Source organism: Rhinolophus sinicus, chromosome 4 (assembly GCF_057876585.1).
Source record: "Rhinolophus sinicus isolate RSI-liver-muscle chromosome 4, RSI-T2T, whole genome shotgun sequence".
NCBI lineage: Eukaryota > Metazoa > Chordata > Mammalia > Chiroptera > Rhinolophidae > Rhinolophus > Rhinolophus sinicus.
The window spans coordinates 45,895,202-46,124,936 of NC_142504.1; the positions used below are offsets into that span (position 1 = coordinate 45,895,202).

Below are 229,735 nucleotides of genomic sequence, written 5' to 3' on the forward strand. Positions count from 1 at the left end.
CATAATATTCTCCCCACTCCTCCAAAAAAGCTGCTTTTGTTAAGGTCACACTGTCTCATTCCAAGACTTACTGTAAAGCTTCACAGAGTATCTCAACCTTGGCACAATTAGCATTTTAGACTGGATAATTCTTTGTTGTGGGAGTCTGTTCTGTGCATTGCAGGACACCACCCACCAATTATGACAACCAAACTTGTCTCCAGACATTGCCAAACAGCCAGGGGGGTGAGGAGAGACACGATTGTCTCAAGTTGAAAACCACTGAGCTATAATAATCAAGACTGTGAGGTTTTGGCAAATGACAGACACAAAGATCAATGGAATCGAATAGAGTCCAGAAACACAACTATACATATACGGTCAATTAGTTTTTAACAAAGGCTCAATGGCAATTCAAAGGAAAAAGAATATTCTTTTCATCAACTGGATAATCACATGCAAAAAAAAAAAAAGTTCCGGACCACCACAATAAGGTGAATATTTCAATAAAACGAGTCAGATGAATTTTGGGGTTTCCCAGTGCCTATAAAAGTTATGTTTTCACTACACTGTATTAAGTGTGCAATAACATTATATCTAAAAACAAGCAAACAAACAAAAAAAACAATGTACATACTGTATTTAAAAATACTTTATTGTTAAAAAATACGAACCATCATCTGAGACTTCAGGGAGTCATCATCTCTTTTATGGAAAGATCTTACCTTCAAGTTGTAAAAAACACAATATCTGCAAAACACAATAAAATGAGGTATGCCTGTGAATGCCAATTAGATCCCATTGATTGATAGTGTTGTTCAGTTCAACTATATCCTTTCTGATTTTTGCCTTCTGGATCTGCCCTAGCTTAAATTCCATGCTCGATCACCGTACTCCGCCTTTGCACCTTGCCCTCTGTGCTTCCATAAACTCACTTACCTAAAGCACAACCCTGCAACCAGCTCTCTGCCTGTGCCTTGCCTGTCTGCACACATGCTGACTGTGGTCGGAAACCATGCTGACTGATCTTTTTAAATTCATGACCACTGACCTCTGGGGGGCCCTGTCTGCTGCCCACCAAACAACACAGACGTTTTCTGGTCCATTCCCATCCACGCTCCTTGATAGCTATTTCATACCTTCTCATGCCCCCCTTAAATCGCTAACTCCTCTTCTTCCCTTAATACTCACTCTTATTTCCTAGTTCACTGAGCAAATGGAAATTCCCACCACCATATGTACAGTTTTATTGTGCCCGTGTGCTCTGGCTCCAGGCCTTTCACCGTGAGTTACTTGTCTGTGGAGTAGGAAATACTGCCCCCTTCATTTCTGCACTAGATTCCTCTCGCTCACTCAGATACGATACTCCAGCCGTTCTCTCTCCTGCGTCATTCTGTTTGTGTCTCTCTTTGATCGTTCTCATCAGCACATGGGATATTTTTTTCTTAAAATGTTCCTCAGGGCTTTGTATTTGCTTATTCCTCTTGGAGAGATGCTCTTCCCAAGATATCCACATGATTCTCTCTCCCTCTCCTCCCCAGGTCCTTACCCAACTGATACCTCTCAGGAATGCCTCTCAGGCCACCCTAAAATTGCAATGCCCTCCCTTGTGCTAGATACACCTTAGGGTCACCCTCCTAAGTCATGCCTAGAATTCCTCTCCCTTAGGGTAAAGGCAGAACCTATCTGCTTCTAACTAATAAAAGATAGCAAAAGTAATGGGGTGTCACTTTCTTGATTAGGTTATGTTATACGGCAAGGTTGTTGACCAACGATTACGTTATATTATATAGGATTCCGTCTTCGCAGCCTAGAGCAAGAGGTTTTTCTTGCAGACATAAAGAAGTAAGCTGTCATATTGTGAGAAGGCCAATGGAACTGGCAGGCCTGGAGGAACTGCAGAGAGCCTCTAGGTTCTTAGGGCGACTTACCGTGGGCAGCCATCATAAAGCCAGGGCCATCAGTCATACAACCATAAGGAATTAAATTCTGCCGACAACCTGAATGAGCTTGGAAGAGGATATTCTCCAGTTAATTCTCCAAACGAAAATTCAGCCTAGCTGGTACAGTGATTGCAGCCTTGTGAGACCCTGAGCAGAAGACCCAGGTAAGCCGTGCAGGAACTCATGGACCCATGGGAACTGTGTGATTATAACTCTGTGTGTTGTTTTAACCTGCTGAATTTGTAGTAATTTGTTACACAGAAAAAATAAAATAAAATCCCCCAATCACTCCGTTACCCTTTTTTGTTTATTTATTTTTTTCCTTAACACTTATAACCACTTAACATTTTCTCTTTTACTTATTTCCCTTGCTTATAATCTGTGCTTCCCTCTCTGCTCTTGAACATAAGTTCCACTAAGACGGGTATTTTGTCCATTTTCCCCCCACTATTTATTATATTCTCAGTGCCTTGAACATTCTCAATAAATGTTTGTTGAATGAACGAACAAATGAATGACTGCTAACTCTCATGACCTGAGCAGAGGAATTCATAAGCTCACATGTATCTCAGAGAGGTAAGACATGAGAGGGAAGGTTTGTATTGTTTCACTTGTTAGTTTGGGAATGTTCAAACATGGGCTCAAGAGCCAAGATGATGTGACGAGCAGCAGCGTCTTACTGGTCTGGCTTACTCAGGGTAAGTGATAAGTTCCTGCAGCGGCATTCTTACAGGCCTTTTCACTTGGCTCACATTAAAAAATACGTTTCACATGATGTCTCTTGCACACACATATACCCACATACAGAGCTGAAGCAAAGGTGTCACAAAATAGTACTTATCTTGACAACATGCTCTGATGGTTTCCCATTCCAGTCCATTCTACTGTATTCCATTTTCCAAAACCTTGGTAAGACCCACTGAGAGGTCCTAGAGAAACCCTCCTCCAGGCAGTTCTCCAAGGACCGATCCTGCCCGTTGCTAAGCATCTCCCAGGTTGGGGTTGCTGTGGGTTCCAGATTGTTCTTCCAGGTGAGTATGGTGAGGGCGTCTTCTGCGCTGCCTGCCTGGAAAACAGAACCATCTGCCATGGCAGACAGGAGAACTCTGGCAGGACTGGCATTTTCTTGTGAAACTGAAGTGCCTGACGGTGGAGAGCCTGGACTGAGAGCCGCGCCCTCTGCTGGCCGCTGAGCCGCAGGACTACCTGGGGCTCCTGCTCGTCCCCCGTCTGCATGCGTGTTCATCCATTTCAGACTCCACAATATCCAAATCCTTAATCATGGTCGTATCTCAGATGTCTATATGGTTCCTGAGTCACTGGCATTTGGTCCTCGAATTTCTGATTGTAAAGTGTTTTTTTAAATCACTAAAACATTAGCCACCTTACATGGTTCCAAATGGCATAATTTGTGAAGCTAATGAAGAATTATGGCACAGCACTTTTCATAGGGCGCGAACTAATCAGTGAGCACAGAAAAGCCGATGTTGATGAAGTGCCATTATGTTACCACATGAAATGCCACCTGCTGGTAAATCTGGGTCTAATTTGCCTTTTTGCAAGTAGTTTTCTATTTATTTGAATGTGAAATGAAATCCCAAGGAAGGTAGATGACAAAGATGCTGCCCCTTCCAAACTGATTTGATTTTAAATGTGTTTGTCCTTTTTTAAAGTATGTGGCTCAAGAGAAATAATTTAGAAAAAAAACAAAAACCACCCTTCTTAAGTTTCCGCTCAGTGTAGCCAGAAGGGAGGAAAATGCCCGCGATACCTTACTGCCTTGATGCCCCTGCCCCCACCACTCTGCGTGCGGGTTAAGGTGCCAGGGACAGGAAGGTGACCACTGCTGGAAGACAAAGAACTCAGAGAGAAATCAGGAGGAACTGAAGGTTATCTAGAGCGTTTCTTTCTCCCTCTCCTTTCTCTCCCTTTTGGCCCCCATTCCCTTCATCTTCCCTGCCGGCTGTTTCCTCTTTACTACGATTCCTTTCCTAGGGTCAGATGGCCTCATCTCTATTCCCTTTTGTTTCCATTAAAACATTCCTGCCCTGTACCCCCCCCCCCCCCCGCCCCAGGATAAGATTTCAGTTGAATGGAGTTCTTTGCTAAGATAACACTTTTTGTCACTACGAGGACCATAATGTAGGACATTCTACAGGACAAATGACCTGGTTTTGGCCACTACATGAATAGCAGATGGGTAAAGGGAGTAGAGGTGTGGTAGGCAGAGTGGAGTAGGAGCTGTGATCAAATACAAGAGACAAGAGACATATTAATCGGATTTAATCCTGTCTCTATGTAGAGGCAAGAGTAAAATGGTTATCCAGTTGCCCATCACACAGCTTCAACATTTAGCACTATTTTGCTCTTCTGGCTTCAATTATTCACTCCAACAGACGTTTGTTTATTTGTTTGTGGGGAATTTAAAAACAAATCCCAGCATTCATATTATTTCATCCATAAATACTTCAATATGTATCTCTAACACAAATACACTTTGGCAATAAGTTTTCACCCTGCAGAGAAGGGCTCTGCTGGGATATCCCTGTGACCGTCATTGCTCTAAGGACATTGTTGACATTTATAAAAACATGTCTCTCCTCTACATAAACCCTCAGCATAAAATTCCTTCTGGGCGTGGCTCAGGAAAAACACAATTTCTCACCAAAACACTGAAAATTCAGTACACAATCAATTTTGCTACAAGAAGAGCTAGAAAGCTTGGAGATAAGTCTGCAGCTGCCCATGGCACATATCTGCATGCATCATATGATATTTTGTATTAACATCATTTCCAACTCTAATATGTCCCTCTCCTTGCGCTTTTTTCTTTCTCATCTACTAAAATCCATGTTACCTTATTATATTTGTACATCCCTGTAAGTAGAGCTGTGCTGCTAAATGTTTCACAACTGGTTCTCTGAAAAAGATGCATATGTGTGTATATATATATATATATATATATATATATATATATATATATATATAAACAAATTTCGCTGCTATAAATGATGTATAACCCACAATAAGCAAATCATAATAAAATACACAAGACTCTTTATTGAAAATTCCATGCAGGCAATTGATTCTCACAGAATGCTTTTGTTGATTTTTGCCCAACTCTTTATCCATATCTAAACTGTGTTTGCAATCAACAATCGAGTTCAGACATGAACGTTGGTCGATATTTTTATTTTAACAAAAAAGGCTAAAGTGAAACAAGACCTATGTCATATGGCAGAACTTCACTCATTCCTCAATAATGTGAGCAACTTCTTTGCTGAATTGGTTGTTTTCAAATACTGAAAGGATGTTTCCTCAATTCTTTGTGCTGTTCGTAACGTACCTGCTGTGATGTGGCACAACTCTGCACTGTTTTCAGTCTATCCACTTCTTTATGAAGTCTAGATAATGAAAAAAGCAACAAATAAAGCTTTGACTTGTAGGTTTGCCCATTTCCATAGTGTAAATATTCCCACCACGGCCAAGTTCAAGATAACCGACATGAAACTGCTGAGCATGGGTTTAGGAAGGGACGTGCAGCAGGACACCATTCTGTGCATTTTTGCCATAGGCATAAATAACCTCAACAGGATAAATAATAGGGAAACATAATTAGGAAGTGAAGAATTTGAGTATTTCTTACCTTTATCTTTAATATAATGTATTTTATTGTAAGTTTACGTAATTTAATTGTTAATAATGGCTGTATTTAACAAATGACTTGCAAGATTTCTAAAAATTTAACAATAAATTTTTCATAAAGCTATACAAGGTGACTCTAGCACACTACTGTCTGTAAGCCACCTAAAATAATTTTGTAATTAGTTTGGGTATAAAAAATGAATAGATAGATCAACATTCTTGTGAGAATTGACTTTATGGTAGGATTATGGATTACTGTTATAAAAATCCCTCCTTGAGAATACTAGATCCTGGATCAATTATAACAAATACACTTTTTAAAGTATTGCTGAATTATTTACAATAATCAAGACATGGAAATTCCCTAAGTGTCCATCAATAGACAAAGGGATAAAGAAAATATGGTACTGTCTTTCAAGAAAGACAGGGGAAATGACCAAAATGAAAGAGTATACCACCAACAGGACCTGCAATACAGGAAGGATATACTTCAGAAGAAAAGACAGGTCTAAGAAAGGACTGTGAGTAAAGAAACTGGGAAACATGGAAGTAACCATAAACACTAACCATAGGGGCGGCCGGATGGCTCAGGTGGTTACAGCAGGAGCTCTCAACAATAAGATTGCCAGAATTCAGCAACTGGACTTGGAGCTGAGCTGCACCCTCCACATCTAGATTGAAGGACAAGGACTTGGAGCTGATGGGCCCTGGAAAAACATACTGTTCCCCAGTATTTCCCAATAAAATTTAAAGAATACCACAAACCACTAACAATAAATTAATAACAAATTCTAATTTTGAAGGTTAAAAAAGGCATTAAGACACCCAACAATAACTTGGAAGTAAGGAGAGGAAGATCTGAGTTAAAGAGTCAAATGTCCTTCAACAACTTGACTTGGAGAAAGTTCCGGAAGTACACACTGTTTCCCAATAAAGTCCTGTTCCCCTTCCCCAATAAAATCTTAAAAATAAAAAAAAAGTCAACTGCCCTTATATTGATAGGAAAGGAATTAAGATATGATTAAATTTGTACTCTGATTAGTTAAGCATACATGTTCAAGTTTCAAGGACAAACACTAAAAAGTAGAAATACAGGGTATAACCTCCCAAACAGCAAAGAAGGAGACATGGAATAAGAAAGTGAGCAAGAAAAGAAATCCATTTACAAGAAGGTAAGAAAGATGAGAAAAAGTAGCTGTGTATTTAAGTGGTGAAGCTGAGGGCAGCCACCAGGAACAAGGGACTGATTTCAGGAATCTGAGAGGAGTATTCCTTCCTTTGACTTGTGTGCACCCATCCCTCTCGCCCTTAAGCCAAGCTGTCTCCAAGCTCAGCAGCCTCCCGGTAGGTGGGCAGGCAGGGTGCCCAAGCTCTAGACACCCCTTCTCAGAGAAGAAGGAGGCTCTGCCCTTTGGGTTCCAAATCCACAGGCTTCCAGGATCTCCTGAGCAATTCTGGCTCCCTCCGATTCTCCCTCTCCCAGCTGCGTCCCCGAAGTCTTTGTTGAGTTCCAGCACAGTAATGTGAAATGTCTGTTAGAAATCAGGCTTTCACAGCACAGTAATGATGGAGTGGATGGGCCTGGACAGAGTTGAGTGGCCCAAATCCTAATCCCTGCCCACCCCTTGCGATTGTGTAAACTCGGGACAAGGCGTCATCTCTTCAATGATTTTCCTCATCTGTGCAAACAAGGAGGTTGTACCAGACAATCAGCCAGGTCCTTTATAGCTCTAATAACTCTTGATTATGTGTTTCATTAAATATGCATCAGATACATTCAGTTATAGGAAACTACGTGCTTTGTGCATCGCCTTTATAACTTGCTGCTTATATAGCATGTTCATTTGCTCACAAAACACAACAGCAATATTCCCTCTAATAGCCTTGCATTCAGTTATTGCCTTTCTTCATATCACTTTTCTAGGACCTCAGATGAGGAGATCTTTAAAATATAAAAAATTTAAGAAGCAAAAAGCCCTCAGTGACTCTGCTTCTCTTTGACATATATATCTCTCCTTTTGCCTGTTCTTGTGTATTCAGGTGCATCGGGTCTGTTGAGTTGGCTCAAATCTTAAGTCCTCCTCTCCAGGGACTTAATGGACCTTCATCTATCTGGATTTAGAAGCCAAGTCCTACTGACAGTGCACTATTAAGAGTTCCATTCTAAGAGCTCCAAAGATGACCTTTAAGTAGCTAAATTAAGTGGCTGTTGTCCACCATCCTTCTACTTGATTTAAGTGATGCTTTTGACATGATTAATCACAGGGCATCGCTTCACTAACTGTCCTCATTAAACTTTCAAGGCTCTGTATGCCAGTCTCTGATGTGTTCATTCCTGTTCATACCTTTCCCTGTCAGGTTTGGTGCTCATCGTTCTCATGCAGAGGGCACCCCAAAGCCTAATGCTCCCAGGTGTTCTGCTTGCTTAGCACCTCTCAGGCTCAAACTCAGCCACGTGGTTCACTAGAACAGCTGAGAAATGGAGCAGCCACTCCACCACCACGACCCCACCAGCCCTCTTCCTTCTGTGCAGGTGTTGTACTCAGGTGGACGGCCCAGATGCCACATGTTCAGAGCCCAAGACCAGGATGCCAACCTCTTGCTCCCACCATGGTGCATTTCTTCTCCAAATCTGTGAAAGTATTCTCTCTCCTTTAAGGACTTAGTAGTGTTCAGAGCATTCTCACCTCAGTCTGCCCACTAGCATCTTGTGTATTCTCAAACTGCTCATGTGCTATGTTCCCAGGTCCATCACGAGAACCCTTGCCAGTTGGCATTTCTGTGCTAAGCCCATTTTCTTCTTGTAATGCTGCCAAGAGGGTTGACATTCAGCTGGTTGGCACCAGTTAGTTCTAATGAGTGACTTACAACCTGCGCCCATTCTCATTAGGCTGTGCCTATGCCACACTAGTTGTGAAATGACCTGGACGTAGATGTCATCACAGTTCATAAACGAGGAGACTGAGGCCCTAAGTTACATGGGAAGAGGGGTAAGGCAAAAGCATTGATTTTGCTGGTGCAGACCGTGGCAGAGGTGGAGCCAGAGGGGAAGAGCAGGTTCCTGGTAGAGGTCAGGACAGCAATTCATTGTCTGGTAGCCCTGGTCTGTAGTGTCGTCTGGAGGGTTGTTCCTAGAAACTTGACATGGAGTCTATTTCTTCAAGCCTTCCTAATTTGTAAAATACTTCCCTTAATAAATTCCCTTGTGAATAAAGTAGCTTTTGATGGATCCTGTTATCTGCAACTAAGTGCCCTGGCCGGTATATCTAGTCATGGCTATGTTTCAGGCCTCAGAACTAAATTACAACCTGGTATTAGAGGGCTAGCAAGGAAGATGGTGGAAAATATGGCTGGTAGCAGGATAAGGAGAAATTGGAGATAAAAATAAAGGGCACTATGGGTTTCCTTCTATTGACATCTTGAAAATAAAATAAAATAATAGATCGTAAAATATTTTGAGGTCATTAGGGAAAAAAGAAAGCCATATTTAAGATAATATTAATATTCTTTATTACATTGCATATCTTACTATGTCAGGATTGTCTGTCCTCCTTACTGTAGCTGTCTGAAAACATCACAATTATGCTCCGTTGAGAGGAGCACATTGTCTATTTAATTTGGTATCCAGAAACTGTGTTTTGTCCTCTTTAGGATCCCCCAATGTCTAGAACTACAGTGGCTGTGTGGTGAGAATTTAACAAATATTTGTGAATGAATGAATGAATGAATGAATGAATGAATGAATGAATTTACTGCAATGCGATACACAGAGTAGTTAATTAGTATTATTGCAGAAATGGCTGATGCATATGGCTATGGCTGGTAAACACTGAGAGAGCCCCAGTGGGGAAGCATGTCTCTGTCCTAGGGAAAAGGTTAGCAAGAGAAGCAGCAATAATGAAACCGTGAATGAGGGCCACAAGCTGATATATGAGGTCAGTGAGAAGACGGTCAGAGGAGGGAGGGGTATTTTCAAACATGTTCCTCAGACATCTCATACCACAAGTAACTGGGAAGCTATTTAACGTGCAGATTCCTGCACCCCACCCAACACACACTTAACCACCTCCCATTTCAGAGCCACCTCCAGCCCCTGCCCCCGTGATCCTTACCCTTACTAGTTTGGGAATCTGCATATTATTTGCTGGATGTGAAGATCATGCTTCAGCTCTACCGCTTGAAATGTCACCTCTGCTGACCACGAGGGGTGAGAGGAGAGCCAAAGCAATGCATTTAGAGCCTAGATATCAATCTTTCTTCAGACAGAGACCTCCAGAGACTTAAGAGAGAACTGAAAATAGAAATAGCAAGAGTTATGTCAGTTGCATTGTTTTTGGCTCCAAATATCAGAAAGCCCACCTCACACTGCCCTGTTCAGATAGCAAACACATAGTCTCCCCAAACTGAAAGTCCAGAGGAAGTCAAGTTTCAGGATTGGCTCACGTGGAGATTGGTACGAGATCCCTTCTGCTGCCATTCTCTTTCAAAGCATGATTGCTGATTTGGGTCATAGTTTCTAAGCCAGAAGTTTTTGGAACACTCGCGGCATTGGCTAGTCAGATTCCTTTATTTTTAAACTTGAGCATTGCCCATTGCATCTTCACAAGTGGGATTCCCTTTTGGTTCCAAAGGTAAACACATAGTTTCTAGTTTGACTAACACTTCTCAATTTCAAAAATTACCAAAAGCTACTGTAATTAAGTCAGTGTAGTATTGAAATAATGGTAGACATATAGATAAATCAAATAGAATTGAGAGTCCAGAAATAGACCCTTCCATTTACAGTCAACTGAGTTTTGACAAGTGTGTAGGACAATTCAATAGGGAAAAAATAGTCTTTTAGCAAATGGTACTGAGACAACCAGATATCCTCATGCAAAAGATGAGGTTGGACTCCCTACCTCACAATATATATTTTTTAAAAAGGAACGCAAAATGGATCAAGACCTAAATGTAAGAACTAAAACTATAAAATTCTTAGAAGGAAGCTTTGGCATAAATGTTTGTGACCTTAGATTAGGCAATGGTTTCTTATCTATAACATCAAAACACAAGCAAGCAAAGAAAAAAAAGTTAATTGAACCTCACTGGATTATTTATGGGCAGGACATTGGTGACCTTGATGAGAGCAGTTTTGGCGGAAAGGAAGGGGAGAAAGGTTATAAGCGTTGTATATAGAAGTGGCAATGGATGCAGGGAGAAAGCAAGAGATACAGCAGGGGATGAACCAGCAAGACTCAGCAGGAGAAAAGATTTTTTCTTGTGGTATAAGAATGAAAACTCAAATACGGTATATATAGCTAATTAACAAAAGTGCTTTATATTAAAAAATGCTTTGTATTCTGAATTGGTTTGCCAAGTGTGCAACCTCTTAGTGTGGATGAAAAAAGAAGTAGTTCAGTACTAAATGTAAATGTAATATATATATATATTATATATATATAATATATATAATATATAATATATAATATAATATATAATATATAATATAATATAATATATAATATATAATATATAATATAATATAATATATAATATATATATATATACACACATATATGTAAAAATCCTCAATTTGGTTTGTGCGCGCACACACACACACACACACACACACACACACATAGAAAGTACAAAATTTTTTTACAGGGCTTCTTCCTGGTTGGGGATAATAAATAATTTTAATGTTCTGTGTATTTTTAAATCAGAAAAAGAAAACACTTTTAAAGAAAATTTGCTCAAAGAATTGTTTAAATTTCAAAACATACAATAGGAATGGGTTAGCTTTTCATCTGCTGTCATCGTCTCTCCCTCACCACCCTGCCTAGAGCTCTCCTTTGCTGAGAATTCGCAGGTATGCAAAACCTCCAGAGGTAAATCCATTTCCACAAACTTGGTTTGGGACATTTTAGCTCTCAGACACAAAGTGAGAAGGGTATTTATTGTTTCACACCCTTCCCAGGGTGTAGGATTGTGTAAGGGTTGAAAGCAAACCCAGAATTTCTGACCAAGCTCCGCCCCTTACCTGTGAGTGGCCGAGAGGATATATGTAATCTTCATGGCTGCAGTTTCCTTGGGTAACATGGGCTAATTTTAAGGGGTCTTTTGATGATACAGTGAGCCAATGCCTGTAGATGGGTTAGTGTAGTGCACAGAGTAGAAGTTGCCTAGTGTCAGTCACTATTATTGTGTTATTTGCATGTGATTATGAGTGCAACAGTTTTCAAAGGGCAGCAAAACCCCCTGAACGTTAGAGTACATGTACCCAGTGACAAAGTATCAGAATTTAGAATTTTAACAACATCCTGTGCCTGACTTTAGCTGATCTACAGAAGACTAATTGAGCCCTTCAAATGTCACTCCCAGGCGGCTCTCCCCCTGACGTGCACATGCCTTTAATCATCCAACATAATAGGAAACTTGATGATCAAAGGCACGAATGAGGCCAGGGAGCTGAAATCACAGAAGAATTACAGCCTCTAAGAGGACTTGAGACTTTAAACCTTGCTATTTAAAAAAACTGATCACTCTAAAAATTCAAGCAATCCAAAGAAATAAAAAAAGAAATGTGACTTTTAATATTAGCAAGAAAGCTCAGAAAACTGTAGCCTGCAGACCTGTAAACCCCATGCCAAATGAGACAGGGGCTCCCCATCAAAATGAGAAATGCAGGGATAGCCCGACAAGAAGGGACCTCAGGGATGAGCAAGTCCAGCTTCCCCTCTGAGACACCCTGGCTCCTCCGATTCCAGCAGGGAAACTGGAAGGCGGAGAATCCAACAGCAAGCCCTCCATTTTTCATTAGCCAGGCCCATCATCTGAAAAGCAGAGGAGCAATTAATACAGGAAGGTTCAAGGACAGGAAGAAACTAGGCTTCCCTGCCCCAAACTTTCCCCAGAACCAACTCTGTTCTCCATTCAAGGGTCTCCACTGGGCAGCTCCAAACTACTCTTCTCATCTTACTCGAAGGGGTCCTCCTCCTGAACGAATACTGCTGGAATCTTCCAGATACTTATCATCCCCATTCTCTCGAAGTACCCCTGCCCTGCCCATTTCCATCTGTCAAACTCCTATTTACCTTTGAAAACTCAGTTCCAATCACTGCTCTCCATGAATTCATCCCTGATCACCCCAACAGGAAGCAGGGGCTCCCCTTTGAAATTCAAAGTGAGCCACTTGTTAAACATCTTCTCTAATCATCTGGTAAAGAATGCGTATGGCAAGGGCTCCAGTCTTAAATCCTGAGAGAAACTGTGAAGCCCTGATTGTGTTAACATCCCCCCTCAGTACCGAGAAGGGGCTTCATATGCACAAGGGACTGAGTGAATGAACGAATGAACAAACAGAAGAAAGAGAAGTCAGACGTCATGTTCCATTTTCTCAGCTCAAGAGACCATCAACCCCTTAAAATAACTCTCCTGTTCATGACAGTTTTAACCCAGTGCAGCTCAGACAGTACACTGATGGACCGGAGAGAAGAGATCAGAAATGTGAAGCACTTTGTCATCGACACGAAGTCCAATTGACTTTATTACTTCTGTTTTTGCCCTTCTTTTTCAGTGATGAAATAAATCCCAGCAAACGGCAAATTTCTATTCTTAAAGTGCACTTGGATCTTACTAATTTACTTTGCTTATACATCATTCAAAAGGGGATTTGATTTCAGGGCTTTATTTGTGCCTTCTAGTTATTATTCCTTCTGGAAATGGTCCTTCACATACATTAGGTCTAGAGGTCTACTACAGGTTTTGTGGTGTGTGTGTGTGTGTGTGTGTGTGTGTGTGTGTGTGTGTGTGTGTGTGTTTAGAACTACATTCTCTTAAGCCTACAAAGAGTGGTGTTTGGGTGATTGCTTCGTGGTGGCGTTCAATTTCTAGAACAATATGAACCCTAGTGAGGAGCGGGGAGAGGACGAGGAATGAAATGTTGAAATTCCAGAACATAGGCTTATGGTTTCTCGGAAAAGATCTTGTTAGAGCCAAAAGTCTCTAATTGCAGAGGAAATGGCCTTATTCAGTGTTTACCAGGCATCTTCTCTTAAATGCCAGGAACTACCCAGTGCCTGAATAAACATGATTTTTTTAAGAAGAAAGAAAGAAATCCATCTTACCCCAGCACTATGATATAGGGAACTCTCTACACTGTGGGGAAACTACGACTGAGTCTCAGTGGCTTCAGAGAAAAGCACTGAAAACCCAAAAGGGGCCCGCCAAGCAAGAAGAGGCACCTCAGCTTCCCAGGCTGCCTACCAAGTTGGGTGTAATTATTGTGCTGTCGGTTTCCTGTGACTCTGTGGGAGCAGAGATAACCCCTAAGAAGCTTAGATGAAATTTGATTTTAAAATATTTAATTGCATGCCCAGGGCACCGGGAAGGGTTTATGGACAGAGGGCAGAAGGGATCAGAGAAAAGAGGCAGATGATCAGACTTACGGGCACGGACTACCCAGCAGGCAGCCCTCTAAGCCTTTCCCTGTGGCCTTCCCAGCAGCGCCCTGCAGGCCACCTTTATGTTAGGCCCTTATCTCAGGCTCCCCAGTTCAGTACAGATCTGCCCCTGACAGAGATCAGGGTGTCAGGCTTAGAGGCAAACAGCACGAAGTCGTGGTGACCTAGGAGAGCTTTAATGAGACCCTGTGGGAAGGTGGGAAATAGACTGAGGGGGGAAGGAACAGAGGGAGGTGGCACAGTGCGCGCACAGCCAGACTCTGTGCCCAGAACTGTCCAGCCACAATGCTGCCATGGGATGCCAGACGATGTGTTGCTTCAGGCTCACCTCTGCTGCTGAGGCCACCTTAGAAAGCTGCATCTCTCCCTGTGTCTTTGTGTCTGTACCTTGCTTGGCTAAGCTCTCTCACCTGCCCACATCCTGGCTGCCACTGTCCTACCTAACTTGGGGTTGTTCAATAGGAAGGGCGTTTGGATACTGGGCAGCCAAAACAACAATCTCAGGAACCACTTTGCAAGGTCCAGGAACCCAAAGTCTGAGATCTTGGGTGCCAGTCTGAAGCCAGAAGTCCTTCGTGCTATGACACAGTTACCCAGTCTGAACCTCCTTCTAGGGAAGGCTGACCCAGCGCTCATCCTGCTGCTCAGTGAAGACCTCTAGCTAGTCCACAGCACCACAGGCTGAAAGGGGCTTGGAGACCCTCCAGCCCAACAGCCTAGATGAGAAAACTGAGGCTTCCAGAGGTCAAGCCCCTCCTTTCATCCCCTACCCTGACTCCTGAAAGGCAGGGCCCAAATTTCCTGCATCTCAGTGGGAACGTGCACCCTCTGGCTTTAACTTGCATGGGTCACTGGTTAGGAATCAGTCTGAACTTGAATGCATTAAAACGTAATGTTCTTACTATCCTCAAAATAGAAACCCAATTTCTCTACTGACATTTTCCATCTACCATTCTCCTCGCTGAGCTTTTTCTTAGCCCTCTGCTAAGAAAATCTCTTGCTGACACAAGTCTACCTATTATACTCCTGGAGAATATGCTATAACTGCCTGGGGTGAATTCATTAATATTAGCCTAAATCCAAAGCTCTTCTGTGACTGGTGGGTGGTGGGGGTGTGGGTGGAGGTGGGGGGAGACCTGGGATTATCCCAAGGATTTGTTTGAAACAAGAGCTCAAGAAGGTAGGGATAACTTTTTTAAGAAGAAAGGTACGAAATAACATTTCCATTTACAAATCCTTCCAACTCTCTAAGACCCAGGCTGTCCTCTTGATCTGCCCAATCACTGAGCCCTTATCTTATTTAATCAATTCAAGAAATGTAAACTAGCCTCATTTCATTAATGCTTAAAATGCCATTAAGATTAGGGCATTCAGCAGTGAATGGCTGTATTTGTGTTGTATATAGTGAAACATCTATTTTAATTGTGATTAGTGCTCTCAAACTAGTCAACAAATGTCTTTAAGTATTAATGGAAGGAAGAAGACACAAAGGATGTTAAAATGAGCTCATCAAACATAGAAGAATATACCATCTTTGATTGATTTCAAGACTTACTTTTTCTCATTTAACATCAATCAATAGCAGTGCTTTTTCTTAGTAATATACAGAATAATGATATACAATAGATGTCATCTTAGATTCAATAAAACAATGTTTGGCAAGCTACTTGCTCATGTTATATTGTTGGGTGATTTATGTATGATGTGGGGGAAAACAGAATGTAGCCATTTCCTTATACTAACATTTGCATGTAGAAAATAAGATTATCCATAATGTGTACGATGTCATGAAAATTCCAAGGATGCTTTCCTTTGCTCCAATCCACTGTGGTCCACTTTATATTTAGTTTCTGGTAAGACCAGATGCTCAAAGGCTTCCATCATCTCTAACATGTTTTACTCTATTAGAGAAACAGACAAATTTACGATCACAACTTTATCAAAGATGGTCTAATTAACCAAAGAAAAGTAAAATGTGGAAATTAACCTATAGTAGAATACACGAAAAACAGGGGCCCTGAGTTCCACGATGGGGTCAGTAGACTCAGTAGGGCTTTTTTCTTTTCCTTAAAAACAAACAAACCAACAAAAACACTGTGATATGTTTTCATTTCAATACTAGTGCTGATGACCTGCCCTGCTATTATCAGCACTTGCTATAAGCAAACCTGCGTCAGCATCCCAGGGTGGGAAGTCATCCCCAGAATCCAAAGACGGCGCCCAGTCATTTTCGACCTGTGTGTTGCTGCTGAAGCACAATAAAGGCGATGTGCAGCTGCTTCAGACATGAGCAACAGACGGTTACTGGTTTCGCTGACAGATCCGATGGGAAACTTGAAGAATGGAGCTTTGAGTCTGATAGAAATGGCTGTGCAGACTGACCTTACTTTGTACAACATGATTTAGCATTTAATTGTGATAGTTGTCATGTATTGAGCAACTTCTAGTGTTAACATTTCGCCCTCATTTTATTTCTGGTAACGTTTAATAAACTACCCACTTATATACATGAGGAAATTAAGTCTCAGGGTGAGGAAGTGCTTCCCCAAGGTCTCTCCACGGCTGAGTGAGAGCGGCCTCACACCAGGCCGACTTCCAAGGCCACTCACGCTCTTAACCTGATGCTACTGTGGGTGGCACAGCCCTCTGAAGGCTTCTAATTGTGACTTTGTTCTTGAACAAATGTATTGCGAGTCCCAAAGAGCAGTTCCCACAGGCTGGATTGGAAGACCTGAGTACTGTAATACCTCCCCACACGGCACTGTTTCCGGCAGCCTCCATCGCCAGCTGTGTGCCGGGCAGACCCTATCCAACCCTGACAGCCGCGCTCACGGGCCCTGGGAGATGAGCCAGTGCTCCTGCTGGCACGTGCTGAGAGCAAACGAGGTAAAGGATTGAGGAGAGAGCTTGGGAGTGAAGCGTCTGCGTTCAGGACAGGGAGCCTGTGAATCTCCCTCCGCCTCCCCTGCCCCTGCTCCCAAAGGTTGAGGGAAACTTTTTTTTCATGTGGTCTGAAACCTTGTGAACTGGAGACCTGAACTTCAGCTCCAGAGTGCCCTCGGGGTTTGTCCTAAGAGGCCCGATGGTGCCTGTGCAGAGAGGACTCCTAGAGCCTAATGGCAAAGGGTCCTGAGGTGGGTGCACGTGCCAGGCCCCTGGGACCTTCCTGCAGAGTCAAGGGAGAATCAGAGTGCCCCAAACGGGGTTCAGGCCATGGAGCTTTCTGGATATCAGTCAGTTTCATTCACTAGGAATATCTTATTTAAACGTAATTTGGTATATACCAAGAACTTTTACAGTTCAGCAGAGATGTAGTTTTTTAAAAAATATTTTTATTTTAAAAGTGGTATGTGCTCGTTGCAGAAAATTTGAACAGTAGAGAAAAGAAAATTAAGACCGCACATATTTTCATCTCCAGAGACAAGTTCTGCTAACTTTTGGAGTTTCTCTCCAGCAGCCCACCCATTTGAGGGTATACACCTGAATGCAAGATTCTCTTACCGAACCGTGAGTCTGAGCTGGATCTCTGGAAGGTCAAGGGTCTTATATTTAATTCCAAATGCAAGTTTCTTTGCTAGAATATAACAACCACCTGGTATGTTGCCTTTTCATTTTGAATAGTACCAATCTCAATATAATATGTACGTGATAAGCTGTATTCTATGATCTATGACTAAAATAACACTATAGATATTATTTTCCCAAGCAAACAGATTCAGTCTCCATTTTTGTTCAGTCCTTCTGGACAAAAGGGAAAAACACAGGAATGCGATTCCAAAGTGGATTAGCAAAGAGAGCTTTTGACTAGACGCTTTCTCTCAGGAAAAGCACAGTGCCTTGCACACGAAGCATTTCTGGTGCAGTGAATAAATCCTTCACCTGTGTTCACTCTACTTTGCACTTCCAAGAAGACTGGAGGTGATCAACTAAACATTAAATCTGATGAGGACTCCATTATCAAGAGATCATTCTCTTCGATTTTTTAATGATTTGCAGTCTTTTTATATCAACTCTGACTCTACATCTCTTACATATCAAAGTTCAAGAAAAGATTCAGGTACAAAAGATTTAGACTTGAAAGGAAGCACGAATGTGTTGGCAGGACTTGGAATCACTGGCTGGGAATGCTGGGTGCAGCTGACTCTATTCTTCATAACAGAAGTTGGTAAAAGGGTTCAGAACAAAGGTGAAATCTAAACCATGCAGATGAAACACCTGGAAAGCAACAGCAAAAGATGAAACTGTTCCTAAGAAGAGAATTGGGCAACTCAGAAGAAAATATCAAACTCCTAACGATGCTGTAATAGCCACAGAGTTATATTTCTATTTCAAACCATGAACACATGAAGGCATAGTCAGCTTCACTTGATGACACTTCGCAAGCCCAGTCTGCCCAGCACTCCACTCACCGTTCACTGAGCTACCTGTCTCATTCTGAGGTTTTGATGGGGCTGCCAATGCTCAGTTGTCTTCCACTCCCTGCCGAAGAGGTGGGCACATGACCCAGCCTGGCCAATCGTGGTTCTCCGTGGCCCTGTTTAAGGTCATTTGTTCAAAGGATGAGCATGTGACCCAAGCTAAGCCAATGGAAGTCTTCAAGGGATTGGGCCTCTGGATGAGGCAAGAGTGCACCTTTGTTTCTGTCTCTGGAGGCATGAACTCATAGATCCATATGACTTTAGAGCTTCCAGGGGTTATTCTGTGGTTGAGTGGAGAACAAAGCAAACAGAAATAAGCAGAAGGGAATGGGTAGAAAATAGGAAGGAGCAGGAGGGAAGAGAAAATGGTGAAGCCATGAGACACTGTTTAAATGCCTGGTTTACATTATATGTCTACCTAACATTTTAATAAGATGCTTAAAGAGGGTAGAAAAAGTAAGTTGTAAACAGAAGGCCAAAGTAAACAATGCACAAAGAGCCATGAGCAGAGGTTCTGTCACTATCTGGCAAGGTGGCATTCAGTTTAGGACATGGTCAGGAGTGGAGCATGGAGGGAATGAAATGAAAATCAGTCAAGGATCCCATCTCCCAATCCCAGGATTCACCAATTTAGAATGAGGCAAGCCTGTAGAAAATAAAAAAAGTTGCCACCAAGAGCTATATGGGTGGGAGATCAATGCAAGAAGAAACTTCTGTCCCTAGAGTTTTAAATAAGGCCCTATAATGAGATGTGGTCTGATTAACTCCATGGTCAGATGGTAAAATGGCTTAATTAAGATATTGATTTCACATTAAACTGAACACCAACACCAATGTTCTTGCCTGAACACCAAGGCTCTGCTTTAGTGTGACTGCTTAATCCCACTAACCCAAAACAAATACCTAATTTGCTAGAGATGGGCCATGGTCAGAAACAAGGGTGTGTGTTCTAAATTACCCATCCCATGACAAATAGGTTCCCTCAAATTAGAACTGATTAAAACAGACTTCTGTTAGAATAATGAAATGGCTACATTTCTCAAGAAAACCTTTTAATTTCCTTACAAACTAGATGCTTGTAAATTATTTACATTAGATTACAAACGCAGTCTACTCTCAGACTAAAAGAATTCTTAATTCTAATGCTCATAACAGTATAGAAAAAAATGTGAAGAAAAAAAGTCTCAGAATGTAAAGCTGAATGAAACTAGATCAAGAAATTCTAACTCCATCCCATCTTTATTCAGATACAGGATAAATGGCTACTATAGGTCACCTGGGAAATCAGTCTAAAAGGAGAGATACACACTTATGTTCCTGATGCCACATCACACTGCATATTCGACTGAGATGAAAACTATACCATCGTAGATGAGAAAAGATGATTTTCAGGCTCACCCACTAAGTGACAGAAGCACATGGAGAATCATGAAGTTGAGGAGGACCCAATGCGTCAAATACGCCTGTCCTTTCCTCTAAGCAGGTGAACCACACAACTGCCTAAAGCATCTCCAGGGTAGGGATGCCCACAACTTCCATTAACATTCTGTACTGAGTACGAACTGGATACTTTTCATGGGTGTCACTAACCAAAATTTCACAATGCAATTCAAGTCACTATCTGTTGTTTTAAATCCTGGGATTGGTCAGGGCTATCGCTGCAAGCTGTCACATGCTTAAAGACAAACGTGAAGTCTTCCATTTTTTTTCTCATTTCCATATTGAGTAATCCAAGTGCTTTCTCCCAAAGCCAATTTTTCATCCCTTTAACAATTTAGATTTTTCTTCAGAAAGCTTCAGTTTCTCCAGTTTATTTTCCAGTTGGATAATTTCTTTAATTTACTGAGATCCTTGCCAATTATCCAAAAGGGATGCTAATAAAAATAATAATGCTAATAGTTAATAGTTATCGTCAGATGAATTTGTGCCAGGCACTGAACTAAGCACTTTCCCTAAGTGGCAGGATATTTCCTGCTGGAAGAAGAAATTAGATATTTTGCCTTAATGCACGTTTCTTAGTACCAAGGTTGAGAAAAACCAGAAATTCCCATATATAAATAGTTGATGAAAACTTGTAAGAGATTTGACTAAGACAACCCCCAAACTCCTGAAAACCTGTCAAGGAGATTATTAAATAACTACAGAAAGTCAATGGTTACATTTACCTGTATGAGTTGAATTTAGCTTTAAAAGACAAAAAAGAAAACAAGCCACTAATTTAAATTTCAGATCATTGCTGAATACACAGAATTGAATAACATGAAAAGGAACAAGCAAAACTCTTAGCACTGAGATTGTTAAGTATTTTGTAGACATAGGCCTAAATATGTTGAAAGGGTAGGTAGCATAGATAGCCAAGTACTATACTTGAGTACATGAGAGTAGAAAAACAGAGAGGGAGAAGCAATTAGAGGAGGAGAAAGGGTTAAGATTAAACAGCCCGCCAAATGTGTGAAGCTTGTTCAGGTTGAAAGTCATCCCTTGGTTACTTCAGTTTTTGATAAGGACAACTGGCCTCACAACTCAGGACACAAGATGATGCTCGCACAGCCTGAGACAGCTCTACCAAACCACCAGCACACCCGCTAAGCTACCACTGGTCCTCGGCTTCTGCCAGCTTTGGGCAGTTTCTGTTCATTTCTTCTGCCTGCTCCACTATCCCTGCTCTTCTCCAGTACTTCATGGTTCCGCTTCATTCAGGGCTTCTTTTGGGTCTGTTGCTTTTCTGGCAGGTCTCCCTGCTGAGCACTGTGTAGACACAAAGTTGCAACAACAGATTCGGACTGGTCAGCAAGTCACCATCACGGGCAGAGTGAGTTCCTGTCCTGGGCTGAGCTCCTGTGCCAGAGGGTCTCACAGGTTACTCGCAGGCCCATGATGTGGCACCAATCACTGACCCATTCAGCTGTGGCAGAGAGAAAAGTGATGTCGTCCAACAGAACTTGATAAACATAAAGAAGCAACTTCCTGCTTTGTTCACATGAGCCTCGAGAGGGTGGCAAGCCTTTAGTGTCATCCAACCTATAAACTGGAAACAGTGCTCTCCTGCTCTAGATTCAAGCGCCTCATTGAAATCTAAATGGTTTGTAACACAAAATCGGGCAAGGAAAAGATTAAAGAGGACGGCAAGGCAGGGAACCACTGAGGAGGAATCATACAGGAGGGCAGGGTCAGAAACCTGAGCACTGATGGGGAGCTGGCCTCAGAGAGCAACGTCTTCCACAGAGCCGAAGAAGGGAGAAGATGCTAGAATTCACGCGTGATGATTCTTATCTTTTCAGTAAAGTTAGAGAAGAAAAACGCCAACAGGATGAGGGAGTAACTTGAGGATGATAAAAGAGGTTAGGAGAGCCATGGCAGGGAGCATATAAATGGACAAGAAACTTATTTTTTTCAAATGCCAAATACATGACCCAGAAATTCCAGTAATATCTTTTTTTTAAAAAAGATTTTATTGGGGTAAGGGAACAGGACTTTATTGGGGAACAGTGTGTACTTCCAGGACTTTTTCCAAGTCAAGTAGTTGTCCTTTCAATCTTAGTTGTGGAGGGCGCAGCTCAGCTCCAGTCCAGTTGCCGTTGTTAATTGCAGGGGGCGCTGCCCACCATCCCTTGCGGGAGTTGAGGAGTTGAACCGGCAGCCTTCGGCATTAGGAGCACGGAGCTCCAACCACCTGAGCCACCAGGCCGGCCCTCCAGTAATATCTTGATAAACATGATTTGTAAAAAGTCAAGTCAGATGTTCTCCAGCAAGTCAAAGCATGAACAGTGAGCAGACAACTGAAGGTTAAGGGTTGAGACCAGGCAGACAATAAAGACTCTAGGGTGTTGTTGGTGTGGGAATCCACATATAGACGAAGCAGAGATCTAATAATAAGATATGAATGGAATATATGCACCTGAGATTTTAGCAAAATTGTTCATAATTGGATATAATATGTAGGCTTACAAAAGATTGGGAAAAGTTCCCTTCCACATTTTAGTCTGCCTATTTATGAAGAAAGGGAATTAAATGTCGACCCTTTGTAAAAGAATTCATGAATGATAATTTGTATAAAGCATGATTCTTAATTATGGCTCATATTTGGCAGGGATGCATATGATATCTTATGTAACATGAATGGTTTAGCTAGAAAATGTGTACTGTTCGAGGCCATTACTTATTTGAAGGAGGAAGAAGCAATATTTCTGCACAACCAATACATGTCATTTCCTGTGCTAGGTTCTTTTCACACATTATCTCATTAATCCTCCTGCTAGCCCTGTAAGATAGGTATTACTCTGAGTAATTTATAGCTGAGAAAACTAAAGCTCACAGAGGTAAAGTAATTTGCCCAAGATTGTAAAAAGTCTGACTCCAAAGCATACACTCTTTCCACAGGTGACACTGCAGAGTTGAATAGGGAGATGTCAAAAAATTCTTTCTCCATTGCCAAGGCTTATTAGCTTATACATGACCTCACTACAAATATGGACAGATAATTTATCAATATCTTTGCTCTCCCCAGAATTTGCCTATGATTAAGTACTTTGATCAGTCAAGAGGTACCGATGTGCTACTATTTCTCCAAAAATAAGACCTGGCCGGACCATCAGCTCTAATGCGTCTTTTGGAGCAAAAATTAATATAAGACCCAGTCTTATTTTACTATAAGACCTGGTCTCAAATAATATAAGACCGGGTCTTACATAATTTTTGCTCCAAAAGACACATTAGAGTTGATGGTCCGGCTAGGTCTTATTTTCGGGGAAACACGGTATTACAGGATATACCCTCAAAGGAAATAAAACAGCATGTGGGTTCTGATTAACTAGTTGTGCATGTCGGGCAAGCTTCTTAACCTTTTTGTGGCCTAAGGTTTTTCATCTGGTTAAATGAGGACTTTGGACTAGGTGGTGTGAATCCTATTTGCTTCAATTCATTCATTCATTCATTCATTCATTCATTCATTCATTCACTCACTCACTCACTCACTCACTCACTCACTCACTCACTCACTCGGCAAACAGATCGTGATTTTTCTAAATACCAGGCACTGTTTTATGTGCTGAGAATACAGTGGTGAATGCAGTAAAATCTCATGGAATTTACATTCTAAAAAATTCCCCATCATAAGACAGTGATTCTCAATGTAGTGAGGAGCGACAGGTGGGACAAATTTTCCAAATCGCTTGGGTAACTTTTTTGAAAGTACACCTGTACCGCCTCCTAGATCTGCAGTCTGCTCCTCAGGAAGTAAGCACTGTGGGAGCCACAGCCTTCGTGGTATCCTTAATATAGGCTTGGCAGAAAAAAAAAGGTTGAGAATGAGTGTTCTAAGTGATACAGTCAATTAAAGAGGCACCAGTCATATTGCTCTACTTTGTAGTCTGAAGGAAGACTCATTAAAAGAGCCAATTCTAAGCTTAAAGTTCGTTTTAAAATGTACTGGAATTATTTGTCCCTGATTAATTTAAGTCTTATGCATACTTGTGCCAATCAGAATGCTTACCCATCTTATTGTTGGCCATGACCTCTCAGGCTGAATTCTCATGGAAAAACTGTTTGATTAAAAACACCACTATCCTCTGAAAATGAGTGTTAGTCCCTCAGGCTACAGCCAGTTTTCAGTATTTAGATGCAAACAAACAAGCAAACAAACATTAATGATATCATAACATTCTGGTGATAAAAGGTCAGTGTATATATTATGCTTTCATGTTCTGAGAATCATAACAAAACTTGATTGTTGGGAAGTTTTAAAAAATTTATTTCCACTCCACTCAAATCTAATAGTTAAAACTAAAGTTTATGCTATAGGCAGTACAAAATCTCCATAGACATGTATATGACTTGAAAATTTTTTAAAAAACACCTCCAGTTTAAATTTAACACTGTCAGTCATAGAATGGTTTATTTTAAACTTGCTGTTCAAACTTTCAAATGCCACACGTGGCAAAAAAACAGTTAACACACAACATCTGCCACAATTCTATCTTTGAACTGCCTTTTCTATATTATGTTACAATTTCTTTCAATTTCTTACATTTATGGTATTTTTAAAGGCAGCAATGTCAATTTTTTTTTTGCTTTGAAAACACTTCCACTAATGTTCTGAAATTGCTTAAAATAACAACTTTTTCCCTTTAGAATGCTACTGCTGCCCACATTAATGAAATCATTCAATGTAATATTAATAAGTTGTTGAGAGGTATACGGTACTCGATAAGTCAACTCCCACCTCTAAGTTTAAATGAACTCCAATCCAAAACAAGCATTTTCCTAAATCTGTATACTCAGCTACTTTTCTCAAAAATATTTCCATTCTGAAATAAGTTTGTGTGTGTGCGTGTGTCATACAATAGTTTCATCTTTTATTCCTAACAGAACTCATGCTGTACTTTTTTTCTCAAAATATATTTGACATTGTCTGTGCAAAATGTTAAGTTCTGTATAGGTATGTACCTTATTTTGAAAAAGTTTATAAAATATAATTCCTAAAAACCACCTCAACATTAGACAATAGAGGAAGAAACATATCAGACACAGCCTAATTTTTCACATGAGAAAATAAGTATGTTCTTAAAGCTCCAGTAATACATTCCTTGAAAAAACTCAGAATGCACTTTGGTCATTATTAAACATAGTAGAACACAGCAAATAAAACAAAATGCTTTTGTTGTTTTCTATAGAAAGAAAATACACTAGAGAGGCTGGATTGAGGTTGATCAAAAGGAATGGTAGGAGCAAAGTGGTATTATGACATGGCTCTGTTCTCTACACATTCCTGATCTTAAGATTGTGATTTGGGGATTAGAACTGCACCAAATAAGACATTTACAATTAATCGTTTTAAATCCCCTAAAATGTGGTTTAAAAATGTGAGGATATTCAACACGATACATCTTGCACCAAAAGTTCTAGATTGTTTCAAATAAATTCTTTGTTTTAGAAACTAGATGCTCAGTTTAAAAAAAAAATGGCAAAAACATTTCATGTCTCATTTATTTCCTAAAATATTCTTGATTGTACAAATATAACAACTTAAAATCAAGGTCCAATGTAAGATACTACCATATTTGCCCTATTTGCCTAACATGCCAACATGATAAGTTCTCATTTGGACACTTGGCAAATTATTTGGGGGTTGGGGGTGGAGGTGGTTAACTTTCCAGGTTAAAAGCATCTTAAATAGCCCTTATATAATTGGAGGGGGGAGGGAGGTATGTACCAGATTAGGTTTGGAGGACAGAATTTGCAAGCTTAAGTTGTCTTTTTTGAAAATTTGGGTATACAGTGCTTTTACAACTATCAATCAGGGGAATATTTTATTGGTTTTTTACCTTATTGTTAAATTGTTCATTTGAGTGTGGCATGAACAGCAGACACTATAGTGTACCATGGGGAGAAAATTATTATACTTGAGTAAACATAATGTACTTTAGTAATATCAGTAGGCACTTCACTTGTGAGATGAGTATATACCTCACTCAAAAGGATACCATATCATGCCCTAGTACACTATAACATATCCCATATAAAGATACGCATTAAAAGTAACAAGTTTAAAAAGTGCACATTTTGAGCATGCACAGTTAGAGCTGTGCAAACAGCCCAGTGTTTCAAATAAATACAATTATTACTAGTAAATTTTTATCAAAATATCTTACAGTATGGTACCCATTTACACTTATTGCTCTATTAAGAGTTTTATCAAAGAGCACTTTGTTGACCTGTTATGTAATACCATATATATTAATACTGAAGGGTGCTTAACTGCAGCTTAATCAGTTTAGATCCTGGCATTGTTCCAAAATAATTCAAAAGAAACCCTGACTGGATGTTGATTTACTGAAGAAAATGCTTTACGTGTCTAGCAGAGTCCAATGCAATATTCCAAAGTTAAAGAAGTTTCCTCAAGTAAGGCAAGTTCACAGCACCGGTGGAGAAACAGTGCTTAGCAATGGCTCCTAGTCTCACAATTTGTTGTTTTGTCAATTATTTGTGAGCAATTACCAGGATCTCAAGTATCTGGATATCAGTTTTATCACCCTTTCATCAACAACTAAGTACATCAATGCTACAAATAAAATATAAAGACTAAAATAAATGTAAAAAAAAAAAAACAGTGAACAAGTAAAATAAATATAAGAATTGCACAAGACAGTCTGATGTAAACACTTCAATTTCCCAGCTGAGATCCTGAAGCAGAGTCAGTGACTGCTTTCAGGCAGCTTAGTTGGTACTCTTATTCTGGAAAAGAGGCTACATCTTCTTTTCTCTGAATTGTCATGACTTAATCTTCCACAGCTAGTGAAAAAATAACAGAAGCAGTGACCATTAGAGCCAGTTTTAATATCGCAACTTATTAAATTATATCACATAATACTATTTTTATTTTTTATCTAAATTTCATTCATAAACAAGTGTTGGTTCTACTATTTAAACTTCTTTATCCTTTTATTTTCAAGAAGAGTTCACCTTAAATAAAGGGAAAATCACATTTCTCTTGCTTTCTTTTCTAGGGAAGTGGCTATATATATATATATATATATATATATATATATATGTACTACTTATTCACTAACAGCTGAACATATGTTGGAGCACATATGCATTACTATATAGATAAATAATATCACTTTTGGCCAAAAAACGAAGTAGGCCTTTTTTCATTTTTTGTCACCTAACTCAGATTCAGATTATATGAGTAAAAATAAATCCCTCCACTTACCCTACACAACAGTCCTATTTGTAACGAATACTGTTCCAAATTAGGAGTTCCAACAGTATTATAAACCAAGATTGCTCATCATGCTTTGAAATTAAATGTGAAATTATTTTCACTAATTGTGTACAATATTATCAAAATGATTCCATGACTGTGCATGTGATATCTCAAAGGAGTGCTAGAGGAAAATAAATGTCACAAAAATGGAATAGGGCACTATGTCAGAAAGAATACCTGCAAGCTCTTACCTTTAAATTAAATCCAAGCAAGTCACTGATAACACCAGAAACGGCTGACAGGATGACAACCTGGGTGATGTTATAAAGTAGAGGATTCATTGTCAGCCCGTATAATCGAAAGGGACTGTCCAATTCCTAGAAGAGAAAAAAAGCATGAGCCCACATTCAGTAAGAGTTGTCATAGTTAAACCAATTCAAGGCAATATACGATGAGGATTAAAAAAAAAAAAAAAAACTTTCAAAAAACAAATTATGGATAGTTTTAGAAAGGATCCATTTGGTTAACCTAAAATAAGCAAATATACTTTTATGAGCTTTTCTAGAAGGTGACTTCCTTTAAAAGAACTCTGTAACAAACTGATGGCTGCCAGAGGGGAAGGGTTGGGGGGCTGCGTGAAAAAGGGAAAGGGATTAAGAGGTACAAATCGGCAGTTATTAGTCATGGGGATATAAAGTACAGCATAGAGAATATAGTCAATAATATTGTAATAACTAAGCATAGTGCCAGGTGGGTACTAAGACTTACAGGGAGGATCACCTTGTAAGTTATATAAATGTCCAACCACTATGCTGTACACCTGAAACCAATTTAACATTAAATATCAACTATAACTGAGAGAAAAAAAAAAGGACTCTGTAAATTTGTAACTCCAATTTCTATCTCAAATGAATGACTAGTAAAGTATTGGTCTAGAAGCTACAAGGAGGTTCGAGAACACTTTTTAGTATACGAATAGAAAGTGAGAAAAATGTCTTTTTGCACAAGAATTGGAAATTTAATTAGCTAATTTTCTATCAATAGTAATACATATGTAAAGACTCCTCTTTGAGACAATTAATTTTTGAATATATGGATCAATTAATTAATTGACTGGTTCAAACATTCAAAGCTCTATTGTATGCCAGGCCCGGTGCTAGGCTCTGGGAAGTTAAGATTCAGCTCCTGCGCTGAAGGCCCTTACAGTCTAACAGACATGCAAATACCGTGTTTCCCTGAAAAGACCTAGCTGGACAATCAGCTCTAATGCGTCCTTTGGAGCAAATATTAGTATAAGACCCGGTCTTATTTTACTATAATATAAGACTGGGTCTTATCTAACATAAGACTGGGTCTTATATTAATTTTTGCTCCAAAAGATGCATTAGAGCTGATTGTCTGGCTAGGTCTTATTTTCGGGGAAACATGGTAAATAAGTCAACTACGAGAGTCCCATACGTGCCACTCATATAAAAGGTAGTGGGTCACAGAGGAAGGCACCCCTGAAACTTCATAGGTAGGAGAGAGCAGGTATTCCATCTAGACACATGAACACATGGCACCTTTGAATTGCGACAGGTTGCTCAGCCTTGTTAGAGCCCAAGTGCAAGGGAAAAAGTACTTCCAATTTACAAAACGGACTACATACGTACGGGTCATTCTTTAGGCAGACTGTATTGACAGAATGGCACTAAAGGAATTTAATGAGAGGAATAGTGTATCAGAGGTGCATGTGAGAAAGATAGCCAGGTCAGCAACAGGAAAGACAGAGGAGAGGGCAGTGAGAGCAGAGCAAGATGCCCTAAGAGTTGAGTGCATTATCAAAAGCCTAAGTGAGAGATGATGGGGGTCTGACTTAGGGCAGTATTGATGGGGAAGAGGTGATGAACTGGAAGATATTTGAGAGGCTAAATCAATGTGCCTAAGAATTTCTTGGCTGTGAAAAGTGAGAGAGAAGAGAAATCTATATTAAGTCCCAGGTTTCCGACTAGAAGACTAGGCATGATCAGAAAGGATCACGCTTGTGCTTTGTATTTTAGTTATTTTAATATTTTTCTCTCCTCTGAGACAGAAGCTGCTCTTAAATCTCATCTTTATAGCCTCCTCCTGTCTAGCATAGTGCCTACACGCTGAAGATACTCGATCCATATGTATCAAATAAGCCCACGCTCCTCTTTTGAACCCTTTCAATGCCTACTACACTATGGGGCACAATCTATACCCAATTAATACTTTTTAGTTGAGTGGAGAATTAATCATAACATTGAGACACAACTAATTTCATACCATTCTCTGAATACTTATAAACAACTCTAAGAATTATATTTAGTTATAGAAATTGAGATTTAAAAAAATATTTTCCTTTTAAGAAAGAAAAGCATTACTAACACTGCAAAGCAGTGATAAAAATATTTTATTAAATTACCTCCAAAGAGTTATTATTATGAGATCAGATATATTCAAATTATATTCTTTTTGATTATCACCCAAAATGACTTGAAAATAAATTGTTTAGTGGTAATATGTATTTATTATAATGATTATGTATTGCTACTTTTTAAGCTAACTCAGGCCAAGCAGAAGACTGCTGTAAGAAATACAACATGAAAAATTTCCAAATTAACATTACATCTTCTTTTTTGAAATCTATTTTAAAGTTCTAGCGGGCAAAAATTCCCAAAGACACCAAAGTCTACAATACTCTAAACATTATTAAACGTCTCAAAATTTCAAGTTATAAAAATTTCAAAATGAAAGGATTTGAATTACTTTACTAGTTTTGCAATGAGAAATAAAATGTAAATGGCGTGAATAAGCTCAAATATAATTTGAAAACAAGTGGATAATCATGAAAACCAAATACAAGGCAGAATCTACAAACAGAAGACTAAGATATAATGTCAGAACAGCATATTGTACATTATATCCATTTTCAATTTTATTTTTACCTTTAGCAGTTTAGTAGCCAGTTTTAAAACATTATTCACTAGTGTCAGTTCCTCTTTTTTGTTAGGTTTCTTCTCCATTTTCAAGTATAGGTTTATCTTTCATAAAAAAAGCAAACAATTAAAAATGCTTAAAATGAAAACAGATAGTCATTTTTAGTTTATATCTTTCAATTTCTTTAAAAAATATCAATGGTAGTTGTCTGGTTATTGAGATTATAGGGGCTATTAATATTCTTCATACTTTATATTCCAAATTTCCCACAATAAACTTATTTTCTAATAAGAAAATAACCATTTAAACTTTTCAAATACAATTAAAAGCTGAAACAAGAAAGATACACTGGATGTCATTAATTAAAAGGTGAAACACTTTAGTCCCAGAATCAAATCAACCTAAAGAATAATAATAACTAGAGTAAAGTTAATCAGTTGGTTTGTTGGCTATGCTCCCTTTTCGTTTTAATTGAGTTCATTTGACAAGGTTATCAATTTTTTAAAATCAAACTACCCCTGACAAAAATATTAAAGTTCATTGCTGGTAAGTTTCTTTGAATAATTCCTATGAAAAGATAAAGAAAATATTAAATTCATACAAAATAAAGTTAACCATCAATATTATCATGTTTTCTCCTTTCTATTGAACAAAAATTCAAACATGGCTCTGCTATACTGCAAAGCAAATATATCCCACTAATGGTTTAAAATCCATCATTTCAACTGACGATGAGGCATAAAAACAGTAGATTAGATTTGAAGTCTGCATCAATGCAGGAACACTGAAGAAAGGCTTGTGTCCTATCAAATGACAAGTTTTGCTTTACAACACAAATGGTCTTAATCTAATAACACAGGCTCCTCAAAAACTTGAAGTAAATGAAAACATTTTAGTTTCATATGTAGACTAGACATTAATTTGTAACATAATAAACATGTATTCTCACCTGTTCTGTTAGTAAAATTGAGGTATTGCTATATTTTTTACTTGTTTCTGATCCAAGAGTAACAAATCTTAGGAGAAAAAGTGTTAACGAGATGCACCAGATTACCAGTTCCCAATTGTAGTGACAATCAAGGAAGATCTCATGCACATGAAGCAACTAAAAGTGTTTGAAAAAGGCAACATGAAGAAGCAATGTGATTCAAATTCTTTTTAACAGAAAATAACATTTTACTTCATACAGACTGATCATGAATGTAGTGTTACATTTTAAAAACATTTCACTATTATGAAATATTTCAAGCACATAGAAAGTACAGAGTATAATGTAATCAAACCACATGGGGCCTCTACCCATTTTTGTCAAATCTTAACATTTTACAATATTTCTTTCAGATTATTAAAAAATAAAAGATTAAAGATTCAGTTGAAGCCCCTTTAAACTTTTCCTTGATTATTATTCCCCTTCTTCTCCATTCCCTTTGTAAGGGTAATACATTAATTTTTTTGCATGCAAAAATAATGCACGCAAATATATATGTAGTTTATATATATGTAATTTAACTACACATATATCCTTAAACTATGTTATTTTACATCTATTTTATAATCTATAAAAATGTTATTACATTGTCCATATCGTTCTTCAATTTGCTTTTTATTCCACTTAATTTTGTTTTCAAGATTTACCCATGCTGATAAATAATACAAATTCACTTATTCTAACTCCTTCCTGTAAGGAAGGTATTATAGTAAAAGAATCAACCACAATGTACTGGTCTCCACTATCCATTAACATTTACTTTGCTGTCAGTTTTCCTCATTATAAACAATGCTATAATAAACATCCTTTTACACGTTTCTTTGCGTGTAAGACTCTCTAGAAGTAAAATTGATGGGTTGGATATTCACATATTCAACTTAATTATGTATTACAAATTTCTCACTAAAACAGTAGTACCAATTTATATTCTCAGCAGTGTTATCAGCGTTCCCTTCACCACTCATTTATGTATACATTTGGTATTATCAACTTAATACCTGCCAATCTGATGGGTGTAAATTATCTTATTGTTTTGCTTTTGCTTTTCCTGATTATTTAGGGAGGATGAATATGTCTCATATGCTTATTGGTCACTGGGCTGCCTCTTCTGTCAGTTAACCTTTCCTATTCCACTTTTTCTGTATCAGGTTGTCTGCTTTTCTTATTGATTTGTAGAAGTTACTTGTATATCGGAATAACAATGCTATTTAAGTCACATGTTTTGTCAATATCTTTTCCCAGACTCCATTTTGTCATTATGGTGTCTTTTGTAGTACATACATTTTTAAGGGACGGGTGTGGGAGAAGAGCAATATATGAAAGACTGCATGTATCAGGGAAAAGTCTGAACTATTTACTATCTGGCCCTTTACAGAGGAAGTTTGCTGATCTCTGTCTTATAGGGCAAACTGATTTTTTATTTTGATGTTGCATCCATCTTTCCTGGTCAGTACCTTCTACCAAAATGCTCACTAGAAATGGTAGAGAAGGTAACTGTCTTATTTCTGATTTTAAAGTTAATACCTCTAAGGCAATAAATATCGTAAGTACAATGTTTGCTCAATTTTTGAAAGATATGCTTTATCAGATTAAGGACAGAATTTTCCAGTCATTGTACTACAAATCTCCACTGAAATTTACCAATTTGTTTTCTGCATCTGACTGAGATAATTGGATGTTTCCTCCTCCTTTAGTCAATTAAGGGAGCTCAAACTCAATTAATGGATTTTCTAAAGTTGAGAATCTTTGCGTTGCTGGAATAAACTATCTTGATCATGGCACATTTATTGTTATTAAATTGCTGGCTTCATCGTCCTAATATTGTGCATCTAAGTTAATAAGGGAAATTAGTTCATGGCTTCCCGTTATCACACTGCTCTCTCTGGTGCTGGTAGCAAGATTATATTAGCCACATAAAATGAGTTGGGGAAATATGCCCCGTTTTCTATTCTCTAGATATTTTATGTAGGATCAGGACTACCTGTTTATTTTAATATTTGGCAAAATTCATCTGTGAAACCATGGGTCTAGAGGAGTTTTGTTGGTGACAGATTTTAAACTACTGAATCAATACTGCTTTATGGTTTTGGGTGTCAGGTTTTCAATTATTTTTTTAGTCAGTTTTAAGAATTATGAATTTGTAAAAAAAACTGTCCACGTAAGCTTTCAACTTTAATGACATATAGTAACTTATACTGGTATTCTTTTAAAAAAATCCTCATTTGTGTCAGTATTTCAGTTTAATACTGTGCTTTTTCTTTTTAAATACAAAGAGTGCCAAAAAAATGTATACACAATTTAAGAAAGGAATACTGTATTAAAGTTATAATACTCAATATATGTCAATAACAAAAGGTGAATACAAGTCACATTTGACTTCTGCAATTACAAGAGGTGCTCAAAATGGTTACTTACCATCAGCGTCCAGAAACTTTTGATGCTTGAGCAACGTTGACTGAAGTGTCCACCTGTATACACTTTTTGGGCACCCCCAGTATTTGTTATTTATCTATTTTAAAATTCCCAAATATAGGAGGTTTTTTGTTGCTGTCACTGTTTTCTACTTTAATTGCATTACAGCTAGATCAAGTGGTCTGTATGGTATTGGCTGAGAAGTACTTTGTGGCCTAGTACATGGGAAAGTTTTGTAACTGTCCTTATGCCTGAAAATAATATGTATTCTCCAATTTTAGAATAAAATTTTGATTCTCTTATTTGGATACATATCTTAATTATATTTTTTGCTTGCTTAATCTATTAATTACTAAAAGAAATGTATTGAAACCTCCCAACATGGTATTTCATTAATTTCTCAATATAGTGCTATTGATTTTGGCTATATACAGATATATTTAAAGTTATATGATTACATGCATACAAGTTTGGAACTGTTAGATCTTCTTGATGAATTATTCTTTTAATTTTTGTCAGGCTTCTTGGATTACAGTCTATTTCATCTGATATTAATGTAAGTTTACCAGCTGTCTCTTGGCTAGTATTTTCTATCCTTTTACATTTAAGACCTTTCAACATTACTATGTTTCATGTGTCTTTTGTTGCTAGCAATAGATTTCTTCATATTTATAAGAGAACTACAGGATTTACTTCAGAAACATGGCAATTAAATCCTGAAGACACTGAGATGTAATAAGAAATTGTGAATAAAGAAATCAGTCTTTCCCTTTTGTTGGCTTTTAAGATTTTAAGATTGTTTGGCAGTTTATCTACAATGTATCTAAGTGTGGATTTACTTTTATAGCTGCTTCTTGTTTTTGCTTCCTAAATTTGAAAATTAATGCTTTTCTTCAATTCAGAAAAATTCATAGCCATTATCTCTCCAAATATTGTTTTCCCTCTTCTTTCCCTCTAGAATTCGTTAGATGTATGTTGGATCTTCCATTTGTCTCAGTCTCCTTTTCATATTTGCATCTCTTTATCCCTGTCCTATATTCTGGGTAATTTTTTCCATCTCCCAGTTCACGATTTTCAGTTGTCTTTAATTGGCTAATTTTTCTGTTTGTTTTGTTTTTAATGTCGATGACCATATTTTTCATTTCTCTGAAGCACTCTTTGGTTCTCTTTCAAATCTTTTTTTTTTTCATGGTGTTATGTTTTTAATCACTTTAAACAAACTTATCTTATAGTTTCTATCTGATCAGTCTATTATCTGAAGTAGCTGGAGATTTAATCCTGTTTATTGATCAGTTGACCCACACATGTTGGATTGTTTCTTCAGGTGTTTTGAAACTTGAAGAGGCTTTATCTGTGTAAATCTTGTGAGGCCTAGATTGAAATCACATACGGCAGAATAGTCTTGGTTTTGCTTCCACCATGTATCCAGGAGCCTAGGATCACTTTTTAAATTAACTTCTTGACATAAGGGTTATAGGACAAGATCTATAATGTACATTTATTTGAAACCTGAACCTGTAATAAGGGCAGGCCTACAGCTATATATTCTTAGGAGAGACTTTCCCCACCTCCTTGCCGGAGTCCAGGCAGAGTTAGACAAGCTTCTTTATTGTCTTCCTGTGCTGGTGGGCAGGCTGTTTTTCTTACTCACCTTTTCACTGAGACTATAGGCCTTTGAGGGTTCTGGCCTTATTGGGTAAGCATGTATAAGAGTGTATGTCAAGGTCTCATCTTCTGTCCTCATGTGGGCATAAAATCTCAAGTTTCTAGGACACTAAGATTGACAATGTACCTCACCTCCTTGTCCTAGGGCTGCCATGGCATCAAAATATATACTTAATTGCTCTGTTTTTCAGTTTTATCTTTATTTTGGCCCCTTACTGTCTTAAAAACTCATACACACACACACACACACACACACACACACACACACACACACACACACACACATATATGTATACACACACACACAGTATGCATATTTAAAAAGTTTATATATGGATATTAAAAAGCTGGGTTTTATTTTTGCAGCATTGTATGATGTTTTAAAGGAGAAGAATTTTCAGGTAATCTAGTATGTCCTATTACTTGAAATAAAAGTTTAAATTTTATAGCCTAGTATATCCTGAAATACTTTTGTGTTTCCTGATTAATCTTGATCAGTGAGAATTCCTAGCGTCATTCCTAAGTTTTTTGGGGGAAAGTAAAGATAACCAGGTGAACTGTAGACAAAAACTAATTGTTATATGTCCAATCAACAGACATCTGAGAATATGCTAGCCACTGTTGTGACATAGAGATGAATAAGGTATATTTATTTATTCTACTGAAAAATAATAATAAACTGCAAAAAGTCAATTTCAAAATTGTGTAGCTAGGCTTACTTATATTATTACTTTTATTGCTTATTATTAGAAAGCCTTCTGAGGCTGAACATTTATAGATCTCATTATCTAAATTTCTATACAGAATAATTTAACTCACCTGGGCACAACAGATAAACACAACTGAGATAGTCAACAAGAAAGCAGAGGAAACTATTACATCAACTGATCGCTGAGGACCTCGACGCTGGGGTAAAAAAGAGAAAACAGTTTTAAATATATTTACTAATTAGCAGGTAATTCCATGCTTTCAATTAAAGTGCTGATCCATCACTGTAGGTTGATAACTTATAACGTTGAAAACATGCCTGATTTGTCAAATGAATTTTAATTACAAACTGTTACTACTTCCTGAGGATTTGCAAAACAGTGAAAATGGTGAATATATAGCCTAGAATTCTTAGCATAACTTCCAAATACTTCATTTTTAAAACACCAATCATTTACTCGACAAATGTTTCTTAAGCACCTGCTCAGAATGAGGCTCTGTGCTAGGTGCTGGAAATACACAGATACAGTCCCAACCTTCACAGGAACTAGTAGGGAGCCAGACAATAAGCTCATAACCACAGATACACGTATGTGGTAAGTAGTGATGAGTGCTGTGAGGGAAGCTACAGGATGCTCTGAGAAAATCCTGATGTAAATCACTTCCTCAGGGAGACCTTCCCAGGCCCACACTCCTGGCTCTCAAATTCAGTGTGTGGGCCCGAGAAGGTCGCCCTAAGGAGGTGATATTTATACCCAACTATGATGCAGGGGCAAGATGGGCAGAAAGAAGACCATGTGCAAGAGCACAGAACTGGAAAGATCATAGTGCATTCACAGAACTGAGGCAGTCTAGTGTGGCTGGGAGGTAGGGAGGAAAATGTTTCAAAATGAGACAAGAAAGATAGGCTATCAGTAGGAGCTAGGTCAGAAGGGCATTATAAGCCCTGTTAACATTTTGTTCTTTATCCTAACAGCAACAGAGAACCTCCAAAATGTTCTAAGAATTACATGGTCAAGTCTACATTTTTAAAAGATCTCTGGTAGCAGACTGAAGAAAGTATTGGAAGGAGGAAATATGAATGCTAGGAAGCCAGGTAAGAGGCAACTGAAAGTAGCCCAATACAGAAGATGACTGGTTCAATTGGGGGGTGGAGGGGCGGTGGAAATAGAAACAAATGGAAGTAAATGAATTCAAGACGTTTCTTGGAAGCAGAAAGGTGGGAATCGGTGATAAATCGGATGTTGGAAACACAAAGAAGTAAATTCCAAGGATAATTCCTAGGTCTGGGGTTAAATGTTCCCCTCACTGAAGTATAAGCTCCTGAGGGAAGGGACTTTCATCTCACGTACAGTGGATGACACACGGTTAACAGTAACTAAATGCTTACTGAATAAGGTAATCAATGGATAAAAGAATACAAAACCTACTTCGGGTTGATAATGACGGGAAGCTTGGGTTGGCTTCTCACTAAGCCACACACCAAAGACATATTCATCTCTCCAGACAACAGACATGTCACAGTGAGAAAAAATAATCTAAGCCAATTTGTAGCATTTCCCAATGGAGACTCAATTAGTTGAATAACAAGTTAAACAAAGAGAGTAATTAATTTTTTAAATAGAAGGGCAGACAAACAGTGCAAACTTTGTTCACTCCTTCGTTGTTACTTCACAATAAAAAGCATTAAAGACCTAGGTATGCTAGAGGATATCTGGTATTTGGGTCACCTTTATTAAGACATGGTTACACCATACATAATGAAATACATTGCTACTTACTGCACCAAAGAAATAATCCTCAGAAGTGTTTTCCTAAAACTAATTGATGTTCCCCATTTCCCTCCTGAGTTTCTTTTTTTAATCTTATTTCCATAATTAGGAAAGTTATTTAAAAAGATTAAAAGAACAGTATGGAAAAAATGACTTAGAATTGTAAGCTAATATTTTTAAATAGTAATAGGTGGTACTTCAATGAGGGGACTTATTGATTACTGATTATTTTTTTCCAATTCTTTTTAAAGCAGTGGGCTCCCTCTGCTGGCTTGTGATAACCATTCTAGGCATAAACGAAATCTTTAATCTAGCTCAGGGGTGTCCAAACTTTTTTCAACGGTGTTCACCAAGGGCCATATGTGGTAAAATACACAAACAGCCAGGCCACTCACTCGAGGTGAAATACGTATTGCCTCACCTGGTTTATTTAAGTAAACTAAATATATTTTTGGAATTTGCTGCGGGCCAATTAACAATGGACTGCGAGCTGCAGTTGGCCTGCGGGCCGCAGTTTGGACACCCCTGATGTAGCTTATGAATGAGCAGAAATTGGTGAGATTATGAACAAAGATAAACTCAGGACAATCTGATCTTGAATCATCTACTTCAAATGCATTTAAAGCCTTGTAGACTTCAGGTATTCTACTATAAAGAACCAGTGAAACATTTATTTTGGATTTCTGCATATGGATCTAAAAGAACAAGTATGGGTCACACAGTACGATGTGAATACATATGTGACTATACATCTAGACATACATACATATTAAGAAAGAAAGTGGAATTCTGAGAAGGAGACAGCACATTAAGAGTACTTTTATCTCTATCATTTTACCTTAAGATAGGACCGGAGAGATAGCCACATTTTTATGTTCTGTACTTTCTTTAACCGGAAATGAGGAACCTCAGATTTTCGAGCCCTCCTTGCCGATGTTAAATGTCCAAAGAGTTTTGCGAAAAGTAATCGCTAAAAAAAGTAAAGGTAAGGATTAATTTTCAAGTAGCTTACCACAGAAAAACAAAAATCAACAAATTATGGATTGTTATGATTTTAATGGTTAAGTTATGCTAGAGGGGGAAAATTAAATAAGAGAGGAGAAAAGAGGGTGGGAGGGATTATAAAAAAACTGAAAATTAAATAATAGGAAAATACTACAAAATCAAAACAGGAAAATAATTAGCAGGTCAAAATGAAATATTAAATACTTCAGAATACTTGGAATATTAGGACAAGAATAAAATAGTCTCTATTCGGAAGTCTATATTATACCCACCTGTTTATAAGTTCTTTCTGCTACACAGAGCAAAAAAAAGAAAATCCACACAAGAGACACACGAACCACAAAACTTATAATAACCATAGAAAGAACTATGACATCTTCAGTAGAACCAAATGCAATTATGTAAAGTTCTGTAGCAGAATGTGCTGTGAGTTGTTCCAAGTCTGTAGCTTGGGAGAGTCGAAAAACAAATGGAGTTAAACCTAGGATTAGAGAGATTGCATTTCCAAAAATCTGGTATCCTATTCCTGGTATATGGCTGTTCACCTTTATAGAGAGAAAAGAAAAAAAGAAAAAAAAGTATACAGATTTACCTACAGTAACATGAATTCCTATTAAATATGGTTTTATTTATAGCAATATGAAGTCATTTTGTTAAAATATATTAGTTTTAATACATGAGTAATAAAATTATAACTTACTCAGAGGTTGAGAGCCTATTACACATAAAAAAGTCATTATTTCTTCAGTTTTTAAAAACAGTTCATTATTAGCTCTCTAATTCACTAAGTAAATATAAAAGGATTAACTATCTTGGTCTTACCCAGATCTTGAAAATATTTTAATGTATCTCATTATTTCAAATGTTAGACATATTCACAAATATTGCAATATTAAAGAATGAGATCTCATATCCACTTAAATTTAATTCATGAAAGAAAAAATTCTAGAATTATACTTATTTGATAAATTTGTAACTTGTGTTTTTCTTCAAAGAACTCAATATAAATGGATGTTTCTTTAAACTCTAAAACCATATTAGAAGAGAGTATGTTAGAGGGGGAAAATTAAATAAGAGAGGAGAAAAGAGGGTGAGGGGGATTATAAAAAACTGAAAATTAAATAATAGGAAAATATAAGATGGATGGAACTGGAAGGTCCATTAAATATCACCTAGCTAACTTTTTACCATCATATTATACATTATGTAAATGATCTGCTAGTTCACAGATTGTTAAGGTGTACAGAGCACCAGCTAGAGTTAAGTCTCTAGAGATTGCTTGTCAGTAGCTTTTCACTGCTCATACTAAGACATGTAAAAGGAAGTAGAAAAATTTCTAGACCCACTTATTTTAATTCCTCTTCTATATAAAGTGTGTACAACAGTTCTAGCATAACAACCCACAAGATATTTAGAATTGAGAGTTAAATCATGACTAGTTGTCCACAGGAACCAGGTAAAATTTAAAATGTAGCAATGATCTGATAAAATAAACAACTGAATAGAAACTGAAATTAAAATCCATAGTAAATGTACTCTACTTCAAATTATTCAAAATGTTTACCACTGGTTGCATTACTTTTATACATTTAACTAGGCAAGCAAGTATCAATATTAATTTTCTAGTTTGAAATTTTGTTTTAATGTTTTGGGTACTAATAAATAAATAAACCAGGAGGGATGATAAAGAAAAATAAATCTTCATCAAAACTTGTATATATTTAGTAGTTCCTCAATTTGATCCACAGAAAGCAAAAGAAAGAATAATACAAAAGAAGAAAATTTTAGATTGTATCTACTCTTGTCACAAGAATGAAACACTAAAAGGTCAGAGTGGTTTGCTGACAAATCACTGTTTAAATCACCAACAGAGCAAATACAGTTAACTTATTTTTTCAGGTTGAAGAAATGAGAACAGTAGGTTACAAATATTCCAGTAATTACTTAATTATCCTTGAATTAAAAAGATAAAATTTAAAAACTCACTCTGTTCATTATCATTCCACTGATTTCAAGTACAGACATGTCTGCTTTCTTACAGTCATTGCCTTCCCACACTATAGCACTTATTTTTTCTAATCCTGGGTGGGAACTATGGAGCCAGGGCAAATGACTCTACAAAAAATAAATAGAAATTGGTGAATGCATTTATCATATTTCATAAATAAAACATACACATGTATATATACACATAATTTTGACTATACTAAAAAATAGAAATTGGTGAATGCATTAATGTTTTCTAAATAAAACATACATATATGTGCATAGCTAGATCTGTACTTACACAGACAATTTCAATGACACTAAAATTCTATCTTAAAATTAGCTAGCATATACATTGAACAGATGGCATAAGATATTACACAGTTATAAAAATGTGTAAGTTAAGAACTTTCTATAACAGATATTAGGCAACATGTTCAAAAATACTCTAAAATGTGTCAGCAAAAGCACTTAGGTTTCAATCTGTCTACATAGCTACTAATATACTAATGTTCAAAGACAAATGGGCATCAAATTGTTCATATTAGTGGTTGTCCAACTTATGATAATTCAATACAAAAAAATGACAGCTGAGAATTGAACCTCTTTGAAAGACTAGTGATATAATCTCATCCTGAAAGACACTCGTCCTCACATACCTACCCTTAATATTTGACTTAGTTATTTTTCTGATATTTTAATATAGCATTTCTCCAAAGAACTGATTTAACTTTTTTCTCAAAGCAAATATTGCAAGCTGAAGCACACAGAACTAGAAGTACTCTCCCAAGTACTAGTATGAAGTATTTCTCAATGTTTCAAGAAATAAAAAAGGTAAAAAGAAACACTGAAAGCTTTAATACAAAGGATCAAATGCTTAAGTTTGTTTGTTTTAGACCCAAAAAGGAATAAAACCTCAAAATAGGATAGTTGGGGGTTAAAGGTAGCAACAAAATTAATGGAACAGTCATCTTTACATTTGATTGTGATAGAAGTAACACTAAAAGATTAGACTTAGAATGGGATGAATTTGTTGGCATTACAGTATTTCTAACTTACTTTATAACACATTTCATTAAAATAACTTTAAACAATGAACAGACTAATCTACCCTAGTTTTGTTCTTTGGAGGACAAAATGTGATTAAAATATTGTAAAGATATGTTTCTGTAAACTTAAGGAATACATTTTCCTCTAGGGAGAATAAAGTTGCATTGATTCATTTCATTAAAGGTATAAGATAATTCAGTAATATGTAAGAAAACAGAGAAAGGAAATTATTATTATTATGACCTCATACATTAATTTTCTTTATGTAAAGCTGTATATACCATGTTTACTGTAAACAGAATAAAAACTGATGAATAATTATAGGCAAATCATAATGCTAGTGGTCATGCTATTGGGAAAGCTCTTTTACATGTAATTATTTGACTTGGAACAGATTTCCTCTAAAAATTTATCTTTCCCACAGATAAGAGCATTTTAATATACATTAACCTTCAGAGTTACATATTTCACTATTGGAGATCCTTAAGAGCTATGATATACTGGTTATTAACTATCCACTTAATTTTTCAAATAATGTTTCACAATTTATCTCCAAATAAAATATTCTGGTTTGGGATAGAAATAATTTGCATCAAAATATGTATCAAACTTTCCCTGGAAGTTTAATAATTATGAAACATAATGGAACTAGAAAGCTAGGAACAAGAGAGAAGCTGAATGGAAAGTGTTAAGCCTGAGAGGCAACAGATTTCAACCACAGATTTACAGGCTTCTTTTTTTAGTTTTTGGTTCCGTTTTAACGCTCAGTCTGTAACAGTGAGTTAAAGGTTTTTCAATTACATGAAGCAAGGTACATCAACGCCACGAAGGGCCATCTAGACACAGAAACAGGAAATCAAGTTCTTCACTCTCCTTCCAAAAGTGCTCATTCTGCCCAGCTACCTTGTCAGCATCTGATGATCATTTCCCTATTTCTAGAAAGCCAGAGAGCAATAGTGAAGAATGCAACTAGCAACTGGTGAATTTAAAAAGTTAATCAAAAGAACCCCATACTTGTGCTTGTCAAATGTATGTATGTATTCTGAAAGACCGTCTTGTTGAAACAGGCACTGCTGAACTGTATGGAGAGCAGTTATTACATGAAACAAATTTTTAAAAAGGCTCAGGGGAAACATCGGAGCAAATAATCCCATTTTATAATTTTATCATATAGGTTCTTTAGTATATTTTTCAAACTGAAATTTGGAACTCTTAATGATTGTTCTTTATTCTCATTCAAAATCTCAACTGCTTTGCTCCTTGTTCATTCAAAACTCCCTTAAAACCATACTTAAATGGTGGCAGGTTTTATCTCAAATAAATTCATCATGACAACTGCTTTACAGGAATTGTACTCATTAAAATCTGGCTTTACCTATTGAAAGATGAATTTCACTTTAATATGGCTTTATATTTTATTATATACTCAGCCATGACTAGAGGAGGAAAATTTTCTCCTGTATAAATGTTTCAGGTACTGTTTACAAAGAAAATAAAACAAACAATTAAAAAAAACTAAAAAACAAAACTATAGATTTGGTAACATCCTGACTAGAATACATTGATTCAAATGCTCAGTTTCTTCATGGGAGGGATTTTTCAGTCTTTTACGGTGGGCAGAAAAGGGTCCTCCAAACCTAATAAAGACCTTAGTCAAACAAGAAAAATCTAGTAGCTTTTCATCAAAGGGAGCTAATTTCCATTACATGGCTACTAGTAAAACTGAAAACCTGAGCTTATTTTTCAGAAGTCTGAGAATAAGAAATGTGTGTAAAATCAAGTCTTTCATCCAAAAGCAAAACCAATGGATACTATAACTAGTCGTGCCAAGTAGAACACTTAAAAATTTTCGTCTTACCAAAAAGGGAGCAGAATGGTGTGACAGATTCAGTGCCAATTTATTCTGTATAGCATTCATTAAACACAATTTTTAATCATTTAAGAAAAGTCTAATCAGCATGTTTAGAAAAAAATTTATTTCATTTCATTCACTCACCCAACTCATATTTATTAAACACGTACTATGTAACAGGCACTGTGTGACTCAACCAGGGTCCTCACTTTGAGGCCACTTAGGTGTCGCTGGGAAAACAGTTCACAGCATGTCCCTGAACCTCCCTCCCAGTGTGGTCCTCAGTGACTCAGATGAATATGCAAACGCTGCAGGTCCAGTCCCGTGGATCAACCCGCTTCTCATGGATTGATCACTGCTTTTTTCCTTCTTAAATTCCAGGAACCTTCCGCTATTCTCATGGACACACCCTGGAACTCTTCACCACACAGAATTGCTCCACTTCTGAAATGAGTCTTCAAACACACCTCTCATCTTAACAGATCTCTCAAACCTTCAATTCTGAAACACTTATTTCCTTGAATGCACCTATCCTTTAACCTATCAGTCCCTTCTTGGTTTCATTTCCTTCTCAATCTAACATGTCTAGACTCCTACCCTATCCATTATTTCAATCAGTATACCATCCCCTCTCCTGTCCTTTGAATAGCAACTATCTGTTGAGCGCTTATGCTGTGTGACTTTCGGTGAATTATTTAATTTAGCCTCAATTTCCTCATCTATAAAATAAAAACTAAACCACACTGTCATGGGTTGTGAGGATTACATGAGATAATGCAACTAGATTACTTTGCAAAGTGCCTGGCATATAATAAATGCTAATTAGATGTTTGCTCTTGTTATGAGTATTACAACAGTATTCCAGAAACTATCACACAACTGTGTGGAATGGGCAACTACAAATCCATGTTTTCAGATTCCAGCTGGACCCTCAACAAAGTGACAGTGTGACTCTTTTAATGTGTGAAGTTGCTTGAATACATGCACACACATACTGTCTCTCTCCCCAGTCTCTATTTCCTGCAAATGGTAACTTCAAGCTTTCACCACCATCCACAAGTCCCATATGAGTGTCCTACCACCTCGCTTCTTACTGTTAGACCCCCTCACCTCCTGCACTCACAGAATAGAGATCATTAGGCAGTAACTATCTCATCGTCTTACTCGTTTATGCACCGCTCCTCCTCTTCCTATCTCAACAGAGGATGTGTTCCTCTTGCTGAGGAAGGCTAATTAAGCTTCCCAATTATGCTTCCCTTCCAGCATCCTAAGAAACCTCATCCAACTTTTTCTCCTGTACCTCTTCAATTCTTCCCTGCTAGTTTTCTCCTACGTATTATATATATATAGTACTATATATATATATATATAAAATGTGGTCAGATATTTCACAACTTGGGGAGTTAGGGGGAACCAACACATTCCTTCAGCTCTATTTCCCCATCTAACTACTAGTTCATTTTCCAAACGTTCATGGCCATGCTTCTTAAACTTCATTCCTCATTCTCACCTCTCAAACCCCTGCAGCAAAGCTTCTTTCCACTGACACTTTTCCCATGGCCAGAGCCAAAACTAAGGGATACATTTTTTAAGTGAAACATTTCAATCAGATAGAGAATAATATTACTTGACTTTATCATATTTTAACTATCCCCCCTTATTTGCTCCAGATATGTTAATTAAAAAAATATTACAGGCAAAATTGAAACTCATTTGTACCCTTCCCTACTCTCAATTCATTCTTTCATTCCTCAGATCTATTATCCTAAATTTGGTGTCTATTATTCCCTTGCATGTTTTTATACTCTTTCTGCATATGCTATTATCAATAAACAATATATAATATAGCCTTATGTTTTAAAACTTTATATAAATGGTATATTGTATGTATACTTCTACAACTTGCTTTTTTCATTCATAAGATTTATTCCTTTTGATATATGAAGCCGAGTTCATTCAATTTCACTGCTGTATGTTTTATCATATTCCATAATTTATTAATTATATTGTTGGCTATTAAATTATTTTTAATTTTTCATCATTATGCACAATGCAGTATCATACACATAAAAATTTTTACATATCTCCTTGTGCCTATCTTCTAAAGTTTCCTTGGAGTCAGATAAGAGTCCTACAATATGCAGGCCTTCAATTTTACTATGTAATGAGAAAATGAGAGCAACTACTTTGCTCTCCAAAGTAGTTGTACAAATTTATAGTAACATCAGCATTGAATAAGAGTTCTTTCTTCACATTCTTGCCAACTGTGTAATTTATCAGATTAAAATTTTTTGACAATCTGATCAATATGAAATTATATCTTTGTTCTAATTTACATTTCCTGATTATTAACAAGGCTGACCATTTTTACTTATATATTATCCATCTAGGTGAATGCCTTGTGCACACTGTTTGTCCATTTGTCTATTGAGTCATTTGTGTTTTACTTACTCATTCTTTATATGCACTGTATAGTAATACTTTGATATGTTGGAAATATCTTCTAGCCTGTGGCTTTTCTTTTAATAATATTTATGGCTTAATTTTTCAGCCCAAAGTTTTAAATTTTAAGATATTCAAATTTGTGAATCTCCTAATTTTTGATGTTTTGCTTTTTGTATCTTATTTAAAAAATTATTCTCATACCTGAAGTAACAAAGATTTTCCTCTATATTTTCTTCTAAATATTTTAAAGTTTTGCTTCTTCACATTTAGGAACTATCTGGAATAAATTTTTATTATGGATAATAAATCATTTGACCCACAACCATATACTGAACAGTCCATCTTTTCCCATTGATTTGTAATGCTACTTATGTTATCAATCAGGGATCCACATAAGTATGTATCTACTTTGGGGTTTTCTATGCTGACTCATTGGTCTATTTGTTTATATGCTGACTTAGTCTCTTTGGTGCTGCTATAACAGAATGTCATAGACTGGATGGCTTAGAAATAACAGAAATCTATTTCTCACAGTTCTGGCGGCTATGAAGTCCAAGATCAAGGTGCCAACAGATTTGGTGTCTGGTGATTCCACTTCCTGGTTCATAGATTGCCCTCTTTTTGCTGTAACCTCACCTGGTGGAAGGGGCAAGGGAGCTCTCTGGGACCTCTGTTATACGGGCACTAATCCTATTCATGAGGGCTCCACCCTCATGACCTCATCACCCCCTAAAGGCCCCACCTCCTAATACCATCACACTGGGGGTTAGATTTCAACATATGTATGAAACCTTTCACAACCTTTCAGTCTATTGCATATACACATACCATACTATCTTTATTATACCTTTAAAGTAAATTTTTATATCTAGTAGGGAAAGTCTCCTGTAGTTCTTTAAAATTGTTTTTGCTATTGACAGTTTGTTCTTTAATGTAAACTTTAAATCAGTCTAAGTCCAACTGAAAACAGTCAGACAAACAAACATGCTGGTAGGATTTTGATAGAAAAAGCAGTGATAATGGGTATCTCTGTCTTGTTCCTGCCTTTAATAAAAATGCTCCTAAAATTTCATCATTAAATCCGTAGGTTTTTAGAAGGTTCTTTGATAGCTACCTTTTATCAAGTTAAGGAAGTTCCTTTCTGGCTCTAGGTTTCTAAGAGCTTACTTTTTGGTTTTATTTATTAGGACTTTTTGAGGACTTGGATAAGAGAGAGATGAAAGTGAGGAAGAGTGAGGATTTTAAATGACCACCGAGTCTCTGGACAAGGGAGTGGATGATGGAGCTGTCACCCACCTGAGTGCCATAAGAAAAACAGATTTATGAGAGAAGACGGTATGTTTGCTTAAATCTGAGGTACTGGTAGGACATTCAAATGTTGTCCAGGATGGTATGCCCTACTCACATGTGGCCCCCGAGCACTTGAAATGTGGCTAGTACAAATGAGATGTGCTGTAAGTGTTCACAATAGATTCTGAAGACTTAGTATAAAAAAAGTAAAATATTTCATTAATATTTTTCATTACTTGAATTGATATTTTAAATATACTGGCTTAAATAAAACATATTAAAACTAATTCCATTTTTAAATGTTTTTAATGAGGCTATCAGAAAATTTAAAATTACGTATGTGACTCATTTTATTTCTATTGGATAGCATTACTATAGCACTTGGAGATACAAATCCGTATTCATGAAATGCAGATTTGTGAATTATAATCTTACGGGTGGAGTTCAGGCCACAGGTGCAGATGACCTGACCATGATATATGCTGAGTGAGAAAAAGATAATTGAATCTACAACACAATTTGACTTACAAAACTCCATTTACCAACAACCTCTCATGGAACGTATGTTTCCAAGGTGAGAGACACAACCATAACATAAATACTGAGATTCTATGTTTCGATAAAGCCAGACCACAGCTCGTATTAAAAAAAAAATTATGGGAATATTATTTTAATAATCGGATGTAAGCTTGTTCTTCACTTCTGTAAAATCTGCACATACATTCAAAGGAGGAGGACTGATAGGCCCACACAATCCAAGACTGGAAACCAACCTGATGAAAAGGATCGTCTCTATATTCTTTTTTCACACATGGATTAATATGAGGATTTTCCACATCTGTCTCACTGGTACAAGATGATCGGCATTCTGCACAATGTAACAAGTCTTCCCATAACACATCTTCTGTTTCAGATTCGGGCCTTGTGCTCTCAGAATCCTGTCTGGAACTTGAACAGCGAGAGCTGCAACTAGTACCCGATTTAGGGGCATCCTGAAATCAAGATATTCTTTGACATTAATGCAATTTTATGTACCCTTTCCAAATCAAAGGATTCTATTAGAACCATATATTGCTACTTTTTACTGAAACAACAAGTACACTGTCAAATGACAGTGAAATAGATAGCAAAACATTAAAAATACCTATTAGTTTTTAAGGAGTAATAAAATTTCTTCGTATCAAAATTTATTTTATTTCACACTTCAGCTCAAGTGTTCTTTTGAATGCAAAGATTGTGCCTATTTTCTCTTAAACTTTATACGAAGTTCAGAATTTAGGCAGGCAGAGATTAGCCTAAATTCTTATGGACTAACCCACTTTAATTGATATGTTTAATGGAGCTTTCGTACTTAAGTATTTTTTTTTCTAGCAGCAATAGATTTCATGTATTTCAAAAATTGTTTTTATTTCTCAAATAGAAGTTCAATAAATTGACATAAAATTAACAAATAATCTATACTAGGAAGATAATTGCCAATTCATGTTTTTGCGATAATCTATGGTATAAAAGTGAAAAACTAAAAGGCACAAGTTAAAGAATTTCTCATCAATTTACTTTTTTCCTAGTTTTTAATATACAAAATAAATAGTTCTGAGTAAAATTTTAATTTAAATGAATGCAAAAGAAGTTTTCCTGAATAAAGAATGGTAACAGTCATCCTTATAGCAAAGTATGCTAAAATTTTTAGGTATGTTTTATGTTTTTAGCCATCCCATCACTAAGATTTGTCAATTCTACCTTCAAAATGTCTTATAAAGACCCCTTTCTCTTTCCCATGCTATCACCAGAGTCCAGACTCTTACCACTCATACTTCATTTGCTATATAAGCCTCCTATTGGCTACTATCCAAAAAGCTTCCCTCTTTCCAGGCTAACCTTCCGAAAGTACAGCTGTTCTTTCCCTACTCTGGCCCAAATCCTTAGGTGGCTTGCACTGCTCTCCTGAGTCAAGTTCAAATTCCTTCACCTGGCATGCTTGTCTTCAATTGTACTACTGTCGGACCCTATTTTCCACTTTGCCATGCCACGACTTTCTCCTCCAGTGACACTGGGCTGCTCCCTAGCCCTTCAACACAGCTTGTTTGCCACGCCAGCCTCTGATTTTGTTCCTACTGCTAATTATTAATCCTACTCTCCTTTCCTTCAAAGTTCACTCAACGAGTGTCAAGAAATTGCCATCTCTACCCTTTTCTAGCAGGCTTACCTTGTTTCTGAGCCTTTAGTTTAGTCATCTACCAATGAGGACTAAAACTACCTACCTTAAAGAGATACTGAAAATTAAATGAGCACTATAGCTTTTAATACAAACCTGTACAAAGAGGGGTCTCAACAAATGTTAGTTTAAAGCCTTTTATTTAGAGTGAATACTTTGTCCCTGAAGTGAGTTATTATTTAAATTCATTTGACAATAAAATTCGCCTTGCTATCCAGCATCTACATTATTGTCTGTGTTAATTAAATGTCCCTGTATTTTCTGTTCTCAAATAAATCATAACTCAAATATACTATAAGTCCACGAAAGACAGAAACCAAACACTCTTTTTTTTGCCATCCTTACCACAGGTAACAAAATATCTTGAAAGAATGAGATACATTATCAATAATTAATTCACTGATATTAGAATGGGGCACCATGAATAAATATTTAGTGTATAAGAGTACATGTGGGAGGAGGGTTGTTTGTCTGACAGAGAAGTAAAATTTTTTTGAAAGAGTTGAGTAGGAAAATGAATAAAGAAATAAAAAGAGAAAAAATGATAGAACAAAAAGGGTAAAAAAATTAGTCCTTTTTTTTAAATATAAAGCACTCCAAAAATATTTCAGATTCACTAATGTCAAGCAGACTACTTGAAGCATAAGCAGCTTTCATCACAACAGTTTTCATTAGCTTGTACGACACAGAATGTATTAAGCAATCAGTAATTGATAATTTTAAAATTTTTGCTAAAGCTAGCTTATAATCTATCACTAATTTCTGATGCAGATTTGCTAATCAGATACAGAAATAAGTAACAGGATTAAAGGCCTGATGACTGTTTAACGGAAACCAATGGGCAATTTCAGTGATAAAGAAATGTCTATAATTCCTTATAAAAGTGTTTTGCCAAATACTGATTAATAAGTGGGCCATTTTACAAATGTAAAAATCTAAAAATTACTGTCTAAATTGCTTACATTTCAAATAGTATTTTACCTGCAATATTTAGGTGATTAAATGGTCACTGTGAATTCCATTACAAATTGCTGAATAGGAAAGTTTAGAATTGAAGAAAAGAGCTCAAGTTAATAGCTCATTTAATTTGGTTTGTTCTGCTCATTTCAAATCTTTAGACAGATTATCTAAAACTGAGCATTTAATCAAACTCTGAGGGAAAAAATTATTTATTTTAAGGGAATAAGCATTTATAACTGGAATGCTTTGTGTCAGGCAATTATGCATTATTTTATTTAATCCTAACCATCTGATGAGGATGCTCTTCTTCTCTCTCCATTGTAGAGGCAGAAACAAACTCAGAGAAGTGACATAATTTTACCAAAGTTTGACTCCAAGCTTGTGGTCTCTTCATTATGCTTTCCATCAAGTGCTACCTTTATTAAATGTAAAGCTAATCTATAATAGGGAATAAAAATAGAAAGACGCTGTAGAGTTAAGAAAGCAGGATAGAGTAGGAAATAGGACAAATGCTTAAAAGAAGCTATCAATTCCCCAGGATACCCCTTACACCCCAGATAATCAAGTTATTCCACCACCATCTTACCACTGGAGACTGGAAGAAGCCAACCAGATAAAGTACACAATAGAAAAAGGTAAAAAACTGGGGTGAGGGTGGGGGCAGACGAAGTGGGGGTTAAGTGAAAGTCTACACACTAAATGACAAGATCACCACCTCATCCCCAAGCCCCTTGGGGCCAAACACCATGGTAGCCTAGAATAATATCTGGCACTCCCACGCACCAAAGATTGAATGATTCTTCCTTAAAAACTAAATTCCCCTAAAAAAGCAGATCTATAGATACTGATACCTGGGAGGCTTAAACAAATGGCTGGGTCCCTGACCAGTCATCTTACAGTCAAGCCCACCAGTCCCACCCATGCACAAAGTGCCTCCCCAAATGATTTATTTGTGTCTCATCCTTAAAGTAAAAATATCACCGGTAATTTAAAGAGAATATTGTAATAGATACATAAAGACGCAAAACAACACTACAAATCTTCTGTCTCAATTTTACTTATTCAAAGGAGGTTCTGTTTTGCTTTTTAAAAATATGCTTTGAAGTTGGTTTGAGTGTCAACATTTTTTGGAACTGAAATGCAGCTTTTTTGCTCTTCTAAAGTTCCTCATCTTACAGGTGGAGAATTTGAAAACCCAATTTTATTTTTATGTAATCTTTTACATCATTTAAAAAAATTTTAAATAACAATGCCTACTACCTAATTATAAGCCTCACTTAGCATGAAATCTAGAAGCTATTAAGCAACATATTTATTTAAAAGTTAAGGTTGGTGAATAATGTTTTGTTTTCAAGAATCTCAATACTTCAAAACACAGCACAAACCAAAAAAGAGCAAAAGTTATGGGGTGTGATAATTATCTCTAAAGCCAAATAACTTATTGTATAGAAAAATGGAGACCATCTGTAGGAGATCTTGAATCCCTTCCAGGACTGACTGACTTCTAACTGTACATAGAATAAGACTGCGGATTTCACAAGCATGGTTATCTGGTTTCAGAACAGGGGTAGGACATCAGATGATGTGGGTGAAGAGGCAATGAGTGGACACACTGGAATTAGTGTCTGTCTAATAGAGACACTGAGAGAAGAAACACAGCCACAGTCACCAGAAAGATTAACTAGAGGTAAAATCACAGAGAAGAATATCTAAAGAACGAATACTCTTCACTTCTTAAAACCCTCCAAGTATTCATATTCCAATACAGCATATTTGATTTTTCAAAAGTTTAACCCTAAGCCATCAAGAAAAATATGCTAACATAGTCCAAAAAGAGAAGATTATGTTTACTTAAGAGTGACATAAGAAATAATTCATTTGCCTTGAAGCGAGATAATGAAATGTTCCATCCTTTGAATAAAAACTGAAAATACAACTGAATAAAATTCTTTTTCTATTTACCATATTTTCCCGTGTATATTGTGCCCTATTTTTGTCCAATTTGTGAAGGAAAAATAAGGATGTGCATTATACATGGGTAGTACTAATTCCGTATCTATATGTTTTTTATTCTTTTATTTATGCTTATGAGTCAAAGGTGTAAGTAACTCTAGAAATCAATAACAATATCCATATGCAAAATAATACCCTGGGATATGATAATTGGTTTAGTTGAACTTACGAACTTGCAAGGATGAAGAGTTCTTAGCCTTCTATGATGTGTAAATATCCTGTTTGTTACCAGTACATAAAATTTCTTGTACCTTATATCTGGTTCTTGTGTTTTGTAATTATTTGTTACATAAAATTTCTTGTGCTATAATATGTTAAAAAATAACTGCTAAAATTCCTTTAAAATACAAAAAACAAGTACCTAAATGTAAACAAATAACATTTAAATTAAAATTTTAAAATGAAAGATTTTTTTCCCTGAAAGTTTGGGCCAAAAACATAAGTACGCATTATACACGGGAGCGCATTATACACAGCAAAATGCGGTAAATAGTTTCAAGAAATGTGATAACTTCAAGACATTTGATAAAGTTAGAAAAAGGTTTAGAAAAACACAAACATTAATAAAGAAAAATAGAATCAAAGAAGAAAAATGATTGAATTTAATAGTATGGGCAACTTAATAACTGGTGACAGTAACATGAAGGAAATTACTTACAATAATATAATAACTTTGCTATAATCAAGAAGTTATAAAGCCTTTGAAATTGCAGAAAAGACTAACACAGGAACTCAAAGGTTGTCTCTCCAGGATGTTCTTCTTTAACAGTAAAAATAAAACTGAATGTATGAGTCTTCAGAGATAATGCACAAAACGAGTAGAAATATGTGGCTATTTATCATGTGTGCAACACATAAATCTAAAACTGCTACTCTATAAATCCTGATCATACAACAGTAATATATTGATACTGATGGGAGATATGTTATTTCAATAATTATATTCAATTGTTGAAAGAAGTTGTAAATTGGTAACATATAGAATAGAAATATATGTACATATGTAAGGCCAAAGTATATACCTCATTAGGGTAATGTTTCTTATAATGGTGTGACTTTCTATTCCGAAGAATGCTCTCAGAAGTCCTGTCCACATGACGGCGTAATGGGTACCCTGTTTCAGGACCTTCCTCACTGGAGACTTCATCAGAGACATTTGTTATTGTCCTTTGGGTATCCTAAATTGGGAGTACACAAAGAAGATTATTGCCCTTTTCTGACTTACCTTGTAGAGTTTTAAAAATGCAAAATTTTAAATTATGCATACATATACACATACAGCTTCAAATACTTTCAAAAACCTCAAGATAATTGATCAGTACCACCTGATTTTCTGAAAAAAATGTTTTAAATCAGTGACTATATTGGTATTTTAAAAGCAATTTAATAGCCATTTGTCAAATATTGTTCTACAACGTTTCTGTTCATAAAAGAATTTGAAATAGCTGACAAAATTAAAATTAGGATAAAAGCAGAACAAAGACCATTTAAAATAAGGTGAGAGAACTGAGATGGAACTAATTACACTATTTTCACAAACTGAAAATGTGATCAATTATAAGACCATCACTGGCTTACGAGGCAGGAGAAGGTGAATGATAGTTGAATGTGTGTACGTATCAAACAACATTATATACATATCAATTTGTAAGAGACATCCAGATTTCAGAAATTCTGAAATTGAGAGACTCCAGAGCATAAGTTTTATGGACACTTTCATGGTCCTCTCATATAAGTTTAGTACATAACACATACCTGCAAACGTGTTTGAAAACTGTTTGATGGAAAACGTATTTGCTGAGTGACAATAGTGATGTGAGGCTCACATTATCAGACAACAAATGCTTCAAAAATCTAAAGTCAAATAAGGGACCGACTATCTTTCATGACAGCCCCATACTATTTACTATATACCTACTGGTACTGAAAATACATGTACTGTCAAGGGATAACACATACTCCATTCAAAATTAAGAGAATCCTCTTTTCTTTATATGTTTTCTTCAACACAAATGTTCATGCTCACATTCCTAAATATAACAGAAGCAACATCTTTCAATTTGATCGCATTTTAATACTAGAACAGCTGTTAGAGAATAAATTATTTAATCAAAAAAAAAATTCAGTGAAACAGAGGTAGAAGATATTACATTGCACTTTGTTACAAAAACCCATAGTTTCTTTATTATTTTGGAAAAGTAAACAAACAACTGTTATCTTAACAAATACATTCTCAGGAAGAATTTTTTTCCAATTAAAAACAAAACAAATGTGCTGATACCAAACGTAACGAAGGTAGAAGAAACAAGGTACTATTACATTTTCCTAGGGAGAACATGAATGGAAGAAAAGTTTCCTAGTTTACATTATAGAAAAATTCAGATGTTCCATTTAAAGCAAATTCTTACACAGAAATGGGATAAGAAAAGATATGGTTTAATAAGTATCAACTATAAATTAAAAGGGCTTTAACATTTAGAAAAATTGGAGTCATTAATCAAGTCAAGAAGGTGCCAGGTTACATTGGCAATCAAGTTCATTCACATTACTTCAGCTGATTTTCAGTTTCATCCATGTGATTTATAAAGGCTCACAGAATAAATTCTGGAGAAAATACATAGTTCAAAGGCAACTACTATGTCTAAGTCACTTCTCATTAGCTAATGTAAAATCACACAAGCAAACTATTTTAAAAAAATCACACTCACTTTGCTGGGTATGTTCCTCAGTGTTCCTGTGTTCCAGGTGGTCTCTTCTGGTCGAATAGTTTCACACTGAGGTTCATGGCTTTGTACTCCATCTTCACTGCTCTTAACAGTCTTTTTCCCATCAAGGGATACATAACCATTGTCAGTCTCAGTTGATTTATCAATTGAATTCTTTGCTTTCTTCGATCTAAAAAAACCCATGCAGAAGTATGTTATGGGGACTTAGTTTACTTTGGATGAGTTACTGATAGAAATTATATGATCTGTTAATAATAAAATCTCATAGTTATTTCTCAGAATTTTAATGGCTACCTTATTTTTACAATAAATGAGAAATATACTATCTATCATGTAAAATAAATTTGTAAATCAATGTCCCAGTTCAGCTTATTTTATAGGTTCTGAGGTCTTACAAATAGCAATTCTAAGGACATGCCCTAACTTATCAAACAATTCTTGGTCAAAATTACCTGGTCTTTGAGCAAAATCTAAATAAAAATTTTGCCCATTTTTTATGGTTAATAATATATTTTTAAAGTTTTATTTATAAAACTATCTCAGTTAATTACCAGGTCACATTGCAATTAGTAGTTTAACTTAGTTTTAATACTCTCATTTACCCAAATATATTACCATTGTATCACCATTGATATATATAAATATATATCTCTGATAAATTAACAGACAGTGGAGACATAGGACCTTTGTTACATAAAAAAATATGAAAAAAGAAAAAAATTTATACAAGGTTCTAAATAAAGACGTAGAAACAAAGAACACAAAGAAAATAACCTCTTTCACCCACTGAAATACTCTGAAAAAATATTAGTAATCATGTTGGCTTATAAATACCTAAAAGGCATTATAGGAATTAATTTTGTTCTCAATACATAAGCTACAATATAGGAAATAATAAGACATTTCTGATCAATAGGCAAATGTTTGAGGAGTCCTCTTCAGAGACTCCAATGAGTGAAAGAATGGCTATCCAAAGGAAATGGTTAGTAGAAATACAATGTACGTGCTCAATGCAGATTAAGTCTATCATAAACATTATTAAAGAGCAATTGTATTTAATTATATTTAAATAAATCCCCTTGAATTTTCCCCAGAGTAGCAGTTTTGCAAGAAAGGAAAAATAAAACTAGTCTATTGCCTTCATGTAGATGAAAAAACAGAAGGTTTTAAAAATGCACCAAAAAAGTTATCTTTAACGCTATATAAGTACTCAGTTCTATTAGAATGTTTTAGAATTGTGCAGGACCTTAGCATTCCACTATTCTACGTGCTCATTTTGGAAACAAGGAATAAGAAATTAAAAGAGGCCTAATTGACTTTATTTAAAGTCACACAGCCAGTTAGAGGCAAACATTGCTCTAGATTAAGACCGCCTGACTATGATGTTAATTATCTTCTCCACATAACCTCCAACTGCCCACTCTCTGGGAAACTGCCGTTAGTATTTCTTCTTAAAGCACTCCTCAAAGCCGAGAAAGTTTGTCTTATACACACAACCCCTCTCCTTCCTGACCTTCTCCTGCAAGGTGCTAAAGGGGACAGACAGACCATGCTTCCCATATGCTTGACAGAGCTCCAATGCTTTCTAGTCACTCACAATACATCTCCACAGAGTTGCAAAACTCAGAAGCCGATCTTCTGACCCTTTTCTTTCTATAAGACCTTAAGACACATGCAGAGACAAAGGAACTGATCCACAGAACAAAGATCATTTAAGAGTGGCATTGGGAGGGAGGGAAATGGATTACAGTGGAGACGAGAAAGGGCAAAAACAGAAAATAAAAGTTGCAGAGAAAACTGGTGACCTTTTCTGCCCAGGGAAGAAAGTGATCGAAACGCCAGTTACCAGTTGTTCCCTTTACCTCTCCCTTTAACATTGTGCACCACGAAGATGTGGGAAAAGACCAAGGGAAGTGAAATTACTTTATAAAAATGGGAGAACTCAAAGATAGAGGAGTTTTTTGGAAAGGTTATTAATACAGGTTCATGGAAATTACACTGGGCTAGAAAGGGAGGGGGCAAAAGGAGGTGAAGGAAGACTGGAAAGTTGGTAGAACCAGTAATCAGACAGGATATGCAAGGGGAGAAATTTATCTGGGAAGAAAGATGGAAAGATGGAAGCTCTCAGGAACATCCTAAAATAAGCAGGCATTTGAAAACAGGCCTGGAGGCCAGTGGTCAAAGTAGAAAAAGTGGCTGAAAACTTGCAGAGTGAACGAGCACTGGAGAGGACAAAAGACAAGGGTCCAGTGAAAAGGGCTTTGAGTTAGTAATAACTGCGTCTCTAAGGATCATTCCTTCCTTCCCAGGACAGGGTATCGCCTATGTTAAGCAGGGGAAACAGTACTAGTAGCATCCATTCCACATGGTACCCTTCAGTTATCTCCCACTTACTCCCTTCCTTAGCCCTGCCTCCTTCCAGTCTTCTCTGGGTTGTTTCTCTCCTCAAAGTATGCGGAACACTCTCAGGAGTCATGAACAGTAAGTTACTAAGCCATAGTAGCTATCTGATGTTTCTCATGAACTAAATGCAGGTAAGTTGCAAACCAAGCTGAAATGACAAAATACTATGTTCATGTACAACGTCAGAGTTTACAAAGAAGCTCAAAATATAAATCATGCAACTTGGCAGTGGCTGGTAATAATAGCACTTGCGAGTACTGTTGGAGTGGGACAGTAACGGCAGCCCAATCGAAGACAATTTTAGGGCAGGATGCCAAGAGCAGCCCAGCAGGATTGGGAGATGGGCTACATACAGAAGATTAATAGAATAAGAAAGTATATTGATGACAATGAGCACTTGTTTTTCAGTGACAGAGAAGGAAAATATAAATAAAAAGGAGAAGATAAAATGAACTCTGTGGCATTGTACATGAATTGGAGCTATCATTGCAAATTCATGGTTTATGCTATATCTAGACACATATAAAAATAAATATAAACATAAAGGGACACACACACACACAGTTTCTAGCTCTCCCACCGAAGGCCTGGGGGTCGAACACGCCAATAGTAATGAATAATGAGCACACGTAGCACTCAGGTCTTGGTTTCTATAGAATACTCTCTTTGAAGGAATGGCTGATTCCAGGGCTGAGGCAGAGGAAGTACAAGCTGAACTTGAAACATTCTACCGTGCCAGGAAGTAAGGGAGTGCTCAAAGAATGACCGGGACATGTCAAAAAGACAAAGAAACTGCTCAGAGGGGCTCCACTGGCCAAATTCAGGACAATCTGATCATCAAAATAAATGACAGTAACAAATTGAATAAAATAGAAAGCCATGAGTAAATAAATAAGGGAAAGCTTTTCCTTAAAGTAGAATGCCAACTAATAAATGTAGAAGGAATGATGGAGTTAGAAAAGTCACCATTTGGCAATCATAACAATAATTCAGGCAAGAATCATCAATGGATGCTAAAACTAGAAGGAAAAGGTAGGATGAGAAATGAGTTGTCTTCATAATCTTACTGTATGCTCACACAGGACATTTATTGATCATAAAGGGAAAAATAAACTTACAAGCAGATACTATCTTAATGAAGTGATTAATGTAAATATCACTAGTAAGGGAACAAATCTACATTGCTTGCCACAGATAGGATGCAATGAGAAGAATAAAGTGTCACTTCTATGATATTCCTGCCAAAAATGCATAACTTAAGTTTAATCGTGAAGAAACATCACACTACTAACCCAGCCGGACACTGCTAAATGTTGAATGACCAGCTCTCCAGGGGTACAAAGTCCTTATTTGTAGTGTTTCCTGATTTCCATGGTGTACATAATCCCTCCATGGTCAATCGCAAGTACCAACTGATAACACTGAACACTGAATTGGGAAGAGAAATGCGTATTCGACTCTCACAAGTCACTTGGAGCCAGACCCAGAGCACCACTGGCACAAACCCAAATTAAGGGACATTCTACAAAGTGACTGCCCTGTAGTCTTCATAAATGTGAAAAGCATGAAACTTGTCCCTAAAAGTACAAACTGATTTGTACCCTGATGAGGGCATTCTTTGGATGTGAGCATAGAGGAAAGGCTGAAGGGAGAAATGGTAGGAGAGCTAAACTGCAATTAATGCAGGTAAAAAGGGTCAAAAATTGTGACTGTTCCAGGTGAGTTTTAGTTTCACATTGACCGTACTGTATCATTCATATTGCAGTTAATAGCTGAAAGTTAAAACTTTACAGAATATTAATTTCTCAAAAGGAACACAGGTTACCACGACTCACATGTTTAAGTAATTCTCTCCTTCCCTTGTTTTAGGGAGTAATAATATTAAGGAAAAGTGGTGGGAATAAGATTTATTAAACAAATAAATATTGTACAATTCTTTGAGTATTTTTTAAAGGAAAGCTACTTCTATTTAAGTGAACTTTAAAATACGTACAAAACAAACTGAAGCAAGGTAAATAGCATTTTGATTTTAAAATAAACACATATCACTCCCTAAATCATCATTCTCTAACAAAAATAAAAAGCAGGGTAGAAAGAAGCTGGTATTAGGAATTCACATACAGAAAGAAATGGTACTTTTTAGTATTATCCACAAAATATCTACCTTTTGATAGCTACACCTAATGCATATAATACATTTACTTAATAAAACGAGAGTTAACAGTATTTTTTTAGATCAACCCAAACCCCGTGAGTCACAGGATCTGTGCAGTGAGGTTAGCAGTATTTTGAAAACAGGAGACATACAACAAGTCTATACTGATTTTACTTACTCCATGATTTAAACAGTATTTCCTGCACTGGATTTTGAACAAAAAGCATTTGCAAAGAAATAATGTGCAATTATATTGCCATGGTCAATGCTTACAGTTTTATAACTAGATTGCCACTTAAATCTTTGGATGGTATGACCTGTGTAGAGTTTTCTTTAAAGTATTATGCTTGACATTCAAGAGGACTAATAGCTCTATGTCAAAAATACTCTCAGGAGGAAATGACCTTTAGAAATATATGTATAAAATTACCTTAGTTCTTTTGGGAACTAAGAACTTTTGTGAACATCATTTATCAATGATGATCTTTGATTTATCAATTATTTCTGAAAAAATGAGAACAAATGTACAATCTACACCATAAATAAACTATAACACTGGATGTGTTTTTCACATTAAACACTTTAAACAAAAAGTTAACACAGCTTTTAAAGAACTTACTAGCTTATAAAATCTCAAATCTACTGTACCAACATGAAAACCAGCGTGTTTCTACATTAAAAAGCTAGTCAGGTAATCAAAAACACTTATGGTACTCTGTATTGCCATGGGAAAAGAAAAGTTGGAAGTATTTGTTGGTGCTCTCAAAAATATTCAGAGGTACATGAACAGATCCAACTGAAGATCATTCTTTTAGTATTAAAAGACATTGGAGAGTTTCTAGGGGGAAAGTTAACAGTAGCAGATAACTCCTATTCTAGAACATAGTATGAAATTGGTAGTTCTACTCTCATTTCCACAAGGTTAGGCACCAAGCGGAGAGAGGTGGTTAAGGAAACAGACTACATAACATCTCAGATATAAGAAAGTGACACAGGAGCCTACATATTCTGATCCCTGCTATCTGGAGCTATTCACGCACCCTGAATATGTGCTAACATAGACCTTCAAAGACTTTTGGGCTCCCAGGTAGCCTCTACAACACATAAGTTTGAGAAGTGTGTACCAAATTAGGTTTATTTATGGTACTTGTAATCTTTCTAGGACCAGTCCAACTCTAAAATACAGTGATTTTAGCAAATTTAATGAGTTATCTAGTGTGGCCATAAGATAGTCTTTAAAAATCTGGGATATATTGGCATTTACACGGTCTTCATCCTTGTCTGTGGAAGACAGGCAACAGAGCTTCACCCAATTCACAGCTTAAATGACTGAACTGTTTAAAGTCACTGAAAAACAAATTTTAATCCTTAATACCAAAAATCTCTGCTGGGACTACATTCCACTTTATCTTATATTATATAGTGTACTCCATTATGTGAAGAAAACCAATTTATTAAATCTGTGACTTTAGTGTTAAATACAGTAAATATGGAGGCTAAATGGGACAGAAATCTTTAAGGTAGGTCAGTAGGGCATATGAGTTAGCCTGGGAACTGCTTTTATTCTGGTCTCTGTGTCTTAAGCACCAAGTTTATGTTGCTTGTTCTACTAAAAAAAAGAGCATAATTCCTACCGACTGCTTTACAATAATATTGTCAAGGTCAAATGAATCTTAAAGGATAAGAAATAAATCTTAGGATCTATCCGAATTCTGAAATGGGTATTATACTGAAGAGAGATGCAATCTAGATGTAATTCTTTCTATTTGATATTTTTAGTAGAAACTATAATTATGCTAATTTAAGACTATAATTCACTTAAATTAAAATACTAAATCCTTAGGAAATATGGTTCACTTCTATATCTGTTTAAACTCATACTTTCTTTGGCTTTGTTTTCTCAGGTTCACAGAGTTCTTTTACAATAATTCCTAATTTTTTTAATGAGAAATACTATGTATGCCTTGCTTTAAAAAGAACAGCTTTACATTTGACAAAATCCAGCAGCCATTTATGATAAAAACCCTTAAGAAAATGGGAATAGAGGGATCATGTCTCAACATAATAAAGGCCATATATGATAAACCCACAGCTAACATCATGCTCAATGGGGAAAAGCTAAAACCATTCCCCTTAAGATCAGGAATAAGGCAAGGTTGCCCACTTTCTCCACTTCTATTCAACATAGTGCTGGAAGTTCTAGCCACAGCAATCAGACAAGAAAAAGAAATAAAAGGCATCCAAATCGGTAAGGAGGAAGTAACATTGTCATTATATGCAGATGACATGATACTATATATAGAGAACCCTAAATACCCCACCAAGAAACTATTAGAGCTGATAGATGAATTTAGTAAAGTAGCAGGATACAAAATTAATATTCAGAAATCAGTTGCATTTGTATATACCAACAATAAAACATCAGAAGGAGAAATTTAAAAAAAATCCCATTTACAATTGCTTCAAAGACTATAAAATACCTGGGAATAAATTTAACCAAAGAAGTAAAAGATCTGTACTAGAAAATTATAAGACACTGAAGAAAGAAATGAAAGAAGATACAAATAGATGGAAACACATCCCATGTTCATGGACAGGAAGAATTAATATAGTCAAAATGTCCATACTGCCTAAGGCAATATACATATTCAACAGAATTCCTATCAAACTACCAATGACGTTTTTCACAGAAACAGAACATATAATCCTCAAATTTATATGGAACCATAAAAGACCCCAGATAGCCTCAGCAATCTTGAGAAATAAGAACAAAGTGGGAGGTATGATACCTGACATCAAATTATACTACAAGGCTACAGTAATCAAAACAGCATGGTCTGGCATAAAAACAGACACATAGATCAACGGAACAGAATAGAGAGCCCAGAAATAAATCTATGCCTATATGGTCATTTAATCTACGACAGTGGAAGCAAGGATTTACAGTGGGGTAAAGACAGTCTATTCAATAAATGGTGCTGGGAAACCTGGACAGACACAATGCAAAAAAATGAAGCTGGACCACCTCCTTACACCATATACAAAAATAAATTCAAAATAGCTTAAAGACTTAAATGTAAGATCTGAAACCATAATATTCCTAGAAGAAAATAGAGGAAGAAACTTTACAGACATTTTCCGGAGTAAGATTTTTACTGATATATCCCCTCACGCAAGGGAAGAGAAAAAATAAACATGTGGGATTACATCAAACTAAAAAGTTTTTTTCACAGCAAAGGAAACCATCAATAAAACAAAAGGGGATCCTACTGAATGGGAAAAGATATTTGTCAATGACATATCCGATAAAGGGTTAATATCACAAATTTATAAAAAACTCACTCAACTCAACTCCAAAAAAAGAAACAACCCAATTAAAAAATGGGCAGAGGCCATGAAGAGACATTTTTCTAAAAAGGACATACAGATGGCAAACAGACATATGAAAAAATGCTCAACCTCACTAACCATCAGAGAAATGCAAATAAAAACCACAATGAGATACCACCTCACCCAGTCAAAATGGCTATCATCAATAAATCAACAAACAACAAGCGCTGGCGAGGATGTGGAGAAAAGGGAACCCGCATGCACTGTTGGTGGGATTGCAGATTGGTGCAGCCACTATGGAAAACAGTATGGAGGTGCCTCAAAAATCTGAAAATGGAACTACCTTATGATCCAGCAAATCCACTCCTAGGTATCTATCCGGAGAAATCCAAAACTCTAATTCAAAAAAACTTATGCACTCCTATGCTTATTGCAGCATTATACACAAGAGCCAAGACATGGAAACAACCGAAATGCCCATCAGTAGATGACTGGATTAAGAAACTGTGGTACATTTATACAATGGAGTATTACACAGCCATAAAGAAGAAAGAAATTTTACCATTTGCAACAACATGGATGGACCTAGAGAACATTATGGTAAGTGAAATAAGTCAGACAGAGAAAGACAAACACCATATGATCTCACTTATATGTGGAATCTAAAGAAGAGAATAAGTGAATGAACTAATCAGAAACAGTTTCGGAGACATAGAGGAAAAACGGAGGGTTGCTAGATGGGGGGGTAGGGCTAGGGGAGAAGGTGAGGGGATTAGAAAGCAGTCAGTAACCACAAGATTGCCACGGGGATACGAAAGTTAATTTGGGGAATGTAATCAATAATGTTGTAAAGATTTTGTAGGGTATACAATGGACACTTCTCTCATTAGGGAGACCACCTCAGGGATGATGTAGATGCCTGATCTCTGCACTGTACACCTGAAGCTGAAGCTGAACAATAATGAAGGTCAACTACAAGTTTTTATATATGTGTGTGTGTGTGTGTGTGTGTGTGTGTGTGTATGTGTATATATGTATATATGTATATATATACACACACACACATATATACATACATACACACACACACACACACAAGAAGCGGAGTACAGCATTAGGAATAGAGACGTGGAAATGTAATGGCTGTGTGCAATGTCAGAGGGATAGTGGATGGGGGAGGGGGGTTGACACAGTGTGAGGGATATAAATGATAAACATCTAAGTATTACTTTGTTTTGTGCACATGAAACTAATAAAGAAAAAAAAGAATAGCTTTATTTTGAGAAGGAAATGTACTTAGAGATGATAAATAGGGCCTTTCCAACTTATAAATACAAGATGTAAAAATAGTAGTTTTTATCCTAATATCTAGAAAACCGACAAGACACCACACACACAACTTAGATTCTTGTGTGGTTAGGTATTTATTTCCCCATCAGTTATGTTAATTCAGATGCCTTAACTTTTTATCACCAGAAACAATTTTAAGTCGCAGCTGATATTTCAGTTTAAGCCCTTTCTGACTTGAGAGAACAAAACATTATCAAGATTTCAGAACTCAGTTTAGAATTTCTAAAATTAACGTTTTTCCTAAGATCTTTCTGTAAAACTAATATTTAAAACAGTCTTATTCAGGGACGGCCCAGTGGCTCAGGCGGTTAGAGCTCCATGCTCCTAACTCCACTTGCCGGTTCAGTTCGATTCCCACATGGGCCAGTGGGCTTGCCGGTTCAACTCCTCGAGTCCCGCAAGGGAAGGTGGGCTCTGCCCCCTGCAACTAAAATTGAACATGGCACCTTGAGCTGAGCTGCCTCCCGAATGGCTCAGTTGGTTGGAGTGCGGGCTCTCAACCACAAGGTTGCCAGTTCAATTCCTCACAAGGGATGGTGGAAAGCGCCCCCTATAACTAAGCTTGAACACGGCACCTTGAGCTGAGCTGCCGCTGAGCTCAGGGATGGCTCAGTTGGTTGGAGCGTGTCCTCTCAACCACAAGGTAGCCGGTTCAAATCCTCGTGTCCCGCAAGGGATGGTGGGCTGCGTCCCCTGCAACTAGCAACGGCAACTGGACCTGGAGCTGAGCTGCGCCCTCCACAACTAAGACTGAAAGGACAACAACTTGACTTGGAAAAAAGTCCTGGAAGTACACACTGTTCCCCAATTAAGTCTTGTTCCCCTTCCCCAATAAAATCTTTAAAGAAAAAAAAAGTCTTCTTATTCATATGCTGGCAAATCAGCGCCAGAATGAGATAGTTGAAAACAGTGTATCTTTAAAAACATTTAGATTATAGTTGTCATGATAAAGGGGAATAAATTCAAAGGGATTTAGCTATTATAATATCAATGACTGGTCATTCTACAGCCCATAAGGAGGGAAAGTGAAGTCTGACTTCTCATTTGAGAAACATGGTTTCCAAAGGCACCAACCTACTGTTGGTGGGATTCTGAATACTACTTAATACAGTATCAGGTTTGGACAACCAAAACAACTAAATGATTTCCCAAAGCAAAACATATCTACTATGCAATTTATAACTGCTTATCAAGAAATCTTGAGAAATGTTTAAGAAACTGACTTTGCAGTGATAAAACTGTCACATCCTACTGTTAGAAAGGAGAGCCATATATAGATAGATAGCTAGATATACATACATACATATATATATATATATATATGGATCTATCTATCTATCTATATGTAAATATATATATGTATATATATATATATATGTAGAAAGACTAAGAGATAGAGACAGATCCAACGCAAGTTAAAAACTAAATCTGTATCTCCTCTGGAGGAAGCAACTTCATGCAATGTGACTACAAACTATTAAAATTCTGGAAAATTTCCCCCAAATTGCAATCAATTAAAATATGCCCAGGATAGAATTGCTTAATTATATAATGCATGATAAACTTTATCAGAAGAGCACAATCACAAATTGATGAAACAATGATATTAGTAGAGAAGTTAACAGAAGTGACTAAAACAGTTATTTGCAGTATCCCTTTTCTTTATTAACTCAGCAACCTTTATCAGTTATACTCAGTATTTTAATCATAGCCTTTTAACTGTATTAAAAATTATATGTACATGTGCACTAGTAATAAAACTCTTAAATGTTTTGAATTAACTATTCAGAATTAAAATATGAGATTGAGTTACGTTGAATTTATTTTTGAAATTTGCCATAATTACATTTCCGTATTTGGTAAATCTTTATTGTGGTACGAACTATACAAAAAGCCCAATATACAAAAATAGAATTTCATAGTATAGAATATATTTTATTCTTTTAAATAACAATGCCTTTATGTTTTATTTCACATCATGTTAGATAACTGAGGCAAAGATTAAATTTTAAAGTACCATACAACTCACATGACATTAATTAAGCCATTAATTACCACTGATAAAAATAATCAACTTAATAGAAGTAAAACAGTACTCGAGAAATCACAAAAGAAGCCAAAATCAAGAAATCCGAACTACATATATTTTGATGGTATATCTTCACTCTCCTATGTATTTACACATATTCCAAAGTAAACTTTATGGTCTCTATTTTTTCATCATCTGTAGCATTATAATTTAGCAAACCAAAATCCATAATAGGGCTATCATATTTCAAGTCATCAATACCGGAGACTGAAGGGCCAGAAAAGGGATAGTGCGTCTCTATACCATACGAAACCCGGAATAAATACAAACCCTGATAAAAAGAAAGCGGCATGCCAGAGATCTCTGAAGACAGCGCCAACGCTGTACGTAGTGCTTGTACCGTAGCTCTGAACTGCTCCCTCCTGTGAATTATCTGTGGTACTAGAACCATCTCCTTCCCTATGTACTTCCAAATGGGCTGCTTTCCTTAATTTCCTTCATCAGAAGAGATTAAGAACGGACGGTAGCTTTAAAATTTTAACAACCACTTTCTCAGTAGTATGTTCAAAATTTTAGTAAACATAAAACACAGGAACTTTAATACATAATAAAATTCAGGTTTACTGGATAAAAGTTAATCCAAATATAAAGTACATATTCAAGACCAATTTCTATAAATGTTAAGGTATTATTCCTTGCTCATATGGACAGGTCAGTGGCCATTAGGTTGTAAGATCGCATTAGACAGATATTTATAAAAGCATTTCTTCACTAGGTGAATGCCACTTATCTGTAGATGAAGAAAGAAGAAAATTTAGATCGAAAAGCATTATAATTGATCAGCAATGCTATTTATCTAATGCAGGTATTATCTTTTCAAAATAAAAAGTGCTTATATCTCAAAATCCCAAAACTGCAAATGTCACAATATCTTAGCAACAATATTCAAAAGAGGAATTGCTCTGAAAGACCCTTCACATAAAACTCCATTGTGTTGCATGGCCAGTGAGATTTGCTATGTTTACTTAATATAGGGGATAATATTAAACAGCTTCAAATAGTACTTAAGAAATACAATTTAGCTGAAAATTTTTCTTGGCTCTTGTTTTTGCCAAAACATCTTATAAGAACAAGATTTTGTAAATGGTAGGAATTATTAGCCACTCCACTTAACATATATTGCCTACATTGATATTAGATGCCTCAGAAATGGGCATCAAGAAAAAAAACAAAAACAGGTAGGTGTCTCAAAATGGCCTTGTAGCAAATACAGAAACTAAATCATCTGGTAGCTGATTCTGAAGCTCAACGCTTCATTTGAAAGAACATCTTTACAAGATCCCATTTTATTCAAGTGAAGAACAATCCTGGATTCAAATTGCAGAAATCACTTTTAAACAGACAATACCTTCTTCTTTTGCCCCCTGTACTTGGAGGAGGTTTGGGCGTTCTTGTTGAAACAATCTGGCAGTGCACAGTTCCCAGCAGCAGCATCAGCCATATCGGCCCGATCACTTCCGTCAGAGGTATGTTGTGTGGGCTAGAAGCGGAACAGAATAATACTACTGCGGCAACTACAAAGAGGGAAAGAAAACACATTTAAGTACAGATCTGACCGTCACTTCTTCAAAGCTTTAAAAACTGTTTTAACAATGCTTCTTGCCAGATTTTTCTAAATTTAAATGAGTGTAAATGTTACTCCAGACAAGCTCCATCAAACTGTCTTATTTTTTGCCACTGGCTAACCATGCTGTTCAGTAATAAACTCTTGGAACAAGATATCACCCAACGGGGTCTCTAAAGTACACCCCTTAACACTGCAATGAAAACTACATGCATATGCATCTAATGCCATTCCTGGTAAGAGCTCAGACAATCAACAGAACCACAGTAACCTCAAGGGCACTTATTTCTTTGTTTAACAAATAAGCAAGTCTATGGTAAGTGTATAATAAAGCTATAAAAAGCTTTTTCAATAGACGTCTAGCTACTCAGAATTAATAACACAAATTTACTTGGAAATATTTTTCAGGGAAACCACTAAGCACCCATTAATGCTAACCATTACCACATGAAGAAGAAATCTTGCTTTTGCCTGCTCATCATCCCTTAGGCTTTCTAGACATAAACTCTCTATCTTTTGGGAATCTGCCTCCTTATCTGTCAATCAAATGGTCTGATTTCTCTCACCTCAGGAACAGACATGTAATTTGGCTTGCCCCAGTCTTCACTCTGGGCACAGTAATTAATAAAAAGATGGGCATGCGACCCGAGCAGGGCCAATCGGGATTGTTTTCAGGGATTAACAGAGGTGCTTGAAGAAGGCTTTCCTCCTGGATCACAAACACTAAGGACTATCTATGGAAATATGAAATCGCTAGAGGCACCTCAGCCACCACTCAGAAAAAGCCTCCCTAAGCATGAGACCACCATCAGGAAAGCAGAGGCGATAGCATAAAAAGTGAAGATATCACCTGAGCCTCTAGATTCAGCAATGCTTGAACCATGGGCCCACAAGTACCTAATTCTGTTTTGGGACAAGTGGAGAATTTGAGTATCAGGAGATTTTTGTTCATTTTGTTAGATGTGATCATTGTAATATGATTGTGTCATGAGCCTATTTTGAAGAGCCACATACTGATGTGTTCAGGGGTAGAATGTCATGATGTATACAATTTACTTTAACAAAACAGATTAAGTAAATATGCCAAAATGTTAACTATTTAATCAAAGAGATGGGCATATGGGTGTTTAGAGTGATTATGTAATTTAGCATCTAAATTAGGGCTCTTTTGAGAGTGAGATGAGAGCTGTTAATAAAAGCACGAGGACAACACAAGTAAACTTAGACAGTTGGCAAACTGGAACATATGGTCACTCTGGTTATTGCGTAAATTTATCTAGTTTCCTGGGGTGTTTTCTTTTGTTTGTTTTTTGTTTTGAAAACTTTTATGATAAGAGTAAAGATTAAAAAACCACTTTTTACAAAAGCTGGATTATATTTAGTTTCTGCCACCTGCAACTAGAAGAATCCTGGTCTAGCATACCAAGATTTCAGCTTAAAACACCACTTTATTTTCTAATATGTTTAGGAAGTATCATGAAACAAATTTCAGCTTTATAGTCTCTTGAGTAATAAGTTTCTTTAAAAAGAAAAAAAGGGGGAGGGGGGTTCACACAGTGTGAGGGATATAAATGATAAATGTCTAAGTTTTGCTTTGTCTTGTGCACCTGAAACTAATTAATAAAAAAAAAAAAAAAAAAAGAAAAAAAGACTTAAAATTTTAAAAATGCTAATTCTCTTTATGAATTACCCTGGAATTTAATGTAAATTCTCTAGTTATTTTATAAGAGTCTGGAATTTGGACAAATTGAGTTTTTTGTTGTTTTTAATATGAACTCTAATGTGACCTTGATCAAGTTCCTTAACTTTTTGGAGCCTTGGTTTACTCCTCTTTATAAAAAATGTATATAGGTACATAGGATTCAAGTAGGGTAATACATGTAAAACAATTTGAAAAGTTCCTTACATTAGGTAAATATGTACCTAATATTGATTGGTAAATAGTACTTTTATTACCTATCAGTAACTTAACTATCTTTTAAAAGGAGGGGGATGCAAATGCTACTTACGAGGTTCAGAATTTTAGGTGCAAAAAAACATCTTAAAGAACTTCAATTTGATATGACCTCTTGCTGGTTATTTAGATGCACTGTCAGCCCCATGACCACCATTCTCTGTAACACTAGGGCTGGGAACCTAAAAACGATTTTCAATCTCAACAGGAGGTTGTTATAGTCTGTAAAATTCTGCCAATAGAATGCACTAGAAAAGGGGAACGATTAGCCACTTTATTCCTCTCTTTTTCCTTCTTTCTCCCTCTGTCTCTCTCAAAGTGGCCGTGTTCCTTCCAGTGGTTCTGGTGTCACCTCCTCCCTTTTGTCCCCCAGGCCCTAGTTAAGGGTTAGAAGACATAAGGAGAAAACATTCACTTCTCTAAGCTATACTTTTTGATCATTTAATGCAGTCCTGTGAACTAGACAATACTGCTGAAGATTTCTGCTAAACAGTACTTCTAGAAATTTCTGCAAGAGATCAACCAAGACAAAAATGTTGTTTATTGGGCACAAATAGTTCCAAGGCAAGGCTTCAGATACTGCCCGAGCAGAACTCTAGGGACCAGGAATATAAAATTTCTAAAGTTCAATTTTCAGGTCTGTCAATCTCTTGGATTCAGTGGTGGGTATTAGGCATTGGGAGTAAAAAGACAAATAAGACATAATCTATGTACCTTGCCCCTCCTCAGTTTAGAGGAAAAGGTGGCCATATGAAGAAACAATTAAAACACCTATAATGAACTGAATTGTGTTCCTACCCTCCAAATTTGTATGTTAAAGCCCTAACCCCCAATGTGACTGTATTAAAGATAGGGCCTATAAGGACAATAAGGTTGAATGAAGTCATAAGGGTGAGGCCTTAATCCAATAGGACCTGTGTCCTTATAAGAAGAGAGACCAGAGATCTCTCTCCACTGACACACAGAAGAAAGGCCATGTGAGGACAGTGACAAGGCAGTCATCTGCGCGTCAGGAGAAACCCAACCCTGATGGCACCTAACCTTGCCTTGGGCTTCCAGCCTCCAGAACTGTGAGAAAACAAGATTTCTGCTGTTTAAGCCACCCAGTCTGTGGTATTTTGTTATGGCAGTCCAAGCAGACTACTAGAATACCTATGATAAATGCTATCACATACATAGAAAAGACATGTAACTAAATTGGGAGGTTATGAAAGGATTCTCAAAGGTGGTGATGCCCGATGCCTAATCTAACTTTAAGAGAACAAATAGGAGTTGACTAGGTAAGTAAAAGGGAAAAAGGCTACCAGGCAAAGAGAGTTGTATATCCAAAGGCATATAGGCAACAACAATAACAAAAAAAGAAGCAGCACGGAATGTTTAAGAAACAGCAAAGAACTAATTCAGTTGCTTAAATTAAAGTTGGGGAAAGATACAAGGGATTGACTGAAAACTTGGCTTATATCTTGAAGTCAGTGATAACTAGGAAACAATTTAGACTGTAAATGGCTGGTTTGTATTTGTAATTTAAAAGGTAAGTAAACAGAACATAGAAGCTACAAAGGCTCCTGGCAATAAGCTGGGCGAAAAATGATACAAGCAAAAAGGAGGGATGGAGCTGAGAATATAAAGCTGAGATACTTAGAAGACATGTAATTGAAGTGAAAAACTGTATGTAGTAATATAAAACCAAACTTGACTGCACACGATTCCCTCTACCTTTCAGGAGATGAGGGTTGGAGACAGAATGAAGACGTAACTCAGGAGAGTGGACCCTACTTTTATATGTACTGAGATAGAGGCACAGGGGGTTCTGAAGGTACCAATAGGCTGCCTAGGGTGATAAGGCTCACAGCACAATTATGTCACCGGTGGTGAGACGTGGAGCAGGTCAAGTCACTTCTTTAAGCTTTACGAGGAGCATGTTCAGTGTCCATCACTTATGAACACTTACAATGTTAAACTTCAATTATGAACTGAAAAATATCTTTTTCATGCCTGATTGAACCCTGTGTTCCCTAAAGAACTTAGGAAATCCAGTAAGTGAATTTCAGACACAATTTGTAAACTTCTATTAATAGTTACACTAGAAATTTGTTTACTTCAAATACCAGAAAGCAACAATATTAAAAAAGTGCAATGCACAGTGGTTACAATCAATGGTCCTGATTATTTCTCTTAACAAGTAACTGTAATTTCTGACTACTTTAGAATAAAGTTCAATCCTTTAGGTAAGCTAGAAAGCATTAGAAGGTAACCATACTTATATTAAGCTCGCTTAAATACTTTTGGGAGCAAAGGAAACAGAAGAAAGTAACTCAATAAAAAATAAGCTAAAAATACACTTAGAAAAACTTTCATATAATATAATGGAATACTTAGCAACAACAAAGGTCAACTTCTTGAAATCAATTATAAACTATGAAAATCGTTGGAAATGTTATTATACTTAATTACAGCATTCTAAGAATTTAACATAAGAAAATAATTCAAAATATAAAAATACTTCACAAACTAATATGTTCACTTTAGTATTAATTATAATAGCAAAAGAGAGCAAAAAGCTTAAATGCCCAATATTGATGTAAAGTAGGATATTTTCCAATAATCTAAAATTATATTTATAAAGACTCTAATACTTGTTATGACATTAAGTAAACAAATACAATTGTTTATACAGAATAATCTCAACTATATAAAACATGTTACAAAGTAAACTGAAAGGCAAGACTATGGGTCCGTTTATTCCTTTAGTTTTCTTTCTACATTTTCTAAATTTTCTGCAATGAACATGTGTCATTTCTTTAATCAGAAAAACACACACTTAAACTCTTTTAACAACAATCACAAAATCTTCATAGTTCACTCCCTTTTATGCATATAAGATGTACCCTGACTTAAAAGAAACAACTTTACCTAAATAAAAGTCTGAGTTTTTATTATATTTTCATTTACTTAAAAGAAATTATAATTTACTTAGTTTGCTGATAAAACGTATTTAAATAATCATTCAAGATTACAATCGTGGTTTTAAAACAGTCAGACATTAAAAAAGACTGAGAGAGTACCAACCAAATTAAAATCATTGCTTTGTTAAGAGGGATGAAAAGTGAGTGGTTTCTTCCTTAAGTCTCCAACCGCTGCACAGTGCTGTGCAAACACTGCATTGCATACTGGTGCTGTGAGTGCACACTAGAATGCTGCGGGTGGGGAGGCAGCAACAGCTGTTCACTTTGTGGCTCTGAGTCAGACAGCTTCGACTTGAACCTGAGTTCACTTGGTGATTGGGCTCTCAGATCTTTCAGGATCTCATGTCTACAGCTCGGCACAAAAATAGTACCTATGCTTCACTGGGTTGTTGTGAGAATTAAATAAGAATCTCTGAAAAACACTTAACATGTATGTAGAATTTCAATACAGAATGAGAATGGTCTCAGATCACAGTGGTTAAAAGAAAAAATAAACCATGGCTGGGGCAGGAAAAATGAACTTGTATAAAAAAAGACTGGTATGGTATGTATGCGTAGGGGGTGCATTTTGAAGAGACTTCCTAAGTTTTAAAAATCCTCTCAATTTGTATTTTTCTTTAGCCATCCACAGATTCAAATTTTCGTAATATTGGAACATAACTGCTTTGTTTTCTCAAACATTTTTAGTATCAAACTAGTGTGTCTTATTAAATGAAATATTATAATAAATGAAAATCTTCATACTCAGTAGTACTATATGTCATTTAAAAAGCCTTAGTAACACTAAAAATATTATATCCTGAAAGTTAAAAGCAAAACACATTTTGATCACTTAATTATACCTTGAAGAAGATAAAGGACAAGAAGCCAGAAAAAGATGACTTTTGATGTTACTTGTAACCACCACCGGAAGAAAAACGGAAAAAACACAACTCGAACAATTCCCTTTCTAGTCAGAGAAGTCCAAGGACTTTCAGGTTTTGCCTTAGCAAATGCAGATCCTGAGAAAAGTAAAATAAAATGATAGAGTACATTTATTAGTCTTTAATTTACTTAGAGAAAAAATTTCAACATTTGAAGAACAAAACATGTATAATTTTATTTTTTACTATTCTATGAATGAGAAATGTCCAATTTTGGGTAGTAGACACTTTTAAAAACATTCTTCATGCTATCATAATCACTTACGTACTTTGAAAAAAAATTTTTTTAACTGAAATAACAGAATTTCTCCCGCACATTTTATAAATATAAGACAATATTCAAATGTCAGTTCCAGTTAGGAATTTGAAATGACCACTTTAACCCCTAAACTAATAATATTGTATGTCAACTATAATTTAAAAGTAAATTTTAAAAATTAGTTTCTTTAACACTCTAATTTTTATAACCAAGGCTTATAGTTTGCCAAGCAAACATGAGCTGTTTTTCCTTTGTACTTACTATTTCTTGGAATGATCTTTGGTGGGACGAAAGACTAATCAACAGTATTTAAATGCTTCAATTCTCTCCTTATACTATTCTTGCCTTCAATTAGGCTCACATTGCTTTTAATTCTACATATATATGTATCTAACCCATTTTGAATTTTGTTTCATCAAGGTCATTTTGTAATCGTATTAAGCTTTTATTTATCCAAGGCTCACCTCTTACAAGATCAACATCTATGAGGTCTGGTTTCACATGCGCTGTTTTCTTTGGTTTATTCCTTAAACCCTATAATATATTAAAAGTAGTATCAGTAACAGAGTAGATCTTAAAAGTCCTCATCACAAGAAAAAAACTTTTTTTGTAACTATGTATGGGGACAAACGTTAAATAGACTTATTGGGATCTTATCTCAATATATACAAATACCAAATCATTATGTTGTACACCTGAGACTAATATAATGTTATATGTCAATTAAACCTTAATAAAAATGTACTATTAGAATAGTGCATATATATACATGTATATGTATATATACTATATATATATATATTTAAATCCAGAAGAGCAGAAAAGAATCAACTTCTAAAGATATCCATTTAAAAAAACAACTTCAAGTAATAATGCCAAACAAAAATGTTATATATTTGTTACAAATGGAATATAAGTGTAGTATTGTAATAAATTTTATTACTTTCCAAAAAGATAAATTTAAGGATGTGTGTAACATGCGATACCTGCTTATCACTAAAATTAATATTCTAAAACAAAGACTCTGGCTACCAGTCCCTGAGGATGTACAGTAGCCTGCGCTGGCCCCAGATGTGCACAGGAGAGTGTGGATGCTGCTGGGGGAGCAGTGGCTCTGAAAGGCCCTCCGGTATGAGATGCTGAGGCTGCTGCTGCAGAAAGCAGTGGATCACACAGCTGAGGACAAACAGGGATGCAGACTTCTCAGCAGATAGGAGTGATATCAGCTGAGACCCAGAGAGGATGATGCATATCTCAGGGCTGCCACTATGTTCACATGCCAACCACTAACCAGGCCACAATGCCACCTAATCACCTCAGAACTTAGATGCCATGCCCAGGGATGGAAAAGGGTAAAGCTGGAATGGTGAATTGAATTAGTTTAAACTTGGAATTACTGAACACTAAAATTAAGTTTCTGCCACCAGTGTACAGAATGTAAGTGTGGAGATCAAAATCTTTGAAAAAAATCTATGAAAAAATAAATTACACTTTATAGTTTAAGACTAGGATGTTAAGAATTGGAAGAGCTTAGGCTAAACTTCTTGGGAGCCAAGTGCTAAGAGATGACAGTGTTTAGATGAATTGTTTATTCATTCAATTAACCAAGGGCGTAGGCAGTGCTTTGGTCCTAATCCAAGTAACAACAACCACCTAAAGATCTGATTAACCACTGTTTGCATCTAAAGCATAGAGAGGACAGCATTTGAGCTCAGAATTAACTGTACCCTAAAATGTACCCTAAAATCAAGATGCAATTAACCTTTGAACCCCTGCAAACAGCCTGTCCATGTTAAGTTACAAACGACCCAGAGACAGAAAAACTAGCAAGAAATGGTCAGGATTGAAGATATAGCCACAATAATTTTATATAGTTGATCCTCATATTCATAGATTCCGTATTTGCAAATTCACCTACTCACTAAAATTTATTTGTACCCCTAAATCAGTACTTGCTGTTCTTTTGCAGTTGTTTGAAGACATGTGCAGTGACAGTGGCAAAAAATTTGAGTCACGCAATGTGCACATTCCCAGCCGAGGTCAAACAAGGCAACCCACCGCCTTCTAGTTTCAGTTCTCATATTGTAATTAAGTGTCCTTTTCACAGTCTATTCAGTGCTTTTTTTTTTTTTCTGCATTTTTTTCTGCTTTTTTTGTTGGTAATTTTGTTTAAAATGGCCCCCAGGCATACTGCTAAAGAACTTTCTAGTGCTTCTGGGTACAAGGCTGTGTGATGTGCCTCTAGAAAACGTGTAAAGTAAGCTTGTTCAGGCATGAGTTATAGTGTTGTTGGCTATGAGTTCAATATTAATGAACCAACAATACATATTAAATAAGGGGTCTTTCAACAGAGACACATAAAACAAGGTTATGTACTGCTCAGCTGACAAAAGGATTGTGACAAGAGGTTTGCAGGAATTTACCATATTTTGCAGTGTATAATGCGCACCCACATTTTTAGCGCAAACTTCTTCAGGGAAACTGAATTAGTACTATCTATGTATAATGTGCATCCTTATTTTTTCCTCACAAATTTGGGCCAAAAAGTGTGCACTATACACTGCGAAATACAGTAATTTCCCCTAATAGTAATGTGAGTATTCGCTAATTCAGTGTTCCAGAAAATAACTACTGTGAATAATGAGAATCGACTGTATCTGTACTTCATTTCCCATTTTAATGTCATGAGAGAGTGGCTGATAGACTATAAATCATTCCTGATATTTTGCAAATTGGAAAGATAGCTCTAATAATACATACATTTTAAACAAAATTTCAGTAATAGAGCACTATTTAGATTTGGTATGAAGACTGTTATGAGATTTTACTGTTATTAGTGCCAACAAATTTGGAAACAGTAACATATTTTAATTTACTTGTCTTTTATACGTTCTTTTAAAAATAATTTGAAAATAATCTTATTGCCAATGTTTTACAACAAATCGAAGGCTTAATTTACTGCTGTATACCTAAAATTTTTATCAAGACTGTTTTAAGAACTTAAAGTCCTTACAAGAGGAACAGTAAATTATCTTGATTTATGCAATTATGTTGTTTTTCACCATGCTCATTCTACTTGATCTTTTTATATGTGGTTGATTTCCTATTTTATATTTCATTAAAACACTTATTTTGAGTTAACATTGTAGAGGCACAGCATAATTGCCAGTTTTGATAAAACTTCTCCTTCAAGGTAGCCTATCAAAATATTTAAGGGTTTAAAAACAGAAAAATTTTAAGTGAGAAAAATAGATTTTTGGTGGTGAGCATGCTATAGTGTATACAGATATTGAATTCTGTTGTACACCTGAAAGTTATATGTTATTAACTAATGTTACCTCAATAAAAAGAAAATATAACAAAAAAGTTTAAGTCAACAAACAAAAAGTGAAAACTAAGTTAGTTTTTAAAAAAGATTTTAAAAATCACTATTTTAACTAGAAAGTAGAAATAATCAGGTACTATGAATACAATTAATCTCAAAAATTCAAATAATATATTCTTTATTGAATATACTTAAATTCCTATAGTATATTCCTAAAGTACAATGACACAATAGGATAAAGTTCTGAATTAAAAACAAATTGTAAGTACACAGATAATGTTGAGCCAAAAAACTTAAAAAGGCTGTTTAAGTTTAGAAAATCCTTCTGTTTAATGAACCAGACTTGCTGTGCATGGAACTATTATAACACTTAGATTCCAACAGTTTCACTTTCTGGACATCCTGTTTAGTTTTCCCCATCCCATTTTTTTTTCTATAATGACTTTAAGTAGCATAGTTTTGTTGTTGTTGTTGAAGCTTTAAAACTCTAGTAGGAGGCAAGGGGGAGGAGAAAAAAACAAACTCTGGTAGGTACTAAAATGGGGAAATGCCATATTCAGTTTTAAATTTGGGTCAAGGTGATCAGAAAATGAGTTTTCAGTCACAATTTTTTTTAAATGTTTAAGAAAACATAATTTGCAATTTACAAGGCTTATATAACGCTTTAGCAATATAAACTCTGGACCTTTAATTTAAAAAAATAAACATTTCCAAGAAATATAATTTCATGGCTTTCTTTTTTCAGTTGTTGCTCACTGCTTTCACAGATAATGAGTGAATCAATAATACTCATAGAAGGATGAACTCAATACATTTGGTACAGTATTCTCTACACAACAGTATGGTGTTTTTGTTTTTCAACATCAAATATTAACATTAATACACCAGTTATACACTTGTATACCTTTCTTAGAATAAATGCAAAATTATTTCACCCTGTAAATAATACGCCTCTAGAATCTTTAGCAAGAATGATTTTGGGTTCAACAAATTGTTCCGTTTAATTCAAAATAACAAGAGTAAGTTTTAATACTGTTTTAATTCTTCAATTACTATTACCAAGTATTTTCTTTAAAGGCAGACATATTTTAGAAACAAGTTACAGGTCTTAGCCTTCCCTAAGTTCATCCTATCAGCACACCAAGTAACAACTAATATAATCCTTTCTTACCCTAACCACTATTTAGACACTAAAATAGTTCTTTCAAAAATGAGGAAATTATTTAACTAATGTAGTAATTTGTGGTGAGTGGCTTAAAACTAAAAAAATTATACATATATTTTTTGAGGTTTTTAAATTTCAAGAAAAACATCCAAATGTGTCAACTAGTAACACAGCCTCTCAAAGTACTTAATATTTATTGTCCAAGTTAAAGACTGTCAAAAAGAATGAAAGATTTTAAGGCATCTTGCTAGACCTCTCTGCTGTTCTCTATTTGCTTGAGTATTCCAACTCTTCATGACCCTCTTGCCAGACTGTTGTCTCATGGATCCTTACTTCTCTTTCCTCCTTCACTTGAATCTCTTCCTTCACCTTCACTTAAATATTAACGTTTCCCAATGTTCCACTCTCAGCTTTCTTCTTTCATCATTCAACGTTAATCTACTCACTCCTATAGCTGTATCTATATAATGTGTAGAGAATGTATATGTAACACACATATATGCATATATGTATACACACATAACACACACACACACACACACACACACACACACACACACACTTTATATACTGAGGACTCCTAAATCTCTTACCCAAGTACACCTGGATATTTCTAAAACAATTCTTTATTTGCTCTTCTTCTAGTATTTTCCATCATACTTGGTGCTGCCTGAGTAAAACTGTTAAATTTACATAAATTTTCTGCTTAAAATCTTTCAGTGGTCTCCCCCATTGTTTTCCAGATAAGGTCTAGACTTTTGGATAAGGCAGCCAGGCCCCTTCGTGATCTAATTTCCATTTTCATTTCTAGTTTTACTACTAACCACCTTAATCTACTTCCTGCATCTAACCTATTACCAATCAAGCTCCTTAAGGAGTCACGCTCCTTCCTTCCTTTACATATATTTTCATATGCTCTTCATTCTGTCTGTAATGTTTTCCTTATTCTCCCTAATGACTCTCAAATTTATCTCATGAGTCACTTCCTTTGAGAAATCTTTCCTAACTTCCCCAGGGCTGCTTCCCGCTGCGCTTCCCTAAAGAGACCTACACATTCCTCTCTTAACTGGATTAGTCTCATTTATAATTATGTATCTCATCTACAAAATTAGAACCTATTTCATTTTTTGTCCCCATGATTTAATCCTATATTTAATACATAGTAGGTACTTATTGAAACTTTGTTAACTGTATTACTTATTCATGAAAATAGTTTAACAAATGGAAAAGAATTTTGCTCTTCATTATAGATGACTAAGTTGTCTAAACACTGAGATTTTTTTGGACAGATTTTTAAGTATCTGGGACACTGGTTTTCAGTTTAATGTAAACTTTTCTGTACAAAATAGAAAATGTCAAGCATCTAAACGTTCTCTGGGCCCAGATTAAATTTAGCTTGTGCAAGAACACACTGATTAGTATTACCTAAGCAAATGAAAAATATAAATCTTATTACCAAAAAGGATTGTTGAGAAACAACAAATTTAGTTAAAAAATAGTTTTCATGCTAGCAAGGAAGCCTATGAGTGTCTTAAGTGATTACATGTTCAAGAAGAAACTACCTACAACAAAAACATTTTAATTAATGCTTTATTTCTCTAAATTCTTTTTTAAAATGACCAACTTTTCAGCGACTCTATTTGCGTCCAAGTCATTCTGTTAGTAGCACCAAAAAGCAGATCTTAATTAAGCACAGCAGCATTTGCACAGGATCACTCAGGCGAGAAAAACCCTGAGACACTTACCAGTTTAATAAACTGTACAGAGCAATGACAGCATCAAAAAGGAGGAAAAGCAAACTAGAAGTATAAGGTGACAAGTGAAAGGGAAAAAGAGCTGACAAAAAACAATCATTAAAAATTAAAATTTAGAAGAACAAAAAGATGCTAAAAAGCAAAGAAAATAAAATCAGAGGTAAAGACACAGAACTATGCCATCATAAAAGAGTTTACCTTCTTTATTTAAAAGTTTGGATAGAATAAGTAATATTAACTTGTACCTCAACAGTATATAGAAAGATACTAAATAAAATGTGTTGAATAATCAATTTACAGAACTATGTTTCAGAATATGCAAAAATGAAATTAACTTATTACCTTAATTTCTCTTTGTTCCACAGATTTTTCCCATATTTGTTGATCGTAGGCTCCAATCTGTGAAAGGAAAGAAAACACTACATGCAATGATCATGGTGGGCACCCATCCAATAGGTATCACTGCTTCTTCTTCCAGCACAGATGAGCTTGAGCTCTGCCGCAGACGTCTGTGGTCCACACTGTACTGCAATGGTTCTCAAAGTATGGGTTCAGGATCAGTAGTTTAAGCATCACCTGTGAACTTGTTAGAAGTGCAAGCTGTCTGGCCTCACCCTAGACTTACTGAGTCAGAAATGCAAGTGTGGCATCCAATAATCTATGTTTCAAAAATTCCTCCAGATGATTCTGATACTCTGCTAAAGTTAGAAAACCACTGCCTTAGGAAATCATTTATTTTAAATAAACACAATTGTGACATTTCTGATATATTCAAGAAAAAACTCCCAAGTGATAAATCCTTTATGGAGTTATTTTTAAAGAAAAAAATTCTACAGAATTAAAAATTCATGAACATGTAGAACCACAATTACCACTTGAATTAAGGTTTAAAGTGAAAAATAAAGTCATGAAAGCAATTGAAGACACAGGGAAAGCCTCAAGAAGCAGAAACCCTTGTAGCAGCTTCTATGCCTACTACTCTCAGATGCTGGAAAGTTTTCTGAACTCCACACCTTCACCTGGGCAGGTGAACAAACATTCCTACTGCTCTTCCCCAAGTTCTCTGCTGTTAGCTCCTACTGTTTCCATTTCCACTTAATCCCCTATATCCAACAGGACACTGAAATGGGTCAACAGCCTACAGTTGTAACTGAGAATATTCACTATTAGTATTAATCGAAATTAGAATCCTACGGTATTAAAATTACTTCAGATAATTACAATTAAGACACCAGAGACAGACAGAGACCAGAGATAGGCAGATATTATTTTTAGTGAAATAATAACCGAAACTAACAGATGAAGAAATTCAGGAAAGTATTTTCTGACTCATATCATTCTATCCAAGTCTTTTTATTTTTTAAAATCTTGTTTTAAGAAATGAGAAACTGAGAATAAGAGAATGGTTTAAAGATGGTGTGAAGGAGGTAGAATAAAATTTGTCAAATGATTCCATAAGAACCCTTCATTTTTATTTTCTCTCTTATGCATTATTTATTCATACTAATTTCTCTGGCCTTTAAGTCCTATTTTCTTTTTCATGTCTTCTCTGTAACTCTTTTCTTCTTTTTAAAATCACTTTATGATATAATATACCCTGCACATTAAAAGATTATAATACCTAGACCAATCCAGACAGACTGAACAACCCACATACATGTAACCACAACAACTATCAGTCTCTATAAAGCTGGGTTAAAAAGCTCTAAGGGAAGCAATAACCAACTGGTCAGTCCTAATGGTAGAACTGATTTGCAGTGACCAGTTGGCTCCTTACCCAATTAAATTCTGAAGTCAATCAAACAATCATCTTCCTTAAAGTCAGAAAAGCTCAGTATGAGAAAATAGATTCCATAGGAATAATTCTGCTCTAACTTGATAATTCAGAATGACTGGGCTTAATCCAATCAAAATTTATTTTTTAAATGTGTAGCTATTACAATGTACTGCATACTTTTTAGTGAAATTATAACCAAAACTAATAGATACCAATATGTTTTAATGATTCTTTTGGTAATAGTATCTTGTTTTCATGCACAAAAGAATGCACTAAATTATGTTTAAAATAAGTGCATTTTTATTTCAAGGTGACTCAAAACTATGGACATGGAAATATATGTCCCACAATCCTACAATCAGGGAAAATAAAATAATGCATATGCAACAGACCAAATAAAAAATGCATGCTAGCCTTTGGCATAACCAGGTTCAGTGCAACACCAGCATGGTCCTCAATAGCTCCAGGTTTAAAAAGGTGTGGAAAGTTGAAGATAGAGGAGTAGGTAAACACTGTGCTCACCTCCTCCCACGACTACATGAAAATTACAACTACAGAACAACCATCACTGAGAACTGCCTGAAGTCTAGCTGAACAGAAGACATATAACTAAGGACATACAGAAGAAGCCACATTGAGACTGGTAGGAGAGGCAGACACGTGGACAGGCTGATCCCCACACCCACGTGTGGTAGTTAAAACTCATAAGGGGTATCTCAGCTGCGGAGGTCCCACCTGAGGAATGATGGGTCCCAGTGCCACGACAGACTCCCCAGCCCAGGGTTCCAGTGCCAGGGAGAGAACTCCCCACAACTTCTTGCTGTGAAAACCAGTGGAGATTGTGGCTGAGTGAGACCGAGGGCTGCTGGAGTTCCAGGCATTCCTCTTAAAGAGACCACATGCAAACTAACTTGCTGACAGACTCACTTGCTCTGAGCTCCAATGCTGGGGCAGCAGCTCGAAGGGCATCAGGGACATACTGGGAAGAACTGAATTTCTGGCCTTAGGGCAAGAGCTGAAGGGGCAGCTTTTCTAGACAGAAGAGCTAGCAGAAGCCACTGTTCCTTTGTTGAGCACCCCCTGCACCCAGGGTGCAGACACAGGCGGGTACCATATCTGAGTCTCCATCAACCTGGCCAATACCATTTGGCCTGCCGTGGTGATTCTCTGAGACCCTGTCCCACCCCACTTGTGGGCCCACCCAAGCTGCTTCCAGTGGCTTTTCCATACGGCCTGTCTTGACTCATGCTGCAGACTTTCCTAACATCTCTCAAAGATTCAAAACCCTAAAACAAGCAGCATCTGGCCTCGGAGTGCCTAGTACCTCTTGCTAAGCAACCTCCAGCCTGACATTAGCAGCAAACATCTGCAGACCACTTTGTAGCTCATACTAAGTGGCTCTGGCCAGGGCACAGGCAGCTGCTGACCTTGGCCGGCAACAGAGCCACTCCCAAGAGGCCCCAGAACCAACTCATCTGGTAACCAACTTCAGACAATACAAGAGCACCATTCGATCACCTCCACAAATGCCACACTCAAAGGGCAGACTGGGCAGGCACCAGAGCCCCGATAAAACGAATCCTGCTCTGTAGGGTCAGTCCCTGCACAACAGCACCTCCACTTAGTCATGGCCAGTCCTCACAACCAACCAGCCCAAGGGCCAAACCCTCCCAATGACAAAGAGCAACAGTTTAAGGGGCCTATGGACAATGTCAAGTGTACCAACATTTATATTATAGGGGTACCAGAAGGAGAAGAAAGAGCAAGGAATTGAAAACCTATTTGAAAAAATAATGATGGAAAACCCTAACCTGGTGAAGGAAACAGATACGCAAGCCCAAGAAGCATAGAGTCCCAAAAAAGATGAACCCAAAGAAGCCAGCACCAAGACACATCATAATTAAAATGGCAAAGGTTAAAGACAAAGAAAGAATCTTAAAAGCAGCAAAAGCAGTTAGCGACCTACAAGGGAGCTCCCAAAAGACTGTCAGCTGATTTCTCAACAGAAACTTTGCAGGCCAGAAGGAATTGACATGAAATATTCAAAGTGATGAAAGTCAGGACCCACAACCAAGATTACTCTACCCAGCAAAGCTATCACTTAAAATCGAAGGACAGATAAAGAGCTTCCCAGACAAGAAAAAGCTAAAGGAGTTCATCACCACTAAACCAATATTATAAAAAATGTTAAAGGGACTTCTTTAAAAATAAAAAAAAATAAAAAATATGAATAACAAAATGACAAAACTACATATCTATCAATAATTACCTTAAATGTAAATGGATTAAATGCCTAATCAAAAGACAGGAGGGGGCCGGAACGGTGGCTCAGGCAGTTAGAGCTCCGTGCTCCTAACTCCGAAGGCTGCCAGTTCGATTCCCACATGTGCCAGTGGGCTCTCAACCACAAGGTTGCCAGTTCAACTCCTTGAGTCCTGCAAGGGATGGTGGGCTGCGCCCCCTGCAACTAGCAACGGCAACTGCACCTGGAGCTGAGCTGCACCCTCCACAACTAAGACTGAAAGGACAACAACTTGACTTGGAAAAAAAAAAGTCCTGGAAGTACACACTGTTCCCTTTCCCCAATAAAAAAAAAAAAATCTTAAAAGAAAAAAGACATACAAGGGCTGAATGGATAAAAAAACAAGACTCCTCCCCTTACATATGCTGCCTAAAAGACACCTGAAAATTGATATTAATATTGTATATTGATTGTATCTGAAAAGTAAAAAATTAATACAAACTTTAAAAAGGTGAAGAAAACTCTAATAAACCTTGCAGTGAAGCAGTGGCTAAAAGTGGAAAAGCTTTTTCAAGACTGAGGTAGTTGTAAATAGCAGAATGGAACCCTAAAAGAGGGCAGTGGTGGTGTGGGATATTCTTATGAAAAGGAGATAAAAAAGATAAAGATGGCTTGTTTTTTTATTGGAGAATCAATTTTATTCAAAGATTTGATGGGTGAGAGGAAGGACAACTTTTACTGTAATCGAATACCCTGTGAGATCTTACTTTTTTTTAACTAGATGTTATTTTCAATGACAAGCAATTAAATGTCTGTACACTGTACATCAGTTCTCCTTTGCAGTAAACTTTTTTTTGGCTTTGAAAATACCGCCAGAATGGATCCTTTAGTTACATAAGCCAATAAACCATTTTCTTGAAGACGACTGTGAGTGTGCCTGTTAACCTCAATGCAGGTGCTTCAGGAGATGTTCAAGGCTCTGCTTAGTGATAAGCATGCCACTAAAAAAATTACTCTTATATCTGAATTCAGACTGAATTGTCTCTGAAAGTTGATTGTTTTTTGGAATATGTGTGTAGCACATCAAAGGCATCATGAAATCAGGGTGATGGCAGGGTACTAGAAGGGACAGGAAAGGATTCTAAAGACCCTTTCTGACTGAAAGCCTCACTTTATTCCACACCACTAAAAGAATTACTCTTATATTTGAATTCAGACTGAATTGTCTCTGAAAGTTGATTGTTTCTTGGAATATGTGTGTAGCACATCAAAGGCATCATGAAATCAGGGTGATGGCAGGATACTAGAAAGCACAGGAAAGGATTCTAAAGACCCTTTCTGATTGAAAGCCTCACTTTATTCCACACTGAAATCTGACAAGATAGTATTAATAGATAGTTCACAATACCTGTGGCTGGGCTCAAGCTTTTCCCCTGAAAGAAACGTATTCTTATGGTCAATCATAGAGCAAGAAAAGTGAAACTTAGACTGAAGAAAAGAAACATCATCTCAAGACTTAGGGTGATGTATCTTTTTATACGCCGAGACAGACAAAATGGGAAAGGGAAGAACGGGAGGAGAGGGAGAGGGAGATGAAGGAGGGGAATTCAGGGATGAAGAGGGATGAGGTAGGGAGAGGAAAACGATTGTCTAGCTATCTGCCAGTTAGCTCTGACATTTAAGAAAAATAATATTTGTTAATGAATATGACAGCGTCAAGAGTAGGAATGTTAAAACCTAGATAATTACATGGTGAAATGGGAAACAAGTATCACTTAGGAATTCTAGAGAAGTATCTTTGGAAAACCATTTGAAAAGCTAGTGATGGGTGATCTGATTACCCCTTAGGCCATCACATTCAGGAAAGCACTGGCTCAGATATCAAGAAGCTAAAGAGAAGGTCTCTTACTTCAAAAAGGTAGTTACCAATAGCTTAATTAGATTAAGTGCTTAGATAAAAGATTTAGAGTTCACAAATAAATATAAGTAGGGCAAATTGAGGCCCAGATTTGCACACATATTTTAAGCACCTAATTTCCTTAACTAGTGAACAGACATACAATAATATTATAAGTCAAAGTCTTAATTTTTCATAGTACTATCATGCTCAGTTTCATTTTGTGGAATCTCATTTCAGAAACTCTGTAAAACAAGCTATTAACTCTCATGAACACCAAATTTAATTAAAAAACTTAAAGCCCAAATCCCTTCCTAGCTTGGCCCATTCAACAAACATGAGAGGCCAATCATGTGACGGGACAAATACACTCTACTTTTGTTACCTGGAGTATGTCTGTTAAAAGCATGACAAGAATACTCTCAAGGCAAGAGGTTGAAGAATATTTTCACACAAATTCTCCTTTAAAAAAAATAAAAAAGATGCCTGTGCTCTTACTGATCCTTGCCATCTCTAGATTGATAGTTAAATATATTCTATATTTTCTGTGACTATTGCATCATCAACTATTAAGACCCAATTAGGCAAAGCCATGTAGCTTTTATAGCTACGGCAAGTCCCATATTTTAACAGCTGTACAACCAAAGATAATTCATTTTTATATTTTGTGTCTTTTTATAAAGGTAAAAGTTATCAATCAGAACATACCCTTTGCTATATTTAGAGTGTTATTTTTTAAATCCTTTGTTTTCCCGTTGCCTTAGCTTGCTGACAGTAGAAAAGACCCTGGGCTATGCAAGAAAACTTGATTTCCATCCTGCCTCCACCGTGAATAATCTGACGCTCTTGAGCAAGTTTCTTGACCTCTGAGCCTCTAAAATGGGGACAACAAAACCCACTTCAGGGGAGGCCGGATTGCTCAGTGGGTTAGAGCATGGAGCTCTCAACAACAGGTTGCTGGTTCAATTCCCAAATGGGATGATGGGCTGCGCCCAAAGATTGAAAACGGCAACGGGACTTTGAGCTGAGCTGCACCCTCCACAACTAGATTGAAGGACAACGACTTGGAGCTGATGGGCCCTGGAGAAACACACTGTCCCCCAATATTCCCCAATAAAAATTAAAGGGGGGGGACCTACTTCATAAAAATGGACTGTAAAAAAGTAATGTCTGGTACATATTAGGTCGGTGCAAAAGTAACTGCAGTTTAAAAGATTAAAATTGCAAAAACTGCAATTACTTTTGCATCAACCTATTTTAATCAAAATACTTGGTGCTCTGTGAATATTAGTTCTTTCCTTTCTTGGAAAATCTCTCTCTCTAGGCCTCAATTATCTCATTTTTAAATTGATAAAGTAGCACTATATCTAAATTAATTTATGAATATTTATACTCACTAATGATGATTTGGATGGCCACAATTTTTTTTATGTGCCAGTATGTGGAGAGTAAAGATTCAATGCTACTATGAAAAAAGAACCAATAAGGGCAGCTAGAAATGTCCAGGCAAAGGTACAAAGAAGAAAGCAAAAACAAGAATGTGGAGATAACTGTCCTTTTTTAAATTTATAACCAATGTAATACGTTTTTAGAAATATTTACAGTTTATAAATGAAAACAGAGATATCAGCACTCCAAATCTCCTTTGCCTAGACACCTAAACTATATGGTTTTCGTTCTCACAATGATCTGTAAGATTGATGAAAAAGAGAAATTGAGGGATTGAGCAATACAACAAAATTAAAGTTACTGAGCAAAAATAGTGGATCTGAGAATAAAATATTAAACACCAATGAAAGAAAAAATATATATAATCCCCTAAATTACGTTGTCCTGGTGGATATTCTGAAATTATACCCAGTATTTCTGTTCATATTACTAAAACCTACTGAAGAAATAATTAGGGCCACTTAAAACCATTACAATTACTTATTAATCTTCAGACAAATGTCTACTCAGAATTAGTAAAAATTAATTCTCTTGACTTTTTAAAAACTTCTAATTCCAAAGTAAAGCTCTCAATGCTTTGAATATCAATCAGCCTTTCACTGTACTTTTGTTCATAACTACTGCCTCTCAAACAAATTTGTCTATTGAATGCCTAGGAATATCTCTAAGTCCTTATAACTGCTCCTAAAAAGCCTTGTTTCTACCCTACTATCTTGCCCAACAATTCGCATTACATCTCCATGTATATGTTATCCTATTCTATTTTATTTTCTCACAATGTCCTATTTTAATCAAAATACTGTCCAATGTTTCTGAGTGCCATTACACTTACACACACACACACACACACACACACGTACACACCCTGTAGAAGGCAGACACTCAGCTGACTTTAATGATGAGGATCAAATGAGGAAGTTGAATCACTTAATGACACAATACAGACTATGAACGATGATACCAGACAAAAGTAAGTGTTCTGAGGACTTGGCAAGAACGAGTAACTCTTCTGAGTGTATAATAATTACCAAATTATTTTACCAAATCTTTAATTCTTCTAAATCAGTCTTTGCTTGGAGCTCTAAAAAAAAGTATGAGAACCAAACCATAGATTTAAATCCAATTATTGATGTAATCATTAAAATACTCCCCTATAATTCTAGTGTTATTTGGGAAAGGGGAGGACACAAAATGGGTAAGTATTCAAAGTTAAGATATCCTAATTGGGGAAGGAAGTCTAAATCATGGAACAAATATGAATAATTATAAGCAAAGAGCCTTCTTTGCAATATCTTTGCTTCAACTATCACTTACTACTTCTGCTATCAATTATTAACAATCATATCACAACCAAAAGTGTTACTACAGAAAAGTAAAACTGCTTGAATAAAGGGCAAATAAAAAATAAAACTATTTTAAAAGATTAAAACCTTTTTTAGTGGGAAAACATAACTTTTCTAGAAAGAAAATAGATTTACAGAATTGAATCAATTTTAAAATACATGTCTAGCTAGCTTCTGACATTTAGATCAAAACATCAAAACTTGAAAATACATTCTCATCTGCAGATACTAAAATTTAGCTAATTAACAAAGATTCCATTCATTATAAATAATAACAACTAAATCCACTTGAAAAGCTTCCCACATATTGTGTCAGGTTATGTATGCATCGACTCAACCACACCCTTTCCGGCATTAACCCTGAGAATAGTCTATTACAGGCCACGTACATATAATCAAATCATGAATCATGGCCAAGTTCCTATTGCCTAGGGAAAGCCAGTTAATGATATAATAAACACTGACTCAAGTTTAGAAAAAAGCCTGGAAGAGTATTCTTTAATTCAACAGAGAGAGATTACTACGGTAGAATCTGCCTTTCCAAAGTTTCAAATCCAAAGAGAGTTAGTTAAAATTCAAAGCAGAATGAAATAAGCACTATTGTACTATACATGAGTGAGAGACGGTGTGAAAAAGAGCAGTATCTGTGAGGTAAGATATACATGGGTAGGAAACTTACTAAACATGGGGGCATGGGAAAAAAATGAAGATTTCTGGCTTAAATACCTGGCACTGCACTGGTATCATTAACCATGGCATGGAATAAAAACAAGTTTTAAAAAATTGTTGCAGCTAGAAACTATGACTAGAGTTCTAGAGAATTGGGAAGGTACAAAATTTGGAACTCAACAGCATAAACTAGGTGTTTGGACATTATGTGGGCAATCTGATAATCCTGGGAAATAGAATAGCTTTAGGGAGATCAAGAACAAAGTATTAACAGAAACACATATTCAAACCGAAGGGGAGAAGTATCAAAGTCAGGAAAGGAGACTTAGAAAAATGAGTCAGATAGGAATAAAACTGGGACAATATACTCTAGTAAAAGCCAAATAAGGAAAGAGTTAAGAAAGAAGGTAAAGTCAGGAGAGCTAAAAATACTGAAATATGTTGAGGGGGTTAGGTAAACACATTCGTGTCAAATAATCTTGATCTCATTGAAGTGGCAGGCAAAGCCATTATTAGCTGAGGTGTGGAAGCCGGAGAGTGTGGGAAACGGGACAAGGAAGGTAAGAAAGCACCTCCAGGGGAGTGACAATGCAGTGTTAAGTGGAATGTCAGAACAGGGACGCCAGGAAGAGCAGATACACTTGAGCGTATTAGAAGCGGTCAGCTGGATTATGTTTGCATTTTTTCCTTTTTTTTCAGTTGGGGCATATTGGGGGGCAGTGTGTTTTTCCAGGGTACACAGCTCCAAGTCATTGTCCTTCAATCTAGTTGTAGAAGGTGCAGCTCAGTTCCAAGTCCAGTCACCATTTTCAATCTTTAGTTGCAGGGGGCACAGCCCATCATCCCATGTGGGAATCAAACCGGCAACCCTGTTGTTCAGAGCCTGCGCTCTAACCAACTGAGTCATCCGGCCACCCCTCCGGCAGCTCAGCGGCAGCTCGTTGTCTTCAATTTAGTTGTGGAGGATGCAGCTCACTGGCCCATGTGGGAATCGAACCGACGACCCTGTTGTTAAGAGCTCAGGCTCTAACCAACTGAGCCATCCGGCTGCCCCTGCATTTTTTCTTTTACCACCAAGGCTCAACAGCCCAGGATCAGGAGGAGGAATTAAATACACGGCATGCGCACGCATGCATGCACACACACCCTGCCACCAAATACCTACAATACTCCAGGCATGACGTTATGCACTTGACAAGGCCCCTCATTAAGTCTTCAAACTGTATGTCTGCCTTTCTCTTCCCCCTGCTTCTCCGGAACAATTCAGGGCTAAAGCCATTAGATGCAGCAGAGCCATGGGAGCCCAAAGCAGGATGTCAGAGTCTCACACATGGAGGTGGCCAGGTGTGGGGAACCAGCCCAAGTGGGGTGTCGAGGGGCACCTTATGGTATAAGGGGAGGGAGAGCACACGTGGGGTAACCCAGCCCTGGGTATTAAACCCCAAGGAGGGCGAGTAGGACATCCACATGGAGGATATCCTGATGTAGGTGGCAGAGCCCAAGAACGCTGAGAACAGGCCTAGGATGCAGGATGTGAACGGGATGAAGGAGGAATCCATACACAGGATGGACGGCGGCTGAGAGGGGAGACTGGTTACACACGCGGATGTGGGAACTGAAGTCCCAAAAGCCTGAAAATGTTCCTCTCTGTTTACTAGAAACCTCTATTTATATAGCCAGTAACAAAATACGAAGTTAGTTGAATGATATAAATGCTGTATGTAAGTAGAAGGGTTTAATAAATAAATCATGGCATATTTATACAACAGGATATTATATTCATTAAAATTATGTCTGAAAGGGACTTTTAGTGATGTGAGAAAGTATTGTGGGTACGTTTCATGAAAACAGGTAACAAAAAAACTATATACAATGATCCTAATTTTGTTGGGGAAAATTCACAATAAGGTAATTGAGTGATTGTATTTTATTATGCTTTTCCTATGGTAGACATATGTTACTTTTAAATTATGATAAAAACATCATTAAAAAAGCAAGAGAAAATGGAAGCTAATACCATCTGAGTAGCATCAAGTGTTAGGTACTGAGCTAGGTGCTTTTGAATCTATTTTTTTATGGAAAAGTACTGTGAGTAGAGGGGGCAAGTCATTAAGAAAGCAACTACCACTGCTCAAAATCAATTTAATTAAGTCTCATTATAAAAATAAATAAGGCTTTTCCTATGAGTTATATAATTATATTAGAATATAATTATAATATAAATTTTGAGCTAATAAGTTATATCTTAATAACAAAACTTTCAGAAGTTCTAGTATTATAGAAGGGCAGATACATACCTACATCCTATTGTATCAGGATGTAGCCTAGGAGAAAAAATGAGATGAAGACCAAAACCCTAAAATATACCAGTGCCCAAGGAAACAACATTCCATGTGGGACTCTTGTGGCAGAAGCATAATTGAAATTGCATTAGGTGGTGATGGAAGGAATTCAACTGGTTCACACAGGAAAGGGAGGGGATGGAAGGAAGAGAGCCTGGCAAGCAGCTCTGTGGTAGAGCTGGGAGAACTCCAAGTTCTGGAAGAAGCCAAGGAGAGAAGGGCACCACCACCAACCATATAAGGGAAAGAAGCAGCCATGACTATCTCATCGACTCCTCTCTTCTGTTCCCCTTCAGTCCTCAAGACATTAAAGACTCTCAGAGGTAGGGAGACTTACTAGTAGATACAGTGCGATTTCAGGGGTCCCTCGATAACCCCCCAAAGCCCTCATCTTTAATAAGGAACTAAATCTGTAATTTAAAGATTAAAAAGCATGTATCTAGTTGATTCAACACCTGCCTCTCATTTATATGTAAGTAAAATCATTACATCACTAAGCATAAAGGACTGAGGCCCTGCTACCATGTTTCCCCGAAAATAAGACCTAGCTGGACAATCTAGAAAATAAGACCTAGCTAGTCTTATTTTACTATAATAAGACCCGGTATAACATAACATAACAAACATAACATAACATAACATAACATAACATAACATAACATAACATAACATAACATAACATAACATAACATAACACGTAACATAACAATATAACACAACATAATATAAGACCGGGTCTTATATTAATTTTTGCTCCAGAAGATGCATTAGAGCTGATTGTCCAGCTAGGTCTTATTTTCGGGAAACAGGGTATATTTTGAGGGGGCCTCACAAAGACCATGTCTGTGTGATATTTGATCATGCACACGCTCTTCCCCCACATCGATCCAAAGCTAGACAGCTGACTCAAGCGGAACCAATCAGATTCTCTCTATATTCTAAATGTCAGGTATACAGGAGAAATGGCTAACATAGGGGAATAATAGTAACATTAACAACAGAGCCCTACAGAGAAGTTTCTAGAAATAGTGCTGCTGAGGGGCCCAACACAGCCCTGGTTTGCCATTCTTTCCCAGGTCCTGGCTGTCTGCTGCTGGTGCAGGTTACGTGCAGTGAAAAGTAGACAGAGCACACTGGTGGTTTTTTCCTGGCCCAACTTTAATGAGAACATTGCTGTTAATGCAAACCAACACCACTCTGCATAATTTACGAAGTTTGTTTATTTTCCAACTTGCTGGTACATAGTAGTATGTTCTCAGCGGATTTATTAATCAAGGTACTGCCCAATTAATAACCTTTCCCAAGAAGTCATCTTGGCAAAGATAATTTAACTTTTTTTCTGCTTAACCTAACCTTGCATCATGAATTGTGAAGACCCTGCTAGTGAAGAAATAAAGATCATTAGTTTTGTTTACTAATCATATGAAATAATTCAAATGTGCCTTACTTTACCAATCAATCGGAGGGTCAACAAATCATCCAGGGTAAATACTAAAGTTCTATTTAACAAACCTATAACATTAATTCCCAGGTGTTAAAACTTTTACAGCCAAACCCATAAAATTTAACATTACTCAATTAACAATTACTTGGATTTTTCAATAAATGTTATTTCAACATTGAGTGGAAATTATTTTTTAAATAGTTAAAATAAATTATTTAACTATTTAAAATAGTTTAAAAAAAATACTTATTACTTGTAATACACAGTTTAGATTAAAAACATTAAGGGTTCACTTTCTGAGCTTCTAAATCATCAAAACACAGTGAAAGACCAAATATGAACTTTACTTTGTCTTCATTTTACCACTAACAGTGATGCTCATATTTTATGTATCAAACTTAAGGGAAAAAAACCTCCAAATAACATGAACTTCATCTTCCCACCTCGCTGAAGAAAAGGGATTCATTGACAACATAGGTCATAATTCTCTTAGTCAAATATGCATTTATAAGAATTAACTTAGCTAAATAATAATGACCAAAACCAAGCTAATCAGTATATGTGAAAGACTTCCAATAGACTAAACAAATACATTTAAGCTAAAATAACACTTGTATGAATAAACAATAGGTGCTGCTCCAATTATTGCTGTTCATTCATAGACTGAAGTCCAAGCAGGGAATAAGACACACACCCCATGTTTAATGCCGCTACCCACAACCACCTGACAGCCAAAGGCTAGGAGAGGGAACAGTGGAAGAATAAATAGGCTGGATTTGGATGTGAAGACAGGAGTGGAATCACCATCAGTGTAGGAGCGTAGATTCTGTAGCCCAGTCCAACTGGGTTTAAATTCCGCTCTATCATGTATTTCCTATGTGACCGTGAGAAAACTACCAGACTTCTCTGAATCTTAGATTCCTCAGTTATAAAATCAGGATAATGCAGTAATTACAATTCATAGGGTTGCTGTGATGATTAAATACATGTAAAGTACTTAGGACGGTGTATAGCACATAGTGTACAATAAACATCACCTGTTGTCATTTTTTTAACTAGTATAACAACCATGACATAGGAAGCTCTGGGCCCACTACTTTACTTACACAAATTCATTGTTAATCCTTGTAACAATATTTGAAGTAGATTATGTTATCTCAATTTTAAAGAAAACTAAACATAGAGAAGTTCAATAAGTTGCTCAAAGTCACAAAATAGCAAATGACAGAACCAGATTCAAACTCAAGAGATGCCAGACCCCAAGGGCCTTGTTTTTTGTGGGTTTTTGTTCTCCTGATTGATTTTTAAGTTTAAGTCTTCAAGGATCGTTCAAACTAAAATTATAATACCCAAAATATAAAATCAACTAAAAGAAGCTGTACAAAGCAAACCACCAAGAGATACCATTTCATACACACTACAATGGCCGTAATAAAAAAGACAGACAATAACAGGTGTTGGCAAGGATGTGGAGAAACTAAAATCCTCATACACTGCTCATGGGAATGTAAAATGAAGCAGCCACTTTGGAAAACAGTTTGATGCTCATGACCTGGTAATTCTACTCCTAGTTATCTACCCGAGAGAAATGAGAACATGTCCACACAAAGATTTGTACATGAATGTTTATACCTCCATCATTCATAGCAGTCAAGAAGTGGAAACAATCCAAATGTCTATTAACTGTGAATAGATAAAATCTGATACATCTATATGATAGAAGTCTACTCAGCAATAAAAAGGAATGAAGTAACCATACTGCTACAACACAGGTGAAACTCAGAAACATTATGTTAAGTAAAAAGCCACACACAAATGTCACATATTGAATGATTCCATTTATGTGAAATGTACATAAAAGGCAAACCTTACAGAGACAAAAAGTAGATTAGTGAATAATGGTGAAGGTGGGAATAAAGAGTGACTACAACTGAGCAAGAAGTTTCTTTTGTGGATGAAGTAAATGTTCTGAAATTATACTGTGATGGTTACAAACTCTATAAATTTAGTAAGAATTATTGAATTGTATACTTAAAACAAACAAGTGAATTTTATGGCATGTTTAAGTTATATATCAATAAAACTGCTTTATTAAAAAGCTATATTTTTGTAAGATTTCTTTATATAAAATAACATAACAAGCATTTAAAGGAAAAAATACACACAAACACACACGTCTGACAATTAAGTTCGCAAACTTGTTGCAACAATTTTGCTAACCTTTTTTTGACATCAGAGGGATTATTTATTATGAATTTGTACCAACTGGACAAACAGTTAACCAAGTTTACTATCTGGAAGTGCTGAAAAAGCTGCGTGAAAAAGATAGACAACCTGAACTTTTCGCCAACAATTGATGGCTAATGCATCACGACAATGCACCAGCTCACAGGGCATTGTCTATTAGGGAGTTTTTAGCCAGTAAATAAATAACTGTATTGGAACACCCTCCCTACTCACCTGATCTAGCCCCCAGTGACTTCTTTATTTTTTTTTTTAAATTAAAGTTTATTGGGGTGACAACCAATAACTTCTTTCTTTACCTGAAGATAAAGGAAATATTGAAAGGAAGACATTTTGATGACATTCAGGACATCAAGGGTAATACAACAACAGCTCTGATGGCCATTCCAGAAAGAGTTCGAAAATTGCTTTGAAGGATGGGCTAAGCCCTGGAGTCGGTGCACAGCTTCCCAAGGGGAGTACTTCGAAGGTGACCCTAATGATATTCAGCAATGAGGCCTGTAGCACTTTTTCTAGGATGAGTTCTCGAACGTAACTGTCTGACCTCGTGTGTGTGTGTGTGTGTGTGTGTGTGTGTGTGCGTGTGTGGCCTTGGATCCTAGGGTAATTTGGAATTAAAAAAAAAAAAAATTCTATCAAGTTTTGACTCCAGAGCCTGCTTCTGCTGTTTTTTATTTTTTTTTTGGTACATATGCTAAATTATAATTAATTAATTTAAATATTGGCCTAATATTAACTTGCAAATTTATAGGCTCTACATATTTATATAGGCTCTGCATATTTATATGGTTTGAGACATTTAAACGTTAGTAGTGCAAATTATAGATCACAGCAACTGAGAAAATAAATGTTTTATAAAGAAATTGTCTATGCTGTGTAAATGTTTGCTAAATTTGCTTTATCTGGAGTTTTAGGATTTATTTTAAAATATGTATATAAAACTTGTTTGCAATTATTAAATATGTAACTTTTGCTTGAATGATCAGGTAATTGCTATGACAGTAAATGATGTTGAATTTTTTTTTTTTTTTTTTTACCAGGCCCCTGGCATACTTTAAAGACAGAAGAGCTGTGCAGACCAAGGTTCTGCCATTTACTCAGTGACTAGAGCACTTTAAACAAAACAAACCAAATAAAGAAACCCTGACCATGTTTCCTCAGTGACATTTTGGAAATTGGACAGTGATAGTAAGTAAATCACTTAGCAAAGCACTTAATCTACAGTAGACATTTATTTCGTCTTTAACAGCAGCTATGTCTAGCACAGAAAAGTATCATCATATACAATTAGAGAAAATCTGTGTAACTGGACTTCATCAATATGATCTCTCTTGAATTTTTGGATCAACATTAAAATAAAAGTATGAGTTCTTGATTTTATGACCTAATATTTCAAATACAATGGAAAGCTGAGTAAATTTCTGATTTTTAGATAAACTGAACTCTGGTATGAACTTGTAAATAGAGATGACAAATAATGTAATATTCATATTAAGAACAGTTTATGCCATGAAGGAATTTAAGCTCATATTAAATCACTTAGACAACAAGCAATTCTTAAATTGAAGTATTTATTGGAAAACCTAGCTCTCTTAGCCTCCCATTTTTGACTTGTTCAACAAATAAAAAGCATATCAGAGCATTTCTCTAAACATCACAGGTACAAAAACAATTTCAGTTAAAGAAACTTTCCAAAGAACAAAGCACGAGGAGATGGCCTGCACGCACTACGAAAAACAAAGTAAATCTGAGTAACAGTTACCTGAACATTCTTTCAGGTACTCTTAAGAATTCCTCACCTTTTTATTTAGCAATGGTCTGCATTTCTGTATAGTCATTTTTGCTTGAGGGTAAATGAGGATTTTCCTCATTCATAGAAACTTTTGATAGCCAAGTGAATGAAAAAGAAATCTTGTACTAATTTGCATCATACATGACATCAGTCTAGGATATTCTATGTATCAGACCGTATTTAATTCCATTTCGATTTGATTTTTATAATCTAACAATATTAGACTATGGTCTGTTGATTCCACAGTATTGGCTTTACTCTGTCTCCAATTTGCTCTCAGGAAAAGAATCCTTCTGTACTGAGAAATGCAAGCAATTTTTTAAAAAATGGAACCTAGTCCTACGACTAACTTAGGACATTACCCTGTTTAAAAGAGAAATTATAATAAATCAGAAAATTTATATTCACTCTAAAATAATTTTATTGTTTTTTAAAAACAAGGAAACTAAGTAGTAGTAAGGGCACAGACTAAATTACTGGATTTAAATTCCAGCCTCACCACTTACTAACTCTATGACTTCAGTCAAATTACTTTGACCTCTCTGAGTTATCTCATTTATTGTAGTAGAGAGAGATTTCTGGAGAAATTTCCCATTTTTCAGGAATCTCTCTCCCCAATCCTTCCACTCAGGAAATTATGTAATAACATCTGCATGAGGAGTTTTATTAGAAAAATAATATGCAAAAAATTATGGGTAACACGAAAGTAAAAACAGTACTGGTATTGGCTTATATTCATTGAACAGAACAAAAAATCATTTATGCCACCCAAAATGGCATAATAGGTTGTCGATCTCTAAAACAAGCACCTAAACACTGCAGCACGGACTGACTAGGACCCCAACTTGGATGGAAGGCCCCATCCCTGGTTACTTAAAGATATTAGGGTCTCTGGTTTCTACTCCCTTGTCAATTGAGGCAGTTAATGTTGTTGATAATAATAATAAATAGCATTTATTATTTATCAAGTGCCAGGCACACTTTTCATGTATTAACTCATTTAATCCTCACAACTCTATTAAGTAGGTATTACTGCTATCCCTATTTCATAGTTACTAAGCCTTAAGTTGTACAAAGTTAAGTCGTACGTAGAAGAATACAGGAGTTCAAATCCAGATGAACTGACTCCACAGCTGAGCCATACCAACCACAATTTCATTCACATCCTTTCACAAAGACCACCCTACTGGCTCTACTCACTAAGAGGAAGGGTGGCATTTCACCCCTAAATCATTGTCAGATACTTCTGCCTCTACTGACTCTCCATGGCTGCCGTGCTAGGAGGGAAGCTATCAGGCTCTGTCAAGAAACCAAACGAGGATGTACACAAGTCTTCATGAAGCCTGACTTATCAGCCCTAAAAATAGTAAAACAGTTAATATTATTAGTAATTATAGAGTAACTATAAGGATTCACTGTGCTACTGAACTAACAAGATGTACTAGACACAGAAGAGCTCAATAAATGTTAGCTATTATGTCATTTCAATGAATTACCTAATTGCTTCCTTTTCCTTCATATTGTAGCATAAGACAAGGAAGGAATGTACATGCATTATTTGCATTCTTTTAGTATTTATCATAGGTTATAGTCTGATTTGTCATTCTAAAACATAAGCCTGACTAAAAAAATGTGTACATAATGATTCAAGACGACAGCAGCTTCCTTGTTTAAATATCTCTAACCATTTACTATAAATAGCATGAAAAGCTGTATTATATTTTTAAAGTAATTTAAATGCCAAGAGTACTAAAATATCTTGGTTATTTAAATATCTTTGTATTTTTAAAAATACCTAGCACACTACTGCTGTTCTTTAATCATTTGAAATAAAAAATGAGACTACAAAACATGTAAATTATTCAAAATCGAATATTGTTTGGCTTCCTTCGACTTATCTACATAGGGTAAAATCAAAATGGAGAAACAGTTAAGATAAACTGCTCCCGGGTGCTTAGTTCAGATTCCCCAGAATCAGAATCTAAGAGACCTGGACCACTGTCCTCACTGGTCAAGAAAAGGTGTGCTGGGGGCTGGTCCGGTGGCTCAGGCGGTTGGAGCTCCATGCTCTTAACTCCGAAGGTTGTCGGTTCGATTCCCACATGGGCCAGTGGGCTCTCAACCACAAGGTTGCCAGTTCGATTCCTCGAGCCCCACAAGGGATGGTGGGCTCTGCCCCCTGCAACTAAGATTGAACACAGCACCTTAAGCTGAGTTGCCGCTGAGCTTCAGGATGGCTCAGTTGGTTGGAGAGCAGGCTCTCAACCACAAGGTTGCCAGTTCAACTCCCGCAAGGGATGGTGGGCTGTGCCCCCTGCAACTAGCAACGGCAACTGGACCTGGAGCTGAGCTTCGCCCTCCACAACTAAGATTGAAAGGACAACAACTTGACTTGGAAAAAGTCCTGGAAGTACACACTGTTCCCCAATAAAGTCCTGTCCCCCTTCCCCAATAAAATCTAAAAAAAAAAAAAGAATAAAAGAAAAGGTGTGCTGTAATTGCAAGAATCCAGGTGGCTATAAAATGACTTGTAAGAATGACTACTGGTATGCCTACAGAAGTTACACCTTTAATTTTCATTACAGGATTAGGAAGAAATAAAATATTCACTGACAATAGTTGTTAAAGTTATAATGAACCATTTATGTAGGTAAGACTGTGCTAAAGTACTAATTTTTGTCAAGTGCCTTGTGAAGAATTTGCAATCTTACGCTGTACAGACCAGCATTATCTTCTTGTACTAATGAGACAAGGAAAATAACTTAAGTCAAATAAATTGAGAAATTATATTTTCTCTCTCTCTAATGCAGCCCCGTAACACTGCAAGTTATTCACACTATGAAACCTGTCATCATAAAACTTGTTTACCTTTGTCTAACTCAGTATTTCCTTAACTTATTTGATCACAGAATCCCTCTATCCTACCAACATCTACTCACATCCTGCAGAACACACTTTGGAAAACGTTCCTTGTATAAATGTGGATGTGAACAGACGCCACCTCATCTTTACGGCCCTTCATGCTGTGACCTTTGACCCACTTCACTGTCCTTAGTAAGCGTATCAGAGTCTTCCACTTAATGATTATCTGTGTTCCTTAAACTGTAACCATAACTACTTTTGTTAGCAATGGCTAGGATGACAATCAAGATGAAAACCAAACTGGTGACAGTGTTAACTGTGGTTACCCAGAGGCATGGCCAGACCACCAGCAGATATGGTTTTTATAATATAAAAACAGTACAGTCAAATATATGGTGATGGGAGGAGAACTGACTCTGGGTGGTGAACACACAATGGGATTTACAGATGATGTAACACAGAATTGTACATCTGAAATCTATGTAATTTTACTAACAATTGTCACCCCAATGAATTTAATAAAAAAAAAAAAAAAAGTACAGTAACAGGAGTCTTTAGCAGAGAATAATTTGCACAAAAGTACTGGGCCTTCTGTCTGCTCCGGTTCAATCTTCCGGGAAGTAAATTACCCTATAATAAATTCTGTTGTAGTCTATGGAGTTGGCTGCTTCATCTTTTGGCCTGAAGATACACCTACAAAGGTGTAATGGTGGCCATTACACTTTCGCTTCCCTGCCGGACAGTGACTCTAGGCTAACGTATTATATTTAGTACTGAATGTAATAGATATTTAGCATACAGGGACTACTTTACATGTTACCACTAAATAAATTAAATCAAGTCACTTGAAGTAGGTGTACAGCTTGGTGCATGGCACAGCACAGGAACTCAAAACGATAATGAAGAACTACATGAACTAAAAGTTTACCAGAAGTATCATCTTCTGACAGCACTGCTGTGATCAAAGCAGCAAACCTTTACCAAGTAAGGTAAGGCATAGAAATAAATAATGGAGATGCAAAGATTAGCAGGGGTATTAATTATACTGTAAGTCAAGCTGTGATAAGCGCTAGAATAAACAAAATGCCACTGTAACTCAGAGGTCGAAGAATAACAATTTATAAAAGAGATGCCCCTATAATTGCTGGTGGATGGAACAGAGTGAATTTAGGTTATAATTATACCGTGAACGACTCTGGATATTTATATCTAGGATGGTAAAAAAGGATCAAGATCTCTCCGTAGCGTTCCCTGTCCCTACACAGAAAGGACTGCTCCCATTTCAAATTTGTTCCCTCAAGGAATGCAGTGAAATCCTACTAGATCCTGTCACAGAGACTCAGCAGCCAACTTGCATAAGCTCCTACTGGCAACACAGAACAATCAGAGCATCAATAACTGCAACAGGTTGAAACACATCAACTATCTTTAAAGCCAAGAGTTCGCAGATAATTAAATACAAACAAACAACTGGTGACTTTGGAGGATGCTAGGTAATTACCACATTACTTTGTAAACTTGTAAAAACAGAAAGACTCAAGAAAAGAAAAAAGCACTATACTTCTGCCATGAAAGGAACACACCCAACTTTTCCATAGAAGCAGGCAGTGGACACCTAATCCAGTCTCCACGGGATTATGAAAAATGTCCTTAGGGCAAGATTCTAGCTTTCAGTTGTAAGGACCAATCTGAGTTAGTTTTTAAAAAAGGGGGGAAGGGGTGGCCAGATGGCTCAGTCGGTTATGGTGGGCTGCGCCCCCTGCAACTAAAGATTGAAAACTGTGACTGGACTTGGAGCTGAGCTGCGCCCTCCACAACTAGATTGAAGGACAACGACTTGGAGCTGATGGGCCCTGGAGAAACACACTGTTCCTCAATAGCCCCCAATTTAAAATATATATGTATATTTTTTTTAAATAAAAAACTATTGAAAAAAAAAAAAAGGTTGGGGGGAAAGGGGGCCAGGAGTGGGCATCCCAAGCAGAAAGGTGGAAAACAGTCTGGGAGACTTCAAAAAGTTGTAACTGTTGGAGGGTCAGAGCTAGTAAAAGCTGAGGGCTGGAAGAGGCTAGAAAGCTAACTGAAATTAGAGCAGAAAAATTCTTAAAGGCCTTGTGAAGAAACTTCGAGTTTATACCATATGCAAGAGGAAGTCTTTGAAGAGTGTTATTGAATAGGTAAGTAACAAGATCAAATTTTTATTTCAGATAACCCACTCTGATGGCTGTGGGGAGAAAATATTTAACTGGAACAAGAATGAAGAAACAACAAAGGAAGGGGGATCACAGCAAATATGAGCAATATTTAGGAGATAATATTAACAGAATGGTGACCAGAAGCACACATTTAGATGGAACTTTATGTGAGTTCCCATAGTGCTTTAAAGATAATTCTATTGTAGCATTTACCATAAAATACAATAATTATTTGTTTGCATCACTGGGGACAATGATGTGGGGTCATTTTAAGATAGGTACTCAGTGTTTGATACATAAAGGCCCATCACAAATGCTATTTAAAGTAGATAGGTGCAACTTCTACCAGGACATGATTCTTTTGGAGAGAAAGAGAATCTTGGTAATAAAAATCTTTAATCCTAAAAGTCAAACTGTACTGGTAAAACTAAATGTACTGAATTTTTCCTATATGAAGTCAATGTAATGAGGTTTCATCTAGCAAGTTTCTCTAGTTTTATAACACTAAATAAAAATAGAAAACATAATAAAGTATCACAGTAGCCATCCAGCAGTAATTTAAAATATATAATGATATCTACCATTTTGAGATTGGAAACATAAGACCTCATCTTCTGATTCCCCAAAGCTCCAAAAGAACTAAATTTTAATAAGGCCACCTTATTTCCTCTTTATGTACTGTCTTTTACCTGTTTAAAGCTATGCACACAACCCACTTCTCCACAAACTACAGAAATCAGAACTCTATAATTCTAATCCCATCATAGAGGGTTGGGGGAGACACCAAAAATGGAAAGCAAACTAAAGCAACATTTCACTTTAAATGACCAGATATATCTTCATAAGGATATTAATTTGGGGCAAAAATTTAGATGGGAAATTTTTAGGTTGTATACCTTCTCCAGCACTTTTATTCTTGTGAATCGATCCTTGGTACTAAATTAAACTTTCATTTGAATAAATTCTATGGGCCAGTTAGCAAAGAACAATGTAGCTTCTAAGTTACCCTGTTATATAGCATTTATAAATGTCATTCTTTGTGGAACTACAAACATACAGCAGGTTAATACCAGTGTTTCAGACACTCTCAGGTCTTTTCAAAGTTGGTACATTTGCCTAATTTTAGGCTGCCAATGGCAACCTACCAACTTGTTTTACCAACATGTCTGTTACCATGGTTTAAGACAAACTGACTGCAAGATATTTGGAATATAACTGGCAAACATTATATCCTTGACTAACCTTTCTATTTTAAATCTATTCATTAGAAAATGAAAAAGGTTAGAGACTAGTTTTCCAGTAGCATTTTTCTTCCCAACTCCCAACAGGAATAAGAAGCTTTATTCATTAAAGATTTTCAACTTTATTCCAATAACATTGTTTCTTGGATCTCCTCCTACCTGTGTAAACAACTAATTTTTAGACACTGTATTTGGCAACTGCTGTAGGCAAATGAATGTTTCCTTTTAATGGCATTCCATTTATCAACGAAAAGTCATAAGCAAATAAATAAGAGAACTGCAGCATTTCAAAGAAGTTATGTACTATGTAGAAATTCCTAGTTCTGACGTATCAAAGTATTTGCAAAACAAAACCAAAAACTTTCTACTACCAAATATTCAACTTCTAAAGAGGACAAACATGGAATAAATACTAAGTATTTGGGTGTTTATGTATTCACAGTATCTGAACATGGTGAAAAGATGTCTCAAGAACCTTAAAAACAGATAAAGAATTTTCTACTGATACTGTTTTTGTGAACCCAGTACTTTTATACTCAGGAGTACTGAATATAGATCCCCTTGGAGCCTATGTAGCAGCCCAGGTGGATACTGCTAGGGAACAGTCCAAGGTATTTTTTTTTCACCATTTTCTTTACCCATGGGATTTGAATCTGCTATCTCAATGAACAAGTACTGCTCATTCGTAATTCTGTAATTCCTGGGGTAGTTTACAAGATCTCTAGACTAGGTAAGATCTCTAGATGGTTGTTCAATAGACTGTTGCAATTACAGAAAAAAATACATTCTCATACATTTGATGAGATGAACAGTTATTCATGTCTGCCCAGTACCTTGGAATGTTACCTCATTTGGAAATAGGGTTTTTTTCAGGTATAATTAGTTAAGGATCTCAAGATGAGATCATCCTAGACTTAGGGTGGACCCCCAAATCCAATGACTGGTATCCTTATAAGAAGAGGAGAGGACACAGAAACAAAGTGCAGAAGCCACTGTGAAGACGGAGTCAGATTGGAAAGACACATCTACAAGGCCTGGAAGGAATACTAAAGATTGGGTTTCCCAGAAGCTTGGAGAGGCACCTGAGACAGTTTCTCCCTCAGAACCTCCCTACAGAAGGAACCAACCCTGCTGACACTTTGATTTTGGACATCTGACCTCCTAAACTGTGAAAAAAAATAAACTTCTGTTGTTTTGAGCCACCCAGTTTGTGGTCATTTGTTACAAAAGTCACAGGAAACTTACAGAACTTCCTATAATATCTTGATATAACAACTAAGTTAATCCATTTCATCATAATAAATCAAACCATGAAAATACATATGGAAGCACTCCGAAAAATAAATGTGATTTAAATATGTGCGGGGGGGGGGTACTATAACATCATTATCATCGTCACTACCATTACTGTGATTGTATCAACACATATGTATATGTAATACTAATTATGTCTTCTTTTTTAAAGATGTATACCTCCCCAGATACTCTCTCATCATAAGTCATCTTAAAAAAAAAAAAAAAAAGAAAAAAGAAACCTCTCAAATTAAGCAAATTAATTTTATAAAAAAATTTTTGTCTATTTTTTAAAGCAACTTAACACAGAAGGAAGAGTGGCCTGAAAATCAGCAGACCGGAGTTTTGGTTTTATCACTAATTCATGACTATTAAAAAGTTATTATGTTTACAGGCATCAGGTTTCTTATTTATAAAGCAAAAGGTTTAAAGGAACTACATGATCTCTAAAATCAAACTATCTTGACTACTGTATAGCAGTAGTCTGTATAGTTTCTTTCTTTCTTGTAAATAAAACTAAAACTTAAATTATTTATGCTAGAGATCCCCAAATTGGAGAGAGCATGAGGGTGGAAAATTAAGAACTTTATGACCAAAAGGAGGGAGAAAAATCTTAAGTGAAAAGGTACATATTTCAGCAACTAACCAGTCTATTGCTGCTAGGACAGTCTTATTTTTTGGCAAGTAAGTGATAATGAAAGGAAGAGGTGGAAAACATGATCAGTGACTGAAGCAAAGAAAGTTGAGGTTTATAAATTACATTTAATCATGACTTTGTTGTATGGCTGGCTGTTAGACAATAAACATCAACTAAATTCCCACTATTCTAATACTGGATATTAGAAGTCTGACATTTCAGCTTTCTCATTTATAAGTAAGAATCTTTTTAGCCTCATGTAAATTCTTAGAATGCATGAAATAAAGCACTCTGATAAGTTTGGGAGCAATTCCTCTGATAAGTGTGACTATGAAGTAATAGTAATGGAAATAACTCCCGTTTATTGAAGGCTTAGCCTGTGTAGAACACTTACATATACCATCAATTAATCTTCAAAGAAATATAAAATAGTATTTATATCCATAAAGAAAGTGAAATTCAAGGAAGTTAAGCAACTTGTCCAAAATTATACAGGCTTTCCAGAACACGGATTCAAGTCTCTGCTTCCCAACCCCACCACCCATGAAGACACTGCCTCACAGAGCAGTCACCACAGGGGGCAGGTTGGGACTGACAGGCAGTACAGAGGTTCTGTAGAGCTGTAACGTTCTCTTTCTTGACCTGTGTCTTGTTTTACAACAGGACACAAACAGTCCTGAACACAAACATGTGTTCAGTTTGTAAAAATTCATCAAGCTGAGCACTTATAATCTGTGTGGTTTTCTCAGTAAATATATCTCAATAAAATTTACAATAAAACATAGCTTCTATGCATTAGGACTCCCTCTTTTGTTAAGTAAAAATCCAAGTCAAACTAGTTTCCACAAAAAGAGGGAATTTACTGGCTGACACAGCTAAACAACTCAAAAGTGGAGTGAAGATAATCTCAGGGTGCAATGAACCAGGAGAGCTGAGCACCACGCTGGCCTCTGGCTGCCTCTTGTTTCCCCACTCCTGCCCCACTCAGTGTTGCCTCATTTTCTTCTACTGTCCACAGCGCTCTCCATGCTGAGGTAACGCACCTAACGGCGGCTCCAGACTTTCATCTTTCTAGCTCCTTGATGAAAGAAGAAAGAATCTTTTCCATCAGTTCTAATTAAAAGAAAAGTCTGTAGAAGGACAGTTTGGGTCATCAGACAAACATGGATTGGTCACTGTGGCCAAGGAGCTGGACCATCTCCGGTCTTGCCTTAGCTGCATACTCACCTCTTTGGCCAGATGGAAGGATATGTACAGCACAGATGCGGTCGTTAAAGAAACTGTGGAGAACTGAAAGCCATTCTAATGTCTCACCTATTATATTCCAATTCATAAGATACCGTATTTTGCCGTGTACAATGTGCACTTTTTTGCCCAAATTTGTGAGGGAAAAATAAGGATGCACATTATCATTAGTATTAATTCCGTAGCTATATGAATGTTTTTAATTTTTATTTATGCTTATGAGTTAAAAGTGCAATAATAAATAAATAAATGCTAACATGCCTTTAGAATACAAGAAACAAGCACCTAAATAAAAACAAATAAAACTTTGAATTAAAAAAATTAAAACGAAAGATTTCCCCCCCAGAAAATTTGGGCCAAAAACGTGGGTGCACATTATACACGGTAAAATACGGTACATGACTAGTATTATTTTTAAAAGAGATACTTCATATATATTGAACAATTCATAAGCCACTTTTAAAAACTTTTTAAAAATCATATTTAAAGTTGACTTACTTCTGCACAACCCTGAGAGGCACACAGGGGAAGCATTACTATCCTCAGTTTATAAAAGAACTGAGGCTCAGAGAGATTAAGTAATATTTTCAATAATACAAGCCGGTAAATGCCATAAAATCAAATACAAGTGCTCATTCAACCATACCACATTACAGGCACAGTAGTCTAAAATTACATTAAAGACTTAATGGTACATATGAGAATATGGTTCAAGGAAAAAAAAAACTTAAAAGAGAAAATGTAATAAGCCCATTTGTCTGAGGCTAAGTACCTCTATTTTGGTAGATCTTAATTTTCTATCTACCACTATAACCATCCAGAAGCAGAAGAGGACTGTACAGAAACCATATCCGATCAGAAAGCATTTCTTGTGTATCACTCAGAAGGCTTTCAGTTCCAAGGGACTAAAGCTCAATGTCAAGTGACTGAAAAAACGATGGGGATTTATTATCTCACACAATAAGAAGTCCCAAAGTAAAACATTTCTGGAGTTAATTAATTCGGTGTCTCAAAAAGTCCTGAAAAACTCACGTTCTTTCCATCTGTCAACTCTGCCATCCTCAGCCTTGGCAAGCTCCCCTCACGGCAGCAAATTCACAACAGCTTCAAGCAGCAGAACCTCACCCACCAATGTCCAGAGAAAGGAAACAGATCCTCTATTTCATTTCATTCATTTCACTATGTTAAATTAGGTAATATATGTAAAGCTCTTAGAAAATGCCCGGAACATAATAAATGTCATATAATTTTTGCTAGTTTTTATTGTTGGGCCTTTTTGAAGAGAGGGAAGACTTTTCCAGATGCCTTCCTTTTTCCTTAGTCAGAACTAGAATACATGCCCCTTCATAAGCCAATCACTGGCAACAGAATTCCACGATCGGCTTAGACTACAGGATTCACCGCCTCTGAGGATTTAGATACATACTCCCAGGCCTTAAGGCTCTGTGCAGGATAATGAATTCCAGTCACAAAGTAGTTCTTCCCACAGGGAAAAAGGGCAGCAATAGTTTGGTGTAAGAAATCCGTTTTATGCCCGTCCTCCACACGTCCTTTCTTCTCACAGAGCTAAAAGAGGAGGGGTGTGGGGGTGCCTCGGGGTACGTTCCCACAACTTGGAGGAAGTTTCCTGTGCTAGGAAATACACCAGCTCTAGGAGCAGGGAAGGAAAGAGGCAGACAGACACATCTGATGGGGCTCTGGTCTTGGGGTTTGGCCAACGCTGAGAAAAGCATCACCACGTTGCATGGTTTACTTTGACAGCCAATAAATGTCCCTGTTTTGCTAAAGATAGTCTGAGCTGAAGTTGTCTTACTTGCAAAAAACCCTGACTGATATAGAAAGGAAAATCTTAAAAGTAAATAACAGCATAGGTTTTGGAGTTGAGAACTGCGATTTAATACTTCTTAACCATCTGTACGTCCTTGGGCAAGTTATCGCTCTGAAATGCCCTACTTATGTACTTGGTATGTACACACACACACACACACACACACACACACACACACACACACACCTGAACCTTACTAAAAAGGGAGAGAATTTAAAGGTCCCAACTGATTGATCAGTCAAATTCATGTTACTCAGGCTAGTTTCTCATTTATATTACTAAATAAATCCAACTGTTAGCTCCTATTTAGAAGCCATTAAATATATTTATTCAAGTTTTCTTGCCGGCTATTGACTCCATCAAGGCAATGATCAAGGTCTATATATAACACAGTCCTTCCTCAGTTCTGTAAGCTACGTGTAAGTTCACTATTTTACTATCTCTACAGTGTTGCCAATGCTTTTCTTTCCTTTAAAATTTGGAGGTTATTTCTGGGCCACCCTTCTCGTATGTATTCATCTCCTGAAAATACAACGTCAATCTCTCATAATTTGACCTGCGTATTTACAATAGAATCCTAGGGGTCATTTTTTTAAAGGAATATGTAGTGTCGATTATCTTTGAACCCATTATAACTTCAAGCGCCTATTTAGGATGCCTTCCAAAAGACAAACAATCCCCTCTCCTTAGGAACAGAAAACTAGAAATACGACAGCAGAGTACTGTGTTATAAAAAAACATTCAACAGCCCAATATTAACCAAAAACTGTTCTGGTTTTTCCTTGTCACCATTCTTGAGGCATTAATTGTTCCTCTGAATTAATGATTGAAAATTTGTTTCGATAATAACGTTCAAATTATTCATGGTTATGGATGCTACAAAATTAAGTTTAAAATTAGATATTAAAGGACTTTAAAAATCTCTAAATAAACCATGTAAAGAATAATTCATCAAAGGTACCTGATCCTTCAATTAGATCTTCCACACACATTTTAATACTTTAAAACAATTTGTTTTTATTTATTTTCTCCAGGAAATTTCACATCAAATATCACAGCTCATGTTTACAACAGTCCATAAATCAAGTAATGGTCTTTGGGGCTAGCTAGTGTTCAGTACTCAAAACAAAATATGAAAATGTCATCCTTTTCCAGTGGGAAAGGTGACTCTGAAGTGAGCTAAACCAAACAAATACTCAAGAAAATGAATGTGAACATTTCTTGGTTTTTATTTATAGTGATACCTCCTAGTATAAGCTAGATACTATGGAATGATACTAATAAAATAAAAACATATTAAAACTTTTAAAATCATCTAACTGGGAATTCGTCACCTGGGGTTAAAATCATATGTGAAATTTTGTGTGGGTGTACATCATATATACTTTTCTGGAAATAAGATCCTGGAAATTTAAAAATTTCATCACAATTTCAAAGGGATGCGTATGACTGAAGAAAAGAGGCTGAGAAGCATTATCTAGTTAATGTAGGAAAGTGATAAGTGAGACCCAAAGAAATTATTTGCCCACGATCAAATAATCAGCAAGTATCTGCTTTAGCACTTAAGCCTTCTTTTCACTGAAACATAAATACCTCTAAAAGGACTTTTTTTTTTGTAAACACGTGTTTAAGAGAAAAACAAATCTGTAAGACCTAAAAGCAGTGAAGAGAACTCTCAAGCTGATGATAAAAAGCATTACCACCATGGCAGATGAGAGGTATGACTTCAGAACAATTTGTCCAGGGTGGAGCAGGAGGACAGAGAGTTCTAAGAGGGTCATTCAGGAGAAAGAAAAAAGGGAACTGCTAGACTACCTGAATGTGACTGACTGTAACGAGGAGTTTTCCAGTTCTAACAGACTTTGGAGAATTAGGGGAGAGGGGGAAAAAGTTGCACAGACAGGAAACACTATCACAGTACATTATATGACGCAGCTCTAAACAATGCATATACAAACATAAGCTGTGAATACTGATTTAACCAAAATCTATAGTTATTGGGGTAATGGGGGGAAGGGGGACTGAGGGAGCTTATAAAAAAGCTAAATCTTTATCATACAGTCAGAAATCAACAAGTAACATCTACAATAAAATAATCAACTAAAGACAAGGTAGGTGTGTTTAAGAACATAAGGAAAATACCATAAAAAAGCCCCCAAACAGTGTTATTCAGTAGGATACTATTGCATTTTGAGAAAGGTAAATCTCTGTAGTATAGGGCTTCTTAGAACGCAGGTCAGCAAACTGAGGCCTGTGGGCCAAATCGAGCCCGTTGCCTATTACGTAAATTAAGTTTTATTGGAACACGGCCAAGCCTATTCATTTCATTCGTTTACGTCTTGTCTATGGCTGCTTTTGTACTGTGAAAACGGTGAGTAGATGCCACGGAGACCTTATGGCCCTCACAGCCTACAATATTTACTATCTGGCCCTTTACAGAGGAAGTTTGCCAACTCTAGTTTACTGTATTGCATGACATTTAGTATCTTATTCCTACCCACAAATGTCAGTATTCCCCCAAAAGTAATTATGAAAACCAAAACTTCACACCCCACATTTGCAACCCAACCTCCCCAACTCCCTACCAGTGATGCGGAGTAGAACTTTGGTTTGAGAACCATGGAGCTATAAAGAATTTAAAGTGATTGTCTCTGGGGAGCAGAACTCAGAGACTGGGGAAGGATAGAAGAGGGACTACTGGAGGGGTGCTCTTTTTCTTTCCAATAAGCCTTGAAACACTAATTAATCTTTCAAAGTAGTCACATGTATTTCTTCAAGAAAATTACATTTAAAAGCAAAAGAAAAAATATACAGCAAATCAAATCTGGTTAATGATTCTAGGGACTTATGTGTGACTTATGATTCTAGGGACTTAGGGAAAATGTGTGACTACAATTGTTAGATATTATTTGTGACATGTTCTATTTGCTCTGGAGAATTTTTTGTTACACACATCCAAAGCTGTGAGGTAAATGCCCCCCGCTCAGATAGGAAGGGTGTCACTGTACTAACTGAATGTGAGTATAATATTTCAAACCCTCGGATCAGAAGAAAAGTCAACCTAGTACATTCTACAAGTGATCTTCAGTGAAGTTTGAAGTGTTTTACATAAAAAGCCAAATAGATAAAATACTTAAAAAACATTATCAACACTCATAAATAGAAATTAAGAGAAACGCTTTCAAAGAATTAAGCAGCAAATAAAATTTTTTTAAGCTTTCTTTAATTTAGTTTTATTTTAAGTTGATTGGAAGTTTAAAAGTAAAGATGACACCCATATAGAACCACAAAAGGCTGAATTAATAGAATGATAACACTTCTACTTCCAATTTAGTACCTCATATGAAAAATGTGATCTTGTATAGCTGCCGTATGTTTTACCCAGAAAAGAAACACATCCAAAGATAAACAGTATTCTTATGTTTGTCTAATTTTTAAAGTGTTCTAATTACTACGTATTTCCAATTCAACTAAATTTTTAAATTGTCTGACTTTCCCACATAGGAAAAGCTTTCAATATATATTTTGTTACTAGGGACCTGAAGAATAAGGATCAAGTATGATTTAAAATATGAAAACAAACATAATTCACTACATACACTAAAACTCTAAGATACTACATATAATGAAATGCACATTTAAAGAGTGTAAACAACACACTTTGGGAGTAAACAGTATACTTACTATATTTTTAAAAAGGCATTTATTCTCTTGCACTTTATAAAGAAAACATTACATTGGTAAAGCATATCTTGAAATGTACCAGATGATACAGCTAGTTTAGTAGTTATGACAACGATCCTAAAACATCAAAATAAACATCTTAATATTTCAGATTATAAAATACAGTCCCCAAAGGTGTATTTTACTGAAAAGATTCAGCTGTTGAATTGTAACTTACAAGAAACAGATTGAAACTGTTGTTTCTTTTGATGTAAAATAGCTATAAAATTATAACAGCTCTGCTAAACTAACTTTCTTTTAAAATAAATTAACGCAAGAAAAACTTTAAATTTTAATGCTTTTATAAAAAGGCTAGTTATATTCATCATCCTGGAAATTTGGTTTACATTATAACTGAAAATAATCACTCTAGCTGAATATGTGAAGTAAAAACTGGAGAAAAAATATTTTTTATTTTATTTTACTTCTAAAACCATTTAGAAGTAAAACTGTCACAAGGAAAACCAAAATATTCTTCCCCTTCCACCCAAAAGATCCTGATATCTATTTGTCATTATTTTAGGTAATATCTGACATAAATCCATAGCACGCACACACACACACACACACACACACACACACACACACACACACACACAAGCATTTGTAGAATAAAAACATTTAAGAGGTTAAAAGCTTTGACTATCAACTTACCTTTTTTTGATACCAGACTATAGCATCAGTGACTTTGGACGCCATTTATTCCACTGAAATCACACCTTCGTCATTTTAAGCTGTGCAGGGGAGAAAAACATACAAATGACTTCCACCTTCCGAAAGGAAACTGCACAACATGCATATATAGCACTCTGGTTACTTGTGGAGCAAAGGGTGTACGACTACACTTATATTACACTCTTCCTCATTACTATTTTAGCAACAGGTTCCTTAAGTAAACAAAATCAGTTGCCATAATAAAAGAAGGCTCTTTCTACATGAATATAACACTTCAATTTTTTTACAAAACAGTTGAATTGTTTGTGTGTTTTTTTAAATCAGCCTTTTAAATAAATATCAGAATTTCCCAGGTAATACTGGAAATTTTTCATTTATAAATTCACATGATAGGAATCAGTTCACTCCTAAACAGATCAGTTTTGCTGTACTTTCTATCTAGGAACTAGTGTCAATTACTGTTGCTAAAGGATGGCTTGATAGAGATGCCAAAATGTATAATCATATTTAATTTTCCCTGATACTCAGTAAACACAAAGTTGAACTAAAATCAAATAACTGGAGAAACCCAATTAATTTATATCAACTACTAGGCCAATATTATAGTTAATTACACAGGATTAATTAACATGAAGGACTTCCCAGATATCCCAGTTTGCTGATTTAGAAATTTACCACAGACCATTCCAAAGCATCTTTTTCTTTGTTTGTCTAAAACAGTTTTTGAAGAATTAATTTCTAGAAAGACTTAATTCCAGACTGATTCCAGTTAACTCTGTAATACTTTTCTAGTTGTAAGACCAGGCTGGATGGAGGGCACCTCAGGTATGGTGTTAAGGATGAGCCTCAACAGGTTCTAACACAGATACACTTGCCCCAGAACAAACTCATTCCAGACAAGACCATTCAAAGCCACCAGGATCTCAGGGAAATCCTGGAGTAAAGCACCCCGCTGAGCTGATCCCAGCACGTGCAGATCTGCAAACATACAGATGCTACGAATATAATTGCCCCAAGTAAATAAAATACTGAAAGTGTACGTATCATTCTTGCGAGCAGATTAGCATTGAAATATAATGAAAATCATCATCGGTAAATTCAAACGTTCAAATGATCAACCTATAAAATTTAAAGCAGAATTTACTTAGTGCCTGTATTTCAGTGCCTGTATTTTTGACAGTGCTATAAATCAGATTAATTTATTATCTTTCCTAAAATACTGATTCTATCTTTAACTGATCAAATTCAAACAAACTATGTTTTGAAATTCCTGACAAATGCCCTGGTATTTGTTGTAGGAGGAGCATAGAGTCAAAAGACCTGGATTCAAATATTGTCTTCCTCTATCTAATATGCAATATTGAAGGAGTCGCTTAATCTCTGTGACCTCAGTTTCTTTCACTTGTACAATAGGAATAACTATACCTATCCATCCCTCAAGAAAAGAACCCTGAGATTCTTGCAATACTGGTTTGGTATTGATGAACTCCTTTTGCTTTTCCTTGTCTGGGAAACTCTTATCTGTGCTTCAATTCTAAATGATAGCTTTGCTGAGTAGACTAATCTTGGTTGTGTATCATTAATTTTCATATTAAAAAATTGTGCAATCCATGAACTGGTAAGTATTTATATTTCCTTTTTTAAACATGGCAAACAGTTTAGAGAAGGTATACATGCAATCAGTTTTTGGTGACATTTAAAATAAAAATAGCTACCTGATTATCATAAAATCACAATGTCAATTCTCAACTACATACATATGGACTATTTAGATTTCAAAGTTCACTTCCACGAAGTTTCTCAGTCAGGCATGGGTACCTCCATTTCTCTCACTGGGTTTTTTTTTTGGAAGAATTGACCTAAATCTTCCATTTTGGTTTTCCTGTCCTGGAGGCTTCTGGGGGTGATTCATTAGCTTTAACCACATTTCACCCGAGAGGATTTTCTCCATTGATTCTGCTAGGGGACTACTGAGTACAATATTACACCTTCGTTATATTTTTTGGTCAAGACAATTGTGTATGCTTTCCAAACTGATTATAATTCTCCTTCGCCCCACTCCTGGTCTGCCTTGACAAATGCAAACTATTAAAAAAAAAAAAGTACAAAGCGTATGAGAATATCAACTTTTCACTTTAACCTCCTTCTACTTTACCCAATCTTTACTGACAAAAATTCCATGTTGCCTGCCAAGATAAAGATCCTCGCTCCTAATCCCCCACAAGTGTAAATAATATACATTTATACAAAATGTGAAAGAATTTTTTTATTCACTCAATCTGTTAAATGTATGATATATTTAACGTACTGGGGAATACTTAAATGGTCACATATAAATAATAATAATTTTTTAAAAGCTTCAATGAAAGTGCAGAAAATGTTGCCTGCTTCAAGTAAAACGATCTGAAAGAAAAATTTTTTATATACTTTGGTTTACACCAAGCTACAGTAAGAAATAAATTTCAAAATATCAACTATAACAATACACAAGGTGTAAAAAATGTTCTAAATATTTCAATTATATTTATTTGAATTTACAGAAATAAAAATTCAGTCAATTTTGTTTTCAAAAAAAGAAAAACACCCTTCTTTAGTAATGGTAAAGTTTGCTGTACACTCATTTAATAGTTTTCCACTGTGTCAACAACATTTCAGTGACACAGGGTGGCTCATACCTATTTTTAAAACAGGTTTTACAGCATGCTAAGATAGATTTCTGAATCAGACATCTGACAAAGTAGACTCAAAGACACGCAAATTTCACATGAGTATAAACAACAAAAATTAATAACTCAACAAATGATTTCACGAAGATTATTTCTAAAGCCTTTCTACTTCTTTGATTCTGTCAGTCTAGGAATACAGATTTATAGTCTCTATTATCATGATAGTTCATGATAATTAACTTTTAATGCTGAATTATGGTGTTAAAGTTAATTTACAGGAAAAAAAAACAGAAAGTTTATTGGTCATCTTGAACAGAGGATCTTAAATCTTCCTTTTGGTTTTTTTTTTTATCAACAGATTTGATAGAAGGATGGGTATTAAGGTATGGAAATAATTCAATTATAAAACCACAGAGTATATCATTTAAATCTTCCTATATAGATAAGTTTCTCTGAGGTAATTCTCTGTTTAACTGCTTTAATCATTATACCTTGTCAAAACATCAGAAATTATTCTTTACTACGTCAAGGTTCACACAAATTGCATTTTCTTATTTCAAAGACCAGGGTGCAGGAAAGATGACTACGAAGTGATAGTATGTAAATCTGTCTTACAGAATCGCACTATCAATACAGTAATGCCCAGGAGTAGTCTTTGTACAAATGTAGGTTTTTAACCATTCCCTGTTAGAAAAAAATCAATCTATCAAACACTACACGTTATAGTGTATTTTTCTCATTATTCTGTAACACATTTCTGTTCCAGCGTGACTCACACTACACTCAGACAATAATTTCTACCCACCCCTGGACACTCTGCTTGTGCTATTATTCCCATTCCTTTTCTCCACTCATTTATCCTTTTAAATCAGCTCAAATTCTACTTCCTCTAAGATGAAGAGTGCCTACAAAATGCCTAAAAAATGTTGAAGATTAATGTCTCTTCCAGCACTGATCTGTACTAATAAATCTGGCATTTAAATAAAAATGCATTGTATATAAACACTCTTAAGGGGGAAAAAAGGCATATTTCTTTCTCTATGTCTTATTAAGTAGCCCGTAAATTATAATATGTAGTGGAGGAAGTAAAGCAGAGAAAAATCAATGACTAAGTATCAGGAGAATTAGGTTCTAGATCCCAGTTCTGATATTAAGAGCTGTGTGCTTTTGAGTAAGTTTTTGAGTTTTCTGGGCCTCAGTTTCTCGTCAGTGCCATCGAGCCACACATTCCACAATTCGATAAAGGTTAAACAGATAACGGTTTGAGTAACGCACAGCAGTTCCTCTGAATTCCTCTATTAGCACACTCATGAACATTAATATTAATTTTAAATCAGTGTTACATATATGGAATTTAACACGGTAGAAACTTAGACAAAATGGAAAACACGTTATTTTTAAAAGGTAGTTTATGTAAATCTTCTCAGGCCCTGAACTAGTTGTTATTCTATTCAACAAACAACCTTATATCACTCCCTACTGCCCTCAGAATCATATTTAACTACTGCCCTTTAGAATTGTATTTAAACCCTCTAAAATCTCACCCTAACCGACTTACCGACTTTTCTCACTGTTTTCTCATACATGCTATGTTTCAACCACACCACATTTCCTACACTTTTCCACCTCTGTGCCAATATTAACACATCTCTTTCCAAAATAAGGGGTATTTCAAGAAGGCCTTCTAAATTCCATTTTCTCTCCAAGTTTCTCCAAAATTCCTCCATTAAAGATTCCTCATCCTGTTCTGTGTTCCCGTTACACTGGGGTGCCCCCACATAGTTTCTTAAAGAGGATCGGGGTCCAATGTCTTTATTATCTCTGCATTCTCCTATAGCTTTTCGTGTATACAGCTAACCCTGAACAAGGCGGGAGTTAGGGAGGGGTGCTGACCCCAGTACAGCATAAAATCCACACATAACTTTAGACACCCCCAAAATTTCAGTCATCCCTCGGTATCTGTGTGTGTTGTGTGTGTGTGTGGGGGAAGTTGGTGCTAGGAACCCTGCAGATACCATAATCCGTGTATGCTCAAGGATTTAAAAAAAGAATTTAAATCAAATGGCACAGCACAATGCATACAGTTGACGGTCTGTATCTGCGGATTCCAAACCACTGATGGAAAATACTTTCTTGGATCTACGGTTGGTTGAATCTGTGGATGTGAAACCCTGGACATGGAGGGTCAACTGTACATTTATTGAAAAAAATCCGCTTATAAGTGGCCCCACACAGTTCAAATCGGAGTTGTTCAAGGGTCAACTGTATTAATAACAATGATTACAAACCAAATAAAAAAGCTGGCAACCAAGCCACCATCATTGATGAATAAGTTTAAGGACCAGAATGGAAAATTCTACCAGTCCAACACCTGCACTACCCCAATATAAGCACAAACACAGAAACCATACTCTTTCCCAACACTAAGAGGTACAAAAATATCGTGAAGTATTATAAATATGACACATTTATTTACTGATATATGAACTAATCAACCAATATATAACGATTTGCAGACCTAAAAAGTACAATAAAAAGGAGTTAAGGTCAAATCTGCCAAGTCTAGTCTAACTTCATTCCTACAGGCTAAAGTTAAATATAACTCAGTTGCCTCCTCCACAGCTAAAATTAGCAACTTTTAGACTTCAGAAACTGGGAACAAAGCTGTTCTGCCCTTAAAAAAGGTAATAAATGCTAAGGTTCAAATCCAATTTTTCATATTGATACTGAAGTTACAAAAACGTGAAACTCTCATAGAGGGAAACCTTCTACCATGTCCCCCCCTTATCTACAGAAGATGTGTTCCAAGACCCTCAGTGGATGCCTGAAACCACAAACAGTATTGAACCTTATATATACTAAGTTTTTTCCTGTACATACACACCGATCATAGAGTTTAATTTATAAATTAGGCACAGTAAGAGATTAACAACAGTAACTAATAGCCAAATAGAACAGCTACAACATATACTGTCATAAAAGCTATGTGCGTGGCTTTGGGGCCATTATTAAGTATAATAAGGGTCACCTGAACACAGCACTGCGCTCCCACAACAGTCCATCTGACCACTGAGATGGCGACTAGGTGACTAACAGGTGGGGCACGTCTACAGCACAGACACGTTGGACAAGGGGATGATTCAGGGCCCCCTGGAGGCAGCTGGACGTTCTGAGAGTTCAGAAAGCTGCCAAGAACAATGAGCAATTTGAAACGTATCTATTGTTTACTTCTGAAATTTTCCATTTCACATTTTTAGACGGCAGTCGACCCCAGGTAACTAAAACCACGGGAAGCTACATCGTGGATAAGGGAGAACTACTGTACTAGTTTTAGGGCTGTTACTTTCTAATCATGTGACTCATAAATAGTTACAATTTCTTGGAATGTTTTTAATTCGTCATCTGGAATGAGGATATTATTTCATAGAAATGTTGTGAAGAATAAATACCACATACTGTATGTTTAAAGTTGTTTTCAACCTTAGGATAGAAAAAATGACATGCAAAATGAGGTCTAATCAATAGAGCTATATACATTTTCTATTATGTAAGTTCATAAAAGGAATATTTGTAATTTTCATTTTCCTTCATGGAACCAGTGCATAGTCTGTGTATTTTGGGCTAGAAAATAACATCTAATCTAAGAAGAAAAATTATAGGCAAGTAACTTCTCTCTAAACCTGTATTTACATAAACATTTGTGCTATTGTGAAATCTAACAGAATTCCTAGAGTTATAATCTTAATACTACACACAAAGCCCACTGTAGACCTTCCTCATGGGTACAACCACTTCACCCTGTATGTCCTTTAAAGTAACTTTTTAAATTTTAGGGTTTCTTAAATTTAGCATGTACCCACAAAATCTCTACTATTCCTTGAGCATTCTTTTGGGCTTTAAAAAAACAATACTTAAAAGGTCCTTTAAATATCAAATCGACAGTGTATTTGATAAGTGATTCTTGTTTTATTTGATTGTTGTCACGTGGAAAAATCAACGAGATACAATCAATTTAAATGGTTTAACTTCCTTATTTACTCACAAAATTATTTACCATCAACCAATCAAGCTCCACTCAAATCTAGATATGTTCCTATGGGCCTCTAGTAGAAACATTAACCAAATAAGTGTTCCAGGTACTCTGTCAAAAAATTAATTCACTAAATGATATTCAAGTGTCTTAAAACTTTAATAGATATTCAAAATGATTTTAGAGATTAAAAATTGCTAACTATATTTCATCAAAAATGTTATGAATAACATTTGAAAAACACTACTTTAGCAATGTTCCAAGCAGTAGCTGGTCATTTAATAAAAATATTTATTTATTGAACACTTACTAATATTGCACTGTTCTAGGCACTGAAGATACAACAGTGAACAAGAAACAAGGTCCCTGCCCTGATGAAACTTACATCACAAGGAGAGAGGATAGAAAATGAACATCAAATAAGATAATTTTGTGTTGAGAAAGTGCCATGAAGGAAATAAACAAGCAGACGTGATTGGGGGCGGTGGGGTACTCGGGGAAAGGATGGTTAAAGAAGTCCCCTCTGAGATGACATGCGAACAGAGATCTGAGAGATAAGCTCAGTCAGCTATGTCAAGAATTGAGGGAGGGCATTCTGAGCAGAGGAAACAAAACACTAAAACTCTGAGTGGAAATGAGCTTCCTATTTTTAAGAAACAGAAAAGAAGCCAGCGTGACACAGGTGACAGTGGTTCAAGATGAAGAATGAAAGGGCAGTAGGGACCACAGCATCATAGACGCCATAGCAAATATCTGGATTATAAAGGCAGGCAGGCAGGCACTGAAGTGATTCCAGCCAAGGAGTGGCGTCTGACTTGCGACCACTCCCACAGCGCACAGAACAGACTGACTGAGGAGCTCAGAGGGGAAGTGGTAAGGCTAGTTAAGGAAGTCTGCGGCCCACACAGAGGCTGACAGTTTATTAAGCTCAGGAGCAAGCAGCAGAGATGGCAATAAGTGAGCAGTTTTGAGTTTTATTACTTATGAAATCAGTTAAGATTTGGGAATTGACTAGGATTGGGCAAGTTGGGGAAAAGGATTAGGGAGAGGAATCCGGATTTTTGGCTTGAACCATTTTCTGACAGTAAATACAAAAATTTAGTTTTAGACCTGTTAAGGTGACAACACCTACTAGACATAAAGATAAAGAAGTCAAACAGGTAATTAGATACATGGATCTGAAGCTGAAGATAAAAATGGGGATGGAGATATGAGTTTGGGAGCCACACACACAGTCAATATTTAAAATCAGAGGTAAGTTGTTACATAGGTATATGCATTTGTCACAACTGAACACTTAATTAAGATCTGTGCCTTTCTCAGATCACTTCAATACAATCATGTGACTGACCATGTCACCTAAGAAGAGTATAAAGAAAGGCCCAGCCCCAAGTCTACTACTATTCAGAGGAAGTGGAGTAAGGCCAAGAACAGAAAATGAGTAGAAAGACAGGTGAGGTAATGTCACAGAATCTGAGGGGAGTCTTTTTCACAAAGGATAAAGTAGGTTGCTAAGAGATCACTGGGTTTAACAAAACAGAGGTTAGAAATGATCTTGGCAGGAACAATGTCAATGGCATGGAGGAGATGGAAGTCAGAGTGGAATAAAACGAAATGCTTGATAAAGAAGAGGACAGGTGTGAAAAATTATCAGAGATTGCTAATTGACTCCCCTTACTCTACCATCCTCTTCCTTTTGCAAAAACTTTGCTAGGCAGCTTGCTGCCCAAAAGAAAGACCTTCCCTAAGCTTTCTTGCAGCCAGGTGTGGCTGCGACTATGTTCTCGTCCAGACACAAACAAATGCATTAGGCGGAACTTCCAGGTTGGCCCCTTAAAAGAATCTGACTCAGTTGGAGAAAGCCCTTTGGTTTTTCCCTCCCTCCCCCTTTCCTGCTCCCTGGAATGCTGTTTCAATGGCCGCAGCTCCAGGAGCCACCATGGACAGTGACAACAGAGAAGCAGCCAGGTGAAGTCACAGAGGAAGGTACCTGGGAGGACTTTCGTGAAGCCACCAGACGAGGTCTGGTCTGCCTACCTCACTACTTCGTGTATCCAAGACTATAAATCTTTATGGTTTTAGCTATTGCTATTAACAGACAAACCAAATCTGCTGACACTGCTGGGTATATATAGGGGTTCAGAACAAGTCACCTCCCAAGATGTGCCTCTGTGGTATGCAGACTGAGCTAAAGGCAACCAAGACCCTGCAGGTCAAGAGAAACTTCTGCCTCTCCTTAACTAGAAGAATTTTAATTAGGGGCCTTGTCAGTAGTAAGAGGTTATCAGAAATAATCTTTTTTGATCTCTCCATAGGGCAGGGCAAACTTTTAAGTACTGAACAACTGCTCTTCTTACCTTCCTGCCATCTGAAGCCTGACGGTGATCCTTAACTGACAACGCCATACAGGTCCCATTTACCGTCTCTGAACCGCTCATGTGTGTGGGGTCTCTGACTCTCTCGTGTATGCGGGGTTCCTACACTACATAATTAAATTTGGTCATTTTCTCTTGCTAATCAGTCTCAGGTTTATTTATTATCTCCTGAAAGAATCTTGGGGGTAAAGGAAAGTTTATTCCTTCCTGTGAATGAAAAGAGGGGCTACGCAGTTAAATCTGACAAGCTGAGGGGGCCACATGTCAGGCCTGACATGCTCAGTGACCTGAAGTAAGCTGACAGGATGATCTGATCACAAGTTACTAACTGGGCAGGTCATGGTGGGTAGTCACACCCCAGGCTTATAACTTTCTTAGTAAAATGGTAGTCTTTGCCTTAAGCGGGCCTGTCCATTGTTCTGTGCATCTAATATAACATACCTTTGAAAGGTAAGATTGATGTTCTTTTCCAGAACCCTTGGAGGTGAGTTGTAACCACCTCCATGGGAACACACAATCTTGTTGCCCATATGCTGTCCCTATTTACTGTAAATGTTAAATGTTAGCTATCCTGTACCTGCCAGTGGAAAAGATGCATCTCTGCATTTTACTTTTTATCCAATCAGAGAGATTTCCCCATCTAGCCTTCTCCTGCCCCCTTAATCTACCATCAAGGGATTTCATGTAACCCTTCTTAATCTCTCCTTTGATAAAAAGAACTGCAAGGCTGCCATTCTCTGGAGCATTTTCCAGTTGTTTGAGATCTTGCCTCAGGGAACGTCCCCAGTTTGGTTCAAACAAACGCGAATAAACTTCTATAAATTTTTTCTATAGGTTTGGATGTTCTTATGTTGACACCCCCACATACAATACTTTTGGTTCACCATTTTTTTCCACCAAAACTTTGCAAACATTGTTCTATTGTCTTCTGGAATTGACCATACATAACTGAGAAGTTTGTAGCTAGGAGACTCCCCTCGCCAACCTTACATATATCATGTTCTCTTTTTGGCCAGGATGCCAAAACAATTCTCTCCTTATTTTTTAAGTTAGTGACTTAGAGTATAGTCAATTTTAATCATTTCATAATTTTTTTCTTGGTATTTGGTGCCTTTCAATCTGCAAATGTACTTTTTATTTCAGAAATTTTTGTCTATATTCTATTTCTGAATACTGTTTCTGTTCCATTTGTTAGAGTCTCTATTCCAGGGATACCAGTTTTCCTAGGTAGGAGTCTTCTCATGGCCATTTTTTTTTCCTGTAGCGTATCTGTAAAAATTGTCATGCTACTTTTTTTTAATAGTTTATCATGTTTAATGTGGGAAGTGCTAAATTGAGCTCCTACTTACTCTGATACCCAACAGGTTCTTCATGACAACCTACCACCCCTGTCACCTTCGCTGGGACCACTTTTATTTCTGTGTACACACTGGTAAGTCATATTTAGGCCAGGAGCAGAAACCTTATCTTAAAAGCCATCTTGTCTTGATCCTGTCTTGCTTTATCTCCTATGGGCCTGGGCAGGGGACAGCGACCTGGGGCCAGGGTATGGCGCCGGAGGGCTTGGTCAGGCCCTGAAACCCTTTGTTGCAAAACACAATGCAATGAAACCCCCGGAAGCACTGAAGGGGGAACAGCCTCGTTTACCCCCCTCCTACAAAACTCCATACCCCTCTTTGCTGGGGAGGTTATGGTCTTTTCTAGCCTGACCTCCCGCAGATCAAACACGCCAAATAAATTCTAATAGACCAATCTTGGTCCTTTGCGACTCATTCCTCCCGCCATGACTAATACACATGTGCGCGCGCGCATAAACACACACACACACACACACACACACACACACACACACACTTCAGTTTGAGATTTTAATATATTTTTCTATAACCCATGGGAAATGGGGGAAGGGAGAGTTTAATGTTTTGTAGGCCTCGTCATTCCTTAGTCTGGCTTCTGGAATATGGGGCTGGAATTACAAGGGCTGTCATATATACCCTGTATCTTCTCAATCTTTCTTTGGCCTCCACTTTTGAAGTATTTGGCATAAGGGTGCACATAGTCGTTTTCTGTCCACTTCTATTCCATTTTTTGCCCTCTCCTTAGCCACCCACTTTTCATTCTTTCATTTGGTTTTAGTGAAAGAAAATTCTGTGATCATACTTTACTTTTACTCATAAATCCCTACATTTGCTTTTTTTAATGTTTATTTTTATACCAAATACAAAAAAGTTAAACTTTTACTTCTATTATTTCTAACAAAAAAGAAGTAAAAGGAACACAACGTTTCAATTCTTTTTATAAATCCAAGATACTAAACAGAAAATACAGACCCATAGATAAAGCTCTTCTATGAACCTGTTACAATTACCCCCAAGAAAAAATAAGATTCACGTTCCCCTCTCAAATCTACTCTTTACTCAATTTGCTACTCGAGCAATAAATCCTAAAATCTTTCTTGTCTCTTTCCCTTTCCCTCCACCACCAATTCTATACCTGGCACACAGGAACCACTCAATAAATAAGAAGGAATAAATTAATATTGTCTATTTGTCATACTGCCAACAGCATCTCTCATATAACCCCTTCCTGGTCCCACTACCACAGACTTCGGACAAGCCCTTATCATCTATTACCAAGACTATTCTTAACAGCCTCTACTCATTTCTTCACTTTCACCATTTTTTTTTTAAATACTGACTGTATCATGTTTTTCTTGTGGATAGAAAAGGGGCCACACGTTAAACCTGACAAGCTCAAGAGACTGAAAATAACCACGTAAGATGGTCTGAACATAAAAACTCCTAACTAAAAGCTAGTCGTGGCTGGTAGTCACATCCTTGGCCTGTAGCTTATTTGACAAAGGTCAGTCTTTGTAAGACCTGGCCAAACCATCAGCACTAATGCACCTTTTGGAGCAAAAATTAATATAAGACCCGGTATTATATAAGACCCAGTAACCGGGTCTTATATTAATTTTTGCTCCAAAAGACGCATTAGAGCTGATGGTCCGGCTAGGTCTTATTTTCGGGGAAACATGGTAAGATAACATACCCTTGGAATGTCAGAGTAATCCCTTTCTGGATTCACACTAAGAAATATGTATTTGGTAATACTCTCCATTCCTGGTACAGAGCTCCTAAAACCCCTGGAATTTCCTATGATGAGTGATAAAGATGTCTTTTTTTATGTTAATGAGGTGACTTTTGAAAAGCACCTAAACTTGGGAGCTGGTGGCCAATGGAGCCAAACATGTAAAGGGTTGAAACTTTCAGTCCTACCACCCCCTCCCCCACCCCCAACTCCCTGGAAGGGGTGAGGGGTTGGAGATTGCATTCAATCACCAATGGTCTATGATATAACCAATCATGCCTATGTAATTAAGCCTCTATAAAAACCCAAAAGGACAGGGTTTGGAGAGCTTCTGGGTTGTTGAACATGTGGAGATTCTGGGAGTGGCATGGAAGCGCCACACCCTTCTCACATATTCACATCTTGCCCTGTGCATCTCTTCCATCTGGCTGTTCCTGTAAAATTACATCCTTTTACCGTAAGCCAGTAATCTAGTAAGTAACATGTTTTTACCGTGTTTCCCTGAAAATAAGACCTAGCCGGATAATCAGCTCTAATGCATCTTTTGGAGCAAAAATTAATATAAGACCCAGTATTATATTATATTATATTATATTACATTATATTATATTATATTATATTATACCCCGTCTTATAGTAAAATAAAACCAGGTATTATATTCATTTTTGCTCCAAAAGACGCATTAGGGCTGATTGTCTGGCTAGGTCTTATTTTTGGGGAAACATGGTACGAGTTCTGTGAGACATTCTAGATTTTAATGGAACCCTAGGGGGATGTGGGAATTTCTGATCTACAGGTCAGTCAGAAGCACAGGTGACAAATGTGGGTGGGACTTGTGATTGGGACATCTGAAGGGGACAGAATGTCGAAGGACACCAAACAGCCAAAATAATTTTCAAAAAGAAGAACAAAGTTGGAATGCCCCACAAACTATCTCTTAGCCCCACAAGAATGCCAAAACTACTCAATGGGGAAAGGACAGCCTCTTCAACCAATGGTGTTGGGAAAAATGGATGCCCACATGCAAAAGTTATAATAAAAAATGCACCCTTATCTATATACCATAAACAAAAATAACTCTAAATGGATTAAAGACCTAAATGCAAGACCTAAAACTATAAAACTCCTACAAGAAAACTTAAGGGAAACACTTCAAGACATTGGACTTGGCAATGATTTATTAGATATAACACCAAAAACAAGTAACAAAAGAAAAAATAGACAAATGGGACTATATCAATCTTAAAAACTTTTGTGCATCAAAGCATACCATCAACAGAGTGAAAAGATAATTGATGGAATGGGAGAAAACATTTGCACATTATACATTTGATAATATCAAGAATATGTAAAGAATTTCTACAACTTAACAAAAAAATCAGCTCAAATAAAAAAAAAAAGGGCAAAGAACTTTAATAGACATTTGTCTAAAGATAATGTACAAATGGCCAACAAGCATATGAAAAGATGCTCAATATTACTAACCTTCAGGAAATGCAAATCAAAACCATAATGAGACAACACCTTACACCCATTAGGATGGCTAGTACTAATAAAACAGAAAATAAAAAGTGTTAGCAATGATGTAGAAAAATTGGAACCCTTGTCTCCTGTTGGTGGAATAGTGAAGTGGTGCAATCACAATGGAAAAGAGTATGCAGATTCCTCAAAAAATTAAAAATAGAGAACTACCATGTGATACAACAATCCTACTTTTGGGTACATATCCAAAAGAAGTGCAAGTATGGTCTTGAAAAGATATCTGCATATCCATGTTCACAGCAACACTATTCACAATAGCCAAGAGGTAGAAGCAACCCAGATGTCCACCAAAGAATGAATGGATAAAGAAAATGTAATAGATAGATAGATAGATAGATAGATAGATAGATAGATAGATAGATAGATAGATAGAATATTATTCAGCTTTAACGGAAATCCTGTAACATACCATAACATGGATGAATCTTCAGGACCTTATGCTAAGTGAAATAAGTCAGTCACAAAAAGACAAATACTGTATGATTCCACTTATATGAGGTACCTAGCACAGTCAAATTTTTAGAGAGAGAAAGTAAAGGGTAGTTGCCTGGGTCTAGGAGTCTGGTAAAAAGTGATGTCTCATGGATATAAAGTTTTCAAATTTGTAAGATGAAGAAGTTCTAGAGAGTTGTTTCACAACAATGTGAATATACTTAATACTACTGAAGTGTATATTTTTAAATGGCTAAGATGGTAAATTTTATGTTATGTGTTTTTTACCCCAATTAAAAAAAACACAGCTATTATAGACTCCATGTATTCAAGAAAGTAGAAGAAACTATGAGCATGTTAAGGAGAGACATGGAAGATATACACAAGTTTCAAAGAGAACTTCTAGAGATGAAACATACAATGTCTAATAATAAAAATATACTAAATGATATTAAGAGCAGATTAGAAACTGGTAGAAGAAAACATTAGTAATCATGAGGACACAGCAATAGATAATATCCAAACTGAAACAAGGGAAATAAGACTTAAAAAAAAAAACAGCATCAGTTAGCTGTGGGACAATATCAACTGGCCTAATATACATATGTGTAACCAGAGTAACAGAATGAGAGGAGAGAGTGAAGAGGACAGAAACCCTCTTTGTGAAGAGGACAGAAACCCTCTTTGAAGACATAATGGCCAATATTTTTCTAAATTTGATGAAAATAATAAATCGACAAACCCAAGAAGCTCAACAAACCCCAAGCATAAGAAACATAAAACTACCCCAAAAGCACATCATAATAAAAGTACTTAAAACCAGTGGTAAAGCAATCATCTTAAAATTAGCCAGAGAAAAAAGACACTTCCAACATAAAGAAGAAAGGAAAATAGTAGATTTCATGTTGGAAAAATGCAAATGAGAAGACAGTGGAGCAATGTCATTATAGTCCTGAAAGAAAAAAACTATCAATCTAAAATTCTGTACCCAGCAAAAATACATTTCAAAAAATGAAGTCAAAAACGTATTTTTTCCAGACATACAAAAGCCAGAAGAATTTATCAGCAGTAGTTCAGCACTAGAATAAATGCTAAACGAAGTCCTCCAGGCAGAAGGAAAATAATAGCGGATGGAAAAGAAATTCCAAAGGAATGAAGAGCCTTGAAAATGTGAAACGTGGTTAAATTTAAGAAACTTTTTTTCTAAAACTGATTTTTAAATCCCTTTAAAAGAGAATTGACCATTTAAAGCTAAACAACTAAAAGTAATCTGTGGGATTTATACCACACGTAGAACTAAAATGTATGACAATAGCACAAATGTTGAGAGGGGAAAATGAGAGTATACTGTTTTAAGGTTCTTATATGATACGTGAAGTGGTGTTTTACTCAAAAGTAGACTATGATAAGTTAAAGATGGATATAGCCACTATAATCAAACAAACAAACAACAAAAAGAAAAAAAACAAGTTACAAATACTAAATAAGCCAATAAAGGAAATAGAGTCACAAAAATACTCAAATAGTACAAAAGATGGCAAAGAACAAAGAACCAATGGGACAAATAAAAAATAAATAGCAAGATGGTAGATTTAAATCCAACAATATCAATAATCACATTAAATGTAAATGATCTAAATTAAAAGACAGAGATTAGGAAACTGAATAAAAAAGCAAGACCCAACTATATGCTATCAGATATCCACTTTAACTATAAACACAGAAATAGGTAAAAAGCAAAAGGATGGAAAAAGATATATACCATGATAATACTATTCAGAATAAAGCTGGAGAGGCAATCCAGACAAAGTAGATTTCAGAGTAAGGTGTATTACCAGCGATAAAGAGGGCTATTTCACAATGATAAAGGGATCCAATTCATCAAGAGATTACAACAGTCCTAAATATCTATGCATCTAGTAACAGAAGTTCAAAGTATATGAAGCCAAACTGATAGAACTGAAAAGAAAAATTGGCAAGTCCTCATTTATACTCAGAGACTTCAACACCCTTCTCTCAGAAATTGATGGAATAGACATAAACTCAGTAAGGATAGAGATGTGAACAATTCTATCAATCAACTTATCTAAATGATATTTATAGAACATCCAACATTCTTTTCAAGTACAAATGAATCATTTACCAAGACAGACCATATTCTGGGCTATAAAACAAATCTCAATAAATTTAAAATGATTCAAATCATACAACGTATGTTCTTTAACTATAACGACATTAAATCAGAAATCACTACCTGAAAAATCTTCAAATATTTGGAAACTCACAGACATACTTCTAAATAACCAATGTGGTCAAAGGCGAAATCACAAAGAAAATCAGCAAGGATTTTTGAACTGAATAAAAATGAAAACACAACATATGAAAACTTACGGATGCAGGCAAAGCATTATTTAAAGGGAAACTTTATAGCAGTGAATATTTATGTTAGAAGACAATATATTAATGGGATTAGTTTCCATTTTAAGATTCTAGCCCAATCAAGAGCAAATAAAATGCAAAGTAAACAGAAAAAGAACATAACAAAGAACAGAAATCAATGAGATTGAGAATAGAAAATCAATAAAGAAAACCAAACCCTAACTCTTTGAGAATATCAATAAAACAGAGAAATCTCTAGCCAGACTGAACAGGAAAAAATGAGAAAATACACACATTAACAGGAGTAAGAGAGGAGGGACAATGCTATATATCTTACAGATATTACAAATAAGGAAATATTATAACACTTTTATGCCAATGAATTTAACAACCTAGGTTACATCAACAAATTCCTTGAAAGATACAAACTACTGGTGCTCACTCAAAAACAAATAAATAGCCCTTTGCCTATGAAAGAAACTGAATTTGTAGTTAAAATTTCTTTGTAGTTCACACACACACACACACACACACACACACACACACACACACACACAACGTCCAGGCATAGGTATGCAAGTTGTGAAGTACTGTCTTAATTTTAAGACCCATGGATGGACGAAATATTTAACTATCATGTGCAGGCACTAAGGATATAATTTTGATATAATTATGTTAGTATTTCAGCAAAATTATTCTGGAAGAAAGCTTTGTGGAAAGCTGACTGATATGAGGCTAAATTAAAAGGAGAGTAATGACAATCTAGGGAAGAAATGAGGAGGGTCTGAAAAAAGTCAGTGGCAATGGGGATTTTTTTAAAAATTGGGGTGGGTGTTGAGACAGGCATTAAAAGATAGATAACTAGTAGAGAGAATGACTAGATGTAATGATTGATTAAACATGAACGGTATGGGGGGTAAAAGTAAAAGAATGAAGGTGCTCCGTGATTCTTAGCTTAAACACCAGAACCATTCCTTAGGACAGGGAATACAAGAGAAACAGCTTTGGGAACAAGAAGGTATATTTATTTTCAACACACGAGTATGGCACCTTTAGACATTCAGTGCCTACATGATACACAGTAGGCAACGGGATACATGGAATCAACATTTGGGAAACCTATGTAGTTAAATTAACTTGCTATATCCCAGTGTTACTCTCAATTAAAGTCTTCTTTATAACTGTACTATTAATGGATTTTCTGTTAAAAGAATTGTAGGGATAAGAAGGTGGTTAAGAGATTTAAGAAAGTAAGTCCTTTTCCCTATACTTAATTTACAGTACAAGAGACCCAATTTCAGTGATCTTTTTATTGCCATTTAGAATAGCAAAACCCTATTTATTTACTCTATCTGGTTTAATGAGTCTGACCTACTTTCTTCAGAAAAAAAAATCTAAGAATGTGAAGCTGGCTATATCTTTTCTCTTCTTTTGTATGTGGCTGCAATGAATTGATTCCTTATTCAACTCTACCTATCACCTACATATATAACATCCTATTGCTTCCTTTTAAGCTTTTATTTGTTTGCCATTTTCTGGCTTTCTTTACTGTATTTGAAATTATATATATCTGTGTGTGTGTGTGTGTGTGTGTGTGTGTGTGTGTATATATCCGTTTAACGTAGTCAAATAATTGCAGCAACCATTTTTTAAGTCTTATAAGCCAGACAATGTGTCAAGTGCTTTCCATACATTAGCTCATTTAATTTTCAAAATCTTGCAAAGTAGCTATCTCCAGTTTATGATTAAATAAAACTAAACTTAAAAAAATTACCTAATGAGTCCAAAGTCACACAACTGGTAGACTGCAGAATTCAGAGTTGAACCTAGGTCTACAGAGCACTAAAACCTGTGCCACATCAGTTCTTTTTACTCTCTGTCACAGAACTTGTACTGAATGTTTCACTAAGGTGCTTTCATTCACGCAACATACATGAGTGCCTACTACATGTCTTCAAAATTTCTGTGGATAGACTTTTAACAGTCTCTTTCCCCTACCATTGCTGAAACTGGAAAGCTGCATACAGTGCACTTTTTTCCCGTTTACTTCCTTTCATTAAATGTCAAATTTAATCACGTTATGATTATTATCAGGTAGTGGTTCAGCCACAGCCATTTCCTGCCCCAGTTCCTGTTCACGATTCAGAATGAAGTCCAGCATATTTTCTTTCCTAGTGCTCTAAAACTACCTGTTTTAGGAAGCAGTTGGTTTTCCTCATCTGAAAACTTACCTCTATATTTTGTATCATTTTAGCAATCTGTATAAGGCAAACGAGTTGGACTGAAAATGCGGCTTTCCTAAATGTCATTTTATATTTTCAACTTAGTCATATGATTCTGGTCATCAAGTGATACACAGTTATAAATCCAATCTGACTGTTTATGATTCTGTGCTAACCTGAGGGGCAGTTATAAACATGGGACTTTTTCTTGGATTTTCAAGGACAGTCCCAATTTAAAACATTCTGTCCTACTGTCATGTCTCAAGTTTGGGTTCAGAAAAGACAGTCAACATATATGCAAAGCGTGCTTTGCAATATTGAGTCTATGTGGCTACAGACTAGATAAAGGGATGAATGGAAGCCAACAGTCACTTTAAGACTCTTCTTCTTTTTTTAAAGATTCTCCTTCTTTTTAAAATAATCCCAAAATACATTCCACACATTAACTGCAAATGCCTCCAATGATATTAGTTTTCTTTTACAGCTTAGAATGAAATATCACGAGAAAACAATGAAATAGTTGCTTAGCTGGACAGGTTTGGACATGAAGTTATAATTGACACTGGGGAAAACAAATACTAAAAGGTAAATAATAAAAATATCACAATGCACAAACGGTTGAGATTTCCCTATAATTTCAGTATCTATGTATGTAATTTTCAACCACCAAAATTGGGCAGTACTCACTTTGCCCAGCCACATTTATATACAATTACCATTTAAATTTGGCATTCACAAATAGTTTTTATGCAAAGCTACAATTACTTGCCATTCCTTCAACCGTCCATATTCCTGTTCTGAGACCCTGCCTCCCGATCTATCTTTGCAAAATACCTTCCTTCTCCACCAATGAAAACTACCACTCACTCTTTAAGGCTCTGGTGATAGCTCCCTGCTAAGCCCCCAACCCCTTTTCCATTCTTTCTTAAAATTATTAGTTTTTTTCTTCTTTATTCAGGGCATACCAATGTGCCAGTACTTTACATATTTTGTTTAATGCTTAGTAATCCCCTTTGAAGTATTATCCTCTCTACTTAACAGATAAGGAAACTGAAGCTGAAAAAGGCTTGCTATCATGTTTAAGGTCACAAAGCAAACAGGACTTCAAATGCAGGTCTGTCTCAACTTTAACTGAATTCTCCTTCCATGAAACCACACACTACAACACTGTCTTATAGTATATATTATTATTATTTGCTTAAAAATCTGTGTCTCCCACTAAATGAAAGTTCCTCAAAGACAGGGAAGATGAGTCCATATTTATATCTCCAGCAACACTCAACAGTGCCTATTATACAATGATCTTAAAGTAGTAGTGAATATGTGTAATACTGTTATTCAGTTTATGGTTTTGCAGCATTATTTTCCACTTATTAGTCTCCTTCTACCAAGTTTCTAAGAAGCCACTTTTCCTGTGGTGGTAAAGCATAACAACTTGGAATGTAGGCTTGGTAATCGGATTGCTTAGCTGTGACTCCCAAATCCACTAAATTAGTATCTGAGAAATCTTGAACAAAAGTTAACCTAAATTTTGGTTAACTAACCTATAAAATAGGGGCAACACTCCTCACAATACCTACAACACAGGATTATAAGGATTGAATGAGATAAATTTATAAGCAATCCAGTTATTTTTTTATCCTTTTTTTTGACATGCCATGCTGAATTTTCTTTGCCTTAGTCTAGTGAAGTATTTTTCGTTACAACTTCCTTGCAATTCTGCATTAAATGGGCTAGCCAAAAAGGTTCATAGTTTAAAAACTACTTAGGCCACCTACTTGATTTTTAGGGCCAACTGCCCAGTGCCAGTCTGGACTCAAAAAAAGTTTATTCTTGGAGGCCTAACTATTCAGGAGTGGCCTGTACCACATTTTCATGCCCTAACAGGAAGTGGTGAAAATTAGAACACAGATACTTCTTACCTTAATACTATCTGATGCCCGCAGACAACTAACCTGTGTGTGAAGCAGGGTATTTCCCCAGCAAGAAATTTTCCTGGAACAAGCTTGTGTCTAGTCTCAGGCATGGCTCATTTTACCCAGACCTCATATTCCTTTCCTCTGGAATCTGGAGGCTGAGCCACTACGACTGACAGAGGACACCCATTTCCTTCTCTTAAACTCAGCAACCCTTACTACAAAAAGGATTTCAAATTGTCATGCTATCTTCAGGCTCCCTAGGCTACAGTGTGTAGCTTCAAAATTCTCAGAATTCTCCCTCCCAACTTTAAAAATGTTATGAAAAAGCCTAGTTTTGGAGAAAACAATTAAAAAAAAAAAAAACATAATCCCTAAACACTTAGAGTAAACACTAAGGCTATTGCCAAAATCTTAGGAGAAAAAAAAAAAAGACTCTTAAAATGTCAAAAGCTAACCAAAACTTTAAAATCAAAGTACCATGAACAACAAAAAAGTCTCAAAGTAAGCAGGATATACCATTAACAAAGACAATAAGTGTAAATTCTAGATTATTTAATGTAGTCGCAACGAACTTAAAAATTATTTGGTATGTAGATACTGAGATTAATAAATTGTTCCAGATTCTGTACTTCCCTAGTCAGTATATGTTGACATATAAAGTAGTTCCTTTTTTTTCTTGCCAGGCTAAAAATAAAAAGAGTGATAGATTAGTGGCCGAATGATCCCCGAAGTTAAACAGAAGGTACTGACTTAGAAAGCCACGCCCAGAAGGAGCAACCAGAACACTGACTAAATACCAGGCAGATAAAAATAAGATACGGTGAAGCACGTTAGATGGACCGCGCTACCGTTTCCACACAAGAAATAACCCTCAACGCCCGTGCGAAGGATTTCAGCACCCGCTTCGCAGTCAGTGCAGGAATCAGAAAACCAAACTGTTGCCTGCTCAGTGGACGCAGGGCAGCGACCCTCCCTCCAGCGTGCTTCCAGCGCGCGGAGACGCCCCCTCCTCCCGACCCTGCTTCTCCGGCCGCCGGCCTGGGCTCAGCCACCCGATGCCCCTTCACACCCGCCAGGACCCGACGCACCCCCAGTACAGCGCCAGGGGGAAGGAAAAGAAGAGAGGAGAGGGGGCGCGGGAAGGGGCGGAGGGACGCGAGGCAGCGCTGGGCTTCGGCCCCTCACCATCAAGGATCCAAGACTGCGATGGCTCCGGAGGGCGGCTGAGCCTCTGCCACCCGCCAAATGATCGGAGGGGACCGCGGTTGACGCCGGGGCGCAGGTGCCAGCGGTTGCCGGGGAAGTCACCGGCGGTAGAGGGCGATGCGTTGGTCTCGGTGCCCCCACCTCCATCCCGCCCGCCGCTCTCCTCCCTGGTTCTGCTCCATCCTCAGGATTCTGTCAGAACCCAACGACCTCCATACCGCCCTCCCAAGCACGAAGGTGATGCCGGCTCTTACCATAGAAGCGGGCGCCGCGCCGCTAGGAGGCGGCTGGAGTGCGCGGGAGACACCGAGGAGAGCAACGCCGCCGCCGCCGCCGCCGCCGCGGGAGACCTAGGAGTCACAACGAGGCTGCGGACGGGCGCGCTGCCTCCACAGCCGTCGCCCCACCCCCTCTCCCGCAGGATTTTGCACTGGAGCCTGCAGTCTCCGCGCGCTGGCAGAGAAGGGGGGGGCGCCTCGCGGGGGCGGATTCGAGCGCTGGCTGGTCTGATTGGCATTTGTGGGCCCAATGGGACCACGGATACTCCAGACTGTACTTTGACTGACTTCCCTTCTAGCCCGTAGCAATAGAGAGGCGGAGTAGCTGGATCTTTTATTGCCGCCCTTTTGGCAAAGCGGAACATAAGGAAAGGTCGGTTGGTTTGCACTGGCGGCCAAATGGTCCAATTACCGCAGGGATAGGGGACTCTGAAACCAGATTGGCGTCCTCTCTACCTATAGGGTAAACCCAGGGGCGGTGAGAACCTGCCCCGGATATGGGCGCGGCCCTGAGGTAGAAGTGAGAAATCGTCTACCGCGGTCGTTTGGAGAGGCGGAACTGAGATCTTTTTCTTGATTATCATGTGATGGGTTCTGGTTTTAATGGGGGAAAAAGTGTGGAATAGGCCGAAGATCCGAACTGGCGAATTTCCCGATCTTCGCGCCCCTCTCCGTTATCCGACCAGTGACGCTGTCAGGTGAGTCCGGGGCTCGGACGCGCCGGCATCCCCGCTACAACCCCCGCGAAGTGCACTCGCCCCCCGGTGCCCCGGCGCTGGTCCCCGGATGCCTCCGTGGGCTGTGTCGCCGCCCCCCACCCCCTCACACTCCCAGCGCAAAACGCACATACACCTGCTTGGCACCAGGCTTCTGTGTGCATTGTGGATCCTGTCGTGCAGGAACGCGTTTAACTCCAAAAACGTACTGGGCCCGCAGCGCAGAATGGGGGGAGAAGGCGTCGGGATTGGGCGCAGCGGGCCGACCCTCGCCGTTTGAAGTCGGAAGGCAAAGATAGTTTAGGATAAAGTCCTAAAGTTCTAGGGACGAGTAGGTCCGAAAATCAGGTAAGTTGTAAGCAAAACGCTTTCTTTGAAGGATGATTAAGTTGGCCAAGGCTAGCAGCAGGGGCCTTTCGAAAGCGACTCCTTCCTTATTTAGAGGAATTCTGTGTTGTGGGCTCATTAAGCAAAGCTGCCTTTAACCTGAGGCGTATTTCGAATGGTACTGGCAGCGGCGAAAGGGAAAGTGGAGGTGGTGTGGGACGCACCATGGACAAATTGAATCCACACGCAACTGCTACCGAGACGCTGAAGCTGTGGGCAGGTCCCTTTATTTTTCCATTTGGGGGCAAACACAAAAAGTTTAAACAGTGGATAAGGAAGCATATGAACTAGTACTTAACTATCTTCAAAGTACCAGAAATAACCACCTCGAATTGAAAATATTTAAGTTGAGCAGATTTTTGTTTTGGAGAGTGCAACCCCTTCCGTTGAGGAGAGAGGAGTAGTAGGAAACAAATACAATCGCTTAAATTAATGAAGATTTATTAAGTTAATAAAACTGGGATCGTGTGTAATCATTTTAGCCCAGCATCCACAATTCTTCAAGCGTCGTTTCAGTATCAGCAGAGTTTTTCCCGGTTGAGGCTATTTTAGTACAAGTGCATAGAGAACTTTGTGGCATTCCCCATTATAAAACTTGTAGCCACAAGGCTGTTCTTTGCATCCTTTCCACCTCCAGTCCTTAAATACCTGTGTTAAGTGCAGCGACCCTTCCTATGACTACATAGTTGCTACTCAGTCTTATATGAAAAAAAATGAAGCTTGACTTATCCAGTGACTGATGGAAAAGTTGTGTATAAGCAAGAATATTATTGTAAATTTTTTTTATTGTAAACTTTTTAAAGGTTGACAAAATGGCCAGATAGATTGGAGATTAGGATTAGGCAAACAATCTACAGGATGAAATCCATCCGTAGTTATTAAAGCAGTACACACCCCTCCACCTTTTCTTCCAAGTTCAGTCCCACATCCCACTATGACAGCATCTGGCCAGGAAAGGAGACCAGCACAGAAAATGCCTTCCTGGGAGCAAAAGCATCTACTTTTCATAGTACAGTATGAAGTGTCTGCCAGCTAAGTAAACAAGTTGAGTGCAAGCAGAGGAGTATAAGGGAAAGAGCGGATTTAGACGACTCATAAATCACTATTTGAAATAAAACATATATTCCTGCGCCATGGTAGCCACCCACTGTTTAAAGTAGTAGAGATGTAGCACAGAAGTTAGTTCTACAATGTAATTTATTAAACACGCTAGTGTAGGGCATTTGATTCATCTACCCAATTTCTTCACCTTTTCCTTGTTTCTTATGTTTATGTATTTTTACTTCTATCACTCATGCTTTTGTTATCATCACAATCACTTTGATCTTCTTTCCATCAGGTGTCCTCTCTCACCTTCAATCAATCATTCCCCAGTGGCTTATATCCCTCTGTTCATAATCATACTTAGATTCCTCCATTACTGAAAATTTCTTCTTGACCTTTTCTCAGTCTCATTATATGTGTTACTGTTCATCTTCTCCAAATGTTTCAAGGGGGATAAAATGTTCTCAGCTGGTGTTAATCAGAAGATAACTCCTCACCCAACTGCATGCAGTCTAGTTTGTGATTTGCTAGTCTACTTGCCCTTTTTCCAAATGATAACAAGTTTGATATAAAAAACTTGAATAAGTATAGAATATGCTGTAAGCCTATATGTAAAGAGTAAATAAATGCTTATATCTAAGTATTAGATTAATGCATTCCCAATCAAAATTCCAAGTGTTTAAGAATTAATGAGAAAAATGAAAGGACAAATACAAAATATTCTGGAAAAGAAAACAGTGAGTAGGTATGAGACCTTCCAGATATTAGAACATATCCAATCATATATTAGTACAAAACAGAAATATAGATTAGGGGCGAATGGATGGCTGTTGGTTAGAGCCCGAGCTCTGGGCAACAGGGCTGCCGATTTAAGTCCCACATGGGCCAGTGAGCTGTGCCCTCCACAACTAGATTGAAGACAGCGAGTTGCCGCTGAGCTCCTGGGTGGCCAGATGGCTCAGTTGTTTAGAGCATGTGCTCTCAACCACAAGGTTGCTGGTTCGACTCCCGCATGGAGCAGTGGGCTGCGCCCCCTGCAACTAAAGATTGAAAACAGGCAACTGGGCTTGGAGCTGAGCTGCGCCCTCCACAGCTAGATTGAAGGACAATGACTTGGAGCTGATGGGCCCTGGAGAAACACACTGTTCCCCATTATTACCCAATAAAATTATGTATATACACACATATATATGTGTGTGTGTGTATGTATATGTATGTGTGTGTGTATATATATATATATGTATGTATATATATATATAACCCATATATTAAACTATGGGGGGAAATACAGTATTATTAATCTGTATTAGCCCAGTGATCTCTTTACAATTTTAATTCTCAATTCTCCTTAATGTCTTAATTTTTATTAACCATTCCCTCCTTACTAAAACTCTTGGCTTGATACCACCTCCTCCTTTTTCACTACTTTGATTTTGGATGGTTTTTCTCCTTGAAACTGAATAATTTGTAGGTGTGCAAATATACAAAAAGAGGTTAAGAACATCCCTGAGGTGCAGAATAAAGTCATGAGTGCCTGGACTTGAGTGATAGCTATGAAAAGGAACAGACTGTTCTGGAGACGTTTTGAACAGAGTTTATACCCAGTGGGTGTACTAAAACATTGTATTTTGTCATGAGCTAAAAAGAATAATGGATATAATGTTAAAGATGACTACAAATTTTACAGGTTTTGAAAGGAAGAATGGTAGATGTTTTCAAAATTAGGAAATCTGTAAATGGGAAAAGAGCCAGCTTTGTTCACCAGGAATGGAAGTGAGTTTTCTTTTTTTTCTGGTAGCAAAACAATCTTTTTTTTCCTTCTCTTAGGGTATATTTCCCATTTTTCGACTCTGCAACAGCCTCTTTAAACTGTTTAAATGAGAATGTCCTTGGCTCAGAGAGTACTACTCACCTGGCTTTTCACATTACTCTTCTTGATCATGTTGGTGTTGAAACTGGATGAGAAGGCACCTTGGAACTGGTTCCTCATATTTATTCCAGTCTGGATATTTGATACTATTCTTCTTGTCATGCTGATTGTGAAAATGGCTGGGCGATGTAAGGCTGGCTTTGACCCTCGACATGGATCACACAATATTAAGAAAAAAGCCTGGTACCTCATTGCAATGTTACTTAAACTAGCCTTCTGCCTTGCACTCTGTGCTAAACTGGAACAGTTTACCACCATGAATCTGTCCTACGTCTTTATTCCTTTGTGGGCCTTACTGGCTGGGGCTTTATTAGAGCTTGGCTATAACGTCTTTTTTGTGAGAGACTGACTTCTAAGGACATCATCTCATTTTATTGCTGTTCAACAAGCTGTCATTAAAGCATTCTGAGTCTTTGCAAGCTTGAAGAATACCAGAAAACTGACTGACCAAAATACCAAATGTAGTTTTATACTGCTTCCATAAAATAGTCTTTGTGAATCAACCCAAAGCTTAATTATTCAATATTTGAGTTATTAATATCCTTATTATCCCTATTTAAATAAAGTTTGTTTTGGACTTTATATTTCTACTTGACTATTAAATAATCTGTTGTAAGTATTAATATGTTGTAATCTGTTGTCAGTATTTAAAGTAAATATGAACCTTTTAATCTACATATTTGGGAAGTTTAATATATCATGGCCCCATTACAACAAAAAGTAAATGGTCATTTGTGTTTCTAAGTAATTATGAAGGAAAAAAACTACTGAAATAGTTAAGGCTGTCACTTCATGTTTACATTCAGAAAGAATCTGAGAGTTTGACAGATTTTTATCTAAGCTCTTTGTTACCTCTGCCTTCTGTTTGGGACAAATGAATTAGAGGTGATGTATTAAAACAGAGCAGAAGCTTGTCTCTTCTGAAAGTTAGGGAAACCACACACCCTGGGTAGGTCAGAGCAGGCCCCATTTATGCCTCTTATTCTGGGGTCTCAGTGAGTTAGTGCTCGTTCACTCTTGGAAGTGTTCTGACTTGAGAAATTATAGATCGTCCCACCAAGGTTCTTAACCAGTTCCAGTGAAGCATAGGCAGCAGTAATTACCTTATAACCGTAAAGCAGGGTGATTGTTCTGGCCCTATACAGCCCTCACTTACAGCTTTGGGAGGAATCGAAGTATTTTGTTCGTTTTAAAAATACCTAACAAACAAGAAAGGGATTCCTGGCTGCTAATACTTGAGAGGATTGCTTGAATATAACATTTTGGTCTAGTTCTCCTTTGTAAAGACAGATAACCTGACAAAGTTCCAGGCATAACACTACAAATTAATATTAGGTTGGGGCGAAAGTAATTGTGATTTAAAAGGTTAATAATTGCAAAAACCCCAATTACTTTTGCACCAACTTAATACATCTTAACTCCTTGTTTGAAACTACAGAGCTACGCTAAACAATAAAAACTGACTAATTATACGTTTTCCTGTATTATAATTGGTATATATTAGTATTTGGGGTATCTAAAAATAGAATTGAGAAGAATAGTTAATATGGGGAACATAATATTCCAGACTTGATCAGATAGATATTCCTAATTTGATTGAGAGACCCAAACTATTTGGTCTCTGGAATCTATGATTAAACTCAAAAGTAGAAGAAAGCTTTCATTTCTGAGAAACCAGACAAGAGAATTTTGTAGTTCAGTAAAAGCTGTATTCATGCAAGTACTATCTAAGGGAAAAGAAAAAGAAGGGACAGCCCATAGGACAGGAGTCATGTACTATTTTTCTGTATATAGTACATATTTTAAGCTTTCTGTCGCAACTACTCAGCTCAGGTCTTGTGGCAAGAAAGCAGCCATAGACCATGGCTATGTTCCAATAAAGCTTTATGGACAATGAAATATAAATTTCATATCATTTCCACGTATGAAAATATTCTTTTGATTTTTGTTTCAACCATTTAAAACTCACTTACCTTATAGTCCATACAAAAACAAAAATATATATATAAGGGTGGTGGGCAGTAGCTTGCTGACCCATGAGCTAGGTCATAAAACAAGCAAAAACAAAAATTCTATATGAGATTGCTAAAAGGAAAAGTGCTACAAATTGGGTAAGAATTGTATGTAAAAGGTAACAGAATAACCAACCTGTATACATGTGAGGATCAATCATTTGTAATAGTATCTGGAAGGTTCCTAGAAAGTAGACCTTTTTTCTTCCTTAATTTGGTATATGCCACACTAAACTTGCAGCAGCACAGTAAGTTATTGATGTGCCTCCCTGTGACACCAATTCAGATGTGTTTTTCCCCACACCACCAAGAAATTAACTCAGTTCTGACACTATGTATATACCAGGAGATAGCATCACATTCACAGGCTAAGGGTTCCGTCCCAAAAGACTAATTCCCACCCCAAACTTCAGATGCTAATGGCACATCCAGGTTGTCACCTATGCTCTAACTGGCTATAGATCTGGAGGTTCCCATGACCTCCTTCTCAAGTTAATTTGCTAGAGCATCTCACAGAACTCAGAATAACATTTTACTTACTAGATTACCAGTTTATTATAAAAGGATGTAACTTGGAGACAGCCACATGGAAGAGATGCACAGGGCAAGGTATGGGGAAAGGGGCATGAAGCTTCCATGCTCTGGATGACCACTCTTCTCCCATCTTGTGTCCACCACCTTGGAAGGTCTCCGAACCCTGTCCTTTAGGGATTTTATGGAGGCTTGATTTAGTCATTGGTAAAATCATTGTCCACTGGTGACTGAACTCAATCTCTAGCCCCTCTACCTTAGGGGGTGAAAGAAGGTACTGAAAAGTTACAATCCTTTAATAACAGGTTGGTTCCCCTAGCAACCAGCCCCCATCCTTAAGTTACCTAGGAGCTTTCCAAGTCACCTCATTAACATAAGCTCAAAAGACACCTGTATCAAACTTATCACTTAGGCAATTCCAAGGGTGATAAATTCCTGTGCCAGGAATGGGAATGAAGACCAGATATATTTCTTATTATAAATCACAATGTCACAGCCTCAGTAATTGGAATACATTTAAAACATTAAGTAATGAAAGACATAGAAGATAGAAATCATGCTCAGATATAAAAAGCAAAACTAACGGAATATACATAAACAATTAGTATTGTAGAAAAATGCCTTCCTAGGTTTGTTTTCAGTTATACTTCCTTTATAATACACAGATGTTTACTAACAGTGTGAAAAGAACTAACACTGCCTTAAGAAAAAACCTTGAAAAATGAACGTTTCTTAGTGAAGCCATTATTTTTCAGAACAGCATGGACAAGAAGTAACTTAATCTGGTTTGGGCAAAAATTCTGAATAAAAGCAACTTGTGAACAAAATAACTTTCTATAAGGCTTGAAAAGTAGAAAATAGCAGATAGCTAAAGCTTAATTTTAAGTTATTAACCTTACAAATATGGTCATCTGCTTTCCACTTTGCTTTTTCACAGTGCACCAAATAAGCAGAGGAACTGATGTTGACTAATGAACACAAGTGGTGGCCAAAAAAGGAGAGGAAACCGTAACACCGTTTTTCATACAGGGGCAAGCATATTACCATGTACCTGTGTCATCAAGAAAAGTAGTTATTTCTCTTAGGAAAATTATCAGTCCTTTTAGTATATTACAAAACAAGACACAAATTACCAAAGGAGTTTCCTTTAATCTTGATTGGTTATGTTTGCACAGTAAACATCACTCTTAAAGTAAGTGTTCTTATAATTCATGGCATAGACAGTGAAGGTACACAGGAATTATAGAACGTTAGAGCCAAGAAACCAAAAACCCTCATTATAATGATGAAGAAACTAAAGACTAGATAAATGAAATTAGCCTGTGGTCATCGATAAATGGAGACGTTTAACTCCAAATGCTATTTCCACAAATAGATTTCCTACTGAAGAAAAACGAAAACAGAAAGCATCTACAGAAGATACCAGTTATCAAATGCTAAACACTTGATTAAAAGCTTTTATGAGGGATCTACCTTACATATTAAATGTTTTATTCTCATTTTGCTTGCCCTGAATTCAAGTTAGCGAAGTCATACTGGAATATTATACCACAAAGCAAATTTACTGCCACTATCATCTATACACTATGAATTTATAATTTGCTTGTATCAGGAAAAGGCAGTCTGTGACATGATTTTGAATTGCTAGCCCTGCAATAGTGAACTAGAAAGAAGTTCGTTATTGGTGTCCACCTACCTCCACCGTACCTCACCTTGACCACTTGATGAAACTTTTTCCTCTTCCCAGATGCCTATCCTTTGCCCAAAATTTCAGACAATACATAGAGGAGACAGTGTGGAAGAGGTGAAATGATTAGGGTGAGCCAGCACATAGCTCTCTCTTGTTTTTACTCCGTTAATTCCTGGATCAGAAGCTAACATTTGTAGTGTCTATGATATACCAAGCAATGTGCTAAGTAAGCATTTAGCATGTTCTGTCATTTAATTTTCGCCACCAATTAACAATAGGTATTACCTCCCACTTTACAGATGAGAAATACAAACTAAAGTATTTTCTCAATATCATGTAAGTGTAATGTTCCCCTTTAATGACCCACAGCTGTACTGCTACAAATGCCCTCAGCGTAACACCCCAGTGAAGTAGCTTTACAGGAAGATGTCTGAAAAGGTGCCACCTTTATGTCCTTGTACCAATCCTACAATAGATACTACAGATTAAAACCACTACATGTTATCATTTTGCTTCAATATTTTTAATTCATGTTTATATCAATAGGGAGAACCATATAAGCTTAATCAATACCTATTTGTTAACTAGATAACCACTTTATCTTGCCAAATAAGATTTAGGAATAAACTCTGATTCACACTGAGAAATTAAGGTGCTTCTTATATATTTGCCATTTTAATCATGTCAGGTATGAATTTTATTCTTAATTTGTAATCATTTTCAGTGTATTTCTAGTGGAAGGGAAAAAGAGTTGGGTAAGTTATACAGGTTTACTTTTACAATACTTACTATCTACATATTGCCTAATGGGCCTAGATGTCAAATAGGTATCTTCAACTTTATCCATAAAGCTGAAGTAAGTATAAAATAGAAATTTGGTTTCTTTATAGTGCCTACTGATCTAATTTTTTCAAATTACAAAAACCTACATGATTTTCCTACCCCCAATGAAGTTAAAGTTCATCTTTTGTTCCTTCAAATATTTACTTTACCGAACACCAAGTGTACTATACATTAGGTTTGGGGGATACAAAGGGATAAAGCAAATCTGTAATGTCTGGCTCATGGTTTAGCTAGACACCAACATGTACTTAACTAGTATGTATGGTAAATGATGTGAATGAACAAAGCGACACAAGAAGCAGAGGGAAGAATTGGCTCTATACCAGTTGCGGGGTGAGGGGACAGTTTGAAATTATTGGCAAAAGATACACAGAAGAGATGATGTTTAACTGGAGTTTTGAAAAACGATTTCTCTATGTTGTACTGCAGGCAGAGATTTCCCCAGCAAAAGCAAAAAGAATTTTAAAAGTGCACAAACAGAATGGCAAGTACTGCCATCTGGTAAAGCTGAAAACTGGGCACATCAAACGGAGAGATTGTGGTAGATGAGGCTGAAAAGGAGGGGCTGGAGCATGACTGCTCTTCAGTGCTGTACTGAGCACTGGGCCTTTTCTGCGGGAACGGAGCCACGGAGTATTTCCAAGCAGAAGAATTACAATCATATCTGTTTGAGGAAGGTTAGTCTAGTGGTAATATAAAGAATGGACTGAGGTGACAGATGGTATTAGACTTATTACTCTGGTAATCAGTTTGTAAGGTATATAAATGTTGAGTCACTGTTGTACACCTGAAACTAATACATGTCAACTATAAATTTTTTTTTAAAAAAGTGGACTGGAATGCGGGCAAGGGCAGAGGACTGCAGGCAGCCTAAAACATTTTAGCCTTTCTTAAAAGTCCAAGTGAGATGAACATCTACAATGACTGAACATCTGTAATAGTAGACAAATTATAAACATTTCTGGGGTCAACAAAATCGCATGATACAGGGGAAAAGGATAAATCAGGTGACTATCGGATGACTAGAGCTAGTGATGCCATAACCACCTCAGGAGAAAAAGGAACAGCTAATGCTTAGAGGGAAGAGAGAATCTGGATTTGATTACAAGGATCATTAGAGCTTAAGTGAGAAATCAAGGCTGACTAAAGTCATGGGGTGATAAAGACAATTCAGGGACCCAGTGTAGACCTAAAGGAAAAGAACCATGGAGACTGCTTTAAATAGTGGTGGATAGGCAAAAGAAGCCATCCAAAAAAATGGAAAAACAACAAAAAAGAACAGATAGGTCATAGGGGATTAAGAAGTAAAAGCACTTGTTAAGAAATGCAGCCCCTGGATTTGGCACTCAAATGGTGACCTTTGAGAGAAACATTTCAGCTGAGTGATTAAATTTGAGGATTAAATGAAATTGTAGTGAAATGAGGAAGTGAGGGCAGACAGAGATTTCTAAACTCTGAGTCGGGAAGAGATGGAACAAGAGCATAAACAAAAGCCAAACTTGAGAGAAGTGGTTTTTTAAAAATACAGACCTGAGATTTTTTACATAAAAATCTGGCTCAGTTAAAAACAAAATTCCAAGAAAAGAAACTTGAGGGGAGATGAAACTATCTTTCTAAATAAAATTATGAACCCTTTATTACTCAAAATATTTGCAACTATATTGACTTGACTCTGAGTCTGCACACTTAGTAGTCGTCAGTAGTACAACAGCAATGAGCTTTAGAGGAAAGTGTAAAGACATAACATTTTAAAAACATGGAGGCATAAATTCTAAATTTCAAAATGTGTAGAATGTTTCATATTTTAATAGTGCAGTTCTTGGAAGGCACTATTATAATTGTAATAAAACATATAACTAGTAAATTTTACCTTCAATTTCTAGTTAACATGAATTCTATTTGCCCACATTTTGTTCTCAGCTCATTCACATTCCCTAATTGGGTATGAAGTCCTGGAGGGGAAGATAAGCCGAAATGCAAGATGTTTTTCTCTTCTTTTCCCTGCTGTTCCATTAGATATGATTTACAATGCCTGTAAACTTAAAAAGGAAAGACATTTCTGCTTTTACGCTCCTTGTCCTTGACATTCTAAAAAGAGATCATTTCCATCTGCAATACGCAGTTACAGGAAGAACTGAACAAAAAAGGCAGGACAGAAATAAAGGGACTTACATACCTCTCATGAATTGTTCTCTTAACTATCTACCTGAGGTAATACTGTCACTGCCAAACATATCAAACATAACTCTCAAGAAAAAGCACATTCTAAAACCAGTAAAATTTTGTTTACAAATCAAAGCAGTTATATCAGATGGAAGAAGGATTAAGAGCTATTCTACAACTGTGAAGACCTAAAATCCTTCATGTCACTTTTTATACCAGCTTGAAAGTTATTTTGAAAACAATGGAACTTTTGTCCTCCCCCCCGAGACAGAAACAGTCCTGTCTACAAGGAAGGGAGGTGACTTACCACACTGTCCCAGCACGCACACCTTACCAGTGACCTTGTTTAAAGCAATCCTCAATATTCTCTGTTGGCATGGCAACTTTTGATAATTAGTTAAGAAAAAAAGCTTTTCAGATTGGAATCACTTTCAAGACCTTATGGTTTCTGTTGAAGACGAGAAACAAGAACTTTTAAAGAATACAAGATGAAAAATAAATGTCAAATATAAGAAAATAATTACAAAACAAAGGTTAAAAAGATTATCAATTTTAGTACTTATCGAAAGGTGGAAGACAAGGAAAATTCCTCTCATCTTCAAAAACAAATCTTGCACCCTTGCTAAATGTAAAATGAATTTTGATATATTTGCTTTACCTGACAAAAAATAACAATGCAAATTTATGAAAATAGTACTATCTGTTATTTACAAAAATGCTTACTTGCAGGTGTTTGAGAAAAAAAAGCTTTCACACTCAGGAACTTGGGTTAAGATTGTATTTCTTAACCGAAGAAATACAATCTTTCTTATCCCCCAAAGTTATATGATGGATTAAAAATGAATATATGTGGAAACAAACATAGTATTTCCAAATATCTTACACACCTGCACATACACACAGTGTTGTGCTAGGTCAGCCTAATCTTTATTAAAGGTCAACAGCCTTAGTGACAAGATAATGAATATGGCTTTTGTAAAGTTTTCAACTAATTATCACAAATGCTTAATTCTTTTGCTAGCTATCCAGCTAACCTGAGTATGGAATATGTATTATTTAGCTAGCTAAAAGAGTATGAACAAAATTAAAAAAAAAAAAAAAAAAACACACTGTAGCTGACACCACTGAGGTGCCTTAGCTTTTTTGTAAAGGTCTGTGTATCAATTTAATAATTTACATAACAACTGTTTATTCTATGTAGTATAAGATTATATAGAAACTGTATCTTAGGTTCTTTATTGTTCTGGTCCAAGAAATTGGAAATAACAGCAAGAAACTTGTGTTCAGATAAGGAACTGGAATGTACTAATTAGAAAACCATTAATATAATGCAATACTGAAATAGAAATATTTCGGTGTAACAAAGGTAGTCAACAAGTTCTCAGATTGCATCTGAAGAGGATTTTTAAATTATACCCCGTAAGACAAGAAACATAGCATTATTCAAGGTGACAAGGCTGCATCTTGAAATATGAACTCATTTATATTTCCCCTCGAGACAGAGACAGATGTATGCATTTTACAAAACAAATTTTCAAAAGATGGAAAAGTTTGATTATAGGTTATATTGGCAACTATACCTAAAAGCAACCACTATTGATGTTTTTCATATATCTTTAAAATTTTAAGGCTCATATTTTGGAGGGATACCCTAAAGATATTTTTTTACAGTATGATCTCATGTACCTATGTGTATGCTACTGGAAAATTGTTAACTGAAACAAATCTTGTTAAACATATCACCCTTCAATTAAAAAGGAAAACCAGAAAAACATCCCCTCCTATTTTTCAATACTGGTTTAGAACTTTCGTCTCCCAAAAATTTAGGTGCAAATACATAAATTTAGCTTAAAAGAAAAGATTCAAATAGTGAGGAGTAAGATAAGACAGTAACATATAAAACAAAGTCTCTATTTACATTATCATGATTTATACCTTCCTTATCCCATGAAAATTCCTATGTTGCAAATACAGTGATTTCCTACAAACCATCAAGATTTCCTACAATATTTGTCTACCCTTCTAAACTGGAGGCAAGAAATGACATTACTACAGTTTATTTTTTCTGGTAAAATGCCTCTTCTTACCCTGTTTTCCCGAAAATAAGACCTAGCCGGACAATCAGCTCTAATGCATCTTTTAGAGCAAAAATTAATATAAGACCCGGTATTATATATTATATTATATTTTTTATATAAGACCCGGTCTTATAGTAAATATTCACAGTTTGTCTTTCCTATAGTAACAGGAAAAATCCTGTTTCCTTATAGTAAAATAAGACCGGGTCTTACATGAATTTTTGCTCCAAAAGATGCATTAGAGCTGATTGTCCGGCTAGGTCTTATTTTCGGGGAAACACGATAAGTGGCTTGTCCCTAACCAGAAAGACAAGCAGTTTTATGGGTCCCAGAAGTGAGGCTGTAGCAACCATTGAAGTGGGAATAGCAACTCTAGTCCAAATGGCAGCACAAAGAATCCCAGTTGAAAGTCATCAACCAAAAGCGTAAGCCCAGAAAAATAACAAAGACAAATAAAACAGATTCGCAATGAGCAGAGTCCCTTATATCAAAGCATACATTAAAGACATTTGTTTGACTTTCAATTACAGTAGTGGAAGCACTCTGAAATAGTGCTGAAGTCCATCATCGAAGAGATGTGTTTTAATCATCTTTAGCTAGGCACTAGCAATCCTGTTTCCTACCCCAATTTTACTTTCTAGAGCTTCTTTTGAAAAACAAGTACAGTTAACCCTTGAATAAGGGTTTGAACTATGCAGGTCCACTTACACAGATTTTTTTCAATTAACCAGTGCAGTTCAAGCCCGCACTGTTCAAGGGTCAACCTTACTAGGGAAGGGAGAGGGATCCTTAGAAAGATGAGGTAACATGTCTTATTTTGTTAAATATATCTCTATATATGGCAGTTGAGTCATTGCCCTTATTTTAAAATTTTATATTTGCCATATTTTCCTCCTGTTCTGCAAGAAAAATGTAAAAGGATTTTAACCGCTCACAACTAAACTTTCTGTAACTAAATATTTTTACTCAGCTACTTAATATTAAGTATAGCATAGGTGCCTGTTAATAAGATAATTTTCTCAACTTCTTCTTGTGTTAGGGCTATGTAATCTGGACACAAAACTTCATTAATTAGAAGGATTAGATATCACTAACAGACCTCATTTCTCCCAACTTTACAAAATGATTTCTATTACCTAAACTGCTTTCTTAATGTTGAATATAAATATTTTAAAATGTATTTCAGGGAGTAGGGCTAGGAAGTTTCACATATTCATCTTACTCAGCAATTTAAGAAGTTATATAAAATATGATATACATGTATATTCCCGTACATACACACACATATATAAATATGCTTTCATAACTGAATCTTGGTTTTAAAAATGCTTGCAATGTGGGGAATTTAAATATTCACTGATTTGGATATGTACATTTGCGCTCCTTTACCACTCTAAATGGATATACCAGCAGACACATAATAGATCAAATAACTGATTTAACTGAATTGTCAGTTTGTCTTTTTGCAGACCCAACAAAAAAACATTTATTATTATGAACCTTTATTAAGTGGCTCACATTTCAGTATAAATCAACACTAAAAATTTTTTAAAGCTATTTACACTACAGTGCTGACACATTTAAAATGAAAAAAAAAAAAAAAGGTATAAATAAGCTCTATGGAAAAGCCTTAAATTGTCAAAAAAGAATTCTGGCTCATATTACAAAATATATATATATATATATATATATATATATAACATATATATACACACACATATACAACATATGTGTGTGTATATATAACATATATATAACATATATATATATGTTAATGTCAGCTCTATTCTAAAACCTACAACTCCAACTCAAATGACTGTTTAAAGACTGTTTAAACCTGCAACGTTTACAGTGCATCTGGCCCTAAGTGCTTTGATACTTCACAGTTATGGACAGGCACTGAGGAATGTTACAAAGCTACATAAACTATATTTTGTAACAGACTTGGGAGCAAGTCCTTGGCTTGCTTTCAGAATTCATGAATCTTTATTACATTATTAAGTTTTTTAAAAAGGATTTTAAATGGTATGTACAAATTTAGCACAAAATGTCATCATCTTTTCTATCTTGATTTGAATGTGCTGAACTATGTTGCCTTGTATCAACTAGACTTATGAGACTTCCAGGGCACAATTCTTCCTTTAAATCTTTGTTGCTATTTTCAAATTTGGAGTCCACGTGGTCAATCTTAAATTCTGTAAATTGAACATGATCCAATTTTGCTTTAACATTCTTGCCATCCACATTATTCGGTGCTCTAGTCTTTTCAGGAACATAAACATTCACAGGTTCTTCACTGATTCTAACAGACGCAAGAGGTTCATGTTTAATCTGCTGTACTTCATATTTAGAATGCAGTTTGTCTGAAAAAACAGACTCCAAGGAGGTTTTGCTTACAGCACAAATCATGTTGTCAGTGTGAGGTCCAAGAACTGATGACGCAGAATCTTGTGATGTGCCCGTTTCATGAGTAGCTGTGTTCTGAGCAGTGCCCTCCTCTGAGTGGTATAACTTGAGCCGAACATGCCATGCTAAACTGCATACAGCTGAGACTGTCTTGAACTGATGAACAACATTCCTTGGAATAAAATAAATGTCATTATCGTACAGCTGAATCCTGGCATAGCGAATGCCTTCCCTCCTCAGTTGATTAAGTTTTGCATCATCAACCCATTGGACACACTAAAAAAAGAAACAAGGAATACCAATAAGTCTTTTCCACAATAAAAATTAAACTGAAGACAATAACAGTTTAAAATATACCTGGGACAGTGGAGGTTCATGTAAATCTAACTGCATTCGTTGAACTACTTCTAAGAAATCTTCAGCATGAAAACAAATCACATCTTTGGTTATTCGTGGTTGATCAGGCCTAAAAAAGAATGAATATGAGATAAGGAAGAATCTGTCATTAATAAGTCATTCTGTTAAGTCCTATTAAATTCAAAGCAAAACCAGTTTATAGTCAAACCAAAGTACTGTTTTAAAAATAAGGTTAAATTGTAATCAGAAGACCACTTTACATATTTAAACAAAGGGATAATGACATGAGTTTAGACCTAAACAGATAAAAACTCACCTAATTTTATTATAGTTATGTGGTAACCGTATTTTGAAAAATTAAAATAATTTGAATTGCTTAATTACGCAAATAAAAAAACTAAGTGTTCTATTTTAAAAATCAATACTTCAACAAATTAAGTGCCAAAGTTGAAAATACTACATAAAAATTACAGTTAAATAGAGGGGAAGGGAATACTTTCTTTCAATAAAGACATATATAACTGCAATGATACCTAAATCCCCTGAGTAACGCTTAATAAATGAAGAGACGTTCATTTAAAAAGTACTAATAAAATAAACTGGCACCATTCTATTTGCTGGGATTAATACAAAAGTTGTAATAAAATAAACCGTTACCACTCTATTTGCTTGTCTTTAAATACAATTCTAAAAAAATCCCCAAATTCTTCAATTAATTAGGAATATACAAATATATTTTTACAGAAGATGTTCAAAAATGGATTTTGGAATAAAATTCCAAGCAACTAAATACAAAAGAAAAAAAAAACATCCAAGGCAAATCATAACTAATTTTTAAAAACCAGTGATAAAGGGAAAACTCTAAAATTCATGCATTACTATACAGGGAAGGAAGGATGAGAATGACTGCAGGCTTCTCATCAGAGGCAATGCAAACCAGGAGAGAACAGACTATCTTTAAAGTATTGGAAGAAAAAGTCAATCTAGAGTTCCACATCCACCAACAATACCTTTCAAAAATGTGAATTAAAAACATTTTCAGACAAACAGAAGCTGAGAGAATCTGTCACCAGAAGACCAGCACAACAAACAATATTAAAGGAACTTCTTTAGACTGAAGGAAAATGATACTGAGATGAAAATGTTGATCTATTCAAAGGATTGTAGAGCACAAGTAATAGTAAACATGAAAGGTATTTTATTCTTATTTTAAAAATCTCTTTAAAAATAATTCCTTATAGCTAAAATAGCATATGGGAGGGAGGGTTACAGCATATGTTAAGTAAATGTAGGACAACAATTAGCACAAAGGCCAGAAATGGGGTAGGGGTGATAAATGGCAGTATACTATTAAAAGTTCTTACACATTACATAAAGAGGTATAATATTATTTGAAGGTAGACTGTGATAACTTTAGAGCAATCACTAATAAGCAAATAGTGGCAATATAACGGAATGCTAAAAAAGACAAGAGGGAAAAAGGAAAAAATAACGTAAGAGGCAAATGGGGGAAAGTAACATGGTAAATGTAAATCCAAATTTACTGACGGACCACTTATATATATAAGTGATCTAAATACTCCAGTTGAAAGACAAAACTTATCACTGGAATTTAAAAAAAAACAAGACTCAAAGCAAGATATGCTATTTACATGAAACAATAATAGAGACACAAGTGAAAAGACATAGAATGGAAAAAGATATAACATGCAAACACTAATCATAAGAAAGCTAGAATGGCTATATTAAACATCAAACAAAGTAGATTTCAGAAGAAAGGATATTATGCCAAGAATAAAAGTGTGTTTTATAATGATAAAGAGGTCAATTCATCAAGAAGAAATCATTCTAAATGTGTAGTAACCTATTAACAGAGCTTCAAAACATGAACAATGTTTAAAACACGCTAAATGAAAGAAGCTAATCCCAAAAGACCACATATCATTCCATTTATATGAAATATCTCAAATAGACAAATATAAAGAGACAGAAAGTAGACTGACAGTCTGTAGACTGCCTAGTGCTGAAGAGGATGTAGGACCACAAAGTAATAGCTAAAAAGTCCAATCCATAAACAAGGTGTATCTCTTTCTGAGGTGATAAAAATATCCTATAATTGTGGTGATGGTTGTACAACTCTGAATAAACTAAAAACCACTGAATTATATACACTTTAAGTGGGTGAACTGTATGTTACACGAATTACATCTCAATAAAGCTGTTACCAAAGAAAAATCCACGGAAGAAAAAAAAACTAGCAAAAATGAAAGGAGAAACAATCAAATCCAATATTACAGTTGGATATAGACGAACACAGCAGACTTGCACTGTACTATCAATAAAGTTGGCTTCACTGGCATTAGTAGAGCACGATAACCCCAACAGCAGCGGAATATACATCCTTTTAAGTGCACACAGAACATTAATCAAGATCGTCCATAAAACCAATCCCAGGAAATTAGGAGAGTACTTATACAGAGCATGTTCTCTGACCACAAGGGAAACTGGAAATCAAAAACACCCCCAAAAAACCTGGAAAAAATTCTCAAATATTGAAAAGTAAACATTCTTCTCAATAATCCAGGATTTAAAAAAACAAAACACAAAACAGGAAAACAGAAAAATTCTAAACTGTATAATAATGAAAACAGTATCAACATTTGTGGAATATAGCTAATGTAGTACTTAGAAATTTAGTTTTAAATACTATATCATAAAAGAAGAAAGGTCTCAAATCAATAATCTAAGCTAGAAAGAGAAGAGTTCTTTCCTTAAAATAAGAGCAGAAATAATGAAATAGAAACCAGAAAAATGAAAAAAAATCAATGAAATCAATAGCTGATTTGTTGAAAAGATCAATAAAATTAGTACAGTCTGTCAAGACATTAATATAAACACAAAAATCAGTAATATTAACAAATTGAATCAGCACTATTTAGTGTGTGATCATAAATATTATCACGTGTTATATCACATACATACATATATATACCATATACAATCGTATAAAATCATGTATATTTCAGATATACACACATACCTCTCTTGGTTATTCCATATTGTTATTTATGTATGTAATCAAAATACAGATATGGTATATATGATAATACACAAAAACCAAGAGGATTTTTAATCCCAGGAACAGATGGAATTATGGAATTACAGGTCCTACGGTTAAGTGTATGTTTAATTTTATAAGAAAGTGCCAAACTTTTCTACTGTTTCCAGAGTAGTGTATGCAAGTTCTGGTTAATCCACATCTTCACTAGCTTTTGGTATGGTCTTTTAAAAAATTATTATTAGGGTGGCCGGATGGCTCAGTTAGTTAGAGTGCGCGCTCTTAACAACAAGGTTGCCGATTTGATTCCCTCATGAGATGGTGGGCTGTGCTCCTGCAACTAAGATTGAAAACAGCGACTGGACTTGGAGCTGAGCTGCGCCCTCCACAACCAGATTGAAGGACGACGACTTGGAGCTGATGGGCCCTGGAGAAACACACTGTTCCCCAATAGTCCCCAGTAATTTTTTAAATTATTATTATTAGCAATTTTAGCGGGTATGTAGTGCTATCTCACTGTGGTTTTAATTTGCATTTCCTTCACAGTACAATTATATTGAACAACTTTTAATGTGCGTATTTATTGGCCATTTGTGTATTTTTTGTAAAATGTCTGTCCAAATATTGCGCCCAAATGTAATTGGACTGTTGTCTTATTCTTGAATTGTAAGAGTTCTTTATCTATTTGGATACCTTATACACATATGCACATACACGCACATCTCAAATATTTTCTCCTAGTCTGTAGCCTGTCTTTTCATTATCTTAATGGTATCATTTTCTTCTATGGTACAAGAAATTTTTGCCTAATGCTAAATTTCCTCCAATGTTTTCGTCTACAAATTTTATGTTTTAATGGTTATATTTAGTTCTGTGATCCATTTTAATTATTCTGTATGGTGTGAACTAAGAGTCAAGGTTCGTTGTTTCTAATTTTTGTTTCTGTTTATGGACACCCTGTTGTTCCAGCACCATTTTTTAAAAAGACTCCTTTCCTCACTGAATTATCTTGACACCGTCACTGAAAATCAATGATGGGTCTATTTCTAGATATTCTGTTCCATTAATCTTAAAGTTTATGTTTATACCAATACCACCCTCTGTTAATTACTGTTGCTTCAAAGTAAGCTTTAAAATGACAGGCAGTACAGTATAAATCCTCCACCATTGTTTTGGGGTATTTTTCCCCAAGACTGTTTGCCTATCGTAGGCTCTTTGTATTTCTATAAGAAAACGTAGTTGGATTTTGATTGGGATTCAGGTGATTTATAGGTCATTTGGGAAAGAACTGACATAATAATATAGACTCTTCCAGTCTAGAAACAAGGTATATTTCTACATTTATGTAAATCTTTAATTTTTTTCATTAGTGTTTAATACTATTCAGTATCTGTTACATATTTTCAAAATTTCTCTCTATTTCAGTTTTTTATGCTATGATAAGTGGCATCATTTTTTCTATTACATTTTATAAGTGTTTATTGATAATATATAGAAATACAATTGACTTTTCCATATTGTCTTACCCTGAGACTTTTAGTAATTCTAGTACTTCTTTGGTAGACTTAAAATTTTCTCTGTACACAATTATTTTGCCTTACTCTAACACCCTGTAATTCCATTTCTATGTATTTACTGAAATGAAATCATATGTGCACACAAAGGCTTGTAAGTAAAATGTTCATAACAGCTTTATTCATAAAAACCCAAAACTGAAATGTCTATCATCATGTGAATGAATAAATTGTGATGTATCCATATTAATGACATACCACTCAGCAACAAGAAGGAATGAACTAACACATGTGACAACACAGATTAATCTCAAAAAACATGATGAGAAAGAAGTCAGGCAACATGTATGATGGTATTTACATGAGATCTGAGACTAAGCAATACTAATCTATGAAGACAAAAAAAAAAACCACAACAGATTAGTAGATGTCTGGACCTGGGGTAAGTAGGGGGATTAATTGCCAAAGGTATGGGAGAAACAAAATGTTCTATTACCGTGTTTCCGCGAAAATAAGACCTAGCCAGACCATCAGCTCTAATGCGTCCTTTGGAGCAAAAATTAACAAAGAACCAGTCTTATTCCAGTTTTATATCAAAATAAGACTGGGTCTTACATAATATAATAATATAACATAATACCTGTTCTTATATTAATTTCTGCTCCAAAAGATGCATTAGAGCTGATGGTCTGGCTAGGTCTTATTTTCGGGGAAACACGGTACCTTAGTTATGGTAGTGGTAACACGGCTATATACAGTTGTCAAAACACATCAAACTGTATACTTATAATGAGTGTCTCACTGAAAGTAACTTACACTTCAATAGTTGTTTTAAAAAAAACTGGATTTCAAAGAAGCAACCTCAAATATATAAATCTGTATGAATCCTTCATAATACCTAAAGAGCGGTAAGATTTAATCAATACTTCACAAACCTATCTAAATGAAGATTTCTATGAAGTCTAAATCCCAGTTGTTTTACTTCAAACTGGTGCTAAGCCTGGCTATAAGATAATGGCAAGAATCTAATACTCAAATCCCTAATATCTCCTTGAGAAAAAGCAGAATTCAAAACACTAAGGAGAAAAGAAAGTATCAACTTCCTTAATATAGCTTAATTTAACACCAAGGAATAATAATAAAGGGATCATAAACCATGTTTTGCATCAGAGCCATAAAGCCCTCTGATAGAATTAACAAAACTATTTTCTTGCTTTAGTAATTAAAGCAGCATTGGTATAGGAAGCAAACTGTATTTTACAATAGTGGGGAAACTCATAGCTAGCAATATCTCATTTCAAAATCTGTCTCAAGAATATTCCTAAATTTGGCCACCTAACATTATTAGCTGTTTGGGAATAGTCCCTGTCTCTATGAAATTGCTAGGCACAAAAGTGTTTTCTAATCAATAAATATTTACTGGGAACTATGATGGGCCCCTGAAGGACAAGACACAATTTCTTATCTCAAATCGTACATAAGGAGAAGTGAACATATACCAACAATAGTTTAAAGAAGCTTAGAAGAGATTTAAACAAAGTGCTAAGCCATGAAGCAGGAACATTTATCTAAAAGAAAGTGTAAATGTGGCTAACTTTATTGAACACTATAAATCAGATTTCACCCTAAGTATATCTTGATGCCACTCTTAACTCCTTTGTACCAAACATTCAAGAGAAACTTCAATAATTTGAAATGAGTTTGTAATGATTTCCAGAGATAAATTAGCCCTTACTCTTTGACAAAATTAAGTGTTTTACATCAGATAATCGGAAGAGCATGGAAACTATGTAACACTAACCACAGGTGTTTGAAAATTACCATTTAACTAAAACACAATTCAGGTATAAATTACTGAATTATAAACTATTTATACTGTTTTCCTAAGGAACTCTTAGGGTAAGGTTAGTTCAGTACTAGCTCCTTTGCATACCTGAAATTGATAGTTTTATTTATGTTAAGAAAGAAGGTCAGTTTTCACTGGCCTCGCCACTCAGTATTAGTTTATAAAATATTTTTAAAATAATTTATAAAATATTAAAAACAATTTATAATAAATTTTCCCTTTTGAACAAAAAGGTCAATTCTATATTAGTAGCCCTTGAAAATAAAATTTCCTCATGTACAAAATACAGGTTATATTTTTCATAAAATCTTAGAGAACTGCAATATTAACATTTTATATTTTCAGAATTAAAGTTTCTTTTTACTTAGGAAATGTTCTTGCATATTTAATATTTAATTCCACTGCTTTAATAAGTAAAATAGCATATTCCAACTTAAGTTTCATACTCCAACAATACTCAGTTTGAAACAAAAGCCTAACTGAGCACTTATCTTACTGTATTAATATAGCTTTGCTATGTTTTTTATCAATTTAATAGATGGAAAACTTCTGAATGTATGGGATAATACCTTTAGTATATTAAAGAGGATTGTCCATGTTTTTAATCTATGAAAGATTCAAAGTAAAACTTGCAAGTGAAGCTGGAAAAAAAAAAATATATACCGTGTTTCCCCGAAAATAAGACCTAGCCGGACAATCAGCTCTAATGTGTTTTTTGGAGCAAAAATTAATATAAGACCCGGTCTTATTTTACTATAACATAAGACCGGGTATAACATAACATAACAAATATAATATAATACTGGGTCTTATATAAATTTTTGCTCCAAAAGACGCATTAGATCTGACTGTCCGGCTAGGTCTTATTTTCGGGGAAACAGGGTAGTAAGTAAGGTGAACAAACACTAAATAGATACCAAACCTTAGTAGGGAGCAGCAAAGTTGAACAGTAAAAAGAAAACATAAGAGTCTGGAGTCAAATCTGAAATCAGACTCAGCGCTACCATTTATTAACTATAGAACTATGATAATTTTATTTAACAACCCTGATCCTCAGTTTCTTTCTGTGATAAATATGGGCCTAAAAGTAGAGGAGAAAATTAAATGAACATTTGTAAATGGGCGTACAGTAAGCATCAAGTGAGTCTTAGTTTTTCTTGTTTTCACCTCTAGTCACTTAGAAAATGAAATTATTTGTCAAACCCAAAAGCTAAAATTAGATTCTAGCAATTGAAAATCTTCTTTAGTGCAGTGATACAGTCACAATATTCAAATACAGGGAAAAATGAGACTTTTTTACCCACAGTAAGGAGAATTACTGAAACTTCCCAAGAAAAAATGTAGAGGCTAAGAAAAGCTTTCATTAAAGTAGCAGTAGTTAATATATACCACTCTCCACAGTGCACAGCCTTCAACACTCCAACAGCAGCTGTAGTCTGTCGTTCAAAACCTTGTCCTATATGATCTGCATGAGCTCTTGTCCTGTCTTCAAAGAGCATCTCACGGGGCTCACTAGTTCGAGGTAGGTACTGCAGGTTTTTTATTTCATTGGTAGTTCTGTTTAAAAAAATTACATTTATGTTTTATATGTATTTTATAGAAGTATCGCGCACTAACTGATTGCACCACTGGAAGCTCCCATATAAATTTCATAGAAAGAGAGAGAGGAGGGTGAGGGAGAGGAGAGAGGGCAGCAGGGAGAAAAGAGGTTTATGTATTAAGGTTTAATTGCCTTCAAACATTCTCATTAATGTACTGAGGCTTAACTGGCATTAAGTATTTAGTAATCATGTAATTCAGAATAAAGGAAATTTTAAATCACCTGTTCCCAAATCAAGTTTTATTTTTAAAATGAACAAGTGCAAACAAGAACACATATATAATCCACTCCTATTCTTAACAAACACCCTTCATAAAAGTGGCAGTTTTAAGTCAATGTACACTTAGATAACAAACTAAATTACAGGTCGTGTGGTCTACCTAGGTTTCCCTGTACCCAGAATCTCCACCTCAGGTTTGGGTCTAACCTATGAGAGCATGAGGTTCGGGTCTTATCTACAGAAGCATGCCCCCAATCATGTCACATGACTAACACAGACAGGTATATATCGGGCACAAACAGGTAACTTTAAAAGATGCATTAATTTAATATTTATAGAACACTTAACCATATGGCAGGTATTATCTAGGCACCGGAGCTAGTGACCAAGACGGCAGTGAATAAGACAGACAAGTTCCCTACTCTTGCAGGAATTTATATTCTAGTGAGAGGAAGACCAAAAGAAAAAAAAAAAAAAAAAGGGGAAGAAACTACCAGGTATAACACTGCTTCCACAAAACATGCGTGGTTTGGGGGGGGGAGGGGCAGAAAGGAAAAACTTTAGCTCCCTTTGAGGACAGCCGTCTCCCACTGGCCTTCTCTTCCACTGCTCACCATCTAGAATCCCTATGCATACAGAAGCTACTGACTTAGCCTCACTCACTGCAGAAACCCTGTCCAATTTTGCTGCAGAAGCGGGAAACGGCGAGAAGAACATCTCTGATTGGGAGTTATCATCTTATTTATCTTCCTGTATGGTTTTTCTGTTACTTCCAAAGACAAATCTGGATCGCCCCATAATTTTCTCCTCATCCTAGTCTATCCCCTAGGGCCACTCTTCCTTATGAGTTCTCTAATTTCCCAACCTCAACTCTACCACTTACTGCTCTCTGTACACTCCTGTATTACAGTCTTATTACATACACACACACACACACACGGTGCTCTAACAACCTTTTTGCTCTTTGTGATTAATGTTCTACAGGTGCCAGAAAGCTACATGATGAGGTTGCTTCCTGTGGAAAGCTAACAGGCTTTCAAGACCACAAGTTTGGTCTCATTAACACCACATTTTAATGAATGAAGACTTTATATAAAGCACTTGGCACAGTGCCTGGGGCTGTGTTGTTATTAGTTTGGTCAGACTGTAATGTGATATGAAGTTATCACATACACCATGGACTGTAATCCTGGAAGTGCAGGCGAGTTCCTTCAGGGCCTGCTGAATTCCCTTAAATTACATGTATATCTGCATTGTTCTGGGGAGAAGCATTCAGATTCTCAAAATGATTAGAAATCCAAGTTAAGAATCACTAAGAAACACCAATATTACCATCTACTACCAACTTACAAATTAACTTATAAAAATTTCGTTCCACCAATAAAAACTTACTACTTACTAAGCACTAGGCATTGTTGATTTAGGTGCTAGGGACACATTTAGTAACAAACACAACACAGTCCCTACTTCATGCAACCTACAGTTTACTCAATGACCACTGTTCCCTGGTGTCTTTTTTTTTTTTTTTTTTTAAATTAATAATCACTGGAACCAGTGAAACCATCTTTAGGTATCTAAGAAAAAGATACACTCCCCCCCAGCATCACTCACTCCACTCCCAATAATGTTGACCTAGTATACATTTTTCCACACTTTTCTCTGTGCTCACATAAATATACACTTATACATATTTTTTCATTTCTTCTCAGGAAAAAAACAGAATCACACAGGACATATTACCCTACCTTGTGCTCTTTCTAAGTGTCATATGTCCATGACACTTCCAGATCAACAAATATAAATGATTCACTTATTTAACTATTTCACCATAATCTTTAATAGGAATGTATCAAAATGTAGTCAACCATTCCCCTATTAATGGGCATTCAAATCATTTTAAATATTTTTCTCACTACAAAATAATGCTGCCATTAACATTCTTATACATTTACCTTCAGTGATTTTACCTCTTGGGACAGATTCCGAAAGTAGGGGGGCTGGATCAAAACACATACGCGTATGTTAAATTTTAGGAGCTATTGCTGGATTACTTTCACAAAATTATAGCAGCTCACCCTTCTACCAGCAATATATAAATGACCGTTTCCTCACATACTTAACATAATTAAGTATATGTAAATATGTGTAATATTAGAGTAATATTACTGCTCTATTAATAATTTTGCCAATGTAATGGGTAAAAATAACATCTCATAAATCTTTTAATATACATTTGACTGTCTGAGGCCTATTTTCCTATTGGGTTGTTTTACATTTATCTTGTCCATTTGGGAATGCTCTTTGTATATTAACTTTAGAGTGTCAAGTATTACAAATGTTTTAGTCAAGTCTATCATAGTTGTCAATTTCATTGTTGTGTTTTCTCTCAAATACTGTTGTCATTATATTGTTTTATCTTGCTGAGCAAGGTCTCTCCTAGGCTCGAAAATTTTTATTTTAGTATTTTTATTTTTTATCTTATTATGTTTAAATCTCAAATTTAATTCTTGTATAACATAGGAGCTACAGTTTTGTTTTCTTTCACATGGACTGCCAATTATACCAGCATTATTCATTAAATAAATCTTCCTTTTTCCACCTATCTCATATATTAAGTTCCCAATATACTTAGATCTATTTGTGTACTTGATCCTATTCCAATGATCTTTTTGAGCTTTACAATTTTTATTATCTAATAACACAAGGTCCCCCTCACTTATCTTTCAGAATTTTCTTGGCTATTTGCTGGCTTTATTTATTCTTACTTATGAACTTTAAAATTGCTTTATCCAGTGCCAGAAGTGTGAGTCCAATTGAAATGCTAAAAGGTTCAAAGGAATATCATTTTTATACAATCCAGAACACAGTAGGGTTTTCCATTTGTTTAGGTCTTATTTTATATCCTCTATAAGATATTTTGGTTTTCTTCGTATGGGTTCTGACATATTTCTTATTAAATTTATTCCAAATAGTTTATATAAGGTTTTTGCTGTGAATGATGTTTTTTTTCCATTCCTAATTATAATTTATTACTATCTGCCTACATTTCCCATGTCTTATGTTTGGATTTTTTTTTTAATTACCTCAGCATGTGTAGCCATTTCTGAATTTACATTCCAGTTATGCCTTAGACTTTTTCCTCCTTCCTCCAATTTTCAACTAACACATACACACACACCAACATACAAACACCCATCCCCGGCAATAAAAATTTGTATCCAACATACCTTTTCCTTTTGAAAGGTGACTTTGGCATATCAGCCACAGGGATCATTTGTTCTCCTGGGCGTACCCACATGATGGGACCATCATCACTATCTTTTCGACTCTCTAGTTTTAGACTAGATAGTGTCCCCCATGGCAGTGTACACTAGAGGCAAATAATTACATAGAAATCAATTATTTTCAAAATGTGACTTTAAATATACATTAAAAAATATTGCCCCCCAACAAACTTTCATATACACCTTCATACTTAAACATTTGAAATGTGTACCTATATTGAACATATCCCTATATACTCATTCTCCATCAAAAAATTCTATTTCAAATACATGAAGAGAATAATTATTCTTGGATGATTCCCTCCTCAACCCTGCCACAGATATGATACACTATATTCATCATTTGTTATTCGTCCTTTTACCAAATATATGATGTTAATAAGTTGGCAAAATAAGCAAGTGTTCTCCATGAGAATCTATAAAAATGAACGATTAAGTTTTAAAAAATGGCTATCTAAAAAAAAAAAAAAAGATAACTTTTTCATTAGTTATAATCAAAACCTAACAAAACAAGGAAAACCAAACCAAAATAAAAATTTATTTCTGTTTAGAAGTTGCTTGAAGAGACTGCTGGTCTAAAAGCAGAGATTAAAATCTTTGAAAAGAGAAAGGACTAAGGGTCCACGGAATGGTAAGAATGGTATTTTTAAAATACCATTCATTCAATGCCCCTTTTCAAAAAGGGGAGAATTGTCAAACTGAATTTCTCTAGAAAGAAGTGTAGCTCATTTGCTTTTAAAATTAAAATATGAAACATAATTATTTAAATAATGGTATTTTAAAAATACCATTCAAAATAAATTCAATCAAATTATATGATGTCACTAGCTGGGAGAAATAGAAACGCAACAAAAAGTTTCAAAGAATAAAAAAGAAAATGAAAAGGGGAATGGAATGGGGTGAAAAAGATACACACACACACACACACGCACGCACACACACACACACACAAGAAAACTGAGCAAGCAGAAGTGAAAAAAGAAGTGTTTAATAGATTAAGTGGCAAATAGTGATAAATTGATCTTGTTCCAACCTGACCTTTGAATTACTAATAATTAACCTATCTACCTATTTCAGAGATTTCTCTCTCAATGGGACAGCCCCAGCAGCCCACAAGAAATAAATATTTTCTGAAATGCAGAGACTGTCAAAAAAAAAAGAAATCTAGCTAGAAATTATTTAAAGAAGTTAAAGGGGCCTTAAAATGACATAGTTTAAATGCCTTATTTTATGGACGAGAAAACTGAAGCGCGGAAAGTTTAAATGGCTTGTCCAACCCACCTCACTATAACCAAGAATGAAATACAGATGTACAGTTTCCCAGAGTTTTCCACAATGCCAACTTGCCATTCCCTTCTTCTAAGCACTTTCATTTAGTAGACATCCTTCCTGCACTTTTTTTTTAAATTAGTTTCAGATGTACAAAACAATGATTCCTTCCTGCACTTCTTAACACGTTGCGTACGGATCACGAGAATCTTCACGAGGGATTTAAACCCCGCCTTACGCAACGTGTTAAGTCTTCTGGTACTCAGTTTATAAAAAGCTAAAAAACAAATGGAACCTAATTTCCTCAAGTGCCAGCCATAGGCAAGCGTTACTTTCTGATCCACCACAAAGCTTTGCCATTATAATTAGTATGGGAGAAGTCACAAACACACACTACACTAGAATTTACTTTTAGTTTCTCTCATCTCTTCTTTTCCTTCCCTCCAATTCAAATGAAATAAAAATCTTTATAATCCTGAAACAGCCATCTCTAGCACCTGTAGCTTGAAAGTAACACCCACAATTTAGATTGCTTGATATTGTTTTCTCTTACTTTTAAAAATGGTGAATCTTCCAACATGTCAAGGAATTCAGGGAAATAATCTCCCACTTCTTCATCAACTGCTCCCACCAAGCTGATTTGTCTCATTGGGCCAGCTCTGTAAGTACCGTGAGAATACGTTCTTTTTACCTGAAGGATATGGAATTAATTAAAAGTTACACATAAGACAATGCTTGCTATCACTATGTAACACTAAATATATTGTCCAAGAATATTAGAATATGTGAGGCAAGCAAAACAAAACAAAAGCCTTTAAAAACAGTATAAAAAAAGAAGGCATTAAAAAAATCTACACTAAATCAAGCTATTTTAACTTCTCTAGCTATTCCTACACATGGCTTATGAAAACAGTTGAGATAAACAGCTGATTATAACTTCTTATAATACATGAGTTCATTAAGTAATCAATAATGCCACTGAAATTATATTTGAAAGTTCATGTACTTGCATTTCCCTAAATGGTTCATATCTTTTTATCAGAATTTTCAAAAGTACAAACTGAAAACGTTACATTTAACCATCACTAGGGGTCTGTACATCTAAAAGGCCATCAGGAATGCTCTTCTCTTCCAAATCTTACCATATTAATTAGGACCCAGTTTACATTTCTAACTCTGATGAAAAACTACTTGAGACAGAGAAACTACTAGAGACAGGTGTCCTAGGTCCCAAATCTACCTTTGCTGTCTACCAGCAATGTGACTTTCAGAAATCACTTAAGTTCCTTGAGTTTTAGTTTCCTTAACTGGAACAATTTACCTCAGATTGCTGAATAAAACTTAGAAATTATATAAAGCCACCTGCAGAGTGCTGGCAAATGGGTATCCTTCAAATATCAACCAAAATAAAACAGCCTATGTCTCAAGAATAATTTGTACCTGAATTTTCACAAGTACATTTAAACCCTGCAAAGAAACCTATGCCTTTTCATATATTAACACTAGTAAACAATTTTTATTTTTTTTAAAGGAGGATGCAGCTCACAGTGGTCCATGGGGGTATCGAACCAGCAACCTTGCTGGTAGCACCACGCACTAACCAACTGAGCTTAACCGGCCACCCCTAAACAAGTCTTTTTAAGCAAAACAACTTCCTTACATAAACAAGCTTTAAGCTAAATCCTAACTATCTTTTTCTCTGGATTAACTTTTGTGTCCACTAAATTTAGGGAGAGCAAATTGTCTCAGTTTGCCTGTGTCTATCCCAATTTTAAAGCACAAAATAAAAACCATAGTATAATATTATTAAACTATAGAGAAGGGATAGATACAATTAATAATCAGAAAACCAGAACTAATTATCAACAAATTTAACTCAGTCCTCTTACAGTAAAATTTTTGTGTTTAAATGTTAAGTAAAAGCATGTATCATTTATTAACAAAGAATGGGTAAAGCTTCTTGGGTGGTTAATATTCACGACAAACAATATGTTTTATCTCATAACTTAAATAGTTTACTAACTTTGATTTAACTAGATGTTATCTTAGGTTAGAATGATCATTTCATTGAATGAAGAGAATATTACTGACCTAGCCATGTCATTTCATTCAAATTACACGTTTGCATTAATTTCCAAGTTTACAAATGTTGTTCTTTCTTTAAAAATAAAATGAAACACATGTCTAAATTAATACAGACCTAAATATTAAAAACGTTAACATAATACATTACATAAATTAGGACAAATTTGATTTTCCCTCCCCCTCCTATGTCTATTTTGGGGCTAACTAAAAAGAGGCTATATCTTTTGATGATTTTGTAAAGTATGGTCCTAATAAAACTCATAAATATTGCAAAAGTTATTTGGGAGAAACTGAATTTTTAAAGAGTAAAGTAACATAGACCCTACTACTTGGATTATAATCTTAAATTTGTTATTTGAATCTTTATAGTTAGTTCTTATCATCTCATGGCAAAATACATATATGTAAAATTCACTTACATACGTAATTTGCTCTAATAAAAGTACAGGTGTCTCTCCCTTTTCAGCAAAATGTGCTAAGACTATAAAGTACATCCCGTTCATCCACTAAACTTGAGGTAAATTCCACTAGAACGTATGGTACTTATAAAAACTATGCATACTTAGCTATCATGTTTAAAACAATATGGCAATTTTCTTCTAAAACATTTATTCTCTAGATATTCAAAATAATACTCTGATAACCCAATAGGGTGAATACAAATATATTTAAATTTAAAACTAAATTTAAAAAATTAAATTGGAGCCATCAAAATCTGAGTCTGTGAAACTAATCTGAGTTTTTAAATACATTGTAATATAACTTTTAATTATATACCATTCAACACAGCTTTCTAGTTTAATAATTCAAACAAATACTAAATCAGTTGGAACCATTAATAGCTTAAACATGGCAAATTACATGTAACAATTTATTCAAATTCAAAAAGTATATACCTCTTAATAAAATATATAGATGGCACTTCAGCTGTCAAAGTAAAAGAATATAATCCACACACTTTCCAGAAAAAAGTAAATACTTCCTGATTTGGTAACAACTATTTTATTGCAACAAATACCCAGTTTCCCCTATTACATGAAATAAAAGTACATCTTTAACATCATAAGGAAAAAAGCCTCAATTCTCCATAACTCACCTATCCAACAATTACAATTCAAGGGCAGTGGGGTGGAGGAAGGTAACAGGTAAGGGTTGAAAGAATCTCTAAATAGCCAAAATAAATACCACAAGACTGTGACTCATAAAAGGGTACTCTTCTTACATATATATGTTTCTATATTAGGCATAATTCTAATCACTAAAACGATAAAGGATAAAAAAAAAACCCGACAAAGTTAGAAGGGGGCAGAGGGGAAAGAGGCAAGCACAGCCACAGCTCCCCTCTGACATTATGATATTATAGATGATAATGACAAACCTAGACTGCAAATAAACAGCTAACTTTAACTTAAGCTGCACATGGCTCAGTAAAAGGATATCTTCATTAAAATCTTGCTACTTAAGATTATATGCTTCCATTGTCTAGAAAAATCACTTATCTGGATAACCTCATGTCCTGAAGACAATGGACATGAGATTAGTATAGATTTGCTTATATTTACTTCAGTCAATATTGATCAAACCACAGTTTTCTGATACAGTTAAAAAATTAACCTGAAAAGATCAAAACATGTCACTGCTTTCAAGTGTATCCTATATGCTTCCTAAAAGACAAATGCGGAGTTATTAAGAGTATAATAGTGTTCCTCCCAATTTAGGCATAGCACCCTCAAAAGATGACAAATGACAGGAATGATACTTATTTATATATTTGCAAAAGCTTGTATTTAAATAGTGCCTTTTAGAACGCATGTTTAACATTTTAAATCTCAATCTCCTCCCTACAAAAACCTATCACCATCATGACTACATTTTCACTTTTCCCCTCATATATTCTCTATGTCATAAAGAGAAAAAAAAAAGCAGGAAATAGGAGACTTCTTGTACCCACTGCCAGTAAGTGCCAATAAAAAAATCTCAGAAGTTTTAGTTAATGAGAAATGAGTAATTTAATTATGTTTGAATTAAAATCCTATTCATTATTCCTCATGTAATCTTAAAAAAAAAAAGCTTATGATTCTGAAGTTGGCTTGCTAAAAAATAAAAATAAATAAAAAGTAGCCTTCCTGACAGGAAACACATTGCCAAATATAAATCTTTAAGACTTAATACCGCTTTCTCTTCTTTTACTTATAAAAATTGCTGCAACAAGGGAAGAAACAAACGTAGAAATAAATAATTCAAAAAACCATGAAGAGGGGCCGGCCCGGTGGCTCAGGCGGTTGGAGCTCCATGCTCCTAACTCCAAAGGCTGCCGGTTCGATTCCCACATGGGCCAGTGGGCTCTCAACCACAAGGTTGCCAGTTCGATTTCTCGAGTCCCGCAAGGGATGGTGGGCTGCGCCCCCTGCAACTAGCAACGGCAACTGGACCTGGAGCTGGGCTGCGCCCTCTCCAACTAAGACTGAAAGGACAACCACTTGACTTGGGGAAAAAAACAAAACAAAACAAAAAAACCCTGTTTTTCTTATAGTTGCTTTAGTATAACTATCAACACTCTAAATATTAAAAATTTCACAGACTACTTTAATAGTGATCCATAATAAATACAGGAAATATTACAGATGTTTCTAGCTAGTTATCAGCATCAGTAAAGAAAATACAAAAGTAGGACAGTAATTAGAGCCAAAATTTTTAGGGGGTGAGGGCAGAAGACGCTGTTGGTTCAATTTTGCTGGTTGGTTTTATGGGGGCCACGAGGTGGGGTGGTGGAAGGGATAGGAAGATGAGAGAAGGGAGTCTCGTTTTTAAAAACAAGGCCAGCTCGTCATACTCTTACTGAGGCAATGTAAAACATAAACGAGTGTGCCACAAGGGGGAGCCATTCCCCATCACATCTGGCATATCTATCAAAATATACAGGTAATGACACTTATCGACATTTTATTTCAAAAATATCCACATAACTTCTTCAACTAAAATAAGAATAAAAGTTTTATTATTCATTTTTAAATTAGTATAATAAAGGGAAAAGGCTTCTTTTTCAATTCGATCACCTGGTACCTGCCATAATATTTTGTATAGATCAGTTTATAAGCACTCAAGGATATGACAGACACAATTAGTCAAAATGACAACTTAGTACAAAGGCAGGCAACGGCTCAAAGATGGCATGTCAAGTCTTTTTTAATGGCCTAGTACAGTGAATGACCCCAGCATGAATTCAAGAAATGTCACTTTTCTCCCCTCCTTCTACAGAGAGCCTTGTTTGCAAGGTCAAATATCAGATCAGGTTTAATAATTGTTTCACTATTAAAACATTGTCATTTAATCATGAATTAACACCTTAAGTTATTTGATACAAACAACTGAGAACCAGGTTAAAATATAAAACAAGATTTAGAGTTTGGGGAAGGGCGAAGGGTAATTAGAAGAGAACTGCTCCTGTTTTCACAGCCTCACAGTTTTTAATACAGGGTTCAGACTGCGTGCTGATTCCATACTGAGGACAAGCTAGAAATCTCTTTTATTCCTTAATAAGTAAAATTTCTGTCTTACTTGCCTTTTCGTTTCCCTACCATCAAAGAAACAGGAGAACAATAAATGTCCAAGTGAATATTTGAAATAAAGACAGTAGAAAAACTAGGATGGATGTGGAAGACTGCAAAATTCTTGGCCAAAAATTCTTCCCAAGTTTGTATGCTGGCTTCTGAGCAACGTGACTGTGACTGTGCCACTCCCATCAAGACGTGCGTCTGGGTTTGGCCGTGTGCTTCCTGCGACCAATGAGACATAAGCAAACACAACACAGACGAGACTTGCGCACTGGGAACTGCCCTCTCTCAGCTCTACGGAACCCTGCAACTCCCACCATGTGGATGAGCCCAGGCTAACCTGCAAGACGATGAGAGAAATGTTATCATCACCCCAGCTGACACTGTACCAACCACCAGACGAGAATGAGGCCACTGAGCCCCAGCCGAGCTGACAAAGATAAAAACTGCCCAGTCAGCCCAAAGAATTGTGAGAAATTTAGGCCACTAAAGCCACTAAGCCTTAAGGGTTTTTATTTGTTTACTGCAACAAAAAAGAACTGATATAGATAGGTTTCAAACTTTCAGCAAAAATCATGTATGTTTCTACCCTCAAACAGATTTTTATCATACAGTTTGAATGAAATTATACCACTCACCTCAGAGCCACAACATTAGAAAAATGACACGACCTATTAACACAATATGTAATTCCACATGGTCTTCAAAATGTTCAGGCAACCAGCCAGGAAACAGATAAAGATGGAAAACAAAAGAACAGGATATCTTGATCCTTCGTCAGTGTGTGTGTGTGTGTGTGTGTGTGTGTGTACGCACACATATACATGAAACAATCTCAAATTAACATGTTTCAAGAATTAAGGCTGAACAAGTGCAAAATGAGTGTTTCTGAAAACTACATACAGAGTAATACTACTACAGAGATACACACCATCACTATAAAGATCACAGAAATGGCTATATAATTTGTTTCCACAGAATTTATGCCAATTTATTTGGTTCTCTGATTTTAATATTTGGAAAAAAAGAAAACAAGTCTCCTCAGGATGCAAACCCAACATAAACTTGGTGTGGGTCCCACAAGCCACTGTAGTCAGGGCGATCAGATTATACAATCAGGGGAACGCTACTCTCAGGACTGCAAATGGCTGCAGTGACAACTTATGCCATCAGATAGTACAGCGGCCATGCTGGTGGTACTGCTTCTTTGGGCCTGATCTACACCTGGACATATGAGGACTGTCTTAAAATTCAAACTAATGGGTTTTTATTTACAACATTCCAAGCTTCACTATTTGCACAGGTTACAGTATCAGAATATAAGAAAACACAAAAATATATTTTAACATTATTATACATATACTGTATTTTATTCATTAAAAAGTGTTACTTATATATACTCATTACCATTATCATGGATTTCTTTCTTTGACACTAAACGTATTTTCCAAACTAAGATTAAATAAAAAGAATAAAGGTCAGATTCGTTCTCTTCTCTATCAACTCCATTATCTCTTCTCACATGTTTCTGACTCTTTTCGATACCGTTTTTAGACTGCTTTTGACTGGATCAAAAGTTTTTCATAATATAAAAGGTATAAAAAGAAATTAAAGGAATTACTGGACTACAAAATTTTTAAATTTGAAACTTTTCTCTACAGGTCTGCTTTCCTCTGCTCTGTAAAAAGCATTATCTCACAACCAGAACAGGTTCTGCTGAACCTAACTTTTTGAACTCAGTTAACGAGCAGTCCTCATGACCAAATCATTAACTTTATTCCTGGGCATGAATAAATGGAACATGGATTGGGCTTTATTACTCACAACTTGTCTTTGTTATGATTAATATTAAGTGAAACTACATTCCAGTCTTGTAACTCTCTTCCTTCCCCTAGGATCACAAAACACAGCAGCTCAAATAATATTACCATCTCAACCTATTCTTTTAAAGACAAATTGCAGGGCAGTATGTAGGCTAATTCATTTGACCTCACCAAAATACACAGCTTCACTATGTGATTCTACTAATAAGCATGCATGATAATGCCACAGATAAGAAGGAAAGGGGACGCTCCCTGAAAGAGAAATGAGGTACAAGCACATTTCCAATTTCTGAAGATGAGTGCTAATGTCACATACTATGAGGTGCTCAAAGCTTCCAAGTTCTCAGAAAGCGTGATTAACTAAATGAAGTCCTCAAATACCTAGGAATAAGTCTAACAAAAGATGTGTAAAATCTGTAGGCTGTAAACCAAAAAATATTGAGGGAAAATAAAAAGGGAACTACCATGACCACAGACTGGAAGATTCAATATTATAAAAACATCAATTTTACCCAAACTTATCTATAGATTTAATGTACCCCAATCAATATCCCAGCAGATTTGTTTAATCTGACATGCTAACTGTAAAGTATATATGGAAATATAAAGAATCAAGGAAATCTTGAAGATCAGCAAAATTGATAAACTTTACTAAATATCAAGAGTTATTATAAAGCTATATCAAATAAGACAAATAGAATAATAAAATTAAAGAGAGCCCAAAAACCTACACATATATGATCAATTGATCTATGGCTAAGGTGACAATGCAACGTAATGGGGAATGGATGTCTTTTTGATAAATGATTGTGTACACTGAATACCCGCAAGGAAAAATATGAACCTTGATCTTTACCTCATACCATATACAAAAATTAATTCCAGAAAAACTGGGGATTTAAATGTGAAAGGTGAAACAAACACTTTCCAGAAGAAAACTTCAGAGGATATATTAATTACCTTGGGGTAGACAAAGATTTCTTAAATAGGACACAAAAAGCACTAATCATAAGTGGGGGGGGGAGGGAACTTATAAATTAGATTGCATTAAAACACAAGAACTTGTAATCATCAAAAGACACTCTTAAGAGTGAAACAAGGGGCTGGCCCAGTGGCTCAGGTGGTGGGAGCTCCATGCTCCTAACTCCAAAGGCTGCCGGTTCGATTCCCACATGGGCAAGTGGGCTCTCAAACACAAGGTTGCCAGTTCAACTCCTCGAGTCCCACAAGGGATGGTGGGCTCCAACCCCTGCAACTAAGATTGAACATGGCACCTTGAGCTGAGCTGCAGCTGAGCTCCCGGATGGCTCAGTTGGTTGGAGAGCGGGCTCTCAACCACAAGGTTGCCAGTTCGACTCCCGCAAGGGATGGTGGGCTGTGCCCCCTGCAACTAGCAACGGCAACTGGACCTGGAGATGAGCTGCGCCCTCCACAACTAAGACTGAAAGGACAACAACTTGACTTGGAAAAAAGTATTGGAAGTACACACTGTTCCCCAATAAAGTCCTGTTCCCCTTCCCCAATAAAATTAAAAAAAAAAAAAAAAAGTGAAATGATAAGCCACTCAGTGAAAGGAAGTGTTTGTAATACATATATAGCTGACAAGCTTCTTATCCACAATATATAAAGAACAACAAATCAATTAGAACAAAAAAGCCAACAGGCAAATGCAGAAAAGAGTAGAGCAGGTCCTTTCACAAAAGAGGATATACAACTGAACAATAATTATATAGAAAGGTGCTTGACCTCCTCAGTCCTCAGGGAAATGCAAATTAAAACCATAATGAGATACTACTACACAGCCACCAAAATGGCTAAAATGAAAATGACAGACACTACCAAGTATGGCCATGGGCGTGGAGCATGGAATGTAAATTAGTATAACTTTGGAAAACCTGTAGTATCTGGTAAAGATAAACATTTGCATACCTGTTGATCCTGAAATTCCAATCTTATGTATATACCCAACAGAAACAAATACGTGTATGCTCACCAAAATACCAAAATATGTACAAAAATATTTATAGCACCCCTATTGTAACAGCCACAAACTGGAAAGACCTCAAACATCCACCCATTGTAAACAGTACAAATAAATCATGGTATATTCATACAATGGAATACCATACAACAATGAGAAAATAAATAGTTGCTACACACAAGATGGATGAATCTCACAAACATAATGTTGAAGGAAAGAAGCCACACATGACAATGTACATACTATTTGATTCTATTACATGAAAGTTTAAATCGCGCAAAATTTATCTGGTGTTCAAAGTCAGCAGAGTGGTAACCTCGGTGTTTGTGTATACGTACGGCATGTGGTGGTGAAGTGTGGAGTATGGATAAAGAGGGGGTTGGGGAGGGCTCTGGCTACCAGTAATATTCTACTTTTAAAAATCATGGGTGTGTTCATTTTGTAAAGATTCATTAAGCTATACATTTACATTGTGAGCATTCTGTGTACATATTATACTCCAATAAAAAAAATTATTTTTAAAAATCAGTGTTAAAAAATTTATTTAAAAAAATTAAAATTAAAAGTAGAACTACCATATGATCCAGCAATTCCATTTCTGGGTATTTATCCAAAGAAAACAAAATCACTATATTGAAAAGATATGCAACCCTCCCACTGCAGCATTTCAACAGTCAAGATATAGAAATAAAAAGAACCCAAGTATCCACTAATGGATGAATGGATAAAGAAAACACACATACACACAGGAATATTATTCAGCCACAATAAAACAAGGAAATCCTGCCATTTGTGACAACATAGATGGACCCTGAGGGCATTATGTTAAGTGAAATGAGTCAGAGAAAGACAAATACTGTATGATCTCACTTATAGAATTTAAACACACACCCCTAAACTTAACAGATTGGTGGTTGTCAGAGGTGGGGATGGGATGAAAAGGGTGAAGGTGGTCAAAAGGCACAAACTTCTTATTTCAAGATAAATAAATCATGGGGATGTAACGTTCATCATGACTGCAGTTAACAATACTGTATTGTAGACTTCAAAGTTGCTAAGAGTAGAGCACAGAAGTTCTCATCACAAGAAAAAAACTGCAACTACGTGTGGTGATGGATATTAACTAAATGTATTGTAGTAATCATTTATATATATATATATGTATATGTGTGTATGTATATAACATATGTCTCAAACCATTATGTTGCACAACTAAAACTAATACAATGTTACATGTCAATTATCTCAATAAAAGAAATCTCAATTAAAAAAAAAAGAGAGACAACCCCATACCCATTAAGCAGTTACTCATTTCTCCCTTCTCCCAGCCCCTGGCAACCACCAATCTGCTTTCTGTTTCTATAGATTTACCTATTGTGGATATTTCATATAAATAGAATCATACAACTTATGAGCTTTTGTGACTGGCTTCTTTCACTTAATGTTTTCAAGATTCATCCACACTGCAGCATGTATCAGTATTTTATTCCTTTTTACGGCCAAATAATATTCCATTGTATATACATACCACAACTAAATCAACTCTTTATCTATACATGAAATAGTTATGGTAATTTATCTTCGGTACTTGCTGCAACCCCTACCATCAATAACACACTTAAGAGTCCTCAGTCAGAAGCTAGTCATCACCTATTCAACAAAATGGAAAGCTACTATAATACTGCACTACGTATAACAACTAGCTTTAACCTGTTATATTCTACCAAGCATTTCTAACCACAACTCTGTGAATCGAGTACTATCATCATTATGATTACTTTGTAAGTGAGGAAACTGAGATGTAAAGAGCTTAAGCAGCTTTCCAATGTCACAGCTGGTAGTAAATGGCAGAACCAGGACTGGATCCCTTCCCTTTCTAGCCAACCCATAGCAGAGTTCCTTCAGGTACCCACACTAACTCAATCACAACTCACTGTGCTGACTATAAATCATTCTACAAATTAAATTTGGAAGAAAGGTTCTCACATTCAGGACAAGAAAAGCCTCGAGCTACAAACTGGTTTAGCTCTAAATACATGCCTATAAGTCTGTCCTGCAATTCATAAAGCATTTACCTAAATAGGAAATTGTATAAATGGTTTTAAAAAAGCATTTCTTGGAGAGATACCATGAATTAGGTTCAGATAGAGCTTTTAATGGAAAAGTCAAGAAATTTGAAATTAAACTACAGTAAGTGTGCTGCTTTTTTTCCTTCTGCTGTCTTTTGGATCCCATTCAGTTTCACAAGGCCAGTGCATAAGGACAAACCAGAGACTACCAAAACACTTCCACAGTCTCTTACACTCTTCAAAAACCAAGCAAACTAAGAATCCAGTGTGGAAGAAATATCAAACGAGCAGTTCAGGGCAACTTTCCACTAGATAGTCTTTCCCACACCATAAGAATGACTGGATTTGGTGGATCTTGGGATAAAGGAACATGGACCTTGCAGGGGCAGCTTCCTACCATTAAGCCTAAAGCCGAAGCGGTTAAAGCAGTCCTTTCCGCTGACAGATCACATAGACATGGGCCAGAGCCACAACTGGTAACAAAGAAGGTGCATCTGCCTAGAGTTTCCTCTGTGCAATATGCATTAGACAAGTACCCTGAATACGTGACAGCAACCAGGGTAGGCGGCTCTGAAGGACTTGAGACCCACAACCTGGCCACATACTGGCACGATTAGTGGGTCCCACCATGTTGTTTCATTTAATATTTAGTAACAAAAGCACGGTTTTCATGTTGTACTTACTACAAAGCTGAGATGAAAATTCTTATTATTTAAAATTAATAATTCCTAACCTTAAAAGCTATTTGAAAAGCAAATATAAGAATTATGACATTTAAAAGATGACTGAAATACACTTGCATAGTATGACAGTGAGAAAGTTTGTGATATAGTGGGAACAAATGGGATTGGAAATCAAGAGGCCTAGCATAAAACCTGGCACTTAGCAGACATATAATGAATAACAAATGAATGATCTAATACTGAAGGGCTTTAGACAAGTTATTTCTTCTCTCACTAAAATGAGCTTGTAATGAAAATTAAATGAGTTATTACATATAAAGTGCTTACAGCAGTTCTTGACATAGTCAGTACTCAATAAACAACAGCCACTATTACTAGATGCTAGACTGGTTCTACCACTAAAACTCAGATATAATCTCAAAGAAGTTACTAACCATTCTGGAATTCTATAAAATGACAGGACTAGTGATGGGTGCTCCATAGCTCCCTTTCAGCTCTAAAAAAGATTTAAATTCTAATTCTTAAACACGTTATATTAGAGATTAATTCCCCCACACACATTAAAACTTGAAATACTACCATATTTTCCAGACTACAGTATATTACATAATATATACCAACTATACTGTGGAGGCGGGAGGTTTGATAAGTGTGGATGTGACTGGACATCAGACTATCACGGTGGAAACTGTAACTTGAACACATATCAAAAAACAAAAAAATACATGCGCGCGCATGCACATACACTCAGAATAAGGACAACATTCCTGGATGAAGATTAAGGAGATTTTGTTCTATTCCTGACACTGCTGCCAACCTTAAAATAGTAAGTTACTCCTATCTGTGTTTGTTTGCTTATCTGTAAATTGAGAAAGGTTGGGACAGACGATCACTAAGATCCCTTTTAGACTTTGACTTTTTTCCTCCTTCCAAACTATGATATCAATTATTACTTAGAAAACCAGACATTTTAGCACCAATAAGTGGGGAAATTGGCTGATCTCCTGGCCTAAGCAGTCCCTGATCTGAGAGTGGGTGACAACGGCACCAGCCTTTCAGATAGGACCACATTCCCGTTCAAAGGCCAGCAGACTCCATTCTGCCTCTGCTTCCTAATATATATCCTACACCACAGAGAAGGATAGGAAATGGAAATTAGCTCAATATATGCACTGATATGCAAATTTTCTCACATTATCACACAATTAACTCTCTTGTACCACAATATATTTAATAACCAAAATTTATTCAGTACCTACTATGTAACAGATCCAATGCTAAGTGCCTTTAAGGCATTATCACATACACCAAGAAGATAACTTGAGGTGATTTTCACGTAAAAAGAACTGTTGGAAGGACTGGAAAATACAAAGCTAAATTAATTTCCTTCATTTCTTTCCAAGATAAATTCTTGCAAAAAAGGACAACGGAATCTTAATTACTTCATTAATTATCTTTAAGAAAAAAACAGAGAAGCAGACACACGTTTAAACTCTGATGTTCACATCAAGAATGTAATTTATTCTTAATATTCCCAAAAGCTTTCATTGTATTCTTACCTTTTTATTTCTAACCTAGAGCGAAATGAGAAGCAAAGAACAGAAACTTGCCTAAAGTATATCAAGTTTCTTTTTGAAAAAACTAGAAACTTCTTACCTGAGCATGAAAATTGGACATAGTCGTTGTCTCTATATCCTTCTTTCCCAGTATCTCCATTTTCACTGGCGAATTGGGAAAATTAAATGAAAAGTAGTCTAAAAAGTCAGGTAAATAGGTAGCTGCCCCATGAACAATACCCATTACATAAAAGGCGGCCGAGTTTTCATTTTCACTGAATACTAGACCCACAAACTCTTCTGCAAACCTCTCCATCTCCACGGGAGACAGGTGGGAGAGTTCATTACTGTAGGCGTGGATAACTGACGCACCTCCATTAGGCTGGTGCTCAATATGAATGAGCTGTTTGAACTCCAACATGTCCAACCTTTTGAGGTTATTCTGAACCCGTGGCTCCTTTAATGAGACAAATGGAAACTCACTGTTCTCTGGAATTTTGGAATCATAGCTCTTGATATCCAAATTCTTTCCACTGTAATCCTTTATGTTATCATTTAGGATGCCTTTGGCTTCTTGATCTTCCACATCAGACAGCAATCCTGAGCAGATGGTTTGAATCGATTTGCTATACATTTTTGGACGCTTCCGTTTTTCATTCTCTTTGTGTTTCTTTTTCTTTTTCTTCTTTACCTTTTTAATTTGTAAATCTTCTACATTTGTTTTTGGTTTCTCCTTCCCACCTGTTGGGAAAAAAATTTTTTTTTTGAAACTCCATATTTCAGTTAATTAAAAAAATATATGCTTTAAGAACTGTTTTATGATAAATAAGCAAAGTTTACTCAGAATTAGGTTTACATTTGGGATTCATTTTACACAGTACTGATAATCATAATTTAGTCAGTCTCTTTGCTTTTCTCTACACACAAAGCCTTAAGACGACATGACCTTTCTGACATGTAGCAGATGCTCAGCGTTCATGAAGTAATGAAATTAATGAATGTTTCGGAAAGCATCATCTTCACATTTTAAATGCAGAAAATCAGAAATGAAAAGCTGAACAAAAGTCAATATGAACAACGCCCTCCAGATGTTTGCCATTGAATATATATACATATATATATACAGATATGTATATGCATATATACACATATACATATATATAATTTTTACTTTAAGTTCTTAAAAATTGCATACAGGTGTCAAGATTTATAAATCATAAAGGGAGAGAAATATTTGCACAGTATAACAGCAATTCCTTAGCTTTTACCGTATTTCCTCCTCAGAAAACTACTCATACATCTAAAATGGGCTGTTTTAGGTCCACTAGAGTTTACAAAGTTCCCAGTGAAGACCCCACCAGATACCATAAAGGAGATGACAAAATTAGAATAATTTCTCATTTCCTAAGCACAAATGATACCCATGTACTGATAAAGAAATGAATTAAAAATTAAAAAAGAAAAAGACACAGGACATTATAAGCCTATATGTGAATGAGCTTCTGTAACCAAAGGAAAGTAGACTCTGGGCTCAGAAATTTAGAACTCCAAAGAATAAAAGGTCAATCCAGAGACTATACTGCTATAGAATCTAAGTGTAGATATAAACACTTAACATTATCAGAGTATATTTGTTTCTATACAATAAGAAAAATAGAAAAAAGTAAATATTCTCACAAGAAATTATGCTTCCTAAGATAATACGAAAAAGCCATTAAGGTAACAGTTAAGAAAATAAGGCATTCACTGTTTTCACCTGTTATTTCACTTTTATAGATAACCTGCCATGAATTAAACCTTCCCAAACTACTGCTTTACCTAAATTTTTCCATCTCCACATCTCTTATTCCTTTCTGTCTCCAGTGAGATGTCCTACCAGCTTTCCAAATATAAGTCCCTCCCACCAACTCCAAAAACACTTAATAATTCTCTCTCCTCTTCTTTGACTATCAAACTTATGAAAAAACAAAAAACAGTCTACGCCCAGTGCCTTCTCTTTTTTACCCTACCATTCTTCTCTCTTAAATTCTGGGTCTGCTTCCAGTCTACTCAAATTTTCTTTCCCACAATTTTCAAATATCAATGATATTCTCTCGAATTTTCCTTCCTGATCTCTCCAAGGTTTAATAGAATTATCCAGCTCATCCTTAACTATTTTTTACTTCCTTGATACAACCGCCTTATTTTTGGTCTAATTGGCCTAACTGCCTCATGACTGTCTCAAATCCTGAATGCTTGAGCTGTATTAATCTTTCTGTAAGTTTTACACATTATTTTGATCGTATTCATCCTTGGCTCAACTGCTTTCAAGGTTTCTCAACGACTACCAAATAAAATATAACCTCTCCAGCCTGGAATTCAAAGACAATGCCCTCACGTACCTCAAGCTCTGGTCAATCTGCACTACTTACAATTTCTTATAAGACATATCTAGTCCTAACTTATCTTCCTACTACTGACAAAGGCAGTTCCTCTCCCTAAAATACGCCTGCCCTGACCAATACTTACTACTGAACTCTGTTCTTACCCATCCTTTAAAAACAGCTCTATGTCACTTCCTTCATTTTGCTTTCCTTTATCTCTCTAGTTGGAACTGAAATTACTTCACTCTAAACTCTAAATATATCAAGTTATTATACATTCCACATATATAAATATATGTGACATGTAAAGTTATTATTTTTCACTCATAGGATATAACATATATAACGTCTTTAACACATTGCATGAGTAAAACAAATAACTTTTATATAAATTCAGAATGAAGTGATGCGTTTTCCCCCAATCACGCATCCCTCATGGCATTTAGAACATTGCTAAAGATGAACATTTAATCAACCTATGAATGAAAAGATTTCTCTCACCAACAGACTACCTGAGGTTTATAGGTTTTTCCCTAGTCTCCTTTTCAGTCAAAGTTTTGTAACATATGAATACCACTAACTCCTAACCTTGGAGGGAATAAAAAACACACAAAAATTCAAGTTGATAGCAATTCTAAAAAGGAAACTTTGTTAACAATAAACTATCACTTCTAAAAATTCGTAGGTATGCAATGAAGACCAAATTGGTATCATCATGAAAAGCAAAAATAAAAATCTGTCAATTGTTGATTACACAGGTTTGTAAAGTCATAAAATGCCAAGTGTTAATTCTCTAACAAGTCTACATGCAACTAGTTAAGAATTAACAAATTCATACTTGCTACCTTGGTATGAACTATCAAAACATCAGATTCAGGTTAATATTTTCAAAACAAAATAAATAATGAACAAAATAAAACAGGGAGTTAATCAAAATGAAAGATAAAAGAGGTTTATACATATAAGCAAAATCCAAATGAGTCAAGGAAAAAAGGCAATAGTCAATCAAAAAATAGAACTTAAAGTTTAAAGGACTTAGGTGTAATTAATAACAGAACTGAAAATACACGTAAAATTGCACAAATTAAATAAGTTTTCCAAGATAAACAGAATTTCATTTGAATGAAAATACAAGCTTAGTATCCTTTACAGGTATGCCTAACACATTTAGAAAAGTTAAAACAGAAAATAACCAATCATTAGACTAGATGTTACTTTGAAATAGGCACAACAGTCTATTTCCAATCATGAGGATGGATGAAAAAGGTAGTACAATATTCAGAAACTGAGAAATGCAAACTAATAAGAAATCAGTCAAGAGATTCTTATATTGAACATCAAGGAATTAAATTTCTATGACAAACTACTCTGCAATTAAATACTAAAGTGAACACAGTGTGCGGGAAAAGGTTAACATAACATGTCTGAGAACGCTATCCTTAGAAAGGCCTGCTTGCAAGGTTGGCCCTTAGCTGGCATCTGACAACTTGTATTTTGGGAAGCTTCCCACCATTCCCTGATAAGAGTGGCTTACTGTGCCTAAACTATTTGTACAAACTATATAGTTTATTTTGAACATCTATTTTCCTTCTGGGAGTCTGGAGTTTTGGTAATTGCTATAGAGATGGTGCCTATGTGAAGCCCCTAATAGGAACCCCGGGCATTTAGTCTCTCATGAGCTTCCCTGGTAGACAGTATTTCACATGTTGTCACAATTCACTGCTAGAAGAATTAAGTGCACCTGTGTGACTCCTCTCCAGAGAGAGGACTTTGGAAGCTTGCGCTTGGTTTCCTCCAGACATTGCGCCTTGTGTCTTTTCTCTTCATTGATTTTACTTTGCCTCCTCCACTATAATAAATCATACCCATGAGTCAACTTATACGCTGAGTCTTGTGAGCCCTAGCAAATCATCAAACCTGGAGTCTTGAAGACCCATGATGGACATAGGTAAAATGCATTCTTTACATTTAAATTAATCTGATGTAAATGTAAATTCTTTACATTTAAAGGCACCGGCATTCACTAGATAAAATTTTAAGGTTTTATATAATCTCTCATTCATTTCCTGACTTGGAATGCCATAGGAAATGCAATAGATGTATATGCAGGAAATTTTTAAATACTTAAAACAAGATCATTTTGAATATCAATTTCTTTTATACTAAGAGGTATTTCAAGTACAAATTACTCAAAATCTATAATTCATCAAACAGAGCCCAATAAATCAGACCTATTTTTCTTAAAGGATACTGATAAGTATCCACAACAGAAAGAACAGAACTGCTGCCTAAGTAATCTGGACCCTCAGAAAGTGTCAAAGTAAAGGTTCTTGGGGGTCCAGCCTCTCACAGATCCACAGACACATGCGCAAAGTGGAACCAGATACACATACACAGGGCAACACAGACACACACATGCACCGAGAGCCAGAGAGAGAATCAGATACCAAGCAAGATGCAGACACACACAAAGCCGGAGAGAGGCATACAGAGATGGAAAAAAACCACACACAGAAAGATACAAAACAGTTTGTGTTGTTAATGGCTAATTATATATATTAAAAAAACTTGAAAAATCACAAATTCACTGGCATCAATTTCCACCACTAATCTTAGTATACTTTTAGTGTTTAATAAAGAAAAAATTAAAGGTTGCCCAGAAAAATTGCATCTGATTTCATATCTAACATGGGAATTTATATAATTCTAATGTGAATACAGGGGGTGCCAAAAAATGTATACACATTTTAAGAAAGGAAAAAACTGTATTAAAATTGTAATATTCAATTCAATATATACCAATAACAAAAGATGAATACAAGTCATGTGTATACCTTTTTTTTGGCACCCTGGTATATAACTCTATTAGCATACATAGGAAAAAAGTAGTAATTAGGTATTTCCAACCTTTGGTCTAGGGAATGACTGCTTTTTTCATACTGCAATATTCTCACCTTCCTGAAATGAATTAGCTACCTGTGACTTTTAGTACACTACCAATAACCTGGACATTGGCTTCTTTAATTCCCATTCTGCCTGCTCACCAGCAAGCTTCTCTGATATGCTATAATGATAAAATATACTCTCAAACATACTATAAGCATAACATCTAAGTTCTTAAAAATTTATTGATAAATAACAAAAAACGGCTGGTACATATAAGTGTGCTCCAAAAAAGTAGATGGTAGACATTAGATATAAAAGGATGCTCTAAATAAGTTTATGTTTCACATTTATTTGTTCCTTAAACTATTTTTAATAAACCAAATAATCTTATTTTATCAATGAAAGACATTTAAAAGAGTTTTGCATCAATAAAAACTTTTTAGCATGTATATAACTGTTTATATATCTCTAGTCATACTCAACTTGATGCAGTTTTTAATGAAAACCTGGAGGAAATGGGATTGTTGTAGAGTAAGAGTTAGTATCTATTTTAGATGTTCAAATGCCATCATCAAACAATGGTTGTGTGAGCCATTGCTTGCAACACTGGCATTATCAGAAGGAGAAGACTGTAAGGAGAGAATAAAAGCTGAAGGCCATAAAGGAAAAAGAGGCACCCAATGGTACATACCAGTAAACTGCCCCACCAAATTGATTCTGTTGTTGCTCTCAGACACCAATAATACTGAAGTGTGCCTTTCCCTGACTATAGGCTTACTTGGGAATTGCCACACAATCAGAGCAAACTGTTCTTTTCTGGATAATAACAATAACAATAGCTAACACTTAGTGCTTCCAATGGGACAGACACTATTTCCCAAAATGAATCATGTTTTTATTCATTTAATTATCTACATACTACCCACTGAGGAGAGTTTTGTTGTTGTTTTTAAATGAGTTAATCTTTCATATATGTTTACAAGAAAGATTCTCATCCACTTATTGAGTATCCGTGGGCCAGACACTGTAGTTGGCACTTCTCCCATACTTTATCTCAGTTAATCTTCAGAACCCTGTAAGGCAGTAATTACATTATTATTTACCTCCATTTTACAGTAAATACATTTTCCCATTGTCATCCCAAAGGTCACCACTTCATTTCCAAATCTACTTCATTTTTTTTTCCTTATCATCACTAGGTTTCAGTTTAACTCAGTTCAAAATACTACCTAAATTTTTCACCTACTTTTAAAGTCAAGGTTACTATTACATATTACTGAAAAATCTCCACTTTTTTAGGCTATTTAAAATTTTGTTTGCAGCATATAGTAATCTCTAGAGTCACATATTACACATTAATGGCATGTGAGGAATCTAACATTCAACCAAGTGACTGGAATTTACATCATTGTACATTCAAATGGATGAGAAAATGACTATCTGACTAAACCAGTAAAATACGACTTTTTGACTAATCCATTAGGATAAAGTAAACATTTCAAGCATTAACCCTTAACTGCTGTTAACAGCACTGGTGTGGTTTGGTGCCATTCCTGCCTCAAAGGCTTACAACATAATTAGACAACCCAGATAAAACACACTGGCAAAAAAGATAGAACAAAAAGACCCTGAGCACTGACTAAGTAGCTATCAACTTAACCTCTGACATGTTTCTTCAAGGTCAAAAGAATTTTACAGAAAGTAAAGTTCTGACAAATAAAAAACAGCTTAAATAAAGTGCCACCAAAGAACATCTGGAAATATGACAAAGAATGAAATGAAAATATATTGTAGAATCTAATACTGTTTATCTAAAATAATATAAATTAACCAGTTATTTCACTGCATATGCTTGGTCTTTTCTCCCTCATGTAGATGTAAAGGTTTATCAACACGCAAATTCAATATGAAATTAATCAAAATCATTTACATGTTCTGCTCTGCAAATTATCAACTTGATAGGGCAGCTAATGAATTTGTTAGTTGTCTAGTAACCAAATGCCACTGATTTTTGTTACCTTGCTGAGTGAATTTAAGACTGTCCTTACTTCTATTCTATCACAAATTCTCTCTGAAACAGTTTAGAATTATTGATAGGATTTGTATTATTACCCAACCACCTACCCAATGTATAAATAGCAACTAAAGACAATTTTAACAATAGAGAAAAAACAGGAAATAAAAATGGGATATTCTTAAGCATGTAAAAAACACACAGTAAAACAGTACATCTTCTAATTTAGCTCAGAGTAAAATGTTCCCTTTAAATCCCAGACTATATGATTACTGTCAAATATTTGAAAGATCACTTCTTCCACCATCCCTATGGTGCTAAAAATTGTTTTAGCCTCTCATTTTAGATTACCTAAATATGGATGAAGACTAGTAATGAAAACACAGAATTAGATAACCCATTTTTAAATAATTTAAGGAACCTAACAGTTTAATGAAGGTTAAACTGTTACTTTTTAATGACTCACTAAATAAATATACTAAAGATATGTTACTATACAGATTTGAACTCCCCGCTACTACATTTACTTTTTGTATTCTGGCCATTAATATTTATTCTCAGCAAAATTCAGCACCAAATAACACTTTTTATGTTAATAACTAAGCCAACAAGTATACTGAACAATATAATACAGTACAACTAAAATTACTGCATATAAACTTACTTTTCAGCAAAATCTTTACTTCTCCATTTTCTTTTTTGATCTCATTCATGACTTTATGCTTCTTTTTTTCTCTCTCTTTTTCCTTATCTCTCTCTTTAATTTTGTCTTTGATTTTATCTAAAAGACAAAATAAAGGAAATATATTAAACTATTTTACAACTGTATTTTTCCCCATGAACTATAATGAAATTTCTGGAATTACAATACACCAAGTAAATCAGAATGGATAAAAACGTGCCTTTTTCTTCCTCTCAAGTTTTGGGAAACATTTCTAAATTTCCTTACATATATTAAACATGAAATACATAACACACACGTCATAAACTGTCAAAATTTATCATACATTTAATTTTTAAAGATTATTTTTTACTTTATGTCAAATTATTAGGCTAACTTCAAATCACTTAAAATAATTGGCTAATATTAATTGATACAGTAAACTACAGTGGAAAAAGTGCTAGCTTTGAAGTTGGGCATATCTAGATTGGTAACATAACGTTGGAAAAATTACTTAATCTCACTTTCTAATCTGCAAAATGGTGGTTCATATCTTTCTCGTAAATTACTATAAAGACTAAATGAAGAAACATATAAAATGACGACTCAAAGCCTGTTACATGTAAGACTAGAGGTTAGTTCCCTTAAGCTTCCTTCCACCTTTTAAAAAGGGTATGACTGGATCTGTCTAGCTGGTGATATTACAATATTAAAATAAAGGGTATAAGAACTCTAGGAATCACTGCCTGCATTCTAAAAATTCAAACTCTGGTTTATAAAATTATTTGATGTCCTATTAATTTTTGTTTACTCAATCCACTGCCTGTGAACCCAGCAAAAGATGTAGAGAGTTGAAAAACAGTGACGTAGGGCCCGGCCCGGTGGCTCAGGCGGTTAGAGCTCCATGCTCCTAACTCCGAAGGCTGCCAGGTCGATTCCCACATGGGCCAGTGGGCTCTCAACCACAAGGTTGCCAGTTCAACTCCTCGAGTCCCCCAAGGGATGGTGGGCTCCGCCCCCTGCAACTAAAGTTGAACACTGCACCTTGAGCTGAGCTGCCTCCCAGATGGCTCAGTTGGTTGGAGCACGGGCTCTCAACCACAAGGTTGCCAGTTCAACTCCTCGAGTCCCCCAAGGGATGGTGGGCTCCACCCCCTGCAACTAAAATTGAACACGGCACCTTGAGCTGAGCTGCCGCTGAGCTCCCGGATGGCTCAGTTGGTTGGAGCGCATCCTCTCAACCACAAGGTTGCCGGTTCGACTCCTGCAAGGGATGGTGGGCTGCGCCCCCTGCTACTAGCAACGGCAACTGGACCTGGAGCTGAGCTGCGCCCTCCACAACTAAGACTGAAAGAATAACAACTTGAAGCTGAACAGCACCCTCCACAACTAAGATTGAAAGGACAACAACTTGACTTGGAAAAAAGGCCTGGAAGTACACACTGTTCCCCAATCAAGTTCCCCTTCCCCAATAAAAAAAAAAAAAATGAAGGACCCTTAAAAAAAAGAAAAACAGTGACGTAGTCCTTGCCCTCAGTGTATTATTGATTACAAAGCCTTGCTGGAAGCATACAAAAGCCATAAAATATCTTTCAATGTAACAGAGATTATATAGTATATATGCATACTGCATAATTTCTTAAAATCCCTCACTTTCCTTTTTAAAAACACTACCTTTATTCAGGTCCTAGTCACTTAATGATCAGATTACTGTTTAGATCAGTACTCGCCAATAGAAATGTTTACCACATAATATAAATTTAAGTTTTTCTAGTAGTCACATTACAAACAAAAAGAAATGGGTGAAATTATTTTAATAACATTTTATTTAAACAACATATATAAAACATTTCATATATTTTACACTTATGGCACATCTCAATTTCAAGTATTTCCACTTTAAGTGGTCAACAGTCACATGATACTACATAGTGGCTGCCATACTCAAATACTCAAGTCCATGCTACTTAAATAGATAATTCTCAAAAAATTAAATCCATGTATTTAAGAAACATCTTAAAACTTACTCATTAATAATAAAAAACAAAATTCAAACAAGATATTTTCACCTATCAAACTGACGAAGTGCTTTTTTAAAAGTGGTAATACTGAAAGTAGATGAGAGGACAGTTGATGGTAGACCAAACCAAAGCAAGGATTCATTGACTTAACAAATATGCATTACTGAATATAAGAAAAGGGTTATGGTCTAGGGATGAGTAAGCTAGATAAGGTCCTCATCTTTTCACATATAACTTAAATTATAGAATAAATTAAGCTGTTCTCACACTTCAGATTAGTTTGCTACTTTCATTTTTTTAAATTTAAATCCTTAAAATCCTGTTATAGGCCATCATCCAGCCATAAAATACATATACACACATATATGTTATTATTTTCTAAGTAAGCACACATTTTTTAAAACATAAACTATATATCATTTAAAATCACACCTGAAGAAAACAGTCATCTGAAATGTCTCTGCATTTCTTTTTCCCATTATCCCTATTAATCTTATTAAACTTTTTTTAAGTTTATTAAAGTATATTAATACAGAAAAAAGCGAACAGCTCAAGTTTCACAAAAATGAACAGTACGTCAGAACCCCTCTGTGCTCCCTTCTATGCAGTACCCCAAAGGGTAACCACGATCCTAACTTCTAACCACATAGATTAAAATAACTGTAGAATTTTAATAGCATATATAAAGAATATGATATAACTCTATCATAGTGGCAAAATATTTTTCAGGATAAAATTATATTAGCTTCTCAGGAAATAAAACTATGATATAGTATGACCAAAGTTTTTATAGATTTTATTTATAAACATATGTATTGGTAGACTTTACAGACTTTATTTTTAGAGCAGTTTTAGGTTCACAGCAAAACTGAAAAGAAGGTACAGAGATTTCCCATCTACACCTCCTGTCCTTACACGTTCCAATTAAAAAAAAAAAAATTCTAATATACACACATTCAGAAACCAACTGAAAGTCAATATTGCAAAATTATTAAATCATTATTTTTCAGTGACAAGTTTCTAAGTTTCTGTAATAGGAACATATTAGTTTCATAACACAAGGTCGGGAAAAGGGTCAGAAAATGCCTTAAAGTTCAGCTAAAGTTAAACAGTTCAATTAAAGTTGAACGTGTAAAGTCATTATATCAAAAACATCTATAGAAACAAAAGCAACTGCAAAGCCAAGACAAGAAGGGTGACTGACAACGTAATTGCAGTTACCTTCCATCCCACATCCAAAACGTTCTAAGCAAACGAAACAAACACAAACCATCCAACATGCCCATAGTAGAAAACCATTTTTCTGGCACAACCGCTGTCCCAAGCTACACACTTGTCTAGGTCTTTTAACCCACCTTTCACTTTTCCGACAATTTTTGCTTGTCAGAGCATTTCCTTTTTCAGAATCCAACTTTACATTCCTCCATTAAATTTTCTGTAATCATGTTACAGATAACATAAAAATGTTTTGTTACATGTTTTCATATTACAGGTAATCATGTTACAGCTACGAGAAAGTTGGGAGCTCACAAGCTCAGAAAACCTAGGTTCAAGTTTAAACTCTGCAACCTTGATAACTAATAAACTTTCAGATCTCCAGTTTCAGTTGTAAAATGAACTTTATGTTAAGAATAAATAAGAAATATATACAAGAGCATTTTATAAAGATATAAGCCTTATGAATGCAAAATACTATTATTTATAGCTACATAGACATAGATATAATCCATAATGGTGAGCAATAATAAACATTTTGGGCCATAAGAATACAGAATATCACTGTCTATAAAAATCTCAAGTCTGGGGGCCGGTGGCTCAGGCGGTTAGTGAGCTCCATGCTCCTAACTCTGAAGGATGCCGATTCAATTCCCACATGGGCCAGTGGGCTCTCAACCACAAGGTTGCCAGTTCAATTCCTTGAGTCCCGCAAGGGATGCTGGGCTCAGCCCCCTGCAACTAAAATTGAACACGGCACCTAGAACTGAGCTGCCTCCCGGATGGCTCAGTTGGTTGGAGCACGGGCTCTCAACCACAAGGTTGCCAGTTCGATTCCTCGAGTCCCGCAAGGGATGGTGGGCTGCGCCCCCTGCAACTAGCAACGGCAACTGGACCTGGAGCTGAGCTGCGCCCTCCACAACTAAGACTGAGAGGACAACAACTTGAAGCTGAACAGCACCCTCCAAAACTAAGATTGAAAGGACAACAACTTGACTTGGAAAAAAGGCCTGGAAGTACACGTTGTTCCCCAATAAAGTCCTGTTCCCCTTCCCAATAAAATCTTAAAAAAAAAAAAAAAAAAAATCTCAAGTCTGCTGCTATCATATAAATGCATTCATATTTATAAAAGTCACTTCTAGCTCTTTTCACAAGGAAAATGGCTCCCTGGCATTGTGTTTACTAGAACAACATTGTTCTTTCAGAAAACTGTCATTCTTAGTTTTTATTCCTTTCTTTTCAGGACCAAGAATTTGTATAGTTTTATCCTTCACGGTCTAATCTAAAGCTTGGAAAGCTTTAGCTCATCTTCCTATCACAATTCTTAGAATAAAAATAAGAATTATTCCACCATAAGAACAAAAAATTATCTGTTTAGAAGAGTCCAACTTAACATAAGGAGCACAAGTTTTATTTAAAAAATAAAAAGGGGGGGCCGGACTGGTGGCTCAGGCGGTTAGAGCTCCGTGCTCCTAACTCCGAAGGCTGCCGGTTCGATTCCCACATGGGCCAGTGGGCTCTCAACCACAAGGTTGCCAGTTCAATTCCTCGACTCCCACAAGGGATGGTAGGCAGCGCCCCCTGCAACTAAAATTGAACACGGCACCTTGAGCTGAGCTGCCGCTGAGCTCCCGGATGGCTCAGTTGGTTGGTGTATTGGTTGGATGCCCTCTCAACCACAAGGTTGCCGGTTTGACTCCTGCAAGGGATGGTGGGCTGTGCCCCCTGCAACAAGCAATGGCAACTAGACCTGGAGCTGAGCTGCGCCCTCCACAACTAAGACTGAAAGGACAACTTGACTTGAAAAAAAAAAAAAGTCCTGAAGTACACACTGTTCCCTAATAAAGTCCTGTTCACCTTCCCCAATAAAATCTTAAAAATAAATAAATAAATAAAAAGGGGCACAAGGGAAAAACAGATGCAGATAGACCCATGACACAGTTTGAACCTAAAGAGGCAAAAGGAATATAAGAATGGAGGAAAGGAGATGGAATAAATGAGTAAGTCATTATCAACCCAGAACAAACTATAAATTATATATGTGGAAAAACACACATGGGCTAAAGACTTATCTTATATGTAAAAGTTAAGATATAAAAAAGAATTGATTAAAACAACTTGAAACAAAATATAAATGGAATTTTCAAATGTATGGTCAATTCACGATTCAGCGCATATGCCATATATGCATCATTGTAACATGTATTTCATTAACCCAACTCATTTCTATTGAGCGCTTATGTGCAAGAGATAAAAATAAATAATAGTGCTGTACTAAAAAATCTTAAAATTAATGAGACATCAGCTGATTCTTATAAAGAACCACTTTAGAAAACCAGTCCTTAAATAAAACCTTTTTTTCATCTAGTTATAATAAAATTCACGAGTCCCCACCAGTATTAAAGTCATTATAATAATGTAGAGATGAAAATACACACTCACATACACATAAAAATATTAAAGGAATCACTCAAGTAAAACATGAAAAGCACTGTTAGAGAATCCTTTCACGAGATTAAATAATACATCAACAACCTATTTTTCTAGAATCTTCTGAATTAACTCACAGATTTCCAGATAACAGAAGATTGCGACTTTTTTAAGCCGTTCTAATAACGTTCAAAAATGTACTACATACTTCCCTGCTTTAAAAAAATACAAGAAATGTAATTAAGTATTTTCATTATAACAAAAATACTCATATTGATGACCAGAAAAAAAAATTTAACTGCTCAAAACTAAGGTTGGGTACCATTTCACTTTTATTACCTCAGCTGTCATTTATCATTCCAAGTAATAGAGGTGAAAGGCATAACTTCTGGCAGCCACCGATAGGCTCATTCTATGAATAATGTGTTCTGTGCGAAGTAACCACACGAGGCCCATTAGTACTATACCTAATAATACAGTGAGCAGGTTCTCTATCTCTAGTTCTAGTACAACAAATGTAACACTGAATTCTAGTTAGTTACAAACATATCTTTATCCTTGTCACCATCCCTGCCCCGACCGGTATGCGGTCCTTGAGTAGAAAAGGCTCTTCCTCAATGAATGCTTGTTTACTACATGAAATCGGTCCAGTGAGTGTACATTATGACTTTCTCTCCTATATGGTGTTCTAGGTTGATCTCTGTTAATCCTTTCTTCTTTTCCTCTGCCAAGCCACAGCAAGGAAGAGAATTCTTAGTCCTTAAACCCTCCCAGGAGAAGTTCCTCAAATTTATTTCCCTTTTCTAACTGTCCTGGTCATTTTTGACAAAATCTCTACAATTTAATGAAGCTACTCCTCCAATAACATTAAGGACCCACAGTTTTTCTGGGTAAGTCTCAATAAAGACAAATAATTTTCCCAAAAGACAATGGGCTAATTTTTTATGCAGAGCTCTTTTTATATAAAGTTATCTTACAACTTAATACCTAAAAATAACCTAGTTATTTTTAATAAAATATTTTAAAAGAAAATTAAAAATAGACAAATAGAATGTTAATGTCAAATAAACATAAAAAGAGTTCAACCCTATCAATATTCAAAGAAATACAAATTAAAACAATATGAAACCATTTTTCACATATCAAACAATTTTTCTTAAAGATAATAACCAGTGCTGGCAAAGGTGAAGTGAAACAGACACTTCTACACAATGATAATGAGTATACACTGAAAGTCTTACTGGAGGGCAACATATTGAAAAAGTATTAAAATTGATCATTCCTTTTATTCCACTATTCCACTGCTAAGATTTCATAAAAAGGAAACAACCAAGCCTGCACAAATGTATCTGTACAAAGGTCCTCATGCTATATTATTTATAATAGTGAAAAACTGTAAATAACTTAAATGTTTAATATGGAGATTGGTTAAATAAATTTAGGTATATGCATAAGTGGAAAATTGTGAAGTTATTAAAAATCATGTTTGATTAAAAGTTATCATGGGGAAAATGTTCATGAATGACATGTTAGAGAAAAATTGCAAGTTATATACAAATGTAAATCTAAGAGAATCCAAGTCTTTCATATGTATGTGTATATGCATTACCTTTGTGTATATATGTAAACACATACATACACATATACTTATGTGTATATTCATTTGTGTAAACACATCACATATGTGTACGTATACATGTATACACACACACAGAGGGATCTTAAAACAAGGGAATTGTTTAAGAGTTTACGTAAGAATTGAACTTCCGTCTTCCCACCCTCACCCTAAACAGTCTAATCATTTCAATCTCAAACCTTAAGGCAAACATTGAATTTTCATTGTGTGGAAAAACTAAATAGTCTTCAAGACAGGTATCCCAGGCAAGGCAAAGGGTGCAGCTAAAAACAAGCTGATTGAGGCGGACGGGTGGCTCAGTTGGTTAGAGCGCGAGCTCTCGGCAACGGGGCTGCCAGTTCGATTCCCACATGGGCCAGCGAGCTGCACCCTCCACAACTAGAATGAAGTCAATGAGCTGCCGCTCAGCTCCCAGGTGGCCAGATGGCTAAGTTGCTTGGAGCGCGTGCTCTCAACCACAAGGTTGCCAGTTCAACTCCTCAACTCCCGCAAGGGATGGTGGGCTCTGCCCCCTGCAACTAAGATTGAACATGGCACCTTGAGCTGAGCAGCTGCTGAGCTCCCAGATGGCTCAATTGGTTGGAGCGTGTCCTCTCAACCACAAGGTTGCCGGTTTGACTCCCACAAGGGATGGTGGGCTGCGCACCCTGCAACTAGCAACAGCAACTGGACCTGGAGCTGAGTTGCGCCCTCCACAACTAAGACTGAAAGGACAACTTGGCTTGAAAAAAAGGCCTGGAAGTACACACTGTTCCCAATAAAGTCCTGTTCCCCTTCCCCAATAAAATCTTTAAAAAAAAAAAAAAAAATTTACAAAGTCATGGTTTTCCTCCCCAAAACCCATAACCCCCGTCTAATCACAAGAAAAAAAATTGAACAAATCCCAATTGAGGAACATTTCATAATGGGTATACCTGACTAGTATTGTCAAACTGTCAAAGTCACCAAAAGCAAGAAAAGTCTCAGAAACTCAGATAGCCAACAGCTTAAACAGACCTGATTAAATGTAATGTGGTATCCTGGATGGGATCCTTGACCCCCAAAAAAAAAGACTTTAGGTGAAAACTAAGGAAATTTTAATAAAGTATGGACTTTAAGTTAATGATAATGTATCAATACTAGTTCATTAATTGTGACACATGTAGTATACAATGTAAGATTTTAATAATGGGAGAAAGTAAGTACAGAGTACATGGGAACTCTATACCATCTTTGCAACTTTTCTAAAATTAAAAGCTTACTAAAATCTACATTTATACAAATTTATAAAGGCAAAACTTAAAAGAAATACACACTCATGTGTGTATAAATTTAACACTATGTAATAGAGTTCCAAGACACACTATTAAGTCAAAAGAGCAAGTTATAGAAAAATGCATATAGTATATTTAGGTTTTTAAAAATAAGCTATATAGTCTTTTCTGTGAGTGTGTATGTATGTGTATATGTAAATGCATAGAAAAAGGTCTGGAAGGACAAATACAAACGCCTAACAGGGTTTACTCCTGGGGAAGAAACAAAGGGAACTCCTGGTTTTTAATTTCATGTACTTCTAAATTATTTGAAATTTCTACAACAGAAAGGGATTTCTATTTACATATTACTTGTGTAATTAAGTTATTAGTCTAAATCTCCTTTCTGAAAGAAAAATTGATAATTATATTCAGACAAGTATTTTTAAAAAGATTTATAATCATTTAAAGTATATTAGAAGGAAAGATAAGAGAAAAAACACTTCAAAATATAACACTGAATTAATTTATAACCTAATATACACACATACATGAAAATAATCGTACTTTTTCCAAACTGCTCCCTTCATTAAAATTGTTCAAGTGCTTTTCTACCTCACTTTATATACATTATTTCAAGGTTATGTTATAGTTAACAAAGACAGGAACAAATGAAACAGAGAAAATATGATACATACATATTCTGCATATGTATACATACATAATTTGTTACATTTAACAGCTGTTAAGAAAAACATATAAAACCCATACTATATAGTATGACACATTAAATCACAAATCTTGATAATAGGTTCCCTAGATTTTATTTTTTAATAGAAGTGTCATAAAAATCCACACTGGCAGTTCTTAAGAAATGTTGGTAGAATTTCACTGCTAGCGCTTTCAGCCATACATTCTTGTAAGCACAAACCTCAAATAGGTTTCTTGCTATCACAGTTTCGCCTGCATTGGATTTGTGCCATAATTCACACTACAATAATGCAGTCCATGAAATCGGTTGGTCTGAGTAACAACACTGATCTGCCCGCCACAGCTGCCACCTCCCCCACAACCCCACAACCAGGAATAAGTATGGCTGGAAAGAGATCTGAGAACTAGCAGGAGAAAGAGAGAAATAATACAGAAGTGGGGAGGTAGAAGAGAAAGTACAATTACAAAAGTGGTATGACTACAAAGGGAAAGTAAAAGATGAAGGAGATAGGAAAAAGAAGAGAAAGGATTGCACATACAATGAATGGGAAAGAAGAGACTGATCACACCCCCTCCCTCTCCAACAAAGCTAAACAAGACAACCAAATCCAATGCCTTCTCAGCCCTTTATTCTTGGTCCTCACTGCAACAGACATTATTGACCTCTTCCTCAAAACGTCCCGGTAAGTTTCAGGAAAACTGCACTATCCTCCCTACTACTCAAAACCTCACGATCTTCCCATCCAAACTTGCACATTCACCTAAGATCCATCTTTGGCATGCTTCTCCCGTCTTTCTCTATACTTCAAAAAATGCACTCCTACAGTTTAAACTATAACCTTTAAGCAAAAGAATCCCCAAATTAATCTCCCAACCCAACCTCTGCCAAGCTCGACACTTTCATCTCCGTAAGAAATATTTAACACCAAAATTATCTTTCTCATATAAATAAGGTTTAAGCTCTCCTTCTAAATTCCCTATTTATTTTAATGGAACAACATCCTCACACATCTCAATTCAAAAACTTCTCAACATCTTTTATACTTCCTTCCTTTATAATGTTCTCCCCTAACATTAAATCACTTGCTCAGTTCAGTCTATGTTTCTGAAATATGTTCGTCTGTCTTCTTTTCCCTTTCCATAGCCACAACAACATTTCTCCTTTCCACCAATCCACTAAGCACACAGTGACCAATAAATGTTCCTTGAAAAGCATAGTTTATCACGTCACTCTCTTCTGCTTTAATCAAATGAACAAACCCTACCTAAAAAAAGAAAATTCCCACAGTATGTCATTCAAGAATCTTCACAGTCAAGACTCACCTATCTTTAATCGTTTCTTCCACTACACAACCACATGTGTATACACACAAGATTCCAGATCATCTGATTCATTATTACTCAAATGTCTTACTCCCACCATTTCTGCTAATATCATTTAGCTAGAATGCCTTCACCCATCCTAACCCTGCCTACCCAACTCCTACACACGCTCCAAGAGCCAGCTGAAATTCAACTTCATGCATTAAACATTCCTTGATCCCTACAACTAGAAATGATCGTGGCCTCCTCCTCCCTCTCTTATGATTTAAATTCTGATTCTTTGTGTAGCTACTCTATCTGCCCTACTGGATTATAAACTCTTTTGCAGTTACCATATTTTACTCATCTCTGTTATCTTTTATAGAACCTAGAATAGTGTTTTGCACATAACTGATGCTAGATATGAATGAAGTTTCCAGAAAAAAAGGTTAAAGTAAATAGAAACAAATTACTAGTGATAAACATCTGAAGGGTCAGCAGTCACAGAAGACGAAAAATAAAGAGCAAAACACAGAAAAAGTAAGAAACAAGACGAGCATCAATACAGAATGTCTCTTACATTGCAGTTAATTATCTCTCCAGTTACACTATAAATTTTCTAAAGACGAGAAATATAAACAGATTTCCTCTGTGCATTCCCCCCACAGGGCCAAGCACACAGCCAACACTAAATAAATGTTTGTTGAGCCCACATAAGAAATAAGAAACAAGCAGAGGACAAATTAGAGAAACCGTGATGTAATATATGGAAGAAAATGCTTTTAAAAGACTCTAGAAATAAACAGGATATAGTGAGGCGTGAGAACAGAAGAATACTAAGATAGTGTTGGAGTGGGGCACTTGCCAGAAAATTTCCACAGAATTGGTTTTTTTATAGGAGCAATTTAGAAATCTCAGCTAATCTCCTCATTTTAAAGCGGAAAGAGTTGGGGTTCAGAGCATTTAACAGACTTTCCCAGGGGAAGAGACTGAGAACTAGGACAACTAACAAGTTCCCCAGTTTAGCGTTAAAAGCTCATACCACGCTTGAGAAAAGAAAATCAATAAACATAATGAGAATTATTTGGACCACAAATGTTTTATGGTATTTGGCTAATAATAGTTCCTAACTTATAACCTGCACATATAAGCATTACCTCTAACTCTCCTGCACCACGTCTTCCCCAGTAGATGTAGTTCTATGACAGGGGAAGGAATAACATAGAAATGGGTTCCAAAAACTTTCACAGAAAAGAAACCCTTCTTTCCTAATTAAGGGATGGCTGAGATCTGACAAACACAAGGCAGATGGTATTTAAAACATCTGACTCCTCCCTCTAGAGTTGTTTGCCCATCCATATTGAGGGAAGCTGCTAAAAAGGTGAATGGTCCTTCTGGACACAACTGTAAAAATGGATACGTGTTAAGAACCCTGAGATCCAAAAGACTTGTGCAGATCTAGTCAACTAAGAACATAGGACTTGTGAATTACTGAACTGAGAGAGTTGTGGAGCTTCTGCTGCTTCTACTTATAACACTGGGGGCTTGTACTTACACTCCAGTTACTTACAAAATCAGGGGTTTATATTAACTGATCTCTGAAGACCCCTTTTCTAGTATTCCTTGATTCTGTTTCTATTTTTTATAAAGAGGAAAATATAGTATAATGACTCATACAGAAACAAACTTCCCATGTTTTGTACATAATGCAAAAAACTTTCTGCCTGAAGAGACTATGAGGAAGTTCAAATTGAACAATACTTACCTCTCAGGATTCAGGAACAGACAGGTTGCTTTAGCTAACATATTCAAGCCCCGCCCCCAAAGGAACAGAATGTTGACAATGGGACAGTTTAAGACAGCTGGATTAAGATACCCTAAATGTATTGTAATACAGTGGAAATTTCTGAGGCTCTGTAGTTAGACGTGTTTAAGTTAAAATTCCACTTTTGCCACTGAGTAACTGACACAAAACAAGTTACTCAACTGTGTTGTGCCTCAGTATTCTTATCTGTCAAAGATAACAGCACTTATCTTTTAGACTTTTTTTTTTCTTTTAGACTTTTTGTAAGGATTAAAGGCGATATACGCATTCTTTCCAACATTATGCTCAGCATATAATAGGCACTTGACAAATGTAGCTATTATTATTAAACACAAATAGAAGAATTTTATTAGGAAAGCATCTAGTAACGTACATTGAGTAACAAAATAGTATAGCGATAGTAGTCACAAGAACACAGAAAGAGTAACAGGAAAACAAAAAATAAATACGTATATACCCACATGAAAGCCAAGCCAGGCATAACATGAAAAAGTTACGGGCTCCCTCTCTTCCCAAAATGAAAAATTTCAAATCACGTTTTCCTCACTGACTTACCAGGAAAGATTTGCTTCCAAAACAGAAGTACAATTACTTCTCTTCTCAGTATATTGTAAAACCAAGACATTAATTAGACAGACATTATATTTGGTATGTAAGTTACAGAATTAAATCACTCTAGCGCTGAGTCTTATACAATAGCTGTCATACAAAATGGGACTCACATACAACCTGGGGCATTCTAGATCTCTAAATCAACGTTATACAATTATATAATTTAACTAAAATTATACTCTATAATGAAAATAGTAAATCGTAGTTCTTTCTGGTTAATGATATGTGGGAACCACTGCTCTTGTTTTATACTAATTATACTTTTTCAGACAACCAATTAAAGTTATAAATTTAAAATGTTATATATTTAGCTAATATCATCGAATAACTCTCCTATAGGTGCTTGATCTATTTCAGTTCAATTTAGAATATGCTCTAAATGAAATTCTACAAAACAAATGTACCTTTAAGGCCTAAGGCGCTACTATGAGTATAGGGAGGAACTGGTTCAGACTTCCAAAGCGAGGTTATAAAAATCCTTGCTGTTTCCACCCAGGTATCTGGGAGTCCTGAGCTGCCATGAAAGAAATCCAACTATCCTGATGAAGAGATCATATGGAGAGGCCCTAACACATGAACAGAGAGACGGGCTCAGCTCAGCATCTGGCCATCCCTGAACAAGGCAACAGGCATGTGGACCTACCAGACAAGACCAGCCACCAACTCAACACCCCCGAGCAACCCTGCGTGAAGCAGAGTCATCTAGCCAATCCTGCTGGAATTCCTGACCCATAAAATCATCAGATATAAATAAAATGGTTGTTGTTGTAAGCCACCATGTTTTAGGTGAGTTTGTAACACAGCAACAGATAATGTAGCCTTTACAAAGTCGTCTTATGATTAATTAATGAAGTTGGGGTAAGTTATGTAGTATGCACAAGACAGGCACTGACTTCAGAGAAATGTTACAACTTATCTTATAAAACACATTGACATTTTAAAATCTAAGCATAAATGGCTAGAATAAAAATACTTATTAACAACATATAATGTCAGGGCTATAAAGAGAATCAAAGATCTCGAAATTATTTCCTCCCTCAGCTTCTGTGATGTCGCACAACTGTTTTCCTACGTAGTTCCTATGAATGTTAACACTTCACATAATCTCTCTACCTAGAACTCGTTTATCTTTATTGAAATGCTTTCAGTTTCTCTCAAACATCCCCTCCTCCCTCCTGCATCCCTTTCTCCTTTTCTTCATATCTGCCTGCCCCTAGTATCACTAGTACTTTCCATTTGTCTTATGGTATTTAACTTACTGCACAAAATGTTATCATTACTTTTTCTAGTATTCCTGCTACAACCTTTAAGTTACTTGAAGGCAGGGACTGTATATTAAAGATTTTGTCATTTTTGTTAACACCTACCACAGCATCTAAGTATTAAAAATGTTTGTCAAGTTGAATAATTATACTCTGCTAATAGAGACTTCAGGTTTCAAAGACAAACACAATGCTTGAAGTACCACAAAGAAATCACTTCCTGAATATTACAAAGTATCTTACTATAATTCAATCTGTTTCTGATGAAAAATAACCTTGATAACCTTTCACTGTTATAAAATTATATACCCAATTATCAAGTATATGTAGAAAAATCAAAAGCTTTCTTATATACCAGTAATAATCTGCAAAAAAAAAACTCCCCAAAATAAAACAAAATACCAGAAGAAATTCCTAATCTGTAATACCAATAAATTTTATATAAATATAAAAGAATATAAGAATAGGTAAAGAGATACATGTAGCTTTTAAGTATAAAGATAATTCAGTAATGATTGCAATCTGTCCCTAATTTAATCAATAAATTTAATAATAATCCCCTATGGGATTGTGGAGAGTGAGATAACTACAAAATAATTCTCACATTAATCAAAAAGTAAGATACACATACAATTTTCAAAATGCACTGTAGAAAAAAAAAATGCACTGTAGACATAAATATGAAATCTAAAACTATAAAGCACCTAAAAGAAAACTTAAGAGAAAACCTGTGTGTGACCTTGGATTAGGCAAAGTTCTCTTAGTTAAGACACAAAAAGCACAAACCATGAAAAAAATTATAAAGTATACTTCATCAAAATCACATTTTGTACTATAAAAAAAGTGTGGATAATATTAAGAGAAAGAAAAGCAACAGAATGGGAGAATACATTTGCAAAATACATATCTCATAAAAAACTAGTACACAGAATGTGTAAAAAACTTTCAAGATTTAATAACAAGAACACATCCAATAACAAACAATTTGAACAGACATTTCACCCAAGAAACAGGGATGGAAAACAAACACATGAAAGGATGCTACACATAACTAGTTATTAGGGAACTGCAAATTAAAACCACAATAAAATACTACTACATACCTATTAGGATGGTGAAAATTTAGTAAACTGACAATATGAAGGGATGATGAGAATGAAAAACGATATAGCCACTTTAGAAAAGTTTGGCTGTTTGTTATGGAGTTAAACATAAACTTACCACACAACCCAGCAATTCCACTTGTAGGTATTTACTTACTAAAGAGAAATGAAAATATATATCCACCCCAAGATTTGTATGTGAATGTTTGTAGCAGGCTTACTCATAATCATCAAAAACTAGAAACAATCCAAATGGCCATCAAAAGGCAAATGAAGAAACAAATTGTGGTATCTCTATACAATGAACTAACTACCTCTCAGAAATAAAAAGGAATGAACTAATTAATGCAAGAACACTGATGAATCTCAAAAGCAATACGCTAAGTGAAAGAATTCAAAGACAAAAAAGCTAGGGAGTACGTATATGACTCAATTTATATAACATTCTGGAAAAGACAAAACTATTGGGACAGAAAACAGATCACCCCTGGGTGAGCACTGAATGGCAACAGGGAACTTTTTGAGGTGACAGAAAACAAACTCAGATTAAAAACATATCTTCTTCGTACAATGCAGTGGTAAGTTTATGTTTTTGTTTTTCCTGAGATTAAAGAGTACACAAAATGGCAATTCTGATAACTCAAAGTCAGTCAAATGTAATTCAATTAGCATTATCCACGAGGTTCATTTCCTTTCTATTAATAGTTCTCATACCATCAATACCTGCCTCTTTTGCTTACTTAACAATTTGCCCATTGTCTGTGAGCTGCTGATCAACTTCTCATCCCATTATCACCTTTCTGCTGTTCTCACTTCGAAATACCTGCCAAAATTTTCCTGAATAATAAGACATCTCTTCTGAGCAGGCAAAAAGTGCTCAAATGTACAGCAACTCATTCATTTTCCAAATATTTATCAAGTACCTAGCAGTTAAGGGCCTGACCTGAAACACAATGATTGTAGCTGCAGATTTCACAGAGCTTACAGTCTAGAGGAGACAACCAAACAAGTTATTAAAATGAAGTGAAGAAAAGCCAGAATACAAGAAGTGCAAAGTGATATGGGAAGAAACAGTAAGGGGACCTAACCTAGTCCAGAGAGTAGGAAAGGCCTCCCTTTCAAGGTGAATCCTAAAAGGTAAGGAGACATTAACTAGGGATGGAAGGATAATGGGTAGAGAAAGTTCCAGGCAGCAAGGAGTACTGGGGAGAATTTGAAGAGCTGAAAAAGAATAGGATCATACAGAGCCTTGGATGTCATTTTAAGGAATTTGGACATCATCGTATTAACAGAAAAGTAACATATCAAATATGCATTTAGATCTCTAGTTATCACTTGGGCTGTGGTATGAACAATGAATTGAAAGATGACAGATCTGAAGCAGGGAGCCCAATAAGGAGGCAGTTATTTGAACTAAGGCTGGTAGAAAGAACGGAACTAAAGTAGATACATATGCAAGATAGTGACTAGAAGTGACAAGACTTGGCTACAGGTTGGATGATGGTAAAGTATAGAATCGAGTTTTCAAGCTTGAGCCACTGGATATATATGATGGCACTGAGATAAGGAAGACAAATTTGGCTAAGGAAGACTAAGAGTTTTGAACATACTAATTTTACAGTTCTATCAGACATCTAATAGTGGTTATGTCAAGAGGCAGTTGAATATGTGGATCTAAAACTCTGCACTAAGCTAAGACTTTTGGGAGTGAGAACAAGAGACACCAGAAAATTAACAGAGCGATTAGCAAAGCCAGAGAGAAGAGTACTATATAAAAGGACCCAAACTTAAACCAAATGCTAAAATAAGGAGCAGCGGAGATAAAGAGAATGGCAGGAGAGGTTAGGAGGGAAAGGGCAAATGGAAGATAAATGGTTAAATTGTTAGAACAGAGGAAAATTAAGAGACCTCGCCTAATCTTGAGGTTTTTTATGGACCTTTTAAAGTCTGTGAATAGCTGGTTACAGAGAGAATCTGAGATTATTTGCTCCTCACAGAAAAAGCATGTGCCACTGTAAGGAGACTTTTAAAAGGGTCCTCTCCACACACGCATACTGAAGCACACAGACACTTACTGAAAAGAATCTATACATAGCACGTTTTTAAACCTTACCAACTGACTCACCACTAAATCTAACTTGCTTCTTATAACAGAATTCTAATATAAGATACTTGCCTGCATCTCAAACTCATATCCATCTTTTTAAACCAGTTCTCCTGCAGACCTACTCACATTTTTTCAATGATATGCTTATTTTCTCCATCTGAAACCACAGAATTATATATAAACCCTCCTTTATTGTTACATATGTATTTGATAATCATGATGCCTTATCACATACTCCCTCTCAAAACCTTTTCCTTTCTGTGTCTAGGAGTACCAACCATTGTAACACGAAAATCACTTCATTTTAGTTTCCCATTTCCCTGTCTCTAATTTTTCTCTCAGCCAATTCACCTTACACAATACTATCAAAAATACCAATTTGAATATTTTATTTTATTGCCCTACTAAAACAACTGTGCCTTGCTGTTTTTGCCTACAGAATAAGCCTAAACTCCTTTTCCTAGCAAATAAAAGACTAATTGTAGAAGTCTTTCAACTGCCATGCTGTTCTACCTCCCAACTTTGTACAAAATCACCAACGCAGCCAAATGGTTGGGTTCCCAGACACTGAACACACCACGCACACTCCGGTCTCTATGATCCTGCTCACACCGTCCCCTCTACCTAACAAGCCAGTCTCCAGCATCTCCATTTACCTAAGTCCTACTTTTCCATCAAAGTGCAGTTCATTTATTTGGCAAACTCTTTCACAATGAAAGGTACATTTCTGGAAGGGTGTTTAAAAACATTAACACAATTTGCACAGTAGCGTATAGCTAGAGCTCTGAAGTCAATCTATCTAAAGATCTGAAACCCAGATTTACTACTTATTTTATACCCTTGGGCAAGTTACTTAAATCTTCTGAGTTTCCACATAGCACATTTAAAAGACTAATGTCTAATGGAACTTTTAAAAAGTTGTGAAAATTAAATAAAACTACATATAAAGTGCTGAGTACAGGTCTATAAATGTTAACTAGTGTTGTTGCTGTTTGTCCTCAAAAAGCTTATATTCTAATCCAAGTACTCATTGCCCAGCTTGTCACCCATCTCAAAAAAGCTTGACAGAATTTATAATTCTGGTATTTTCATTATCCTCAAGAAGAAAACTGAAAGATGATGAATATTTATTCCCTTAAGATATAAAATTCATCAATGATTTAACCAGAAAATGAACCCAGGACATCTGCTTTCCAGAACATTGCTATACATGTTAAACCAGTGAAAATGTCTCTGGATTAAACAATATCTAAATAAAATGGATACCCTTTCTATAAAAAAGCTAAAAAGAATAGCTTCTTAAATTTGTAATGCAAAGAAATTAATTTTTTAATAGAAAAAGTATTGTTTTTTGTTTCTTCAAATCAATCACTGAGTGTAAGGCAAAGATCATAAAATGACTAAAACTATGCCTTCTTTGAAAGAATTGATATAACCTAGTTAAATGGGAATTCATATAGGTATATAGTTCATTTATATTAGTCAACAGAGGACATTACGGACTAGAGATCATAATTTTGAACTATATGTAGTATTTAACACACTATACTAATGTATACCCACTATATTTAAAAAAACTGGTAGGGGCTTTTTATTTTGGGCCCATGGTACCAACACTGTAATAATGACCAATTGTAACTGACCAACTACAATCAATCTTTAACTGTAAGCATTCTGCAAGTAGCTTTCCAAAACTCAAACGACTGTGCATTAAACTATCAAACTATGGTTTATTAAGAATTCAAGAAAAGTGTTTACCATAAGATTCTAGTCATACCAACGAATTCATAGTATATTTTTTGGTAACCAATATCAAAATAGATTGCTAAATTTTAATCTAGATATAAGAGTAGCAATTTATTTTTAATTCCCCGTCCCCAAAATGAATTCATTTTTTATTCAGAAAGAGTTTAGCATCTTTCTTTACCCCCAATGAAATAGGAGACTCAGACAAGGAACATAAATTAATACTAAAGCAATTAGTCAAAAGATGGTTGGGGAGTTGGATGCTCACAAAGCCATCACCCCACAGATTATTCACTAAATTCAAATAGGAAGCGAACTATTACAATGGTGACAATGGTCACCTCAACTAAGTGATGAAATTCAGCATCATTACTAATGGCACAATCAGTATTCCATGCCTCCTAATGGAATGTAATATGATGTACATCTATAAATTAATTTTCCCAAAACTACTTAATCTGAATTTAACCAAAGCTTTATACCAAACGTCTAGTTTATAAGAAATACAAAGAATCAAGCTAAGTATCACAATAAAACTATTGTCTAAAAATCATGAACATAGGAAAAACTACACTATAACAGGTTTGTTGAACTGGCATCTTCAAAAAGTCAATGTCATATGAAAAAACTGTGAGCAGGAGAGCTCTAGATTAAAATAAATAAATAGATGTAGTGTGTTTGGGTACAATACGGGAATTGGGGATAACTGGAAGAATTTGTATAGAGACAGGCTATGTGATTATTTTCTTAATTGTTTTAATGTTATTGTGGTTATGTGGTTACTTTGAGGAAATGAAGGCTGAAACACTTAAGACATCACGATGTCTACAACTTTCAAATGATTCAGTGCATACATATGATAAAATATTAACACCTATTGAATCAAAGAGGAAAATCTACACAGAATCACTATTATTCTTTCAACTTTTCTATATACTTAGAACTACAATAAAAAGTTATATTTTATTTCCTATGCTGATGTGGCTGAATGCACAATGACTTCACAAGTAATCTGCTTCACTTAGCTGTTACAAGGTTTTTTTTGTTAGCTTACTTACTTTTCGATACTAAACAGATATTTGTATACCCATGTTCATAGCAGCATTATTCACAATAGCCAAAAGGCAGAAGAATCCAAGTATGAGATGAATGGATAAACAAAATGTGGCATATATATACAATGGAGTATCATTCAGCCTTAAAAAGGAAATTATGACACACACTGCAACATGGATGAACCTTGAAGACATTAGATCAAGTGAAATAAGCCTGTCACAAAAGTACAAATGCTTTATGATTCCACTCATGTAAGTAGTCAAATTCATAAAGACAAAAAGTAGAATGATGATTACCAGGGGTGGTGGGGGTAGAAAAGGGGGAGTTATTCTTTAATGGCTATGGGCTTCAGTTTGGGAAGATGGAAAAAGTTCTGGAGATGAATGTGGTGATTGCATAACAATGTACTTAATGCCACTAAACTATACAGCTGAAATAGTAAGTAAATTTTATGCATATTTTATCATAAATGTAAAACAAATTTTTTATAGAGAGTTAACCTAAAAAATATATAAGCACATCTATTCCAGAAGAGATATACCAAACTGTTAATGATAGTTTGGGAGTGGGGGAGAATTTCACTCTTTAAAGTACACACACGTGTTGTTGAAATTTTATAAGCATTATTAGGTCTGTAATGGGAAAAATTTCAATCCTCGTTATTTTGGCATAAAATAATATATGTTGGAAATATGCTTTAAAATACTAGAGCAAAGAATAAAAATAAGTGGAGGAGCAGAAATTAAACATGAATTGTAAAATGTTGATAATTGTTGAAGAAGGATGATGGGTAAACCCAAAATTCATTATATTGTTCTGGTTTCTTTTGTGTTACTTAAAACTTTTCATGATAAAAATATTTTCAATCTACCATTCAAGAAAAAAATATGTACAACATAAATTTAAACAAATTTATAAAAAAATATTAGTTTAGTTGGTAAAAATGTACTTTTATTATCAATTCTCCTTAATCACACACAAAAAGATTTTATATAAGCCATAATATTTCACGATTCTTTTACTCTAATACAAATTAAGGATCATTATTTTTTCAATATTCTATTTTAGGTAGTTCACCTATAATTTGAAAGTGTAATTCACTTGAAGATAGTGAAAAATTAATGACATTTACTATAATAACTTTAAATCTCTGAAATATAAATTTGTCTCAAAGTTAGTATGGATCATACCAATATATACCAGAATGTCCCAGACTCCAGGATATCAATGGGTAAACTGTATACCTATCCACGAATTCAGGAAAGCTAAATGTCTCCAATGTGTTAAACAGAAAAAAAGGGTTCGGAATTAATATCCCTTATGAATGCAAACAATACGCCAGGTTCATGTAATTATAATCACGCTGTGAAAAAGGTATCTTTATGTAACAGATGAATATGGGCTCAAAAAGATTGAGTGACTTTACCAATGTCAGACAAATAGGAACAAATCAAAATAAAACTAACATTAAAATCTCTTCTTGAAAAACATACCCAAACAATAAGGAGAAAAAGAAACAAATTCCTTCTTTGATAGAGGCAGGAAACACTGTAACTATAACCTGAAATACAATGTACTGTATAAAGACAGAAAGCTGATGGTGGAATGATAAGTGACTTAGCATAATGGAAGGTTAAAGTATAATGGAAGGTTCAAGTAAGTCCCTACAGAAAGCGATAATGACAAACAACCCTATTTACTCCAGAAAGGCTTAGAAACTGGAGGTGCTGGGACAGGCAAGAGGGGAGAACCAACCCTCTACCCCTCCTTCAACACATACACAAGCGCACGTGCACAGTCATAAGAGAATGAGAGGTACAGTCTCCAGCAAAACTGAAGCAGAGTGGCTCCAGGCTCAGAGGCATCCCACACAAAGGTGAAATGTTGGTATAAAAACAGGGAGACTAAGTGAAACTTTATAAACTGAAAGGTGGGACTTGTAGCTTGCTTCTCCTCTCCAGCAGGAGAACACTGCCATTTAAACTCATTACCTGTGCCAATTTCCTCCTCTTTCCATTATTCCACTTACAGACAGACTTTTCTGAAGAAAACGAAAGCCTTCTTATCCACCATCCAGAGAAAAGAAATAAAGGTAAAAACAAAAGGGTTCTTTAGTCACTAAGCCATGCTCATGCATGTCCAGTGAGCCTTCTACCCCTTTTGGAACTTTCTCTTGAATATGAAGGACCTGCTAAAGATCACACAGATCTGAAGAAAGCCTCCAAAAGAAAGAAACCAGAACAAACAGAAAAAAAAGTTATAGGAACCAAAACCAATGCAAGGAACAGAAGAACATGTCAAAGATGAGATAACAGAAGATGTTGCACCCATGAAAAACGGAACAAGATGCTATATATAACACAGGAACAATGAACAAGAGCTCATAAAACATTTTTTTTAAAAGACACCTGAAATTTTAAAATTCAGCGAAAGGGTTCAAATCTCCCAGATAGAACAAAAGACAACTTTCTGGAGATCAAATTTTGCAACCGCAATATTGGAAGCCAGGCAATAACAGAACACCTCCAAACATTTGAGGGAAAATGATTTCCAAGATAGAAATCTCTCAACAGCCAGTCAAGTAAGGGGGTAAAAATAAAATCCAAAAAAAATTCCCATTCACTCTTTCACAGTAATAGTAGAGGAAACCAATATGAAGGAAGAAACCAAAAGGAAGGTATGGGATCCAGAAAAAGAGACTCAATAAAAGTGAAAGAAACTTCCAGAATGTCAGCTAAGGGAAGTCCCAAGATGACAGCTTTGCAGCAGGCCTAAAAGGAAACAATCCAGACTAAAGCAGGAAGGACAGCTACAGAAGGGACAGATGACTACAGAACAAACGGAACTGGTAAGTTTATGTGACAGATCTGACCATGTGGAAAATTGTGCTGAAAACCATTTTATGGAGCTGCTGGAGGATACAGAAAGACTTTGCCAGACAAAACTAATCAAATGAAAAAACAAGGTATGGAAAATAAAAGATTACATATGAAAATGAAATCATAGTAAACTATCCCAGCAGTGACAAATATTTGGTTATAATGATGAACACTAAATAGGAATTTAACCTAAAATTGTGGAATAATATTAGAAAGATGGGGGAAAGTCTAGTTTGAACATCTTTGAACATGTATCCCTTTAAAATCACTAATAATTATATACCTCAAATTATTCATTTCTAAGAAAAGCCTCTGTTTTCATTAAATTCTGTAACTACACTTTCAAGGCAAAAATTCAGTGAAATGTTCTGGTTTTGTTTTGGGATACATCACAGGGTCAATTCTAAGGAGAAAAAAGTTAAATGCAAAGCAAAAACACTAACAAAAATTAGATCTATGAAAGTTGTATTGGTTACTAGTATCAGTTAAAGCATTTTGCTCTCTAATGAAATGTATGTTCTGTTGTTTGTTATAAAGTAACTCTAAATGTTGGATACCTTCAGTGCATGTCGCACTTTACCTTCCACACTTCAGTAATTTATTCAGTCCTACAAGAAAATGGGCTGTGAACTGTTCAGTACATTACCTCTGTAAGCACCAAAGTCTGGTCATTTTCTAGTTTCAAAAATCAAAAATGTTTTGCACATTTTCTTTTTATAAGAAATACATTTTACTTGATGACTCAGGCTATCACACAAGTCAGCTACAGCACTATGACTAGACGGCCTCAGAGGTTTTAGGTGTGTAAGGCATCAGCCCGTATACAAAGGACCTAGATGGGTATGCTTCTATAATTCTGCTGCTCATCACTCTTAACTTTCAAATCTACTTTTAATTTGTTATAGGGATTAAAAAAACAAATTATCATGCTTCTGACTCAACATTTATTCAATGACCTGCCAAGCCCTTTCATATACACTTCCATTTAATATAAATAATTTGTGTTACAATGGTAGCCAATGCAAAAATTTAGCAGTTCTTACTAAAGACTTTTTTAAAAAAACTTACTACAAATAAATAGAGGAGCTTAATTGCTTAATGGAGTTGGGAGGCTAGATCTTTTGGAATTCTTTTTTGTTTTTTGAAGGATCTTCCTTGCTTAGATGCCTTTATAGCTAACTTCTGATTCTAATTCAGATTGTTCAATCAATGAACTATGAAATAAGTGAGGGGGTCACTGAGCTGTCCCAGGCGCTATCCTCTGAACCACTCAACTGAGAACACTAAAAAGAGGGGTATGTATACGAAAAACAACTTGGTTATTATGCATTTACTAAGATTTTTACAAAAAGTTCCAAGAACTGTACTACAAATTAGGACTTTTATATTTGCAATTTATATCTATATTAAATCATCTATGTGATTTTGCTATTTTATTTTAATACCACTGTTGCTTAAGAATCTCCTTAATTGATTAAAACAGAACTTCAATTCAGTTAAACCTGAACTTTAGAAGGATTTGAGTACTTCCTAAATTAAGAGGGAAAGATTTTTACCCATTAAATTTACCATCAAGACACTGAAAAGCAATCCTTCTCTTTGATTTTTAGCTTTTTCTTAATGAAATAGAAACATTTTTGTCAAAAAATGAAAATCTTACAAATGTTAATACCTAGTCACTAAAAAAAAAAAACCTTAATAGGTCATGGAAAATCATCTTCCCCACATCTTAATGTAAAGCTTAATAATGCAAGTAGTAGCCTTCAAAAGGAGGATTCTAAATGTAATTTAAAAGACTAGAAAATTTTTTCTTTAACAGCCATTTCACTTTAAAGGCCATTTATGTGCTCCATATTTTACGTCAGAATTGTTAAAGAATATTTATTTTCAGCCATTCCAATACACTGACAATGTTATACCTATGTTCACTTCCTCATTCAAAGAATTAGAAAAGCAAATATACTGTTTACACATCACAAATAAGACTGATATCAAGCAGCAAATGCAGACTTCCAGGCATTATAACTTTTAAATGTTACCATTAAACGAAAATACTAACCACCTAAATTCCAGACTAACAGTAGTATAAATTTCATCCTCAAAACCACTTTCCCAGAAGCATCACTCTCCAAAGCTGAGAGATTTTTTACCTTGTGCCAAAGTACCTGATGGCTATACTTAGATGTCAAAGCTTTGCTACAGGCAAAACATCAATGAGTATGTAACTGTTGCTACATACTCACATAGGGTATTTTTGAAAACTGTGAAAATATATTCTAATTCAAATACACAGAGCATTTTTCATGATCTAAGCTACCATTAGTTCAGCAATGCTAAAACCACTTGAGATTTCATTTTTCCTTTAAAAACAAAAATACTTTGACAATACTGTGTATCAATGTATGTTTATAGTACAGATCATTATGTGCTTTAAGCTTTTGAGCTTTTGATCACACAGAGATCTACTTTTCAACCAGTCTCTATGTTGTACCACTGTCAGATCTTTGCGTATCAATAGCTAAATAGGTAGGACTATACGTACATTTTAAATACTTTCTGAAAATTATATGACTAGCTTACATTTTAAAACTGTCTAACCGTGTCTGAAAAGGACGCTTAAGAATTTGCCTTTTTCTGATGCTAAAACATTTTGCAGCTACTCGATCTGGCCAAAAAATGTCAACCCTTCCAGATTTTATCGTTTGCTGCAGGAAAAAAAGAAATATGGCTGAAAAATTCTTTCAGAAGGGTGGTATTTCAAACAGGACCACTCAACACACTTAAGACTACGGGGCGGAAGGAGGGAGGAGGGAGGGTACCTTATGAAATAGCACACTTCGGGCCTGCACACTACCTCATTTCCCTAATAGGGATGAAAAGCTCAGGCCTCTGGTAGCTTCCAGCTGACGCCAAGGCTCTCCACACCCCTTTTTTGACAGGGTTTTCTGGCGCTAGAGCTTGTCACAAATATGAATTCCATGATTAAGTCTAGAAGATCTACTAATCAAGCGTCTTTTACAAGACCAAACCCTCCCATCTCGCTCCGTAGCCAAAATAACCCAGACGGGTCCTCTAGACGGAATTCTACAAACCCTGCAGCGCATTGACTAGGAGGCAGAAACGATGTAGAAAATAAGAGTTTCGGCCATTCCCCTCGCTGCGACCGAAATTACGGGCTCCATTTCCTGTACCCACGGGGACTGCAAAAGCGCCCGCACAGAACCGGACGCTTCCCGCCCCCTCCAGCCTGGCGCACGCGGCCCCCGCGCGCCTCCTGCGCCAACCCCGCGGGCGCGAGCGGGTGGCGGGGGCCGGGGCGCCCTCCCTTCCCCCCTCCGGGCGCCGGCACTCACCTCGCGACAGCGGCTTCACCTCCCCGTTCTCCTCCCGGGCTGCCCCGCCGGCCTCGCCCACCCCGCCGAGGCCGTGCCTCCTCCTTTCCTTCTCTCGCTTCTCCTTGGGTCTGCGCGGCTTGGCGCTGGCCGAGGAGGCGGCGGCCGGCAGCAGGAGATGGTGAGGCTGGGCGTGCAGCAGCGTAGGAGGGACCAGCAGTTTGCGCTGCACGGACTGAGAGGAGGAAGCGGAGGCTGAGGAGGGGACGGCCGTGCTAGCGGAGAAAGAGAAACTGCTGCGAGCAGAAGGGGAGGGGGCAGCAGACAGAGCGGCGAAGCTCCAAGACGCGGGGCTGCCATAGCTCTGAGGCGAAGGTGCCGCGGGCGGCTGCAGCTGCCTGCTGTTCCCGCCGCTGCCCCCTTCTCCGTTGAGTCTCCGCGGCGCCTTCTTCTCCTCAGTCCGCACCTTCTTGGCAGACAGAGGACCCATTGGGTCCCGGGAGGCGGGCTGCACCTTGCCAAACGGTTCTTTCTCCGAGACGGCAGCGGCGGCGACAGCAGCGCAGTGCACTGAGCTCGGCGGTTCCGCCATTTTGCGCTCCTGTTGTATTTACTCTCCTCCGCTCCCGGGCGCGAGGCAGGGGCGGGCCCTCCGCGAGGGGCGGGGGTGGGGTGGAGCGTCCGGGCCACCGGCCGGGCCTTCCATTGGGCAAGCCACGTTGAGGGATCCCCCTAGACGCCAATCAAAGGTGCGAATGTCTCGTCGAAGAGGCGGGATCGCCAAGGGACCCGCTTTGGAGGTCACAGCTCCGCGGGGCGCGGCTAGTGGCCGGGAGAGCTGCAAGGGGCGGGTCTTCCAGTTGTCGCCACCGTGAACTCGAGTGGCCGGTGATTGTCCGGAAAGAACACCCTCTCCGGACCCCAGAATCTTCCCCGGCCCAGGTTGCTGTCGTGTCTGCCTCGGTGACTGTCTTGTACCGCTTTCTCATCATTTTTCTCTTGGGTCCCTTTGGTCTCTTTCTGCCTCTTCACGCCCAGAAAGCCGAGTTTCGCAGATTCTCAGCAAAGAGGAGAAAATTTTGCCGGGAATTACGTCTTTCCTTCTTGGCAGTAGTCGATTAATGGGAGGGGCTAAAAACATCACTTGGTATTTTCACAAGATTTGTTACTGTTGCTAAAATCATCAACTGTTAATACTTGAAGGGAGATAACTTCCTGCAAACCTAGAACTTTCGAATTACTTCTGAGCTTGAAGGTAAGAGTCGCCCTGGAGAATTTTTTTTTTAACTTTTGTGATTCGACCCTTAAAGATTTTAATTTTATTATTATTATAACTCAGACTCTCCAAGAAAAATCTGTCAGCGATATTTATAGATGTTTGAAAAGCAAGGATTTTTTTTAAGTGTCTGTAGTTTAGCTTTTAGTTAGCAACCTGAATGTTAGATGTTTTGTAAGCGTGTGCTTTGATTTCTAGCTTAGAAGATAAGGAATTTGGGGAGCTGGGTTACAGTAATATGGTTGCAGCCAAAGCGAGGAGCACGATTTTAATTTAACTCTAAAGTCTCACATGAGATCAAAAAGTAAAAGGAATAGACGTAAAAATAAAAAGAGATCAGGTGACCAGTTGGAGGATATTTTGTGTCCTTAAAGGAGCCCTAAATTGCCTGTAACTTTCGAGGATCGCCAATACTTACTTATTTGTGATCTCATGAAGTTGCATTTTGTCCCCTACACCTTTTTTTAATTGTTTTTTGGGCGGTTTTTTAGAATATTCTGGAGTCAAAGTTTAATATTGGTTTATGGACTTGTTTTTTGTTCGGGTTTGTTTTAGGTGCCTCAAAATTTTAAAGTAATGAAAGTATTTACTTCCAGCAAGTGAAAACTGTAGTTGGAATTGACTGGCAACAGATGTCTTCATGAAAAGTAGCATTGGTGTAAGAGTAGACAGAGAGGATAGGGCTAGAAATCATCTGCTACTAGCAAGCTTTGTGACCTCAGGCAGGGTGCTTCATCAGTCAGAACCTGTTTTATTTGTTAAATGAGTAAATTTGATTACGTGATCATTAAGTTCCCTTCCATGCTTTAAACTTCTGCCTTCTGTATTCAAGAAGCTTTTCAAAATCACGCTGAAACCATTACAATTAAAATAGCTTGTTGATGAATTATAGAAATGTACACTTGAAACCTATGTAATTTTACTAACCACTGTCACCCCAATAAATTTAATTTAAAAAGAATTAAAATAGCTTCTTAATTGTTGACCCCCCCCCCCCCAGATATAGAAAAATGCTTCTTATATATGTTAATGTAGTGCCTAGAAACTCGTGCCACTTATTTTCTCATCTCCCACACAGATGTCTGGAAAATCTGACTACATAAGGGCCCAGCTAAATTCTCACTGGCATGAATTTGTTACTCTTTGCACTACACTGTTTTATACTATTACACACTCTTTTATCAGGCTTGATTCTAAATTTGCAGAGCCTGAGCAAGAATGTGGCTATGGAGGCTCATATACCATGTATCCATAAGTATTTAAGTTATAAATCAAGATGATAAACAAAAAATATATTCTACTCTACTACCTTGGGAAGTCACTTACATAACAATTTGGAAGGCCAGGTTTGCATTTCAAATTATCAGACTTCTAGAGTTGTCTGACTGACCCCATTACCTTCCCATTTCCAACTTTTCACCCTTCACACCAAAAGGGACCATGCATGTATGCACTTGACATGTTCAAGCTTATGTCCACACCCCTCACCCCCTGCAAATAGTGATGGGTAATCAGCAACTGGGTCTGCCCTGAGATCTAGCCAGTCTAAAAGAGGAGTGCAGGCTCTGGGCAGGTGTGGCCCCTTGACCATTTGCAGCAGAAGGAGGGTCCTTACCCAGGCCTAAGGGCAGTACGGTTATAAAACACTCAATTACCTGTTTTCTCCCCCCTGCCTTTCAACTAGATCATTCCTAACAACATTGAACTAGGAGAGAATTCCCACCAGTATCACCAATTCCTACTGGCTGTCATCTCTACTAGCACTAAAACCATCCACTTCCTTCCATGTCTACTGTTGGGACCCGATTCCAAGTACCAGTTCCTCTCACCTGAATGACTACAATGGCCTTTTTTTCTTGTCTCCTTATATTTCTACTGTTCTCAAATCTGTTCTCCATGCTACCCAGAATGCTCTTTTCAAAATGTAAATCTGATCATGTTACTTTCCTTGCTTCAGACCTGTCAATGGCTTCCATTGCTCAGGATAAAGAACAAAATCTTTTTTTTTTTTTAAAGACTTTTTATTGGGGAAGGGGAACAGGACTTTATTGGGAACAGTGTGTACTTCCAGGACTTTTTTCCAAGTCATTTGTCCTTTCAATCTTAGTTGTGGAGGGTGCCGTTCAGCTTCAAGGTTTCCTTTCAGTCTTAGTTGTGTAGGGCGCTGCTCAGCTCCAGGTCCACTTGCCCTTTTTAGTTGCAGGGGGCGCTGCCCACCATCCCTTGCGGGACTCGAGGAGTTGAGCCGGCAACCTTGTGGTTGAGAGCCCACTGGCCCATGTGGGAATCAAACCGGCAGCCTTCAGAGTTAGGAGCACGGTGCTCCAACCACCTGAGCCACCGGCTGGCCCCAAGAACAAAATCTTTAGTATGACCTACAAGACCCATCATGATCTAGCCCCTTCCTCTTCTATTATCAAGGGAAAATTATCTTTAATTACCATAATGCACCATGCTATCTTTCAACATATGAATAGTGTATATGTTGTTCCCTTGGCCTGGAATGCTTTCCTCTTTACCTGATACTTATGTGATAGTTTGGATAATGGACATGACAGAGGCAGATATAAATACCTCTTATATTTCTAACCTGCATGACTTGGTGAACGGTGGTACCTCACTGAGCTAGGAAACACCGGAAGAGTGACAAGTTTGGGATACGCTTTGACTTTGGACATGATGCACATGAGGTGCCTGTGAGACATCACATCCTTTGGATCTCAGCATAAGCCAAGCCTCACTGCTTTAGAAAAGCCGACCTTCTCTTCCCTGTCAAGACTAGATTCCTTCCTTTAATAATTGGCTCGTGTTTATTCCCTCTGCCCTCCAGCCATCATTTTAACGGACCTCAGTGTCCATGCTAATGACCCATCCAATATTCTTGCCTTAGTGTTTCTCTTGGACCTGCCTTTCTATTCTCTTTCAGCCACAAACTTCAATGGACCTTCCTTCATCTTTTTCATCACCCTTCCATCCCTGAAATGCTAAACTGCAGTGTTTGAATATTCAGCTTTCTCACTCCTCGAAGCCATGGAGTTTTGACCTCAGGAGAGTTCCCAGACTCTAGGTCTTTCTTTTTCACCTAATTGTGATAGTCAGATAAAATACAAGATACTCAGTTATATTTGAATTTCAGATTAACAAGGAAAAGAAATTTAGCATGAGTATACCCACATAATATTTAGGACATATTTATACTAAAAAAAGTATTTTATCTGAGATTCAAATGTAACTGGATGACCCTTTTTTATTTCCCCAATAAATGTGGAAACCCTACACTATTTTATGCTTTCTGTAGTTTTTTCCCTATCCAACCCGAATCTGTGTTACCTAATTTGTACGAAACATTTGCCAGCACCTCAATTCCTCACACTAATTCTCTTCATCTCTATGCTGCTAACCCCCAACCTCAGGTCGTTACCTCTACCTGCTCTTTTACATCCTAACTTTCTCCCTTTTAAGTGTTGGGATTATTAGGGATGTGTCATTGCTCATTATCTCATTTGCACACTTGTATGTAAAATTATGTATCACAGCATTCTGACTTATAAATGCTGACAATTCCCACGTCTCCTGCCTTGGCCTTCTGCCTGACTCCTGACTTATCCAGATGCCAAGTGGACGTCATTACCTGTGTAATCACAGACGCCTCAGACTTCACAGCACCCATTCCCATCCTCCCGTGTATCACTCTCCTGCGTTCCTTATCGATACCTTAGCATTCAAGCTACAAACCTGGGACTCCGGCTTCTTTTTCCCTTCACGCTCCAGAGTCACTCTCTCTGGTCAGTTTCTCTTCTCCATTCCCACTGCTGCTTCGTGCCTTCAGGCCTCCTCCAGTCAGTTGGATTTTGTCAATGATTTCCTTCCTAACTAGGTCTATCTGCCTCTAGTGTTCCACCTTCTTAAATTACCCTCCATGTTGCTACCAAATTATAGTTCTAAAATGCCGACCTTGGTATGCTTCAGTCCCTTCAGTAATTCCCTTTCCCAGATGGAATAAAAGTCATACTTTTTAGCGCAGACACTAGCCATGCTGATACAGCCCCAGCTCTCCTGTCTAGCTCACGCTCCTGCAGCTTCCCTCTGTTTCATTTACTCTGAATCGTGTAATTGCCAAACCAGTTGCATTCCCTGTCCCTCTGGCCATTCTGTTTCCTCTGCCTGGAATGCACTAATAAAGTTACACTTACCCTTCAAGATGTGGTTCAAGCGTCGCCGTAGTACCATGCTCCCCGACCTGCCAGGTCAGAGCTGATCTTTCCTTGCACCAGCATCATTCTGCCTCGGATCATTGAACACACTGGTCTCTGCTTCTGGCCCGTGGGCTTCCCAATGGCAGGTATCATGCATTATTTATATATGCATAGTATCTGGGATATGGTCAGCACTTAATAAATACATGTTGAAAAGAAGTATATGTAGTGTACAGGTTTGTGATGTTTTTGAGATGAGGACCAGAAGTTCCAAACTTAAATGCCAAATGGTCTTGGTAAATTAAAAACTAATAATATAAGGCAGGCTGAATGTAATATAATAGGAAGTAGTGAGAACTGTGGAAAACTGGGAATATATTAATATGCCTTATCTACAAGGCACATTTGCTTCTCAGTTCTCGCTTATTGTTCCCATATGGAAATGAAGTGGGCCTACTTGCTAACTATCTAGATTTTTTAAATAAGAAGTTTCTAGGGAACTGTGCAAGTCAAATAAAACATCTGTGAGTCGGATAACCCAGTCTGACTTCTGATCTAGAAATGTGTGGCTTAGTTTGGTTAAGGTAGCTTTGAGAGTTTTGTTTGCTTGCTAATAATCCAAGCCCTACTTTTGTCAACTGCTGGGACAGATGCTAAGCAAACTTCCAGCCGTAATCAATGTGTGTTCAGAACTGTTCTCTGTTAGCAGTATTCAGAACTGTCCTCGGTTCCTCTTAGAATGTGGTTTTTCTGTGCATGATCTCCTCTAATATTCCTGAGCCAAACTGCGTTTGCACTCTGCAGGTATTCTATCATCTGGCATTGATCCGGTTCCTGACCCCCTTGGATAAAGGGTCCTGTGCTTTATGAAACCCGAATTAACCTTAGAGTTCAGATTCCTTAGTAGGAATCTTATTAGTCAATAGCAAGGACAATAATGTAATGTTATGCCACTTAATAAGTTTTCTTTTCTATAGTTAATTCCAGTAGTTCTTTTAATAGGTTAGGTGCGGATGGATGTAATGTTGGTCTATGGCAGGGGTGTCCACACTTTTTTCAACGTTTTTCACCAAGCGCCATATTCGGTAAAATACACAAACAGCCGGGCCACTCACTTGAGGAGAAGTACGTATTGCCTCACCTGGTTTATTTAAGTAAACTAAATACATTTTTGGAATTTGCTGCGGGCCAATAAAAAATGGATCGCGGGCCGCAGTTTGGACACCCCTGGTCTATGGGCTTGGCGTGGACATGAGTCCTGCCTCTACTACACTGACCTTCTCATCTTTGTGTTTCTTTCTCATTTGAATCATCACTGGCCAGTTGTAAAGAAAGGGTGGTTCTGTGTTTTCCTAAAGCTTGACTTTCAACGTTCACCATGGCAGCTCTACTTTAGTCCACACCTAGCACAGGGACCAGCAAACTTGTTCTGTAAAAGCCAAATAATAAATATTTTAGGCTTTGCAGATCACATGGTCTCTGTAGCAACAACTGCTTATAGCAAAAAAGCAGCCATAGATGACATAGAAATGAAAGAGTGTGGCTGTGTTTCAGTAAAACATTATAAAAATACAGGAGGCAGGATAGACTTGGCCTAGAAAACATAGTTTGCTGGCTCTGGCTCCAGGATTTGGTTTCTACCTTTATACCATGTGAAAAGGTAGTTGAACGTCTCATGCCACAGTCCTCTGCTCAGGCTGCGTCAGCCACACTAGCTTGCGCTCTGTCCCTTGATCACGCCCATTCTTGCCTCAGACCCTTTGCCCAGGCTGTTTCCCCACCGGGAACGCTTCCTCCCTTCCACCCCCAGTGCTCTCTTCTTGTAGATGTCATTAAAAACCTCCCTTGACTGTTCAACTTAGGGTGGCTCTCTTTTCATTATTTTCTATCACAGCATCCCCTTTCCTTCAGAACACTTATCACAGTTTGTAATTATTTTACAATTATTTTTTTCACTTGTAATCATCTGTCTCCCTTAGTAAACTGTAAGCTCCATGGGGACAGGGACCATCTTTCTTATTCACTCATATTCACCAATGTGTCTCTAGAATCTAGCAAAATACTTTGTACACATTAAACACTCACCAAACGTTTATTGAAGGGATCAATCAATCACTCAGCCTGAATTCTGATTAGCCAATTTAATTGTTTTCACCAGAAACTGATAGAATACTTCTATTAGTAGTCCCAAGGTACATCCACAAAAAAGTCAAAATTCAGCTTTCTGATGAATCAAGTTATACCTACATGTATGTTTCTGTCATAGTGACCATTTCTTAATGTATTCATTTTGCTTAATGTATCAGTACATTGATACTTTGAAACTTCATACAACTCAGAATGCCTTTCTATAACTCTTTTCCAAAAAAGCAGAAAGCTTTAGGTGCTGATCCGAATAGGTGAAATAACACCAAGTTTATAGCATGAAATTTTAGGTCGTATTATGCCTCGTATAGGGATGATCAGGGCTGTGAGGAAAACACCGATGTCATCCTGCCTTTTAGGAAGAAAGCTCTATCTGGATAACAGATAAAGTAGTGACGGAAGTAAGAGCGTCAGTTTTCATTCTTCGACAGCTGTCTTCAGAACCTTGGAGTTAAGCAACTCTGAATAAACTTCAAAAAGAACTCTATTAACTAGAATAAAACATATTATCTAAGGCTAGTATCTTTGTATTTATCTGAAAACCTGTTGTACTGTTAAAGTAAAAAAGCTTATAAACCAACGTTACATGCATCCACACCTAACCTGTTAAAAGAACTACTGGAATTAACTATAAAAGAGAAACTTTATTAAGTGATATAACATATTATTGCCCTTTCAGACAAATAAGATACCTATCAAATTTGAAATCCATGTATACATATATGAGAAGAGAACCCAATGAACCGCAGATTCATCATTAATGTCTCAGGCATCCACCAATACTGAGCTCTGTATGATTATATAAATCCTTTCCCTCACCCTGACTATAAATTTAGGAAGTAGACAAGAACCTATCTGAGGTCCCAGGGTTGGGACGTACTATATGTTCTACAGGTGTTGCTTACAGAAATAATTAAAGTAACTCTGGTTAAATAATAAAAGGCAATTATGAGATCAGGTTATGAGGAAAAAATTAAAATACTCAAAGAGTGTTTGTTTAGCCACATGGTATTTAAAATAAAATATTTTGGTTTTATTCTTTTTTAAAAAATAAAGGATGAATGTAGGGACACTGGGAGAGAATTTTCTGTTAAATTCAACTGCCAGTGTCAGTTTGCTTGGACATCTCAAAAACATTCAGACTCGTCATATCAGCTCCTTCTCATGATATTTTTCAGGCTTCTCTTCTCAGACATTATTAAATAGTAGAGGCCCTCGAGTTTCAATTCAAGGGCCTTTATTCCCTCATGTTATTCTTTTTCCTAGCCAATTTCAAACATGCCCATAACTTCAATAAATTATTTTTATAGTAACAGCTCCCCAATGTACATCTCTAAACCTGACTGCTCCGACAAAAAGCACCTCAAACTCAACATGTCTGTGGCAGAGATGGCTAGTGCCTGTTTCCCCCTTCTCCCCTTCTGCCCGAACCTTCATTTCATTCAGGGTGCAATGTGCCTACCTAGAAAAACAAAAAAGTAGACTTCCCACCCTCCCTAACTGTTAGGGCTGGCAATGACATCGTGGAATTCTTTACCTGAGGCTTTCAGGACAGCTCCTTTATGCGCGGGAGGGGGCACTTTACCTGTCTGCTCTTCCCCCTTTCTCTCCTACCAAGAACTTGGATAAGGGAGAAAAAACAAAGCGCAGAAATTACCAAGATTGAAAGCTTTCGGCTTGTATTTTTCTTCAACATTTCAGATGAGTTGAATTCTCACCTCTTAACCAATAAAGTCGTTTTAAAACAAATGTGTCCTAATCACTTGCTCAACCACAGTCTTCTTTCCAGTTTGAGGATGTACCCAAGTATAGGGGAAGGAGAGCAAACCAGGTGAAAGTGAAGTTAAAAATTGTAGGTAAGGGGAGCAGCCATTGTTTCAAGGCTTCATTGGAGAGCTATTAGCAACCACAAAGCAGGAAGAAGGTAGAAAAAGTAAAAAGGACCAAACAGAGTAAATAAAAACCATCCATAAATGTCTCTTTTTAGGTTAATTTTTCTGCCAGAATTTTTATGTGGAAGGACATCAGACCATTTTAATACTTATTTTAAGAAAGGGATAGGAAGCCTATAAAATGTGTGATGGCAGCCTTATTCAATGTTATAAATCTCTTTTTTTAAAAAAAGCATACGTTTTGTAATTCTAGTCAGTTCTCTGGGAAGAGGAAACTATTTTAGTTAAGAACTGGTGGGTAGGGCCGGCCCGGTGGCTCAGGCAGTTGGAGCTCCGTGCTCCTAACGCTGAAAGCTGCTGGTTCAATTCCTACATGGGCCAGTACCAGATGGCTCAGGTGGTTGGAGCATGGGCTCTCAACCACAAGGTTGCCGGTTCAACTCCCACAAGGGATGGTGGGCTGCGCCCCCTGCAACTAACAACGGCAACTGGGCTTGGAACTGAGCTGCGCCCTCCACAACTAAGATTGAAAGGACAACAACTTGACTTAGAAAAGTCCCAGAAGTACACACTGTTCCCCAAAAAAGTCCTGTTCACCTTCACCAATAAAATCTTTAAAAAACAAACAAGCAACAACAACAACAAAAAACTGGTGGGTAGAGAGTAAAGTATAATATAACCTCAGTGTGGTAAAAGTTGGAAAAAAAAAAAAAGATAAACTCAGAGAATTTCTAGATTGAAACACAGACCCTGTACCCAATTTGTGAATTTCCTTTACCACTTATCCTTCACTTTCTTCTTGAATAGGAAGACATCACCGTCAGAACAACTGTTCTCTCCTCATACTTTCAGCCATACTATCAGACCGTCACTGTGGGTAGGAGGATAATGTTTACTGAGTCCCTCATATAAGCCTCATATTTGTGGATATTTCACTTCATCCCATGCTTTGAAAAGTATTCAAAGACTTTTTTCAAAACTGAGCTGGAATTTCATGTTCATTCTGACTCTAAACCAGTTTTCTTTTCAAATACATCCTATCTGACAAGAGGAAACAAAAGAATTTTAAATCCAAACTTTCATCAGCGATTTTTAGACGTTTCAGTTAATTAAATTGTTATATTCAGAAAATATACATTCAAAAAAGATGCAGTGTTTCTCAGCGCTTGTAGACACAATTTCTTTTATCTCACAGAAAAGAATAGGCCAGGTTTATTTCTAAGGGAAGGAGTGAGAGAGGGAGAGGGTAGGGACAGATAGACCTAAGCAGTGGCTTGAATTTCTAGAGACACTTCATTATTCAGTTGCCCAGAGAAAGTCTGAAGCAAGTCTAACAGAATCCAAGGGGGGAATGACTCACAGTCTAGTGACATGTACAGTTTTGTGCAAATACTGTACATGTCACTAGAGACAAGAAATTACAAAAGTGAATGTCACAAAGTTATTTCATTATTTTAGTTTCACAGATTCTACTTTGAAAAAAGCTTGTTTATATAATTTCTGTACAATGCCATGAGGTAACATGTATCTTGCCTCAGGTTCCTGTGCTGACTAGTAGGTAAACACTATGCTCACCTCGTCTCATGACAAAATTACAACTAAACTACATAAAAACCATCATTGAAAATCACCTGAAATCTAGCTGAACAGAAATCCTATAACTAGGATATACAGAAGAAGCCACATTGAGACTGGTAGCGGGGCAGAGACTTGGAATGGGCTGGTTCCCACTCGTGTGGCAGTTAAAAAATCGGGAGGGATATCTCAGGAGCTGAGGTCCCCCCTGAGAAGCAAGGTGTCCCAGACCCACACCCGGCTCCCCAGCCCATGGTTCCAGTGCCGGGAAGAGAAGTCCCCACAACTTCTGGCTTGAAAACCAGTAGAGATTGTGGCTGAGTGAGATGGAGGGCTGTTGGAGTCCTAGGTGCTCCTCTTCAAGGGCACTCACACAGAATTAGTTGCCAATGACTCACTCCCTCTGAGTTCCAGTGCTGGGGCAGCAGCTCGAAGGGCTCCAGGGACATACAGGGAGGAACTGAATTTTCTGGCCTTAGGGCAAGAGCTGGAGGGGCAGCTTTCTCCTAGACAGAAGTGCTGGCATAATCCATTGTTCCTTTGTTGAGCTCGCTCCTCATCCAGCATGCAGACAAAGGCCAGAGCCATATCAGAGTCTCCATCAACCTAGATAACACCATTTGCCCCACCCTGGCGATTCCCTGAGACCCCACCGCCCAACTTGCAGGTCCACCAAGCCACTTTCAGTGGCTTTTACATACTAATGGCCTGTCTTGGCTGCATTTAGGAATGCAGACATTCCTAAAATCTCTCAAAAGTTCACAAACACTGAACCAGCAGCATCTGGGCTCGGCATGCCTTGTAGCTCTTAGTGAGCAGCATCAAGCCCAGCACTCGTGGCAGCTGGCTTCAGTTTGCAGAATTTGTGGGGACTTCTTTTCCCAGCACCAGAACCCTGGGCTGGGGAGCCTGGTGTGGGGCTGGGACCCCTTGCTCTGCAGGGGTGACCTCCACACTCGAGATATTACTCCTGATTTTATAACTGCCACATGTGAGTGTGGGACCAGCCCATTCCAAGTCTCCACCCCTCCTACCAGCCTCTCTCAGACACCTCCAAGCCTAGCACAAATAGCAACCATTTGCAGATCACTTTGTAGCTCATAACAAGTGTCCCCTGGCAGGGTTCATGCAGCGGCTGACTTTGGCCTGCAACAGAGCCCCTCAAAAGGGCCCCAGAATGAATAAACCCAGTAGCCAGCTTCAGACCACAGCAGAACACCACCCAACCACCTCCACAAACCACACACCCAAAGAGCAGACTGAGTAGGCACCAGAGCCCTGATAAAGCCAATTTCACTCCATAAGGTCACCCCCTGCACAACAGCCCAGCCACTGTACTTAGGGCCAGTCCTCACACCCAATCATCCTGAAGGTCAGTCACTCCCACTGATGTGTAAACAGCAATCAAGGCTCAACTACAACAGGAGGGCACACACAACCCACAAAAGGGACACACCTGAAGCACTTGGCTCAGGTGACCAGGAAGACTGTGCCCTGGACTGCACAGGACACCTACTAACTATATAAGGCCACTCTACCAATACTGGGAGACAGCAGCTCTACCTAATACATAGATACAAACACAGAGAGGCAGCCAAAATTAAGACACAATGATACATGTCCCAAATAAAAGAACAGAACAAAACTCCAGAAATAGAAGTAAACAAAATGGAGATAAGCAATCTACCAGATATAGAGTTCAAAACACTGATTATAAGGCTGCTCAATGATCTCAGGGAGAACTTCAACAAAGAGACAGGAAACATAAAAATGGAAATAGAAAAGAAAAAAGAACCAGTCAAAAATGAAGAATATAACTGAAATGAGGAATACATTACAGGGAATCAGCAGTAGAGTCAATGAAGCAGAAGCTCAAATCAGCAATTGAAAAGGAAGGTAACAGAAAACACCCAATAAGAACAGCAAAGAGAAAAAAGAACCCAAAAAAGGAGGATAGTTTAAGGGGCCTCTGGGACAACATCAAGCGTACCAATGTTCAAAAAAGTACCAGAAGAAGAGAGCAAGGAATTAAAAACCTATTTGAAGAAAACTTCCATAAGCTGGTGAAGGAAATAGGAAATAGACATACAAACCCAGGAAGCCCAGAGAATGAATCTCAAACAACATGAACTCAGGACCACACCAAGACGCATCATAATTAAAATGCCAAAGGTTAAAAATAAAGAAAGAATCTTAAAAGCAGCAAGAGAAAAGCAGTTACCGTGTTTCCCCCAAAATAAGACCTAGCAGAACAATCAGCTCTAATGCTTCTTTTGGAGCAAAAATTAATATAAGACCCAATCTTATTTTACTATAATGTAAGATGAGATTAATATAATATAATATAATATAATATAATATAATATAATATAATATAATATAATATATAATATAATACCAGGTCTTATATTAATTTTGCTCCAAAAGACGCATTAGAGCTGATTGTCTGGCTAGGTCTTATTTTGGGGGAAACATGGTAGTTACCTACAAGAGAACTCCCACAAGACTGTCAGCTGATTTCTCAACAAACTTTGCAGGCCAGAGGCAATTGGCATGAAATATTCAAAGTGATGAAAGCAAGGACCTACAACCAAGCTTACTCTACCCAGCAAAGCTATCATTTAGAATCGAAGGACAGATAAAGAGCTACCCAGACAAGAAAAAGCTAAAGGAGTTCATCACCACCAAACCAGTATTACAAGAAATGTTAAAGGGACTTTTGGAAGAAGAAAAAAATAATAAATATGAAAAAATGGCAATAACTACATATCCATCAATAATTACTTTAAATGCAAATATATTGAATGCTCCAGTTAAAAGGCATAGAGTGGCTGAATGGATAAGAAAATAAGACCCATGCATATGCTGCCTACAAGAGACTCATTTCACATTGAAAGACACACCGACTGAAAGTAAAGGAATGGAAAAAGATAATTCATTGAAAATGGAAATAAAGAAAAAAGCTCGAGTAGCAATACTTATACCCTACAAAATAAATTTTAAAACAAAGGCTATAACAAGAGACAAAGGACCCAGTAAGTCCACTTATGGGTATTTATCCAAAAAAAAACCACACAAAACAATACTTCAAAGGGACATGTGCACCATATGTTCATTGCAGAATTATTTACAATAGCCAAAATATGGAGGCAACCTAAGTGTCCAATGGATGAATGGATAAAGAAGAGTTGGTACACATATACAATGGAATATTACTCAGCCATAAAAAAATGAAATATTGCCATCTGCAACAATATGAATGGACCTGGAGGGTATGGTGCTGAGTGGAGTAAGTCAGACAGAGAAAGACAAATGCCATATGATTTCACTTATATGTGGGAAAATTTGTGAAAAATGGGAAAGGATTAAGAAGTACGAAATGGTAGTTTCAGAATAATCATGGGGATGTAAAGTGTAGCAGGGAATATAGTCAATATTGTAATGTATGGTGTCAGGTGAGTTTTATTGAGGTGATCACTTCGTAAGTTATATAAATGTCTAATCACTATGTTGTACATGTGCAACTAATATAATACTGTATGTCAACTGTAATTGGAAAAATTTTTGAAGATTATTAAATAAATAAACATAAAATTCAGTGGCCAAAGAAAAAAGAAAAAAGAAAAAAGAAACACACAAAAAAAAATCAAATAAATAACAATTTTTTTAGTTAACTTTTAAATGTAACCCATGCTATGATTAAATTTGTTTGTGTTGTAATTCCTATTCTTAGGATTTGAGTCCTAGTCTTTTCTCTGTTTAATTCCTACAGTGGATTTTAAAAAGTGGAAAATATTAAGTTTTAGACTAATGTCACTGGGAGTTTTACATCTTTAGTAAAATAGGCAGAAAAAGGAGGTATAAGTTAGGTACCTGGAAATGTTAACTACCAAGGTATGAAACCTGAGATCCAATTTTGCCAAATCCAACCTTGCCAGATGGGACAAGTCCAAGAGCCAAGCAAAGAGGATAAGCTTTCTGTTTGTAAAGTTCTTTGGGTGGAGTTTGCCCTGAAGTCTTAATCTTGCCATCTGAGTTTACAAATACTACCAGTATACCTTCTTGCCTATCACCTTGATTTAGATAAGAAGTGTGAGTAATGTGGACGTTCTTCACAGTGAACTGTCCGTACATAGGCGTAGAGGTATTATGGTTCTCTTAAGTATCATTGATGATGATGCCTAGGGAAGTGCTTCAGCGATTATCACGGATAAACAAGCCTAAAATAATGCAGCACCAATATAAACTACAGGTATGCATTCATAATGTGGTGTGCTTGTAAAGGAATAAATAACTCAGGGTGAGGATTAAATACCACTTCTGATGCCCAAGGTGGAGATATTAAACAAAAAACCCCATAAATACATTAGTGGCATGATACAGATTTTTTTTGCAAATATGAAGGACATCATTCTATTAATACTTATTTCTATTGACAGACCAATGTCTATGACCACTCTATGACTAATTGAAAGCATAAATCATATTTACATCAATTTATATTGCTTCTTCCACAAGATAATCTTTCATTTTTATAATGACATGTTCAGGAAATTTTCTAAAAATGTTTGTTATTTTTTTCCTACATTTCCTTTATTCCTTTATATACTACTACTTATGCTAGATGTTCTTCTCTTACTACGTATTCATAGATCCCTTATTCAGTTTATCTTCAAGTGATTATTAGAGAGTCTGCTCTTCTTATTTTCCACATACGTTAAGTATTTAGTTAGTAGTACTTATTAAGCACCCACATGTCGTAGGAATATAGAAACAGACAAGGCAGACATGGTCCCTTTCCTCATGGAGGAGACCTTACTCTGAAGTCACAATTGCTGTCTCCAAACAAGTTTTTCTTTGGTGCTTTGTTATTCCAGACTGTCATTTCATTTTTTACTCACTTATTCATACAACAAACAGTATTGAATATCTGTAGTGTACCCAGTACAGTGTGATGATAAACTGAGAAAATAGACCTCAGCAGATAAATCATACCACTATGGTTAAAATAATGCAATGGTGATGTTGTTGGAGGCTCTTGGGATGTCCCGATGTTGATTCAACCCGGAGCAGAAGCCAGGTTGTCTTCCTGCAAGAAAGAATTCAAGAGCTAGATAGATGCAGGAAAGCAGAGGGCGTTTATTGAGAAGGAAGTGCAGGCGAAGTTGGGAGTTGAGACACCCCAGAGGAAGTCCTGACTGGGGTTTTTATCTCCCTTAGGAGCTGGGTCCTCCCCCTGGGTGGGACCCTCCATCTCCTCATTTTTCTTCCTTATGTATTTAGTACCTCCAGAACTGTCATGGTGTCAGGTGCATGATGGGAGCTGCAGTAACCGCAATGTAAAAGATTATAATGAGGGCCGGCCTGGTGGCTCAGGTGGTTGAAGCAATGTGCTCCTAATACCAAGGTCACCGGTTCAATTCCCACATGGACCAGTGAGCTGCGCCTTCTACAGCTAAGACTAAACAACAGCTCTCCCTGGAGCTGGGCTGCCATAAGCAGCTGGAGGTTGGTGTGAGCTGCCACAGGCTGCTGTGGGCTGCCAGGAGCAGCGGGTGGCCAGTGTGAGTGGCTGGCAGGCAGCGTGAGCGGCGGACAGCCAGCAAGAGCTGCCGTGAGCTACTATGAGCGGCCCATTGACAACTGGCAACTGACTACCTAAGCTGGGAGGAGTGCAAGGCTCATAATACCAGCATGGGCCAGGGAGCTGTGTCCTATATACCTAGACTGAGAAACAACAGCTTGAACTAGATTGGGGGGAAAGGAGGGGGGGGAGGTGGAAAAAGGGGGGAGAAAGATTGCAATGACATTAAAATTAGCTGAAGTTCAGGTCCACATTAAAATTAGCTGAAGTTCAGGTCCACATCGGGGATGCTGGTCCTGCCAGATAAAACTGGTTTGTGTTTTTGTCTAGCTGCAGGAGTGGTGTACAGTTTCTTGTGAAACTGTAACTAGGAAGGTGCCTCATGTTGTATCCTGGAGGGGGTCGTTTTCCCAAGCTGCCTATCCTATCTCTGTGGCATGAACTTTATACAGTGAAAATGCAAAAGGCAGATCAACTCTAGCTGGAGAAATGAGGAAAAGCATCACAGAGAAGATAATATTTGAGATGAATTTTTAA

The 229,735-nt window shown here is 36.4% G+C and overlaps 3 protein-coding genes across 5 annotated transcripts; 1 reads left to right on the forward strand and 2 right to left on the reverse strand.

Annotated features, from left to right (window-relative positions):
• Positions 1–24,150: 24,150 nt before the first annotated feature.
• PHTF2 (putative homeodomain transcription factor 2) lies at positions 24,151–135,558 on the reverse strand. Of its 2 annotated transcripts, XM_019744554.3 has the most exons (18): positions 135,415–135,558; positions 113,278–113,357; positions 80,743–80,799; positions 74,621–74,690; positions 73,817–73,975; positions 67,839–68,004; positions 66,761–66,925; positions 55,146–55,332; positions 53,460–53,615; positions 48,023–48,241; positions 40,613–40,741; positions 38,899–39,171; positions 38,460–38,591; positions 35,961–36,047; positions 31,026–31,181; positions 30,085–30,180; positions 27,388–27,513; positions 24,151–26,718 (listed from the first exon to the last, which is right to left on the reverse strand). In XM_019744554.3, exons 2-18 carry the CDS (start codon positions 113,320–113,322, stop codon positions 26,698–26,700), a joined length of 2,244 nt encoding a protein of 747 aa, XP_019600113.1. In that variant the 5' UTR covers positions 113,323–113,357; positions 135,415–135,558; the 3' UTR covers positions 24,151–26,697. The 2 variants fall into 2 exon arrangements, with proteins under 2 accessions (XP_019600113.1, XP_074196742.1); XM_074340641.2 differs by lacking the exon at positions 48,023–48,241 and having other exon boundaries at positions 25,398–26,718.
• A 439-nt stretch (positions 135,559–135,997) lies between these two features.
• TMEM60 (transmembrane protein 60) lies at positions 135,998–140,097 on the forward strand. Its single transcript, XM_019744560.3, has 2 exons — positions 135,998–136,136; positions 139,413–140,097. The coding sequence occupies exon 2, from the start codon at positions 139,463–139,465 to the stop codon at positions 139,862–139,864; it is 402 nt and encodes a 133-aa protein (XP_019600119.1). The 5' UTR covers positions 135,998–136,136; positions 139,413–139,462; the 3' UTR covers positions 139,865–140,097.
• Positions 140,098–150,795: 10,698 nt separating this feature from the next.
• On the reverse strand, positions 150,796–213,171 carry RSBN1L (round spermatid basic protein 1 like). Of its 2 annotated transcripts, XM_019744549.3 has the most exons (8): positions 212,552–213,171; positions 186,065–186,181; positions 178,238–178,878; positions 164,940–165,077; positions 163,061–163,203; positions 159,403–159,570; positions 151,596–151,704; positions 150,796–151,514 (listed from the first exon to the last, which is right to left on the reverse strand). In XM_019744549.3, the coding sequence occupies exons 1-8, from the start codon at positions 213,120–213,122 to the stop codon at positions 150,870–150,872; spliced, it is 2,532 nt and encodes an 843-aa protein (XP_019600108.2). In that variant the 5' UTR covers positions 213,123–213,171; the 3' UTR covers positions 150,796–150,869. The 2 variants fall into 2 exon arrangements, with proteins under 2 accessions (XP_019600108.2, XP_074196740.1); XM_074340639.2 differs by lacking the exon at positions 186,065–186,181.
• Between the last annotated feature and the right edge of the window lie 16,564 nt (positions 213,172–229,735).

Coding starts and splice junctions, on each gene's coding strand:
- PHTF2 (XM_019744554.3), bottom strand. CDS start 113,322: ATGGCGTCCAAAGTCACTGATGCTATAGTCTGGTATCAAAAAAAG. Junction 68,005..73,816: donor TGTCCTTTATCTTCTTCAAG/GTATAATTAAGT, acceptor CCCTCTTTGTAG/TTGCCGCAGTAGTATTATTC. Junction 40,742..48,022: donor GAGACGATCCTTTTCATCAG/GTTGGTTTCCAG, acceptor TATTTTTTGTAG/AGTCATTTGCCCTGGCTCCA.
- TMEM60 (XM_019744560.3), top strand. CDS start 139,463: ATGAGAATGTCCTTGGCTCAGAGAGTACTACTCACCTGGCTTTTCACA.
- RSBN1L (XM_019744549.3), bottom strand. CDS start 213,122: ATGGCGGAACCGCCGAGCTCAGTGCACTGCGCTGCTGTCGCCGCCGCT. Junction 186,182..212,551: donor GGTGAAGCCGCTGTCGCGAG/GTGAGTGCCGGC, acceptor TTTGTCTTTTAG/ATAAAATCAAAGACAAAATT. Junction 151,705..159,402: donor GCTGTGCACTGTGGAGAGTG/GTATATATTAAC, acceptor ATTCTTTTTTAG/GCCTGATCAACCACGAATAA.